General features: G+C 46.3%; 5 protein-coding genes and 1 pseudogene across 6 annotated transcripts in view; 2 read left to right on the forward strand and 4 right to left on the reverse strand.

Moving 5' to 3' along the window:
* Window positions 1-8146, forward strand: part of atl1 (atlastin GTPase 1) — a 46781-nt gene extending 38635 nt beyond the window's left edge. The window contains exons 14-15 of the mRNA XM_065004375.1: window positions 4899-4913; window positions 5228-8146. Coding sequence (XP_064860447.1) covers window positions 4899-4913; window positions 5228-5353 — 141 coding nt within the window. The 3' untranslated portion in view covers window positions 5354-8146. The remainder of the gene's footprint in view (window positions 1-4898; window positions 4914-5227) is intronic.
* Window positions 8147-19734: 11588 nt separating this feature from the next.
* Window positions 19735-32648, reverse strand: sav1 (salvador family WW domain containing protein 1). 2 transcript variants are annotated; one of them, XM_029688597.2, is made up of 6 exons: window positions 32414-32648; window positions 31848-31943; window positions 26923-27387; window positions 24260-24530; window positions 21684-21827; window positions 19735-21347 (listed from the first exon to the last, which is right to left on the reverse strand). In XM_029688597.2, exons 2-6 carry the CDS (start codon window positions 31939-31941, stop codon window positions 21182-21184), a joined length of 1140 nt encoding a protein of 379 aa, XP_029544457.1. In that variant the 5' UTR covers window positions 31942-31943; window positions 32414-32648; the 3' UTR covers window positions 19735-21181. The 2 variants fall into 2 exon arrangements, with proteins under 2 accessions (XP_029544457.1, XP_029544456.1); XM_029688596.2 differs by having other exon boundaries at window positions 32410-32648.
* A 15144-nt stretch (window positions 32649-47792) lies between these two features.
* nin (ninein (GSK3B interacting protein)) lies at window positions 47793-162510 on the reverse strand. Its single transcript, XM_065004383.1, has 33 exons — window positions 162419-162510; window positions 161095-161500; window positions 139811-139902; window positions 139670-139769; window positions 129613-129718; window positions 127791-127951; window positions 99834-99879; window positions 98463-98638; window positions 97998-98144; window positions 97292-97450; window positions 96644-96780; window positions 87171-87311; window positions 85957-86131; window positions 82248-82358; window positions 81776-81865; window positions 78018-78156; window positions 77164-77288; window positions 76369-76458; window positions 76072-76212; window positions 72487-73373; window positions 69629-72307; window positions 68746-68844; window positions 68498-68567; window positions 67936-68124; window positions 67532-67648; window positions 66877-66990; window positions 66487-66633; window positions 65277-65456; window positions 64804-64953; window positions 64381-64473; window positions 62469-62576; window positions 51401-51523; window positions 47793-51128 (listed from the first exon to the last, which is right to left on the reverse strand). The coding sequence occupies exons 3-33, from the start codon at window positions 139879-139881 to the stop codon at window positions 50913-50915; spliced, it is 7287 nt and encodes a 2428-aa protein (XP_064860455.1). The 5' UTR covers window positions 139882-139902; window positions 161095-161500; window positions 162419-162510; the 3' UTR covers window positions 47793-50912.
* On the forward strand, window positions 161918-172091 carry LOC115125009 (lysophosphatidylserine lipase ABHD12-like; annotated as a pseudogene).
* An 834-nt stretch (window positions 172092-172925) lies between these two features.
* On the reverse strand, window positions 172926-242114 carry pygl (phosphorylase, glycogen, liver). The gene is made up of 20 exons (XM_065004385.1): window positions 241785-242114; window positions 236346-236447; window positions 231486-231564; window positions 225694-225797; window positions 216717-216848; window positions 216008-216119; window positions 214742-214824; window positions 213962-214099; window positions 213779-213871; window positions 213475-213621; window positions 193506-193669; window positions 193140-193254; window positions 192923-193024; window positions 192396-192543; window positions 182566-182624; window positions 180890-181031; window positions 176957-177164; window positions 176385-176519; window positions 176242-176308; window positions 172926-173632 (listed from the first exon to the last, which is right to left on the reverse strand). The coding sequence occupies exons 1-20, from the start codon at window positions 242025-242027 to the stop codon at window positions 173444-173446; spliced, it is 2562 nt and encodes an 853-aa protein (XP_064860457.1). The 5' UTR covers window positions 242028-242114; the 3' UTR covers window positions 172926-173443.
* A 9792-nt stretch (window positions 242115-251906) lies between these two features.
* LOC115124204 (E3 ubiquitin-protein ligase TRIM9-like) overlaps window positions 251907-257223 on the reverse strand; it is a 74344-nt gene continuing 69027 nt past the window's right edge. Inside the window, exons 8-9 of the mRNA XM_065003381.1 lie at window positions 254878-255040; window positions 251907-253269 (exon numbers count right to left, since the gene is read on the reverse strand). Coding sequence (XP_064859453.1) covers window positions 253192-253269; window positions 254878-255040 — 241 coding nt within the window. The 3' untranslated portion in view covers window positions 251907-253191. The remainder of the gene's footprint in view (window positions 253270-254877; window positions 255041-257223) is intronic.

Below are 257223 nucleotides of genomic sequence, written 5' to 3' on the forward strand. Positions count from 1 at the left end.
CAGGACATAGTGTCTATAATACTGTAAGGGGTTCTTCTACATAGATCATAGTAAATCCCAGGACATAGTGTCTATAATACTGTAAGGGGTTCTTCTACATAGAAGACCATAGTAAATCCCAGGACATAGTGTCTATAATACTGTAAGGGGTTCTTCTACATAGATCATAGGAAATCCCAGGACATAGCGTCTATAATACTGTAAGGGGTTCTTCTACATAGATCATAGGAAATCCCAGGACAGTGTCTATAATACTGTAAGGGGTTAATCTAGAAGATCATAGGAAATCCCAGAACATAGTGTCTATAATACTGTAAGGGGTTCTTCTACATAGATCATAGTAAATCCCAGGACATAGTGTCTATAATACTGTAAGGGGTTCTTCTACATAGAAGACCATAGTAAATCCCAGGACATAGTGTCTATAATACTGTAAGGGGTTCTTCTACATAGATCATAGGAAATCCCAGGACAGTGTCTATAATACTGTAAGGGGTTAATCTAGAAGATCATAGGAAATCCCAGAACATAGTGTCTATAATACTGTAAGGGGTTCTTCTACATAGATCATAGTAAATCCCAGGACATAGTGTCTATAATACTGTAAGGGGTTCTTCTACATAGATCATAGTAAATCCCAGGACATAGCGTCTATAATACTGTAAGGGGTTCTTCTACATAGAAGACCATAGGAAATCCCAGGACATAGCGTCTATAATACTGTAAGGGGTTCTTCTACATAGAAGACCATAGTAAATCCCAGGACATAGTGTCTATAATACCGTAAGGGGTTCTTCTACATAGATCATAGTAAATCCCAGGACATAGCGTCTATAATACTGTAAGGGGTTCTTCTACATAGATCATAGTAAATCCCAGGACATAGCGTCTATAATACTGTAAGGGGTTCTTCTACATAGAAGACCATAGTAAATCCCAGGACATAGTGTCTATAATACTGTAAGGGGTTCTTCTACATAGATCATAGTAAATCACAGGACATAGCGTCTATAATACTGTAAGGGGTTCTTCTACATAGATCATAGTAAATCCCAGGACATAGTGTCTATAATACTGTAAGGGGTTCTTCTACATAGAAGACCATAGTAAATCCCAGGACATAGTGTCTATAATACTGTAAGGGGTTCTTCTACATAGAAGACCATAGGAAATCCCAGGACATAGCGTCTATAATACTGTAAGGGGTTCTTCTACATAGAAGACCATAGTAAATCCCAGGACATAGTGTCTATAATACTGTAAGGGGTTCTTCTACATAGATCATAGTAAATCCCAGGACATAGCGTCTATAATACTGTAAGGGGTTCTTCTACATAGATCATAGTAAATCCCAGGACATAGTGTCTATAATACTGTAAGGGGTTCTTCTACATAGATCATAGTAAATCCCAGGACATAGTGTCTATAATACTGTAAGGGGTTCTTCTACATAGAAGACCATAGTAAATCCCAGGACATAGCGTCTATAATACTGTAAGGGGTTCTTCTACATAGAAGATCATAGTAAATCCCAGGACATAGTGTCTATAATACTGTAAGGGGTTTCTTCTACATAGATCATAGTAAATCCCAGGACATAGTGTCTATAATACTGTAAGGGGTTCTTCTACATAGAATACCATAGGAAATCCCAGGACATAGTGTCTATAATACTGTAAGGGGTTCTTCTACATAGAAGACCATAGGAAATCCCAGGACATAGCGTCTATAATACTGTAAGGGGTTCTTCTACATAGAAGACCATAGTAAATCCCAGGACATAGTGTCTATAATACTGTAAGGGGTTCTTCTACATAGAAGACCATAGTAAATCCCAGGACATAGCGTCTATAATACTGTAAGGGGTTCTTCTACATAGAAGACCATAGGAAATCCCAGGACATAGCGTCTATAATACTGTAAGGGGTTCTTCTACATAGAAGACCATAGTAAATCCCAGGACATAGTGTCTATAATACTGTAAGGGGTTCTTCTACATAGATCATAGTAAATCCCAGGACATAGCGTCTATAATACTGTAAGGGGTTCTTCTACATAGATCATAGTAAATCCCAGGACATAGTGTCTATAATACTGTAAGGGGTTCTTCTACATAGATCATAGTAAATCCCAGGACATAGTGTCTATAATACTGTAAGGGGTTCTTCTACATAGAAGACCATAGTAAATCCCAGGACATAGCGTCTATAATACTGTAAGGGGTTCTTCTACATAGAAGATCATAGTAAATCCCAGGACATAGTGTCTATAATACTGTAAGGGGTTTCTTCTACATAGATCATAGTAAATCCCAGGACATAGTGTCTATAATACTGTAAGGGGTTCTTCTACATAGAATACCATAGGAAATCCCAGGACATAGTGTCTATAATACTGTAAGGGGTTCTTCTACATAGAAGACCATAGGAAATCCCAGGACATAGCGTCTATAATACTGTAAGGGGTTCTTCTACATAGAAGACCATAGTAAATCCCAGGACATAGTGTCTATAATACTGTAAGGGGTTCTTCTACATAGATCATAGTAAATCCCAGGACATAGCGTCTATAATACTGTAAGGGGTTCTTCTACATAGATCATAGTAAATCCCAGGACATAGCGTCTATAATACTGTAAGGGGTTCTTCTACATAGAAGATCATAGTAAATCCCAGGACATAGTGTCTATAATACTGTAAGGGGTTTCTTCTACATAGATCATAGTAAATCCCAGGACATAGTGTCTATAATACTGTAAGGGGTTCTTCTACATAGAATACCATAGGAAATCCCAGGACATAGTGTCTATAATACTGTAAGGGGTTCTTCTACATAGAAGACCATAGGAAATCCCAGGACATAGCGTCTATAATACTGTAATAAGCTTACATTGTTGCTGTCACAAACGCCGAACTCCACACAGTTGTCACTGACTAGTTGGATATTAATTTCTCACTGAGCAAAGAATTTCTGTACTTACAGCCTTCATGTAAATTCATTTTTTATTAGGTTGTTGCTTTGGCAGACCTTATGTTATTGACATTTGTCAGTAAAACTCATGAAATCAACTGTTTATGTCAAATTGTTGTACTTAAAAAAAAAACACTTCATTGTGAGGGTAAATATAAGGGCTGGACTTGCAGATAAATGAAAGGCAGATCAATGAAAGGCAGATCAATGAAAAGACGATTTTTGCTGGGGTATCGGGACAGATACAGGTAAAGTGGTTCAAGATTTGGAGAGTCCTAGACCACAGGGTAACCCAGAAATGTCTCAGGGCAAAGGAATACCCCAGTTTTACCTAGACCAGGGGTCTCCAACAGGTTGATTGCTACCAGTAGCACGCAGACTACCTATGAGTAGCTCGCCAAACAGTTCTGTGTCACGATCGTTGTCCTCCTCGTCTGAGGAGGAGTAGTTGGAAGGATCGGAGGACCAAAATGCAGCGTGGTATGTGTTCATGATGATATTTTAATTAAAGAAAGCACTGAACACTGAATACAAAACAATAAACAAATGTGAAGCTATAATGAGAACTGTGCTGACACAAGCAACTAACATAGACAATCAACCACAACCCACAATGACAAAACAGGCTACCTAAATATGGTTCCCAATCAGAGACAACGACTAACACCTGCCTCTGATTGAGAACCATATCAGGCCCAAACACAGAAACAGACAAACTAGACATCCAACATAGAATGCCCACTCAGATCATTCTGAAAGTACATGGTAACCCAGGTAACCCAGAAATGTCTCAGGGCAAAGGAATACCCCAGTTTTACCTAGACCAGGGGTCTCCAACAGCTTGATTGCTACCAGTAACACGCAGACTACCTATGAGTAGCTCGCCAAACAGTTCTGAAAGTACATTAGATTTTCACTTGTTCCAATGCAAACTGTCACTAACAAGTTTAAGACTCTGCGAGCTCCCAGCTACGATCTAAATCAACATTATCCCACCCCTGGTTAGCTTAAAAAGCCAAACTTAACACAATTAATTGCCAATTTATTTCCAGGAATATTGCCCGTCTGTCTGTGTGGTGCGTGCGTTTGTCGATCTCTCCGTGTGTAGTCAGTTGATGTGATAACTGTCTTGTGGGTTGACAGAAATACTTTCCCCCCAACACTTTCTCTAGTCAATGTTAACTAGAAAGTAGGCTTACCTTACCTGTTTGAAAGCTTTGCCACGGAATGAGCAGCAGTATTACAGAACCATTGTTAGACTGGCACATAAGACAGAACATTCCTCACCTGCCAGATGTGCAATTAAAGGGGCTAGATGCACAATTATGGGGAATTATACAATGTGTTCATTTTGTTCCAGACCAAAATGGTATTCTGTTGTGATTTAAACATTGACATGGACTCAGAACATCCAATTTTGTTGTTTCTCTATGAATTATTGTAATTTTAAATCTGAGAAAATATATTTTGGGAAAATATAAAACATAATTTGGTGAAAAAAATCTTAGATTTTATAGAGCCCCCCCTGTTTATGAACCATTATTTGACCAGGTATATTGACAGAAAACATAGTGAACTACTTCCTCTTGTACACTAAGGACCAGGGGAAGTTGCAGGGAGAAGAGAATGTTCCTATTTGAAAGCTATAAAAAAAAAATCAGCAGTTAATTTAGCTCTCATGGTAGAAAAGACCCCTGACCTAGAGACATGTATTTATAGGCCATCCAAACCACTAGGTGGCGACATACACCCAGATGACCGCGTTGAACAATACAACGTCTGGAAATGATCAAAGCCTTTTTTAGAGTTTAAGTTTCTGAGGAAAACAAATATTGATTAATATTTATATTTATTTTACACTTGATATTTTTATTATTTGTCTAAGACTGTGTTTTTGTTGTTGTTTTGCTCTATATGTTTTGCAACAGGGAAGCACAAATGAGGTAAGTACACTGGGGGAGGAGTTGTGTCAGTGTAGGACTATTGTATGTTTTCCTATCTATCTTTAGCATTCCAATAATGGTTAAAGTCCCAAATGCAACCTCTTGCTCTGCTGTTGTTCAGGCTCTGTATAAGTCTACATTTGATGTACCCTTTCTGTATTTTGCCATATTGCACATTTGAAACAAATTATCTTTAGCATTCTGACAATGGTTAATATGTAGAATTCCACCCCTCTTTTTTTTTTGCCAGATAGTGACGATCCCTCTCTCTCTCTCTCCTCTTTTCCCCTCTCCTCTCCTATTCACCTTTCCAGGCTCTATATAAGCTGTATACTGCTGCAGCCAGTCACAGGCACCTGTACCACCATGCGTTCCCTGGCCCCCAGGCCCCTGGAGAGACGAGCGATACCCACCAGGAACCCACCAGGAAGAGGAACTGACCTGCCGACCTGATTGGCCAGAGCACAGCAGGGACTGCTGGGAATCTTTTCAGTAGCATGATGGATAGAGGAGGGGGAGGAGAAGCAGGAAGGAGGAGGGAGGCATCCTCACCCGTTGGACACTCTTTTACTATAGTATTGGCCGGAACATTCCAGCGACGCGTTCACTATTTTAAATCTATATGTGGACAAATGTAATGTCCCAGAGGTAGTGGCATAATCTCCCTTTGAACCGGGTTGCTTGGCCTGTTGCCTTCAAATAATGGGTATTTCACATATCATTGTCTTTCACAAACCACATTCAACCTTTTCTATCTGTTTGTAAGAAAAGACATCTGTAAATAACACGCAGGACAGCAGGAGTACAGATCACACTCCACTTGCAAATTCCCATCAGCAGTTTGTCTGGACGGAGGTGCAGTAAGTTACAGTTAACCGCTGATTTCATTGTGTTACGTGAGATAGCATGACGGCCGTCAGCACCGACAGGTCATCATCATCACCATCGCTTTAGAATGTTATCTGTCCGGAAAGACAATGCTTCGGATTTCACGAATGGAAGATTTCCTGAGTATGCCATTGAGGAGAAGTTTAAATCAAATTGACCTCTGACCTATAAACAGAATGGCGGTCCATGTATATTGATTATCAGGTTAAGTGCTGCTTCTCTAAAGGAAATTATTCCATGTTTGAAAGCCAATGGTTTTGCCCCAAATGGCTCCCTCTTCCTTATATAGTTCACTACTGTTTCTTTTACCAGGGCCCATAGTGCTCTGGTTAAAAGTCATTTTATTTTACTAGGCAAGTCAGTTAAGAACAAATTATTTTGAACAATGACTGTCTACCCCCCTGGCCAAATCCTAACGACACTGGGCCAATTGTGCGCCGCCCTATGGGACTCACGGCCGGTTGTGATACAGTCTGGAATCGAACCAGGGACTGTAGTGACGCCCCTAGCACTGAGATGCAGTGCCTTAGACCACTGTGCTACTCAGGAGCCCAATGTGCTCTATAGGGAATAGGATGTCATTGGGGACACGTGCGAAGTCTGTTTAAATATACCTATTTTTGTCAGCATGGTAAAATCGTCAGTGTCTACCATTTTAGATCCTCCAAGCTTATCTTCAGTGCGCTGTATTTTTATTTCTATTTCACATGTTTAGGGCTTGACCTTTGACCTGCCACTTGGTTTGTTTTTTTTGTAATATAGGTACTGCGTGCCCATGTCATGCAACTACAGTTTCATATTTCATTTGTAAAAAATTGTACCTTTATTTTACTAGGCAAGTCAGTTAAGAACTAATTATTATTTTCAATGACGGCCTGGGAACATTGGGTCAACTGCCTGTTCAGGGGCAGAACGACAGATTTGTACCTTGTCAGCTCGGGGATTCGAACTTGCAACCTTTCGGTTACTAGTCCAACGCTCTAACCACTAGGCTACCCTAGCTACGACAGCACTCACACGTCTTGCTGCATAATGATGCCACGTGTTGAGCAGAACGCAATCATCCACTGTCTATGGTCTATAAAACATACCCCCTCGTACATGTTTTGGTTTGGGGAGGTGGGGGTCAGCTGTCTGTGCTCCCTTAGTCTGCTAGGTGAGTAGGGTGTGGTCGACTGGCTAGGTGAGTAGGATGTGGACGACTGGCTAGGTGAGTAGGTTGTGACGGGCTGGCTAGGTGAGTAGGGTGTGGTCGACTGGCTAGGTGAGTAGGTTGTGACGGGCTGGCTAGGTGAGTAGGGTGTGACGACTGGCTAGGTGAGTAGGGTGTGGTCGACTGGCTAGGTGAGTAGGTTGTGACCGACTGGCTAGGTGAGTAGGTTGTGACGGGCTGGCTAGGTGAGTAGGGTGTGACGGGCTGGCTAGGTGAGTAGGGTGTGACGGGCTGGCTAGGTGAGTAGGGTGTGACGGGCTGGCTAGGTGAGTAGGGTGTGACGGGCTGGCTAGGTGAGTAGGGTGTGACGGGCTGGCTAGGTGAGTAGGGTGTGACGGGCTGGCTAGGTGAGTAGGGTGTGACGGGCTGGCTAGGTGAGTAGGGTGTGACGGGCTGGCTAGGTGAGTAGGGTGTGACGGGCTGGCTAGGTGAGTAGGGTGTGACGGGCTGGCTAGGTGAGTAGGTTGTGACGGGCTGGCTAGGTGAGTAGGTTGTGACGGGCTGGCTAGGTGAGTAGGTTGTGACGGACTGGCTAGGTGAGTAAGTTGTGACGGACTGGCTAGGTGAGTAGGTTGTGACGGACTGGCTAGGTGAGTAGGGTGTGACGGACTGGCTAGGTGAGTAGGGTGTGACGGGCTGGCTAGGTGAGTAGGGTGTGACGGGCTGGCTAGGTGAGTAGGTTGTGGTCGACTGGCTAGGTGAGTAGGGTGTGACGGGCTGGCTTAGAGGTAGACCGAGAAATGTAAAACATTATAAACAGTTTCACTGCAGTTGACTATATTTTATTTGTCTCTATCAATTCATACTAGTCTGCTTCTTGAACAGTTTGGTAAATAAATGATATTTTAAACTTGATAATGAGGGCTGGGGGAATAGATGTTAGTAGATAGTGAGGTAATAGATGTTAGTAGATAGTGAGGTAATAGATGTTAGTAGATAGTGAGGTAATAGATGTTAGTAGATAGTGAGGGCTGGGGGAATAGATGTTAGTAGATAGTGAGGGCAGTGGGGAATAGATGTGAGGTAATAGATGTTAGTAGATAGTGAGGGCTGGGGGGAATAGATGTTAGTAGATAGTGAGGTAATAGATGTTAGTAGATAGTGAGGTAATAGATGTTAGTAGATAGTGAGGCAATAGATGTTAGTAGATAGTGAGGTAATAGATGTTTAGATAGATAGAGGGTAATAGATGTTAGTAGATAGTGAGGGGAATAGATGTTAGTAGATAGTGAGGGCTGTGGGAATAGATGTTAGTAGATAGTGAGGGTGAGGTAATAGATGGAGATAGTGAGGTAATAGATGTTAGTAGATAGTGAGGTAATAGATGTTAGTAGATAGTGAGGTAATAGATGTTAGTAGATAGTGAGGTAATAGATGTTAGTAGATAGTGAGGTAATAGATGTTAGTAGATAGTGAGGTAATAGATGTTAGTAGATAGTGAGGTAATAGATGTTAGTAGATAGTGAGGTAATAGATGTTAGTAGATAATGAGGTAATAGATGTTAGTAGATAGTGAGGCAATAGATGTTAGTAGATAGTGAGGTAATAGATGTTAGTAGATAGTGAGGCAATAGATGTTAGTAGATAGTGAGGTAATAGATGTTAGTAGATAGTGAGGTAATAGATGTTAGTAGATAGTGAGGCAATAGATGTTAGTAGATAGTGAGGCAATAGATGTTAGTAGATAGTGAGGTAATAGATGTTAGTAGATAGTGAGGAAATAGATGTTAGTAGATAGTGAGGTAATAGATGTTAGTAGATAGATGAGATAGTAATAGATGTTAGTAGATAGTGAGGGAATAGATGTTGTTAGTAGTAATAGATGTTGTAGATAGGGAATAGATGTTAGTAGATAGTAGATGGTAGATAGTGGGAATAGATGTTAGTAGATGAGGTAAATAGATGTTAGTAGATAGTGAGGTAATAGATGTTAGTAGATAGTGAGGTAATAGATGTTAGTAGATAGTGAGGTAATAGATGTTAGTAGATAGTAATAGATGTTAGTAGATAGTGGGGAATAGATGTTAGTAGATAGTGAGGGCAGTAGGGGTAATAGATAGTAGATAGTGAGGTAATAGATGTTAGTAGATAGAATGAGGTAATAGATGATAGATTAGTAATAGATAGATGAGGGCTGGGGGAATAGATGTTAGTAGATAGAGGTAATAGATGTTAGAGATAGTGAGGGTAGTGAGGTAATAGATGTTAGTAGATAGTGAGGTAATAGATGTTAGTAGATAGTGAGGTAATAGATGTTAGTAGATAGTGAGGTAATAGATGTTAGTAGATAGTGAGGTAATAGATGTTAGTAGATAGTGAGGGCTGAGGGGAATAGATGTTAGTAGATAGTGAGGGCTGGGGAATAGATGTTAGTAGATAGTGAGGGCTGGGGAATAGATGTTAGTAGATAGTGAGGTAATAGATGTTAGTAGATAGTGAGGTAATAGATGTTAGTAGATAGTGAGGTAATAGATGTTAGTAGATAGTGAGGTAATAGATGTTAGTAGATAGTGAGGTAATAGATGTTAGTAGATAGTGAGGTAATAGATGTTAGTAGATAATGAGGTAATAGATGTTAGTAGATAATGAGGTAATAGATGATAGTAGATAATGAGGTAATAGATGTTAGTAGATAGTGAGGGCTGAGGGGAATAGATGATAGTAGATAGTGAGGTAATAGATGATAGTAGATAGTGAGGACTGGGGGGAATAGATGATAGTAGATAGTGAGGTAATAGATGTTAGTAGATAGTGAGGGCTGAGGTAATAGATGATAGTAGATAGTGAGGTAATAGATGTTAGTAGATAGTGAGGGCTGAGGGGAATAGATGATAGTAGATAGTGAGGTAATAGATGTTAGTAGATAGTGACGGCTGAGGGAATAGATGTTAGTCCATTGTACAGAAAGAAGAGTGAGACCATTCCCAGCGAGCACATAACGGTCTGAGAACCATATGTTTCTTAGATCTTGGTGAGAGCGTTGTCTTGTCCTAGTTATTTCACATACAACCTTCCCACAGTGTTCTGGGAATGGTGCAGGCTATCCAGCTAGCACATAACGGTCTTCCCACAGCGTTCTGGGAATGGTGCAGGCTATCCAGCTAGCACATAACGGTCTTCCCACAGCGTTCTGGGAATGGTGCAGGCTATCCAGCTAGCACATAACGGTCTTCCCACAGTGTTCTGGGAATGGTGCAGGCTATCCAGCTAGCACATAACGGTCTTCCCACAGTGTTCTCCACTGAGCCAGTTAGGAGGCCCAGCATAAAATTTTCTACGGGGTTCCTCGTGGTTCTATTTAAAGTTATGTTCTCAATACATTCAGAGAACGTTAAGAAACAACGTTCTTCTGTGGGAATTTCAGTACTTCATTATGGTCCTATTTAAAATGTTCTCAGAACGTTTCCATAAAATAACACAATAAAACATTAGTAACGCTCAAAGTACATTATAAGAATGTTATTTAAAAACCTATACATTCTGTTCTCTGCATCAACAAAAACTCTCTCTATCCTCTATCTTGTTAAGTATGTTCAGGTGTGTTGGCCGCGCCCACTAATTGGCCACACCTGATCTTAACGAGTGCATGTTTGTTTTGAAATAAGGTCTGTTTGAATAGACAAAATGGAACAGATTTGTATGAGTTTAAAAAAAACATGGCATTCTAGCGCCATCCTTGTGGCGCAGTGGACTAATTCCATGGATAGACAATAGAAAATCATAGGTTAAAATCTCACTGATGCCGTACCACAACAAAAACAGTTAACCTAAGCTAGCAGTATTATTAAAAGACTTATTGAAACATGTTGTCAGAACGTTATTTAATTACCTTCAAATAACCAATCATTTCCGTTCTCATAAGGTTAATAAAACCTCCCAGGAAAACTTACTATGGTTCCCTGAAAAACATTCTCAGAACCTCCCTGGAACCATAGTTAAACATTCTCAGAACCTCCCTGGAACCATAGTTAAACATTCTCAGAACCTCCCTGGAACCATAGTAAAACATTCTCAGAACCTCCCTGGAACCATAGTTAAACATTCTCAGAACCTCCCCGCCCAATAAAAATGTACGTTCCCAGAACAGGCAAAAATGTCACTTCCGTTCTCAGAATGTTTAAAAAAAGCTTCAGTTTTACAGGTCATGAAACTTACAGACACGTTCCCAGAACCAATGGGAAATCAAAAACGTAGGTTCCCACAACTTCCAAGGAACCAAATGTGCTAGCTGGAATGTTGTTGGTTCACATTGAATGGTATAGCAGTGGAACATTCATGGTATAGCAGTGGAACACACATCAGATTGAGTTCTAGAAGTACTGTACTGGTCATTAATCTAGGAAACCTGGTTGAGAAATATCCCCCCCCCCCTTTCTTACTAGGCTGGTCCCAGATCCATTTGTGCTGTCTTACCAACTCCAATGGTCAATGTCATGCCACTGTGACAACGACCATAGGCGTCTATCTGTACTACTGCATGGTAAAGAACCAGAGGGGTGTACTAGAACACAGGATCAATGAGTTAGCCAGGGACTTCCATTAACAAAACAGAAATAACTGGATTTTCTGATTCAAAGAAAAGCTAATACAGTATGTGTTTTTGGTTGTTGAGTCAGTTAACCTTGAAATGGTTATAGTCTATCTTCCTAAGATAGAAGTATATTTTAGAGTATTCAGGCAAGTTATCTGGTTAACTCCTTGATTCTGCTGTGCGGTATTCCCTTCTGAAAAGCCAGTTTCCCAAACAGCTTGTACTCGTTAACCAGTAGAGGTTGTGTTATTGTTGGGAACGCTTTTTCGTGTTCGCAAACAATATATCAGTGGGCTTGGTGGACTGTTAAAATGTGTAGATTGTGTTAAATTTGATGAGAAAAACAACGATCCATGTGTATATTACTACATTTGAAGGCTAATCTATCAAAGTTATTGTATATGCAAAAATATAAAACAGCTTATTTTTCGTCGGGGTAATTTTAGTTGTTTCCATGTTTTATGTAACCTGTAAGGTTGTTGTTATGGTTACGTGTCAAGCAGGATGTCTATAAAAAGGTCTGACCAAAGAGGTTTGTCCTGTAACAATCTCCCAGAGAGCCATGAACACGCTAGCCCAGGTCTGAGTCCAAAATGGCGCCCTATTCCCTTTACAGTGCACTACTTTTGACCAGGGTCCATAGGGAGTAGGGATGCTGTTTGGGACGGACACAGACACAAACACACAGCAGCATCAAAGTGGTTTCTTCCTCGTGGTCTTCCACACTACAGTATAATGTAACGTCACCGTTCACAACAAGTCATCATCATCATTTAAAAAAAAAAAAAAAAAAACTGTCTCTGTTGTCCGAGTTTCAATATACACAGTGAATAATGAAAGGTGAACGTCAAAATGTTCCTGCTGTACATCTGGGCCGCACCTGAAACAGGAAGGGGCGGAACTGCAACCTGCAATTGTCTAATAGGAAAATGTTCATTGTTGTTATCCGTTACGGAGCACGACCCAGGTATTGACTTGTGAAGAAAAAAAAAAAACGAATAGATATTGGCCAGTTTTAGTACATGTACCTGCCAGTATGTGTTACAAACAACTATGAAACCAGGATCATCTCCAAACTAGGATTACATTATTTATTGATAGTTGCTTTTCCAAAAGCAAATGTTTACAAGAACAGAATAGTAAATGACAACAGCCAATAAGTGGTTTGTGTGAATCATTTGAAGAGTAGCTACATAGTTGGGGGTTTTGAAGAAAAAGTCATTTTTAGGCCCTCTTCACAGGCTTGAAACGTATATTATTATTTTTTCACAGCAGATTTTGTGTTTGTCCTGGATCTGCACTCCACAAAGGGTTAAATACCAGCCGTACGGTAACAGTCTGAACCGATGGGTTGGTGCTAGCCGTATGGTAACATTCTGAACCGATGGGTTGGAGCTAGCCGTACGGTAACATTCTGAACCGATGGGTTGGTGCTAGCCCTACGGTAACATTCTGAACCGATGGGTTGGTGCTAGCCCTACGGTGACGTCATTCTGAACCGATGGGTTGGTGCTAGCCCTACGGTGACGTCATTCTGAACCGATGGGTTGGTGCTAGCCCTACGGTGACGTCATTCTGAACCGATGGGTTGGAGCTAGCCGTACGGTAACATTCTGAACCGATGGGTTGGTGCTAGCCGTACGGTAACATTCTGAACCGATGGGTTGGTGCTAGCCGTACGGTAACATTCTGAACCGATGGGTTGGTGCTAGCCGTATGGTAACATTCTGAACCGATGGGTTGGAGCTAGCCCTACGGTCACGTCATTCTGAACCGATGGGTTGGAGCTAGCCGTACGGTAACATCATTCTGAACCGATGGGTTGGTGCTAGCCGTACGGTAACATCATTCTGAACCGATGGGTTGGAGCTAGCCGTACGGTAACATCATTCTGAACCGATGGGTTGGAGCTAGCCGTACGGTAACATCATTCTGAACCGATGGGTTGGAGCTAGCCCTACGGTAACATCATTCTGAACCGATGGGTTGGTGCTAGCCGTACGGTAACATCATTCTGAACCGATGGGTTGGAGCTAGCCCTACGGTAACATCATTCTGAACCGATGGGTTGGAGCTAGCCCTGCGGTAACATCATTCTGAACCGATGGGTTGGTGCTAGCCCTACGGTAACATCATTCTGAACCGATGGGTTGGAGCTAGCCCTGCGGTAACATCATTCTGAACCGATGGGTTGGTGCTAGCCCTACGGTAACATTCTGAACCGATGGGTTGGAGCTAGCCCTACGGTAACATTCTGAACCGATGGGTTGGAGCTAGCCCTACGGTAACATTCTGAACCGATGGGTTGGAGCTAGCCGTATGGTGACGTCATTCTGAACCGATGGGTTGGAGCTAGCCGTACGGTAACATTCAGAACCGATGGGTTGGTGCTAGCCCTACGGTAACATCATTCTGAACCGATGGGTTGGAGCTAGCCGTACGGTAACATTCAGAACCGATGGGTTGGTGCTAGCCCTACGGTAACATCATTCTGAACCGATGGGTTGGAGCTAGCCGTACGGTAACATTCAGAACCGATGGGTTGGTGCTAGCCCTACGGTAACATCATTCTGAACCGATGGGTTGGAGCTAGCCGTACGGTAACATTCTGAACCGATGGGTTGGAGCTAGCCCTACGGTAACATTCTGAACCGATGGGTTGGAGCTAGCCCTACGGTAACATTCTGAACCGATGGGTTGGAGCTAGCCCTACGGTAACATTCTGAACCGATGGGTTGGAGCTAGCCGTACGGTAACATTCTGAACCGATGGGTTGGTGCTAGCTGTACGGTAACATTCAGAACCGATGGGTTGGTGCTAGCCGTACGGTAACATTCTGAACCGATGGGTTGGTGCTAGCTGTACGGTAACATTCAGAACCGATGGGTTGGTGCTAGCCGTACGGTAACATTCAGAACCGATGGGTTGGAGCTAGCCCTACGGTAACATTCTGAACCGATGGGTTGGAGCTAGCCCTACGGTAACATTCTGAACCGATGGGTTGGAGCTAGCCCTACGGTAACATTCTGAACCGATGGGTTGGAGCTAGCCCTACGGTAACATTCTGAACCGATGGGTTGGAGCTAGCCCTACGGTAACATTCTGAACCGATGGGTTGGAGCTAGCCGTATGGTGACGTCATTCTGAACCGATGGGTTGGAGCTAGCCGTACGGTAACATTCTGAACCGATGGGTTGGAGCTAGCCGTACGGTAACATTCTGAACCGATGGGTTGGAGCTAGCCGTTCTTACGTCGCTTAGTAGCTTGGTGCTTGCCTACGGAGCTGTGAGGGGAACGGCACCTCAGTACCTCCAGGCTCTGATCAGGCCCTACACCCAAACAAGGGCACTGCGTTCATCCACCTCTGGCCTGCTCGCCTCCCTACCACTGAGGAAGTACAGTTCCCGCGCAGCCCAGTCAAAACTGTTCGCTGCTCTGGCCCCAATGGTGGAACAAACTCCCTGAACGCCAGGACAGCGGAGTCAATCACCACCTTCCGGAGACACCTGAAACCCCACCTCTTTCAGGAATACCTAGGATAGGATAAAGTAATCCTTCTCACCCCCCTTAAAATATTTAGATGCACTATTGTAAAGTGGCTGTTCCACTGGATGTCTTAAGGTGAACGCACCAATTTGTAAGTCGCTCTGGATAAGAGCGTCTGCTAAATGACTTTAATGTAAATGTAAAGAACAGAGCTGAGACAATATCAATCCATTAAAAACAAGGCATTACAAAATCCACAACAAGAAAATAACCAGTTATCGGAGGGTTCATCCCAAAAGGCACCCTATTCCCTACATAGTGCACTACTTTATACTAACTCTATGGGACTAGTGCACTATGGGATAGGGTGTCATGTGGGACGTAGCCAGAGTCCATCTACATACAGAGGAAAATGCACTTCAGTTGTTTGGAAAAGATAAGGCATCTGAACCATTAGTGATGTACAGTGCTGGATTCAGAGTCCTGGACTTTTTCCACATTTGGTGAAGTAACAGCCTTATTCTAAAATGGATTAAATACATTCGTTTCCTCATCAACCTACAAACAATACCACATAATTACAAACCAAAGAACAGGTTTTAGAAATGTTTTGTTTTAATAAAAAAATAAAAAATAACTTATTTCCATAAGTATTCAGACCCTTCGTTATGAGACTCGAGATCTTGAGCTCAGGTGCATCCTGTTTCTATTGATCATCCTTGAGCTGTTTCTACAACTTGATTGGAGTCCACCTGTGGTAAATTCAATTGATTGGACATGATTTGGAAAGGCACATACCTGTCTAAGGTCCCACAACACAGGAGTGGCTTCGGGACAAGTCTCTGAATGTACTTGAGTGTCCAACAAAGTACTGAGTAAAAGGGTCTGAATACTTACGTAAATATGATATTTCAGTTAAATAATTAAAAACTGTTTTTGCCTTGTCATTATTTGATAGTGTGTAGATTGAGGGAAAAAACATCCATTTTAGAATAGGGCTGTAACGTCACAAAATGTGGAGAAAGTCAAGGGGTCTGAATACTTTGCACAGTATATAAACTATGCCAAATGGCACCCTAGTCCCTTTATAGTGCACTTCTTTGGACCAGGGCCCAGAGCTTCTTTTAAAATAAACAAATCCCCTTATAAGGGGATTCCTGATGTATAGTGATGCAGACAACCCTGAGTCACACCAATAACTACCATCAAATATTAAGATTTTTTTCCTACAGTTTCAAGTCTTCAAAATAAAAGATAGTACACATCAAAAAATGTACAGGAAGTACACATCAAAAAATGTACAGGAAGTACACATCAAAAAATGTACAGGAAGTACACATCAAAAATGTACAGAAAGTACACATCAAAAAAATGTATCAAAAAGTACACATCAAAAATGTACAGGAAGTACACATCAAAAATGTACAGGAAGTACACATCAAAAATGTACAGGAAGTACACATCAAAAATGTACAGAAAGTACACATCAAAAATGTACAGGAAGTACACATCAAAAAATGTACAGGAAGTACACATCAAAAATGTACAGGAAGTACACATCAAAAAATGTACAGGAAGTACACATCAAAAATGTACAGGAAGTACACATCAAAAATGTACAGGAAGTACACATCAAAAATGTACAGGAAGTACACATCAAAAATGTACAGGAAGTACACATCAAAAATGTACAGGAAGTACACATCAAAAATGTACAGGAAGTACACATCAAAAATGTACAGGAAGTACACATCAAAAATGTACAGGAAGTACACATCAAAAAATGTACAGGAAGTACACATCAAAAATGTACAGGAAGTACACATCAAAAAATGTACAGGAAGTACACATCAAAAATGTACAGGAAGTACACATCAAAAATGTACAGGAAGTACACATCAAAAATGTACAGGAAGTACACATCAAAAAATGTACAGGAAGTACACATCAAAAATGTACAGGAAGTACACATCAAAAATGTACAGGAAGTACACATCAAAAATGTACAGGAAGTACACATCAAAAAATGTACAGGAAGTACACATCAAAAAATGTACAGGAAGTACACATCAAAAATGTACAGGAAGTACACATCAAAAATGTACAGGAAGTACACATCAAAAATGTACAGGAAGTACATCAAAAATGTACATCATCAAAAAATGAAGTACACATCAAAAAATGTACAGGAAGTACACATCAAAAAATGTACAGGAAGTACACATCAAAAATGTACAGGAAGTACACATCAAAAAGGAAGTACACATCAAAAATGTACAGGAAGTACACATCAAAAATGTACAGGAAGTACACATCAAAAATGTACAGGAAGTACACATCAAAAATGTACAGGAAGTACACATCAAAAATGTACAGGAAGTACACATCAAAAATGTACAGGAAGTACACATCAAAAAAAACAGGAAGTACACATCAAAAATGTACAGGAAGTACACATCAAAAAATGTACAGGAAGTACACATCAAAAATGTACAGGAAGTACACATCAAAAAATGTACAGGAAGTACACATCAAAAATGTACAGGAAGTACACATCAAAAATGTACAGGAAGTACACATCAAAAATGTACAGGAAGTACACATCAAAAATGTACAGGAAGTACACATCAAAAATGTACAGGAAGTACACATCAAAAAATGTACAGGAAGTACACATCAAAAATGTACAGGAAGTACACATCAAAAATGTACAGGAAGTACACATCAAAAATGTACAGGAAGTACACATCAAAAATGTACAAAAACATCAAAAAATGTACAGGAAGTACACATCAAAAATGTACAGAAGTACACATCAAAAATGTACAGGAAGTACACATCAAAAAATGTACAGGAAGTACACATCAAAAATGTACAGGAAGTACACATCAAAAATGTACAGGAAGTACACATCAAAAATGTACAGGAAGTACACATCAAAAAATGTACAGGAAGTACACATCAAAAATGTACAGGAAGTACACATCAAAAATGTACAGGAAGTACACATCAAAAATGTACAGGAAGTACACATCAAAAATGTACAGGAAGTACACATCAAAAATGTACAGGAAGTACACATCAAAAAATGTACAGGAAGTACACATCAAAAAAATGTACAAAAAGGAAGTACACATCAAAAATGTACAGGAAGTACACATCAAAAATGTACAGGAAGTACACATCAAAAATGTACAGGAAGTACACATCAAAAATGTACAGGAAGTACACATCAAAAAAAAAGGAAGTACACATCAAAAATGTACAGGAAGTACACATCAAAAATGTACAGGAAGTACACATCAAAAATGTACAGAAGAACATCAAAAATGTACAGGAAGTACACATCAAAAATGTACAGGAAGTACACATCAAAAAATGTACAGGAAGTACACATCAAAAATGTACAGGAAGTACACATCAAAAATGTACAGGAAGTACACATCAAAAATGTACAGGAAGTACACATAAAAAATGTACAGGAAGTACACATCAAAAATGTACAGGAAGTACACATCAAAAATGTACAGGAAGTACACATCAAAAATGTACAGGAAGTACACATCAAAAATGTACAGGAAGTACACATCAAAAATGTACACATCAAAAATGTACAGGAAGTACACATCAAAAAATGTACAGGAAGTACACATCAAAAATGTACAGGAAGTACACATCAAAAATGTACAGGAAGTACACATCAAAAATGTACAGGAAGTACACATCAAAAATGTAAGGAAGTACATAAAAAATGTACAGGAATACACAAAAATGTACAGGAAGTACACATCAAAAAATGTACAGGAAGTACACATCAAAAATGTACAGGAAGTACACATCAAAAATGTACAGGAAGTACACATCAAAAATGTACAGGAAGTACACATCAAAAATGTTTTACACATCAAAAATGTACAGGAAGTACACATCAAAAATGTACAGGAAGTACACATCAAAAATGTACAAAATGTACAGGAAGTACACATCAAAAATGTACAGGAAGTACACATCAAAAAATGTACAGGAAGTACACATCAAAAATGTACAGGAAGTACACATCAAAAAATGTACAGAAAGTACACATCAAAAAAGTACAGGAAGTACACATCAAAAATGTACAGGAAGTACACATCAAAAATGTACAGGAAGTACACATCAAAAATGTACAGGAAGTACACATCAAAAATGTACAGGAAGTACACATCAAAAATGTACAGGAAGTACACATCAAAAATGTACAGGAAGTACACATCAAAAAAAATGTACACATCAAAAATGTACAGGAAGTACACATCAAAAATGTACAGGAAGTACACATCAAAAATGTACAGGAAGTACACATCAAAAATGTACAGGAAGTACACATCAAAAATGTACAGGAAGTACACATCAAAAATGTACAGGAAGTACACATCAAAAATGTACAGGAAGTACACATCAAAAAATGTACAGGAAGTACACATCAAAAAATGTACAGGAAGTACACATCAAAAATGTACAGGAAGTACACATCAAAAAATGTACAGGAAGTACACATCAAAAAATGTACAGGAAGTACACATCAAAAAATGTACAGGAAGTACACATCAAAAATGTACAGGAAGTACACAGGAAGTACACATTTTAGAGGATTGTCTTATTAAAAAAATAATAATGAAGTTGAAAAAAAAAACAACAATGGATCACATTTTTATTGGGGCTACAAATGCTTACAAAGAAATACAATTACATACAATGATCAATTCTGCGCCATAAATGTTTTTATCCTGAAACATACAATGATCAATTCTGCTCCATAAATGTTTTTATCCTGAAACATACAATGATCAATTCTGCTCCATAAATGTTTTTATCCTGAAACATACAATGATCAATTCTGCTCCATAAATGTTTTTATCCTGAAACATACAATGATCAATTCTGCTCCATAAATGTTTTTATCCTGAAACATACAATGATCAATTCTGCTCCATAAATGTTTTTATCCTGAAACATACAATGATCAATTCTGCGCCATAAATGTTTTTATCCTGAAACATACAATGATCAATTCTGCTCCATAAATGTTTTTATCCTGAAACATACATTTATTTAAAAAAAGGTAAAGCTGCCAGTCCTTCTCTCCCCCAACTTAAGAAAAAAAAAAAAGTGACATCGTAGCAATCATTTTACAAGGCGCAATATAAACAGGTGCTGTTCCTGTGAGGGAAAAGTCTGTAAATCTTATAGTCACTTATGGACATTCAAACAATAAAACAGGTCTTTAAGACCCTGCGATCTTCTTCAGTCTTTATTAAAAAAAAAGAACAGATTCCATACAACAACCCAGGGATGTGTTCAGTGGGGCACACTGTAGCAAAACCTTTTGGAAAAACGTCCCTCCCCATGTTGCAGTCTGTTCTTCCATTTGTTGCCTAATGAACACGACCCCAGTTCTCAGATGACATTTTTCTGTAAGTAACTTTAGTGTAAACATCTCTCTCTCCAGCTGGAGAAACATTTTCTTTCTTCATTGGATCGTTCACATAGTCATTGGTCCCGAATCATCACGAAGGGAGGGGGACCTGCGTAACCACACGATGTGAGCAGCATCTGGACATGTGGCTGATGTAAAAACGGGGAGACGAATCATCACGAAGGGAGGGGGACCTGCGTAACCACATGATGTGAGCAGCATCTGGACATGTGGCTGATATAAAAACGGGGAGACGACGACATACGTTTGGGTGAGGAGGAGACGGCAATAAGGAGGTCAATCATAACAAGAGATGAACCCTGACCTACTGGGGCAGGGCGGAAACCTCTAAAGGGGCGGACTTCCTTGTTGTAGTAACCTCAGACGGGTGGAGCTCTGTACTGTAGCAGCTTCAGGGGGAGAACTTCATAGGAACAATGTAGAAAGAGAACGGTTGAAGTCCCAGGTCCAGCTATCCACAGGCTCCATTCCTCTGTCCAGTCAGTTCAGGGTCATATTCATTAGTGCACACTGTAGCCACCCCCCCACCACCACCACCATTTTGTCTTGTTTGCTTCCTAGTGAAGAGGGCCTACTTCCCTGTTCTTGTCCCGCTGCTCCTGGGCCCCGAGTGCTCCTGGGCCCCGAGTGCTCCTGGGCCCCGAGTGCTCCTGGGCCCTTGAGTGTACCACTGTTACCTCGGTTTCCTTTGGTCCACCTCAGACAGCAGGGCCTGACGGTAGGCCTCGTAGGACTTGACGATGCGCTCCAGTTCCTTCATGAAGAGCAGCTTCAACATGCCCTGGTACGTGTCCAGATCCACCAGCTGGAACAGCTCCCACTTCAGGATGTGGTCATACCTGGAGGAGAAAGGGAAGACAGATTTTTTTTTTTTTTGACAACAAAACATGGCTGCATGTCACAATGTTAAAATATAAAAACAAAAACTGGAGACACGACAAAGCTTTAGATCTGTCTATTTTAGCAGGTTACACCTAAGCATCTTGGCTGAGGTGAAACAATTCACTTATTATGCCGTTAATTAGCTAGAAAAGCAACACCGTCTCCAAAACCACAAAGTGTCTCCAATACAGTTCATTTAAAAAAATATATATATATTTTATTTTTTAAACTCAATCAAACCTCTGAAGTTATGAGCCAGTATTTGTGAGAAATGCCAGGTACGGTCGACTCACTTGAGTGGGGCGCGGGCATACACCTGTAGCCAGTCAGGGATCTCTGCCGTGTGGTACGGGTTGGCTGGTACCAGAACCGGATGGTTCCGCTCGGCTGGGCGAGGCCGGTATACAACGGGAGGGGGCTGGTCATATTGGAGAACGCTGGAAATGGAAAAGTACAAATAATAGAATTATATATTTTTAAATGGATTCCCTTTTTTGTTTTAAAAAAAGGGATTACAAATTCACTGACTGTGTCAGTGTACAACCGGAGTGGGCTGGTCATAGTGAAGAACACTGGAATAGAAGGAGGGGTTGGAGCATCTCTGTCTCTACAGTTACAATGAAGAAAAATCTGGGAGAAAAAAAACACAACGTGCAACATTTTCAAATATTTTACTGAGTTACAGTTCATATAATAAGGAAATCAGTCAATTGAAATAAATCCATTAGGCCCTAATCTAAGGATTAAACACGACTGGGAATACAGATATGCATCTGATTAAACCTTTTTAAAGGTAAAGTAGGAGAGTTGATCAGAAAACCAGTCAGTATCTGGTGTGACCACCATTTGCCTAATGCAGCGTGACTCATCTCCTTCACATAGAGTTGATCAGGATGTTGGTTGTGGTCTGTGGAATGTTGTCTCGCTCCTCTTCAATGGCTGTGCGAAGTTGCAGGAACTGGAACACGCTGTCGTACACGTTGATCCAGAGCATCCCAAACATGCTCAGTGGGTGACATGTCTGGTGAGTATGCAGGTCATGGAAGAACTTGGACATTTTCAGCTTCCAGAAATGGTGAAACATGAGGTGATGGCGGAGGATGAATGGCACGACAATGGGCCTCAGGATCTCGTCATGGAATCTTTGAATTCAAATTGCCATCGATAAAATGCAATGGAGTTTGTTGTCTGTAGTTTATGCCTGCCACATACCATAACCCCACCATGGGGCACTCTGTTCACAATGGTATCAGCAAACCGCTCACCCACACAACACCATACACTCTGTCCGCCATCTGCCCGGTGCTGTTGAAACGTGGATTCATCCATAAAGAGGACACTTCTCCAGGGTGCCAATGGCCATCAAATGTGAGCATTTTCTCACTGAACCCAGTTACAATGCAGAACTACAGTCGGGTCAAGACCCTGGTGAGGACAACGAGCACACAGAGGAGCTTCCCTGAGACGGGTTCTGACAGTTTGTGCAGAAATTCTTTGGTTGTGCAAAACCCAGTTTAATTAGCTGTCCAGGTGGCTGGTCTCAGACCACAGGTGAAAAAGCCGGATGTAGAGGTCCTGGGTTGGCATGGTTACACGTGTTCTGCGGATGTCAGGACAGTTGGACGTACTGCAAAATTCTCTAATGGTGCGTAACAGCTCTGGTGGACATTCCTGCAGTCAGCATGCCAATTGCGCTCTCCCTCAAAACTTGAGACATCTTTGGCATGGTGTTGTGTGACAAAACAGCACATTTTAGAGTGGCCTTTTGTCCCCAGCACAAGGTTCACCTGTGTAAATGATCATACTGTTTAATCAGCTTCTTCATATGCCACACCTGTCAGGTGGATGGATTATCTTGGCAAATGAGAAATGCTCACTAACAGGGATGTAAACAAATTTGTTTTTTTATGGGTTTTTTGTGCGTGTTGAACATTTCTGGAATTTTTTATTTCATCTCATGAAACCAACATGTTACGTTTATATTTTGGTTCAGCGTAGTATTGGCAGAGGCTAGGAGTCAAGTTACTATATCAGAATAAAGTTATTTGACTGAACAAAATTCTCACTTTTTAAAAAGACTGAATACCAAAATGTGTGTGAGTTTCCCTTCGGTACTGATCTAGGATAGGTGTCTGTCTCTCTAAAACGCTACCTAGGAGCACAGGGGTGGAGTATCTCTGTCTCTACAGTTTACCTAGGAGCACAGGATCCCTGTCTCTACAGTTTACCTAGGAGCACAGATCAAATCAAATGTATTTATAAAGCCCTTCGTACATCAGCTGATATCTCAAAGTGCTGTACAGAAACCCAGCCTAAAACCCCAAACAGCAAGCAATGCAGGTGTAGAAGCACGGTGGCTCGGAAAAACTCCCTAGAAAGGCCAAAACCTAGGAAGAAACCTAGAGAGGAACCAGGCTATGAGGGGTGGCCAGTCCTCTTCTGGCTGTGCCGGGTGGAGATTATAACAGAACATGGCCAAGATGTTCAAATGTTCATAAATGACCAGCATGGTCGTATAATAATAAGGCAGAACAGTTGAAACCGGCGCAGCAGCACGGCCAGGTGGACTGGGGACAGCAAGGAGTCATCATGTCAGGTAGTCCTGTGGTATGGTCCTAGGGGTGGAGCATCTCTGTCTACACAGTTTACCTAGGAGCACAGGATCTCTGTCTCTACAGTTTACCTAGGAGCACAGGATCGCTGTCTCTACAGTTTACCTAGAAGCACAGGGGTGGAGGATCTCTGTCTACACAGTTTACCTAGGAGCACAGGATCTCTGTCTCTACAGTTTACCTAGGAGCACAGGGGTGGAGGATCTCTGTCTACACAGTTTACCTAGGAGCACAGGATCTCTGTCTCTACAGTTTACCTAGGAGCACAGGGGTGTCTATACTGAGCCCTCTTGTTGACGTGGTCCACGTAGTAGGGTCCAAACTCAGACGACTCCACCTTCTCCCAGCCAGGGGGCAGACCCTCTCTCTCCAGGGGGTGGGACCAGTGGGTGGTGTTGGTGTTGTGATCGATGTAGTACTTCCTGCCTCGGATGGTCCAGTCTACCGTCCAACCACGGGTCAGGGAGAGGTCCTCATAGCTCAGACTGGACAGGTTCCCCAGAGACTTGGACTGCATTCGACCGATACCTGAGGGGAGGAGTTAGATACCTTAAACCTTCAGAGGATGGCTGGTCAAACAAATGGTTGGGTCCCAAATGACACCCTATTCCCCATGTAGTGCACTACTTTTAACAAGAGCCCTATGGGGAAATAGGGTGCCACTTGGGACATACCCTTAAAAACCCTAAACCTGGCATCCCGGGTGGCACAGTGGTCTAGGGCACTGCATCGCAGCACTAGCTTTGCCACCAGAGACTCTGGGTTCACGCCCAGGCTCTGTCGCAGCCGGCCGCGACCAGGAGGTCCGTGGGGCAACGCACAATTGGCCTAGCATCGTCCGGGTTAGGGAGGGTTTGGCCGGTAGGCATATCCTTGTCTCATCGCACGCCAGCGACTCCTGTGGCGTGCCAGGTGCACGGTGTTTCCTCCGACACATTGGTGCGGCTGGCTTCCGGGTTGGGATGCGCACCGTGGGGAGAAAAGGGGGTAAAATGTATTTTAAAAAATCATTTAAAAAAACTAAACCTTCAAGTACCCTGCTGCCCGGTACCGTCCGGTAGTAAAACCCTGCTGCCCGGTACCGTCCGGTAGTAAAACCCTGCTGCCCGGTACCGTCCGGTAGTAAAACCCTGCTGCCCGGTACCGTCCGGTAGTAAAACCCTGCTGCCCGGTACCGTCCTGTAGTAAAACCCTGCTGCCCGGTACCGTCCTGTAGTAAAACCCTGCTGCCCGGTACCGTCCTGTAGTAAAACCCTGCTGCCCGGTACCGTCCTGTAGTAAAACCCTGCTGCCCGGTACCGTCCTGTAGTAAAACCCTGCTGCCCGGTACCGTCCTGTAGTAAAACCCTGCTGCCCGGTACCGCCCCTGTAGTAACACCCTGCTGCCCGGTACCGTAAAAACCCCTGTAGTAAAACCCTGCTGCCCGGTACCGTCCTGTAGTAAAACCCTGCTGCCCGGTACCGTCCTGTAGTAAAACCCTGCTGCCCGGTACCGTCCTGTAGTAAAACCCTGCTGCCCGGTAAAACCCGCTGCCCTGTAGTAGTAAAACCCTGCTGCCCGGTACCGTCCTGTAGTAAAACCCTGCTGCCCGGTACCGTCCTGTAGTAAAACCCTGCTGCCCGGTACCGTCCTGTAGTAAAACCCTGCTGCCCGGTACCGTCCTGTAGTAAAACCCTGCTGCCCGGTACCGTCCCGTAGTAAAACCCTGCTGCCCGGTACCGTCCCGTAGTAAAACCCTGATGCCGGGCCCTGGTACAATCCTGTAGTAAACCCTGATGCCGGGCCCCGGTACAATCCTGTAGTAAACCCTGATGCCGGGCCCCGGTACCGTCCTGTAGTAAAACCCTGCTGCCGGGCCCCGGTACCGTCCTGTAGTAAACCCTGATGCCGGGCCCTGGTACGGCTATAGCCAACTCTCATTGCCTGACCCATACCTGACCCTGTGCTGCTGTCAGCCTCATCTAGGGTGTCTGCATGTCTGTTCTAGCCTATTCTTTGCTATTATATACACTATGCATCTATGAGGAAAGAGTAGGGGACAGCGTCCATTTATAGAGGAGGAATCATGTCCTCTGGGGACAGCGTCCATTTACAGAGGAGGAATCATGTCCTCTGGCGACAGCGTCCATTTATAGAGGAAGCATGTTCTCTGGGGACAGCGTCCATTTATAGAGGAATCATGTCCTCTGGGGACAGCGTCCATTTATAGAGGAAGCATGTCCTCTGGGGACAGCGTCCATTTATAGAGGAAGCATGTCCTCTGGGGACAGCGTCCATTTATAGAGGAAGCATGTCCTCTGGGGACAGCGTCCATTTACAGAGGAAGCATGTCCTCTGGGGACAGCGTCCATTTACAGAGGAAGCATGTCCTCTGGGGACAGCGTCCATTTACAGAGGAAGCATGTCCTCTGGGGACAGCGTCCATTTACAGAGGAAACATGTCCTCTGGGGACAGCGTCCATTTATAGAGGAAACATGTCCTCTGGGGACAGCGTCCATTTATAGAGGAAACATGTCCTCTGGGGACAGCGTCCATTTATAGAGGAAATATGTCCACTCCTATTTAAAAAGAGACATTCTGACACACCAACTGTACAAACACTGAAACACAGCGTTGCCGCTGATCCCTTTTTAACACGGCCGTAGATATACTACTGCCTCTCTGACACACGGTGATTTGTGACCCACCTCTCTTGATGAATGGTAGGAAATGGGAGAGTAAATGTATTGAAATGGACAGGAAAGCGCGGGCAGAAATCTGAGCTCAAATTCAAACAGAGCATATGTCCCTTCTCCTGAAGTGTGCAAGCCTTCCCACACAATAAAAACACATTGGATGGTTGGAAGCATAGGCCAAGAGCCCACGTTGGCCCACCATAGTACTTATACATTACATTATAAGACTGGTTTATGTTTCACCTGCTGCCGGTCTGTTGGGGGCCGGGGGAGTGTGTTGTCGTGGTGGTAGGCTTTGATGTTCACTCTGTTCATAGTATCTATAGTCCTCATGAAAGTGGTCAGGAGCTCTGGGGTGCTGATGTGGCTGAGGCAATCTCTGCTGCTGCTGGCTGTCCGAGTAAGGCTCCGGAGTCAGGGGGTGGTAGTAGAGCCCAGCATCCTCATTCTCAGCCATGGCGCTCACGTCTGTGAGGAAGGACTGTGAGGAGCCTCCGTACTCGTGGGTTATATCCCCCAGGCTTCCAGGTAGGTACGGCGGGGCTGACATCCGGTGGCGTTCCCGCAGAGCCGCCTCGTGGGGTGACCTCAGCACAGGGGGAGAGCGTAACACAGGCCCCACGGGATAGGCTGAGCCAGGCTCCGGCAGACGGACCTCGGGGCGTCTGGGGATAGTGGGTCCATGTCGGATGAACGAGGGCATGAGATCTGAAACAGGACCAATAGGTGTAGGTCAAGACAAAAGGATGCTACTAACTATCGTCCAAAAGATGACTGACTATTCTACAATATATTGTAATTACTTCGCCACCATGGCCCATTACCGTACCTCCCTTATCTTACCCCATTTGCACTCACTGTATGTAGATTTTCCTCTACTGTATTATTGACTGTATGTGTTGTTTATCCCATGTGTAACTCTGTTGTTGTTTGTGTTGAACTGCTTCGCTTTATCTTGGCCAGGTCGCAATAGTAAATGAGAACTTGTTCTCAACTGGCCTACCTGGTTAAATAAAAAAATATAACTGACCAATACACCAAATCTGATTATTGATTTAATAAATATTGCATAATTGTAACCTTCCAGAAATATGTCCATGTTCTCTACACTGACTTAGAATACATCTATTCTACAGGTAACTTAGCATGTAGCACAACAAAACATATTTTGACATTTAGACGGCTAGCTAACTACCTGTTGTCCATGAGTATGCTATGGACATTTAGCACATAGAGAAACAACAAGGTTAGTCAACAATCCAGCAGCATCTTTACATTGGTGGGTAACGAAAGTAAATTGAAGCCTGTCACATTACAAAGTCAGGGGGGAATCCACAATGGATGGATGAATGTAGAGCTACAGGGGGAGACTCCACAATGGATGGATGAATGTAGAGCTACAGGGGGAGACTCCACAATGGATGGATGTAGAGCTACAGGGGGGAATCCACAATGGATGGATGAATGTAGAGCTACAGCGGGGAATCCACAATGGATGGATGAATGTAGAGCTACGGGGGGGGGGGGACTCCACAATGGATGGATGAATGTAGAGCTACAGGGGGAGAATCCACAATGGATGGATGAATGTAGAGCTACAGGGGAGAATCCACAATGGATGGATGAATGTAGAGCTACAGGGGAGAATCCACAATGGATGGATGAATGTAGAGCTACAGGGGGGACTCCACAATGGATGGATGAATGTAGAGCTACAGGGGGAGAATCCACAATGGATGGATGGATGTAGAGCTACAGGGGAGACTCCACAATGGATGGATGAATGTAGAGCTACAGGGGAGACTCCACAATGGATGGATGAATGTAGAGCTACAGGGGGGACTCCACAATGGATGGATGGATGGATGTAGAGCTACAGGGGAGACTCCACAATGGATGGATGAATGTAGAGCTACAGGGGGGACTCCACAATGGATGGATGAATGTAGAGCTACAGAGGGGACTCCACAATGGATGGATGAATGTAGAGCTACAGAGGGGACTCCACAATGGATGGATGAATGTAGAGCAACAGGGTGAGAATCCACAATGGATGGATGAATGTAGAGCTACAGGGGGGAATCCACAATGGATGGATGAATGTAGAGCTACAGGGAGAATCCACAATGGATGGATGAATGTAGAGCTACAGGGGGAGAATCCACAATGGATGGATGTAGAGCTACAGGGGGAGAATCCACAATGATGGATGAATGTAGAGCTACAGGGAGAATCCACAATTGATGGATGAATGTAGAGCTACAGGGGGAGAATTCACAATGGATGGATGAATGTAGAGCTACAGGGGGAGAATCCACAATGGGTGGATGGATGAATGTAGAGCTACAGGGGGGAATCCACAATGGGTGGATGGATGTAGAGCTACAGGGGGGACTCCACAATGGATGGATGTAGAGCTACAGGGGAGACTCCACAATGGATGGATGAATGTAGAGCTACAGGGGGAATCCACAATGGATGGATGAATGTAGAGCTACAAGGGGAGACTCCACAATGGATGTAGAGCTACAGGGGGGAATCCACAATGGGTGGATGGATGAATGTAGAGCTACAGGGGGAATCCACAATGGATGGATGAATGTAGAGCTACAGGGGGAAACCACAATGGATGGATGAATGTAGAGCTACAGGGAGAATCCACAATGGATGGATGAATGTAGAGCTACAGGGGAGACTCCACAATGGATGGATGGATGTAGAGCTACAGGGGGGAATCCACAATGGATGGATGAATGTAGAGCTACAGGGGGGACTCCACAATGGATGGATGAATGTAGAGCTACAGGGGGGACTCCACAATGGATGGATGGATGTAGAGCTACAGGGGGAGACTCCACAATGGATGGATGGATGTAGAGCTACAGGGGGAGACTCCACAATGGATGGATGGATGTAGAGCTACAGGGGGAGAATCCACAATGGATGGATGAATGTAGAGCTACAGGGGGAGAATCCACAATGGATGGATGAATGTAGAGCTACAGGGGAGAATCCACAATGGATGGATGGATGTAGAGCTACAGGGGAGACTCCACAATGGATGGATGGATGTAGAGCTACAGGGGGAGACTCCACAATGGATGGATGGATGTAGAGCTACAGGGGGAGACTCCACAATGGATGGATGGATGTAGAGCTACAGGGGGAGACTCCACAATGGATGGATGAATGTAGAGCTACCGGGGGAGAATCCACAATGGATGGATGAATGTAGAGCTACAGGGGAGAATCCACAATGGATGGATGGATGTAGAGCTACAGGGGAGACTCCACAATGGATGGATGGATGTAGAGCTACAGGGGGAGACTCCACAATGGATGGATGGATGTAGAGCTACAGGGGGAGACTCCACAATGGATGGATGGATGTAGAGCTACAGGGGGAGACTCCACAATGGATGGATGAATGTAGAGCTACCGGGGGAGAATCCACAATGGGTGGATGGATGTAGAGCTACAAGGGGGGAATCCACAATGGGTGGATGGATGAATGTAGAGCTACAGGGGGACTCCACAATGGGTGGATGGATGAATGTAGAGCTACAGGGGGACTCCACAATGGATGGATGAATGTAGAGCTACAGGGGGAATCCACAATGGATGGATGAATGTAGAGCTACAGGGGGAATCCACAATGGGTGGATGGATGAATGTAGAGCTACAGGGGGGAATCCACAATGGGTGGATGGATGTAGAGCTACAGGGGGAATCCACAATGGATGGATGAATGTAGAGCTACAAGGGGAGACTCCACAATGGATGTAGAGCTACAGGGGGGAATCCACAATGGGTGGATGGATGAATGTAGAGCTACAGGGGGAATCCACAATGGATGGATGAATGTAGAGCTACAGGGGGGAAACCACAATGGATGGATGGATGGATGTAGAGCTACAGGGGGAGAATCCACAATGGATGGATGAATGTAGAGCTACAGGGGGGACTCCACAATGGATGGATGAATGTAGAGCTACAGGGGGAGACTCCACAATGGATGGATGAATGTAGAGCTACAGGGGGAGACTCCACAATGGATGGATGGATGTAGAGCTACCGGGGGAGACTCCACAATGGATGGATGAATGTAGAGCTACCGGGGGAGAATCCACAATGGATGGATGAATGTAGAGCAACAGGGGGGAATCCACAATGGGTGGATGGATGTAGAGCTACAGGGGAGAATCCACAATGGATGGATGAATGTAGAGCTACAAGGGGAGACTCCACAATGGATAGATGAACGTAGAGCTTTGAGAAGGCTCAATAGACACATGTAACAGTCCGGACCAGAACTAGCTACATCTCAACTTTGGCTAACGCTAGCAAGCTAGATGCTAGTCAGCCATAATAACTATTAGATAGTAGAATACAGTTTACCAAACATGTTATGCTTGGGTATCATCATATGACCTAAAACGTGTGAATTGTATCAAGTGTTTTTATGAAGAGACATTGCTAGCAGCAGCCGGCTACTCAACCCTGCACCTTATAGGCTGCTGCCCTATACTATCTACATAGACATGTAATCACTGGTCACTTGAATAATGTTTACATACTGCTTTACTCATTTCATATGTATAACGTAAGTGTATTTTAGTCTATGCCATTCCGACATTGCTCATCCTAATATTTATATATTTATTTCTTAATATTTATATATTTAATACTTCTGCACTGCTGAGAATAAGAGCACAGTATTTCGCTGGTGGGTATAATGTGTGTTACTTTCCAACAGGAATCAGTTCCCCAAAAAACTTGGTCAATAACAAGGTTTCCAACAAATAACGCATATAGAAAATTGTATAGCGGCAGAATAAGATACCGGGTAATGAACTACGTTTCTCACTCGCCATGTTTACTCTGGTAGCCTATGGACAAACATTAAGAATTAACTACGTGATGAATTGATGTCTATTCGGTCGTTATTTAGCTCATGTTAGGTGAATTAATCATGACACTTTTGTATGCGTTGTTTGTTGGCAACCTGGTACTTTACGAACGTTTTTTGGAGCAGATCACTGTTGAAATGTTCCACAAATTATACCCACCCGCAATGACATCTGCTAAATATGTGTATGTGACCAATACAATTTAAATTTGGCTAGATAACCAACTATCTAGCTAATTTAGCTACTTAACCAACGTACTTTTCAAGAGTGGTGAGGTCTTCTTCTTCACAGATCTTCCATGTGCCTCGGCTGGTGTCGACGCTTCGTTTTGACTTTTCTTTCTTGGAAGCATAACTCAAAACAAAAAAGGAGAGACATCAAAGCAATGTGAGAAACTCGTACAGAGTTCCCCCAAAACTACCAGAGTCCCTTCCAATCTGCAGCGTGTACATTTTAGCTGGTTATGGACTTGATTAGTTAGTTTCACACTTGTTATTTTTCCTGGTAATTTAGACAAAAAGCCCGAAACATAACGATTGCTTGTATATCAAGTAACGTTAGCCAGTTACTCTGAAGTAAACTGTTTTCGCCCAGTTAAAAAAAATAATCACAAATTGTCTCCAAGGCACTTGAAGTCAGCTGTTTTTCCTATTCAGTGCGTTTATTCAGCACCCAGCCCATGTCATCACATCACAAAAACTGCTCAACGCCTCTACGAGTCATTCTAAACCAGCCCGCGGAGGGTTGTGGGATGGGAATGGTGAAGGGTAGAGTTTCACATTTTGAACAAACATTTGTATAAACATATAAAACGACTTACTAACTTCGTCCCCTTCTTCTGTGATGTGAAGCATTTCCAAATTAACCAGTGGTCCAAAGCAAGCCCAACAACCCCTTCTCAAAGTTAGTTTTAAAAGATATTTCCCCTTCTGAAAACAAACCTAAAAATATCCAACCATATGGGACTGGGCTGTCATTCAAAGCTGGGACAAACAGTCACAAGGTCAAGACCCATTGGATTAGCATGGGAAGGTTGATGTGTTGTTTTATTTCTGCTTCCTATCATTGCTGAGGGATGTGTCAACTGATACCCTACTCCTTTTATACCTCACAACATTTGACCAGGACTTATAGGGTGCCATTTTGGACACACACTGAGATGCATTGAACATAAGAAAGTGCACAATGAATCCATACAGCTTTGATTCTTAGTGTGTAACCTTGGTAACTAAAGGTTATAATATAAACGCAGTGTGATTCCGAAATGGCACCCTATTCCCTATATAGTGCTCTACTGGCACCCTATTCCCTATATAGTGCTCTACTGGCACCCTATTCCCTATATAGTGCTCTACTGGCACCCTATTCCCTATATAGTGCTCTACTGGAACCCTATTCCCTATATAGTGCTCTACTGGAACCCTATTCCCTATATAGTGCTCTACTGGCACCCTATTCCCTATATAGTGCTCTACTGGCACCCTATTCCCTATATAGTGCTCTACTGGCACCCTATTCCCTATATAGTGCTCTACTGGCACCCTATTCCCTATATAGTGCTCTACTGGCACCCTATTCCCTATATAGTGCTCTACTGGCACCCTATTCCCTATATAGTGCTCTACTGGCACCCTATTCCCTATATAGTGCACTACTTTAGACATCCAGTTAAGAGCGTCGGGCTTGTAACCGAAAGGTTGCTGGTTTGAATCCCTGAGCCGACTAGGTGAAACACATGCCGATGTGCTCTTGAGCAAGGTGTAACCGATGTGAAATGGGTAGCTAGTTAGCGTGGCAGCGCGCTAATAGCGTTTCAATCGGTGGCGTCACTCGCTCTGAGACCTTGAAGTAGTGGTTCCCCTTGCTTTAAAATTTTTATTTCACCTTTATTTAACCAGGTAGGCTAGTTGAGAACAAGACGACCAAAGGAGGAATTGGCTTTGGGGGTGACCAGTGCGATATACCTGCTGGAGCGCGTGCTACGAGTGGATGCTTCTATGGTGACCAGTGAGCTGAGATAAGGCGGAGCTTTACCTAGCAGAGACTTGTAGATAACCTGTAGCCAGTGGGTTTGGCGACGAGTATGAAGCGAGGACCAACCAACGAGAGCGTACAGGTCACAATGGTGGGTAGTATATGGGGCTTTGGTGACAAAATGGATGGCACCGTGATAGACTGCATCCAGTTTGTTGAGTAGAGTGTTGGAGGCTATTTTATAGATGACATTACCGAAGTCGAGGATTGGTAGGATGGTCAGTTTTACAAGGGTATGTTTGGCAGCATGAGTGAAGGATGCTTTGTTGCGATATAGGAAGCCGATTCTAGATTTAATTTTGGATTGGAGATCCTTAATGTTTAGTCAAGAAGGAGAGTTTACAGTCTAACCAGACACACAGGTAATTGTAATTGTCCACGTATTCAAGTCAGAGCCGTCCAGAGTAGTGATGCTGGACGGGCGAGCAGGTGTGGGCGATTGAAAAGCATGCATTTAGTTTTACTTGCGTTTAAGAGCAGTTGGAGAGCAGTTGGAGGCCACAGAAGGAGAGTTGTATGGCATTGAAGCTCGTCTGGAGGGTTGTTAACGCAGTGTCCAAAGAAGGGCCAGAAGTATACAGAATGATGTCGTCTGCATAGAGGTGGATCAGAGACTCACCAGCAGCAAGAGCGACATCATTGGTGTATACAGAGAAGAGAGTCAGTCCAAGAATTTAACCCTGTGGCACCCCCATAGAGACTGCCAGAGGCCCGGACAACAGGCCCTCCGGTTTGACACACTGAACTCTATCAGAGAAGTAGTTGGTGAACCAGGCAATCATTTGAGAAACCAAGTCTGTTGAGTCTGCCGATGAGGATGTGGTGATTGACAGAGTCGAAAGCCTTGGCCAGGTCAATGAATACGGCTGCACAGTAATGTTTCTTATCGCTGGCGGTTAACATATCGTTTAGGACCTTGAGCGTGGCTGAGGTGCACCCATGACCAGGACCTGAAACCAGATTGCATAGCGGGGAAGGTACGGTAGGATTCGAAATGGTCGGTGATCTGTTTGTTAACTTGGCTTTCGAAGACCTTAGAAAGGCAGTGTAGGATAGATATAGGTCTGTAGCAGTTTTGAGTTTGTGTTGCAGGAAGCACATTTCTGCTTGAAAAAGCTAGCCTTGGCTTTTCTAACTGCCTGTGTATATTGGTTTCTAACTTCCCTGAAAAGTTGCATATGACGGGGGCTGTTCGATGCAGAACGCCACAGGATGTTTTTGTGTTGGTTAAGGGCCTCCAGGTCTGGAGAGAACCAAGGGCTATATCTGTTCCTGGTTCTAAATTTCTTGAATGGGTCATGCTTATTTAAGATGGTGAGGAAGGCATTTAAAAAAACATAACCAGGCATCCTCTACTGACGGGATGAGGTCAATATCCTTCCAGGATACCCAGGCCAGGTCGATTAGAAAGGCCTGCTCGCTGAGGTGTTTCAGGGAGTGTTTGATAGTGATGAGTGGAGGTCGTTTGACCGCTGACCCATTACGGATGCAGGCAATGAGGCAGTGATCGCTGAGATCTTGGTTGAAAACAGCAGAGGTGTATTTAGAGGGCAGGTTGGTTAGGATGATATCTATGAAGGTGCCCGTGTTTACGGCTTTGGGGTGGTACCTGGTAGGTTCATTGATAATTTGTGTGAGATTGAGGGCATCAAGCTTAGATTGTAGTCAATCACCACCTTCCGGAGACACCTGAAACCCCACCTCTTTAAGGAATACCTAGGATAGGATAAAGTAATCCTTCTCACCCCCCCCCCCCTTAAAAGATTTAGATGCACTATTGTAAAGTGGCTGTTCCACTGGATGTCATAAGGTGAATGCACCAATTTGTAAGTCGCTCTGGATAAGAGCGTCTGCTAAATGACTTAAATGTAATGTAAATATAAATGTAGGATGGCCGGGGTGTTAAGCATGTCACAGTTTAGGTCGCCTAGCAGCACGAGCTCTGAAGATAGATGGGGGGCAATCAGTTCACATATGGTGTCCAGAGCACAGCTGGGGGCAGAGGGTGGTCTATAGCAGGCGGCAACGGTGAGAGACTTGTTTTTAGAGAGGTGGATTTTTAAAAGTAGAAGTTCAAATTGTTTGGGTACTGACCTGGATAGTAGGACAGAACACCGCCCCCTTTGGCCGTTCTATCTTGTCTGAAAATGTTGTCGTTTGGGATGGAGATTTCAGAGTTATTGGTGGTCTTCCTAAGCCAGGATTCAGACATGGCTAAGACATCCGGGTTGGCAGAGTGTGCTAAAGCAGTGAATAAAACAAAAAGCTATGAGAATTGGTCGTCTAGAACGTCTGGAGCAGAGAGTAAAAGGAGGTTTCTGGGGGCGATAAAATAGATTCAAGGTATAATTTACAGACAAAGGTATGGTAGGATGTGAATACAGTGGAGGTAAACTTAGGTATTGAGTGATGATGAGAGAGATATTGTCTCTAGAAACATCATCGAAACCAGGTGATGTCATCGCATGTGTGGGTGGTGGAACTGAAGGTTGGATAAGGTATAATGAGCAGGTCTAGAGGCTTTACAGTGAAATAAACCAATAAACACTAACCAGAACAGCAATGGACAAGGCATATTGACATTAAGGAGAGGCATGCTTAGTCGAGTGATCAAAAGGGTCCAGTGAGTAGAGAGGTTGGTTGGGGGTCACGGCGATTCAGACAGCTAGCCGGGCCATCGGTTGCAAGCTAGTAGAGGATGGAGGTCTGTTTTTAGCCACCCCCCGTGCGTTTCCGTCGGTAGATTAGTGGTGTTCCGTGTGGTAGAGGGGACCAATCCTATTGTCAAAATAGTTCTAGTTTTAGTGGCCCAAGAAGATTGTTGGATAGACCTGTTCAGATAGCAGCCGATATGCGATTTGATTCCCAAGCTCTCACACATTTTACTGAGCATGATCTATGATGAAATAGACTAGAAGATTAGAGACTAGAAGCATTTTTATAACAAGGCTTGCATGTCCAAATAATGTCTCCATAGTAATCTGTCTCCATAGTAATCGGTCTCCATAGTAATCTGTCCCCATAGTAATCTGTCTCCATAGTAATCTGTCTCCATAGTAATCTGTCTCCATAGTCACCTGTCTCCATAGTAATCTGTCTCCATAGTAATCTGTCCCCATAGTAATCTGTCCCCATGGTAATCTGTCTCCATAGTAATCTGTCCCCATAGTAATCTGTCTCCATAGTAATCTGTCCCCATGGTAATCTGTCTCCATAGTAATCTGTCCCCATAGTAATCTGTCTCCAAAGTAATCTGTCTCCATGGTAATCTGTCTCCATAGTTATCTGTCCTCATGGTAATCTGTCTCCATAGTAATCTGTCTCCATAGTAATCTGTCCCCATGGTAATCTGTCTCCATAGTAATCTGTCCCCATAGTAATCTGTCCCCATAGTAATCTGTCTCCATAGTAATCTGTCTCCATAGTCACCTGTCTCCATAGTAATCTGTCTCCATATAAATCTGCCTCCATAGTAATCTGCCTCCATAGTAATGTCTCCATAGTAATTTGTCTCCATAGTAATCTGTTTCCATAGTAATCAGTAATCTGACATGAGGGCCAATTTGATATAGAAAAAAAACAAGAGTGTTTCTGTACTGAGGCAGCTTGATGAGAACGGCTCATAGATGCAGGGGTCTATCTCCTGTTTCTATAGTGTGAGGCAGGGGTCTATCTCCTGTTTCTATAGTGTGAGGCAGGGGTCTATCTCCTGTTTCTGTAGTGAGGCAGGGGTCTATCTCCTGTTTCTGTAGTGAGAGGCAGGGGTCTATCTCCTGTTTCTGTAGTGAGGCAGGGGTCTATCTCCTGTTTCTGTAGTGAGGCAGGGGTCTATCTCCTGTTTCTGTAGTGTGAGGCAGGGGTCTATCTCCTGTTTCTGTAGTGTGAGGCAGGGGTCTATCTCCTGTTTCTATAATGAGACAGGGGTCTATCTCCTGTTTCTATAGTGTGAGGCAGGGGTCTATCTCCTGTTTCTGTAGTGAGGCAGGAGTCTATCTCCTGTTTCTATAGTGAGGCAGGGGTCTATCTCCTGTTTCTGTAGTGTGATGCAGGGGTCTATCTCCTGTTTCTGTAGTGTGAGGCAGGGGTCTATCTACTGTTTCTATAGTGAGGCAGGGGTCTATCTCCTGTTTCTGTAGTGAGGCAGGGGTCTATCTCCTGTTTCTGTAGTGAGGCAGGGGTCTATCTCCTGTTTCTGTAGTGAGGCAGGGGTCTATCTCCTGTTTCTATAGTGAGGCAGGGTCTATCTCCTGTTTCTGTAGTGAGGCAGGGGTCTATCTCCTGTTTCTGTAGTGTGAGGCAGGGGTCTATCTCCTGTTTCTGTAGTGAGGCAGGGGTCTATCTCCTGTTTCTGTAGTGTGAGGCAGGGGTCTATCTCCTGTTTCTGTAGTGAGGCAGGGGTCTATCTCCTGTTTCTATAGTGTGGCAGGGGTCTATCTCCTGTTTCTGTAGTGAGGCAGGGGTCTATCTCCTGTTTCTGTAGTGAGGCAGGGGTCTATCTCCTGTTTCTGTAGTGAGGCAGGGGTCTATCTCCTGTTTCTGTAGTGTGAGGCAGGGGTCTATCTCCTGTTTCTGTACTGAGGCAGGGGTCTATCTCCTGTTTCTGTAGTGTGAGGCAGGGGTCTATCTCCTGTTTCTGTAGTGTGAGGCAGGGGTCTATCTCCTGTTTCTGTAGTGAGGCAGGGGTCTATCTCCTGTTTCTATAGTGAGGCAGGGGTCTATCTCCTGTTTCTATAGTGAGGGGCAGGGGTCTATCTCCTGTTTCTGTAGTGAGGCAGGGGTCTATCTCCTGTTTCTGTAGTGAGGCAGGGGTCTATCTCCTGTTTCTGTAGTGTGAGGCAGGGGTCTATCTCCTGTTTCTGTAGTGAGGCAGGGGTCTATCTCCCGTTTCTGTAGTGCGAGGCAGCATGACGTACAAGTACAACATCGACCGAACACTGAATATGAAAAGGAGATTCACTCAAACCAAACAGCTTCCCTGTATTCACAAAATGCCTTTATTTCCTGTCCCCCAAAAATCTCAGTCATTCCCTCTTTAGTAGTGCATCACTGTGTGTAGTGTTTAATTTATAACATCCCGTTGTGGTCCAATAGCAGCTGTTGTTGGAGGCACATTCCTCCTCACAAAATGACAGGACTTCAATAGGAACTTGGGATGTTGTCAATATGGACAACGGCAGTAGGGAACACAATAGTCTGTGGGACAATGGCAGTAGGGGACACAATAGTCTCTGGGACAATGGCAGTAGGGAACACAATAGTCTGTGGGACAACGGCAGTAGGGAACACAATAGTCTCTGGGACAATGGCAGTAGGGAACACAATAGTCTGTGGGACAATGGCAGTAGGGAACACAATAGTCTCTGGGACAATGGCAGTAGGGAACACAATAGTCTGTGGGACAATGGCAGTAGGGAACACAATAGTCTCTGGGACAATGGCAGTAGGGAACACAATAGTCTGTGGGACAACGGCAGTAGGGAACACAATAGTCTCTGGGACAATGGCAGTAGGGAACACAATAGTCTCTGGGACAATGGCAGTAGGGAACACAATAGTCTCTGGGACAATGGCAGTAGGGAACACAATAGTCTGTGGGACAACGGCAGTAGGGAACACAATAGTCTGTGGGACAATGGCAGTAGGGAACACAATAGTCTCTGGGACAATGGCAGTAGGGAACACAATAGTCTGTGGGACAATGGCAGTAGGGAACACAATAGTCTCTGGGACAATGGCAGTAGGGAACACAATAGTCTCTGGGACAATGGCAGTAGGGAACACAATAGTCTGTGGGACAACGGCAGTAGGGAACACAATAGTCTCTGGGACAATGGCAGTAGGGAACACAATAGTCTCTGGGACAATGGCAGTAGGGAACACAATAGTCTCTGGGACAATGGCAGTAGGGAACACAATAGTCTGTGGGACAACGGCAGTAGGGAACACAATAGTCTCTGGGACAATGGCAGTAGGGAACACAATAGTCTGTGGGACAACGGCAGTAGGGAACACAATAGTCTCTGGGACAATGGCAGTAGGGAACACAATAGTCTCTGGGACAATGGCAGTAGGGAACACAATAGTCTGTGGGACAACGGCAGTAGGGAACACAATAGTCTGTGGGACAATGGCAGTAGGGGACACAATAGTCTCTGGGACAATGGCAGTAGGGGACACAAATGTCTCTGGGACAATGGCAGTAGGGGACACAATAGTCTCTGGGACAATGGCAATACTGGACACAATAGTCTCTGGACCTTTCCTTTGAACCACTAATATTGCACAATTACAAATGAAACACACTGTAGGTCTGTTTGCCAAACTGCCCCCCTATTCCTGTGTAGTGCAGGACTTTTTACCAGGCCCCATGGGGTTCTGCACTATATAGGAAATACAACATTTAAATGAACCTTTATTTAGACAGGGAGTCAATGCTGAGACCAAGGTGTCTTTATTTAGACAGGGAGTCAATGCTGAGACCAAGGTGTCTTTATTTAGACAGGGAGTCAATGCTGAGACCAAGGTGTCTTTATTTAGACAGGGAGTCAATGCTGAGACAAAGCTGTCATAATTTAGACAGGAGTCAATGCTGAGACCAAGGTGTCTTTATTTAGACAGGGAGTCAATGCTGAGACTAAGGTGTCTTTATTTAGACAGGGAGTCAATGCTGAGACCAAGGTGTCTTTATTTAGACAGGGAGTCAATGCTGAGACTAAGGTGTCTTTATTTAGACAGGGAGTCAATGCTGAGACCAAGGTGTCTTTTCCAGATGAGCCCTTTATACCACCACAATACACATACAAATGCAATAAACACATTAAACTACACATTCATATACACATTAAATGTGTGCGGTTTTAGAATAGACAAAATGTTGTCTTTTTAAAGCTAGTTTTAATTCTACACATGTGCTGAAAAAACAATTGCAGTTTCAAAGCTGGGGCTGGGGGTAGTTTGTCAGTTTTAAAGCTAATTTATTTCAATTTATATACCTTTTGACATGGCTTATGCCTTGTTCTTATGCTATCAGAGTGACTCAAACATTATAACAAAATCAATGGGGGCCCCATGACATAACACTTTGTGAAGTTTAGATTCTCCCTGACTGTCTAGTTTTAATGTTGTTGGTTGTTAGTTCTCAAAGATGATCTTATTTAAATATATATATAGGTCCATTATCTTGTTTACCGACTTTATATCTGGTTTTCGTCATTTAAGTTTAAACTGAAAACATTTCACTATCTTCTATAGGACTTGCTCCTTAACTAACTTTTAATTCTTAATGTCTTAACTAACTTATCAATATGCTTTTTAAAAGATAGCTTTTCGTCAATTCAGACACCCAAATATTTATAGGCGAGGACACAATCAATGAGGGCACCATCCAAAACATGAATGCATTAAATCATCAGATACATTTTTTATGCAATTTGGAAAATAACATATGCTTGTTTTTTACCCACTTTAAGTTCCAATTTCAGTTCAACAAAGGCTTTTCTGTAGGGCAATTAAAGGCAGATTGAAGCTCGGATACAGCCTGGTCAGCTGTGGGGGCAATAGCATATACCACAGTGTCATCTGCATACAGGTGAAACCTTTAGTTGATTAACAATATTGTTCAAGTAAATAGTGAAAAGAACCGGACCAAGAATTGATCCCTGTGGGACACCCTTTGTAACACAATATACAGTTCCAGTCAAAAGTTTGGACACACCTACTCATTCAAGGGTTTTTCTTTATTTGTACTATTTTCTACATTGTTGAAAAATAGTGAAGACATCAAAACTATGAAATAACACATATGGAATCATGTAGTAACCAAAAAAGTATTAAACAAATCAAAATATATTTTATATTTTTCAAAGTAGCCACCCTTTGCCTTGATGACAGCTTTGCACACCTTTGGCATTCTCTCAACCAGCCTCATGAGGTAGTCACCTGGAATGCATTTCAATTAACAGGTGTGCCTTGATAAAAGTTAAATTGTGGAATTTCTTTCCTTCTTAATGCGTTTGAACCAATCAGTTGTGTTGTGACAAGGTAGGGGTGGTATACAGAAGACAGCCCTATTTGGTAAAAGACCAAGTCCATATTATGGTAAGAACAGCTCAAATAAGCAAAGCGAAACGACAGTCCATCAATACAATAAGACACAAAGAAGTTTACATACACTCAATTAGTATTTGGTAGCAATGCCTTTAAATTGTTTAACTTGGGTCAAACGTTTCAGGTAGCCTTCTACAAGCTTCCCACAATAAGTTGGGTGAATTTAGGCCCATTCCTTCTGACAGAGCTGATGTAACTCAATCAATCAATCAAATTGATTTATGAAGCCCTTCTTAGATCAGCTGATGTCACAAAGTGCTGTACAGAAACCCAGCCTAAAACCCCAAACAGCAAGCAATGCAGGTGTAGAAGCATGGTGGCTAGGAAAAACTCCCTAGAAAGGCCAGAACCTAGGAAGAAACCTAGAGAGGAACCAGGCTATGAGGGGTGACCAGTCCTCTTCTGGCTGTGCCGGGTGGAGATTATAACAGAACATGGCCAAGATGTTCAAATGTTCATAGATGACCAGCAGGGTCAAATAATAATAATCACAGTGGTTGTAGAGGGTGCAACAGGTCAGCACCTCAGGAGTAAATGTCAGTTTCATAGCAGATCATTTGGAGTATCTCTACCGCTGCTGCTGTCTTTAGAGAGTTGAAAACAGCAGGTCTGGGACAAGGTAGCACGTCCGGTGAACAGGACAAGGCTTCCATAGCCGCAGGCAGAACAGTTGCTGAGTCAGGTTTGTGGGCCTCCTTGCTTGCACACGCTTTTTAAGTTCTGCCCACACATTTTCTATAGGATTATGGTCAGGGCTTTGTGATGGCCACTCAAATACATTGACTTTGTTGTCCTTAAGCTATTTTGCCACAACTTTGGAAGTATGCTTGGAGTCATTGTCCATTTGGAAGACCCATTTGCGACCAAACTTTAACTTCCTGACTGATGTCTTGAGATGTTGCTTCCATATATCCACAATTTTTTTTTACAACATGATGATGCCATTCCTCATGATGCCATCTATTTTGTGAAGTACACCAGTCCCTCCTGCAGCAAAGCACCCCTACAACATGATGCTGCCACCCCCGTGCTTCACGGTTGGGATGGTGTTCTTTGGCTTGCAAGCCTCCCCCTTTCCCCTCCAAACACAACGATGGTCATTATGGCCAAACAGTTCTATTTTTATTTCATCAGACCAGAGGACATTTCTCCAAAAAGTACAATCTTTGTCCCCATGTGCAGTTGCAAACCGTAGTCTGGCTTTTTTATGGCGGTTTTGGAGCAGTGGCTTCTTCCTTGCTGAGCGGCCTTTCAAGTTATGCTGATATAGGACTTGTTTTACTGTGGATATAGATACTATTGTACCTGTTTCCTCCAGCATCTTCACAAGGACCTTTTCTGTTGTTCTGGGATTGATTTGTACTTTTCACACGAAAGTACGTTCATCTCTAGGAGACAGAACGCTTTTTGATGGTAGGCCTTGAAATACACCCACAGATATACCTCCAATTGACTCAAATTATGTCAATTAGCCTTTCAGAAGCTTCTAAAGCCATGACATAATTTTCTTAAACATTTTTTTTTCTTTAATTCTGTTTAAAGGCACAGTCAACTTAGTGTTGGTAAACTTCTGACCCACTGGATTTGTGATACAGTGAATTATAAGTGAAATGATCTGTCTGTAAACAATTGTTGGACAAATGACTTGTGTCATGCACAAAGTAGATGTCCTAACCGACTTGCCAAAACAATAGTTTGTTAACAAGACATTTGGGGAGTGGTTGAAAAACGAGTTGCAAAGGAAAAGCCATATGGCCAATAACAATAAAATATTGAGATGAATGAACACAGACACTGTTGACGTTGAGACTGGACAGAGGAAATCTGCCTAGAAGGCCATTATCCCAGAGTCGCCTCTTCACTGTTGACGTTGAGACTGGTGTTTTGCGGGTACTATTTAATGAAGCTGCCTGTTGAGGAATTGTGAGGCGTCTGTTTCTCAAACTAGACACTCTAATGTACTTGTCCTCTTGCTCAGTTGTGCACCGGGGCCTCCCACTCCTCTTTCTATTCTGGTTAGGGCCAGTTTGTGCTGTTCTGTGAAAGTGAGTAGTACACAAGGTTTTTACAAGATCTTAATTTTCTTGGTAATTTCTCGCATAGAATAGCCTTCATTTCTCAGAACAAGAATAGAATGATGAGTTTCAGAAGAAAGGCCTTTGTTTCTGGCCATTTTGAGCCTGTAATCGAACCCACAAATGCTGATGCTCCAGATACTCAACGAGTCTAAAGGCCAGTTTTATTGTTTTTTTAATCAGTTTTCAGCTGTGCTAACATCATTGCAAAAGGGTTTTCTAATGATCAATTAGCCTTTTAAAATGATCAACTTGGATTAGCTAACACAACGTGCCATTGGAACACAGGGGGGTTTCCACATACTCCTGTCTCAGCCTCCAGTATTTATGCTGCAGTAGTTTATGTGTCGGGGGGCTAGGGTCAGTTTGTTATATCTGGAGTACTTCTCCTGTCCTATTCGGTGTCCTGTGTGAATCTAAGTGTGCGTTCTCTAATTCTCTCCTTCTCTCTTTCTTTCTCTCTCTCTCGGAGGACCTGAGCCCTAGGACCATGCCCCAGGACTACCTGACATGATGACTCCTTGCTGTCCCCAGTCCATCTGACCGTGCTGCTGCTCCAGTTTCAACTGTTCTGCCTTATTATTATACGACCATGCTGGTCATTTATGAACATTTGAACATCTTGGCCATGTTCTGTTATAATCTCCACCCGGCACAGCCAGAAGAGGACTGGCCACCCCACATTGCCTGGTTCCTCTCTAGGTTTCTTCCTAGGTTTTGGCCTTTCTAGGGAGTTTTTCCTAGCCACCGTGCTTCTACACCTGCATTGCTTGCTGTTTGGGGTTTTAGGCTGGGTTCCTGTACAGCACTTTGAGATATCAGCTGATGTACGAAGGGATATATAAATACATTTGATTTGATTTGATTTGAGTGATGGTTGCTGATAATGGGCCTCTGTACGCCTATGTAGATATTCCATTAAAAATCTGCCGTTTCCAGCTACAATAGTCATTTACAACATTAACCATGTCTACACTGTATTTCTGATCAATTTGATGTTATTTAAATGGACACAAAATGTGCTTTTCTTTAAAAAACAAGGACATTTCTAAGTGACTCAACTTTTGAACGGTAGTGTGTATATGTGTATATATGTATATGTGTATATATATGTCTATGTATATGTGTGTATATATATGTGTATGTATATATATATGTGTATATATATGTATATATATATATGTATGTGTATATATATGTGTATATATATATATGTGTGTATATATGTCTATGTATATGTGTGTATATATATGTGTATGTATATGTGTATATATATGTGTATATATGTGTATATATATATATGTGTGTATATATATGTGTATATATATATGTGTGTATATATATGTGTATATATATGTGTGTATATATATGTGTATATATATGTGTGTATATATATGTGTATATATATATATGTGTGTATATATATGTGTATATATATGTGCATATATAAAAGTATGTGGAAACCCCCCTCAAATGAGTGGATTTGGCTACAGGTGTATAATTGCTGACAGGTGTATAAATCAAGCACACAGCCATGCAATCTGCATAGACAAACATTAGCAGTAGAATGGCTTTACTAAAGAGTTCAGTGACATTCAACATGGCACCGTCATAAGATGCCACCTTTCCAACAGTCAGTTCGTCAAATTTCTGCCCTGCTAGAGCTGCCCCTGTCAACTGTAAGTGTTGTCATTGTGAAGTGGAAATGTCTAGGAGCAACAACGGCTCAGCCGCGAAGTGGTAGGCCACACAAGCTCTCAGAACAGGACCACTGAGTGCTGAAGCGCATAAAAATCGTCTGTCCTCGGTTGCAACACTCACTACCGAGTTCCAAACTGCCTCTGGAAGCAACGTCAGCACAATAACTGTTTATCGGGAGCTTCATGAAATGGGTTTCCATGGCCGAGCAGCCGCACACAAGCCTAAGATCCCCATGCGCAATGCCAAGCATCGACTGGAGTGGTGTGAAGCTCACCGCCATTGGACTCTGGAGCAGTGGAAAAGCGTTCTCTGAGGTGATGAATCACACTTCACCATCTGGCAGTCTGACAGACGGATCTGGGTTTGGCGGATGCCAGGAGAACGCTACCTGCCTGAATGCAGAGTGCCAACTGTAAAGTTTGGTGGAGGAGGAATAATGGTCTGGGGCTGTTTTTCCATGGTTCAAGCCCCTTATTCCAGTGAAGGGAAATCGTAACGCTACAGCATACAATGACATTCTAGATGATTCTGTGCTTCTTACTTTGTCGCAAGAGTTTGGGAAAGGCCTTTTCTTGTATCAGCATGACAATGCCCCCGTGTACAAAGCAAGGTCCATACAGAAATGGCTTGTCGAGATTGGTGTGGAAAAACTTGACTGGCCTGGACAGAGTCCTGACCTCACCCGCATCGAACACCTAGGGATGAATTGGATCGTCGATTGCGAGACAGGCCCAATCGCCCAACATCAGTGCCCGACCTCACTAATGCTCGTGGCTGAATGGAAGCAAGTCCCCGCAGCAATGTTCCAATTCTAGTGGAAAGCCTTCCCAGAAAAGTGGAGGCTGTTATAGCAGCAAAGGGGGGGACCAACTCCATATTAATGCCCATGATGGTACCAGAACTAATTTTAAGGTTAAAAATACATGTTAATGATTCCACAATCAGGGCAGGCAATCGACTGGCTGTGACCAGGGTCAGTTAAACCAATTTGTAAGTCGCTCTGGATAAGAGCGTCTGCTAAATGACTTAAATGTAAATGTAAATGTTAAACCACCATTTCTTTCAAATAAAACGCCTGGCGAGTTTAAGTTTGGCACAACTTGCTTTGGCAGGGAACGCAGAGGATTTTCCACACTTCAGTGCATTAATGTTATTCCAAAATACTGAGCAATCACCAGCAATCTGAGATAGAATTTCTAAAGTAGCTAGATTTCTAGATTTTGATTTCTAGATTTCGATTTCTAGATTGATCTTTGTACATTGATCTTTCTAGATTTAGATTCTAGATTTCAATTTCTAGATTTAGATTTCTAGATTGCTCTTTCTAGATTTAGATTTCTAGATTCAGAGTTCTAGATTTAGATTTCTAAATTTATCTTTCTAGATTCAGATTTCTAGATGTAGATTTTTAGATTCGGATTTCTAGATTCAGATTTCTAGATTTAGATTTCTAGATTCAGATTCTAGATTTATATTTCTAGATTTCAATTTCTAGATTCAGATTTCGTTATTGAGGAAGTGCATCTATTTCTCAATAGCCTGAAATACTGTCACTCAGTTACAGAGTCAGTTTTTCTTGGGGAGGGATAAGGTCCAAAAATTGTATTTTGGCTTATGGCCACATCTATATCCAAAATCGGACATTTTTGGGGGGATGCCACAAGAGTTGATTTCACATATGTTGTAATGATGACGTTGTAATCAGCAATGTCAATATCCTTATCCGGGAATGAGCCCTTTAGCCAAGTATCTGTTATTGCAGCAGTTGAAATACCCTTTATTCCATTCACATAAGTAGTATGTGGGGCGGCAGGGTAGCCTAGCGGTTAGAGTGTAGATGCGGCAGGGTAGCCTAGCGGTTAGAGTGTAGAGGTGGCAGGGTAGCCTAGCGGTTAGAGTGTAGAGGCGGCAGGGTAGCCTAGCGGTTAGAATGTAGAGGCGGCAGGGTAGCCTAGCGGTTAGAGTGTAGAGGCGGCAGGGTAGCCTAGCGGTTAGAGTGTAGAGGCAGCAGGGTAGCCTAGCGGTTAGAGCGTTGGACTAGTAACCGAAAGGTTGCAAGTTCAAATCCCCGAGCTGACAAGGTACAAATCTGCCGTTCTGCCCCTGAACAGGCTTTTAACCCACTGTTCCTAGGCCGTCATTGAAAATAAGAATTTGTTCTGAACTGACTTGCCTAGTTAAATAAAGGTAAAATAAAAAATGTGTTGTCCTTCATTAAGTACATAACTTTGAACACAATACTTCCCTTTCTGTCTGTTACATAAAACTGGTGACACTAACAACCATATGTAACAAAACACACACAGTTTATTCAATTTACAAAGTGGTTTGTATACATGATTATACCATTTATTGTGCATTTAAATACACATATTAAACCCTCTTTATCCGGCTATAATAACTGAAAAGTGACAGTATTGATTCCCATAGTGTTGAACAGGGAGCTTAAAATCTCTCAGACAACCAATTGTATCAGGGTTGGGATCAATTCCATTTCAATTCCAATCAATTCAGAGAGTACACTGACATTCCAAATCTCTTCAATGCTTTTCAATTAGGAAAATGTGGAATTGGAATTTGGTTTACTTCCTGAATTGATTGTAACTGAAATGGAATTGACCACCAACCCTGAAGTGCACTTCAGTATCAGGAATATTCTCTGGTTTAGTGTCATGGTAAAAAAAAAAAAGTCATCAGTGACAACTTTTGTGATCAACTTAGTGCTCCGGTACTTTGGCGACTACTTTGGTGGTTGGGTATGACAGTAGGGTAGAGGAGGTCACCATAGACAGTAGTCTAGTAGGGTAGAGGAGGTCACCATAGACAGTAGTCTAGTAGGGTAGAGGAGGTCACCATAGACAGTAGTCTAGTAGGGTAGAGGAGGTCACCATAGACAGTAGTCTTGGTGGTTGGGTATGGCAGTAGGGTAGAAGGAGGTCACCATAGACAGTAGTCTAGTAGGGTAGAGGTCACCATAGACAGTAGTCTAGTAGGGTAGAGGTCACCATAGACAGTAGTCTTGGTGGTTGGGTATGACAGTAGGGTAGAGGTCACCATAGACAGTAGTCTAGTAGGGTAGAGGAGGTCACCATAGACAGTAGTCGTGGTGGTTGGGTATGACAGTAGGGTAGAGGTCACCATAGACAGTAGTCTAGTAGGGTAGAGGTCACCATAGACAGTAGTCTAGTAGGGTAGAGGTCACCATAGACAGTAGTCGTGGTGGTTGGGTATGACAGTAGGGTAGAGGTCAACATAGACAGTGGTCTTGGTGGTTGGGTATGACAGTAGGGTAGAGGTCACCATAGACAGTAGTCTAGTAGGGTAGAGGTCACCATAGACAGTAGTCTTGGTGGTTGGGTATGGCAGTAGGGTAGAGGTCACCATAGACAGTAGTCTAGTAGGGTAGAGGTCACCATAGACAGTAGTCTAGTAGGGTAGACGTCACCATAGACAGTAGTCTAGTAGGGTAGAGGTCACCATAGACAGTAGTCTAGTAGGGTAGAGGTCACCATAGACAGTAGTCTAGTAGGGTAGAGGTCACCATAGACAGTGTTCTTGGTGTTTGGGTATGACAGTAGGGTAGAGGTCACCATAGACAGTGGTCTTGGTGTTTGGGTATGACAGTAGGGTAGAGGTCACCATAGACAGTAGTCTAGTAGGGTAGAGGTCAACATAGACAGTAGTCTAGTAGGGTAGAGGTCACCATAGACAGTAGTCTAGTAGGGTAGAGGTCAACATAGACAGTAGTCTAGTAGGGTAGAGGTCACCATAGACAGTAGTCTAGTAGGGTAGAGGTCACCATAGACAGTAGTCTAGTAGGGTAGAGGTCACCATAGACAGTAGTCTAGTAGGGTAGAGGTCGCCATAGACAGTAGTCTAGTAGGGTAGAGGTCACCATAGACAGTAGTCTTGGTGGTTGGGTATGACAGTAGGGTAGAGGTCGCCATAGACAGTAGTCTAGTAGGGTAGAGGTCAACATAGACAGTAGTCTAGTAGGGTAGAGGTCACCATAGACAGTAGTCTAGTAGGGTAGAGGTCACCATAGACAGTAGTCTAGTAGGGTAGAGGTCAACATAGACAGTAGTCTAGTAGGGTAGAGGTCACCATAGACAGTAGTCTAGTAGGGTAGAGGTCACCATAGACAGTAGTCTAGTAGGGTAGAGGTCAACATAGACAGTAGTCTAGTAGGGTAGAGGTCACCATAGACAGTAGTCTAGTAGGGTAGAGGTCACCATATACAGTAGTCTAGTAGGGTAGAGGTCATCATAGACAGTAGTCTTGGTGGTTGGGTATGGCAGTAGGGTAGAGGTCATCATAGACAGTAGTCTTGGTGGTTGGGTATGGCAGTAGGGTAGAGGTCACCATAGACAGTAGTCTAGTAGGGTAGAGGTCAACATAGACAGTAGTCTAGTAGGGTAGAGGTCACCATAGACAGTAGTCTTGGTGGTTGGGTATGGCAGTAGGGTAGAGGTCACCATAGACAGTAGTCTAGTAGGGTAGAGGAGGTCACCATAGACAGTAGTCTAGTAGGGTAGAGGTCACCATAGACAGTAGTCTTGGTGGTTGGGTATGGCAGTAGGGTAGAGGTCACCATAGACAGTAGTCTAGTAGGGTAGAGGTCAACATAGACAGTAGTCTAGTAGGGTAGAGGTCATCATAGACAGTAGTCTTGGTGGTTGGGTATGGCAGTAGGTTAGAGGTCACCATAGACAGTAGTCTTGGTGGTTGGGTATGACAGTAGGGTAGAGGTCACCATAGACAGTAGTCTAGTAGGGTAGAGGTCACCATAGACAGTAGTCTAGTAGGGTAGAGGTCACCATAGACAGTAGTCTTGGTGGTTGGGTATGACAGTAGGGTAGAGGTCACCATAGACAGTAGTCTAGTAGGGTAGAGGTCACCATAGACAGTAGTCTTGGTGGTTGGGTATGACAGTAGGGTAGAGGTCACCATAGACAGTAGTCTTGGTGGTTGGGTATGACAGTAGGGTAGAGGTCTGGACTGAGGGTTAAGGGGCGCAGCTGTTAGTAGTAGGGAGGACTGAGGGTTAAGGGGCTCAGCTGTTAGTAGTAGGGAGGACTGAGAGTTAAGGGGCTCAGCTGTTAGTAGTAGGGCAAAGGGGGAAGAGGACTGAGAGTTAAGGGGCTCAACTATTAGTGGTATGGAGGACTGAGGGTTACGGGGCTCAGGTGGAATGTGAATGTAACACTCAAGTTCCATGTTCTGTCCAGCTACTGGGGTCAGGGGTCAAAGTGTATTATTAGATCCATGTTCCGTCCAGCTACTGGGGTCAGGGGTCAAAGTGTAGTATTAGTTCCATGTTCTGTCCAGCTACTGGGGTCAGGGGTCAAAGTGTAGTATTAGATCCATGTTCCGTCCAGCTACTGGGGTCAGGGGTCAAAGTGTAGTATTAGGAACAGGTGAAATGGTAGGGCATGGGGGCTAGGGGTGAGGGACTCAGGTCTCTGACTATCTTGTTGAGGCTGGAGATCTTCTCTTCCAGTAGGTAGTTCTTCTTCTCCGATACTTTCTGTCTCCGCTCGGTCATCTCCAAGGCCTTCAGCAGCTGGGCGTTCTCCACGTACAGGTCCTTGATCAACGAATCAGCTTTACCGTTCTTGTGGAGCTAGAGACAGAACGGAGAGGGAACCTGAACAACCTCACCTTGGTACTGTGTATATATATATATAGTCTATACCTTTCAATTTCAATTTTTATTCCTTTGTTATTGTCCAAGAGACGTGTGTTTGCTGTTAACAAACTTCACCAGTAAAACTAATACTTACATCAAACTGATTAACATAGAAAAAAGACTGTTGAGATTACAGGAAACCTTTTCTTGATATTACGGCTGAACGTCGACATCAAAAGAAAGAAACACATCGATAACAAGTGTACCTGATCTTTGAGTTGGCAGACCTTCTCTTTGAGCAGCAGCTTGACGTTATGCAGAGACAGCTCTATCTCCCTCATACGTTCCTCCATCTTCATCATCATCATCATCATCGTCGCCCTCTCGTTCTGGTGACAGGAGAAGAGGTACACAGATGAGACGGGGTATTAGGCTCCGATGTAGAGAATGTAGGAAATGATCTGTGGCCTTAAATCACTTGTGTCATTTACAGCAACTTGCTTGATATCCTTTAGTTCTGCCCCATGTTTAGGGTACAACCATCTTATATATTATAACCATCTTATATATATATATTATAACCATCTTATATATATATATTATAACCATCTTATATATATATATTATAACCATCTTATATATATATATTATAACCATCTTATATATTATAACCATCTTATATATTATAACCATCTTATATATATATATTATAACCATCTTATATATTATAACCATCTTATATATTATAACCATCTTATATATATATATTATAACCATCTTATATATATATATATAACCATCTTATATATTATAACCATCTTTATCTTTATTTATCTTTTACGTATCATCTGCCATGTTAAAAAAAGTAAAGAAAAATAAATAAATACACGGTTTAATTAATTAGGAAATCATTTTAAAAACACTATATATGTCTGGCTGTATGTACTGCAAAATACTCATAGCTGAGTAACATGCTATAAATACTCATAATATGCTATAAATACTCATCTGCCATGTTAAATACTCATAATAAAAATAAATACTCACGGTTTAATTAATATCATTTTAAATACTATATAGTCTGAGTAATATGCTATAAATACTCATAGCTGAGTAACATGCTATAAATACTCATAGCTGAGTAATATGCTATAAATACTCATAGCTGAGTAATATGCTATAAATACTCATAGCTGAGTAATATGCTATAAATACTCATAGCTGAGTAATATGCTATAAATACTCAAAATGATTGTGTTCTATGTGGTAATCTATTCTTACAATAGCAAAGATGTGTCAAGATAACATCTGAGAGAGGATACCATCAGATCCTGTGGTATATAACACCAAGGAAGAAGGCCGTTGAACACAAAACCCCATGAAACTAGATGCTTTATTAGGTCTTGATTCTCCTCCGGTGAAATACATTGTACTGCATTTATTACATCACAGCTAAATAAATAGATTAAAAAAAACACAAAAAAAAACCTAATATATAAATATAAAATGATTTGATCCAGAAACTTTCAAATACAATCTACAAAATAATCATAAACATAAATTTGCTCACATTGTATATGTTTATACTGTATTATTGACTGTATGTTTGTTTTACTCCATGTGTAACTCTGTGTCGTTGTATCTGTCGAACTGCTTTGCTTTATCTTGGCCAGGTCGCAATTGTAAATGAGAACTTGTTCTCAACTTGCCTACCTGGTTAAATAAAGGTGAAATAACTAAATAAATAAATAAAAATAAAAAGTCAAACATACACAGCGCAATAGAGAATATAATCTTGACTTCTGAAGACCCTGAGACTTCTTATCTGAGCTTCTACAGTAAACAGGAAATGCTACATGAACATAATAAAACTGATGGAAGAACAGGAATCAAAACATTTGCATAATTACAATGAATATGTTTCCCATTTGTTTACTATCAAACTATTGTTGAGTTCAATACTGTTGGTAACTAACTGGTACCGCAAGAACGTTGGACTAGTAACCGGAAGGTTGCAAGATCGAATCCCCGAGCCGACAAGGTAAAAATCTGTCGTTCTGCCCCCTGAACAGGCAGTTAACCCACTGTTCCTAGGCCGTCATTGAAAATAAGAATGAGTTCTTAACTGACTTGCCTCGTTAAATAAAGGTACAATAAATACAAATAAATAAATAAAAAGATAAAAACAAAAAACTATTGTTTTTAAAAATGTTAAATATCAATAATGCAGGTCTGGAAAAATATGTCCAATAATACATTCTGTTGAAACTAAATTAAGAATTAGTTCTTAACTGAATTGCCTGGTTAAATAAAGGAATCTACTGCAAATCGGAGTATATTTCATGGATCTTTAATGATAGTAGGTCGTTGTAGTTCACCTACTGTTACGGAGCTCAAGTTGTTTCAGAAAGCCCTTTGATCTGAGGAAAATAACAAAGGACTACCCTGTTTTACGCTGGTACACTGCCACCTAGTGGCAGCATACCATCGTTACACATTCATGCCCTTACGATGAAGTAGTTCTAACATCCCATTCCAATCACTGTCCACTGTACCGTAACACTCTGATTTATTTCTTCCAGTGCTTCAAGCATAAGTGGGGCAGGGGGACGAGGTCAGGGGACAGGAAATGGAGACTTGGATGGGTGGGGCTGGGGTTAGTTGATGTGAGAAGGACGGACAGAGAGAAAGGAGGACTGGATGGGGCTGGGGTTAGTTGATGTGAGAAGGACGGACAGAGAGAAAGGAGGACTGGATGGGGCTGGGGTTAGTTGATGTGAGAAGGACGGACAGAGAGAAAGGAGGACTGGATGGGGCTGGGGTTAGTTGATGTGAGAAGGACGGACAGAGAGAAAGGAGGACTGGGTGGGGCTGGGGTTAGTTGATGTGAGAAGGACGGACAGAGAGAAAGGAGGACTGGATGGGGCTGGGGTTAGTTGATGTGAGAAGGACGGACAGAGAGAAAGGAGGACTGGGTGGGGCTGGGGTTAGTTGATGTGAGAAGGACGGACAGAGAGAAAGGTTTGGAGGACTGGGGAGACATGTGAAGAGGACTGGACAATAATTGAAGGATAGAGGCAGGATTTGGGGGTTAGATGCATCAGGCAGGGAAAAGGTTTGGAGGACTGGGGGAACGTGATGTTAGAAGCTGCCAAGTTGCTTGCTGTCTGTCAGAGTCCACCAATCCTCCGGTAGCTGTCTGCATGAGCGGCCCTCGGTTCTGGCATTGCAGCACCCTGGAGAGAGAAGGCAGGTACACTTCACCAGGGCTCACCCCTCCATCCAGTCCTCTAATACATGAAGCTTCTAAAGGCAGGGCTATGTAATCAGCACAGCTTTAAATAGTCCCCTCTGTCTGGGACGACTGATCTGAGAACAGGGCTTAAACAGTTAGATGACTAGACTACAGCAAAACTAACTCAAATTGGTAGATGGCATACAATTATGCCAGGCTATTACTTCACAGTGTAGCAAAGGACGAACCACCTCAACATGTTAGAGAGGCCATGACAGAGACAAGGCCTACTGCTATTCAGATGTTAGAGAGGCCATGACAGAGACAAGGCCTACTGCTATTCAGATGTTAGAGAGGCCATGACAGAGACAAGGCCTACTGCTATTCAGATGTTAGAGAGGCCATGACAGAGACCAGGCCTACTGCTATTCAGATGTTAGAGAGGCCATGACAGAGACAAGGCCTACTGCTATTCAGATGTTAGAGAGGCCATGACAGAGACAAGGCCTACTGCTATTCAGATGTTAGAGAGGCCATGACAGAGACAAGGCCTACTGCTATTCAGATGTTAGAGAGGCCATGACAGAGACAAGGCCTACTGCTATTCAGATGTTATGAGAGGCCACTGCTACAGATGACACAAGGCCTACTGCTATTCAGATGTTAGAGAGGCCATGACAGACACAAGGCCTACTGCTATTCAGATGTTAGAGAGGCCTTGACAGAGACAAGGCCTACTGCTATTCAGATGTTAGAGAGGCCTTGACAGAGACAAGGCCTACTGCTATTCAGAGGGAGGAGGATGGTTCTGCTTCATTAAACAGGAGACACATGAACAGTCCAGTATCACCACGTACCTTCATCCCACCCAGACTATAATCACCCCACCCAGACTATAATCACCCCACACAGACTATAATCACCCCACCCAGACTATAATCACCCCTCCCCAGACTATAATCACCCCCACCCAGACTATAATCACCACCTCCCCAGACTATAATCACCCCACCCAGACTATAATCACCCCACCCAGACTATAATCACCCCTCCCCAGACTATAATCACCACCTCCCCAGACTATAATCACCCCACCCAGACTATAATCACCACCTCCCCAGACTATAATCACCCCCACCCAGACTATAATCACCCCACCCAGACTATAATCACCCCCTCCCCAGACTATAATCACCCCACCCAGACTATAATCACCCCACCCAGACTATAATCACCCCTCCCAGACTATAATCACCCCCACCCAGACTATAATCACCCCACCCCTATAATCACCCCACCCAGACTATAATCACCCCCCAGACTATAATCACCCCCCCCAGACTATAATCACCCCACCCAGACTATAATCACCCCACCCAGACTATAATCACCCCTATAATCACCCAGACTATAATCACCACCCCACCCAGACTATAATCACCCCACCCAGACTATAATCACCCCACCCAGACTATAATCACCCCCCCCAGACTATAATCACCCCACCCAGACAATAATCACCACCTCCCAGACTATAATCACCCCACCCAGACTATAATCACCCCTCCCAGACTATAATCACCCCCACCCAGACTATAATCACCCCTCCCAGACTATAATCACCCCACCCAGACTATAATCACCCCACCCAGACTATAATCACCCCACCCAGACTATAATCACCCCTCCCCAGACTATAATCACCCCACCCAGACTATAATCACCCCACCCAGACTATAATCACCCCACCCAGACTATAATCACCACCTCCCCAGACTATAATCACCCTCCCCCCACCCAGACTATAATCACCCCTCCCCAGACTATAATCACCCCACCCAGACTATAATCACCACCTCCCAGACTATAATCACCCCACCCAGACTATAATCACCCCACCCCTATAATCACCCCACCCAGACTATAATCACCACCTCCCCAGACTATAATCACCCCACCCAGACTATAATCACCCCACCCAGACTATAATCACCCCCCCCAGACTATAATCACCCCACCCAGACTATAATCACCCTCCAGACTATAATCACCCCACCCAGACTATAATCACCACCCCCACCCAGACTATAATCACCCCTCCCCAGACTATAATCACCCCACCCAGACTATAATCACCACCTCCCCAGACTATAATCACCCCCACCCAGACTATAATCACCCCCACCCAGACTATAATCACCCCACCCAGACTATAATCACCCCACCCAGACTATAATCACCCCACCCAGACTATAATCACCACCTCCCCAGACTATAATCACCCCCTCCCCAGACTATAATCACCCCACCCAGACTATAATCACCCCACCCAGACTATAATCACCCCACCCAGACTATAATCACCCCACCCAGACTATAATCACCCCAGACTATAATAACCCCACCCAGACTATAATCACCCCCACCCAGACTATAATACCCCCACCCAGACTATAATCACCCCACCCAGACTATAATCACCCCCCACCCAGACTATAATCACCCCACGCAGACTATAATCACCACCTCCCCAGACTATAATCACCCCACCCAGACTATAATCACCCCACCCAGACTATAATCACCACCTCCCCAGACTATAATCACCCCACCCAGACTATAATCACCACCTCTGTGAAAACATGAAGCTGGTGTAGTGATGAAGGTGGTGTAGTGATGAAGGTGGTGTAGTGATGAAGGTGGTGTAGTGATGAAGGTGGTGTAGTGATGAAGGTGGTGTAGTGATGAAGGTGGTGTAGTGATGAAGGTGGTGTAGTGATGAAGGTGGTGTAGTGATGAAGGTGGTGTAGTGATGAAACCAGGACAAAATGTTCCAGCTACAGAAATAAAATAATAACATATTGAATGAAAATATATATTTATATTCTGTTATAGTGGTAAGTATACTAGTATAAACCTCACTACTAATATATTACTATATTAATATTACCCAACTGTTATAGTGGTAGAATATAAAATATATTAATATTACCCAACTGTTATAGTGGTAAAATAGAAAATATATTAATATTACCCAACTGTTATAGAGGTAGAATATAAAATATATTAATATTACCCAACTGTTATAGTGGTAGAATAGAAAATATATTTACATTACTCAACTGTTAAAGAGGTAGAATATAAAATATATTAATATTACCCAACTGTTATAGTGGTAGAATAGAAAATATATTTACATTACTCAACTGTTAAAGAGGTAGAATATAAAATATATTAATATTACCCAACTGTTATAGTGGTAGAATAGAAAATATATTAATATTACCCAACTGTTATAGTGGTAGAATAGAAAATATATTTACATTACTCAACTGTTAAAGAGGTAGAATATAAAATATATTTATATTCCTCAACTGTTATAGAGGTAGAATAGAAAATATATTTATATTCCTCAATATAAAATATATTTATATTCCTCAACTGTTATAGAGGTAGAATAGAAAATATATTTATATTCCTCAACTGTTATAGAGGTAGAATAGAAAATATATTTATATTCCTCAACTGTTATAGAGGTAGAATAGAAAATATATTTATATTCATCAACTGTTATAGAGGTATAATAGAACATATAATTATATTCCTCAACTGTTAAAGAGGTAGAATATAAAATATATTTATATTCCTCAACTGTTATAGAGGTAGAATAGAAAATATATTTATATTCCTCAACTGTTATAGAGGTAGAATAGAAAATATATTTATATTCCTCAACTGTTATAGAGGTAGAATAGAAAATATATTTATTTACTCAACTGTTATAGAGGTAGAATAGAAAATATATTTATTTACTCAACTGTTATAGAGGTAGAATAGAAAATATATATATAGTACCCAACTGTTATAGAGGTAGAATAGAACATATATTTATATTCCTCAACTGTTATAGAGGTAGAATATAAAATATATTTATATTCCTCAACTGTTATAGAGGTAGTAGAAAATAAAATATATTTATATTACATTACTCAACTGTTATAGTGGTAGAATATAAAATATATTTATATTCCTCAACTGTTATAGAGGTAGAATAGAAAATATATTTATTTACTCAACTGTTATAGAGGTAGAATAGAAAATATATTTATTTACTCAACTGTTATAGAGGTAGAATAGAAAATATATATATAGTACCCAACTGTTATAGAGGTAGAATAGAACATATATTTATATTCCTCAACTGTTATAGTGGTAGAATAGAAAATATATTTATATTCCTCAACTGTTATAGAGGTAGACTAGAAAATATATTTATATTCCTCTACTGTTATAGAGGTAGAATAGAAAATATATTTACATTACTCAACTGTTATAGTGGTAGAATAGAAAATATATTTATATTACCCAACTGTTATAGAGGTAGAATAGAAAATATATTAATATTCCTCGACTGTTATAGAGGTAGAATATAAAATATATTTATATTACCAAACTGTTATAGTGGTAGAATATAAAATATATTTATATTCCTCAACTGTTATAGAGGTAGAATAGAAAATATATTTATTTACTCAACTGTTATAGAGGTAGAATAGAAAATATATTTATTTACTCAACTGTTATAGAGGTAGAATAGAAAAATAAATATCAATATATAGAAAATATATTTATACCTCAACTGTTATAGAGGTAGAATAGAAAATATATTTATATTCCTCAACTGTTATAGAGGTAGAATAGAACATATAATTATATTCCTCAACTGTTAAAGAGGTAGAATATAAAATATATTTATATTCCTCAACTGGTAGAATATAAAATATATTTATATTCCTCAACTGTTATAGAGGTAGAATAGAAAATATATTTATATTCCTCAACTGTTATAGAGGTAGAATAGAAAATATATTTATTTACTCAACTGTTATAGAGGTAGAATAGAAAATATATTTATTTACTCAACTGTTATAGAGGTAGAATAGAAAATATATATATAGTACCCAACTGTTATAGAGGTAGAATAGAAAATATATTTATATTCCTCAACTGTTATAGAGGTAGAATAGAAAATATATTTATATTCCAAACTGTTATAGTGGTAGAATAGAAAATAATTTAATTATACTGTTATTATATTATTTATATTACTCAACTGTTATAGAGGGTAGAATAGAAAATATATTTATATTACTCAACTGTTATAGAGGTAGAATAGAAAATATATTTATTTACTCAACTGTTATAGAGGTAGAATAGAAAATATATTTATTTACTCAACTGTTATAGAGGTAGAATAGAAAATATATATATAGTACCCAACTGTTATAGAGGTAGAATAGAAAATATATTTATATTCCTCAACTGTTATAGAGGTAGAATAGAAAATATATTTATATTCCTCAACTGTTATGGAGGTAGAATATAAAATATATTTATATTCCTCAACTGTTATAGCGGTAGAATAGAAAATATATTTATATTCCTCAACTGTTATAGTGGTAGAATAGAAAATATATTTAGAAAATATATTTATATTTATTCCTCAACTGTTATAGAGGTAGAATAGAAAATATATTTATATTACCTCAACTGTTATAGAGGTAGAATATAAAATATATTTATATTCCTCAACTGTTATAGAGGTAGAATAGAAAATATATTTATATTCCTCAACTGTTATAGAGGTAGAATAGAAAAAATATATATTACCCAACTGTTATTGAGGTAGAATAGAAAATATATTTATACTCAACTGTTATAGAGGTAGAATAGAAAATATATTTATATTCCTCAACTGTTATTGAGGTAGAATAGAAAATATATTTATATTCCTCAACTGTTATAGAGGTATAATAGAAAATATATTTACATTACTCAACTGTTATAGCGGTAGAATAGAAAATATATTTATATTCCTCAACTGTTATAGAGGTAGAATATAAAATATATTTACATTACTCAACTGTTATTGAGGTAGAATAGAAAATATATTTATATTCCTCAACTGTTATAGAGGTAGAATAGAAAATATATTTATATTCCTCAACTGTTATAGAGGTAGAATAGAAAATATATTTACATTACTCAACTGTTATAGAGGTAGAATAGAAAATATATTTATATTCAACTGTTATTGAGGTAGAATAGAAAATATATTTATAAAACTGTTATAGATAGAATAGAAAATATATTTATATTCCTCAACTGTTATAGAGGTAGAATAGAAAATATATTTATATTCCTCAACTGTTATAGAGGTAGAATAGAAAATATATTTATATTCCTCAACTGTTATAGAGGTAGAATAGAACATATATTTATATTCCTCAACTGTTATTGAGGTAGAATAGAAAATATATTTATATTACCCAACTGTTATAGAGGTAGAATAGAAAATATATTTATATTACCCAACTGTTATAGAGGTAGAATATAAAATATATTTATATTCCTCAACTGTTATAGAGGTAGAATAGAAAATATATTTATATTCATCAACTGTTATGGAGGTAGAATAGAAAATATATTTATATTACCCAACTGTTATTGAGGTAGAATAGAACATATATTTATATTCCTCGACTGTTATAGAGGTAGAATAGAAAATATATTTATATTCATCAACTGTTATTGAGGTAGAATAGAACATATATTTATATTCCTCAACTGTTATTGAGGTAGAATAGAAAATATATTTATATTACCCAACTGTTATAGAGGTAGAATAGAAAATATATTTATATTCCTCAACTGTTATTGAGGTAGAATAGAAAAGATACATCATTTGTCACTTCTCTTATCAAATATTTATATTCCCCAAAGTAAAAATTGAGAGATATTTTGTCAGGTGTTTGTGGTTCCGGTCTCATCAGAGTGTAATCAATGTGTTTGTGGTTCAGGTCCCATCAGAGTGTAATCAAGGTGTTTGTGGTTCCAGGTCCCATCAGAGTGTAATCAAGGTGTTTGTGGTTCAGGTCCCATCAGAGTGTAATCAAGGTGTTTGTGGTTCCAGTCCCATCAGAGTGTAATCAAGGTGTTTGTGGTTCCAGTCCCATCAGAGTGTAATCAAGGTGTTTGTGGTTCCAGTCCCATCAGAGTGTAATCAAGGTGTTTGTGGTTCAGGTCCCATCAGAGTGTAATCAAGGTGTTTGTGGTTCCAGTCCCATCAGAGTGTAATCAAGGTGTTTGTGGTTCCAGTCCCATCAGAGTGTAATCAAGGTGTTTGTGGTTCAGGTCCCATCAGAGTGTAATCAAGGTGTTTGTGGTTCCAGTCCCATCAGAGTGTAATCAAGGCAGATCAGAAGGTCCAGGTCCCATCAGTGTGTAATCAAGGCAGATCAGAAGGTTCAGGTCCCATCAGAGTGTAATCAAGGCAGATCAGAAGGTCCAGGTCCCATCAGAGTGTAATCAAGGCAGATCAGAAGGTCCAGGTCACATCAGAGTGTAATCAAGGCAGATCAGAAGGTCCAGGTCCCATCAGAGTGTAATCAAGGCAGATCAGAAGGTCCAGGTCCCATCAGAGTGTAATCAAGGCAGATCAGAAGGTCCAGGTCCCATCAGAGTGTAATCAAGGCAGATCAGAAGGTCCAGGTCACATCAGAGTGTAATCAAGGCAGATCAGAAGGTCCAGGTCCCATCAGAGTGTAATCAAGGCAGATCAGAAGGTCCAGGTCACATCAGAGTGTAATCAAGGCAGATCAGAAGGTCCAGGTCCCATCAGAGTGTAATCAAGGCAGATCAGAAGGTCCAGGTCCCATCAGAGTGTAATCAAGGCAGATCAGAAGGTCCAGGTCCCATCAGAGTGTAATCAAGGCAGATCAGAAGGTCCAGGTCCCATCAGAGTGTAATCAAGGCAGATCAGAAGGTTCAGGTCCCATCAGAGTGTAATCAAGGCAGATCAGAAGGTCCAGGTATTCCCATAATCAACGGTAAAGTGTGAATGTGTCAGTAATGAGTTGAACACAGTGAGAGTGATGATACTGTATACTAAGTGCCAGATTGTAGATCACCGGATATGCCAACTGCATATTGATTCAAAGAGCAGTAATGGCATATAGAATTAGGATTCAGTTGTAGTTAGAGGCATGTTTAGCCTGCTACGGGATGTGATGGGTAGCACTGATCTCTTTCTCTCTCACCTGTATGTTCTCTGGGTTGAGGTCGTCCCTGCGGTGTTGCTCTCTCCGCTCACCAGGCATCCTGCGAGGGGATGTGGGCAGCAGACCAACCAGCTGGACTTGGAGGGCCTGGAGACACAGACAGACAGACAGACAGACAGTCAGGAGAGAGACAAGGAGAGACACAGAGAAAAGAAGAGAGACCAAAAGAGAGAGAAGAGAGAGAGACAGAGAGAAAGGACATAATGTAGGGTGGGAAGGAAGGTTATGTCAAAGGGACATGAGTGTGAGGACAGGAGGAGCCAGGCCAACTGTTGCCAGGCCAACTGTTGCCAGGCCAACTGTGTTTCTGGAAAACTACTGGAGTTACATGGTAGTTTTAAAACTAGTTTTATAGAAAACGACAGAAGAAGAAAAGGAGACATTAAAAGGGAGTCCAGGTGTTTGACAGGGAAAGGCAGATGCAGTGAGATTAGATGAGAGGAGCGTATGTGTGGGGGAAGTTAGGGAAGGTCCAGGTGTTTTTACAGGGAAAGGCAGATGCAGTGAGATTAGATGAGAGGAGCGTATGTGTGGGGGAAGTTAGGGAAGGTCCAGGTGTTTTTACAGGGAAAGACAGATGCAGTGAGATTAGATGAGAGGAGCGTATGTGTGGGGGAAGTTAGGGAAGGTCCAGGTGTTTTGACAGGGAAAGGCAGACAGGGAAAGGCAGATGCAGGTGTGACAGATGTGCAGTGAGATTAGATGAGAGGAGCGTATGTGTGGGGAAGTTAGGGAAGGTCCAGGTGTTTTTACAGGGAAAGACAGATGATGATTAGATGAGATTAGGGAGGTCCAGGTGTTTGACAGGGAAAGGCAGATGCAGTGAGATTAGATGAGAGGAGCGTATGTGTGGGGAAGTTAGGGAAGGTCAGGTGTTTTTACAGGGGGAAGGTCCAGGTAGTTTTTACAGGGAAAGACAGTTTTGCAGTGAGACAGATGCAGTGAGATTAGAGAGAGGAGCGTATGTGAAAGGGGGAAGTTAGGGAAGGTCCAGGTGTTTGACAGGGGAAAGGCAGAAAGGAGATTAGATGATGCAGTGAGATTAGGGAAGGTCCAGGTGTTTGACAGGGAAAGACAGATGCAGTGAGATTAGATGTATGTGGGGAAGTTAGGGAAGGTCCAGGTGTTTGACAGGGAAAGACAGATGTAGTGAGATTAGATGAGAGGAGCGTATGTGTGGGGGAAGTTAGGGAAGGTCCAGGTGTTTTTACAGGGAAAGACAGATGTAGTGAGATTAGATGAGAGCGTATGTGTGGGGAAGTTAGGGAAGGTGTGTTTGACAGGGAAAGGGAAGTTAGGGAAGGTCCAGGTGTTTTTGACAGGGAAAGGCAGATGCAGTGAGATTAGATGAGAGGAGCGTATGTGTGGGGGGAAGTTAGGGGAAGGTCCAGGTGTTTTTACAGGGAAAGGCAGATGCAGTGAGATTAGATGAGAGGAGCGTATGTGTGGGGGAAGTTAGGGAAGGTCCAGGTGTTTTTACAGGGAAAGACAGATGCAGTGAGATTAGATGAGAGGAGCGTATGTGTGGGGGAAGTTAGGGAAGGTCCAGGTGTTTTTACAGGGAAAGACAGATGCAGTGAGATTAGATGAGAGAAGAGTAGTGAGATTAGATATGTGTGTAGGGGGAAGTTAGGGAAGGTCCAGGTGTTTGACAGGGAAAGGCAGATGCAGTGAGATTAGATGAGAGGAGCGTATGTGTGGGGGAAGTTAGGGAAGGTCCAGGTGTTTTTACAGGGAAAGACAGATGCAGTGAGATTAGATGAGAGGAGCGTATGTGTGGGGGAAGTTAGGGAAGGTCCAGGTGTTTTTACAGGGAAAGACAGATGCAGTGAGATTAGATGAGAGGAGCGTATGTGTGGGGGAAGTTAGGGAAGGTCGGTAGAGAACTGACCTCCAGAAGCCGTGCCTGTAGCTGGGCCTGTTGGGTCTTCAGACCTTCGTTCTCCTGACGAAGACTCTCCAGCTCTCTCTGGACCTCACACACCTGACAACCACCACACAAGGCCGTGAGAGAAAAAGGAAAGACATAACAAACATAACAAACCCATTGTCAAAAAGTGAGAACAGCTTCAGAAATACATGTTAAATATGAATGGAAGGTAGGTGGGAAGTAAGCATTGTTGTGAGTTTTGTTTTCCATATTTTCGACATTAAGTTTATCCAATTAATAATCAAAGAAAATTTGTTATCAATAAAAAATAAAATAACGTACTGTTATGAAATGTCTGAATTTCAAATAAAACGTGAAAGAAACGATCTAAAAAATCATAACAGTATACATAAATATAATAACAGATCCTCCTGTATAAAGGACCTTGTTCTGAGCAGTGAGTAGCTCCTGATGCATCACGTTCAGCTCTCTCTTCAGAGCAGTCTTCTCCTGTTCCACAGTCTTCACCACACTGGACTGGCCCTGCTGTTTCTGCTGCATCACGGTTAAGATGGCTGCCTCCAGCTGACGCGTCTGTGGAAAGACAACACAGAGTTTCAAAAGGTATGCATATGCAGGGTGTACGGTTCTATAACATCTCTAGAACGTAACGGGGACGGTTTCCTGGACACACATTAAAGCCTAGACCCTGACTGAAATCCACGCTCAGCTCAGAATCTCCATTAAAAGCTCTGTGTCTAGAGAAAATACTGGCCCCTAGACCTTGACTGAAATCCACGCTCAGCTCAGAATCTCCATTAAAAGCTCTGTGTCTGGAGAAAATACTGGCCCCTAGACCTTGAGACATCAAAACCAATTTGATTATGTCTGCATTTTATTTGCCTCTGTTATCTCACCTTGTCCCTGCTGTGGTGAAGGTCGTCCTTGGTGTTGTGGAGCTCCATGGTCAGCCTCTCGTTCTCCTGCCTCAGCAGCTGCTGTTCCTGTTCCACCAACCTGGCCAGCTCATCCCGGTACAACTTCTTGTGCTGGCTCTGGTATCCGCTGGAGTGCAGGGCCATCTCCAGAACCTGGTTCTGATTTAAGGAAACAACCAGGCTGAGCATTCTCTGCCCCTTAGAAATAACTACATTTTTATTTAACCAATCAATCTCATTGAGGTCAGGACACCTGGACTGAATAATTACCGGAAAGGACAAAGCCCCTCAGACCACAGCAATTTCACTAGATCTAGTAATTGTATTTTTTATGCTGTAGTCATTTTATTTGGTGATACTAATTGACATAAAAGGTTACTAGATGATAAATATAGGTGCCAATGTGGATAGTTGAATCACCACAGGTCTATCCGGCTTGTCTAATCAACCAATCAGAAATGTAGCTGAGCTGGCTCCCTGGTTTGGGTGTTTTGCCACAGGGTGTCTGGTTAAAGACGAGGTGTATATAACTTTAAAGAAATAACTTTAATGAATGTCACCACACCAACCAATCAACCACCCACCCAGCCAACGAACCAATTACCCACCTAAACAACCACTCAGCCAACTAACCAATTACCCACCTAAACAACCAACCAATCAACCACCCACCCAGCCAATGAACCACTAAACAACCACCCAATGAACCAATTACCCACCTAAACAACCACCAATCAGCCCAACCAATCAACCATCCACCCAGCCAACGAACCAATTAACCACCTAAACAACCATCCACCCAGCCAACAATTAACCAATTACCCACCTCAAACACCCACCAATCCACCTAAACAACCAACAACCACCCACCAATTACCCACCTAAACAACCAACCAATCAACCACCCACCCAGCCAATGAACCAATTACCCACCTAAACAACCACCCAGCCAACGAACCAATTACCCACCTAAACAACCAACCAATCAACCATCCACCCAGCCAACGAACCAATTACCCACCTAAACAACCAACCAATCAACCATCCACCCAGCCAACAAACCAATTACCCACCTAAACAACCAACCAATCAACCATCCACCCAGCCAACGAACCAATTACCCACCTAAACAACCAACCAGCGAACCAACCACCCACCCACCCAGCGTGTCGTCAAAAGAAGGCCTTACCTTATCGTTGGCATTCTGCAGCTGTTTGTGCAGTGACATCACTTCCTGTTTGAGGGCGTCCTTCTCCTGCTGTGACACGCGGAGGTCTGACTTGAGACGGGCATTCTGGAGGTTAACAGACTGGAGACTTTCATCCAACACATGAGTCTGAAAGAGGAAGAGAATACTTTGGTCATAATTCTAACAAATCAGAATGAATTCGGAAAAACTTTATTGTCCACGTGACAAATTTGTCTTTGGCTTGACACACATAGAACAGACATTCTAAATGACGACAACTTGGAATGAAAGTAGCGACACGTTGAATTATAGACTATAGCAGTGTCATAAGTGGTTGACAGGAAACAAGGCAAGAGTCAAAGGTTGCCAGACTGAACAGAGCATCCTTACCCTCTCCTGAGACTTGGCAAGCTGATTGCGTAATCCCTGGGTTAGTTTCTCCAAAGCCTTGTGTTCCTGCAGGAGGAGGGAGAACTGGCACTCCACAGCCCCCATCTTAGCCACCTACAGATGGACACAGGGAAGAGGAGTGTGGTAAAGTAAGTACCACACCTAAAATACTACACACACGTCTCACATTGCATTCAAACCCCATCTGTGCCTTCATATTTCCCTCCTTATCCATTTCGCCTTTCTAATTGTAACTTTCTATCTTAATAAATACTCAATCTTTACAGGCGTTACCTATAACACACACACACACACACACACACACACACAGACAGAGACAGACACACACACACACACACACAGAGACAGACACACACACACAGACAGAGACACACACACACACACACACAGACAGAGACAGACACACACACACACAGACAGAGACAGACACACACACACACACACACAGACAGACAGACACACAGACAGAGACAGACACACACAGACAGAGACACACACACACACACACACACAGACAGACACACACAGACAGACACACACACACACACACACACACACACACACACACACACACACACACACAGAGTTCTATAGATATTCAAACACCCCTGATGTTTCTCTGCTCATGTCTCACCTTATCGCGGAGGGTGGTGATTTGTAGCACCAGCTGGGCCTTGCCCTCCTCTAGTAGTACAGTCCCTTCCACAGCGTTGGTTAGCTCCGCCTCCAGGGCAGACGCACACACTGCCATCTGACACAAGTCGTTAGCCAATAGGAATCCAATACTTTTCCCTCAATATGTCTTTGCTCTATTTCTACTATCCGCATAACTCGCTTCCTACTCAAAACGCATCGGAGAAGAAGGCCAGAGAGCAGGGACCTTTTCTCGCTTCCTACTCAAAACGCATCCGAGAAGAAGGCAGGGACCTTGAATCTTCTTGTACAATGCCTTTTGAGGAAGAGGCGAGGAGCGAAGAGCAAGGAATCGAACAAATACTAATTATGAAAAAGCCTGAAAATGGACTCTGACAGTTTTACCTTGGTCCTGTTGTCCTCTGGTTCATTGTGCTGCTGGTCTCTGACAGCCTCCTGTCTCTCACTCTGTCTGAGCAGTTCCCCCAGCTGTTGGCTCAACCCCTCCACTCCTGCTGCATTCTGGGCGTTCTTCTCCGACAGCAGCCCGTTCTCATCCTCCAGCTGCTGACTGCGGAGACGCAGCTCAGAGATCTACAATGGTGGTGGGGGGGGGATTTAGGTTAGCTCATTACAGTATAAAATACACCTTACCGAGGTGAAAGGTCAGGACTTGTTTTCTCGTGTGGGTGCCTCTACTGGATGTCGTTGTGCATCAGAAACGGTACCCTATATTACCTACATAGTGCACTACTTTTGACCAGGCCCGGTGCCAAAAGTAGTGCACTATATAGGGAATAGGGTGCCATGTCTGACACAGACAGAGATATTAGATTAGCTCTTTATTGCTGATGGCTCTACTACAGGTCTTTCTTGAAATCAAGCTACATAGGCTTTAGAAACAGCCACATATAGAGGAGAACCATGTTATAGGGTCAAATTTTGAGTTGGTTTACTTTAGTCTTACCTGTCTCTTGAAACTCTCTGCTTTCTTTTGTGCAGATATCTTCTCCTTCCTGAAACGCTCCAGTTTCAAGCTAAGGTAGGGGAGAGGGAAGTGTCAATTCATATGACCCAATGACATGAAACCTACACCATACAGTAATACCACGGGAAATCCCAGGGGAAATGTTTGTGGGGTGAGGGCGGACCAACATTTCTGGGACCGGGGGCTTAATATGTTTTAATATCGTATATTGGCATGATGTTTCTTACATCGTCTCCTCCCGGGTCTCTCTCAGGTCCTCTTCCTTCAGCACGGAGATCTTGTGTCTGAGTAAGAGGTTCTCCTCTGCTAAACGACCCGCCTCATTCCTACAGCCAACAAGAAGAAACCACATCAGCCAACAGAAGACCTCAAGTCTCTATGCTAGCTGATTTGATAAAACACAACCTTCATCACATTATTCCTGTTTTGTAGACTAATTAAGAGTTTGTTAAAATGTTGTTAACACAGAGAGAATTAAGTATATAAAGTAAACTGAACCATTAATTGAGGTGTTTAAAAGCAGAACCCCATATATATCAGGGGGTAGATGTGCTCTAGTAGTCTACAAACAACATGCACCAATGACAGGACAGGGCAGTTCCACAAAGGGTGTTGCATAGCAACAGGGTGGGATTGTTCAGTTGCAAGGCCACCACATGGCCTGTTATTATAGCTGTTGCTTCACATGCAACTTTCTGAACTAGAAATATGAATTACAAGAGAATTGACAGATCTACTTCAAAACACAGACGTCACAGCAATGCTACAGGAAGTTACATTAATAAGCCAATGACAGCACTTACATCTAGTGCCACAGGAAGTTGCGTTAGCCAATGACAGCACTTACATCTAGTGCCACAGGAAGTTGTGTTAGCCAATGACAGCACTTACATCTAGTGCCACAGGAAGTTGCGTTAGCCAATGACAGCACTACATCTAGTGCCACAGGAAGTTGCGTTAGCCAATGACAGCACTACTTCTGGTGCCACATGAAGTTGCGTTAGCCAATGACAGCATTAATAAGCCAAGCACAATATTGCAGCAGGGATGGGATTCAGAAAGCAGCAGGTGCAAAGGGTCGGTAACTGGGATCATACATCTCCAAGTTACCTATGGGTCTGCATCTTTTCATGCATCTTCAGCGACTTGTCCTGCAGGTCTGTTAGGGCTCTGCGGAGCTTGGCGTTCTGATTCTCGAACTCCGTGCAGCAGTCCTCCAGCTCTGACACCACTTGTATCTTAGCCTCCAGTTGGGAGTTGAGGTCCAGGAAGGACTCTTGTTCTTGTTCTGTGGTGGCATCTTCCTCGGACTCGGCCTCCAGCTGCAGAGCCATGAGAATCTCATCCTGCCTCTCTAACTCGCTGACTAGCTCAGTCAGCTTACAATTCTCCTCTCTCATCCTGGTGATCTCGTCCACCAACGCTACTTGCTGATCTTGGAAGTCTTGGATGATGTGCATCTTGCTCTCAAGGCCCACAACTCTCTTCTCCAGCCGACAGTTTTGTTCCTCCAGCTTGGCGTTTTCACAGATACACTCCTCGTATCGGATCTGAAGCGAGGTCATATCTGAAGACGTCACCTTGATCTCGTTGGCCTGAGCTTTGAGGGTGCCGTTTTTCTCTAAAGCTTGCTGATCGTTTTCTGCTGAAAGACTCTCTAGTGCATCCGACTTCTGCTGAAGCTCGGAGATCTTCTGCTGTAGCGCCAGGTTCTCCTCAGTGGCAGTGTCATACTGGCTCTGTAGCTGAGCCAGAAGACTGGTCTCGCTCTCCAACTGACTGACTTGCTCATGGAGCTCCAGGATCTCACGGATACAGTCATCTTGCTCATTCACTGCTTCTTCGCACCTCTGCTGCAGCTGAGGAATCAGTTCCACAGGCTTTTTCTCTAGATCTTGAGTTTCCTCGAAAAGACAAGCCTCTTTGGTATCGTCAGTGTCATGACCCATCTCCTCTAGGGCTGAAGAGACAACCAGAGACACAAAACTCTTCACTTCTTCATTAATCAGATCATCTTGAAGTTCCTCCTCTTCAGGCTTATCATCGAAAACAGTTTCTTGTACACTAGCATCATTCTGTCCAATCTTATCAGGGGAGGAGTCTTCACACTTAATCTCAGAGGGACAGACATCTCCATCAATGTCATCACTTTGAGGTTTCTCCTCTGGAATGGACATTGCTACAATGTCATCGTTAGTGTCTTCGTCCATGTTGTCCTCAGCCTGACATTGGCATTCAGACGATTGGGATTCCTCAACAAGGTCTTGGCATTCTTCTGGAATAGCAGCGACTTCACCATTGCATGCCTCAACACTGATAATGTTTTCAGGACATACCTCAATGTCTTCAGAGGTTTCAGCATTCATCCTTCCCTCACTAGCGTTGTCATCTTGTGCTTGCTCCTCAACGGCAACAGATTCGACCACTGGGTCTGGGCCATCGTCCACAGTAGTTTCATCATCACATGTCCCATCAAAATGAAGAGTTATGGTGTCTTCAGGACATTCCTCTAACCTATTTGGACTTTCAGGTATCATCTCCACCTCATCATCTTGTCCTTGTTCACCACAGGTTTCAGATGCCTCTACTAAGACATTCAGGTTGTCTGAGGTAACAGTTATTTCTTGATCACAAACTTCTGCAATGATGTTCTCAGAAATCTCCATCTCATGAGGTGATACAGTAATAATCTCAACTTTGTCATTTGGTCCCTGCTCCATAGGGAATACATATTCTATGTCAAGGCCTTCACAGTCCTCTGGAACAACATTGTCACATGTCTCATCACTAACGGTAATGTGTTCTGAACCCACTTGTTCTTCAAGAGCTGCAGCCTCTATATGTTCCTCTCCTAGTGGTGCTACATTTACTTCATTTGATTCTCCCATTTCTTTGCCCCCGGTTATGTCTGCAGAGTCTAGAAGTTGGTTGAGCTCATTCTCGATTTCCTGAATTCTAATACTAAGCTGGTCTCTCTCGACCAGAAGCTCTCCTTTCTCATTGTCCTGCAGGTCGGAGGAAGGACGGCTCTCCTTCAGCTTCAGTTCCAGGTCTGAGATGTTCTCTTGTAGCTCCAGCCTCTCAAACTGAAAGTCCACAGCTGCCTGTCTCAGGAGATTCTCCAGTTCTTTGATCTTCAACTTCTGGTTATCATGTTCTGAGAGCAGCTCACTCATCTCCTCAAGCTGCTTCTCAGCCAAGGAGTGCCTCACCTCTAATTCAGAAAGGTTTCCCTGAAGTTCTGCCCTCTCCTGCTTGAAGTCCTCCACGGCCTGGTTAAGCAGAAGCTCGATCTCCTGGGCTTTCTTCTCAGACTTGGCCAGAAGCTCGTCTTTAGTGTCCAGGTTCTCCTGCAGCCTATTGTGAAGATCATTCAGCTGCCTACTCAGCTCAATCTCTTTGGTCTGGGCTAAACTGATGAAACTCTCCAGCTCCTTTTGGAGTTCATGGTTCTTCGCAACCAATGCGCCCATCTCTTCCTTATGGACACTCTCTAGCAGCTCCCTCTCTTTCACCAGGTCCTGGGTGATGGTCTCTCGCTCTTGTTCTCTGGTTTCCTGCAGAACTCTCCTCTGCTCTTCAGCTTTCTGAAGGGCTTCCTCTGTTTCTGCATCCCATTTGGTTTTCTGCTCAGCGTGGTTGTCAGTGAGTGCCTTCAGCTCGCTCTGATAGTGCTTCTCCAGGTTGGAAACGTCGGTTTGGAAGCGCTCTGCGACAGCGTCTTGGTCGCCTGAGAACCGGGCCTCCACCTCCCTGATTTTCTGGGAAAAGTGGCTCTCTAGTTCTTTCCTGTACATGGTTAATCAGCAAGAGTTATGGACCACAGTTCCCACACCCTCAGAAATACTCACCTAAATCTACTTCCATAGCATAGCTGTAGTTACAATTGTCAAGTGGTTCACTACATTTAAGTAAATATGATTAAGGTTTTCATGGACAATGCTGGGACCATTTAAGAACAGTCTTACCTTTCCTCAGCGATTTCCTCTCGCAGTTTGTCCAGCAGACCGCTGAGCTGTTCCCTCTCCTCACTGTGTTTGGCACTCAGTTCCTGCACGGCCTGTCTGTGGACCTCCTCCAGGCGCTCCTTCTCCTCCTCCATCATCTGCTGCAGCCTCTTCTCCACCTCCTCCTTCTCTCCCGCAAGCCTCTCCCTGTCCTCCTGCAGCTGCTCCTGGAGCATCCCCTCATAGTCCTCCTCCAGCTGGAGTCTCTCCCTGTCCCAGTCCTCCCTGAGCCTCTTCTCCACCTCCTCCTGCTGCTCCTGCTGCTTCAGATTCTCCTCCGCCAACCGGGTGAGGAGAGTCTCCTCCAGACACTCCTTGAGCTGAACTTGTTCCAGCTCCCACTGCTCAGTGAGCCGTATCTCCCTACTGTCCTGCTCCTTGACTAGACGTAACATCTCCTCCTCTAACACGGTCTGGAGCGACTCGTTACTCTGCTCATCCAGCTGAGCCTTCTCCCTCTCCCACTCCTCTGTGAGTCGCATCTCTAACTCCTCTCGCTCTGCCTGGAACTTCAAACTCACCTCCTCTATCCTAGCCTTCATCGTCTCCTCGTGGCTCTGCTGTAACTCCATCTTCTCCCTCTCCCACTCCTCTAACAGTTTCCTCTCTACCTTCTCCCGCTCCTCCTGTAGATTCCCCTTCTCTTCTTCCAGCCTGACCTGAAGGATGTTGTCATGCTGCACGTCCAGCTTGTTGAGTTCCAAGGCGTGAAGTTTCCTCAGCTCCTGCATCTCTGTGTCCAGGCCCAGCTCAGCCTTCGCTTGTTGGGCCTCCAGGACTTTCAGCTGCTCCTCCAGGTCAGAAATCTGGATGCGGGACTCCAGGAGCTCCTGTCTCAGGCTGCTCACCTAATAGAATAATACATATTTGTATATTTACACTTATTTTTTAACCAGGTACGTTGACTGAGAACACATTCTCATTTACAGCAACAACCTGAGGAATAGTTACAGTTGAAGTTGGAAGTTTACATACACCTTACACGGAACCCAAACTGGCTGCGTGCACCATCAAACATACATTTATTTTGTCCCCCCAACAGCAAACACTCACGATCACGACATGCAGGTTAAAATATCAAAATAAACTCTGAACCAATTACATTAATTTGGGGACTGGTCGAAAAGCATTAAACATTTATGGCAATTTAGCTAGCTAGCTAGCTTGCTGTTGCTAGCTAATTTGTCCTGGGACATAAACATTGAGTTGTTATTTTTCCCTGAAATGCACATGGTCCTCTACTCCGACAACTAATCCACACATAAAACGGTCAACTGAATCGTTTCTAGTCATCTCTCATCCTTCCACTTTCATAGATTAGGTGCATTACCGCCACTGACCTCGTTGTTCTTTCAGTCACCTACGTGGGTATAACCAATGAGGAGATGGCATGTGGGTACCTGCTTCTATAAACAAATGAGGAGATGGGAGAGGCAGGACTTGCAGTGCAATCTGAGTCAGAAATAGAACTGACTTCTATTTTAGCCCTTGGCAACGAGCGTGTGGAGTGCAATAATTGAATAATATAGATTTCTACATTTATTTTGCAACGCTCGCACATGCGACGCGAGCGGTGTGGTCAGCCTGTTTGCCAAATACATTTAAACTCAGTTGTTCACAATTCCTGACATTTAATCCTAGTAAAAAATTCCCTGTTTTAGGTCAGTTAGGATCACCACTTTATTTTAAGAATGTGAAATGTCAGAATAATAGTAGAGAGAATGATTTATTTCAGCTTTTATTTCTTTCATCACATTCCCAGTGGGTCAGAAGTTTACATACCTTCAATTAGTATTTGGTAGCATTGCCTTGAAATGGTTTAACTTGGGTCAAAACTTTTGGGTAGCCTTCCACAAGCTTCCCACAATAAGTTGTGTGAATTTTGGCCCATTCCTCCTGACAGAGCTTGTGTAACTGAGTCAGGTTTGTAGGCCTCCTTGCTCGCACACGCTTTTTCAGTTCTGCCCACACATTTTCTATGGGATTGAGGTCAAGGCTTTGTGATGGCCACTACAATACCTTGACTTTGTTGTCCTTAAGCCATTTTGCCACAACTTTGTAAGTATGCTTGGGGTCATTGTCCATTTGGAAGACCCATTTGCGACCAAGCTTTAACTTCCTAACTGATGTCTTGAGATGTTGCTTCAATATATCCACATAATTTTCATTCTACATGTAGCCATCTATTTTGTGAAGTGCACCAGTCCCTCCTGCAGCAAAGCACCCCCACAACATGATGCTGCCACCCCCGTGCATCCCGGTTAGGATGGTGTTCTTTGGCTTGCAAGCTTCAAAACATAACGATGGTCATTATGGCCAAACAGTTCTATTTCTGTTACATCAGACCAAAGGACATTTCTCCAAAAAGTACGATATTTGTCCCCATGTGCAGTTGCAAACCGTAGTATGGCTTTTTTTATGGCGGTTTTGGAGCAGTGGCTTCTTCCTTGCTGAGCGGCCTTTCAGGTTATGTCGATATGGGACTCGTTTTACTGTGGATATAGATACTTTTGTACCTGTTTCTTCACAATGTCCTTTGCTGTTGTTCTGGGATTGATTTGCACTTTTCGCACCAAAGTAAGTTAATCTCTAGGAGACAGAACGATTCTCCTTCCTGAGCGGTATGACAGCTGTGTGGTCCCATGGTGTTTATACTTGCATACTATTGTTTGTACAGATGAATGTGGTACCTTCAGGCGTTTGAAAATTGCTCCCAAGGATGAACCAGACTTGTTGAGGTCTACAATGTTTTTTCTAAGGTCTTGGCTGATTTCTTTTGATTTTCCCATGATGTCAAGCAAAGAGGCACTGAGTTTGAAAGTAGTCCTTGAAATACAGCCACAGGTACACCTCCAATCGACTCAAATTATGTCAATTAGCCTATCAGAAGCTTCTAAAGCAATGACATCATTTTCTAGAATTTTCTAAGCTGTTTAAAGGCACAGTCAATTTAGTGTATGTAAACTTCTGACCCACTGGAATTCTGATAAACTGAATTTTAAGTAAAATAATCTGTCTGTCAACAAAAATCTTAGAAAAATTATTTGTGTCATGCACAAAGTAGATGTCCTAACCGACTTGCCAAAACTATAGTTTGTTAACAGGAAATTTGTGGAGTGGTTGAAAAACGAGACTTAATGACTTCGACCTAAGTGTATGTAAACTTATGACTTCAACTGTATCTATATGCCATTTGGCAGACGCTCTAAAAAAAAGGGGGACTTACTTCAGTGAGTGCTTCCATTTTCATACGGTTGGCCGAGTAGGAATCGAACCCACAACCCTAGCATTGTTAGCTCCATGCCTTTATCAACTAAGCCACTCACCTCCTCCTCCTGGTGCTCCTGCTTCTCCTTCACCCCAGCCTGTCTCTGCTCTAGACCAGCCCGCTCCTCCTCAGCATTGTCTAGTTGGGCCTGAAGCTCCAGGGCTCGGTCCTGGATGATGGACATCTCCCCTCGTATTTTCATACGGTTGGCCGAGTAGGAATCGAACCCACAACCCTAGCATTGTTAGCTCCATGCCTTTATCAACTAAGCCACTCACCTCCTCCTCCTGGTGCTCCTGCTTCTCCTTCACCCCAGCCTGTCTCTGCTCTAGACCGGCCCGCTCCTCCTCAGCATTGTCTAGTTGGGCCTGAAGCTCCAGGGCTCGGTTCTGGATGACGGACATCTCCCCTCGTAGTGCCTGGAATTATTGATTTTGTTATTAAAGTCTATTGTATCTTCAGGATGCCCAGTTCACATGAACTTATAAAAACAGTGTATTCATGACTCAAAGATTTAATTTACAGTGTGTTATAAACTTCAGTAGCAAAATAAATGATTATACATGTACACACACCTGGATCTCCTCCAGGTACTGCAGGGACGCTACCTTCTGGGCCTCCAGGTCGGCTTTCTGCTCCTCCACCTTCTGGTCAAACTCACTCACCTGCAATGACACGGGGGAAAAATCCAATGTAGCTAAATCAGATCCGTCTCTGGGACAAAAAAACCTGTGTGGTCCAACGGCACCCATCTAGTCAGGGTTTGGCTCCAACCCACAGCCCTATGACTCTACTCCCCCCTATCATCCTTGTTACTACTACTACTACTACTACTACTACTACTACTACGGTTGTCACGACTTCTGCTGAAGTCGGCTCCTCTCCTTGTTCGTTCGGCGTTCGACGTCACCGGCTTTCTAGCCATCGCCGCTCCATTTCTCATTGTTCCATTTGTTTTGTCTTGTTTCATACACACCTGGTTTTCATTCCATAATCACACTGCATGTATTTAGTCCTCCGTTCCCCTCCATGTCTTTGTGTGTAATTGTTTATTGTTATGTGAGTATGTTCTCGCGCTAGACTTTAGTATCATGTTCCGTGTTTTTTTGGGGGCACATTGATGTCATTTTGTGCCTATTTCTTGACCGGAATAAAAGTGCGCCTGTTAACTCTACTCTCTGCTCTCCTGCACCTGCACTTCGCCTCCCTTACACAGCCGCAACAACGGTCCAATCGAAAATCACAAAAAAAATACAAAAGGAGTGAGATCTATCTATCTAGCCCCATCTAGCTACATCAAATCTCTGAGAAGGTAAACATGGCATGGTTTAAGAATACGGTTGAAACACTGCTAGATATGAATCGGTCACCTTGCTCTCCAGCTGAGCCTGTAGCTCCTCCATCTCTCGGAGGTGCTTCTCTTTCAGCCGCTCCAGCATCATCTCTGCCTCCAGGCTCATGTTGAACAACGGCTGGCCCTCCTCTGAGCCTAGACCTGGAGACACTCAAATCAATCAAATTTATTTTATAAAGCCCCTTTTTTTTAAATCCGCAGCTGTCACAAAGTGGTTTACAGATTACCAGCCTAAAAAACCCACAAAAGACTAGCCAATGCAGAAGCAGAATCCTAGCACCACCAGAGGTCTCGTCACAGTCCCCAAGTCGAGAACAGACTATGGGAGGCGCATTGCATTTGCCAGAATCACTGATCTACATATCACCTTGCATCCCAAATAACTACTCATTAGGTGATCAAGATTTTCCATCTTGCATTGCTCAAACAGATTCCCCCCTAAACACTATATTGGATGAGGATGAGATATGGGCATGAATATATTACAGTGCTACTTACCACCAGGGTCCAAGGGGCTAACATTTGGGATGGAACCTATGTTGTGCTATATTTCTGCCTCCGCATTGCTCGTTGGAGTTTTAGGCAGGGGTGTCTGTAAAGCTCGTTGGAGTTTTAGGCCGGGTGTCTGTAAAGTTCGTTGGAGTTTTAGGCAGGGGTGTCTGTAAAGCCCGTTGGAGTTTTAGGCCGGGTGTCTGTAAAGCTCGTTGGAGTTTTAGGTGGGGTCTCTGTAAAGCCCGTTGGAGTTTTAGGCAGGGGTGTCTGTAAAGCCCGTTGGAGTTTTAGGCAGGGGTATCTGTAAAGCCCTTTGTGAAATCTGATGTTACGAAAAGGACTTTATAAAATACATTTGATTAAATGATTTGTACGTACCTGGGTCTGACTCCATGCCAGGACTCTTACTCTCCAGGTCCTCAGAGAGAGAGGGTTTGAGACAGAGCTGAGAGGTGCGGCCCAGGTTGTGGTACTCCTGCAGCTCTGCTTGAAGCTCATCGATGCGATCCTGCAGCTCCTGTCACATTCACCACAAATCAAAACAGAAAGATTAGTATCTAAAAACAGGTCATTCATCTTTGGAAGTGCACTCTGTCTGAAACAGTTAACACGTTGATTTGATTTGTTCCAGTGAGAGCTATTACCTGGCACTGCAACGTGTGTGTGTATGTGTGTGTGGGTAGAGTCCAGTGTGTGTATGTGTGTGTGGGTAGAGTCCAGTGTGTGTGTGTGTGTGTGTGTGTGGGTAGAGTCCAGTGTGTGTGTGTGTGTGTGTGTGTGGGTAGAGTCCAGTGTGTGTGTGTGTGTGTGTGTGTGGGTAGAGTCCAGTGTGTGTGTGTGTGTGTGTGTGGGTAGAGTCCAGTGTGTGTGTGTGTGTGTGTGGGGGGGGTAGAGTCCAGTGTGTGTGTGTGTGTGTGGGTAGAGTCCAGTGTGTGTGTGTGTGTGGGTAGAGTCCAGTGTGTGTGTGTGTGTGTGGGGGTAGAGTCCAGTGTGTGTGTGTGTGTGGGTAGAGTCCAGTGTGTGTGTGTGTGTGTGTGGAGGTAGAGTCCAGTGTGTGTGTGTGTGTCTGTGGGGGGGGGTGGTAGAGTCCAGTGTGTGTGTGTGGGTAGAGTCCAGTGTGTGTGTGTGTGTGTGAGTGTGTGTGTGTCCAGTGTGTGTGTGTGTGGGGGGGGTAGAGTCCAGTGTCTGTGTGTGTGTGTGTGGGGGGTAGAGTCCAGTGTGTGTGTGTGTGTGGGTGGAGTCCAGTGTGTGTGTGTGTGTGTGTGTGGGGGGGGTCAGAGTCCAGTGTGTGTGTGTGTGTGGGTAGAGTCCAGTGTGTGTGTGTGTGGGTAGAGTCCAGTGTGTGTTGTGTGTGTGTGTGTGTGTGGGTTGAGTCCAGTGTGTGTGTGTGTGTGGGTAGAGTCCAGTGTGTGTGTGTGTGTGTGTGGGGGTAGAGTTCAGTGTGTGTGTGTGTTGTTTTTGCACTAACTCTTGCACTGACTATGCACACACACACACACACACACACACACACACACACACACACACACACACACACACACACACACACACACACACACACACAAACTGTTGCTACTGCATCTATCCTGTTTCCTAGTTACTTTAACCCTAGTAACCCTACCTATATGTACATAGCTACCTCAATTACCTCGTACTCCTGCACATTGACTCGGTACAGGTACTCCATGTATATAGTCATGTTATTACCTGGTACCCCTGCACATTGACTCTGTACCGATACTCCCTGATAGACATGTTATTACCTGGTACCCCTGCACATTGACTCTGATAGACATGTTATTACCTGGTACCCCTGCACATTGACTCTGTACCGATACTCCCTGATAGACATGTTATTACCTGGTACCCCTGCACATTGACTCGGTACAGGTACTCCATGTATATAGTCATGTTATTACCTGGTACCCCTGCACATTGACTCTGTACCGATACTCCCTGATAGACATGTTATTACCTGGTACCCCTGCACATTGACTCGGTACAGGTACTCCATGTATATAGTCATGTTATTACCTGGTACCCCTGCACATTGACTCTGTACCGATACTCCCTGATAGACATGTTATTACCTGGTACCCCTGCACATTGACTCTGATAGACATGTTACTACCTGGTACCCCTGCACATTGACTCGGTACAGGTACTCCCTGTATATAGTCATGTTATTACCTGGTACACCTGCACATTGACTCGGTACAGGTACTCCCTGTATATAGTCATGTTATTACCTGGTACCCCTGCACATTGACTCGGTACAGGTACTCCCTGTATATAGTCATGTTATTACCTGGTACCCCTGCACATTGACTCGGTACAGGTACTCCCTGTATATAGTCATGTTATTACCTGGTACCCCTGCACATTGACTCTGATAGACATGTTATTACCTGGTACCCCCTGGTACCCCTGCACATTGACTCTGATAGACATGTTACTACCTGGTACCCCTGCACATTGACTCGGTACAGGTACTCCCTGTATATAGTCATGTTACTACCTGGTACCCCTGCACATTGACTCGGTACAGGTACTCCCTGTATATAGTCATGTTATTACCTGGTACCATTGACTGCACAGGTACTCCCTGTATATAGTCATGTGATTACCTGGTACCCCTACTCAGGTTACTACCTGGTACCCTATAGTCACATTGACTTGATAGACCTGGTGCCCCCCCTGCACATTGACTCTGATAGACATGTTACTACCTGGTACCCCTGGTACCCCCTGGTACTCCTGCACATTGACTCTGATAGACATGTTACTACCTGGTACCCCCTGGTACCCCTGCACATTGACTCTGATAGACATGTTACTACCTGGTACCCCTGGTACCCCCTGGTACCCCTGCACATTGACTCTGATAGACATGTTACTACCTGGTACCCCTGGTACCCCTGCACATTGACTCTGATAGACATGTTACTACCTGGTACCCCCTGGTACTCCTGGTACCCCTGGTACCCCTGCACATTGACTCTGATAGACATGTTACTACATGGTACTCCTGGTACCCCCTGGTACCCCCTGGTACCCCTGCACATTGACTCTGATAGACATGTTACTACCTGGTACCCCCTGGTACTCCTGGTACCCCTGGTACTCCGGCACATTGACTCTGATAGACATGTTACTACCTGGTACCCCCTGGTACTCCTGGTACCCTGGTACCCCTGCACATTGACTCTGATAGACATGTTACTACCTGGTACCCCCTGGTACTCCTGGTACTCCTGGTACCCCTGCACATTGACTCTGATAGACACCTGGTACTCCTGGTACCCCCTGGTACTCCTGGTACCCCTGGTACTCCTGGTACCCCCTGGTACTCCTGGTACCCCTGGTACTCCTGGTACCCCTGCACATTGACTCTGATCGGTTACAGGTACTCCTGACTCTGATATAGTCATGTTACTACCTGGTACCCTGCACATTGACTCTGATAGACATGTTACTACCTGGTACCCCCTGGTACCCCTGGTACTCCGGCACATTGACTCTGATAGATTTGATTTGTTATTTATATTCACAGTGTATTTATTTCTCGTCACTATTTCCCATTTCATGAAATAAATAAAACATCTTTACCTGCATTGTTGGAACTGGACCCGTAAGTAAGCATTTCCCTGTTAAGTCTACACCTGTTGTTTACCAAGCATTTCCTTGTTAAGTCTACACCTGTTGTTTACCAAGCATTTCACTGTTAGTCTACACCTGTTGTTTACCAAGCATTTCCTTGTTAAGTCCACACCGTTGTTTACCAAGCATTTCACTGTTAGTCTACACCTGTTGTTTACCAAGCATTTCACTGTTAGTCTACACCTGTTGTTTACCAAGCATTTCACTGTTAGTCTCCACCTGTTGTTTACCAAGGACCCATCAGTAAGCATTTCACTGTTAGTCTCCACCTGTTGTTTACCAAGCATTTCACTGTTAGTCTACACCTGTTGTTTACCAAGCATTTCACTGTTAGTCTACACCTGTTGTTACCAAGCATTTCCCTGTTAAGTCTACACCTGTTGTTTACCAAGCATTTCACTGTTAGTCTACACCTGTTGTTACCAAGCATGTCACAAATTCGATTTGATGTGTGTGTTTGCAGTAAGCGTTCTCACCCGACACTGTTCCTCATAGCTACTGCGTAGCCGTCTGAGACTCTCCTCCTGTAGGAAGAACTCAGCACTGCCCAGGTCCAGATCCCCAAACTGAGCAAACAGAACCAACACCAAGGGAATTTTCTTAGGGACAGATACTTATACTTTAGATAGATTCTCATTCATATATCAAATCAAAAATGTATTTATAAAGCCCTTCGTACATCAGCTGATATCTCAAAGTGGTGTACAGAAACCCAGACTAAAACCCCCAAAACAGCAAGCAATGCAGGTGTAGAAGCACCTGTATAGCAATTAGCCAGTACTGAATATCTCCAGATTATTTGTATAGCACCTAAATATGAAATGAGATTAATGTGGATTATTACGTATTGCTGGTCAGAAGACGCTAGCCTGGAAAACGTGTTCTTTTACACTTTTGTTTTGTCTGAAAGTTAATATATTGATACTGTGGAAGAGAATGGTCTTTCACCTTTTCCTTCAGGATGTTGTCCAGGTTCCTCTGCAGTTTGCTGACCTGGTTTTCTGCCTCTACCAGTTTCTCAGTGCTGTCCAGCAGCTCCATCTCCAGACGCCTACTCTCCTGAGGGTTAAAGTTAGAGTTGGGGGTTTAGAGTTACGGTTAGGGTTAGTTAGGGTTGGAGGTTAAAGTTGGAGGTTAAAGGTAGGGTTGGGGTTTAAAGTTGGGGATAGGGTTTAAAGTTAAAGTTAGGGTTAGTTAGGGTTGGAGGTTAAAGTTGGGGTTAGGGTTTAAAGTTGGGGTTAGGGTTAGTTAGGGTTGGAGGTTAAAGTTAGGGTTAGGGTTTAAAGTTGGGGTTAGGGTTTAAAGTTGGGGTTAGGGTTTAAATTTGGGGTTAGGGTTTAAAGTTGGGGTTAGGGTTTAAAGTTGGGGTTAGGGTTTAAAGTTGGGGTTGGAGGTTAAAGTTAGGGTTGGGGTTTAAAGTTAAAGTTAGGGTTGGAGGTTAGAGTTAGGGTTAGGGTTTAAAGTTGGGGTTAGGGTTTAAAGTTGGGGTTAGGGTTTAAAGTTGGGGTTAGGGTTTAAAGTTGGGGTTAGGGTTTAAAGTTGGGGTTAGGGTTGGGGTTAGGGTTTAAAGTTGGGGTTAGGGTTTAAAGTTGGGGTTAGGGTTTAAAATTGGGGTTAGGGGGTTAGGGTTTAAAGTTGGGGTTAGGGTTTAAAGTTAAAGTTAGGGTTGGAGGTTAGAGTTAGGGTTAGGGTTTAAAGTTGGGGTTAGGGTTTAAAGTTGGGGTTAGGGTTTAAAGTTGGGGTTAGGGTTTAAAGTTGGGGTTAGGGTTTAAAGTTGGGGTTAGGGTTTAAAGTTGGGGTTAGGGTTTAAAATTGGGGTTAGGGTTTAAAGTTGGGGTTAGGGTTTAAAGTTGGGGTTAGGGTTTAATTGGGGTTAGGTTTAAAGTTGGGGTTAGGGTTTAAAGTTGGGGCTAGGGTTTAAAGTTGGGGCTAGGGTTTAAAATTGGGGTTAGGGTTTAAAGTTGGGGTTAGGGTTTAAATTTGGGGTTAGGGTTTAAAATTGGGGTTAGGGTTTAAAGTTGGGGTTAGGGTTTAAAGTTGGGGCTAGGGTTTAAAGTTGGGGTTAGGGTTTAAAGTTGGGGTTAGGGTTTAAAGTTGGGGTTCAGAGTTGGAGGTTAGGGTTGGGGTTAGATATGGGGGTTAGAGTTGGAGGTTAAAGTTGGAGATAGGGTTGGAGGTAGGGTTGGGGGTTAAAGTTGGAGTTGGGGTTGGAGGTTAAAGTTGGGGTTAGGGTTTGAGGTTAAAGTTGGGGTTAGGGTTTAAAGTTGGGGTTTAGAGTTGGAGGTTAGGGTTAGAGATGGAGGTTATAGATGGAGGTTAGAGTTGGAGGTTAAAGTTGGAGGTAGGGTTGGAGGTAGGATTGGGGGTTAAAGTTGGAGTTGGGGTTGGAGGTTAAAGTTGGGGTCAGGGTTTAAAGTTGGGGTTTAGAGTTCAGGGTTAGGGTTGGGGTTAGAGTTCGAGGTTAGAGTTCGAGGTTAAAGTTAGAGTTGGGGTTGGAGGCTAAAGTTTGGGGTTAAGGAGACAGATCACCAGTTTCTCAGTGCTGTTCAGCAGCTCTACACTGAGTATACCAAACAGGAACACCTTCCTAATATTGAGTTGCACCCCCGCCCACCCCTTTGCCCTGAGAACAGCCTCAATTCGTCAGGTCATGGACACTACAAGGTGTCGAAAGCGTTCCACAGGGATGCTGGCCCATGTTGATTCCAATGCATCCCACAGTTGTGTCAAATTGGCTGGATGTCCTTTGGGTGGTGGACCATTCCTGATACACACAGGAATCTGTTGAGCGTGAAAAACCCAGCAGCGTTGCAGTTCTAGACACTCAAAACGGTGCGTCTGGCACCTACTACCATACCCTGCTCAAAGGCACTTCAATATTTCATTTTTTTTCATTCATCGTCTGAATGGCACACATACACAATCCATGTCTTCTTCTATGGTATAACAGCATTCGCAACAATTACAATTTTTAACCTTCATTTAACTAGGCAGTTAAGAACAATATTCTTATTTACAATGACTGCCTAGGAACAGTGGGTTAACTGACATGTTCAGGGGCAGAATGACAGATTTTTACCTTGTCAGCTCGGGGACTCGATCTAGCAACCTTTCGGTTACTGGCCCAACACTCTAACCACTAGGATACCTGCTGGTTACTGACCCAACACTCTAACCACTAGGATACCTGCTGGTTACTGACCCAACACTCTAACCACTAGGATACCTGCTGGTTACTGACCCAACACTCTAACCACTAGGATACTTGCTGGTTACTGACCCAACACTCTAACCACTAGGATACCTGCTGGTTACTGACCCAACACTCTAACCACTAGGATACCTGCTGGTTACTGACCCAACACTCTAACCACTAGGATACCTGCTGGTTACTGACCCAACACTCTAACCACTAGGATACCTGCTGGTTACTGACCCAACACTCTAACCACTAGACTACCTGCTGGTTACTGACCCAACACTCTAACCACTAGGATACCTGCTGGTTACTGACCCAACACTCTAACCACTAGACTACCTGCTGGTTACTGACCCAACACTCTAACCACTAGGATACCTGCTGGTTACTGACCCAACACTCTAACCACTAGACTACCTGCTGGTTACTGACCCAACACTCTAACCACTAGGATACCTGCTGGTTACTGACCCAACACTCTAACCACTAGGATACCTGCTGGTTACTGACCCAACACTCTAACCACTATGATACCTGCTGGTTACTGACCCAACACTCTAACCACTAGACTACCTGCTGGTTACTGACCCAACACTCTAACCACTAGGATACCTGCTGGTTACTGACCCAACACTCTAACCACTAGGATACCTGCTGGTTACTGACCCAACACTCTAACCACTAGGATACCTGCTGGTTACTGACCCAACACTCTAACCACTAGGATACCTGCTGGTTACTGACCCAACACTCTAACCACTAGGATACCTGCTGGTTACTGACCCAACACTCTAACCACTAGGATACCTGCTGGTTACTGACCCAACACTCTAACCACTAGGATACCTGCTGGTTACTGACCCAACACTCTAACCACTAGGATACCTGCTGGTTACTGACCCAACACTCTAACCACTAGACTACCTGCTGGTTACTGACCCAACACTCTAACCACTAGGATACCTGCTGGTTACTGACCCAACACTCTAACCACTAGACTACCTGCTGGTTACTGACCCAACACTCTAACCACTAGGATACCTGCTGGTTACTGACCCAACACTCTAACCACTAGGATACCTGCTGGTTACTGACCCAACACTCTAACCACTAGGATACCTGCTGGTTACTGACCCAACACTCTAACCACTAGGATACCTGCTGGTTACTGACCCAACACTCTAACCACTAGGAAGGGGTGGTCTGTCTTAGTTACCTTGACAGTGAGTGAGAGGTGGTCTGTGTTAGTTACCTTGACAGTGAGTGAGAGGTGGTCTGTGTTAGTTACCTTGACAGGTGGTCTGTGTTAGTTACCTTGACAGTGAGTGAGAGGTGGTCTGTCTTAGTTACCTTGACAGTGAGTGAGAGGTGGTCTGTGTTAGTTACCTTGACAGTGAGTGAGATGTGGTCTGTGTTAGTTACCTTGACAGTGAGTGAGATGTGGTCTGTGTTAGTTACCTTGACAGTGAGTGAGAGGTGGTCTCTGAGGAAGGTCTCGTCATCTCTGAGCTTCTCCATCTCTGCCTCTAGTTTCTCTCTCTGCTGACCAGTCTGCTGCTGAATCTGGTCCATCTCTTTAATGAGCTCTGACCGGACAGACACCAGCTTCTCCCTGTGTTCCTGCTCCAGCTTCCTACAACACACACACACGCACACACGCACACACACACACACACACACACACACACACACACACACACACACACACACACACACAAGGTCACAGGCCTATAGAGGGGGTGAGGTCACAGGCCCATAGAACAGAGGAAGGTCATAGGCCTATAGAAGGGGAAGGTCACAGGCCTATAGAAGGGGAAGGTCACAGGCCTATAGAAGGGGAAGGTCACAGGCCTATAGAAGGGGAAGGTCACAGGCCTATAGAAGGGGAAGGTCACAGGCCTATAGAAGGGGAAGGTCACAGGCCTATAGAAGGGGAAGGTCACATGCCTATAGAAGGGGAAGGTCACAGGCCTATAGAAGGGGAAGGTCACATGCCTATAGAAGGGGAAGGTCACAGGCCTATAGAAGGGGAAGGTCACAGGCCTATAGAAGGGGAAGGTCACAGGCCTATAGAAGGGGAAGATCACCGGCCTATAGAAGGGGAAGGTCACAGGCCTATAGAAGGGGAAGGTCACAGGCCTATAGAAGGGGAAGGTCACAGGCCTATAGAAGGGGAAGGTCACAGGCCTATAGAAGGGGAAGGTCACAGGCCTATAGAAGGGGAAGGTCACAGGCAGAAAAGTGAGGGAATAGAAGGGAAAAAAGGAGGGAAAGATGAGGTGATGAGGTCATTCATGTGTTCGATGGCAGAGTGATGCTGTGTGTGTTACCTCAGGTTGAGGTCATTCATGCGATTGATGGCAGAGTGATGCTGTGTGTGTGTGTGTTACCTCAGGTTGAGGTCATCCATGCAGTCGATGGCAGAGTGATGCTGTGTGTGTGTGTGTTACCTCAGGTTGAGGTCATCCATGCAGTCGATGGCAGAGTGATGCTGTGTGTGTTACCTCAGGTTGAGGTCATCCATGCAGTCGATGGCAGAGTGATGCTGTGTGTGTTACCTCAGGTTGAGGTCATTCATGCGATTGATGGCAGAGTGATGCTGTGTGTGTTACCTCAGGTTGAGGTCATTCAAGTGTTCAATGGCAGAGTGATGCTGTGTGTGTGTGTGTTACCTCAGGTTGAGGTCATTCATGCGTTCGATGGCAGAGTGATGCTCGTCCACCTCAGAAGCCAGCTGGGTTTTTAACTTCTCTGCTTTGTCCAGGTCAGAACGAGTCTTCTCTTTCTCTCGGAGCTCCCGATCTACACGTTCACTGAAGAACAATCAGCCAGTTAATCAAATATTTACATGACTGAAATACTATTATGAATGATACGCACAGACCAGACAGGCTGTAGCAACACTACGAAAAGAGAAAGCGCGTGTTACGGTCACTCTACTACCGCTCCTGCCCCTCCGGCGTGTTACGGTCACTCTACTACCACTCTACTACCGCTCCTGCCCCTCCGGCGTCTGCGTGTTACGGTCACTCTACTACCGCTCCTGCCCCTCCGGCGTCTGCGTGTTACGGTCACTCTACTACCGCTCCTGCCCCTCCGGCGTTCGCGTGTTACGGTCACTCTACTACCACTCCTGCTCCTCCGGCGTTCGCGTGTTACGATCACTCTACTACCGCTCCTGCCCCTCTGGCGTTCGCGTGTTACGGTCACTCTACTACCGCTCCTGCCCCTCCGGCGTCCGCGTGTTACGGTCACTCTACTACCGCTCCTGCCCCTCCGGCGTCTGCGTGTTACGGTCACTCTACTACCGCTCCTGCCCCTCCGGCGTTCGCGTGTTACGGTCACTCTACTACCGCTCCTGCCCCCTCCGGCGTTCGCGTGTTACGGTCACTCTACTACCGCTCCTGCCCCTCCGGCGTTCGCATGTTACGGTCACTCTACTACCGATCCTGCCCCTCCGGCGTGTTACGGTCACTCTACTACCGCTCCTGCCCCTCCGGCGTTCGTGTGTTACGGTCACTCTACTACCGCTCCTGCCCCTCCGGCGTTCGCGTGTTACGGTCACTCTACTACCGCTCCTGCCCCTCCGGCGTCTGCGTGTTACGGTCACTCTACTACCGCTCCTGCCCCTCCGGCGTTCGCGTGTTACGGTCACTCTACTACCGCTCCTGCCCCTCCGGCGTCTGCGAAGGTCACTCTACTACCGCTCCTGCCCCTCCGGCGTTCGCGTGTTACGGTCACTCTACCGCTCCTGCCCCTCCGGCGTCTGCGTGTTACGGTCACTCTACTACCGCTCCTGCCCCTCCGGCGTTCGCGTGTTACGGTCACTCTACTACCGCTCCTGCCCCTCCGGCGTCTGCGTGTTACAGTCACTCTACTACCGCTCCTGCCCCTCCGGCGTTCGCGTGTTACGGTCACTCTACTACCGCCTCCGGCGTTCGCGTGTTACGGTCACTCTACTACCGCCTCCGGCCTTCGCGTGTTACGGTCACTCTACTACCGCCTCCGGCCTTCGCGTGTTACGGTCACTCTACTACCGCTCCTGCCCCTCCGGCGTTCGCGTGTTACGGTCACTCTACTACCGCTCCTGCCCCTCCGGCGTGTTACGGTCACTCTACTACCGCTCCTGCCCCTCCGGCGTTTGTGTGTTACGGTCACTCTACTACCGCTCCTGCCCCTCCGGCGTGTTACGGTCACTCTACTACCGCCTCCGGCCTTCGCGTGTTACGGTCACTCTACTACCGCCTCCGGCGTTCGTGTGTTACGGTCACTCTACTACTGCTCCTGCCCCTCCGGCGTCTGCGTGTTACGGTCACTCTACTACCGCTCCTGCCCCTCCGGCGTCCGCGTGTTACGGACTACCGCTCCTGCCCCTCCGGCGTCTGCGTGTTACGGTCACTCTACTACCACTCCTGCCCCTCCGGCGAAGGTCACTCTACTACCGCTCCTGCCCCTCCGGCGTTCGCGTGTTACGGTCACTCTACTACCGCTCCTGCCCCTCCGGCGCCGTGTTCACGGTCACTCTACTACCGCTCCTGCCCCTCCGGCGTGAAGGGGGGTCACTCTACTACCGCTCCTGCCCCTCCGGCGCTCGCGTGTTACGGTCACTCTACTACCGCTCCTGCCCCTCCGGCGTTCGCGTGTTACGGTCACTCTACTACCGCTCCTGCCCCTCCGGCGTTCGCGTGTTACGGTCACTCTACTACCGAAGGCATGTTACGGTCACTCTCTACCGCTCCTGCCCCTCCGGCGTGTTACGGTCACTCTACTACCGATCCTGCCCCTCCGGCGTGTTACGGTCACTCTACTACCGCTCCTGCCCCTCCGGCGTTCGCGTGTTACGGTCACTCTACTACCGCTCCTGCCCCTCCGGCGTCTCGTGTTACGGTCACTCTACTACCGCTCCTGCCCCTCCGGCGTTCGCGTGTTACGGTCACTCTACTACCGCCTCCGGCGTTCGTGTGTCGGTCACTCTACGGCTCCTGCCCCTACGGTCACTCTACTGCTCCTGCCCCTCCGGCGTCTCGTGTTACGGTCACTCTACTACCGCTCCTGCCCCTCCGGCGTCCGCGTGTTACGGTCACTCTACTACCGCTCCTGCCCCTCCGGCGTCTCGTGTTACGGTCACTCTACTACCACTCCTGCCCCTCCGGCGTGTTACGGTCACTCTACTACCGCTCCTGCCCCTCCGGCGTTCGTGTTACGGTCACTCTACTACTGCAGCGTGTTACGGTCACTCTACTACCGCTCCTGCCCCTCCGGCGTCCGCGTGTTACGGTCACTCTACTACCGCTCCTGCCCCTCCGGCGTCTGCGTGTTACGGTCACTCTACTACCACTCCTGCCCCTCCGGCGTGTTACGGTCACTCTACTACCGCTCCTGCCCCTCCGGCGTTCGTGTGTTACGGTCACTCTACTACCGCTCCTGCCCCTCCGGCGTTCGCGTGTTACGGTCACTCTACTACCGCTCCTGCCCCTCCGGCGTGTTACGGTCACTCTACTACCGCTCCTGCCCCTCCGGCGCTCGCGTGTTACGGTCACTCTCTACCGCTCCTGCCCCTCCGGCGTTCGCGTGTTCACGGTCACTCTACTACCGCTCCTGCCCCCTCCGGCGTTCGCGTGACGGTCACTCTACTACCGCTCCTGCCCCTCCGGCGTTCGCATGTTACGGTCACTCTACTACCGCTCCTGCCCCTCCCGGCGTGTTACGGTCACTCTACTACCCGATCCTGCCCCTCCGGCGTGTTACGGTCACTCTACTACCGCTCCTGCCCCTCCGGCGTTCGCGTGTTACGGTCACTCTACTACCGCTCCTGCCCCTCCGGCGTCTGCGTGTTACGGTCACTCTACACCGCTCCTGCCCCTCCGGCGTTCGCGTGTTACGGTCACTCTACTACCGCTCCTGCCCCTCCGGCGTCTGTGTTACGGTCACTCTACTACCGCTCCTGAGCGTCTGCGTGACGGTCACTCTACTACCGCTCCTGCCCCTCCGGCGTCTGCGTGTTACGGTCACTCTACTACCGCTCCTTCCCCTCCGGCGTCTGCGTGTTACGGTCACTCTACTACCGCTCCTGCCCCTCCGGCGTTCGCGTGTTACGGTCACTCTACTACAGCTCCTGCCCCTCCGGCGTTCGCGTGTTACGGTCACTCTACTACCGCTCCTGCCCCTCCGGCGTTCGCGTGTTACGGTCACTCTACTACCGCTCCTTCCCCTCCGGCGTGTTACGGTCACTCTACTATCGCTCCTGGCCCTCCGGCGCTCGCGTGTTACGGTCACTCTACTACCGCTCCTGCCCCTCCGGCGTTCGCGTGAGGTCACTCTACTACCGCTCCTGCCCGCTCCGGCGTTCGCGTGTTACGGTCACTCTACTACCGCTCCTGCCCCTCCGGCGTTCGCATGTTACGGTCACTCTACTACCGCTCCTGCCCCTCCGGCGTGTTACGGTCACTCTACTACCGATCCTGCCCCTCCGGCGTGTTACGGTCACTCTACTACCGCTCCTGCCCCTCCGGCGTTCGTGTGTTACGGTCACTCTACTACCGCTCCTGCCCCTCCGGCGTTCGCGTGTTACGGTCACTCTACTACCGCTCCTGCCCCTCCGGCGTCTGCGTGTTACGGTCACTCTCTACCGCTCCTGCCCGCTTCCTGCCCCTCCACCGCTCCTGCCCCTCCGCGTGTTACGGTCACTCTACTACCGCTCCTGCCCCTCCGGCGTTCGCGTGTTACGGTCACTCTACTACCGCTCCTGCCCCTCCGGCGTTCTGCGTGTTACAGTCACTCTACTACCGCTCCTGCCCCTCCGGCGTCTGCGTGTTACAGTCACTCTACTACCGCTCCTGCCCCTCCGGCGTCTGCGTGTTACGGTCACTCTACTACCGCTCCTGCCCCCTCCGGCGTCTGCGTGTTACGGTCACTCTACTACCGCTCCTGCCCCCTCCGGCGTCTGCGTGTTACGGTCACTCTACTACCGCTCCTGCCCCTCCGGCGTCTGCGTGTTACGGTCACTCTACTACCGCTCCTGCCCCTCCGGCGTTCGCGTGTTACGGTCACTCTACTACCGCTCCTGCCCCTCCGGCGTTCGCGTGTTACGGTCACTCTACTACCGCTCCTGCCCCTCCGGCGTCTGCGTGTTACGGTCACTCTACTACCGCTCCTGCCCCTCCGGCGTGTTACGGTCACTCTACTACCGCTCCTGCCCCTCCGGCGTTCGCGTGTTACGGTCACTCTACTACCGCTCCTGCCCCTCCGGCGTTCGCGTGTTACGGTCACTCTACTACCGCTCCTGCCCCTCCGGCGTGTTACGGTCACTCTACTACCGCTCCTGCCCCTCCGGCGCTCGCGTGTTACGGTCACTCTACTACCGCTCCTGCCCCTCCGGCGTTCGCGTGTTACGGTCACTCTACTACCGCTCCTGCCCCCTCCGGCGTTCGCGTGTTACGGTCACTCTACTACCGCTCCTGCCCCTCCGGCGTTCGCATGTTACGGTCACTCTACTACCGCTCCTGCCCCTCCGGCGTGTTACGGTCACTCTACTACCGATCCTGCCCCTCCGGCGTGTTACGGTCACTCTACTACCGCTCCTGCCCCTCCGGCGTTCGCGTGTTACGGTCACTCTACTACCGCTCCTGCCCCTCCGGCGTCTGCGTGTTACGGTCACTCTACTACCGCTCCTGCCCCTCCGGCGTTCGCGTGTTACGGTCACTCTACTACCGCCTCCGGCGTTCGTGTGTTACGGTCACTCTACTACTGCTCCTGCCCCTCCGGCGTCTGCGTGTTACGGTCACTCTACTACCGCTCCTGCCCCTCCGGCGTCCGCGTGTTACGGTCACTCTACTACCGCTCCTGCCCCTCCGGCGTCTGCGTGTTACGGTCACTCTACTACCACTCCTGCCCCTCCGGCGTGTTACGGTCACTCTACTACCGCTCCTGCCCCTCCGGCGTTCGTGTGTTACGGTCACTCTACTACTGCTCCTGCCCCTCCGGCGTCTGCGTGTTACGGTCACTCTACTACCGCTCCTGCCCCTCCGGCGTCCGCGTGTTACGGTCACTCTACTACCGCTCCTGCCCCTCCGGCGTCTGCGTGTTACGGTCACTCTACTACCACTCCTGCCCCTCCGGCGTGTTACGGTCACTCTACTACCGCTCCTGCCCCTCCGGCGTTCGCGTGTTACGGTCACTCTACTACCGCTCCTGCCCCTCCGGCGTTCGCGTGTTACGGTCACTCTACTACCGCTCCTGCCCCTCCGGCGTGTTACGGTCACTCTACTACCGCTCCTGCCCCTCCGGCGCTCGCGTGTTACGGTCACTCTACTACCGCTCCTGCCCCTCCGGCGTTCGCGTGTTACGGTCACTCTACTACCGCTCCTGCCCCCTCCGGCGTTCGCGTGTTACGGTCACTCTACTACCGCTCCTGCCCCTCCGGCGTTCGCATGTTACGGTCACTCTACTACCGCTCCTGCCCCTCCGGCGTGTTACGGTCACTCTACTACCGATCCTGCCCCTCCGGCGTGTTACGGTCACTCTACTACCGCTCCTGCCCCTCCGGCGTTCGCGTGTTACGGTCACTCTACTACCGCTCCTGCCCCTCCGGCGTCTGCGTGTTACGGTCACTCTACTACCGCTCCTGCCCCTCCGGCGTTCGCGTGTTACGGTCACTCTACTACCGCTCCTGCCCCTCCGGCGTCTGCGTGTTACGGTCACTCTACTACCGCTCCTGCCCCTCCGGCGTCTGCGTGTTACGGTCACTCTACTACCGCTCCTGCCCCCTCCGGCGTCTGCGTGTTACGGTCACTCTACTACCGCTCCTTCCCCTCCGGCGTCTGCGTGTTACGGTCACTCTACTACCGCTCCTGCCCCTCCGGCGTTCGCGTGTTACGGTCACTCTACTACCGCTCCTGCCCCTCCGGCGTTCGCGTGTTACGGTCACTCTACTACCGCTCCTGCCCCTCCGGCGTTCGCGTGTTACGGTCACTCTACTACCGCTCCTTCCCCTCCGGCGTGTTACGGTCACTCTACTATCGCTCCTGGCCCTCCGGCGCTCGCGTGTTACGGTCACTCTACTACCGCTCCTGCCCCTCCGGCGTTCGCGTGTTACGGTCACTCTACTACCGCTCCTGCCCGCTCCGGCGTTCGCGTGTTACGGTCACTCTACTACCGCTCCTGCCCCTCCGGCGTTCGCATGTTACGGTCACTCTACCGCTCCTGCCCCTCCTGTCCCCTCCGATCCTGCGTGTTACGGTCACTCTACTACCCTCCTGCCCCTCCGGGGCGTGTTACGGTCACTCTACTACCGCTCCTGCCCCTCCGGCGTTCGCGTGTTACGGTCACTCTACTACCGCTCCTGCCCCTCCGGCGTTCGCGTGTTACGGTCACTCTACTACCGCTCCTGCCCCTCCGGCGTCTGCGTGTTACGGTCACTCTACTACCGCTCCTGCCCCTCCGGCGTGTTACGGTCACTCTACTACCGCTCCTGCCCCTCCGGCGTTCGCGTGTTACGGTCACTCTACTACCGCTCCTGCCCCTCCGGCGTCTGCGTGTTACGGTCACTCTACTACCGCTCCTGCCCCTCCGGCGTTCGCGTGTTACGGTCACTCTACTACCGCTCCTGCCCCTCCGGCGTCTGCGTGTTACGGTCACTCTACTACCGCTCCTGCCCCTCCGGCGTCTGCGTGTTACGGTCACTCTACTACCGCTCCTGCCCCCTCCGGCGTCTGCGTGTTACGGTCACTCTACTACCGCTCCTGCCCCTCCGGCGTCTGCGTGTTACGGTCACTCTACTACCGCTCCTGCCCCTCCGGCGTTCGCGTGTTACGGTCACTCTACTACCGCTACCGCTCCTGCCCCTCCGGCGTCTGCGTGTTACGGTCACTCTACTACCGCTCCTGCCCCTCCGGCGTCGGTCACTCTACTACCGCTCCTGCCCCTCCGGCGTTCGCGTGTTACGGTCACTCTACTACCGCTCCTGCCCCTCCGGCGTTCGCGTGTTACGGTCACTCTACTACCGCTCCTGCCCCTCCGCGTCGCGTTACGGTCACTCTACTACCGCTCCTGCCCCTCCGGCGCTCGCGTGTTACGGTCACTCTACTACCGCTCCTGCCCCTCCCGGCGTTCGCGTGTTACGGTCACTCTACTACCGCTCCTGCCCCTCCGGCGTTCGCGTGTTACGGTCACTCTACTACCGCTCCTGCCCCTCCGGCGTTCGCGTGTTACGGTCACTCTACTACCGCTCCTGCCCCTCCGGTCACTCTACTACCGATCCTGCCCCTCCGGCGTGTTACGGTCACTCTACTACCGCTCCTGCCCCTCCGGCGTTCGTGTGTTACGGTCACTCTACTACCGCTCCTGCCCCTCCGGCGTTCGCGTGTTACGGTCACTCTACTACCGCTCCTTTCCCTCCGGCGTTCGCGTGTTACGGTCACTCTACTACCGCTCCTGCCCCTCCGGCGTCTGCGTGTTACAGTCACTCTACTACCGCTCCTGCCCCTCCGGCGTTCGTGTGTTACGGTCACTCTACTACCGCTCCTGCCCCTCCGGCGTTCGCGTGTTACGGTCACTCTACTACCGCTCCTGCCCCTCCGACGTGTTACGGTCACTCTACTACCGCTCCTCCCCCTCCGGCGTCTGCGTGTTACGGTCACTCTACTACCGCTCCTGCCCCTCCGGCGTTCGCGTGTTACGGTCACTCTACTACCGCTCCTGCCCCTCCGGCGTTCGCGTGTTACGGTCACTCTACTACCGCTCCTGCCCCTCCGGCGTGTTACGGTCACTCTACTACCGCTCCTGCCCCTCCGGCGTTCGCGTGTTACGGTCACTCTACTACCGCTCCTGCACCTCCGGCGTGTTACGGTCACTCTACTACCGCTCCTGCCCCTCCGGCGTTCGCGTGTTACGGTCACTCTACTACCGCTCCTGCCCCTCCGGCGTTCGCGTGTTACGGTCACTCTACTACCGCTCCTGCCCCTCCGGCGTGTTACGGTCACTCTACTACCGCTCCTGCCCCTCCGGCGTTCGCGTGTTACGGTCACTCTACTACCGCTCCTCCCCCTCCGGCGTGTTACGGTCACTCTACTACCGCTCCTGCCCCTCCGGCGTTCTCGTGTTACGGTCACTCTACTACCGCTCCTGCCCCTCCGGCGTTCGCGTGTTACGGTCACTCTACTACCGCTCCTGCCCCTCCGGCGTGTTACGGTCACTCTACTACCGCTCCTGCCCCTCCGGCGTTTGTGTGTCACGGTCACTCTACTACCGCTCCGGCCCCTCCGGCGTTGCCGGTTTACCGACCACCGTTCCTGGGATCCATCGTTCCATCATTACGCACACCTGGCATCATTCATTACTCGTATCGTGAGGCACACCTGGACTCCCATTACCTCACTTATTACCTCACCTCTTACCCAGTCAGTATTGTTTATGTGTTTCATGTCTATACGATACTCGTGTTTGTTATATTGTTTCGATGTTTCCGTTGATTATTAAACTTTCCGACAAGTAACTCTTGCACTATTCTTGTCATACTAGCTTGTGACTGTTGATGGTGACTTAGAGAGAAAGTGTACTTACTAAGCCTGAGATATGTGGTTATACCACCTAGCTGTCTGTAAGTCGCTCTGGATAAGAGCTAAATGACTGAAATGCTGTAAATGTGTGAGTGTGTAAATGCATTTCACTCAGACTGTCAGCATCAGTGTAGGTTTCTACTCATACTTCCAGTAGGTACTGATCTCAGCCTTAAAGCTGGCCAGTAGGTACTGATATCAGCCTTAAAGCTGGCCAGTAGGTATCTCCTCATACTCACAGTAGGTATCTGATCTCAGCCTTAAAGCTGGCCAGTAGGTATCTCCTCATACTCACAGTAGGTATCTGATCTCAGCCTTAAAGCTGGCCAGTAGGTATCTCCTCATACTCACAGTAGGTATCTGATATCAGCCTTAAAGCTGGTCAGTAGGTATCTGATCTCAGCCTTAAAGCTGGCCAGTAGGTATCTGATATCAGCCTTAAAGCTAACCAGTAGGTATCTCCTCATACTCACAGTAGGTATCTGATCTCAGCCTTAAAGCTGGCCAGTAGGTATCTCCTCATACTCACAGTAGGTACTGTATCTGATCTCAGACTTAAAGCTGGCCAGTAGGTATCTCCTCATACTCACAGTAGGTATCTGATCTCAGCCTTAAAGCTGGCCAGTGCAGCCTGGTGGATCCCATTCTTAGTGACGAGGAGCTCGTTCTCCAGAGCCACAGTCAGCTCCCTGAGGTTCACTTTTCCCTCCAGGTCAAAATCCAAGGCCTACAACACAAACATAGACAGACACATACACAGTGTCAACATCTCAAGCCTCCCTCCCTCTCTACCTCCCTGCCTCTCTATCTCCCTGCCTCTCTATCTCCCTCCCTCCCTCCCTTTCTCTCTACCTCCCTCCCCCCTCTCTACCTCCCTCCCTACCTTTCTCTCTACCTCCCTCCCCCTCTCTACATCCCTCTCTCTCTACCTCCCTCCCTCTCTCTCTACCTTTCTCTCTACCTCCCTCCCTCACTCTCTACCTTTCTCTCTACCTTCCTCCCTCCCTCTCTCTCTACCTTTCTCTCTACCTCCCTCCCTCTCTCTCTACCTTTCTCTCTACCTTCCTCCCTCCCTCTCTCTCTACCTTTCTCTCTACCTCCCTCCCTCTCTCTCTACCTTTCTCTCTACCTCCCTCCCTCCCTCTCTCTACCTCCCTCCCTCCCTCTCTTTACCTCCCTCCCTCCCTCTCTACCGTTCTACCTCCCTACCTCCAGAATGAGAGGTAACATGTTATCACCTGTAGAATCTCTGGGCTGTTCTCGATGCCCTCCTCCATCCAGACATCCAGGATGTCCTCAGCAGGAGCGGATCCTGTCCCATCGTCCAGAGTGGAGAACAGACGCATCCCGATGGTGCTCGTCATAGCGCTGGTTCTACGGCCCGTCTCATCGAATGGCTGCAAGGAGAGATGGGGAACACCTCATAAATATTACCAGATACTATAGCAAGATACTCTATGTGTACTTGTCATTGCATTAGTGTGTGGCAGTATCTATTTTAATTGTCTAATACATGCATTCATTCACTTGTTAGTACATTCATTCAATAATTGATTCATTAATTTGTTAGTTCATTCATTCAATAATTGATTCATTAATTTGTTAGTTCATTCATTCACTAATTGATTCATCCATTTTTTTGTTCATTCATTCAATAATTGATTCATTCATTTGTTAGTTCATTCATTCACTAATTGATTCATTAATTTGTTAGTACATTCATTCAATAATTGATTCATTAATTTGTTAGTTCATTCATTCAATAATTGATTCATCCATTTATTAATTCAAGAGTGATTCTAAACAGGAAATATTGTAACACCGTTTCCAGCATGTTTAAAACATTTTTTAAAATCAGGAGTTTGGAAAAAAATCACTAAAATGTGGTACCGATGTCTAGCTTTGACATGAGAACTAGACCTAAAATGGTGAGCTTCACTGTACCTGTGAGGAGTGTAGTCTTTTGAGCTGTCTGTAAGGTGTGGAGGCAGACGGGGTGGGGGGCTTGGCATGGTTCAGAACCCAGGAAGTAAACGCCTGAACGCTCATGACCTCATCACCACTTAGAACCTGGAGGACATCCTCCGTCACCTGGAGACAAAAAAATAAACAACAATCAGAAACATTTCCCAGCATCTACTCAGACTCTCAGACCTCCACTTGGGGTTATGTCCAAAATAGGCCGTCGTTGAAAATAAGAATTAGTTCTGAACTGACTTGCCTAGTTAAATAAAGGTCAAATAAAATAAAAATTGCAGATCGGCAAACATGGAAGGATTAGGGCCAAGAGGATGGGATGAGGAGTAAATTGGGACCAGCTGAGCCCAAAAATGAACTTTGGTTGAATCCAAAATGGCACCCTATTCCACACTATAAAGATAAGGGTACCATTACAGACTCTTTCCCCACCTCCAGGCCCAGGTGGTCACAGAGAGCCAGTAGCTCATGGTGGCTGGCACATCCATCCCAAGGCATAGTCAGCTCCTCGCAGGCCTCCCGAAACCTCTCCTCCTGGTGGTCTGAGAGGGGTGTGATAGAGCCCCGTGGGGTAGAGGGTTCATCAGGGTTCCACAGGTGCAGCTGGCCTACACACACACACACACACACACACACACACACACACACACACACACACACACACACACACACACACACACACACACACACACACACACACACACACGCGTTGAATGTCCTCCATCTCACTCCTATGATCAGGATCAGTTCTACTTTGTTTTTATTTATTTATGTTCTCCCTAATTTCAGGATATCCAAATTGTAGTTACAGTCTTGTCTCATCGCTGCAACTGCCCTACGGACTGGGGGAGAGGCGAAGGTCGAGAGCCGTGCATCCTCCGAAACACAGCCCTGCCAAGCCGCACTGCTTCTTAACACACTGCTCGCTTAACCCGGAAGCCAGCCGCACCAATGTGTCGGAGGAAACACCATCTAGCTGGCGACCGAAGTCAGGTTTCCCGGTCGTGGCTGGCTGTGTTACAGCCTGGGATCGAACCTGGGTCTGTAGTGACGCCTCAAGCACTGCAGGAGGCCTGGGGTCGGGGGGCCTGGGGTCGGGAGGCCTGGGGTCGGGGGGCCTGGGGTCGGGAGGCCTGGGGTCGGGGGGCCTGGGGTCAGTTCTACTTAATAGTGGAGTTTTAGTTGACTTTTCTAAATTCAAATGGAAATGACCCCAAAGCTGACTAGTGTCAGTGGGGATAAACAATACATGTACAGGATACAGCGGGTGTCAACAGTAGAGTGAAACGCTGACTTTAAGCTTTTCCTTAAATGCAGTAACTTTACAATAAATACAGTAACTCTGCAGTTATTGTAATTGTTTTGCATTTATTGTAAAGTTACTAAATGTATTGTAAAGTTGTTGCATTTATTGTAAACACTTTACAATAAATGCAGTAACTTTACAATAAATGCAACAACTTTACAATAAATGCAGTAACTTTACAATAAATGCAGTAACTTTACAATAAATGCAGTAACTTTACAATAAATGCAGTAACTTTACAATAAATGCAGTAACTTTACAATAAATGCAGTAACTTTACAATAAATGCAGTAACTTTACAATAAATGCAGTAACTTTACAATAAATGCAGTAACTTTACAATAAATGCAGTAACTTTACAATAAATGCAGTAACTTGACAATAAATGCAGTAACTTTACAATAAATGCAGTAACTTTACAATAAATGCAGTAACTTTACAATAAATGCAGTAACTTTACAATAAATGCAGTAACTTTATCGTATCTTTACACCCACCTTCTGCCTCGTACTCTTCCGTTCCGGTTTCATGAGCATTCCAGCGCTGTTGGAGGAGGTAACAACAGCGTTAGTAAACCATCGCATTAAAACACCCAGACAAGACAACCTACTTTGTCGTGTGCTAGTCAGCAGTCTTCAAAACACTGCTCTCTCTCCGTGGGGGGGGGGGGGGTAGGTAGGAGCAGGCGGGGTGTCCAACCAATAGGACAACAGAGCTATTGTGACGGCAGAGGCCCCTCTGATGGTCAAAGGTGAAGCTAGAGATGGTAAAACATAACAGAGAATTAAAGAGAGAGACCGATCCCAAGTTGATTAAACACCCTCACAGTTGTCTTACTATGTTTCTCTCTCTCTCTCTAAACCCTCTTTTATTCAGTCTTTTTCGTAATCTATTTTAAGGACAATTCTCCAAGAGAGCCTATATTGACAACAAAAAACGTTAAATTTTGACTTGCACAATCTACATCATAGATGTATGCTGCAAAAAATATAACGTCACTTTTTACAAACTAAAAGAGTCAAATTGTTTGTGATAATAAATATGGTAAATAGCAGAATAATAATCCTCAAGTCCCCATATTTTTTGGTTTTTGTCTGAAGGGTGAGACCAGGAAAGGGGGTTACTGGAGCGTAGTGATCTATCGCGCTCAATCCCAGAGACAGTAATCAGGCGTCCAAGACATCTATTGCCTGGGAGGGAAACACAGTGAAGGAATGAAGAACAGATGGCTCTCTCTTCAACTCTCTATTCTATCACTGGGTATATAGGCATCTGTGAGGGAGGGGTGAAGCTCATTGTTCCTCTGCCAGACCCCTAAAAAAAGCCCCTCCCAGATCAGGAAGAGCCCCCTGACCCTTCCCCATCTGCTGGTGCACCAGGCTGGAGAGGCTGGGCATTGTTCATCCCAAATGGCACCCAAGGCTCTGGTGAAAAGTAGTGCACTATGTAGGATGAAAGGTAGTGCACTATGTAGGATGAAAAGTAGTGCACTATGTAGGATGAAAGGTAGTGCACTATGTAGGATGAAAGGTAGTGCACTATGTAGGATGAAAGGTAGTGCACTATGTAGGATGAAAGGTAGTGCACTATGTAGGATGAAAGGTAGTGCACTATGTAGGATGAAAGGTAGTGCACTATGTAGGTTGAAAGGTAGTGCACTATGTAGGATGAAAAGTAGTGCACTATGTAGGATGAAAAGTAGTGCACTATGTAGGATGAAAGGTAGTGCACTATGTAGGATGAAAGGTAGTGCACTATGTAGGATGAAAAGTAGTGCACTATGTAGGATGAAAAGTAGTGCACTATGTAGGGGATTGGGTCCCACTACATAGACATTACAGTCATTTTAGCAGACTCTCTTATCCGGAGCGACTTACAGAAGCATTTAGGGTTGAGTGCCTTGTTCAAGGGCACAGACATATTTTTTTCCACCTAGTCGGCTAAGGATTCAAACCTTTCGGTTACCGGGCCAACGCTCTTAGCCACTAGGCTGCCGGCAGTCCTGTGGTGAAACAATCCCAGATTAGTCAGACTCCCGGAACGCTGTGTTCCTCGTCAGTGTCTCACAATGTTTGACACGGGTGGTGAAATGATGACACAAAGCATAATACTAACCTCCAGAGAGCAGTATGACAATACTAACCTCCAGAGAGCAGTATGACAATACTAACCTCCAGAGAGCAGTACGGTAATACTAACCTCCAGAGAGCAGTACGGTAATACTAACCTCCAGAGAGCAGTATGATAATACTAACCTCCAGAGAGCAGTACGGTAATACTAACCTCCAGAGAGCAGTATGATAATACTAACCTACAGAGAGCAGTACGGTAATACTAACCTCCAGAGAGCAGTATGATAATACTAACCTCCAGAGAGCAGTATGATAATACTAACCTCCAGCTACAGAGAGCAGTATGACAATACTAACCTCCAGAGAGCAGTATGATAATACTAACCTCCAGAGAGCAGTACGGTAATACTAACCTCCAGAGAGCAGTACGGTAATACTAACCTACAGAGAGCAGTATGATAATACTAACCTCCAGAGAGCAGTATGATAATACTAACCTCCAGCTACAGAGAGCAGTATGACAATACTAACCTACAGAGAGCAGTATGATAATACTAACCTCCAGAGAGCAGTATGATAATACTAACCTCCAGAGAGCAGTATGATAATACTAACCTCCAGCTACAGAGAGCAGTATGACAATACTAACCTACAGAGAGCAGTATGATAATACTAACCTCCAGCTACAGAGAGCAGTATGACAATACTAACCTCCAGCTACAGAGAGCAGTATGACAATACTAACCTCCAGCTACAGAGAGCAGTACGGTAATACTAACCTCCAGAGAGCAGTACGGTAATACTAACCTACAGAGAGCAGTATGATAATACTAACCTCCAGAGAGCAGTACGGTAATACTAACCTCCAGAGAGCAGTATGATAATACTAACCTCCAGCTACAGAGAGCAGTATGATAATACTAACCTACAGCTACAGAGAGCAGTATGACAATACTAACCTCCAGAGAGCAGTATGATAATACTAACCTCCAGCTACAGAGAGCAGTATGATAATACTAACCTACAGAGAGCAGTATGATAATACTAACCTCCAGAGAGCAGTATGATAATACTAACCTCCAGCTACAGAGAGCAGTATGATAATACTAACCTCCAGCTACAGAGAGCAGTATGACAATACTAACCTCCAGCTACAGAGAGCAGTATGATAATACTAACCTCCAGAGAGCAGTACGGTAATACTAACCTCCAGAGAGCAGTACGGTGATACTAACCTACAGAGAGCAGTATGATAATACTAACCTCCAGCTACAGAGAGCAGTATGATAATACTAACCTCCAGAGAGCAGTATGGTAATACTAACCTCCAGCTACAGAGAGCAGTATGGTAATACTAACCGCCAGCTACAGAGAGCAGTATGATAATACTAACCTCCAGAGAGCAGTATGGTAATACTAACCTCCAGCTACAGAGAGCAGTACGGTAATACTAACCTACAGAGAGCAGTACGGTAATACTAACCTCCAGAGAGCAGTATGGTAATACTAACCTCCAGCTACAGAGAGCAGTATGGTAATACTAACCGCCAGCTACAGAGAGCAGTATGACAATACTAACCTCCAGCTACAGAGAGCAGTATGATAATACTAACCTCCAGAGAGCAGTATGATAATACTAACCTCCAGCTACAGAGAGCAGTATGATAATACTAACCTCCAGCTACAGAGAGCAGTATGATAATACTAACCTCCAGCTACAGAGAGCAGTACGGTAATACTAACCTCCAGCTACAGAGAGCAGTACGGTAATACTAACCTCCAGAGAGCAGTATGATAATACTAACCTCCAGAGAGCAGTATGATAATACTAACCTCCAGAGAGCAGTACGGTAATACTAACCTCCAGAGAGCAGTATGATAATACTAACCTCCAGAGAGCGTATGACAATACTAACCTAGACCGGTAATCCAGCTACAGAGAGCAGTACGGTAATACTAACCTCCAGAGAGCAGTACGGTAATACTAACCTCCAGAGAGCAGTATGATAATACTAACCTCCAGAGAGCAGTATGATAATACTAACCTCCAGAGAGCAGTACGGTAATACTAACCTCCAGCTACAGAGAGCAGTATGATAATACTAACCTCCAGAGAGCAGTATGACAATACTAACCTCCAGAGAGCAGTATGGTAATACTAACCTCCAGCTACAGAGAGCAGTACGGTAATACTAACAGAGAGCTTCAGCTACAGAGAGCAGTATGACAATACTAACCTCCAGCTACAGAGAGCAGTATGATAATACTAACCTCCAGCTACAGAGAGCAGTATGATAATACTAACCTCCAGAGAGCAGTATGATAATACTAACCTCCAGCTACAGAGAGCAGTATGATAATACTAACCTCCAGAGAGCAGTATGATAATACTAACCTCCAGCTACAGAGCAGTATGATAATACTAATGATAATACTAACCTCCAGCTACAGAGAGCAGTACGGTAATACTAACCTCCAGCTACAGAGAGCAGTACGGTAATACTAACCTCCAGAGAGCAGTATGATAATACTAACCTCCAGAGAGCAGTATGATAATACTAACCTCCAGAGAGCAGTATGATAATACTAACCTCCAGAGAGCAGTACGGTAATACTAACCTCCAGCTACAGAGAGCAGTACGGTAATACTAACCTCCAGAGAGCAGTACGGTAATACTAACCTCCAGAGAGCAGTATGATAATACTAACCTCCAGAGAGCAGTATGATAATACTAACCTCCAGAGAGCAGTACGGTAATACTAACCTCCAGAGAGCAGTATGATAATACTAACCTCCAGAGAGCAGTATGACAATACTAACCTCCAGAGAGCAGTACGGTAATACTAACCTCCAGCTACAGAGAGCAGTACGGTAATACTAACCTTCAGCTACAGAGAGCAGTATGACAATACTAACCTCCAGCTACAGAGAGCAGTATGATAATACTAACCTCCAGCTACAGAGAGCAGTATGATAATACTAACCTCCAGAGAGCAGTATGATAATACTAACCTCCAGCTACAGAGAGCAGTATGATAATACTAACCTCCAGAGAGGTCTAGCAGGGCAGAAATTTGACGAAACTGACTTGTTGGGTAAAGTGCCACGAAAGTCACTGAGTTCTTCAGTAAGGCCATTCTACTGACAATGTTTGTCTATGGAGATTGCATGGCCATGTGCTCGATTTGATACACCTGTCAGCAACGGGTTTGTCTGAAATACACAAACTAGTTTCAAGGTCTGTCCACATACGGCTGTATATCTAGTGTCCGATCAAGATCAACCTTGCCATCGAGCAGCTTAAACCAGCACCTGCTACCAAGAGATAAGATCATCCCTAACCCCCTGGTCCCAGATCAGTTTGCGCCTTCTAACCAACTCCTACATTTATTGTCACGAGCCACTGGCAAAACAACACAAACAGATCTGGGACCAGGTAGATTATCCGAAACTAGAAGATCAAGCAGCTGACCAGGGTTACAGCAGCACATATTCTAACCATGCCTTATAACAGGGGGATTTAACCTTACAGGTTCATCATTGTGGGTTGAGTCACTGACGTGATCTGCCTGTCCGGGGTTGGCGCTCGCCCCTTGGGTTCGTGCCGTGGGGGAGATCTTCGTGGGCTATACTCGGATTTGTCTCAGGATAGTAAGTTGGTGGTTGAAGATATCCCTCTAGTGGTGTGGGGGCTGTGCTTTGGCAAAGTGGGTGAGGTTATATCCTGCCTGTTTGGCCTTGTCCCGGGGATGTCATCGGATGGGGCTACAGTGTCTCCTGACCCCTCCTGTCTCAGCCTCCAGTATTTATGCTGCAGTAGTTTATGTGTCGGGGGGCTAGGGTCAGTTTGTTATATCTGGAGTATTTCTCCTGTCTTATCCGGAGTCCTGTGTGAATTTAAGTATGCTCTCTCTAATTCTATCTCTTCTATTCTCTCTGTTTTTCTCTCTCTCTCTCTCTTGGAAGACCTGAGTCCTAGGACCATGCCTCAGGACTACCTGGCCTGATGACTCCTTGTTGTCCCCAGTCCACCTGGTCGTGCTGATGCTCCAGTTTCAACTGTTCTGCCAGCGGCTATGGAACCCTGACCTGTTCACCGGACGTGCTACATGTCCCAGACCTGCTGTTTTCAACTCTCTAGAGACAGCAGGAGCGGTAGAGATACTCTTAATGATCGGCTATGAAAAAGCCAACTGACATTTACTCCTGAGGTGCTGACTTGTTGCACCCTCGACAACTACTGTGATTATTATTATTTGACCATGCTGGTCATTTATGAACATTTGAACATCTTGGCCATGTTCTGTTATAATCTCCACCCGGCACAGCCAGAAGAGGACTGGCCACAACTCATAGCCTGGTTCCTCTCTAGGTTTCTTCCTAGGTTCTGGCCTTTCTATTGAGTTTTTCCTAGCCACCGTGCTTCTACACCTGCATTGCTTGCTGTTTGGGGGTTTTAGGCTGGGTTTCTGTACAAGCACTTTGAGATATCAGCTGATGTACGAAGGGCTTTATAAATACATGTGATTGGTTGATGGCCAAAAGCATGTCCCAGGCTAGATTTAATATGGCTTCCTAATCAAGGAAAATACTTTTCTTCTTGTGAGAGACATTGTAGGTGTTATTGTTGACAACCATGGAGAGAGTTATCGGAGAGCTGTTGTTGTTGCCAGTAGGTATATTTCACTGGTCTCCATAGCAACACCCACCTGTCCAGCAGGTATATTTCACTGGTCACCCCCAAAGCCAACACTTCCTTTGGCCGCCTTTCCTTTCAGTTCTCTGTTGCCAATGACTGGAACGAATGACAAAAATCTCTGAAGCTGGAGACTCTTATCTCCCTCACTAGCTTTAAGCACCAGCTGTCAGAGCAGCTCACAGATTACTGCACCCATACATAGCTCATCTATAATTTAGCCCAAACAACTACCTCTTTCCCTACTGTATTTATTTATTTATTTAGCTCCTTTGCACCCCATTATTTCTATCTCTACTTTGCACATTCTTTGATTGCAAATCTACCATTCCAGTGTTTTACTTGCTATATTGTATTTACTTCACCACCAAGGCCTTTTTTTGCCTTTACCTCCCTTATCTCACCTCATTTGCTCACATTGTATATAGACTTATTTTTCTATTGTATTATTGACTGTATGTTTTTTTTACTCCATGTGTAACTGCTGTGCTTTATCTTGGCCAGGTCGCAATTGTAAATGAGAACTTGTTCTCAACTTGCCTACCTGGTTAAATAAAGGTGTTCTCAACTTGCCTACCTGGTTAAATAAAGGTGTTCTCAACTAGCCTACCTGGTTAAATAAAGGTGTTCTCAACTAGCCTACCTGGTTAAATAAAGGTGTTCTCAACTTGCCTACCTGGTTAAATAAAGGTGTTCTCAACTAGCCTACCTGATTAAATAAAGGTGTTCTCAACTAGCCTACCTGGTTAAATAAAGGTGTTCTCAACTAGCCTACCTGGTTAAATAAAGGTGTTCTCAACTAGCCTACCTGGTTAAATAAAGGTGTTCTCAACTAGCCTACCTGGTTAAATAAAGGTGTTCTCAACTTGCCTACCTGGTTAAATAAAGGTGTTCTCAACTTGCCTACCTGGTTAAATAAAGGTGTTCTCAACTGGCCTACCTGGTTAAATAAAGGTGTTCTCAACTTGCCTACCTGGTTAAATAAAGGTGTTCTCAACTAGCCTACCTGGTTAAATAAAGGTGTTCTCAACTGGCCTACCTGGTTAAATAAAGGTGTTCTCAACTGGCCTACCTGGTTAAATAAAGGTGTTCTCAACTAGCCTACCTGGTTAAATAAAGGTGTTCTCAACTAGCCTACCTGGTTAAATAAAGGTGTTCTCAACTAGCCTACCTGGTTAAATAAAGGTGTTCTCCAACTAGCCTACCTGGTTAAATAAAGGTGTTCTCAACTAGCCTACCTGGTTAAATAAAGGTGTTCTCAACTAGCCTACCTGGTTAAATAAAGGTGTTCTCAACTAGCCTACCTGGTTAAATAAAGGTGTTCTCAACTAGCCTACCTGGTTAAATAAAGGTGTTCTCAACTAGCCTACCTGGTTAAATAAAGGTGTTCTCAACTAGCCTACCTGGTTAAATAAAGGTGTTCTCAACTAGCCTACCTGGTTAAATAAAGGTGTTCTCAACTAGCCTACCTGGTTAAATAAAGGTGTTCTCAACTAGCCTACCTGGTTAAATAAAGGTGTTCTCAACTAGCCTACCTGGTTAAATAAAGGTGTTCTCAACTAGCCTACCTGGTTAAATAAAGGTGTTCTCAACTAGCCTACCTGGTTAAATAAAGGTGTTCTCAACTAGCCTACCTGGTTAAATAAAGGTGTTCTCAACTGGCCGACCTGGTTAAATAAAGGTGTTCTCAACTGGCCTACCTGGTTAAATAAAGGTGTTCTCAACTAGCCTACCTGGTTAAATAAAGGTGTTCTCAACTAGCCTACCTGGTTAAATAAAGGTGTTCTCAACTAGCCTACCTGGTTAAATAAAGGTGTTCTCAACTAGCCTACCTGGTTAAATAAAGGTGAAATAAAAAATACATTTAAAAAAAGAGGAGAGTCCCATGTCTCTCTCCTCCTCTACCTCCATGTCTCTCTCTCTCTCCTCATTCATGTCTCTCTCTCTCTCCTCATTCATGTCTCTCTCTCTCTCCTCATCCATGTCTCTCTCTCCTCTCCCATGTCTCTCTCTCTCTCCTCATCCATGTCTCTCTCTCTCTCCTCATCCATGACTCTCTCTCTCTCCTCATCCATGTCTCTCTCTCCTCTCCCATGTCTCTCTCTCTCTCCTCATCCATGTCTCTCTCTCTCTCCTCATCCATGACTCTCTCTCTCTCCTCTCCCATGTCTCTCTCTCTCTCCTCTCCCATGTCTCTCTCTCTCTCCTCTCCCATGTCTCTCTCTCTCTCCTCTCCCATGTCTCTCTCTCTCTCCTCATCCATGTCTCTCTCTCTCTCCTCTCCCATGTCTCTCTCTCTCTCCTCATCCATGTCTCTCTCTCTCCTCATCCATGTCTCTCTCTCTCTCCTCTCCCATGTCTCTCTCTCTCCTCCTCTCCCATGTCTCTCTCTCTCTCCTCATCCATGTCTCTCTCTCTCCTCATCCATGTCTCTCTCTCTCTCCTCATCCATGTCTCTCTCTCTCTCCTCTCCCATGTCTCTCTCTCTCTCCTCATCCATGTCTCTCTCTCTCCTCATCCATGTCTCTCTCTCTCTCCTCATCCATGTCTCTCTCTCTCTCCTCTCCCATGTCTCTCTCTCTCTCCTCATCCATGTCTCTCTCTCTCTCCTCATCCATGTCTCTCTCTCTCTCCTCATCCATGTCTCTCTCTCTCTCCTCTCCCATGTCTCTCTCTCTCCTCATCCATGTCTCTCTCTCTCTCTCATCCATGTCTCTCTCTCTCTCCTCATCCATGTCTCTCTCTCTCTCCTCATCCATGTCTCTCTCTCTCTCCTCATCCATGTCTCTCTCTCTCTCCTCATCCATGTCTCTCTCTCTCTCCTCATCCATGTCTCTCTCTCTCTCCTCATCCATGTCTCTCTCTCTCTCTCCTCTCCCATGACTCTCTCTCTCTCCTCTCCTCTCTCTCTCTCTCATCCATGTCTCTCTCTCTCTCTCTCCTCATCCATGTCTCTCTCTCTCTCCTCATCCATGTCTCTCTCTCTCTCCTCATCCATGTCTCTCTCTCTCTCCTCATCCATGTCTCTCTCTCTCTCCTCATCCATGTCTCTCTCTCTCCTCATCCATGTCTCTCTCTCTCTCCTCATCCATGTCTCTCTCTCTCTCTCCTCTCCCATGTCTCTCTCTCTCTCCTCTCCCATGACTCTCTCTCTCTCTCTCCTCTCCTCATGACTCTCTCTCTCTCCTCATCCATGTCTCTCTCTCTCTCTCTCCCATGACTCTCTCTCTCTCTCATCCATGTCTCTCTCTCTCTCCTCATCCATGTCTCTCTCTCTCTCCTCTCCCATGACTCTCTCTCTCTCCTCATCCATGTCTCTCTCTCTCTCCTCATCCATGTCTCTCTCTCTCTCCTCTCCCATGACTCTCTCTCTCTCCTCATCCATGTCTCTCTCTCTCTCCTCTCCCATGACTCTCTCTCTCTCCTCATCCATGTCTCTCTCTCTCTCCCATGACTCTCTCTCTCTCCTCATCCATGTCTCTCTCTCTCTCCTCATCCATGTCTCTCTCTCTCTCCTCTCCCATGACTCTCTCTCTCTCCTCTCCCATGTCTCTCTCTCTCTCCTCATCCATGTCTCTCTCTCTCTCCTCATCCATGTCTCTCTCTCTCTCCTCATCCATGTCTCTCTCTCTCTCCTCATCCATGTCTCTCTCTCTCTCCTCATCCATGTCTCTCTCTCTCTCCTCTCCCATGACTCTCTCTCTCTCCTCTCCCATGTCTCTCTCTCTCTCCTCATCCATGTCTCTCTCTCTCTCCTCATCCATGTCTCTCTCTCTCTCCTCTCCCATGACTCTCTCTCTCTCCTCATCCATGTCTCTCTCTCTCTCCTCATCCATGTCTCTCTCTCTCTCCTCATCCATGACTCTCTCTCTCTCCTCATCCATGTCTCTCTCTCTCTCTCCTCATCCATGTCTCTCTCTCTCTCCTCTCCCATGTCTCTCTCTCTCTCCTCATCCATGTCTCTCTCTCTCCTCTCCCTCCCATGACTCTCTCTCTCTCCTCATCCATGTCTCTCTCTCTCTCCTCTCCCATGACTCTCTCTCTCTCCTCATCCATGTCTCTCTCTCTCTCCTCTCCCATGACTCTCTCTCTCTCCTCATCCATGTCTCTCTCTCTCCTCTCCCATGTCTCTCTCTCTCTCCTCATCCATGTCTCTCTCTCTCTCCTCTCCCATGTCTCTCTCTCTCTCTCCTCATCCATGTCTCTCTCTCCTCTCCCATGTCTCTCTCTCTCTCCTCATCCATGTCTCTCTCTCTCTCCTCCTCTACCTCCATGTCTCTCTCTCTCTCCTCTCCCATGACTCTCTCTCTCCTCTCCCATGACTCTCTCTCTCCTCCTCTACCTCCATGTCTCTCTCTCTCTCCTCTCCCATGACTCTCTCTCTCTCTCCCATGACTCTCTCTCTCCTCACCTCCATGTCTCTCTCTCTCTCTCTCTCCCATGTCTCTCTCTCTCCTCATCCATGTCTCTCTCTCTCCTCATCCATGTCTCTCTCTCTCTCCTCATCCATGTCTCTCTCTCTCTCCTCATCCATGTCTCTCTCTCTCTCCTCATTCATGTCTCTCTCTCTCTCCTCATCCATGTCTCTCTCTCCATGTCTCTCTCTCTCCTCATCCATGTCTCTCTCTCTCTCCTCATCCATGTCTCTCTCTCTCTCCTCATCCATGTCTCTCTCTCCTCTCCCATGTCTCTCTCTCTCCTCATCCATGTCTCTCTCTCTCTCCTCATCCATGTCTCTCTCTCCATGTCTCTCTCTCTCCTCATCCATGTCTCTCTCTCTCTCCTCATCCATGTCTCTCTCTCTCTCGTCTCCCATGTCTCTCTCTCTCTCCTCTCCCATGTCTCTCTCTCTCTCCTCATCCATGACTCTCTCTCTCTCCTCATCCATGTCTCTCTCTCTCTCCTCATCCATGTCTCTCTCTCTCTCCTCATCCATGTCTCTCTCTCTCTCCTCATCCATGTCTCTCTCTCTCTCCTCATCCATGTCTCTCTCTCTCTCCCTCATCCATGTCTCTCTCTCTCTCCTCTCCCATGTCTCTCTCTCTCTCCTCATCCATGTCTCTCTCTCTCCTCTCCATGTCTCTCTCTCTCTCCTCATCCATGTCTCTCTCTCTCCTCATCCATGTCTCTCTCTCTCTCCTCTCCCATGTCTCTCTCTCTCTCCTCATCCATGTCTCTCTCTCTCTCCTCATCCATGTCTCTCTCTCTCTCCTCATCCATGTCTCTCTCTCTCTCCTCTCCCATGTCTCTCTCTCTCTCCTCATCCATGTCTCTCTCTCTCTCTCATCTCATGTCTCTCTCCTCTCCTCATCCTCTCTCTCTCTCCTCATCCATGTCTCTCTCTCTCCCATGACTCTCTCTCTCCATGTCTCTCTCTCTCTCCTCATCCATGACTCTCTCTCTCCTCATCCATGTCTCTCTCTCTCTCCTCTCCCATGACTCTCTCTCTCTCCTCATCCATGTCTCTCTCTCTCCTCATCCATGTCTCTCTCTCTCTCCTCATCCATGTCTCTCTCTCTCTCTCCCATGTATCTCTCTCTCTCCTCATCCATGTCTCTCTCTCTCTCCTCATCCATGTCTCTCTCTCTCTCCTCATCCATGTCTCTCTCTCTCTCCTCATCCATGTCTCTCTCTCTCTCCTCTCCCATGACTCTCTCTCTCTCCTCTCCCATGTCTCTCTCTCTCTCCTCATCCATGACTCTCTCTCTCTCCTCATCCATGTCTCTCTCTCTCTCCTCTCCCATGTCTCTCTCTCTCTCCTCATCCATGTCTCTCTCTCTCTCCTCATCCATGTCTCTCTCTCTCCTCTCCCATGACTCTCTCTCTCTCCTCATCCATGTCTCTCTCTCTCCTCATCCATGTCTCTCTCTCTCTCCTCTCCCATGACTCTCTCTCTCTCCTCATCCATGTCTCTCTCTCTCTCCTCCCATGACTCTCTCTCTCTCCTCATCCATGTCTCTCTCTCTCTCCTCTCCCATGACTCTCTCTCTCTCCTCATCCATGTCTCTCTCTCTCTCCTCATCCATGTCTCTCTCTCTCTCTCTCTCCATGACTCTCTCTCTCTCCTCTCCCATGTCTCTCTCTCTCCTCATCCATGACTCTCTCTCTCTCCTCATCCATGTCTCTCTCTCTCTCCTCATCCATGTCTCTCTCTCTCTCCTCATCCATGTCTCTCTCTCTCTCCTCATCCATGTCTCTCTCTCTCTCCTCTCCCATGACTCTCTCTCTCTCTCTCCCATGTCTCTCTCTCTCTCCTCATCCATGACTCTCTCTCTCTCCTCATCCATGTCTCTCTCTCTCTCCTCTCCCATCCACTCTCTCTCTCTCCTCATCCATGTCTCTCTCTCTCTCCTCATCCATGTCTCTCTCTCTCCTCTCCATGACTCTCTCTCTCTCCTCATCCATGTCTCTCTCTCTCTCTCCTCATCCATGTCTCTCTCTCTCTCCTCTCCCATGACTCTCTCTCTCTCCTCATCCATGTCTCTCTCTCTCTCTCTCCCATGACTCTCTCTCTCTCCTCATCCATGTCTCTCTCTCTCTCCTCTCCCATGACTCTCTCTCTCTCCTCATCCATGTCTCTCTCTCTCTCCTCTCCCATGACTCTCTCTCTCTCCTCATCCATGTCTCTCTCTCTCTCCTCTCCCATGTCTCTCTCTCTCTCCTCATCCATGTCTCTCTCTCTCCTCTCCCATGACTCTCTCTCTCTCCTCATCCATGTCTCTCTCTCTCCCATGTCTCTCTCTCTCCTCATCCATGTCTCTCTCTCTCTCTCTCCTCTACCTCCATGTCTCTCTCTCTCTCCTCTCCCATGACTCTCTCTCTCCTCATCCATGACTCTCTCTCTCCTCCTCTACCTCCATGTCTCTCTCTCTCTCTCTCCCATGACTCTCTCTCTCTCTCTCTCCCATCACTCTCTCTCTCCTCCTCTACCTCCATGTCTCTCTCTCTCCTCTCCCATGTCTCTCTCTCTCTCCTCATCCATGTCTCTCTCTCTCTCCTCATCCATGTCTCTCTCTCTCTCCTCATCCATGTCTCTCTCTCTCCTCATCCATGTCTCTCTCTCTCTCCTCATTCATGTCTCTCTCTCTCCTCATCCATGTCTCTCTCCATGTCTCTCTCTCTCCTCATCCATGTCTCTCTCTCTCTCCTCATCCATGTCTCTCTCTCCTCTCCCATGTCTCTCTCTCTCCTCATCCATGTCTCTCTCTCTCTCCTCATCCATGTCTCTCTCTCCATGTCTCTCTCTCTCCTCATCCATGTCTCTCTCTCTCTCCTCATCCATGTCTCTCTCTCTCTCCTCATCCATGTCTCTCTCTCCTCTCCCATGTCTCTCTCTCTCCTCATCCATGTCTCTCTCTCTCTCCTCATCCATGTCTCTCTCTCTCTCCTCATCCAGGTCTCTCTCTCTCTCTCCTCATCCATGTCTCTCTCTCTCTCCTCATCCATGTCTCTCTCTCTCTCCTCATCCATGTCTCTCTCTCTCCTCATCCATGTCTCTCTCTCTCCTCATCCAGGTCTATCTCTCTCCTCCTCTCCCATGACTCTCTCTCTCTCCTCTCCCATGTCTCTCTCTCTCTCCTCATCCATGTCTCTCTCTCTCCTCATCCAGGTCTCTCTCTCTCTCCTCATCCAGGTCTCTCTCTCTCCTCCTCTCCCATGACTCTCTCTCTCTCCTCATCCATGTCTCTCTCTCTCTCTCTCCTCATCCATGTCTCTCTCTCTCTCCTCATCCATGTCTCTCTCTCCTCTCCCATGTCTCTCTCTCTCCTCATCCATGTCTCTCTCTCTCTCCTCATCCATGTCTCTCTCTCCATGTCTCTCTCTCTCCTCATCCATGTCTCTCTCTCTCTCCTCATCCATGTCTCTCTCTCTCTCCTCATCCATGTCTCTCTCTCTCTCTCCCATGTCTCTCTCTCTCCTCATCCATGTCTCTCTCTCTCTTCTCATCCATGTCTCTCTCTCTCTCATCCAGGTCTCTCTCTCTCTCTCCTCATCCATGTCTCTCTCTCTCCTCATCCATGTCTCTCTCTCTCTCCTCATCCATGTCTCTCTCTCTCTCCTCATCCAGGTCTCTCTCTCTCTCCTCATCCAGGTCTATCTCTCTCCTCCTCTCCCATGACTCTCTCTCTCCTCTCCCATGTCTCTCTCTCTCTCCTCATCCATGTCTCTCTCTCTCTCCTCATCCAGGTCTCTCTCTCTCTCCTCATCCAGGTCTCTCTCTCTCCTCCTCTCCCATGACTCTCTCTCTCTCTCCTCATCCATGTCTCTCTCTCTCTCCTCATCCATGTCTCTCTCTCTCTCCTCATCCATGTCTCTCTCTCTCTCCTCATCCATGTCTCTCTCTCTCTCCTCATCCATGTCTCTCTCTCTCTCCTCATCCATGTCTCTCTCTCTCCTCCTCTACCTCCATGTCTCTCTCTCCTCTCCCATGACTCTCTCTCTCCTCTCCCATGACTCTCTCTCTCTCCTCCTCTACCTCCATGTCTCTCTCTCTCTCCTCTCCCATGTCTCTCTCTCTCTCCTCATCCATGTCTCTCTCTCTCCTCATCCAGGTCTCTCTCTCTCCTCCTCTAGCTCCATGTCTCTCTCTCTCTCTCTCTCCCATGACTCTCTCTCTCTCCTCATCCAGGTCTCTCTCTCTCCTCCTCTACCTCCATGACTCTCTCTCTCTCTCCTCTCCCATGACTCTCTCTCTCTCCTCATCCATGTCTCTCTCTCTCTCCTCATCCATGTCTCTCTCTCTCTCCTCATTCATGTCTCTCTCTCTCTCCTCATCCATGTCTCTCTCTCCATGTCTCTCTCTCTCTCCTCATCCATGTCTCTCTCTCCTCCTCTACCTCCATGTCTCTCTCTCTCTCCTCATCCATGTCTCTCTCTCCTCCTCTACCTCCATGTCTCTCTCTCCTCTCCCATGACTCTCTCTCTCCTCTCCCATGACTCTCTCTCTCCTCATCCATGTCTCTCTCTCTCTCCTCATCCATGTCTCTCTCTCTCTCCTCCTCCATGTCTCTCTCTCTCCTCATCCATGTCTCTCTCTCCTCCTCTACCTCCATGTCTCTCTCTCCTCTCCCATGACTCTCCCTCTCCTCTCCCATGATTCTCTCTCTCTCTCCTCATCCATGTCTCTCTCTCTCCTCCTCTACCTCCATGTCTCTCTCTCTCTCCTCCTCTACCTCCATGTCTCTCTCTCTCTCCTCCTCTACCTCCATGTCTCTCTCTCTCCTCATCCATGTCTCTCTCTCTCTCCTCATCCATGTCTCTCTCTCCTCCTCTACCTCCATGTCTCTCTCTCCTCTCCCATGACTCTCTCTCTCCTCTCCCATGACTCTCTCTCCTCTCCCATGACTCTCTCTCTCTCCTCATCCATGTCTCTCTCTCTCCTCATCCATGTCTCTCTCTCTCCTCCTCTACCTCCATGTCTCTCTCTCTCTCCTCCTCTACCTCCATGTCTCTCTCTCCTCTCCCATGACACTCTCTCTCTCTCCTCATCCATGTCTCTCTCTCTCTCCTCATTCATGTCTCTCTCTCTCTCCTCATCCATGTCTCTCTCTCCATGTCTCTCTCTCTCCTCATCCATGTCTCTCTCTCTCTCCTCATCCATGTCTCTCTCTCTCCTCATCCATGTCTCTCTCTCTCTCTCCCATGTCTCTCTCTCTCTCCTCATCCATGTCTCTCTCTCTCTCCTCATCCATGTCTCTCCTCTCTCTCCTCATCCATGTCTCTCTCTCTCTCCTCATCCATGTCCTCTCCCTCTCTCTCCTCATCCATGTCTCTCTCTCTCTCCTCATCCATGTCTCTCTCTCTCTCTCATCAGGTCTCCTCATCCTCTCCTCATCCATGTCTCTCTCTCTCCTCATCCATGTCTCTCTCTCTCCTCATCCAGGTCTCTCTCTCTCCTCATCCAGGTCTATCTCTCTCTCCTCTCCCATGACTCTCTCTCTCTCCTCATCCATGTCTCTCTCTCTCTCCTCATCCATGTCTCTCTCTCTCCTCATCCAGGTCTCTCTCTCTCTCCTCATCCAGGTCTCTCTCTCTCCTCCTCTCCCTCTCTCTCTCTCTCTCATCCATGTCTCTCTCTCTCTCTCCTCATCCATGTCTCTCTCTCTCCTCCTCTACCTCCATGTCTCTCTCTCTCCTCTCCCATGACTCTCTCTCTCCTCTCCATCTCTCTCTCTCTCTCCTCCTCTACCTCCATGTCTCTCTCTCTCTCCTCTCCCATGTCTCTCTCTCTCTCCTCATCCATGTCTCTCTCTCTCCTCATCCAGGTCTCTCTCTCTCCTCCTCTAGCTCCATGTCTCTCTCTCTCTCCTCTCCCATGACTCTCTCTCTCTCCTCATCCAGGTCTCTCTCTCTCCTCCTCTACCTCCATGACTCTCTCTCTCCTCTCCCATGACTCTCTTTCTCTCCTCATCCATGTCTCTCTCTCTCTCCTCATCCATGTCTCTCTCTCTCTCCTCATCCATGTCTCTCTCTCCATGTCTCTCTCTCTCTCCTCATCCATGTCTCTCTCTCCTCCTCTACCTCCATGTCTCTCTCTCTCTCCTCATCCATGTCTCTCTCTCCTCTACCTCCATGTCTCTCTCTCCTCTCCCATGACTCTCTCTCTCCTCTCCCATGACTCTCTCTCTCCTCATCCATGTCTCTCTCTCTCTCCTCTCCCATGACTCTCTCTCTCTCCTCATCCATGTCTCTCTCTCTCTCCTCTCCCATGACTCTCTCTCTCTCCTCATCCATGTCTCTCTCTCTCTCCTCTCCCATGACTCTCTCTCTCTCCTCATCCATGTCTCTCTCTCTCCTCTCCCATGACTCTCTCTCTCTCCTCATCCATGTCTCTCTCTCTCTCCTCTCCATGACTCTCTCTCTCTCCTCATCCATGTCTCTCTCTCTCCTCTCCCATGTCTCTCTCTCTCTCCTCATCCATGTCTCTCTCTCTCCTCTCCCATGACTCTCTCTCTCTCCTCATCCATGTCTCTCTCTCCTCTCCCATGTCTCTCTCTCTCTCCTCATCCATGTCTCTCTCTCTCTCCTCCTCTACCTCCATGTCTCTCTCTCTCTCCTCTCCCATGACTCTCTCTCTCCTCTCCCATGACTCTCTCTCTCCTCCTCTACCTCCATGTCTCTCTCTCTCTCCTCTCCCATGACTCTCTCTCTCCTCTCCCATGACTCTCTCTCTCCTCCTCTACCTCCATGTCTCTCTCTCTCTCCTCTCCCATGTCTCTCTCTCTCTCCTCATCCATGTCTCTCTCTCTCTCCTCATCCAGGTCTCTCTCTCTCCTCCTCTACCTCCATGTCTCTCTCTCTCTCCTCTCCCATGTCTCTCTCTCTCTCCTCATTCATGTCTCTCTCTCTCTCCTCATCCATGTCTCTCTCTCCATGTCTCTCTCTCTCCTCATCCATGTCTCTCTCTCTCTCCTCATCCATGTCTCTCTCTCTCTCCTCATCCATGTCTCTCTCTCCTCTCCCATGTCTCTCTCTCTCCTCATCCATGTCTCTCTCTCTCTCCTCATCCATGTCTCTCTCTCCATGTCTCTCTCTCTCCTCATCCATGTCTCTCTCTCTCTCCTCATCCATGTCTCTCTCTCCTCTCCCATGTCTCTCTCTCTCCTCATCCATGTCTCTCTCTCTCTCCTCATCCATGTCTCTCTCTCTCTCCTCATCCAGGTCTCTCTCTCTCTCTCCTCATCCATGTCTCTCTCTCTCTCCTCATCCATGTCTCTCTCTCTCTCCTCATCCATGTCTCTCTCTCTCTCCTCATCCAGGTCTCTCTCTCTCTCCTCATCCAGGTCTATCTCTCTCCTCCTCTCCCATGACTCTCTCTCTCCTCTCCCATGTCTCTCTCTCTCTCCTCATCCATGTCTCTCTCTCTCTCCTCATCCAGGTCTCTCTCTCTCTCCTCATCCAGGTCTCTCTCTCTCCTCCTCTCCCATGACTCTCTCTCTCTCCTCATCCATGTCTCTCTCTCTCTCTCTCATCCATGTCTCTCTCTCTCTCCTCATCCATGTCTCTCTCTCTCTCCTCATCCATGTCTCTCTCTCTCTCCTCATCCATGTCTCTCTCTCTCTCCTCATCCATGTCTCTCTCTCTCCTCCTCTACCTCCATGTCTCTCTCTCCTCTCCCATGACTCTCTCTCTCCTCTCCCATGACTCTCTCTCTCTCCTCCTCTACCTCCATGTCTCTCTCTCTCTCCTCTCCCATGTCTCTCTCTCTCTCCTCATCCATGTCTCTCTCTCTCCTCATCCAGGTCTCTCTCTCTCCTCCTCTAGCTCCATGTCTCTCTCTCTCTCCTCTCCCATGACTCTCTCTCTCTCCTCATCCAGGTCTCTCTCTCTCTCCTCATCCATGTCTCTCTCTCTCTCCTCATTCATGTCTCTCTCTCTCTCCTCATCCATGTCTCTCTCTCCATGTCTCTCTCTCTCTCCTCATCCATGTCTCTCTCTCCTCCTCTACCTCCATGTCTCTCTCTCTCCTCATCCATGTCTCTCTCTCTCCTCCTCTACCTCCATGTCTCTCTCTCCTCTCCCATGACTCTCTCTCTCCTCTCCCATGACTCTCTCTCTCCTCATCCATGTCTCTCTCTCTCTCCTCATCCATGTCTCTCTCTCTCTCCTCCTCCATGTCTCTCTCTCTCTCCTCATCCATGTCTCTCTCTCTCCTCTCCTCCATGTCTCTCTCTCCTCTCCCATGACTCTCTCCTCTCCTCTCCCATGATTCCCTCTCTCTCTCCTCATCCATGTCTCTCTCTCTCTCCTCTACCTCCATGTCTCTCTCTCTCTCCTCCTCTACCTCCATGTCTCTCTCTCTCTCCTCATCCATGTCTCTCTCTCTCTCCTCATCCATGTCTCTCTCTCTCCTCCTCTACCTCCATGTCTCTCTCTCCTCTCCCATGACTCTCTCTCTCCTCTCCCATGACTCTCTCTCCTCTCCCATGACTCTCTCTCTCTCCTCATCCATGTCTCTCTCTCTCCTCATCCATGTCTCTCTCTCTCTCCTCTACCTCCATGTCTCTCTCTCTCTCCTCCTCTACCTCCATGTCTCTCTCTCTCTCCCATGACACTCTCTCTCTCTCCTCATCCATGTCTCTCTCTCTCTCCTCATTCATGTCTCTCTCTCTCTCTCCTCATCCATGTCTCTCTCTCCATGTCTCTCTCTCTCCTCATCCATGTCTCTCTCTCTCTCCTCATCCATGTCTCTCTCTCTCTCCTCATCCATGTCTCTCTCTCTCTCCCATGTCTCTCTCTCTCCTCATCCATGTCTCTCTCTCTCTCTCATCCATGTCTCTCTCTCCATGTCTCTCTCTCTCCTCATCCATGTCTCTCTCTCTCTCCCATCCATGTCTCTCTCTCCTCTCCCATGTCTCTCTCTCTCCTCATCCATGTCTCTCTCTCTCTCCTCATCCATGTCTCTCTCTCTCTCCTCATCCAGGTCTCTCTCTCTCTCCTCATCCATGTCTCTCTCTCTCTCCTCATCCATGTCTCTCTCTCTCTCCTCATCCAGGTCTCTCTCTCTCTCCTCATCCAGGTCTATCTCTCTCCTCCTCTCCCATGACTCTCTCTCTCCTCTCCCATGTCTCTCTCTCTCTCCTCATCCATGTCTCTCTCTCTCTCCTCATCCAGGTCTCTCTCTCTCTCCTCATCCAGGTCTCTCTCTCTCCTCCTCTCCATGACTCTCTCTCTCTCCTCATCCATGTCTCTCTCTCTCTCTCCTCATCCATGTCTCTCTCTCTCTCCTCATCCATGTCTCTCTCTCTCTCCTCATCCATGTCTCTCTCTCTCTCCTCATCCATGTCTCTCTCTCTCTCCTCATCCATGTCTCTCTCTCTCCTCCTCTACCTCCATGTCTCTCTCTCCTCTCCCATGACTCTCTCTCTCCTCTCCCATGACTCTCTCTCTCTCCTCCTCTACCTCCATGTCTCTCTCTCTCTCCTCTCCCATGTCTCTCTCTCTCTCCTCATCCATGTCTCTCTCTCTCCTCATCCAGGTCTCTCTCTCTCTCTCCTCTAGCTCCATGTCTCTCTCTCTCTCCTCTCCCATGACTCTCTCTCTCTCCTCATCCAGGTCTCTCTCTCTCCTCATCCATGTCTCTCTCTCTCTCCTCATTCATGTCTCTCTCTCTCTCCTCATCCATGTCTCTCTCTCCATGTCTCTCTCTCTCTCCTCATCCATGTCTCTCTCTCCTCCTCTCTCCATGTCTCTCTCTCTCCTCATCCATGTCTCTCTCTCTCTCCTCTACCTCCATGTCTCTCTCTCCTCTCCCATGACTCTCTCTCTCCTCTCCCATGACTCTCTCTCTCTCTCCTCATCCATGTCTCTCTCTCTCCTCATCCATGTCTCTCTCTCTCTCCTCCTCCATGTCTCTCTCTCTCCTCATCCATGTCTCTCTCTCCTCCTCTACCTCCATGTCTCTCTCTCCTCTCCCATGACTCTCCCTCTCCTCTCCCATGGTCTCTCTCTCTCTCTCCTCATCCATGTCTCTCTCTCTCCCTCCTCTACCTCCATGTCTCTCTCTCTCTCCCTCCTCTACCTCCATGTCTCTCTCTCTCTCCTCCATGTCTCTCTCCATGTCTCTCTCTCTCTCCTCATCCATGTCTCTCTCTCTCTCCTCATCCATGTCTCTCTCTCCTCCTCTACCTCCATGTCTCTCTCTCTCTCCTCATCCATGTCTCTCTCTCCTCCTCTACCTCCATGTCTCTCTCTCCTCTCCCATGACTCTCTCTCTCTCCTCTCCCATGACTCTCTCTCTCCTCATCCATGTCTCTCTCTCTCTCTCCTCATCCATGTCTCTCTCTCTCTCCTCCTCCATGTCTCTCTCTCTCCTCATCCATGTCTCTCTCTCCTCCTCTACCTCCATGTCTCTCTCCTCTCCCATGACTCTCCCTCTCCTCTCCCATGATTCTCTCTCTCTCTCCTCATCCATGTCTCTCTCTCTCCTCCTCTACCTCCATGTCTCTCTCTCTCTCTCCTCTACCTCCATGTCTCTCTCTCTCTCCTCCTCTACCTCCATGTCTCTCTCTCTCTCCTCATCCATGTCTCTCTCTCTCCTCATCCATGTCTCTCTCTCCTCCTCTACCTCCATGTCTCTCTCTCCTCTCCCATGACTCTCTCTCTCCTCTCCCATGACTCTCTCTCCTCTCCCATGACTCTCTCTCTCTCCTCATCCATGTCTCTCTCTCTCCTCATCCATGTCTCTCTCTCTCCTCCTCTACCTCCATGTCTCTCTCTCTCTCCTCCTCTACCTCCATGTCTCTCTCTCCTCTCCCATGACACTCTCTCTCTCTCCTCATCCATGTCTCTCTCTCTCTCCTCATTCATGTCTCTCTCTCTCTCCTCATCCATGTCTCTCTCTCCATGTCTCTCTCTCTCCTCATCCATGTCTCTCTCTCTCTCCTCATCCATGTCTCTCTCTCTCTCCTCATCCATGTCTCTCTCTCCTCTCCCATGTCTCTCTCTCTCCTCATCCATGTCTCTCTCTCTCTCTCTCCTCATCCATGTCTCTCTCTCCATGTCTCTCTCTCTCTCCTCATCCATGTCTCTCTCTCTCTCCTCATCCATGTCTCTCTCTCCTCTCCCATGTCTCTCTCTCTCCTCATCCATGTCTCTCTCTCTCTCCTCATCCATGTCTCTCTCTCTCTCCTCATCCAGGTCTCTCTCTCTCTCCTCATCCATGTCTCTCTCTCTCTCCTCATCCATGTCTCTCTCTCTCTCCTCATCCAGGTCTCTCTCTCTCTCCTCATCCAGGTCTATCTCTCTCCTCCTCTCCCATGACTCTCTCTCTCCTCTCCCATGTCTCTCTCTCTCTCCTCATCCATGTCTCTCTCTCTCTCCTCATCCAGGTCTCTCTCTCTCTCCTCATCCAGGTCTCTCTCTCTCCTCCTCTCCCATTACTCTCTCTCTCTCCTCATCCATGTCTCTCTCTCTCTCTCCTCATCCATGTCTCTCTCTCTCTCCTCATCCATGTCTCTCTCTCTCTCCTCATCCATGTCTCTCTCTCTCTCCTCATCCATGTCTCTCTCTCTCTCCTCATCCATGTCTCTCTCTCTCCTCCTCTACCTCCATGTCTCTCTCTCCTCTCCCATGACTCTCTCTCTCCTCTCCCATGACTCTCTCTCTCTCCTCCTCTACCTCCATGTCTCTCTCTCTCTCCTCTCCCATGTCTCTCTCTCTCTCCTCATCCATGTCTCTCTCTCTCCTCATCCAGGTCTCTCTCTCTCCTCCTCTAGCTCCATGTCTCTCTCTCTCTCCTCTCCCATGACTCTCTCTCTCTCCTCATCCAGGTCTCTCTCTCTCCTCCTCTACCTCCATGACTCTCTCTCTCCTCTCCCATGACTCTCTTTCTCTCCTCATCCATGTCTCTCTCTCTCTCCTCATCCATGTCTCTCTCTCTCTCCTCATTCATGTCTCTCTCTCTCTCCTCATCCATGTCTCTCTCTCCATGTCTCTCTCTCTCTCCTCATCCATGTCTCTCTCTCCTCCTCTACCTCCATGTCTCTCTCTCTCTCCTCATCCATGTCTCTCTCTCCTCTCCCATGACTCTCTCTCTCCTCTCCCATGACTCTCTCTCTCCTCATCCATGTCTCTCTCTCTCTCCTCATCCATGTCTCTCTCTCTCTCCTCCTCCATGTCTCTCTCTCTCCTCATCCATGTCTCTCTCTCCTCCTCTACCTCCATGTCTCTCTCTCCTCTCCCATGACTCTCCCTCTCCTCTCCCATGACTCTCTCTCCTCTCCCATGATTCTCTCTCTCTCTCCTCATCCATGTCTCTCTCTCTCCTCCTCTACCTCCATGTCTCTCTCTCTCTCCTCCTCTACCTCCATGTCTCTCTCTCTCTCCTCCTCTACCTCCATGTCTCTCTCTCTCTCCTCATCCATGTCTCTCTCTCTCTCCTCATCCATGTCTCTCTCTCCTCCTCTACCTCCATGTCTCTCTCTCCTCTCCCATGACTCTCTCTCTCCTCTCCCATGACTCTCTCTCCTCTCCCATGACTCTCTCTCTCTCCTCATCCATGTCTCTCTCTCTCCTCATCCATGTCTCTCTCTCTCCTCCTCTACCTCCATGTCTCTCTCTCTCTCCTCCTCTACCTCCATGTCTCTCTCTCCTCTCCCATGACACTCTCTCTCTCTCCTCATCCATGTCTCTCTCTCTCTCCTCATCCATGTCTCTCTCTCTCCTCCTCATCCATGTCTCTCTCTCCTCCTCTACCTCCATGTCTCTCTCTCTCTCCTCATTCATGTCTCTCTCTCTCCTCCATGTCTCTCTCTCCTCTCCCATGACTCTCTCTCTCTCCTCTCCCATGACTCTCTCCCCATCTCAGTCTCTCCTCCTCCTCCATGTCTCTCTCTCTCTCCTCATTCATGTCTCTCTCTCTCCTCCTCCACCTCCATGTCTCTCTCTCCTCTCCCATGACTCTCTCTCTCTCTCCTCTCCCATGACTCTCTCTCTCCTCTCCCTCTCTACTCTCCTCCATGACTCTCTCTCCTTCTCTACTCTCCTCCATGACTCTCTCTCCTCCTCCTCCATGATTCTCTCTCTCCCTCTTGTCGTCTCCTCCTCCCCACCCCTTAATTCTTTGTTAGCTGAAATCCCTGGCCTGTCTCAACATGAAGATGTGGAGGGGGATAAAACACAGTCGTTGCCTTGACCACCACAACACTGGCAGCATAGTGAGCACACACACACACGCACACACACACGCGCGCGCACACACACACACACACACACACACACACACACACACACACACACACACACACACACACACACACACACACACGCACACAGAGCAAGGTTCAAAGTACCCTGGTTCCTAATCAGTGTACATACAGTATTATATTAAGAGTCAATCATGTCCTGATGCTATTGCTAACATTTATTTTTTTAATTTAACCTTAATTTAACTAGGTAAGTCAGTTAAGAACAAATTCTTATGTTACAATGACGGCCTACCAGAAGACAAAAGGCCTCCTGTGGGGACGGGGGCTGGGATTAAAAAAATATATATAGGACAAAACATCACGACAAGAGAGACACCAGAACACTACATAAAGAGAGATCTAAGACAACAACACAGTATGGTAGCAACACAACATGACAACAACATGGTAGCAACACAACATGACAACAACATGGTAGCAACACAACATGACAATAACATGGTAGCAACACAACATGACAACAACATGGTAGAAACACAACATGACAATAACATGGTAGAAACACAACATGACAACAACATGGTAGCAACACAGCATGGTAGCAACACAACATGGTAGCAACACAGCATGGTAGCAACACAGCATGGTAGCAACACAGCATGGTAGCAACACAACATGACAACAACATGGTAGCAACACAGCATGGTAGCAACACAACATGACAACAACATGGTAGCAACACAGCATGGTAGCAACACAACATGACAACAACATGGTAGCAACACAACATGGTAGCAACACAACATGACAACAACATGGTAGCAACACAACATGACAACAACATTGTAGCAACACAACATGGCAACAACATGGTAGCAACACAACATGACAACAACACGGTAGCAACACAGCATGGTAGCAACACAACATGACAACAACATGGTAGCAACACAACATGACAACAACATGGTAGCAACACAACATGACAACAACATGGTAGCAACACAGCATGGTAGCAACACAACATGACAACAACACGGTAGCAACACAACATGATAGCAGCACAAAACATGGTACAAACATTATTAGTCACAGACAACAGCACAAAGGGCCATAAGGTAGAGACAACAATACATCACACAAAGCAGCCACAACTGTCAGTAAGAGGGTCCATGATTGAGTTTTTGAATGAAGAGATGGAGATAAAACTGTCCAGTTTGAGTGGTTTGTTGTTGCAACTTGTTCCAGTCGCTTCCTGCATAGCTGAATCAATCTGTATAACAACAAAGACCAACGAATGTCCAGGTCCTGTAGACAGGTGTTGACCTACAAGTATCAGCAATGACAAAACAAGAGGTGCTATTTCTGTTGAAGTACAGTAATGGCCACAGTGTAGAAGTGGGCCGAGGTTGATCATCTTAAGTTCTCTGGTATACTTTAGCATCGCTGTTATTAATATATAGATGTAACGGCAGATCTCCTCTTCGTCTGAAGAGGAGTAAGGATCGGACCAAGATGCAGCGTGGTAAGTGTCCATAATGTTTTTAATAATGACAAATGAACACTCGAACAAAAACAAACGATAACGTGAAATCTACAAAAACCGAAACAGTCCCGTGTGGCGACAAACACGGAAACAAACACCCACAAACCAACAGTGAAACCCAGGCTACCTAAGTATGATTCTCAATCAGAGACAACCAGGCTACCTAAGTATGATTCTCAATCAGAGACAACCAGGCTACCTAAGTATGGTTCTCAATCAGAGACAACCAGGCTACCTAAGTATGGTTCTCAATCAGAGACAACCAGGCTACCTAAGTATGGTTCTCAATCAGAGACAACCAGGCTACCTAAGTATGGTTCTCAATCAGAGACAACCAGGCTACCTAAGTATGGTTCTCAATCAGAGACAACCAGGCTACCTAAGTATGGTTCTCAATCAGGGACAACCAGGCTACCTAAGTATGGTTCTCAATCAGAGACAACTAATGACACCTGCCTCTGATTGATACTAGGCCGAAACAGAAACCAAAAACATAGAACAAATTCTTATTTTCAATGACGGCCTAGGAACAGTGGGTTAACTGCCTGTTCAGGGGCAGAACAACAGATTTGTACCATGTCAGCTCGGGGGTTTGAACTTGCAACCATCCAGTTACTAGTCCAAAGCTCTAACCACTAGGCTACCCTGCCGCCCCAGGGTAGCCATAGTTGAGAATAGCCAGAGAGGAACCTTGTGAAGGCTTTGTGTTAGAGGAGTGTGTGTGTGTGTGTGCGTGCCTACATTTCATTTAAAGATCTGGCACTAAGCTGATTATCTAACAATAACACCAACATGCTCCTATCAGCCTTCAACCTTCAGCCTTTATTTCAGGCTACTGAGAAAACACACAACATGCAAGGATAGAGAGAGACGAGGACAGAGAGAGAATGAGGACACAGAGAGAGAGGAGGACAGGGAGAGAGAGAGAGACGAGGACAGAGAGAGAATGAGGACACAGAGAGAATGAGGACACAGAGAGAGAGGAGGACAGGGAGAGAGAGAGACGAGGACAGAGAGAGAATGAGGACACAGAGAGAATGAGGACACAGAGAGAGACGAGGACAGAGAGAGACGAGGACAGAGAGAGAATGAGGACACAGAGAGAGACGAGGACAGAGAGAGAGACGAGGACAGAGAGAGAATGAGGACACAGAGAGAGACGAGGACAGAGAGAAAATGAGGACACAGAGAGAGAGGAGGACACAGAGAGAGAGGAGGACAGAGAGAAAATGAGGACAGAGAGAGAATGAGGACACAGAGAGAGACGAGGACAGAGAGAAAATGAGGACAGAGAGAGAGGAGGACACAGAGAGAGAGGAGGACAGAGTGAGAGGAGGACACAGAGAGAGACGAGGACAGAGAGAAAATGAGGACAGAGAGAGAGGAGGACACAGAGAGAGAGGAGGACAGAGTGAGAGGAGGACACAGAGAGAGATGAGGACAGAGAGAGAGAGAGATGAGGACAGAGAGAGAGGAGGACATAGAGAGAGACGAGGACAGAGAAAGACGAGGACAGAGAGAGAGATGAGGACAGAGACAAGGAAAGAGTGAGATGAGGACAGAGAGAGAGCGACAAGGACAGAGTGGGAGGAGGACACAGAGAGACGAGGACAGAGAGAGAGGAGGACAGAGAGAGAGAGGAGGACACAGAGAGAGACGAGGACAGAGATAGACAAGGAAAGAGAGAGATGAGGACAGAGAGAGATGAGGACAGAGTGAGAGGAGGACACAGAGAGAGACGAGGAGAGAGATGAGAACAGAGAGACGAGGATAGAGAGAGGAGGACAGAGAGAGAGACGAGGACAGAGAGAGACAAGGAAAGAGAGAGATGAGGACAGAGAGAGATGAGGACAGAGAGAGAGAGACGAGGACAGAGTGAGAGGAGGACACAGAGAGAGACGAGGACAGAGAGAGAGAGAGACGAGGACAGAGAGACGAGAACAGAGAGACGAGGACAGAAAGAGATGAGGACAGAGAGAGACGAGAACAGAGAGAGAGACGAGGACAGAGAGAGAGACGAGGACAGAGAGAGAGACAAGGACCGAGAAAGGCAAGGACAGCAGGTAGCCCTGAGTCTAGGCCCGTCTCCACAAAGCAGCCTTGTGGTACAGGCAGTTCCTGGTACAGCTCCTGAGGTTGTCTGATGTATCTATAATGCAGGGTCAAAGTGCTCGACACATAGAAAGCAGAGAGGAGATCATGGAACATACAGAACAATATTGCATCGACTGATGATTTAGTCAATAGGGTCTGTGTCTTTATCATTGTGTGTTGGGAGAAGAAGGAGAACCGAAGCCCAATACCGATGGTACTGGTAGAAAGTGGTGACACCGTATGTGAAGAATAACAGCAAGAGTTGAAACTGAGGTGATGAATATTAGTATATCCCTCCCTCCCTCCCTCCATCCAATCATCCATCCATCCATCCATCCATTCACCCCTCCCTCCCTCTCTCCCTCCATCCATTCATTCTCAGTAGGTAGGTGTTTACCTCACGTTTCCTGGGCACAGTAGAGTCTTCATGATCTTGTGGGTCTGTAGCGTTTGAGCTGAGCACCTCTGAGAAGTCTGTGACGGTGTCTATGAACTCCGGTGTAGAGTGTCGGCCATAGCGTTTACTACCCCGCACAAACTTAGCTTGGACTGTTGAGTCTGTGGAGAAGGAGAAGGTGATGAGAATGGTCCATACAAAAAACATAATTAAATCACGTCTAAACCTGTCACTACTTCTACCAAAGGTTCATCATTTAAAAACCTACATTTTGTTTTGTCAGGAGGACAACCTTTATCGGACACCGGGCTTTCAATGTTTTCACTTCCATTCAGACACAGACTGTGACTCAGGATACATTAGCTCAACTGACAGGGATTTGAAGTCATATTTAAGGTAGAGTGATTACCTGGTCCTAAAAGTTAACACGGATTGACCGCTCTCTAACTCTATGGCACCGATTTAGTAATCCTTCTTAAATAAGTCTTACCTGCCTCCTCTCTCTCTCTCCCTCTCTCCCCCTCTCTCTCTCTCTCTCTCTCTCTCCCTCTCTGTCTCTCTTTCTCTCTCCCTCTCTGTGTCTCTCTCTCTCCCTCTCTGTCTCTCTCTCTCTCTCCCCCCCTCTCTCTCTCTCTCTCTCTCCCCTCTCTCTCCCTCTCTCTCTCTATCCCTCTCTCTCTATCTCTCTCCCTCTCTCCTCCCCCTGGAGTCACCCTCTGGAGTGGCTCAGTCAGAGTCCTGACCTCAACCCGATTGAGATGCTGTGGTATGACCTCAAGAGAGCACTTCACACCAGACATCCCAAGAATATTGCTGAACTGAAACAGTTTTGTAAAGAGGAAGGGTCCAAAATTCCTCCAGACCGTTGTTACAGGTCTGATCCGGAACTACAGAACACGTTTGGTTGAGGTTATTGCTGCCAAAGGAGGGTCAACCAGTTATTAAATCCAAGGGTTCACATACTTTTCCCACCCTGCACTGTGAATGTTTACACGGTATGTTCAATAAAGACATGAAAACGTATAATTGTTTGTGTGTTATTAGTTTAAGCAGACTGTGTTTGTCTACTGTTGTGACCTAGATGAAGATCAGATAACATATTGTGACCAATTTATGCAGAAATCCAGGTAATTCTAAAGGGTTTTTCTTCCCACTGTATATTCAATAATAAGCACCAAGCTCTGTTGACAAGAGCGATGCAGGTTTCTCCTAAAAGCTAAGGCATTGTCAAGAGAGAGAGAGAGGTCACATGCTTGGGAGACAGAGGACCGATGCAGGTTTCTCCTAAAAGCTAAGGCATTGTCAAGAGAGAGAGAGAGGTCACATGCTTGGGAGACAGAGGACCGATGCAGGTTTCTCCTAAAAGCTAAGGCATTGTCAAGAGAGAGGTCACATGCTTGGGAGACAGAGGACCGATGCAGGTTTCTCCTAAAAGCTAAGGCATTGTCAAGAGAGAGAGAGAGGTCACATGCTTGGGAGACAGAGGACCGATGCAGGTTTCTCCTAAAAGCTAAGGCATTGTCAAGAGAGAGAGAGAGGTCACATGCTTGGGGAGACAGTCACATGCTTGGGAGACAGAGGACCGATGCAGGTTTCTCCTAAAAGCTAAGGCATTGTCAAGAGAGAGAGAGAGGTCACATGCTTGGGAGACTGAGGACCGATGCAGGTTTCTCCTAAAAGCTAAGGCATTGTCAAGAGAGAGAGAGAGGTCACATGCTTGGGAGACAGAGGACGTGAGGATCAAGGACCAATGAGTGTTTGTGAGTCGAGGAAGCTATACTGTTGAACAGTGACATCTTTCACAATTCCACTCCTTCCTTACCTGGTGATAGAGAAGCAGGTGCTGTCTCCTGACTGGGCGCAGGTGTTGCTACTATGCTTGTTGATAACACCACAATCAGGGCATTCTTGAACTGGTCAAAACCAACCTGCAACACAAAATACAACATTTTGCAATGAGACACAACAGTTTTTCTGATTGTTCTCCCACAATAACATGAACAGGGAAAGACAAAATATTACTGAGATGATAAAATATTGGTCATGAAATTCCTAACATTGAATTGCATTGAATCCTGTGAATGCAGGATGGAGGACGGGAGGTGTCCCTGGACGATATGTCTAGGGAGGAGGAGGGGGGTGTCCCCTGATGACATGTCTAGGGAGGTGGAGGAGGGGGGTGTCCCTGGACAATATGTCTAGGGAGGAGGGGGTGTCCCTGGATGACATGTCTAGGGAGGAGGAGGGGGTGTCCCCTGATGACATGTCTAGGGAGGAGGAGGGGGGTGTCCCTGGATGACATGTCTAGGGAGGAGGAGGGGGTGTCCCTGGATGACATGTCTAGGGAGGTGGAGGACGGGAGGTGGCCCTGGATGATATGTCTAGGGAGGTGGAGGAGAGGGGGTGGCCCTGGATGACATGTCTAGGGAGGAGGAGGGGGTGTCCCTGGATGACATGTCTAGGGAGGAGGAGGGGGGGTGTCCCTGGATGACATGTCTAGGGAGGAGGGGGGTGTCCCTGGATGACATGTCTAGGGAGGAGGAGGGGGTGTCCCTGGATGACATGTCTAGGGAGGAGGAGGGGGGTGTCCTTGGATGACATGTCTAGGGAGGAGGAGGGGGTGTCCCTGGATGACATGTCTAGGGAGGAGGAGGGGGTGTCCCTGGATGACATGTCTAGGGAGGAGGAGGGGGTGTCCCTGGATGACATGTCTAGGGAGGAGGAGGGGGTGTCCCTGGATGACATGTCTAGGGAGGAGGGGGGGGGTGTCCCTGGATGACATGTCTAGGGAGGAGGAGGGGGTGTCCCTGGATGACATGTCTAGGGAGGTGGAGGAGGGGGTGGCCCTGGATGACATGTCTAGGGAGGTGGAGGAGGGGGTGGCCCTGAATGACATGTCTAGGGAGGAGGAGGACGACGAGGGGTGTCCCTGGATGACATATCTAGGGAGGAGGAGGAGGGGGGTGTCCCTGGATGACATGTCTAGGGAGGAGGAGGAGGGGGGTGTCCCTGGATGACATGTCTAGGGAGGAGGAGGAGGGGGGTGTCCCTGGATGACATGTCTAGGGAGGTGGAGGAGGGGGGTGTCCCTAGATTACATGTTTATTGTTGAGGGGTAGGTCGTTGAACATCTCATTCCAAAATCATGGGCATTAATATGGAATTGGTCCCCTCTTTGCTGCTATAACAGCCACCACTCTTCTGGGAAGGCTTTCTACTAGATTTGGAACATTGCTGCGGGGACTTGCTTCCATTCAGCCACAAGAACATTAGTGAGGTTGGGTACTGAGGTTGGGCGATAAGGCATGGCTTGCAGTCCACGTTCTAATTCATCCCAAAGGTGGTCGATGGGGTTGAGGTCAGGGCTCTGTGCAGGCTAGTCAAGTTCTTCCACACCGATCTCGACAAACCATTTCTGTATAGACCTCACTTTGTGCATGGGGGCATTGTCATGCTTTTATTTCCTTTAAAAAACATTTTTTTCTCCACATTTATGTCCCAGTTACCCTTCTGGAGATGTAGATGAGAGAGAGAGAGAGGGAGAGAGAGAGAGAGAGAGAGACAGAGAGAGAGAGGAAATCAATCATGAGTTTTTCTACTATTATTTAATCAATTACTATTATAATTTGATAGTCTAATGGAGTTGCCTCTAAAAGAGGCCAACATTGGAATAATATTGAAATCTATTTTGCATCTAGATGTTGTTGTTTTTTATAGTAGAGATCAAGTTTATAAATTGCCTGGCTGGGCTGATGAGACTGTGGATTGCGCAGTCAGATGGAACAGAGGAAATAGGCATTTTAACCTCATAGAATTAGCCGGTGGTAACTTTTGGAATAGATACTGGCTGGAATGTGGTGTTAACCAATCAGCATTCAGAATTAGACCCAGCAATGGTATAAATGCTAATAACAGTAGCCAACTACTGAAATAGATAAATGGGGAGGTCAACTGAGTCAGAAATTCACTTAAATATAGCCTAAGTTATATGCGTAATGAAGCTCATGTCCACACCGACACACCGATGCTGAAACGGAGGCGCCAGAAATGTAGCCAAACTTTAATGAGACTTTAATTACAGAAATATAGGCTCATGTTTGACAATAATATTGTAGGATAATTAACATTAACGTCTAAATTCTTGATTCTGTTGACAAACAATCTGAGCAGAGGCAGTCAGCATTCGCAACGCAGGTCATATTAGCAAACCATGTTGCTTGTTGCATCTGTAGATCTCCCCTCTTTCAAAATTTCTGACAGATATTTTCATCTAGGTCACGTGTTTCCACCTCATTTGCACACACACTGTATATAGGCTTTTTCTTCTTTTTTTCTATTGTGTTATTGACTGTATGTTTTGTTTTATTCCATGTGTAACTCTGTGTTGTTGTTTGTGTCGCACTGCTTTGCTTTATTCTTGGCCAGGTTGCAGTTGTAAACGAGAACTTGTTCTCAACTAGTCTACCTGGTTAAATAAAGGTGTTCTCAACTAGCCTAGCTGGTTAAATAAAGGTGTTCTCAACTAGCCTAGCTGGTTAAATAAAGGTGTTCTCAACTAGCCTACCTGGTTAAATAAAGGTGTTCTCAACTAGCCTACCTGGTTAAATAAAGGTGTTCTCAACTAGCCTACCTGGTTAAATAAAGGTGTTCTCAACTAGCCTACCTGGTTAAATGAAGGTGTTCTCAACTAGCCTACCTGGTTAAATAAAGGTGTTCTCAACTAGCCTAGCTGGTTAAATAAAGGTGTTCTCAACTAGCCTACCTGGTTAAATAAAGGTGTTCTCAACTAGCCTACCTGGTTAAATAAAGGTGTTCTCAACTAGCCTACCTGGTTAAATAAAGGTGTTCTCAACTAGCCTACCTGGTTAAATAAAGGTGTTCTCAACTAGCCTAGCTGGTTAAATAAAGGTGTTCTCAACTAGCCTAGCTGGTTAAATAAAGGTGTTCTCAACTAGCCTAGCTGGTTAAATAAAGGTGTTCTCAACTAGCCTAGCTGGTTAAATAAAGGTGTTCTCAACTAGTCTACCTGGTTAAATAAAGGTGTTCTCAACTGGCCTACCTGGTTAAATAAAGGTGTTCTCAACTAGCCTACCTGGTTAAATAAAGGTGTTCTCAACTAGCCTACCTGGTTAAATAAAGGTGTTCTCAACTGGCCTACCTGGTTAAATAAAGGTGTTCTCAACTAGCCTACCTGGTTAAATAAAGGTGTTCTCAACTAGCCTACCTGGTTAAATAAAGGTGTTCTCAACTAGCCTACCTGGTTAAATAAAGGTGTTCTCAACTAGCCTACCTGGTTAAATAAAGGTGTTCTCAACTAGTCTACCTGGTTAAATAAAGGTGTTCTCAACTGGCCTACCTGGTTAAATAAAGGTGTTCTCAACTTGCCTACCTGGTTAAATAAAGGTGTTCTCAACTAGCCTAGCTGGTTAAATAAAGGTGTTCTCAACTAGCCTAGCTGGTTAAATAAAGGTGTTCTCAACTAGCCTACCTGGTTAAATAAAGGTGTTCTCAACTAGCCTACCTGGTTAAATAAAGGTGTTCTCAACTAGCCTACCTGGTTAAATAAAGGTGTTCTCAACTAGCCTGGTTAAATAAAGGTGTTCTCAACTAGCCTACCTGGTTAAATAAAGGTGTTCTCAACTAGCCTACCTGGTTAAATAAAGGTGTTCTCAACTAGCCTACCTGGTTAAATAAAGGTGTTCTCAACTAGCCTACCTGGTTAAATAAAGGTGTTCTCAACTAGCCTACCTGGTTAAATAAAGGTGTTCTCAACTAGCCTACCTGGTTAAATAAAGGTGTTCTCAACTAGCCTACCTGGTTAAATAAAGGTGTTCTCAACTAGCCTACCTGGTTAAATAAAGGTGTTCTCAACTAGCCTAGCTGGTTAAATAAAGGTGTTCTCAACTAGCCTACCTGGTTAAATAAAGGTGTTCTCAACTAGCCTACCTGGTTAAATAAAGGTGTTCTCAACTAGCCTACCTGGTTAAATAAAGGTGTTCTCAACTAGCCTACCTGGTTAAAATCAAAGCCTACCTGGTTGTTCTCAACTAGCCTACCTGGTTAAATAAAGGTGTTCTCAACTAGCCTACCTGGTTAAATAAAGGTGTTCTCAACTGGCCTACCTGGTTAAATAAAGGTGAAATTTAAAAAACTAAATAATAATAATTGCATTTTGGAACATTAGTGCATAGCTTACTGCTATGATCGCATTTCTGCGCTTATAATGTGAAGAAATAATAGTTAATCAACATTTTAAGCTAAATTGTTCTGATCTGTTGCATCTGTGGTAGCAGAATCAGAATTATTTAGGTAACATTGATAAATAAGATGTTTTTATCAATTTTCATAAGTATGATTATGTGGGGAAAGATACTTGGGGCCTAGAGAGGGGAGAGGTCAGGCTTGTCTTCATTTGTGAGAGTATCTGTTAAACCATGTGAAGGGATGATTGAGAGGGAACCAATTATCTCTTGGCTCCACAATGTCTGTGTGCCAGTCGCCCCCTACTTTTCCCATTGGGGAGAGGAGGATGGCAGTGTCTGTTCCCTCTGAGGTTGCCCTTATCTTGACCTAGAGGCTCACTCTTCTCTCCGTGAGCTTGTCCAGGAGGTATTGTATTTTTGATGGGAGTGTCTACAATTGACAATTGATATATGCCATTGGATGAGATAATGTTTTGGTTCTAAGTGGTACCAAGAATGAGACAAGAACTTCGGTTTTAGAGAACAAACTGAAGGATAATTTATAGCTAATGCTGTCTGGCTATAGGATACTCCTTTTTTCAAGTAAAAAGTTTTTTGTGTAATGTTCCTAAGATCTGTTATTTGTCATGTGACTGTCACATGGCTGACCAGTCTGTTTGATGGGTGTGTCTTGGCTATAAATTACACTAAGAACTGTTTTGTAAGCACTCTCAGAGAATTAATTTATGGACACTGAATTGATCTGAGAGTCACAGGGCTATGGCGAAGCTCATATAATTAAAGATGGGACTTAATAACTCTGACTTGTGTGTGGCTTGCTCTCTCATGATTTGGTAATACAGGAAATTTCCACGACACATCAGCCTCATTTTTTCAAAGTTTTGATTTTGATGTACGGTAGTTGCATGAATTTTGGATCCATCGTCCCAGAGTCTGTGAGAACTGTCCCAGTCTGTTAGAACTGTCCCAGAGTCTGTGAGAACTGTCCCAGAGTCTGTTAGAACTGTTCCAGACTCTGTGCGAACTGTCCCAGAGTCTGTGAGAACTGTCCCAGAGTCTGTTAGAACTGTTCCAGACTCTGTGCGAACTGTCCCAGAGTCTGTGAGAACTGTCCCAGAGTCTGTTATAACTGTCCCAGTCTGTTAGAACTGTCCCAGAGTCTGTTAGAACTGTCCCAGAGTCAGTTAGAACTGTCCCAGTCTGTTAGAACTGTCCCAGAGTCTGTTAGAACTGTCACAGAGTCTGTTAGAACTGTCCCAGAGTCTGTTAGAACTGTCCCAGAGTCAGTTAGAACTGTCCCAGTCTGTTAGAACTGTCCCAGAGTCTGTTAGATCTGTCCCAGTCTGTTAGAACTGTCCCAGAGTCTGTTAGAACTGTCACAGAGTCTGTTAGAACTGTCCCAGAGTCTGTTAGAACTGTCCCAGAGTCTGTTAGATCTGTCCCAGTCTGTTAGAACTGTCCCAGAGTCTGTTAGAACTGTCACAGAGTCTGTTAGAACTGTCCCAGAGTCTGTTAGAACTGTCCCAGAGTCTGTTAGAACTGTCCCGATTATTTCTCAGTTGTTCTCCCTTGCTGTGTTGGTTCTAATAATGATTGGTAAGACTGGAGGGGGGGGGGCAGGATACAACTCTTAACACCAATGACTGTGGTCAACACGCACACACACACCTGCTGCCCTCCCCCTCCCTATCACTCACTCAGTCACTCAGCAACAGCCTGCCTCACGCCCTGATAGTCAGCAGCAGGTCACAATAAAATTACAGGTGCAATTTAGAAACAGACAATGCCAGGAACACTGTGAATGCTGTCACAACAGACAATGGGAACACTGTGAATGCTGTCACAACAGACAATGCCAGGAACACTGTGAATGCTGTCACAACAGACAATGGGAACACTGTGAATGCTGTCACAACAGACAATGGGAACACTGTGAATGATGTCACAACAGACAATGGGAACACTGTGAATGCTGTCACAACAGACAATGGGAACACTGTGAATGCTGTCACAGAAGCTGAACTTGGGACACAAATAGGATGCTTTTTAGTTTTGCGTCCTTTACCAAATAAATCTAAAATTAACTCCAGTAACGGTTGGCATTTCATTCCCCCGCTGTACCGTAACCGAACCGATCTGTGACCTCAAAACCGCAATACGTACCTGGGTTTGGTGAACTGTCACACCTCTAGTTATGAGTAATGTGGGCTTATTTTGGGGGAATCCATCCACCCAACCATACAAAGCAATCCAGAGGCTACCTGCCAGATTTTGGTGGTGGGCAGCTGTGAATGAGTGAATTTGACCATTAATAAAATTGAAGCGATATTTTATTTGGACCAGACAGGGAGGATACACGATAACAAAAGATGTAACCAATGTCATTCCTATTTCAGGCCGAACAAAGCAAGGGGGGGATTTTCCTCATCAAGCACCCTCTCAAACAGACACACTTCACTTGTGAATGTTGATTAGCCTGGTTGTTATGACAACAGACACCTGGGATGAGAAGGCCAATTAAAATTTCTCTCTAAAACAAGACGGCTAACAAAGCATCAGGAGACTGGCCCTGGTTCCCTGTCTGACTGGCTCCCTGGTTGACCGGCTCCCTGGCTGACTGGCTCCCTGGTTGACCGGCTCCCTGGTTGACTGGCTGACTGTCTCCCTGGTTGACTGGCTCCCTGGTTGATTGGCTGACTGGCACCCTGGTTGATTGGCTGACTGGCACCCTGGTTGACCGGCTCTCTGGTTGACTGGCTCCCTGGCTGACTGGCTCCCTGGTTGACTGACTCCCTGGTTGACTGGCTCCCTGGCTGACTGGCTCCCTGGTTGACTGACTCCCTGGTTGACTGGCACCCTGGTTGACTGACTCCCTGGTTGACTGGCTCCCTGGTTGACTGGCTCCCTGGTTGACTGACTCCCTGGTTGACTGGCACCCTGGTTGACTGGCTCCCTGGTTGACTGGCTCTCTAGCTGACTGGCTCCCTGGTTGACTGGCTCCCTGGTTGACTGGCTCCCTGGTTGACTGGCTCCCTGGCTGACCGGCTCCCTGGTTGACTGGCTCTCTAGCTGACTGGCTCCCTGGTTGACTGGCTCCCTGGTTGATTGGCTCCCTGGTTGACTGGCTCCCTAGCTGACTGGCTCCCTGGCTGACTGGCTCCCTGGTTGACTGGCTCCCTGACTGACTGGTTCCCTGGTTGACTGGCTCCCTGGCTGGCCACAAGTACCTGAGACACCCACCCCATAGAGTCAGACCAGAGCTGCTCTCTGAGGATAGGAGTAGAGCCCAGAAAGGTAAACCTGTATCCCACTAAACACACAGTCTGTATCCCACTCAACACACAGTCTGTATCCCACTAAACACAGAGCCTGTATCCCACTGAACACAGAGCCTGTATCCCACTAAACACACAGTCTGTATCCCACTAAACACACAGTCTGTATCCCACTAAACATAGAACCTGTATCCCACTAAACACACAGCCTGTATCCCACTAAACATAGAACCTGTATCCCACTAAACACACAGCCTGTATCCCACTAAACATAGAACCTGTATCCCACTAAACACACAGTCTGTATCCCACTAAACACACAGCCTGTATCCCACTAAACATAGAACCTGTATCCCACTAAACACACAGCCTGTATCCCACTAAACACACAGTCTGTATCCCACTAAACACACTGACTGTATCCCACTAAACACACAGCCTGTATCCCATTAAACATAGAACCTGTATTCCACATAACATAGAACCTGTATCCCATTTCAAAAAAATAGACAAGAGCTACACTGAACAACTTCACCTCATATGGTAGTCTGCAGTACAGTAGGCTTGTGATTCTACAGATTCTAATGAAAATAAATATGATTATTCATGTTCTGAATTGTTCAGCGGGGTCAATCATGTAGTAACCATAAAAGAGTTAAACAAACAAAAATATATTTTAGATTCTTCAAAGTAGCCACCCTTTGCCTTGATGACAGCTTTGCACACTCTTGGCATTCTCTCAACCAGCTTCACCTGGAATGCTTTTCCAACAGTCTTGAAGGAGTTCCCACATATACTGAGCACTTGTTGCCTGCTTTTCCTTCACTCTGCGGTCCAACTCATCCCAAACCATCTCAATTGGGTTGAGGTTGGAGTGATTGTGTAGGCCAGGTCATCTGATGCAGCACTCGATCACTCTCCTTCTTGGTCAAATAGCCCTTAAACAGCCTGGAGGTGTGTTGGGTCATTGTCAAAACAAGCGCAAACCAAATGGGATGGCGTATCGCTGCAGAATGCTGTGGTAGCCATCCTGGTTAAGTCTGCCTTGAAATCGAAATAAATCACTGACAGCATCACCAGCAAAGCACCCCACACCATCACACCTCTTCCTCCAAGCTTCACGGTGGGAACCACCAATGTGAAGATCATCCGTTCACCTACTCTGCGTCTCACAAAGACACGACGGTTGGAACCAGAAATCTCAAATTCAGACTCATCAGACCAAAGGACAGATTTCCACCAGTCTCATGTCCATTCCTCGTATTTCTTGGGCCAAGCAAGTCTTTTCTTCTTATTGGTGTCTTTTAGTAGTGGTTTATTTGCAGCATGAAGGCCACGAGAGCCAGTTTCATCATAGCGCTTGGTGGTTTTTGCGACTGCACTTGAAGAAATGTTCAAAGTTCTTGAAATGTTCCGTATTGACTGACCTTCATATATTAAAGTAATGATGGACTGTCATTTCTCTTTGCTTATTTGAGCTGTTCTTGCCATAATATGGACTTGGTATTTTACCACATAGGGCTATCTTCTGTATACCACCCCTACCGTGTCACAACACAACTGATTGGCTCAAACGCATTAAGAAGGAAAGAAATTCCACAAATTAACTTTTAAGAAGGCTCAGCTGTTAATTGAAATGCATTCCAGGTGACTACATCATGAAGCTGGTTGAGAGAATGCCAAGTGTGTGCAAAGCTGTCATCAAGGCAAAGGGTGGCTACTTTGAAGAATTTAAAATATATTTTGATTTGTTTAACACTTTTTTGGTTACTACATGATTCCATATGTGTTATTTCATAGTTTTGATGACTTCACTATTATTCTACAATGTAGAACATAGTTTATAAAATGAGTAGGAAATGAGTAGGTTTGTCCAAACTTTTGGCTGGTAATCGATGTCCATCTCACTTCTATCTTCATTGTTTTATGTCCTGAGAATTTGAGAAGAAAGATGGGTAGTTCAACGGGCGAGTGAGCCTGTCAGGTAGCCTGTATTCTCCCACAGAATCCAGCCAACGGGGCGAGTGAGCCTGTCAGGTAGCCTGTATTCTCCCACAGAATCCAGCCAACGGGCGAGTGAGCCTGTCAGGTAGCCTGTATTCTCCCACAGAATCCAGCCAACGGGGAGTGGGTTTACACTGCCAGTGAACTAACAACACCAGTAAGTTAACATTAGTTAACATTAACACTAACTTAAAGCTGACCATATCCTGAGTTGTAGCAGGGTCGTATTCATTAGTGCACACCGTTGCAAAACCATTGCAAAACGTAGTAATTTTTTAAAAATTTTTTATATTTTTTTTAAACAGGTGTTTCTTATTAGACAAGTTTTGGTAGTCCCTCCCTGTTTCAGTCCGTTCTCTTCCAACCTTAATGAACAGGCCCAGGTGTAGGGGCTTACCCTGCCAGTGAGTGGGTCCTGGTTCTGCAGCAGGGCATGGAGCAGTGTGGGGGTGGAATCCTCCAGGTGCAGGGCCTGGCACAGGTCAGATAGCTCCTCGCTAAAAGGCACAGCGATCCTATAGCCTGAGCTGGCGTTTACACTGCCAAACTAACAACACCAAAGACCTCCTTCAGACGCTCCTCGTACTGATCCTGCTGGCCGTCATCCATCCCATAGGACAGCACCCTGCCCTGGACAGACAGAGTTAGCACAGTTATAGGACAGCACCCTGCCCTGGAGACAGTTAACACAGTTATAGGACAGCACCCTGCCCTGGACAGACAGAGTTAGCACAGTTATAGGACAGCACCCTGCCCTGGACAGACAGAGTTAGCACAGTTATAGGACAGCACCCTGCCCTGGACAGACAGAGTTAGCACAGTTATAGGACAGCACCCTGCCCTGGAGACAGTTAGCACAGTTATAGGACAGCACCCTGCCCTGGACAGACAGAGTTAGCACAGTTATAGGACAGCACCCTGCCCTGGACAGACAGGGTTAACACAGTTATAGGACAGCACCCTGCCCTGGACAGACAGAGTTAGCACAGTTATAGGACAGCACCCTGCCCTGGAGACAGAGTTAGCACAGTTATAGGACAGCACCCTGCCCTGGACAGACAGAGTTAGCACAGTTATAGGACAGCACCCTGCCCTGGAGACAGAGTTAGCACAGTTATAGGATAGCACCCTGCCCTGGACAGACAGAGTTAGCACAGTTATAGGACAGCACCCTGCCCTGGACAGACAGGGTTAACACAGTTATAGGACAGCACCCTGCCCTGGACAGACAGAGTTAGCACAGTTATAGGATAGCACCCTGCCCTGGACAGACAGAGTTAGCACAGTTATAGGACAGCACCCTGCCCTGGACAGACAGAGTTAGCACAGTTATAGGACAGCACCCTGCCCTGGACAGACAGGGTTAACACAGTTATAGGACAGCACCCTGCCCTGGACAGACAGAGTTAGCACAGTTATAGGATAGCACCCTGCCCTGGACAGACAGAGTTAGCACAGTTATAGGACAGCACCCTGCCCTGGACAGACAGAGTTAGCACAGTTATAGGACAGCACCCTGCCCAAGAGACAGTTAGCACAGTTATAGGACAGCACCCTGCCCCGGAGACAGTTAGCAGTTATAGGACAGCACCCTGCCCTGGAGACAGTTAGCACAGTTATAGGACAGCACCCTGCCCCGGAGACAGTTAGCAGTTATAGGACAGCACCCTGCCCCGGAGACAAAGTTAGCACAGTTATAGGACAGCACCCTGAGCCAGTCAGCCAGGGAGCCAGTCAATTTACACATGAAGTTTGCTGAAAATAAACACAGTTGACAGTGAGAGGACATGTCTTTTTTTGCTGAGTTTATATATATATATATATATATATATATATATATATATATAGAGAGAGAGAGAGAGAACCACATAATAATAAAATACTCCATAGCACAGCACCCTGCCTTAGGGACACACAGGCAGAGACAGGGTTAGGACAGACAGCACCCTGCCTTAGGGACACAGGGGCAGAGACAGGGTTAGGACAGACAGCACCCTGCCTTAGGGACACAGGGGCCGAGACAGGGTTAGGACAGACAGCACCCTGCCTTAGGGACACACAGGCAGAGACAGGGTTAGGACAGACAGCACCCTGCCCTGGGGACAGACAGACTGGTAAAGACAGGGTTAACAGCAACCTGCCTTAGGGACACACAGGCAGAGACAGGGTTAGGACAGACAGCACCCTGCCTTAGGGACACACAGGCAGGGACAGGGTTAGGACAGACAGCACCCTGCCTTAGGGACACACAGGCAGGGACAGGGTTAGGACAGACAGCACCCTGCCTTAGGGACACACAGGCAGAGACAGGATTAGGACAGACAGCACCCTGCCTTAGGGACACACAGGCAGAGACAGGGTTAGTGTAGTTATTTCATAGAACAGTACCCTGCCCTGGGGACAGACAGACTAGTAAAGACAGGGTTAACAGCACCCTGCCCTGTACACACAGATAGGGACAATCAGCACAGCACCCTGCCCTGTAGACAGAGATAGGGACAATCAGCACAGCACCCTGCCCTGTAGACAGAGATAGGGACAATCAGCACAGCACCCTGCCCTGTAGACAGAGATAGGGACAATCAGCACAGCACCCTGCCCTGTAGACAGAGATAGGGACAATCAGCACAGCACCCTGCCCTGTAGACAGAGATAGGGACAATCAGCACAGCACCCTGCCCTGTAGACAGAGATAGGGACAATCAGCACAGCACCCTGCCCTATAGACAGAGATAGGGACAATCAGCACAGCACCCTGCCCTGTAGACAGAGATAGGGACAATCAGCACAGCACCCTGCCCTGTAGACAGAGATAGGGACAATCAGCACAGCACCCTGCCCTGTAGACAGAGATAGGGACAATCAGCACAGCACCCTGCCCTGTAGACAGAGATAGGGACAATCAGCACAGCACCCTGCCCTGGAGACAGAGATAGGGACAATCAGCACAGCGCCCTGCCCTGTAGACAGAGATAGGGACAATCAGCACAGCACCCTGCCCTGGAGACAGAGATAGGGACAATCAGCACAGCACCCTGCCCTATAGACAGAGATAGGGACAATCAGCACAGCACCCTGCCCTGTAGACAGAGATAGGGACAATCAGCACAGCACCCTGCCCTGTAGACAGAGATAGGGACAATCAGCACAGCACCCTGCCCTGGAGACAGAGATAGGGACAATCAGCACAGCACCCTGCCCTGTAGACAGAGATAGGGACAATCAGCACAGCACCCTGCCCTGTAGACAGAGATAGGGACAATCAGCACAGCACCCTGCCCTGGAGACAGAGATAGGGACAATCAGCACAGCACCCTGCCCTGTAGACAGAGATAGGGACAATCAGCACAGCACCCTGCCCTGTAGACAGAGATAGGGACAATCAGCACAGCACCCTGCCCTGGAGACACAGGTAGCTACTATGATTGTCCAGAGCACCTGTGGAATATATATATATACACACAGAGTACCAGTTAAAAGTTTGGACACACCTACTCATACAAGTTTTTATTTTATTTTTTATTTTTTACAATTTTCTACATTGTAGAATAATAGTGAAGACATCAAAACTATGAAATAACACATATGGAATCAAGGCAAAGGGTGACTACTTTGAAGAATCTCAAATATTAATATATTTATTTCATAGTTTTGATGTCTTCACTATTATTCTACAATGTAGAAAATAGTAAAAATAAAGAAAAACACCCTTGAATGAGTAGGTGTGTCCAAAGTTTTGACTGGTACTGTATATATACATATATATATATTCCCCCTAAAGAACCTAGCCAAGAGAATAACGAGTTCACACTCTAATACCAGTTTACAGCGAGACACTTACGATGAGGGTGGAAACATCCATCGTATGAACAGCCCCATCAGCCTCCACCCAGCACTGGGAGGTTGATCAACTGGCGCTACACACCAGAGTCATTACGTGGTCGAGTGGCAAGGCTTTACCTAATCCAATCAGCCTTACCGGATGATGAGACAACCAGGCGTGCCACCCCAAATGACACCCTAATCCCTATTTAGCTCACTATCTTTCAGGGCTCTGGTCAAAAGTAGTGCACAATATATTGGGAATAGGGTGCCTTTTGGGATACAACCCAGGTGGATACAGCCCATAGACTTATACAGCCATAGCAGGGGCCTGGCTTGGCTGTGACACAGTGACTTCCAACTGGCTTGGCTGTGACACAGTGACTTCCAGCTGGTTGGGCCGTGACACAGTGACTTCCAGCTGGTTGGGCCGTGACACAGTGACTTCCAGCTGGGCCGTGACACAGTGACTTCCAGCTGGTTGGGCCGTGACACAGTGACTTCCAGCTGGTTGGGCTTGGCCGTGACACAGTGACTTCCAGCTGGTTGGGCTGGGCCGTGACACAGTGACTTCCAGCTGGTTGGGCCGTGACACAGTGACTTCCAACTGGTTGGGCTGGGCCGTGACACAGTGACTTCCAGCTGGTTGGGCTGGGCCGTGACACAGTGACTTCCAGCTGGTTGGGCCGTGACACAGTGACTTCCAACTGGCTTGGCTGTGACACAGTGACTTCCAACTGGCTTGGCCGTGACACAGTGACTTCCAGCTGGTTGGGCCGTGACACAGTGACTTCCAGCAGGCTGGGCCGTGACACAGTGACTTCCAGCTGGTTGGGCCGTGACACAGTGACTTCCAGCTGGTTGGGCTGTGACACAGTGACTTCCAGCTGGTTGGGCCGTGACACAGTGACTTCCAGCTGGTTGGGCCGTAACACAGTGACTTCCAGCTGGTTGGGCCGTGACACAGTGACTTCCAGCTGGTTGGGCCGTGACACAGTGACTTCTAGCTGGTTGGGCCGTGACACAGTGACTTCCAGCTTGCTTGGCCGTGACACAGTGACTTCCAGCTGGTTGGGCCATGACACAGTGACTTCCAGCTGGTTGGGCCGTGACACAGTGACTTCCAGCTGGTTGGGCCATGACACAGTGACTTCCAGCTGGGCTGTGACACAGTGACTTCCAGCTTGGCCGTGACACAGTGACTTCCATCTTGCTTGGCCGTGACACAGTGACTTCCAGCTGGTTGGGCCGTGACACAGTGACTTCCAGCTGGCTGGGCTGTGACACAGTGACTTCCAGCTGGTTGGGCCGTGACACAGTGACTTCCAGCTGGGCTGTGACACAGTGACTTCCAGCTTGGCCGTGACACAGTGACTTCCAGCTTGGCCGTGACACAGTGACTTCCAGCTGGTTGGGCTGTGACACAGTGACTTCCAGCTTGGCCGTGACACAGTGACTTCCAGCTTGGCCGTGACACAGTGACTTCCAGCTTGGCCGTGAAACAGTGACTTCCAGCTTGGCCGTGACACAGTGACTTCCAGCTGGTTGGGCCGTGACACAGTGACTTCCAGCTTGGCCGTGACACAGTGACTTCCAGCTGGCTGGGCCGTGACACAGTGACTTCCAGCTGGTTGGGCCGTGACACAGTGACTTCCAGCAGGTTGGGCCGTGACACAGTGACTTCCAGCTGGTTGGGCCGTGACACAGTGACTTCCAGCTGGTTGGGCTGGGCCGTGACACAGTGACTTCCAGCTGGTTGGGCCGTGACACAGTGACTTCCAGCTGGTTGGGCCGTGACACAGTGACTTCCAGCTGGTTGGGCTGGGCCGTGACACAGTGACTTCCAGCTGGTTGGGCCGTGACACAGTGACTTCCAACTGGTTGGGCTGGGCCGTGACACAGTGACTTCCAGCTGGTTGGGCTGGGCCGTGACACAGTGACTTCCAGCTGGTTGGGCCGTGACACAGTGACTTCCAGCAGGCTGGGCCGTGACACAGTGACTTCCAGCTGGGCCGTGACACAGTGACTTCCAGCTGGGCCGTGACACAGTGACTTCCAGCTGGTTGGGCCGTGACACAGTGACTTCCAGCTTGGCCGTGACACAGTGACTTCCAGCTGGTTGGGCCGTGACACAGTGACTTCCAGCTGGCTGGGCCGTGACACAGTGACTTCCAGCTGGTTGGGCCGTGACACAGTGACTTCCAGCAGGTTGGGCCGTGACACAGTGACTTCCAGCTTGGCCGTGACACAGTGACTTCCAGCTGGTTGGGCCGTGACACAGTGACTTCCAGCAGGCTGGGCTGGGCCGTGACACAGTGACTTCCAGCTGGTTGGGCCGTGACACAGTGACTTCCAGCTTGCTTGGCCGTGACACAGTGACTTCCAGCTGGTTGGGCCGTGACACAGTGACTTCCAGCAGGTTGGGCTGTGACACAGTGACTTGTATTTTTTTGAGTAAATATACAAAAAAATACAAGCTTCAAGAGGAATACCCATACCATACTAACTAATCAACCAGTGATTTAGTCAGTGCATATAAAACGATGCGACTGCTTCAATGGAGCAGAAATGTGCGTGTTGTTGTGATTCTGGATGGCCAGACACAATGTAGACCATCCAATCATTACCAACATTATAAATGAGCTCCAAGTTACTTAGTTACGCCTTGTTGTGAATCTGGATGGCCTTGTTGTGAATCTGGATGGCCTTGTTATGAATCTGGATGGTCTTGTTGTGAATCTGGAAGGCCTTGTTGTGAATCTGGATGGCCTTGTTGTGAATCTGGATGGCCTTGTTGTGAATCTGGATGGCCTTGTTGTGAATCTGTATGGTCTTGTTGTGAATCTGGATGGCCTTGTTGTGAATCTGGATGGCCTTGTTGTGAATCTGGATGGCCTTGTTGTGAATCTGGATGGCCTTGTTGTGAATCTGGATGGCCTTGTTGTGAATCTGGATGGCCTTGTTGTGAATCTGGATGGCCTTGTTGTGAATCTGGATGGCCTTGTTGTGAATCTGGATGGTCTTGTTGTGAATCTGGATGGCCTTGTTGTGAATCTGGATGGCCTTGTTGTGAATCTGGATGGCCTTGTTGTGAATCTGGATGGTCTTGTTGTGAATCTGGATGGCCTTGTTGTGAATCTGGATGGCCTTGTTGTGAATCTGGATGGTCTTGTTGTGAATCTGGATGGCCTTGTTGTGAATCTGGATGGTCTTGTTGTGAATCTGGATGGCCTTGTTGTGATTCTGGATGGCCTTGTTGTGAATCTAGATGGCCTTGTTGTGAATCTGGGTGGCCGCAACAACAGCGAGAAGCTGCCGTGTGGGGAATCTTAGGCGGCTCGTTTCAGCTAGTTTTATCTTGTTCTTGACACCATGTCTTGTTTTGACTGATGTCATGTCTATGCTAATTGTTCTTGATACCATGTCTTGTTTTGACTGATGTCATGTCTATGCTAATTGTTCTTGATACCATGTCTTGTTTTGACTGATGTCATGTCTATGCTAATTGTTCTTGATACCATGTCTTGTTTTGACTGATGTCATGTCTATGCTAATTGTTCTTGATACCATGTCTTGTTTTGACTGATGTCATGTCTATGCTAATTGTTCTTGATACCATGTCTTGTTTTGACTGATGTCATGTCTATGCTAATATTGCAACAACAACCAAAAATCGCTAGCTAGCTAACCAACAACTGCAACGATGTATTTGAGTGATCATTGTGCACATTTATTGTTAAACACGTATTAAATAAACATTGTTTGACGAAATATAGGTAACATATGTTGTCAACTATCTAAGCCAACCCTGTCTGTTTTTCCCTTATAGTTGGGAGCTCTTCGGTTTTGTTACTAAACAACCAAGCCGTCTATGGCAGAGGAGAGGAGAGGGGGAAGGGGGGAGAGAATGGTAGAGCACCAAGTAGAGCTTGTAAATTGTTAAGTTTTACAACCAAGATTATGCATATACTGACAAGATACATGTATCTCGGCCTTAACAATGGGAGTCTTTGTCCACAAAGCGGCACTGCGGGCAGTCTAGTCTCCCGCCTATCCTTTATTTAAATTGGTGAATACATCTCATTATTGTAATCCTGTTTTGAATATTCGATGCGGGTTGTTGATGTCAACCAGCCTGTATTCACTAGAGAGAGATGCTATGCTACAAGCCTCGTGTCGTGAATATGGATAGCAATCTTAGAGACCGTGTTTATTTCTCTGTATTGCCGGAATGTCACGTGTCCTACTTATATTATATCACTCGTAACAACTTAAGCGTTTACAAAATGTCTACTCGATCAAATAAACCTCACGGAACAAATAAGTCATAATTTTTGTTGTTGTTGACCAAATTCGACCCTTTCATCGACCTCCGTATAAAAACTCATTGCTTGGTGTGTGAAATAACAGGAAAATCTCCGCCGGCTGGAGGTAGACATATTTTCTGCTGAGTTGGGTCTCTTCCTCTTCCTCTCTGATTACAACAAAGACTTCTGGTAGCAGCAAGCTTGCCCCGACCACTTGAGGATCTGTCTTTTTCAGATACCCATTTCCTGTGTTTGAGGTGTGCAAAATCCACGTGCCACTTAAATCTCGCTGATCTGATTGATTTAATTTTACTCCTGCGACTCTTTCATACCCCGGTATTTTTTCTCTCTCCCGTTAACGGGAAATGGCCTGTCAAACACACCCCGGTAATGGCTGAATGGAATACGTTGGCTTTCTATAAGAACGGATAAGAACGCAGATGAGTGCAGGTAGGGTAGACAGAGCAGGTGAATTCAGGTAGGGTAGACAGTGCAGGTGAGTTCAGGTAGGGTAGACAGAGCAGGTGAGTTCAGGTAGGGTAGACAGAGCAGGTGAGTTCAGGTAGGGTAGACAGAGTAGGTGAGTTCAGGTAGGGTAGACAGAGCAGGTGAGTTCAGGTAGGGTAGACAGAGTAGGTGAGTTCAGGTAGGGTAGACAGAGCAGACAGCAGGTGAGTTCAGGTAGGGTAGACAGAGCAGGTAGGGTAGACAGAGCAGGTGAGTTCAGGTAGGTAGACAGAGCAGGTGAGTTCAGGTAGGGTAGACAGAGCAGGTGAGTTCAGGTAGAGTAGACAGAGCAGGTGAGTTCAGGTAGGGTAGACAGTGCAGGTGAGTTAAGGTGGGGTAGACAGAGCAGGTGAGTTCAGGTAGGGTAGACAGAGCAGGTGAGTTCAGGTAGAGTAGACAGAGCAGGTGAGTTCAGGTAGGGTAGACAGAGCAGGTGAATTCAGGTAGGGTAGACAGTGCAGGTGAGTTCAGGTAGGGTAGACAGAGCAGGTGAGTTCAGGTAGGGTAGACAGAGTAGGTGAGTTCAGGTAGGGTAGACAGAGCAGGTGAGTTAAGGTGGGGTAGACAGAGCAGGTGAGTTCAGGTAGGGTAGACAGAGCAGGTAGGGTAGACAGAGCAGGTGAGTTCAGGTAGGGTAGACAGAGCAGGTGAGTTCAGGTAGGGTAGACAGAGCAGGTGAGTTAAGGTAGGGTAGACAGAGCAGGTGAGTTCAGGTAGGGTAGACAGAGCAGGTGAGTTCAGGTAGGGTAGACAGGTGAGTTCAGGTAGGGTAGACAGAGCAGGTGAGTTCAGGTGGGGTAGACAGAGCAGGTGAGTTCAGGTAGGGTAGACAGACAGACAGAGCAGGTGAGTTCAGGTAGGGTAGACAGAGCAGGTGAGTTCAGGTAGGGTAGACAGAGCAGGTGAGTTAAGGTAGGGTAGACAGAGCAGGTGAGTTCAGGTAGGGTAGACAGTGCAGGTGAGTTCAGGTGGAGTAGACAGAGCAGGTGAGTTCAGGTAGGGTAGACAGAGCAGGTGAGTTCAGGTAGGTAGACAGTGCAGGTGAGTTCAGGTAGGGTAGACAGAGCAGGTGAGTTCAGGTAGGGTAGACAGAGTAGGTGAGTTCAGGTAGGGTAGACAGAGCAGGTAGGGTAGACAGAGCAGGTGAGTTCAGGTAGAGTAGACAGAGCAGGTGAGTTCAGGTAGGGTAGACAGAGCAGGTGAGTTCAGGTAGGGTAGACAGAGCAGGTGAGTTCAGGTAGGGTAGACAGTGCAGGTGAGTTAAGGTGGGGTAGACAGAGCAGGTGAGTTCAGGTAGGGTAGACAGAGCAGGTGAGTTCAGGTAGAGTAGACAGAGCAGGTGAGTTCAGGTAGGGTAGACAGAGCAGGTGAATTCAGGTAGGGTAGACAGTGCAGGTGAGTTCAGGTAGGGTAGACAGAGCAGGTGAGTTCAGGTAGGGTAGACAGAGCAGGTGAGTTCAGGTAGGGTAGACAGAGTAGGTGAGTTCAGGTAGGGTAGACAGAGTAGGTGAGTTCAGGAAGGGTAGACAGAGCAGGTAGGGTAGACAGAGCAGGTGAGTTCAGGTAGAGTAGACAGAGCAGGTGAGTTCAGGTAGGGTAGACAGAGCAGGTGAGTTCAGGTAGAGTAGACAGAGCAGGTGAGTTCAGGTAGGGTAGACAGTGCAGGTGAGTTCAGGTAGGTTAGACAGAGCAGGTGAGTTCAGGTAGGGTAGACAGAGCAGGTGAGTGCAGGTAGGGTAGACAGAGCAGGTGAGTGCAGGTAGGGTAGACAGAGCAGGTGAGTACTGGTAGGGTAGACAGAGCAGGTGAGTGCAGGTAGGGTAGACAGAGCAGGTGAGTGCAGGTAGGGTAGACAGAGCAGGTAGGGTAGACAGAGCAGGTGAGTTCAGGTAGGGTAGACAGAGAAGGTGAGTGCAGGTAGGGTAGACAGAGCAGGTAGGGTAGACAGAGCAGGTGAGTTCAGGTAGGGTAGACAGAGAAGGTGAGTACAGGTAGGGTAGACAGAGCAGGTAGGGTAGACAGAGCAGGTGAGTACTGGTAGGGTAGACAGAGCAGGTGAGTGCAGGTAGGGTAGACAGAGCAGGTGAGTGGTGACAGAGCAGGTAGGGTAGACAGAGCAGGTGAGTTCAGGTAGGGTAGACAGAGAAGGTGAGTGCAGGTAGGGTAGACAGAGCAGGTAGGGTAGACAGAGCAGGTGAGTTCAGGTAGGGTAGACAGAGAAGGTGAGTGCAGGTAGGGTAGACAGAGCAGGTAGGGTAGACAGAGCAGGTGAGTTCAGGTAGGGTAGACAGAGAAGGTGAGTGCAGGTAGGGTAGACAGAGCAGGTAGGGTAGACAGAGCAGGTGAGTGCAGGTAGGGTAGACAGAGCAGGTGAGTGCAGGTAGGGTAGACAGAGCAGGTGAGTTCAGGTAGGGTAGACAGAGAAGGTGAGTGCAGGTAGGGTAGACAGAGCAGGTAGGGTAGACAGAGCAGGGGTAGCAGGTGAGTAGGGTAGACAGAGCAGGTGAGTAGACAGAGCAGGTGAGTAGGGTAGACAGAGCAGGTGAGTACAGGTAGGGTAGACAGAGCAGGTAGGGTAGACAGAGCAGGTGACAGAGGTAGGGTAGACAGAGCAGGTAGGGTAGGGTGACAGAGCAGACAGAGCAGAGTACAGGTAGGGTAGACAGAGCAGGTGAGTGCAGGTAGGGTAGACAGAGCAGGTGAGTACAGGTAGGGTAGACAGAGCAGGTGAGTACAGGTAGGGTAGACAGAGCAGGTAGGGTAGACAGAGCAGGTAGGGTAGACAGAGCAGGTAGGGTAGACAGAGCAGGTGAGTACATTGTAAGATTTTAAACAACATTAAAACTATATTTAAAAAATAAATAAAAATGAAATATTTATTTCAGTCAACATCTGATGGACAAATCCATCCATTGTTGCATATACAGTTGAAGTCGGAAGTTTACATACAGTTTAGCCAACTACATTTAAACTCAGTTTTTCATAATTCCTGACATTTAATCCTAGTAAAGATTCCCTGTTTTAGGTCAGTTAGGATAACCACTTTATTTTAAGAATGTGAAATGCGGCCTCCCGGGTGGCGCAGTGGTTAAGGGCGCTGTATTGCAGCGCCAGCTGTGCCACCAGAGACCCTGGGTTTGCGCCCAGGCTCTGTCATAACCGGCCGCGACCGGAAGGTCCGTGGGGCGACGCACGTTAGGGAGGGCTTGGCCGGTAGGGATATCCTTGTCTCATCGCGCACCAGCGACTCCTGTGGCGGGCCGGGTGCAGTGCGCACCAACCAAGGTTGCCAGGTGCACGGTGTTTCCTCCGACACATTGATGCGGCTGGCTTCTGGGTTGGATGCCCGCTGTGTTAAGAAGCAGTGCGGCATGGTTAGGGTTGTGTATCGGAGGACGCATGACTTTCAACCTTCGTCTCTCCCGAGCCCGTACGGGAGTTGTAGCGATGAGACAAGATGGTAGCTACTAAAAACACTTGGATACCACGAAATTGGGGAAGAAAAAGGGGTAAAAATTCAAAACAAAAACACACACAAAAAAGAATGTGAAATGTCAGAATAATAGTAGAGAGAATTATTTATTTCAGCTTTTATTTCTTTCATCACATTCCCAGTGGGTCAGAAGTTTACATTCACTCTATTAGTATTTGGTATTTGGCCCATTCCTCCTGACAGAGCTGGTGTAACTGAGTCAGGTTTGTAGGCCTCCTTGCTCACACACACATTTTCTATAGGATTGAGGTCAGGGCTTTGTGATGGCCAGTCCAATACCCTGACTTGGTTGTCCTTAAGCCATTTTGCCACAGCTTTGGAAATATGCTTGGGGTCATTGTCCATTTGGAAGACCCATTTGCGACCAAGCTTTAACTTCCTGACTCATGTCTTGAGATGTTGCTTCAATATATTCACATACCTTTCCTACCTCATGATGCCATCTATTTTGTGAAGTACACCAGTCCCTCCTGCAGCAAAGCACCCCCACATCATGATGCTGCCACCCCGTGCATCACGGTTGGGATGGTGTTCTTCGGCTTGCAAGCCTCCCCCTTTTCCCTCCAAACATGACAATGGTCATTATGGCCAAACAGTTCTATTTTTGTTTCATCAGACCAGAAAACATTTCTCCAAAATGTACGATCTTTGTCCCCATGTGCAGCTGCAAACCGTAGTCTGGCTTTTTATGGTAGTTTTGGAGCAGTGGCTTCTTCCTTGCTGAGCGGCCTTTCAGGTTATGTCAATATAGGACTCGTTTTACTGTGGATATAGACACTTTTGTACCTGTTTCCTCCAGCATCTTCACTAGTTCCTTTGCTGTTCTGGGAATGATTTGCATTTTTCGCACCAAAGTACATTCATCTCCAGGAGACAGAATGCGTCTCCTTCCTGAGTGGTATGATGGCTGCGTGGTCCCATGGTGTTTATACTTGTGTACTATTGTTTGTACAGATGAACGTGGTACCTTCAGGCGTTTGGAAATTGCTCCCAAGGATGAACCAGACTTGTGGCGGTCTACAATTTATTGGGGGTCTTGGCTGATTTCTTTTGATTTTCCCATGATGTCAAGCAAAGAGGCACTGAGTTTGAAGGTAGGCCTTGAAATACATCCACAGGTACACCTCCAATTGACTCAAATGATGTCAATTAGCCTATCAGAAGCTTCTAAAGCCATGACATCATTTTCTGCAATTTTTCAAGCTATTTAAAGGCACAGTCAATTTAGTGTATGTAAACTTCTGACCCACTGGAATTGTGATACTGTGAATTATAAGTAAAATACTCTGTCTGTAAACAGTTGTTGGAATAATTACTTGTGTCGTTGCACAAAGTAGATGTCCTAACCGACTTGCCAAAACTATAGTTTGTTAACTAGAAATTTGTTGAGTGGTTGAAAAACAAGTTTTAATGACTCCAACCTAAGTGTATGTAAACTTCTGACTTCAACTGTATTAGAATTGTTTTAACAATTTCGATAACTTTTGCTACTTGTGCTAATGGCTAGTGACAAGATCAACAACAGAGACTCATTGGGGATTCGAGAGAGACATGGTTAGACTGTCCCTGGCTCGTTGGGGGATTAGAGAGAGACATGGTCAGACTGTCCCTGGTTCGTTGGGGGATTCGAGAGAGACATGGTCAGACTGTCAATGGTTCGTTGGGGGATTCGAGAGAGACATGGTCAGACTGTCCCATGGTCAGACTGTCCCTGGTTCGTTGGGGGATTAGAGAGAGACATGGTTGGCCCAGGTTCGTTGGGGGATTCGAGAGGGACATGGTCAGACTGTCCCTGGCTCGTTGGGGGATTCGAGAGGGACATGGTCAGACTGTCCCTGGCTCGTTGGGGATTAGAGAGAGACATGGTTAGACTGTCCCTGGTTCGTTGGGGGATTCGAGAGAGACATGGTCAGACATGGACATCAGACTGTCCCTGGTTTGTTGGGGGATTCGAGAGAGACATGGTCAGACTGTCCCTGGTTCGTTGGGGGATTCGAGAGAGACATGGTCAGACTGTCCCTGGTTCGTTGGGGGATTCGAGAGAGACATGGTTAGACTGTCCCTGGTTCGTTGGGGGATTCGAGAGAGACATGGTCAGACTGTCCCTGGTTCGTTGGGGGATTCTAGAGACATGGTCAGACTGTCCCTGGTTCGTTGGGGGATTCGAGAGAGACATGGGTAGACTGTCCCTGGTTCGTTGGGGGATTCGAGAGAGACATGGTCAGACTGTCCCTGGTTCGTTGGGGGATTAGAGAGAGACATGGTCAGACTGTCCCTGGTTCGTTGGGGGATTCGAGAAAGACATGGTTAGACTGTCCCTGGCTCGTTGGGGATTCGGGAGAGACATGGTCAGACTGTCCCTGGCTCGTTGGGGGATTAGAGAGAGACATGGTTAGACTGTCCCTGGCTCGTTGGGGATTCGGGAGAGACATGGTCAGACTGTCCCTGGCTCGTTGGGGGATTAGAGAGAGACATGGTTAGACTGTCCCTGGCTCGTTGGGGGATTAGAGAGAGACATGGTCAGACTGTCCCTGGTTCGTTGGGGGATTCGAGAAAGACATGGTCAGACTGTCCCTGGTTCGTTGGGGGATTCGAGAGGGACATGGTTAGACTGTCCCTGGATCGTTGGGGGATTTGAGAGAGACATGGTCAGACTGGCCCAGGTTCGTTGGGGGATTCGAGAGGGACATGGTCAGACTGTCCCTGGCTCGTTGGGGGATTCGAGAGGGACATGGTCAGACTGTCCCTGGCTCGTTGGGGGATTAGAGAGAGACATGGTTAGACTGTCCCTGGTTCATTGGGGGATTCGAGAGAGACATGGTCAGACTGTCCCTGGCTCGTTGGGGATTCGAGAGAGACATGGTTAGACTGTCCCTGGTTCGTTGGGGGATTAGAGAGAGACATGGTCAGACTGTCCCTGGTTTGTTGGGGGATTCAAGAGAGACATGGTCAGACTGTCCCTGGTTCGTTGGGGGATTCGAGAGGGACATGGTCAGACTGTCCCTGGTTCGTTGGGGGATTCGAGAGAGACATGGTTAGACTGTCCCTGGTTCGTTGGGGGATTCGAGAGGGACATGGTCAGACTGTCCCTGGTTCGTTGGGGGATTCGAGAGAGACATGGTTAGACTGTCCCTGGTTCGTTGGGGGATTCGAGAGAGACATGGTCAGACTGTCCCTGGTTCGTTGAGGGATTCTAGAGACATGGTCAGAATGTCCCTGGTTCGTTGGGGGATTCGAGAGAGACATGGTCAGACTGTCCCTGGTTCGTTGGGGGATTCGAGAGAGACATGGTCAGACTGTCCCTGGTTCGTTGGGGGATTCGAGAGAGACATGGTCAGACTGTCAATGGTTCGTTGGGGGATTCGAGAGAGACATGGTCAGACTGGCCCTGGTTCGTTGGGGGATTCGAGAGAGACATGGTCAGACTGTCAATGGTTCGTTGGGGGATTCGAGAGAGACATGGTCAGACTGGCCCTGGTTCGTTGGGGGATTCGAGAGAGACATGGTCAGACTGGCCCTGGTTCGTTGGGGGATTCGAGAGAGATATGGTCAGACTGGCCCTGGTTCGTTGGGGGATTCGAGAGAGACATGGTCAGACTGTCCCTGGTTCGTTGGGGGATTCGAGAGAGACATGGTTAGACTGGCCATGGTTAGACTGGCCCTAACCTAACCATAGTGTACCCATTATTAACCTACCCATAGTATACCCATTATTAACCTAACCATAGTATACCCATTATTAACCTACCCATAGTATACCCATTATTAACCTAACCATAGTATACCCATTATTAACCTAACCATAGTATACCCATTATTAACCTAACCATAGTATACCCATTATTAACCTTATAGTATACCCATTATTAACCTAACCATAGTGTACCCATTATTAACCTAACCATAGTGTACCCATTATTAACCTAACCATAGTATACCCATTATTAACCTTATAGTATACCCATTATTAACCTTATAGTATACCCATTATTAACCTTATAGTATACCCATTATTAACCTAACCATAGTATACCCATTATTAACCTAACCATAGTATACCCATTATTAACCTAATCATAGTATACCCATTATTAACCTAACCATAGTATACCCATTATTAACCTTATAGTATACCCATTATTAACCTAACCATAGTATACCCATTATTAACCTAACCATAGTATACCCATTATTAACCTTATAGTATACCCATTATTAACCTAACCATAGTGTACCCATTATTAACCTAACCATAGTGTACCCATTATTAACCTAACCATAGTATACCCATTATTAACCTAACCATAGTATACCCATTATTAACCTAACCATAGTATACCCATTATTAACCTAACCATAGTATACCCATGATTAACCTAACCATAGTATACCCATTATTAACCTAACCATAGTATACCCATTATTAACCTAAACATAGTATACCCATTATTAACCTTATAGTATACCCATTATTAACCATAGTATACCCATTATTAACCTAACCATAGTATACCCATTATTAACCTAACCATTGTATACCCATTATTAACCTAAACATAGTATACCCATTATTAACCTAAACATAGTATACCCATTATTAACCTTATAGTATACCCATTATTAACCTTATAGTATACCCATTATTAACCTTATTGTATACCCATTATTAACCTTATAGTATACCCATTATTAACCTTATAGTATACCCATTATTAACCTAACCATAGTATACCCATTATTAACCTAACCATAGTATACCCATTATTAACCTAATCATAGTATACCCATTATTAACCTAACCATAGTATACCCATTATTAACCTAAACATAGTATACCCATTATTAACCTTATAGTATACCCATTATTAACCATAGTATACCCATTATTAACCTAACCATAGTATACCCATTATTAACCTAAACATAGTATACCCATTATTAACCTTATTGTATACCCATTATTAACCTTATAGTATACCCATTATTAACCTAACCATAGTATACCCATTATTAACCTAAACATAGTATACCCATTATTAACCTAACCATAGTATACCCATTATTAACCTTATAGTATACCCATTATTAACCTTATAGTATACCCATTATTAACCTTATAGTATACCCATTATTAACCTAACCCATTATTAACCTTATTGTATACCCATTATTAACCTAACCATAGTATACCCATTATTAACCTAACCATAGTATACCCATTATTAACCTAAACATAGTATACCCATTATTAACCTTATAGTATACCCATTATTAACCATAGTATACCCATTATTAACCTAACCATAGTATACCCATTATTAACTTATAGTAACCCATTATTAACCTTATTAACCCATTATTAACCATAGTATACCCATTATTAACCTAAACATAGTATACCCATTATTAACCTTATAGTATACCCATTATTAACCATAGTATACCCATTATTAACCTAACCATAGTATACCCATTATTAACCTAAACATAGTATACCCATTATTAACCTTATTGTATACCCATTATTAACCTAACCATAGTATACCCATTATTAACCTAACCATAGTATACCCATTATTAACCTAAACATAGTATACCCATTATTAACCTAAACATAGTATACCCATTATTAACCTTATAGTATACCCATTATTAACCATAGTATACCCATTATTAACCTAACCATAGTATACCCATTATTAACCTAACCATAGTATACCCATTATTAACCTAACCATAGTATACCCATTATTAACCTAACCATAGTATACCCATTATTAACCTATTGTATACCCATTATTAACCTTATAGTATACCCATTATTAACCATAGTATACCCATTATTAACCTTATTGTATACCCATTATTAACCTTATTGTATACCCATTATTAACCTTATTGTATACCCATTATTAACCTAACCATAGTATACCCATTATTAACCTAACCATAGTATACCCATTATTAACCTTATAGTATACCCATTATTAACCTTATAGTATACCCATTATTAACCTAACCATAGTATACCCATTATTAACCTTATTGTATACCCATTATTAACCTTATAGTATACCCATTATTAACCTAAACATAGTATACCCATTATTAACCTAACCATAGTATACCCATTATTAACCTTATAGTATACCCATTATTAACCTAACCATAGTATACCCATTATTAACCTAACCATAGTATACCCATTATTAACCTAAACATAGTATACCCATTATTAACCTTATTAGTATACCCATTATTAACCTAACCATAGTATACCCATTATTAACCTAACCATAGTATACCCATTATTAACCTAACCATAGTATACCCATTATTAACCTAACCATAGTATACCCATTATTAACCTAACCATAGTATACCCATTATTAACCTTATTGTATACCCATTATTAACCTTATTGTATACCCATTATTAACCTTATAGTATACCCATTATTAACCTTATAGTATACCCATTATTAACCTTATTGTATACCCATTATTAACCTAACCATAGTATACCCATTATTAACCTAACCATAGTATACCCATTATTAACCTTATTGTATACCCATTATTAACCTAACCATAGTATACCCATTATTAACCTTATAGTATACCCATTATTAACCTTATAGTATACCCATTATTAACCTTATAGTATACCCATTATTAACCTTATAGTATACCCATTATTAACCTTATAGTATACCCATTATTAACCTTATTGTATACCCATTATTAACCTTATAGTATACCCATTATTAACCTTATTGTATACCCATTATTAACCTTATTGTATACCCATTATTAACCTTATTGTATACCCATTATTAACCTTATTGTATACCCATTATTAACCTTATAGTATACCCATTATTAACCTTATTGTATACCCATTATTAACCTTATTGTATACCCATTATTAACCTTATTGTATACCCATTATTAACCTTATTGTATACCCATTATTAACCATAGTATACCCATTATTAACCATAGTATACCCATTATTAACCTAACCATAGTATACCCATTATTAACCTAACCATAGTATACCCATTATTAACCATAGTATACCCATTATTAACCTAACCATAGTATACCCATTATTAACCATAGTATACCCATTATTAACCTAAACATAGTATACCCATTATTAACCTTATAGTATACCCATTATTAACCTTATAGTATACCCATTATTAACCTTATTGTATACCCATTATTAACCTTATTGTATACCCATTATTAACCTTATTGTATACCCATTATTAACCTTATTGTATACCCATTATTAACCTTATTGTATACCCATTATTAACCTTATAGTATACCCATTATTAACCTTATTGTATACCCATTATTAACCTTTATTATACCCATTATTAACGAACAAATTATTTACTTAATAAAAAAGCCTAAAACAGCTAGCTTCTCTAGTCTACGCCAGTCAACACAGGCACTGTTATGTGGGATGATAAATAAGATAGTGGCTGCTACAAGTTAGCTATTCTTGGCTGTAGCTGAGTAGCGTCTCTCTCTGTCTGCCTCCCCCGGCTCGCATCCATCTCACCGGCACCTCCTCAGCTGTAGAGCGCCAGCATCTCAGGGAATTATTATTATTATTTTTTTTTAATGATACTATTCCAATAGTGAACTTATTTCAAACCCCCATCCCTACATCACACGCACACGTACGTAAACATACTGATACCTCAGATAGAGATAAGTAGCTTTGGTACCACCCACCACTTCCAGCTGCCCGTTGTCATAGTGACATCACGGTCCTTCATGGACGCCAGCATTAGCCAGGTGTCCCCTCCTCCTCCAAGCTCCTCCAATCAGACTGAGAGTCCCTATTCAACTCAAGACAACGGGCTGTCCCAAACGGCATCTTATTCCCTATATAGCATCCTATTCCCTATATAGCGTACTACTTCTGACCAGGGTTCCCTAGGATGCAATTTGGGACGTATCCACAGTCAAGTGTTCTTTACCTTACTGCATCTGCTAATCTCATTCAAGTGAACCATGATTGCTGATTTAGCATCATGGCCAGCTGATCACACATGAATCCCTTACCCAGCTAGTCCGCTGCCATCATAAGATCACGGTAAAAAAAAACAAGACAAAGACCAGGACCCGTGTCCACAAAGCAACTCCAGAGTAGTAGTGGTGATCAGGGATCTGTCTGATCTAAAAAGGTCAAACTGATCCTAGATCAGCACTTCATATTCTACGACGCCCCGACTCGACAAGTTGTGATTTGATATTTTTCTAGAAGGCTCTAAGCTGTCAGTAAAATAGACCTGTAGCTCCAAGGGGCTTGACCCTAACAGTGGGGGTCACTGTGACTGTAGATTGACGGCTGTCGTTACAGAATCGGGACCGAGGCAGAGCAGACTGGCGCAGGGGAATCAGAAGACGAGGTTAATCTGGACACCTGCTGCGTCATGTGTTTGGTTGTCCCACTCCATGTAGACCTACTGACTGAGATACTGACTGAGCTACTGACTGAGCTACTGACTGATCTACTGACTGAGCTACTGACTGAGCTACTGACTGATCTGCTGACTACCAGAGATCCCTGTGATGATTCAGAATCATCATGCCAGACAATAAAAACAGTGTCCAAAATGGCACCACATTCCCTATATAGTGCACTACTTTTGACTAAGGGTCCATTTGGTTCTGGTCAAAAGTAGTGCACTACATACATAGTGAAAAGGGTGCCATTTGTGACCGTCTATAAAATGTGCACATAAACGTATTTTAACCATGTGCTATTGTTTTCGATGTAACCAAGTAGAAATGTGTCCATATATCTCATTTAAAAAAAGGGTCTACGAGTATTATTTAAATGTCAATGATTTACAGTCCACCAAGGCAGTCTTGATTAAACAACGTCTGTCTGTTGAGTGAAAAGGTACATCATCGCAACAGGTGCAACAAGCCATCAATCAGTACAATGCATAATGTCATGATCCCCAGGTTTGTTTTTCTTTAAGTAAGAAATTACATTTTGTTTAATACATTTACAGCACTTTCACGTGAATGTTCAACTGTGCTGGGAATGTTTACAAAACAAAACGTATTTATTGGCAATGACCATGCACCGATATAAGATTGTCATAATAAAGACGAAATTACAGGATGAAGCTAAATACTATTTATCAAACACTAATTTTACTAATCTGACAAATCTAAAGACTACTTTACTCTTCCCTGGGCAGCTAGCTAGGGACAAAGGACTCCTGGTCTATTAACCCCTGCACCGATTCCGTTTCATCGACATGTTGCGACCAAGTAAGCAGCCTATTCTGCTTGTTACGTTGTAGCAACGTGTTTGTAAAACGGAATGCATTGTAACGTGGCACTTTATTGAAGGCTCTGTCAAATGTGTTAATATGGAACTGTCTCAAAGCATCCTCGTCACAAAACAACGGCCTAGTGTGTCAATGTCCAGCCAAGGCAAAGAAAAGTGTTTGGAGAAAGAAAGAAAAAGTGAATCGGGGCGCTGCATGAAGAACAAGTTGAATTGTCGTGGAGGCGGGGGGTTCGACAGGCTACAAAAGATCAACTAGACTGTTTCTCTTTATCAACCTTTTGTGATAATTAAAGCCTACATGCAATACAGGTAAATTGACATACTATTATTTATTTTATTTTGCAATTGCTATCAACTTACCCACAGAAACTCCACTGAGTCGAAGGCTGCCTATCCACTCTTCTCTGGTTGAATTATAGAGAGACCGTTACGGAAGTTTCAGAACCGTCCGTCCTTCCATAAAAAAAAAAGGTTTTGATTTCCTCTCAAATAAACCCTTCCGAAACTTACTTATTAAACTCCTTATTTGGGGCTAACGTAACCCAGGTACCATACTATATTTTATACTTCTGTTGTCAAAAGGTTTTGTTCTCGTTCAGCCGGCTAAAATACCTTCTGAGTCAGCTGCATCTCTCCTTTAGGATTTTGAAAAGCTCCTCGGAGAGGAAGGGGTGGTGACGCGTTGAAAAGCTCTGGAGTCGCACGGATGCAGTCACTGGCGCGCCGCGTCCACGGGAGTTGAAATTCCTCTTCAAGGCCCCCGACACTTTTCACAGGCAAGGAAGGCAACAATTTATCTGTTTAGAAGTATGTGTTTAATATGAAACGAGGGCATGACATATTTTTTTATGGTTAAAAAAATATATAGATACATACCAAACTTTGAAAATAATTGAATAGCCTAAATAGGCCTACATTTTTAATAAAAAATGCCTTCATAACATTGAAAACTTAATCAAACAGTAAATTGCTTTAGTTTTTGGCATGAGTGTAATCTAAACAGTGTAATATAAGTTAAAGACTTGTAATTCTCTTTATTTGACCTATAATTATTAGGCCTCTTGATTTCCTTCTCCTCTGTGGCCAGCTGTTGTCAAACAGAACTCATATCCCAATGTGTGTGTGAAGCCTAATCAACATGTTGAGGTTTATTAGCCTTTTGAGCCAATCAGCTTACTATTACACAGAGACAACCCTTCACCTCATATGTCCCAATCCTTCCTGTCACCAGGAAGTAAACCTCTCGACAATTTCAGTCAGTAAAGGTCTCTGCAGTTTAGTTTACACTTCAAAATGAGTAAAACAGTTGATACAGAAAACGAAACTAAGACCAAGGACAGCAAGGAACCCCCTGGGTCTGAAAATAAGAAGTCTTACTGCAAACTGGAAACTGTTACACGTGAACGGTCACAGTAGTAAGTACTGTAGCCTTCATGCTCCGAAGCCAGCTTCTACGACTGTATTTTCTCTCGTTTCAGTGTTGTCATAGCTAACCTTGTCCCCAGGATCAATAGTCTGGTGGACTAACATGTCATAGCCTACCAGTGTTTAATCTACGAGTATATAGATGTGTAACGTACTGTAAAGTTGTTATAATGCACGGCACTAAAAGCTACAATAGTTTTGTCCCGTTACGAGACCTCTCTTGCGTGTTCACACCATTTTTCAACGGCATCATTCTTACCTCATAAATCTCAGTGAATGAAAGCCAGAGAGCGCCAAAAGATACATTTCCATTTTAGACGATAAAGTTTTCTTATCTTTATCTTACAGTTCTCCGGGGTTATCCATTCTGAAGAAGGCGATCTCACTGCAGTGCGTCGTCTACATCTCTCTGCCTGTCATTCTCTGCCTGTTTCCATGGATACTAGGCCACGTTGTCTTTTCTCACTGGTGTACGTAGTTCAGTCTGACCCTTTTGAAAACCAACGTGGTGTAAAAAAAAATAAAAATCAAATGACATCATTGAATATTACCTCTGCCTATGCCGCACATCATATTGATTGTGTATATATATATATAGCAAACTACTGTGTGTTCTGTAGTATTATTGCATGGGAGGATCAGACAGGAACTAAATAAAGACCATTTTGTTTTGAAATCTGTTATCAGTAAGGATTCCGTACCTCGTGGACCTGGCCAGTCCAGCAGAGCTCTCCCTGAACCACACTCTAAACTTCTACCTCAGTCCAGAGGAGGGGATCTCACTGGGTGTATGGTAAGTCAGTGGATATGTCTCAAATAGGCACCCTATTCCCTACATAGTGCACTACTTTTGACCCCAAAATGGCAACCTATTCCCTACATAGCGCACTACTTTTGACCAGGGCCCATAGGGGCTCCCATTGTTGTTTTCACCAATCAAGTGTTTTTCAATCATTGCAGACGGGTATAATACAAAACATTATCAAGAAGTTAGCCAGCTAATTTTGATAAACAATCCAAAATATCGACTGATTTTCAGGTTCATTTAAGAAAACTAAACTTCAATATGTGTTTTTGGTTGTTGAGTCAATTACACCATGTCCATTTGAAGTTTTCTTTCTTTCTTTCTTTCTTTCTTTCTTTCTTTCTAAAAAATAAAAGTTATTTCAGAATATTTAGGCAAGTTAACTCATTGATTCTACTTTCCAGAGGCAGTCTGGAACTCAGTAGTGAGTGTTGCAACCGAGGACAGACGATTTTTACTCATTACGTTCTTCAGCACCCGGCGGGCCCATTCTGTGAGCTTGTGTGGCCTACCACTTCCCGGCTGAGCCGTTGTTGCTCCTAAACATTTCCACTTTACAATAACAGCACTTAGTTGACCGGGGCAGCTCTAGCAGGGCAGAAATTTGATGAACTGACTCGTTGGAAAGGTGGCATCCTATGACGGTGCCACATTGAAAGTCACCGAGCTCTTCAGTAAGGCCATTCTACAGTACTGCCAATGTTTGTCTATGGAGATTGCATGGCTGTGTGCTCGATTTTATACACCTGTCAGCAGTGGATGTGGCTGAAATAGCCAAATATTTAGGGGTGTCCACATACTTTTGTATATATTGTGTATGTGATCGTGTCTCAGTGCAATCAAGCTATGAAATTAATGTTATTTTCAAATACAATCTGTTTTTGGGCTCAAGTTGTGGTTACTTAAGTGTAAAAAGTAACTTAAGTAAGTAACTTCACTCTGCACTGTTTGTTTGCGCTGTCTGTGTCTCTTAGGCATACGGTTCCCGACAGCCAATGGGAGAAGGCCCAGGGGCCGGCCCTGAGTGGTACAGTGAGACTCTGGGAGATGGTTCTCCTGTTATCATCTATCTCCACGGCAACGTGGGCTCCAGGTGGGTCTAGTGTTGGGGGTAGAGACCCTGTGTGTATCCTAAATGGCCCCCTATTCCCTATATAGTGCACTACATTTGACCAGAGCCCTATGGGTGAGGGAGGTATGGGCCCTGGTCAAAAGTAATGCACTATATAGGGAATAGGGGGCCATTTAGGATACACATTCTGGTAGACTCTCCTAATGAAGTCCAGTGGGTATTATTACATCATCAGGGCCATGTTCATTAGGGAACACCGTGGTAAAATGTTTTGGAAATAGAACATTAGTGTTCCTTTTGGAAAATAAGAACAGGTTCCCTGTTTCAGTATGTTTTCTTCCATGTTGTGCCTGATGAATACATCCCAGTAGTCACTTGTTTGATTCTTAGTTCCCGAGATTAAGGAAATCAGTGACATCCCTCGATTTGTTCCACAGATATACCATAGTCATCCTAGTGTTGTTTCAATGAATGAGAAGGAGCCTTTTTATCCCCATGTTTCTAAACTCTCAAACTGTCCTGTCATGTCCAAAGGGCCATAAACCACAGAGTGGAACTTGTGAAGGTACTGTATGTTGTTCTAGTCTGAAAAAAAAAAGGATTTTGGAGTATTGGGTTAAAATAAGGATGTCCTAACCAAGCCTGTCTATTTTCTAGATCCTAAGTGCAGCAGGGTATCATGTACTGTCACTGGACTACAGAGGTAAGCACAAATAACAATTCATGTACACATATATTGTTATATTTCCCTGGCCATCACGAAAACTCAGATGTGTCAAATAATCATGTAAGGTATGGCGATTTGACAAGAAAATAAAAATTCATTAATTTACGAATTCATTAATTCATTCTTAAACTTCATGTAGTTAACGTAGTGTTGCTCTCAGAGGTAAATATATTTAATATTTTGCAGTTCATTTACATATATATTTTTTTGCATTAGATTTGTTGTCATGGTAGCAGAGTGGAAATATCGTCTAGCCAGGGTGAAAGCAGCCGTAGTGACATCATGGATCAAAGGGCTTCTTTGTCACCTTAACCATCCCCCCCTCCAGGTTATGGAGATTCCAGTGGGGAGCCCAGTGAGGTTGGGTTGACCTCTGACGCCCTCTATCTGTACCAGTGGGTAAAGACACGCAGCAGGACCAGCCAGATCTGTCTGTGGGGACATTCCCTGGGTACTGGGTGAGTGAGTGTCTTTCAGGCATTTTGCGTTTTTTTTTTGTTTTGGTTTTGTTGTTGAAACATTTGGGCCCAATCTCAATCAATCAAATGTATTTATAAAGCCCTTCTGACATCAGCTGATGTCACAAAGTGCTGTAAAGAAACCCAGCCTAAACCACCCCAAACAGCAAGCAATGCAGGTGTAGAAGCATCTCAAATGGACCCCTAAGACACATTTGTGAAGCTCTGAGAGTATTTGATAGGTTTAACCTATCCGCTAGTATCCCTGCCCTCTGATAGGCTAGGTGGAAGCTTTCACCATTGGTTATACTGATCAAAATTCTCTTAAGATCCCCACAAGTGCAGAGGGTTGAAGGCTTATAGCGGTCAATTTGGGATTCACCCTGGGTTTCATTCTAGACTCTTTCCCCCAAAATGGAGATGTGTGAACTCTCTCCGCAGGGTGGCCACCAACGCTGCTGTAAAGATACAGGAACAGGGTAAGTTACTACCGCCGGCTCCAGACAGTTCCTACACCAATCAAATATGTTTTTAAATCCATGCCAGTCTGTTTGTGCTGCCAACGTCAGTGACCGACCTCAACGTAATCTCAACATTCAGTATGCAGCCCGAGTTCATGCACGCGGCCACTGATAGAACCTCTATTAGAAACCATGACAACCCCTGTGTAGAGGTGCTGACTGAGGGAGAATAAACTGTATAACAGAAAGGAAGTCACACTCTACACATGCTCCAAACAATTTAAAGTGATGCTCCGGAACTTTTTGGTATAATTTCAGCCAGTAGTTTTGATAGTGGTGTTCAAGAGCCAAACCGGGTCCCTGTTTTTTTGTGTCCTTACGTCATTCCATTTCATATGTAGTTTTACATCCTGTTTTTTTGCAATTCGTATATTATACACACAGTACCAGTCTAAAGTTTGGACAAACCTACTCATTCAAGGGTTTTTCTTTATTTTTTAAAACTATTTTCTATATTGTAGAATAATAGTGAAGACATCAAAACTATGAAATAACACATAAGGAATCATGTAGTAACCAAAAAATATTTTAGATATTAGATTATTCAAAGAAGCCACCCTTTGCCTTGATGACAGCTTTGTAACATAAGATCCCGGACTGTGTCTTTAAACATAACCTTTCGGCATGCAGTTCAAGCATTCATTATGGAACTCTAAAGAAGTCACTGATCGAACATAACATTAATAATGGATCTATGACAAAAATGTTTGTCTTGACATGTTTCCATGTTTATCTAGACATGTTTCCATGTTTATCTAGACATGTTTCCATGTTTATCTAGACATGTTTCCATGTTTGTCTTGACAGGTTTCCATGTTTGTCATGACATGTTTCCATGTTTGTCATGACATGTTTCCATGTTCGGCTTGACAGCAATGGAGTTGGCAAGAGAAAGAGCACGCGATCTGAGGGACGTGACACAAGCCGATCTGGAGCCAAGCTATGCTGTCGATGGTGTGATCCTGGAGGCTCCGTACACCAATATGGAGGAGGAAGTAGCCAGCCATCCCCTCAGCATGGTGGGGTGTCTCTCCCTCTCTCTCTCTGCCCCTCTCTCTCTCCCTCTCACTCTCTCTCCCTCTCTCTCCCTCTCGCTCTCTCTCTTTGTCTCTCCCCTCTCTCTGTCTCTCCCCTCTCTCTGTCTCTCTTCTCTCTCTGTCTCTCTTCTCTCTCTGTCTCTCTCTCTCTCTCTGTCCCCCCCCCTCTCTCTCTCTCTCTGGCTATGTCTCTCTGTCTCTGTCTCTGTCTCTCTCTCTCTCTCTGTCTCTGTCTCTCTCCCCCTCTCTGTCTCTCTCTCTCTCTCTCTCTTTCTCTCTCTCTCTCTCTCTTGTCCATCTGCGGCCTTGTGTAACAGTGTGTTATTGCACTATGAAACCCAGAGATGGCTTAATAAATTTCCCCCGTTTCACAAGAAGGATTCAGCAATCTCCTTCCTTTTATTTTTGACCCGTATCCCTCTACTCTAGGACTAGTTACGTTCTACTCTAGGACTAGTTAGGCACTACTCTAGGACTAGTTACGCTCTACTCTAGGACTAGTTACGCTCTACTCTAGGACTAGTTACGCTCTACTCTAGGACTAGTTACGCTCTACTCTAGGACTAGTTACGCTCTACTCTGGGACTAGTTACGCTCTACTCTGGGACTAGTTACGCTCTACTCTAGGACTAGTTACGCTCTACTCTAGGACTAGTTACGCTCTACTCTAGGACTAGTTACGCTCTACTCTAGGACTAGTTACGCTCTACTCTAGGACTAGTTACGCTCTACTCTAGGACTAGTTACGCTCTACTCTGGGACTAGTTACGCTCTACTCTGGGACTAGTTACGATCTACTCTGGGACTAGTTACGCTCTACTCTAGGACTAGTTACGCTCTACTCTAGGACTAGTTACGCTCTACTCTAGGACTAGTTACGCTCTACTCTAGGACTAGTTACGCTCTACTCTAGGACTAGTTACGCTCTACTCTGGGACTAGTTACGCTCTACTCTGGGACTAGTTACGCTCTACTCTGGGACTAGTTATGCTCTACTCTAGGACTAGTTACTCTCTACTCTAGGACTAGTTACGCTCTACTCTGGGACTAGTTACGCTCTACTCTGGGACTAGTTACGCTCTACTCTGGGACTAGTTACGCTCTACTCTAGGACTAGTTACGCTCTACTCTAGGACTAGTTACGTTCTACTCTAGGACTAGTTACGCTCTACTCTAGGACTAGTTACGCTCTACTCTAGGACTAGTTACGCTCTACTCCAGGACTAGTTACGTTCAAAAGATTTCTGAACTGATATCGTTGTTCCCTTCTCTATTCAGATGTATCGGTGTCTTCCGGGTTTTCAGAGCGTTCTTCATCACGTCATGCGAAGCAACAACATGGTGTTCGCTAACGATGAAAAGTAAGTACGGCCTGTGTTACCATAACAACACAGGTAGAGGACGGCTGTGTCCCATAGTGCACTACTGTATAGTGCCACACATTTTGACCTATAGGGCTCTGGTCAGAGGTAGTGCACTGAATCAAATCAAATGTTATTGGTCACATGACTCAAATACAACAGGTGTAGCTTGACCTTACAGTGAAATACTGAATACAACAGGTGTTGGTTGACCTGGGGCTGCAGGGTAGCCTAGTGGTTAGAGTGTTGGACTAGTAACCGAAAGGTTGCAAGTTCAAATCCCCGAGCTGTCGTTCTGCTCCTGAGCAGGCAGTTAACTCACTGTTCCTAGGCCCTCATTGAAAATAAGAATTTGTTCTTAACTGACTTGCCTGGGCCCTCATTGAAAATAAGAATTTGTTCTTAACTGACTTGCCTGGTTAAATAAAGGTAAAATAAAATTTAAATAAAAACAGTGAAATACTTACTTAAACAAGGAGTACCAGTATTGAGTCAATGTACAGGGGTACCAGGTAATATCATGGCTATATACAAGGAGTACCAGTACTGAGTCAATGTGCAGGGGTACCAGGTAGTAACATGGCTATAAACAAAGAGTACCAGTACTGAGTGAAGGTGCAATATGTGGGTAGGAGTAGCTAGACTCCTCTAATCTCGTACTGTAGCTGGACTCCTCTAATCTCGTACTGTAGCTAGACTCCTCTAATCTCGTACTGTAGCTAGAATCCTCTAATCTCGTACTGTAGCTAGACTCCTCTAATCTCGTACTGTAGCTAGAATCCTCTAATCTCGTACTGTAGCTAGACTCCTCTAATCTCGTACTGTAGCTAGAATCCTCTAATCTCGTACTGTAGCTAGACTCCTCTAATCTCGTACTGTAGCTAGACTCCTCTAATCTCGTACTGTAGCTGGACTCCTCTAATCTCGTACTGTAGCTGGACTCCTCTAATCTCGTACTGTAGCTAGACTCCTCTAATCTCGTACTGTAGCTAGACTCCTCTAATCTCGTACTCTAGCTGGAATCCTCTAATCTCGTACTGTAGCTAGACTCCTCTAATCTCGTACTGTAGCTGGACTCCTCCAATCTCGTACTGTAGCTAGACTCCTCTAATCTCGTACTGTAGCTAGATTCCTCTAATCTCGTACTCTAGCTGGAATCCTCTAATCTCGTATTGTAGCTAGAATCCTCTAATCTCGTACTGTAGCTAGACTCCTCTAATCTCGTACTGTAGCTGGACTCCTCTAATCTCGTACTGTAGCTAGACTCCTCTAATCTCGTACTGTAGCTGGACTCCTCTAATTTCGTACTCTAGCTGGAATCCTCTAATCTCGTACTGTAGCTAGACTCCTCTAATCTCGTACTGTAGCTAGACTCCTCTAATCTCGTACTGTAGCTGGAATCCTCTAATCTCATACTGTAGCTAGATTCCTCTAATCTCGTATTGTAGCTAGACTCCTCTAATCTCGTATTGTAGCTAGACTCCTCTAATTTCGTACTGTAGCTAGAATCCTCTAATCTCATACTGTAGCTAGACTCCTCTAATCTCGTATTGTAGCTGGACTCCTCTAATCTCGTACTGTAGCTAGACTCCTCTAATCTCGTACTGTAGCTGGACTCCTCTAATCTCGTACTGTAGCTAGACTCCTCTAATCTCGTACTGTAGCTAGACTCCTCTAATCTCGTACTGTAGCTGGACTCCTCTAATCTCGTACTGTAGCTAGACTCCTCTAATCTCGTACTGTAGCTAGAATCCTCTAATCTCGTATTGTAGCTAGACTCCTCTAATCTCGTACTCTAGCTAGAATCCTCTAATCTCGTATTGTAGCTAGATTCCTCTAATCTCGTACTCTAGCTGGAATCCTCTAATCTCCTATTGTAGCTAGACTCCTCTAATTTCGTACTGTAGCTAGACTCCTCTAATCTCGTACTGTAGCTGGAATCCTCTAATCTCCTATTGTAGCTAGACTCCTCTAATCTCGTACTCTAGCTGGAATCCTCTAATCTCGTACTGTAGCTAGATTCCTCTAATCTCATATTGTAGCTAGACTCCTCTAATCTCGTACTGTAGCTGGAATCCTCTAATCTCCTATTGTAGCTAGACTCCTCTAATCTCGTACTGTAGCTAGAACCTGACGTTGGGTTATTGTGTTTGCTTCATGCAGTTTAAAGACCTTGACCACTCGTATCCTTTTTCTGCACGCTGAGGATGACAATGTGGTTCCTTTTTACATGGCCCAGAAGGTACGTAACATACTGATCTTGTAGAAATTAAAGACATTTAGTGATTTTAGGGAAAGTTGTGAGGTTGTTAAATCCAACCCATTACATTGATCTGTGCACTGTTACTATACTATAGTAGAATGAGCTAGAATGTATGTATGTATGTGTGTGTGTGTATATGTACGTGTGTGTATATGTATGTGTGTGTGTGTATGTGTGTGTGTGTACATGTATGTGTGTGTGTGTACATGTATGTGTGTGTGTGTGTACATGTATGTGTGTGTGTGTGTACATGTATGTGTGTGTGTACGTGTATGTGTGTGTGTCTTCCCAGCTGCACCAGATTGCACTTCAAGCCCGTAGACAACGGTATGCAGAGGACCAGGTGCACATGGTCTCCTACAGTGGATCCTTAGGATACTCACACAACTACATCTATTTGGATCCCAACCTGGCCAGTGTGGTTGGGTAAGTTATATAGTCATCACTCCAACCTGGCCAGTGTGGTTGGGTAAGTTATATAGTCATCACTCCAACCTGGCCAGTGTGGTTGGGTAAGTTATATAGTCATCTTTGCCGATAATGGACACTACTTGTGTTGTTCTAATTTTAAAATACAAGGGCTGGACTGCGTCCCAAATGGCGCCCAAGTCACTGAGTGGACAAAACTTTAGGAACACCTACTCTTTCCATGACATAGACTGACCAGGTGAATCCAGGTGAAAGCTATGATCCCTTATTGATGTCACTTGTAAAATCAACTTCAAATCAGTGTAGAATGAAGGGGAGGAGACATGTAGATGAAGGGGAGGAGACATGTAGATGAAGGGGAGGAGACATGTAGATGAAGGGGAGGAGACATGTAGAATGAAGGGGAGGAGACATGTAGAATGAAGGGGAGGAGACATGTAGATGAAGGGGAGGAGACATGTAGAATGAAGGGGATGAGACATGTAGATGAAGGGGAGGAGACATGTAGAATGAAGGGGATGAGACATGCAGATGAAGGGGAGGGGACATGTAGATGAAGGGGAGGAGACTGGTTAAAGAAGGACTTTTAAGCCTCGAGACATGGATTGTTGTTGTGTGCCATTCAGAGGGCGAATGAGCAAGACAAAATATTTACTCTTAAGTGCATTTGAACGGGGTGTGGTAGTAGGTGTCAGCCGCACTGGTTTGAGTTTCTCAAGCACTGCAACACTGCTGGGTTCCCCGTGTGTATCAAGAATGGTCCATCACCCAAAGGACATCCAGCCAACTGGACACAACTGTAGGAAGCATTGGAGTCAACATGGGGCCAGCATCCCTGTGGAACGCTGTCGACACCTTGTAGTGTCCATGACCTGACGAACTGAGGTCATTCTGAGGACAAAAAGGAGGTACAACTCAATATTAGAAAGGTGTTCCTAATGTTTTGTACACTCAGTGTAATAGTGCACTACTTTTAACAAGAGCCCTATGGACCCAGGTCCAAAGTAGTGCACTATACAAGGCACCATTTTGGATTCTCAACCCAAGTTGTTCATATGAGATTAACAAGGATGGGGTCAAGTTCAGAATAAGGGATAGTCACGGTCTTGAAAATGATTTGGGTTTCCATGTGCTTTTCTCCGCAGGCGGTTTCTACAAAGCAAGAATAACAACATTGATCGACCGATAGTCCGGTGAGTCAGCGACATTTTTTGGGGAAGAGCTGCCTACTAAACCCCCCCCCCCCAGAAAGGAACAATTACACATACAGTATTGCCTGTTCATGGTCTTTGTGAGATTCTTGTTCCTCACTCAAAAACTTTCCATGTTTCTAGTGTCATTTTGTGTATTGCACTAGTCTCTCATAGTTGTCAGTGACTGTATAAATTATATTACAATGAAAAACGTTCAACAACATTAAAAAGACATCCGATCAGACACAAATATATTTATTTTGATGCAACACAGAACATTGGAAAACAAGGGTTATTAATAATGGAAAATATTCAACCCTCGCTATATAGTATGAGACAGTTTTGCTAAGAATGGACCACTCACTGGTAGCTGGCTAACGGGCAAGTTTCCCCAAATGGCACCCCTGTTCACTTTAAGGTGCACTACTTTCGACCAAGGCCAATAGCAGTCCGGTCAACAGTAGTGCACTATATAGTGGACAGGCTGCCATTTGACCTTGTATTTAGAAGGTGGATTCAGAAATGCTGGGGAAAATTAGATCATTCCGTTTGTAGATTCTGAAGGTATGTAGCAGACTGTTTGTTTATTCTGAAGGTATGTAGCAGACTGTTGTTTATTCTGAAGGTATGTAGCAGACTGTTGTTTATTCTGAAGGTATGTAGCAGACTGTTGTTTATTCTGAAGGTATGTAGCAGACTGTTGTTTATTCTGAAGGTATGTAGCAGACTGTTGTTTATTCTGAAGGTATGTAGCAGACTGTTGTTTATTCTGAAGGTATGTAGCAGACTGTTGTTTATTCTGAAGGTATGTAGCAGACTGTTGTTTTGTTCTGAAGGTATGTAGCAGACTGTTGTTTATTCAGACTGTTGTTTATTTGTTTAGCAGACTGTTGTTTGTGGATTCTGAAGGTATGTAGCAGACTGTTGTTTATTCTGAAGGTATGTAGCAGACTGTTGTTTGTGGATTCTGAAGGTATGTAGCAGACTGTTGTTTATTCTGAAGGTATGTAGCAGACTGTTGTTTGTGGATTCTGAAGGTATGTAGCAGACTGTTATTTTGCATCAGTTAAGGTTTTTTACAAACAAAACTCAGTTTATTGAGCTAAAGGGGCAATCTGGGATTTGACTAATTTCAAAACATGATTAAAAACGTTTCAATCTCACAGATGGACTTGCCTCCATAGCTGCGTTTATACATTTGGGAGTGGCTATCCCTCAGCTGTTTACCAAAAGTGGCGTGGTGACTGCTTTGTTGTTGTCTGAATCCCAGATTGTCCCTTTAAAAAGAACATGAGGCGCTTCTGGGTGACGTTTCCCTAGATACAAATCTAGAATCCACTTCCCCTCAACCATTAGAAAAAAACTGACCCAAGATCAGCGTCTAGGGGCAATGTCACCCTACACCACACCAGGCAGCCTCACTTCTCCGTCAGCACCCTGGCGGTCTCCTCCAAGGCCTTGCAGGGCTCGTTGGGGGGTGGGATCTTCAGATCAGTAGGCTCCACCCCCCACACCTCCGTGGCGTAGTCGGTGATGGTGCGGTCGCTAGAGAACTTTCCGGAAGCAGCGATATTCTTGATCGCCATCTGCGTCCAGTCCTTAGGATTCTATAAGAAACAACATGAATAATATATATCATACTGTATGTCATTATATAATACAAAAGTATAATTTATAATATATATTATCATAGTAATATATAAGTAAAATGTACTTACAATTTGGTCACTTAAAGTAAGTGCATTCAGTTAAGGTAGCTAAGACAACCACATATCCAAGGTAGCTAAGACAACCACGTATCCAAGGTAGCTAAGACAACCACGTATCCAAGGTAGCTAAGACAACCACGTATCCAAGGTAGCTAAGACAACCACATCTCCGCTAAGACAACCACATCCAAGGTAGCTAAGACAACCACGTATCCAAGGTAGCTAAGACAACCACAAGGTAGCTCTCCAAGGTAGCTAAGACAACCACATCTCCAAGGTAGCTAAGACAACCATCCAAGGTAGCTAAGACAACGACGTATCCAAGGTAGCTAAGACAACCACGTATCCAAGGTAGCTAAGACAACCACGTATCCAAGGTAGCTAAGACAACCACGTATCCAAGGTAGCTAAGACAACCACGTATCCAAGGTAGCTAAGACAACCACGTCTCCAAGGTAGCTAAGACAACCACATCTCCAAGGTAGCTAAGACAACCACATCTCCAAGGTAGCTAAGACAACCACATATCCAAGGTAGCTAAGACAACCACATATCCAAGGTAGCTAAGACAACCACATTCACTACACAGTGCATACGTTATTTACATAAGTATTCAGACCCCTTCGCTATGAGACTCAAAATGGAGCAAAGGTGCATCCTGTTTCCATTGATCATCCTTGAGATGTTTTACAACTTCATTGGAGTCACCTGTGGTAAATTCAATTGATTGGACATGATTTGGAAAGACACACACCTGTCTATATAAGGTCCCACAGTTGACAGTGCATGTCAGAGTAAAAACCAAGTCATGAGGTTGAAGGAATTGTCCATAGAGGTCAGAGAGGATTATGTCGAGGCACAGATCTGGGGAAGGGTACCAACAACATTTCTGCAGCATTGAAGGTCCCCAAGAACACAGTGGCCTCCATCATTCTTAAATGGAAGAAGTTTGGAACCACCAAGACTCTTTCTTGAGCTGGCCACCCGGCCAAACTGAGCTCAACAAAGTACTGAGTGAAGGGTCTGAATACTTATGTAAATGTTCTATTTTAGTATAAATATTTTTGGAGAAACCAGTTTTTGCTTTGTCATTACGGGTTATTGTGTGTAGATTGATGAAGAAAAATGTCATCAATTTTAGAATAAGGCTGTAACGTAACAAAATGTGGATAAAGGGAAGGGGTCTGAATACTTTCGAATGCAATGTATATACACAAAAGTATGTGGACACCCCTTCAAATAAGTTATTCGACTATTTCAGCCACACCCGTTGCTGACCGGTGTATAACATCGAGCACACAGCCATGCAATCTCCATAGACAAACATTGGCAGTAGAATGGCCCGTACTGAAGAGCTCAGTGACTTTCAACGTGGCACCATCATAGGATGCCACCTTTCCAACAAGTCAGTTCTGCCCTGCTAGAGCTGCCTCGGACAACTAAGTGCAGTTATTGTGAAGTGAAAATGTCTAGGAGCAACAACGGTTCAGCCGCGAAGTGGTAGGCAACACAAGCTCACGGAACGGGACCGGCGAGTGCTGAAAGCACGTAAAAAATAATCTGTCCTCGGTTGCAACACTCACTACCGAGTTCCAAACTGCCTCTGGAAGTCATAATGATGTTTACCTGATATAGTCATTATTAACTAGAGGTACATGAGGGATAATGATGATTACCTGATATAGTCATTATTAACTAGAGGTACATGAGGGATAATGATGTTTACCTGATATAGTTATTAACTAGAGGTACATGAGGGATAATGATGGGATAATGATGAGGGATTACCTGATATAGTCATTATTAACTAGAGGTACATGAGGATAATGATGATTACCTGATATAGATAATGATGATTACCTGATATAGTCATTATTAACTAGAGGTACATGAGGGATAATGATGATTACCTGATATAGTCATTATTAACTAGAGGTACATGAGGGATAATGATGATTACCTGATATAGTCATTATTAACTAGAGGTACATGAGGGATAATGATGTTTACCTGATATAGTTATTAACTAGAGGTACATGAGGGATAATGATGTTTACCTGATATAGTTATTAACTAGAGGTACATGAGGGATAATGATGTTTACCTGATATAGTTATTAACTAGAGGTACATGAGGGATAATGATGTTTACCTGATATAGTTATTAACTAGAGGTACATGAGGGATAATGATGATTACCTGATATAGTCATTATTAACTAGAGGTACATGAGGGATAATGATGTTTACCTGATATAGTCATTATTAACTAGAGGTACATGGAGGATAATGATGATTACCTGATATAGTCATTATTAACTAGAGGTACATGAGGGATAATGATGATTACCTGATATAGTCATTATTAACTAGAGGCACATGAGGGATAATGATGATTACCTGATATAGTCATTATTAACTAGAGGTACATGAGGGATAATGATGATTACCTGATATAGTTATTAACTAGAGGTACATGGAGGATAATGATGATGATAATGATGATTACCTGATATAGTTGGCTGACTTTCTCCTGGCACTTAATGTAACCCTCATAGTCTGCAAACACCTTGAAGCTGAAGAGAGAGAGTCAGTCAATGCCAAGACCACCCACACCCACACACACACACACAGTGAAGTAACTGTACCTACCGGTCGTGGTTGAAGAGCATGTTGGTGACGTCCTTGAAGAGCTCTGGTTGTTTGGGGCTGAAGAATCCTCCCTGAATCTGGTCAACGGCCTGCTTCAGTTCTGGGATGTTGTTGTAATACGTCACGGCATCGTAGCTTTAGAGGAGAGGACAAAGTAGAAACTGGTATTAATACGTCACACACACACACACACACACTACAACAGGAAATGAATTTTTGATACAACAGGAAATGAATTTCGACACTGTGTTAGATTGTGGAAAACCAAAGTGTGTGTGTTCCCCCTCTACGTCCATCTGTGTGTGTGTGTGTGTGTGTGAGAGAGTTCCCCCTCTACGTCCATCTGTGTGTGTGTGTGAGAGAGAGTTACCCCTGTACGTCCATCTGTGTGTGTGTGTGTGTGTGTGTCAGTCGGTATGCGTCCGTCTGTGTGAGTTACCCCTGTACGTCCATCTGTGTGTGTGTGTGTGTGTGTGTGTGAGTGAGTGAGAGTTACCCCTGTACGTCCATCTGTGTGTGTGTGTGAGAGAGTTACCCCTGTACGTCCATCTGTGTGTGGGTGTGTGTGTTACCCCTGTACGTCCATCTCTGCCACGTCCTCCACCCTCATGCCGAAGATGAACATGTTCTCCTCTCCAGCCTCCTCGGCCATCTCTACGTTGGCTCCGTCCATGGTGCCGATGGTGAGAGCTCCGTTCAGCATGAACTTCATGTTGCCAGTGCCGGACGCCTCCGTGCCAGCTGTGGAGATCTGCTCAGACAGGTCCGTGGCTGGGATTACTGTAGGGGGATAGATTACAGTAGGGGGGATAGATTACTGTAGGGGGATAGATTACTGTAGGGGGATAGATTACTGTAGGGGGGATAGATTACTGTAGGGGGATAGATTACTGCAGGGGGGATAGTACTGTAGGGGGATAGATAGGGGGACTGTAGGGGGATAGATTACTGTAGGGGGATAGATTACTGTAGGGGGGGGATAGGGGGATTACTGTAGGGGGATAGATTACTGTAGGGGGATAGATTACTGTACTGGGGGGATAGATTACTGTAGGGGGGATAGATTACTGTAGGGGGGATAGATTACTGTAGGGGGATAGATTACTGTAGGGGGATAGATTACTGTAGGGGGATAGATTACTGTAGGGGGATAGATTACTGTAGGGGGGATAGATTACTGTAGGGGGATAGATTACTGTAGGGGGGGATAGATTACTGTAGGGGGATAGGGGGGGATAGATTACTGACTAGGGGAAATAGGGGGAAATAGATGACTGTAGGGGGAAATAGATGACTGAAATAGATGACTGAAAGGGGAAATATGATAGGGGAAATAGATGACTGAAAGATTACTGGGGAAATAGATGACTGTAGGGGGAAATAGATGACTGAAAGGGGGAAATAGATGACACTAGGGGGAAATAGATGACTGTAGGGGGGAAATAGATGACTGAAAGGGGGAAATAGATGACTGTAGGGGGAAATAGATGACTAGGGGAAATAGATTACTGTAGGGGGAAATAGATGACTGTATGGGGGAAATATGATGTAGGGGGAACTGTGATTGGGGGAAATAGATGACTGAAATATATTAGAAATAGATGGGGAAATAGATGACTGTAAGGGGGAAATAGATGACTGAAAGGGGGAAATAGGGGGAAATAGATGACTGAAAGGGGGAAATAGGGGAAATAGATTACTGTAGGGGGGAAATAGATGACTGTAGGGGGAAATAGATGACTGTAGGGGGAAATAGATGATTGAGATGGGGGAAATAGATGACCTTAGGGGGGAAATATATTACTGTAGGGGAAATAGATGACTGTAATGGGGGAAATAGATGACTGTAGGGGAAATAGATGACTGTAAGGGGGAAATAGATGACTGTAGGGGGAAATAGATGACTAGGGGGATAGATTACTGTAGGGGGATAGATTACTGTAGGGGGGGGATAGATTACTGTGATTGGGGGAATAGATTACTGTAGGGGGGAAATAGATTACTGTAGGGGAAATAGATGACTGTAGGGGGAAATAGATGACTGTAGGGGGAAATAGATGACTGTAGGGGGAAATAGATGACTGTAGGGGGAAATAGATGACTAGATGACTGTAGGGGGGAAATAGATGACTGTAGGGGGAAATAGATGACTGTAGGGGGATAGGGGGAAATAGATGACTGTAAGGGGGAAATAGATGGAGAAATAGATGACTGTAAGGAGGAGAAATAGATGACTGTAGGGGGGATGACTGTAGGGGGAAATAGATGACTGGGGGAAATAGATGACTGAAATAGATGATTGGGGGAAATAGATGACTGTAGGGGGGGGGGAATAGATGACTGTAAGGGGGGGAAATAGATGACTGTAAGGGGGAGAAATAGATGACTGTAAGGGGGAAATAGATGACTGTAAGGGGGGAATAGATGACTGTAAGGAGGAGAAATAGATGACTGTAAGCGGGGGGAAATAGATGACTGTAAGGGGGAAATAGATGACTGTAGGGGGGAAATAAGTAGATGACTGAAATAGATGGGGGAAATAGATGACTGTAGGGGGGGGGGGGAAATAGATGACTGTAGGGGGAAATAGATGACTGTAGGGGGAAATAGATGACTGTAGGGGGAAATAGATGACTGTAGGGGTAGATGACTGGGGAAATAGATGACTGTAGGAGGGAGGACATAGATGACTGTAGGGGGAAATAGATGACTGTAGGGGGAAATAGATGACTGTAAGGGGGAAATAGATGACTGTGGGGGGGATATAGATGACTGTAGGGGGAAATAGATGACTGTAGGGGGTAGATGACTGTAGGGGGGAAATAGATGACTCTAGGGGGGGGAAATAGATGACTCTAGGGGGAAATAGATGACTGTAGGGGGAAATAGATGACTGTAGGGGGAAATAAATAGATGACTGTAGGGGGAAATAGATGACTGTAGGGGGAAATAGATTACTGTAGGGGGAAATAGATGACTGTATGGGGGGAAATAAATAGATGACTGTAGGGGGGAAATAGATTACTGTAGGGGGGAAATAGATGACTGTAGGGGGGAAAGAGGATGACTGTAGGGGGGAAATAGATGAGAGGAGGGAGAACTTGCACAATTGGTGGCTGACTAAATACTTTTTTGCCCCACTGTATATAGTAGATAGTACCTTTCTCAGCCAGGGAGACTCTGTAGTTCTCCAGGTAGATATATAGTAGATATATATATAGTAGATAGTACCTTTCTCAGCCAGGGAGACTCTGTAGTTCTCCAGGTAGATATATAGTAGATAGATATATAGTAGATAGTACCTTTCTCAGCCAGGGAGACTCTGTAGTTCTCCAGGTAGATATATAGTAGATAGATACCGTACCGTTCTCCAGGTAGATATATATATATAGTAGATAGATATATAGTAGATAGTACCTTTCTCAGCCAGGGAGACTCTGTAGTTCTCCAGGTAGATATATAGTAGATAGATATATAGTAGATAGTACCTTTCTCAGCCAGGGAGACTCTGTAGTTCTCCAGGTAGATATATAGATAGATAGATACCTTTCTCAGCCAGGAGACTGTAGTTCTCCAGGTAGATATATATATAGTAGATAGATATATAGTAGATCGTACCTTTCTCAGCCAGGAGACTCTGTAGTTCTCCAGGTAGATATATAGTAGATAGTCAGCCAGGGAGAGATAGATATATATAGTAGATAGATATATAGTAGATAGTACCTTTCTCAGCCAGGGAGACTCTGTAGTTCTCCAGGTAGATATATATATAGTAGATATATATATAGTAGATAGATATATAGTAGATAGTACCTTTCTCAGCCAGGGAGACTCTGTAGTTCTCCAGGTAGATATATATATAGTAGATAGATATATAGTAGATAGTACCTTTCTCAGCCAGGGAGACTCTGTAGTTCTCCAGGTAGATATATATATAGTAGATATATATATAGTAGATAGATATATAGTAGATAGTACCTTTCTCAGCCAGGGAGACTCTGTAGTTCTCCAGGTAGATATATAGTAGATAGTACCTTTCTCAGCCAGGGAGACTCTGTAGTTCTCCAGGTAGATATATATATAGTAGATAGATTTATAGTAGATCGTACCTTTCTCAGCCAGGGAGACTCTGTAGTTCTCCAGGTAGATATATATATAGTAGATAGATTTATAGTAGATAGTACCTTTCTCAGCCAGGGAGACTCTGTAGTTCTCCTGGTAGATATATAGTAGATAGATACCGTACCGTTCTCCAGGTAGATATATATATATAGTAGATAGATATATAGTAGATAGTACCTTTCTCAGCCAGGGAGACTCTGTAGTTCTCCAGGTAGATATATAGTAGATAGTACCTTTCTCAGCCAGGGAGACTCTGTAGTTCTCCAGGTAGATATATATATAGTAGATAGATTTATAGTAGATAGTACATTTCTCAGCCAGGGAGACTCTGTAGTTCTCCAGGTAGATATATATATAGTAGATAGATTTATAGTAGATAGTACCTTTCTCAGCCAGGGAGACTCTGTAGTTCTCCAGGTAGATGACCTTCAGTTTGCTTCCCACCACTGGGTCTTTGTTGACCACATGTGCGACGGCCGTGATCAGCTTGATGATCTTCTTGGCCATGTGATACCCTGGGGCAGCCTGTAGAGGGAGACAAAGCTCTCAATGGTACCCCGGGGCAGCCTGTAGAGGGAGACAACGCTCTCAATGGTACCCCGGGGCAGCCTGTAGAGGGAGACAACGCTCTCAATGGTACCCCGGGGCAGCCTGTAGAGGGAGACAACGCTCTCAATGGTACCCCGGGGCAGCCTGTAGAGGGAGACGACGCTCTCAATGGTACCCCGGGGCAGCCTGTAGAGGGAGACGACGCTCTCAATGGTACCCAGCCTGTAGAGGGGCAGCCTGTAGAGGGAGACGACGCTCTCAATGGTACCCCGGGGCAGCCTGTAGAGGGAGACGACGCTCTCAATGGTACCCCGGGGCAGCCTGTAGAGGGAGACAACGCTCTCAATGGTACCCCGGGGCAGCCTGTAGAGGGAGACGACTCTCTCAATGGTACCCCGGGGCAGCCTGTAGAGCTCTACTTCACACAGGGTGTCCATGGGGCTCTACTTCACACAGGGGGTCCATGGGGCTCTACTTCAGACAGGGGGTCCATGGGGCTCTACTTCAGACCGGGGGTCTATGGGGCTCTACTTCAGACAGGGGGTCCATGGGGCTCTACTTCAGACAGGGGGTCCATGGGGCTCTACTTCACACAGGGGAGGGGTCCATGGGGCTCTACTTCACACAGGGGAGGGGGTCCATGGGGCTCTACTTCACACAGGGGAGGGGGTCCATGGGGCTCTACTTCAGACAGGGGGTCCATGGGGCTCTACTTCAGACAGGGGGTCCATGGGGCTCTACTTCAGACAGGGGGTCCATTGAGCTCTACTTCAGACAGGGGGTCCATGGGGCTCTACTTCAGACAGGGGGTCCATGGGGCTCTACTTCAGACCGGGGTCCATGGGGCTCAGACAGGTGGTCCTTCAGACAGGGGGTCCATGGGGCTCTACTTCAGACAGGGGGTCCATGGGGCTCTACTTCAGACAGGGGTCCATGGGGCTCTACTTCAGACAGGGGGTCCATGGGGCTCTACTTCAGACAGGGGGTCCATGGGGCTCTACTTCAGACAGGGGGTCCATGGGGCTCTACTTCAGACAGGGGGTCCATGGGGCTCTACTTCAGACAGGGGGTCCATGGGGCTCTACTTCACACAGGGGAGGGGTCCATGGGGCTCTACTTCACACAGGGGAGGGGTCCATGGGGCTCTACTTCACACAGGGGAGGGGTCCATGGGGCTCTACTTCACACAGGGGGGGGTCCATGGGGCTCTACTTCAGACAGGGGGTCCATGGGGCTCTACTTCAGACAGGGGGTCCATGGGGCTCTACTTCAGACAGGGGGTTTATAGGGCTCTGGTAAAACTTAGTGCACAATTTCAGACACAGCATCTCTCTCTCTCAAAACCAATCTGAGGAGAAGATCCACAGTTCCTTCCTTAGAGCCTTCTCCTCCAATTCATTTGAAAAGGACGAGAGGGGAGAGTAGGTGGGGAATCATGGGAAGACTCATTGAGAAAGAGTCCTAGGCTATTCATGTAATGGGTTTTGAGTTGAGTGACTCACATACATACCTTGCCACCAATGATCACAGTCCGGGGAACAAAAGGTGCTTTTGGGTTCTTCTTGATGCCTTAAAAAAAAAAAAAAGATGACTTGTTCACACTTTAAACAAGGTATTACATATTATAAAGACTTAATTAAGCCTTCATAACCCTTTATAAGGCCTACATAGAAGCTTCACAAATCATTTATAAGCAGATGTCATTCTAAAATCAAGGTGAAAACTATGATCCCTTATTGAAAGCTATGATCCCTTATTGAAAGCTATGATCCCTTATTGAAAACTATGATCCCTTATTGAAAACTATGATCCCTTATTGAAAGCTATGATCCCTTATTGAAAACTATGATCCCTTATTGAAAGCTATGATCCCTTATTGAAAGCTATGATCCCTTATTGAAAGCTATGATCCCTTATTGAAAGCTATGATCCCTTATTGAAAGCTATGATCCCTTATTGAAAACTATGATCCCTTATTGAAAGCTATGATCCCTTATTGAAAGCTATGATCCCTTATTGAAAGCTATGATCCCTTATTGAAAGCTATGATCCCTTATTGAAAACTATGATCCCTTATTTGATCCCTTATTGAAAGCTATGATCCCTTATTGAAAGCTATGATCCCTTATTGAAAGCTATGATCCCTTATTGAAAGCTATGATCCCTTATTGAAAGCTATGATCCCTTATTGAAAACTATGATCCCTTATTGAAAGCTATGATCCCTTATTGAAAGCTATCCCTTATTATTGAAAGCTATGATCCCTTATTGAAAACTATGATCCCTTATTGAAAGCTATGATCCCTTATTGAAAGAAAACTATTGAAAGATCCCTTATTGAAAACTATGATCCCTTATTGAAAGCTATGATCCCTTATTGAAAGCTATGATCCCTTATTGAAAGCTATGATAAACCCTTATTATCCCTTATTGAAAAGCTATGATCCCTTATTGAAATGATCCCTTATTGAAAACTATGATCCCTTATTGAAAGCTATGATCCCTTATTGAAAGCTATGATCCCTTATTAAAAGCTATGATCCCTTATTGAAAGCTATGAACCCTTATTGAAAGCTATGATCCCTTATTGAAAGCTATAAACCCTTATTGAAAGCTATGATCCCTTATTGAAAGCTATGATCCCTTATTGAAAGCTATGATCCCTTATTGAAAGCTATGATCCCTTGTTAAATCCACTTCTATCAGTGTAGATGAAGTGGAGGAGACATGTAGATGAAGGGGAGGAGACATGTAAAAAGAAGGATTTTTAAGCCTTGAGACAATTGAGACATGGATTGTATGTGTGTGCCATTCAGAGGGTGAATGGGAAAGACAAAACATGTAAGTGCCGTTGAATGGGTTACGGTAGTAGGTGTCAAACGCACCGGTTTGTGTCAAGAACTGCATCGCAGTGCTAGAGGCGTCGCTACAGGCCCGGGTTCGATCCCGGGCTGTATCACAACCCGGCCATGATCGCCATAGGGTGTCAGTTGAACGGTGTTTCCTCCGACACATTGGTGCGGCTGGTTTCTGGGGTGAGCGGGCGGGTGTTAAGGAGAGCGGTTTGGTGGGTCATGTTTCGGAGGAGCCCGTTGGGGAGTTGCAGCGACGAGACAAGATCGAAATTGGGGAGAGAAAAAAAATATAAATAAATATATATATATAAAAAGAACTGCGATGCTGCTGGGTTTTTCAGCTCAACAGTTTTCCTGTGTGCATCAACAATTATCCACTCCCCAAAGGACATCCAGCCAACTTGATGCAACTGTGGAAAGCATTGAAAGCACTGTGCAGAGTCCATGCCCCGAAGAATTGAGGCTGTTCTGAGGGCGCAAGGGGGGGATGCAACACAATATTATGAAGGTGTTCCTAATGTTTTGTACACTCAGTGTAGGGTACTGTGGTCTAGATAGGGGGTAGGGTGGTCTGTATAGGGGGTAGGGTGGTCTGTATAGGGGTAGGGTGCTGTGGTCTAGATAGGGGATAGGGTGCTGTGGTCTAGATAGGGGGTAGGGTGGTCTGTATAGGGGTAGGGTCTAGATAGGGGTAGGGTGGTCTAGGGGTAGGGTGGTCTGTATAGGGGTAGGGTGCTGTGGTCTAGATAGGGATAGGGTGCTGTGGTCTAGATAGGGGTAGGGTGGTCTGTATAGGGGGTAGGGTGCTGTGGTCTAGAGGGGGTAGGGTGGGGGGTAGGGTGGTCTGTATAGGGGGTAGGGTGCTGTGGTCTAGATAGGGGTAGGGTGCTGTGGTCTAGATAGGGGTAGGGTGGTCTGTATAGGGGGTAGGGTGCTGTGGTCTAGATAGGGTGGTCTGTAGGGGTGCTGTGGTCTAGATAGGGGTAGGGTGGTCTGTATAGGGGTAGGGTGCTGTGGTCTAGATAGGGGTAGGGTGCTGTGGTCTAGATAGGGGTAGGGTGGTCTGTATAGGGGTAGGGTGCTGTGGTCTAGATAGGGGGTAGGGTGCTGTGGTCTAGATAGGGGTAGGGTGGTCTGTATAGGGGGTAGGGTGCTGTGGTCTGATAGGGGGTAGGGTGGTGGTCTAGATAGGGGTAGGGTGGTCTGTATAGGGGTAGGGGTGGTCTGATAGGGGGGTAGTGGTGGTCTGTATAGGGTGGTCTGGGTAGGGCGCTGTGGTCTGTATAGGGGTAGGGTGGTCTGTATAGGGGGTAGGGTGGTCTGTATAGGGGTAGGGTGCTGTGGTCTGATAGGGGGTAGGGTGGTCTGTATAGGGGGTAGGGTGCTGTGGTCTGTATAGGGGGTAGGGTGGTCTGTATAGGGGTAGGGGTGGTCTGTATAGGGGGTAGGGTGCTGTGGTCTGATAGGGGTAGGGTGCTGTGGTCTAGATAGGGGGTAGGGTGGTCTGTATAGGGGTAGGGGTGGTCTAGATAGGGGTAGGGTGCTGTGGTCTAGATAGGGGTAGGGTGCTGTGGTCTAGATAGGGGTAGGGTGGTCTGTATAGGGGGTAGGGTGCGTGGTCTAGATAGGGGTAGGGTGGTCTGTATAGGGGTAGGGTGCTGTGGTCTAGATAGGGGTAGGGTGCTGTGGTCTAGATAGGGGGTAGGGTGGTCTGATAGGGGTAGGGTGCTGTGGTCTAGTATAGGGGTAGGGGTGGTCTGTATAGGGGTAGGGTGCTGTGGTCTAGATAGGGGGTAGGGTGCTGTGGTCTAGATAGGGGTAGGGGTGGGATAGGGGTAGGGTGCCGTGGTCTAGATAGGGGTAGGGTGCTGTGGTCTAGATAGGGGTAGGGGGTGCTGTGGTCTAGATAGGGGTAGGGTGGTCTGTGGTCTGTATAGGGGGTAGGGTGCTGTGGTCTAGATAGGGGGTAGGGTGGTCTGTATAGGGGGTGTGGTCTAGATAGGGGTAGGGTGCTGTGGTCTAGATAGGGGTAGGGTGCTGTGGTCTAGATAGGGGGTAGGGTGCTGTGGTCTAGATAGGGGGTAGGGTGTCTGTGGTGGTCTAGATAGGGGTAGGGTGCTGTGGTGCTGTGGTCTAGATAGGGATAGGGTGCTGTGGTCTAGATAGGGTAGGGTGCTGTGGTCTAGATAGGGGGTATGGTGCTGTGGTCTAGATAGGGGGTAGGGTGCTGTGGTCTAGATAGGGGATAGGGTGCTGTGGTCTAGATAGGGGATAGGGTGCTGTGGTCTAGATAGGGGATAGGGTGCTGTGGTCTGTATAGGGGTATGGTGCTGTGGTCTAGATAGGGGGTAGGGTGCTGTGGTCTAGATAGGGGTAGGGTGCTGTGGTCTAGATAGGGGATAGGGTGCTGTGATCTGTATAGGGGGTAGGGTGGTCTGTATAGGGGGTAGGGTGGTCTGTAGGGGGTAGGGGTGGTCTGTATAGGGGGTAGGGTGCTGTGGTCTAGATAGGGGGTAGGGAGCTGTGGTCTAGATAGGGGTAGGGTGCTGTGGTCTAGATAGGGGTAGGGTGGTCTGTATAGGGGTAGGGTGCTGTGGTCTGTATAGGGGTAGGGTGCTGTGGTCTAGATAGGGGTAGGGTGCTGTGATCTGATAGGGGTAGGGTGCTATGGTCTAGATAGGGGTAGGGTGCTGTGATCTGATAGGGGTAGGGTGCTGTGGTCTAGATAGGGGATAGGGTGCTGTGATCTGTATAGGGGGTAGGGTGCTGTGGTCTGTATAGGGGGTAGGGTGGTGGTCTGTATAGGGGGTAGGGTGGTCTGTATAGGGGTGGTCTGTATAGGGGGTAGGGTGGTCTGATAGGGGTAGGGTGCTGTGGTCTAGATAGGGGATAGGGTGCTGTGGTCTAGATAGGGGATAGGGTGCCGTGGTCTAGATAGGGGGTAGGGTGGTCTGTAGGGGTGGGTGGTCTGTATAGGGGGTAGGGTGGTCTGTATAGGGGGTAGGGTGGTCTGTATAGGGGTAGGGAGCTGTGGTCTAGATAGGGGGTAGGGTGCTGTGGTCTAGATAGGGGGTAGGGTGGTCTGTATAGGGGGTAGGGTGCTGTGGTCTAGATAGGGATAGGGTGCTGTGGTCTAGATAGGGGATAGGGTGCTGTGGGATAGGGGGTGCTGTGATCTGTATAGGGGTAGGGTGGTCTGTATAGGGGTAGGGTGGTCTGTATAGGGGGTGGTCTGTATAGGGGTAGGGTGGTCTGTATAGGGGGTAGGGAGCTGTGGTCTAGATAGGGGTAGGGTGCTGTGGTCTAGATAGGGGTAGGGTGGTCTGTATAGGGGGTAGGGTGCTGTGGTCTGTATAGGGGTAGGGTGCTGTGGTCTAGATAGGGGATAGGGTGCTGTGATCTGTATAGGGGTAGGGTGCTGTGGTCTAGATAGGGGTAGGGTGCTGTGATCTGTATAGGGGTAGGGTGCTGTGGTCTAGATAGGGATAGGGTGCTGTGATCTGTATAGGGGGTAGGGTGCTGTGGTCTGTATAGGGGTAGGGTGGTCTGTATAGGGGTAGGGTGGTCTGTATAGGGGTGGTCTGTATAGGGGGTAGGGTGGTCTGTATAGGGGGTAGGGTGGTCTGTATAGGGGTGGGGGTAGGGGTATGGTGGTCTGTATAGGGGGTAGGGTGCTGTGACGTACGGTTGTACATGGTGATAATGTGAAGGCAGTTGAGGAGCTGCCGCTTGTACTCGTGAATCCTCTTATGTATAGGGGGTATGGTGGTCTGTATAGGGGGTAGGGTGGTCTGTATAGGGGGTAGGGTGGTCTGTATAGGGGGTAGGGTGGTGTGACATACGGTTGTACATGGTGATAATGTGAAGGCAGTTGAGGAGCTGCCGCTTGTACTCGTGAATCCTCTTATGTATAGGGGGTAGGGTGGTCTGTAGAAAGATGTGTCGGCATCGAGTAATTGTCTCTGGCCCCCTCCCAGTTAGGGGGAGTGATGAGCTCTACAGCAGAGTCTCACAACTCAATCGCTGGTTGAAAACTGTTTTCTGCCCCTCCCAAAAGATAGAATTTGTAGATAATTGGCCCTCTTTCTGGGACTCACCCACAAACAGGACCAAGCCTGACCTGCTGAGGAGTGACGGACTCCATCCTAGCTGGAGGGGTGCTCTCATCTTATCTACCAACATAGACAGGGCTCTAACTCCTCTAGCTCCACAATGAAATAGGGTGCAGGCCAGGCAGCAGGCTATTAGCCAGCCTGCCAGCATAGTGGAGTCTGCCACTACCACAGTCAGTGTAGTCAGCTCAGCTATCACCATTGAGACCGTGTCTGTGCCTCGACCTAGGTTGGGCAAAACTAAACATGGCGGTGTTCGCCTTAGCAATCTCACTAGGATAAAGACCACCTCCATTCCTGTCATTACTGAAAGAGATCATGATACCTCACATCTCAAAATAGGGCTACTTAATGTTAGATCCCTTACTTCAAAGGCAATTATAGTCAATGAACTAATCACTGATCATAATCTTGATGTGATTGGCCTGACTGAAACATGGCTTAAGCCTGATGAATTTACTGTTTTAAATGAGGCCTCACCTCCTGGCAACACTAGTGACCATATCCCCCGTGCATCCCGCAAAGGCGGAGGTGTTGCTAACATTTACGATAGCAAACTTCAATTTACAACAAAAAAAAATGACGTTTTCGTCTTTTGAGCTTCTAGTCATGAAATCTATGCAGCCTACTCAATCACTTTTTATAGCTACTGTTTACAGGCCTCCTGGGCCATATACAGCGTTTCTCACTGAGTTCCCTGAATTCCTATCGGACCTTGTAGTCATAGCAGATAATATTCTAATCTTTGGTGACTTTAATATTCACATGGAAAAGTCCACAGACCCACTCCAAAAGGCTTTCGGAGCCATCATCGACTCAGTGGGTTTTGTCCAACATGTCTCTGGACCCACTCACTGTCACAGTCATACGCTGGACCTAGTTTTGTCCCATGGAATAAATGTTGTGGATCTTAATGTTTTTCCTCATAATCCTGGACTATCGGACCACCATTTTATTACGTTTGCAATTGCAACAAATAATCTGCTCAGACCCCAACCAAGGAACATCAAAAGTTGTGCTATAAATTCACAGACAACACAAAGATTCCTTGATGCCCTTCCAGACTCCCTCTGCCTACCCAAGGACGCCAGAGGACAAAAATCAGTTAACCACCTAACTGAGGATCTCAATTTAACCTTGCGCAATACCCTAGATACAGTTGCACCCCTAAAAACTAAAAAAAAATCTCATAAGAAACTAGCTCCCTGGTACACAGAAAATACCTGAGCTCTGAAGCAAGCTTCCAGAAAATTGGAACGGAAATGGCGCCACACCAAACTGGAAGTCTTCCGACTAGCTTGGAAGGACGGTACCGTGCAGTACCGAAGAGCCCTTACTGCTGCTCGATCATCCTATTTTTCTAACTTAATTGAGGAAAATAAGAACAATCCGAAATTCCTTTTTGATACTGTCGCAAAGCTAACTAAAAAGCAGCATTCCCCAAGAGAGGATGACTTTCACTTTAGCAGTGATAAATTCATGAACTTCTTTGAGGAAAAGATTATGATTATTAGAAAGCAAATTACGGACTCCTCTTTAAACCTGCGTATTCCTCCAAACCTCAGTTGTCCTGAATCTGCACAACTCTGCCAGGACCTAGGATCAAGAGAGACGCTCAAGTGTTTTAGTACTATATCTCTTGACACAATGATGAAAATAATCATGGCCTCTAAACCTTCAAGCTGCATACTGGACCCTATTCCAACTAAACTACTGAAAGAGCTGCTTCCTGTGCTTGGCCCTCCTATGTTGAACATAATAAACGGCTCTCTATCCACTGGATGTGTACCAAACTCACTAAAAGTGGCAGTAATAAAGCCTCTCTTGAAAAAGCCAAACCTTGACCCAGAAAATATAAAAACTATCGGCCTATATCGAATCTTCCATTCCTCTCAAAAATTTTAGAGAGGGCTGTTGCGCAGCAAATCACTGCCTTCCTGAAGACAAACAATGTATACGAAATGCTTCAGTCTGGTTTTAGACCCCATCATAGCACTGAGACGGCACTTGTGAAGGTGGTAAATTACATTTTAATGGCATCGGACCGAGGCTCTGCATCTGTCCTCGTGCTCCTAGACCTTAGTGCTGCTTTTGATACCATCGATCACCACATTCTTTTGGAGAGATTGGAAACCCAAATTGGTCTACACGGACATGTTCTGGCCTGGTTTAGATCTTATCTGTCGGAAAGATATCAGTTTGTCTCTGTGAATGGTTTGTCCTCTGACAAATCAACTGTAAATTTCGGTGTTCCTCAAGGTTCCGTTTTAGGACCACTATTGTTTTCACTATATATTTTACCTCTTGGGGATGTTATTCAAAACATAATGTAAACTTTCACTGCTATGCGGATGACACACAGCTGTACATTTCAATGAAACATGGTGAAGCCCCAAAATTGCCCTCGCTAGAAGCATGTGTTTCAGACATAAGGAAGTGGATGGCTGCAAACTTTCTACTATTAAACTCGGACAAAACAGAGATGCTTGTTCTAGGTCCCAAGAAACAAAGAGATCTTCTGTTGAATCTGACAATTAATCTTAATGGTTGTACAGTCGTCTCAAATAAAACTGTGAAGGACCTCGGCGTTACTCTGGACCCTGATCTCTCTTTTGAAGAACATATCAAGACCATTTCGAGGACAGCTTTTTCCATCTACGTAACATTGCAAAAATCAGAAACTTTCTGTCCAAAAATGATGCAGAAAAATTAATCCATGCTTTTGTCACTTCTAGGTTAGACTACTGCAATGCTCTATTTTCCGGCTACCCGGATAAAGCACTAAATAAACTTCAGTTAGTGCTAAATACGGCTGCTAGAATCCTGACTAGAACCAAAAAATTTGATCATATTACTCCAGTGCTAGCCTCTCTACACTGGCTTCCTTTCAAAGCAAGGGCTGATTTCAAGGTTTTACTGCTAACCTACAAAGCATTACATGGGCTTGCTCCTACCTATCTCTCTGATTTGGTCCTGCCGTACATACCTACACGTACGCTACGGTCACAAGACGCAGGCCTCCTAATTGTCCCTAGAATTTCTAAGCAAACAGCTGGAGGCAGGGCTTTCTCCTATAGAGCTCCATTTTTATGGAACGGTCTGCCTACCCATGTCAGAGACGCAAACTCGGTCTCAACCTTTAAGTCTTTACTGAAGACTCATCTCTTCAGTGGGTCATATGATTGAGTGTAGTCTGGCCCAGGAGTGGGAAGGTGAACGGAAAGGCTCTGGAGCAACGAACCGCCCTTGCTGTCTCTGCCTGGCCGGTTCCCCTCTTTCCACTGGGATTCTATGCCTCTAAACCTATTACAGGGGCTGAGTCACTGGCTTACTGGGGCTCTCTCATGCCGTCCCTGGAGGGGGTGCGTCACCTGAGTGGGTTGATTCACTGTTGTGGCCATCCTGTCTGGGTTGGCGCCCCCCCTTGGGTTGTGCCGTGGCGGAGATCTTTGTGGGCTATACTCAGCCTTGTCTCAGGATGGTAAGTTGGTGGTTGAAGATATCCCTCTAGTGGTGTGGGGGCTGTGCTTTGGCAAAGTGGGTGGGGTTATATCCTTCCTGTTTGGCCCTGTCCGGGGTTGTCCTCGGATGGGGCCACAGTGTCTCCTGACCCCTCCTGTCTCAGCCTCCAGTATTTATGCTGCAGTAGTTTATGTGTCGGGGGGCTGGGGTCAGTTTGTTATATCTGGAGTACTTCTCCTGTCCTATTCGGTGTCCTGTGTGAATCTAAGTGTGCGTTCTCTAATTCTCTCCTTCTCTCTTTCCTTCTCTCTCTCGGAGGACCTGAGCCCTAGGACCATGCCCCAGGACCACCTGACATGATGACTCCTTGCTGTCCCCAGTCCACCTGGCCATGCTGCTGTTCCAGTTTCAACTGACCTGAGCCCTAGGACCATGCCCCAGGACTACCTGACATGATGACTCCTTGCTGTCCCCAGTCCACCTGGCCATGCTGCTGTTCCAGTTTCAACTTCCACCTGACTGTGCTGCTGCTCCAGTTTCAACTGTTCTGCCTTATTATTATTCGACCATGCTGGTCATTTATGAACATTTGAACATCTTGGCCATGTTCTGTTATAATCTCCACCCGGCACAGCCAGAAGAGGACTGGCCACCCCACATAGCCTGGTTCCTCTCTAGGTTTCTTCCTAGGTTTTGGCCTTTCTAGGGAGTTTTTCCTAGCCACCGTGCTTCTACACCTGCATTGCTTGCTGTTTGGGGTTTTAGGCTGGGTTTCTGTACAGCACTTTGAGATATCAGCTGATGTACGAAGGGCTATATAAATAAATTTGATTTGATTTGATTTATAGGGGTAGGGTGGTCTGTATAGGGGGTAGGGTGGTCTGTATAGGGGGTAGGGTGGTGTGACATACGGTTGTACATGGTGATAATGTGAAGGCAGTTGAGGAGCTGCCGCTTGTACTCGTGAATCCTCTTGACGTGGACGTCGAACATGGAGGACAGGTTGATGTTCACCTTGTACTCTTTCTCCAGGTACTGGGAAAACTTCACCTTGTTGTCCTGTGGCACACAAATGCATAGACCACAATGGAAATGATTTGTAAAAGCTTTCTTGATGTTATTCTTGAGTACTTTATATGCAGTATAACTACTTATTGAATTGTGTCTGTAAAATGTGAACGAAAAAATGCCCCCACATGCCTCGTGTACCAAGGAACCAAATGGAATGTTGCAAACAATATTCGTATATATATATATATATATATATAGGGGTCATTTTATGCCAATATTATTGTAAATATGATCTGTTTCATGTTATGAACTGTTGCTAATTAATGAAGTATGTTTCATGTTATGAACTGTTGCTAATTAATGAAGTATGTTTCATGTTATGAACTGTTGCTAATTAAGGGGGAGGTTGATGTGGTTGAAGTCTGACCTGCTTGACATTAGAGACATCTCTAATGAAGGCATCATCATTGACCAGCTCATTGAGCTTCTGTAACTGACTGAGGTCTTTCACATATTCCTCCCCAATGGCCTAGAAACAAAGACAAAGTGCATGAACATATGACAAGGCAAAATTAGAAAGAAAACAGAATAAGATAAAGCAACGGTCAAAGAGAGACAATGGTCAATAAAGACGCCCATTAAACCTCAGCGATTAGCTCAGCCAATCCCGGGTTACAGAGGAGGAGCCAGCGCCTAGGAGTGATGCCATTGGTCTTGTTCTGGAATTTATCAGGTTCTAATTCGCTGAAGTCTCGGAACCTTTCAAAACAAAAAGGAAATATTTTCTAGAATCTAAAAAGAGTTATTGGAGAGAGAGAGAGAGAGAGTGAAGACAGGACCGTGTTCAATCGGGCACACCGTAGAAAAACAGTTCAAATCGCTTTTAAAATGTAAAACAAAAAAACAAGCGTTTCTGATTGGATAATTACAGACAGAACTTCAAAGTCAGTTTCAGTGTTTTCTTCCGTTCTGTGCCTACTGAACACGACCTAGACAAGACCCCATCTTACACGTCATTCTTGATGATGTTGGAGTGTATCTCAGCGACTCCGTTGACGGCGTGAGATCCCACGATGCACAGATGGGCCATGTTGACCCTCTTGCCCCCGTCTTCCTCGATCAGAGACATCCTGCGTATCCTATCCAGGTCTCCTGGAAAGAGAGCTCTAATCCCCTGGAGCAACAGCAGAAACATACAACCAGTCAGCTGGTCCCAATCTGCTCCATATCCCTCCTCAACCCTATATAGTAAATCGGAATAGGCTGGACAAGTACAGTAGAAGCAGGGTACCGCTGTGGTTTCCACCACAACTTCCATATTACACATCTACAAACGTGGACGAATTAGGGCCAAGAGGAGGAGTAGGGAGCTAATTGAGACGTACGGTCGCCTACCCCCAGTGTCTACGCTACGGTAACCTACCCCCAGTATCTACGCTACGGTAACCTACCCCCAGTGTCTACGCTACGGTCGCCTACCCCCAGTGCCTACGCTACGGTCGCCTACCCGGTCGCCATATTACACATCTACAAACGTGGACGAATTAGGGCCAAGAGGAGGAGTAGGGAGCTAATTGAGACGTACGGTCGCCTACCCCCAGTGTCTACGCTACGGTAACCTACCCTCAGTGTCTACGGTAACCTACCCCCAGTGTCTACGGTAACCTACCCCCAGTGTCTACGGTAACCTACCCCCAGTGTCTACGGTAACTTACCCCCAGTGTCTACGGTAACCTACCCCCAGTGTCTACGGTAACCTACCCCCAGTGTCTACGGTAACCTACCCCCAGTGTCTACGGTAACCTACTCCCAGTGTCTACGGTAACCTACCCCCAGTGACTACGCTACGGTCGCCTACCCCCAGTGTCTACGCTACGGTAACCTACCCCCAGTGTCTACGGTAACCTACCCCCAGTGTCTACGGTAACCTACTCCCAGTGTCTACGCTACGGTAACCTACCCCCAGTGTCTACGGTAACCTACCCCCAGTGTCTACGCTACGGTAACCTACCCCCAGTGTCTACGCTACGGTAACCTACCCCCAGTGTCTACGCTACGGTCGCCTACCCCCAGTGTCTACGCTACGGTCGCCTACCCCCAGTGTCTACGCTACGGTAACCTACCCCCAGTGTCTACGCTACGGTAACCTACCCCCAGTGTGTAACCTACCCCCAGTGCTACGCTACGGTCGCCTACCCCCAGTGTCTACGCTACGGTAACCCACCCCCAGTGCCTACGCTACGGTAACCTACCCCCAGTGCCTACGCTACGGTAACCACCCCCAGTACCTACGCTACGGTAACCTACCCCCAGTGCCTACGCTACGGTAACCTACCCCCAGTGCCTACGGTAACCTACCCCCAGTGTCTACGGTAACCTACTCCCAGTGTCTACGGTAACCTACTCCCAGTGTCTACGCTACGGTAACCTACCCCCAGTGTCTACGCTACGGTAACCTACCCCCAGTGCCTACGCTACGGTAACCTACCCCCAGTGTCTACGGTAACCTACCCCCAGTGTCTACGGTAACCTACCCCCAGTGTCTACGGTAACCTACCCCCAGTGTCTACGGTAACCTACCCCCAGTGTCTACGGTAACCTACTCCCAGTGTCTACGGTAACCTACCCCCAGTGTCTACGGTAACCTACTCCCAGTGTCTACGGTAACCTACTCCCAGTGTTTACGGTAACCTACCCCCAGTGTCTACGGTAACCTACCCCCAGTGACTACGCTACGGTCGCCTACCCCCAGTGTCTACGCTACGGTAACCTACCCTCAGTGTCTACGGTAACCTACCCCCAGTGTCTACGCTACGGTAACCTACCCCCAGTGTCTACGGTAACCTACCCCCAGTGTCTACGGTAACCTACCCCCAGTGTCTACGGTAACCTACCCCCAGTGTCTACGGTAACCTACCCCCAGTGTCTACGGTAACCTACCCCCAGTGTCTACGGTAACCTACCCTCAGTGTCTACGGTAACCTACCCCCAGTGTCTACGGTAACCTACCCCCAGTGTCTACGGTAACCTACTCCCAGTGTCTACGCTACGGTAACCTACCCCCAGTGTCTACGGTAACCTACTCCCAGTGTCTACGGTAACCTACCCCCAGTGACTACGCTACGGTCGCCTACCCCCAGTGTCTACGCTACGGTAACCTACCCCCAGTGTCTACGGTAACCTACTCCCAGTGTCTACGGCAACCTACCCCCAGTGTCTACGGCAACCTACCCCCAGTGTCTACGCTACGGTCGCCTACCCCCAGTGTCTACGCTACGGTAACCTACCCCCAGTGCCTACGCTACGGTAACCTACCCCAGTGCCTACGGTAACCTACTCCCAGTGTCTACGGTAACCTACTCCCAGTGTCTACGCTACGGTAACCTACCCCCAGTGTCTACGCTACGGTAACCTACCCCCAGTGTCTACGGTAACCTACCCCCAGTGTCTACGGTAACCTACTCCCAGTGTCTACGCTACGGTAACCTACCCCCAGTGTCTACGCTACGGTCGCCTACCCCCAGTGCCTACGCTACGGTAACCTACCCCCAGTGACTACGCTACGGTCGCCTACCCCCCGTGTCTACGCTACGGTAACCTACCCTCGGGGCCTACGCTACGGTCGCCTACCCCCAGTGTCTACGGTAACCTACCCCCAGTGTCTACGGTAACCTACCCCCAGTGTCTACGGTAACCTACCCCCAGTGTCTACGGTAACCTACCCCCAGTGTCTACGGTAACCTACCCTCAGTGTCTACGGTAACCTACCCCCAGTGTCTACGGTAACCTACCCCCAGTGTCTACGGTAACCTACTCCCAGTGTCTACGGTAACCTACTCCCAGTGTCTACGCTACGGTAACCTACCCCCAGTGTTTACGGTAACCTACTCCCAGTGTCTACGGTAACCTACCCCCAGTGACTACACTACGGTCGCCTACCCCCAGTGTCTACGCTACGGTAACCTACCCCCAGTGTCTACGGTAACCTACCCCCAGTGTCTACGGTAACCTACTCCCAGTGTCTACACTACGGTAACCTACCCCCAGTGTCTACGGTAACCTACCCCCAGTGTCTACGGTAACCTACCCCCAGTGTCTACGGTAACCCCCCTACCTACCCCAGTGTCTACGGTAACCTACCCCCAGTGCCTACGCTACGGTAACCTACCCCCAGTGCCTACGCTACGGTAACCTACCCCCAGTACCTACGCTACGGTAACCTACCCCCAGTGTCGCTACGGTAACCTACCCCAGTGTCTACGCTACGGTAACCTACCCCCAGTGTCTACGGTAACCTACCCCCAGTGTCTACGCTACGGTAACCTACCCCCAGTGTCTACGCTACGGTAACCTACCCCCAGTGTCTACGCTACGGTAACCTGCCCCCAGTGTCTACGCTACGGTAACCTACCCCCAGTGCGCTGCAGTCTACGCTACGGTAACCTACCCCCAGTGTCTACGCTACGGTAACCTACCCCCCAGTGTCTACGCTACGGTAACCTACCCCCCAGTGTCTACGCTACGGTAACCTACCCCCAGTGCTACGCTACGGTCGCCTACCCCCAGTGCTACGGTAACCTACCCCCAGTGCCTACGCTACGGTAACCTACCCCCAACTCACGCTACGGTAACCTACCCCCAGTGCCTACGCCTACCCCCCACGGTAACCTACCCCCAGTGCCTACGGCTACGGTAACCTACCCCCAGTGCCAGTAACCTACCCCCAGTGTCTACGGTAACCTACCCCAGTGTCTACGGTAACCTACCCCCAGTGTCTACGCTACGGTAACCTACCCCCAGTGTCTACCTACGGTAACCTACCCCCAGTGTGTCTACGCTCACGGTAACCTACCCCCAGTGTCTCTACGGTAACCTACCCCCAGTGTCTACGGTAACCTACCCCCAGTGTAACCTACCCCCAGTGTCTACGTAACCTACCCCAGTGGTAACCTACCCCCAGTGTCTACGCACGGTAACCTACCCCCAGTGTCTACGCTACGGTAACCTACCCCCAGTGTCTACGCTACGGTAACCTACCCCCAGTGTCTACGGTAACCTACCCCCAGTGTCTACGCTACGGTCGCCTACCCCCAGTGTCTACGCTACGGTAACCTACCCCCAGTGTCTACGGTAACCTACCCCCAGTGCCCCCACGCTACGGTAACCTACCCCCAGTGTCTACGGTAACCTACCCACAGTGTCTACGGTAACTACCCCAGTGTCTACGGTAACCTACCCCCAGTGTCTCACGGTAACCTACCCCCAGTGTCTACGGTAACCTACCCAGTGTCTACGGTAACCTACCCCAGTGTCTACGCTACGGTAACCTACCCCCAGTGTCTACGGTAACCTACCCCCAGTGTCTACGGTAACCTACCCCAGTGTCTGCACGGTAACCTACTCCCAGTGTCTACGCTACGGTAACCTACCCCCAGTGTCTACGCTACGGTAACCTACCCCCAGTGTCTACGCTACGGTAACCTACCCCCAGTGCCTACGGTAACCTACCCCCAGTGTCTACGCTACGGTCGCCCTACCCCCAGTGTCTACGCTACGGTAACCTACCCCCAGTGTCTACGGTAACCTACTCCCAGTGTCTACGGTAACCTACCCCCAGTGTCTACGGTAACCTACCCCAGTGTCTACGCTACGGTCGCCTACCCCCAGTGTCTACGCTACGGTAACCTACCCCCAGTGTCTACGCTACGGTAACCTACCCCCAGTGCCTACGCTACGGTAACCTACCCCCAGTGACTACGCTACGGTAACCTACCCCCAGTGTCTACGCTACGGTAACCTACCCCCAGTGTAACCTACCCCAGCTCACGGTAACCTACCCCCAGTGTCTACGGTAACCTACCCCCAGTGTCTACGGTAACCTACCCCCAGTGTCTACGCTACGGTAACCTACCCCCAGTGTCTACGCTACGGTAACCTACCCCCAGTGCCTACGCTACGGTAACCTACCCCCAGTGTCTACGGTAACCTACCCCCAGTGTCTACAGTGCACGGTAACCTACCCCCAGTGTCTACGCTACGGTAACCTACCCCCAGTGTCTACGCTACGGTAACCTACCCCCAGTGTCTACGCTACGGTAACCTACCCCCAGTGCCTCTACGGTAACCTACCCCCAGTGTCTACGCTACGGTAACCTACCCCCAGTGTCTACGGTAACCTACCCCCAGTGTCTACGGTAACCTACCCCAGTGTCTACGGTAACCTACCCCCAGTGTCTACGGTAACCTACCCCCAGTGTCTACGGTGGCCTACCCCCAGTGTCCCTACGCTCGGTAACCTACCCCCAGTGTCTACGGTAACCTACCCCCAGTGTCTACGCTACGGTAACCTACCCCCAGTGTCTACGGTAACCTACCCCCAGTGCTCTACGGTAACCTACCCCCAGTGACTACGCTACGGTCGCCTACCCCCAGTGTCTACGCTACGGTAACCTACCCCCAGTGTCTACGGTAACCTACCCCCAGTGTCTACGGTAACCTACCTACCCCCAGTGTCTACGGTAACCTACCCCCAGTGACTCTACGGTAACCTACCCCCAGTGCCTACGCTACGGTAACCTACCCCCAGTGTCTACGGTAACCTACCCCCAGTGCCTACGGTAACCTACCCCCAGTGTGCTACTCGCCTACCCCCAGTGTCTACGCGGTAACCTACCCCCAGTGTCTACGCTACGGTAACCTACCCCAGTGTCTACGCTACGGTAACCTACCCCCAGTGTCTACGCTACGGTCGCCTACCCCCAGTGTCTACGCTACGGTAACCTACCCCCAGTGTCTACGCTACGGTAACCTACCCCCAGTGTCACGCTACGGTAACCTACCCCCCCAGTGCCTACCCCCACGCTACGGCCCGCCCCCTACCCCCAGTGTCTACGGTAACCTACCCCCAGTGCTCTACGGTAACCTACCCCCAGTGTCTACGCTACGGTAACCTACCCCCAGTGTCTACGCTACGGTAACCTACCCCCAGTGTCTACGCTACGGTAACCTACCCCCAGTGTCTACGCTACGGTAACCCACCCCAGTGACTACGCTACGGTACGCCTACCCCCCAGTGCCTACGCTACGGTAACCTACCCCCAGTGTCTACGGTAACCTACCCCCAGTGTCTACGGTAACCTACCCCCAGTGTCTACGGTAACCTACCCCCAGTGTCTACGGTAACCTACCCCCAGTGTCTACGGTAACCTACCCCCAGTGTCTACGGTAACCTACCCCAGTGTCTACGGTAACCTACCCCCAGTGTTCTACGGTAACCTACTCCCAGTGTCTACGGTAACCTACCCCCAGTGACTACGCACGGTAACCTACCCCCAGTGTCTACGGTAACCTACCCCCAGTGTCTACGCTACGGTAACCTACCCCCAGTGTCTACGGTAACCTACCCCCAGTGTCTACGCTACGGTAACCTACCCCCAGTGTCTACGGTAACCTACCCCCAGTGCCTACGCTACGGTAACCTACCCCCAGTGTCTACGCTACGGTAACCTACCCCAGTGTCTACGCTACGGTAACCTACCCCCAGTGTCACGCTACGTGTAACCTACCCCCAGTGTCTACGCTACGGTAACCTACCCCCAGTGTCTACGCTACGGTAACCTACCCCAGTGCCTACGCTACGGTAACCTACCCCCAGTGCCTACGGTAACCTACCCCCAGTGTCTACGGTAACCTACCCCCAGTGTCTCTACGGTAACCTACCCCCAGTGTCTACGCTACGTGTCTCGTAACCTACCCCCAGTGTCTACGGTAACCTACCCCCAGTGTCTACGGTAACCTACCCCCAGTGTCTCTACGGTAACCTACCCCCCACGTAACCTACCCCACGGTAACCTAACCCCCAGTGTCTACGCTACGGTAACCTACCCCCAGTGTCTACGCTACGGTAACCTGCTCCCCCCCAGTGTCTACGCTACGGTCGCCTACCCCCAGTGTCTACGCTACGGTAACCTACCCCCAGTGCGGAACCTACCCCACGCTACGGTAACCTACCCCCAGTGTCTACGGTAACCTACCCCAGTGTCTACGGTAACCTACCCCCAGTGTCTACGGTAACCTACCCCCAGTGTCTACGGTAACCTACCCCCAGTGTAACCTACCCCAGTGCTACGGTAACCTACCCCCAGTGTCTACGCTACGGTAACCTACCCCCAGTGACCTACCCCACGCTACGGTAACCTACTCCCAGTGTCTACGCTACGGTAACCTACCCCCAGTGTCTACGGTAACCTACTCCCAGTGTCTACGGTAACCTACCCCCAGTGTCTACGCTACGGTAACCTACCCCCAGTGTCTACGCTACGGTAACCTACCCCCAGTGTAACCTACGCTACGGTAACCTACCCCCAGTGTCTACGGTAACCTACCCCCAGTGTCTACGTAACCTACGGTCGCCTACCCCCAGTGTCTACGCTACGGTAACCTACCCCCAGTGTCCTAACCTACCCCCAGTGTCTACGGTAACCTACCCCAGTGTAACCTACCCCCAGTGCCTACGGTAACCTACCCCCAGTGTCTACGGTAACCTACCCCCAGTGTCTACGGTAACCTACCCCCAGTGTCTACGCTACGGTAACCTACCCCCAGTGTCTACGCTACGGTAACCTACCCCCAGTGCCTACGCTACGGTAACCTACCCCCAGTGTCTACGGTAACCTACCCCCAGTGTCTACGGTAACCTACCCCCAGTGTCTACCCCCAGTGTCTACGGTAACCTACCCCCCAGTGTCTACGGTAACCTACCCCCAGTGTCTCACGCTACGGTAACCTACCCCCAGTGCCTCACGGTAACCTACCCCCAGTGTCTACGCTACGGTAACCTACCCCCAGTGTCTACGCTACGGTAACCTACCCCCAGTGTCTACGGTAACCTACCCCCAGTGTCTACGGTAACCTACCCCCAGTGTCTCACGGTAACCTACCCCCAGTGTCTACGCTACGGTAACCTACCCCCAGTGCCTACGCTACGGTAACCTACCCCAGTGTCTACGCACGGTAACCTACCCCCAGTGTCTCACGGTAACCTACCCCAGTGTCTCACGGTAACCTACCCCAGTGTCTACGCTACGGTAACCTACCCCCAGTGTCTACGCTACGGTAACCTACCCCCAGTGTACCTACGCTACGGTAACCTACCCCCAGTGTCTACGGTAACCTACCCCCAGTGTCTACGCTACGGGCCTACCCCCAGTGTAACCTACGCTACGGTAACCTACCCCCAGTGTCTACGGTAACCTACCCCCAGTGCTACTCCCAGTGTCTACGGTAACCTACCCCCAGTGTCTACGCTACGGTAACCTACCCCCAGTGTCTCTACGGTAACCTACCCCCAGTGTCTACGCTACGGTAACCTACCCCCAGTGTCTCGGTAACCTACTCCCAGTGTACCCCCAGTGTCCTAACCTACCCCCAGTGTCTACGCTACGGTAACCTACCCCCAGTGCCTACGCTACGGTAACCTACCCCCAGTGCCTCACGGTAACCTACCCCCAGTGTCTACGTAACCTACTCCCAGTGTCTACGGTAACCTACCCCCAGTGTCTACGGTAACCTACCCCAGTGTCTACGCTACGGTAACCTGCCCCCAGTGTCGCCTACAGTGCTACGGTAACCTACCCCCAGTGTCTACGCTACGTACGGTAACGTGTCTCGCCACTACCCCCCCAGTGCCTGCCCCCACGCTACGGTAACCTACTCCCCAGTGACTCTACGGTAACCTACCCCCAGTGTCTCTACGGTAACCTACCCCCAGTGTCTACGGTAACCTACCCCCAGTGTCTACGCTACGGTAACCTACCCCCAGTGTCTACGGTAACCTACCCCCAGTGCCTACGCTACGGTAACCTACCCCCAGTGTCTACGGTAACCGCCCCAGTGTCTACGGTAACCTACCCCCAGTGTCTACGGTAACCTACCCCCAGTGTCTACGGTAACCTACCCCCAGTGTCTACGCACGGTAACCTACCCCCAGTGACTACGCTACGGTAACCTACCCCCAGTGTCTACGGTAACCTACCCCCAGTGTCTACGCTACGGTAACCTACCCCCAGTGTCTACGGTAACCTACCCCCAGTGTCTCTGGTAACCTATCCCCGTGTAACCTACCCCCAGTGTCTACGCTAACCTACCCCCAGTGTCTACGCTACGGTAACCTACCCCCAGTGTCTACGCTACGGTAACCTACCCCCAGTGTCTACGCTACGGTAACCTACCCCCAGTGTCTACGCTACGGTAACCTACCCCCAGTGTCTCTACGTGGTAACTCCCCAGTGTCTACGCTACGGTAACCTACCCCCAGTGTCTACGCTACGGTAACCTACCCCCAGTGTCTACGCTACGGTAACCTACCCCCAGTGCCTACGCTACGGTAACCTACCCCCAGTACCTACGCTACGGTAACCTACCCCCAGTGTCTCCGCTACGGTAACCTACCCCCAGTGTCTCGCTACGGTAACCTACCCCCAGTGTCTACGGTAACCTACCCCAGTGTCTACGGTAACCTACCCCAGTGTCTACGGTAACCTACCCCCAGTGTACGCTACGGTAACCTACCCCCAGTGTCTACGGTAACCTACCCCCAGTGTCTACGCTACGGTAACCTACCCCCAGTGACTACGCTACGGTAACCTACCCCAGTGTCTCTACGGTAACCTACCCCAGTGTCTACGGTAACCTACCCCAGTGTCTACGGTAACCTACCCCCCCCCAGTGTCTACGGTAACCTACCCCCAGTGTCTACGGTAACCTACCCCCAGTGTCTACGGTAACCCCAGTGTACCCCCAGTGTCGGTAACCTACCCCCAGTGTACGCTACGGTAACCTACCCCCAGTGTCTACGGTAACCTACCCCCAGTGTCTACGCTACGGTAACCTACCCCCAGTGCCTACGCTACGGTAACCTACCCCCAGTGTCTACGCTACGGTAACCTACCCCCAGTGCCTACGCTACGGTCGCCTACCCCCAGTGTCTACGCTACGGTAACCTACCCCCAGTGTCTACGGTAACCTACCCCAGTGTGTAACCTACGGCAACCTACCCCCAGTGTCTACGGTAACCTACCCCAGTGTCTACGCTACCCCCGGTCGTAACCTACCCCCAGTGTCTACGCTACGGTAACCTACCCCCAGTGTGCCTACAGTGTCACGGTAACCTACCCCAGTGCCTACGGTAACCTACCCCCAGTGTCTACGGTAACCTACTCCCAGTGTCTACGGTAACCTACTCCCAGTGTCTACGCTACGGTAACCTACCCCCAGTGTCTACGCTACGGTAACCTACCCCCAGTGCCTACGCTACGGTAACCTACCCCCAGTGTCTACGGTAACCTACCCCCAGTGTCTACGGTAACCTACTCCCAGTGTCTACGCTACGGTAACCTACCCCCAGTGACTACGCTACGGTAACCTACCCCCAGTGTCTACGCTACGGTCGCCTACCCCCAGTGCCTACGCTACGGTAACCTACCCCCAGTGACTACGCTACGGTCACCTACCCCCCGTGTCTACGCTACGGTAACCTACCCTCGGGGCCTACGCTACGGTAACCTACCCCCAGTGTCTACGGTAACCTACCCCCAGTGTCTACGGTAACCTACCAGCCTGCCCCAGTGTCTAGTACCCCCAGTGTCTACGGTAACCTACCCCCAGTGTCTACGGTAACCTACCCCCAGTGTCTACCCCCGGTAACCTGCCCCCAGTGTCTACGGTAACCTACCCCCAGTGTCTACGGTAACCTACCCCCAGTGTCTACGGTAACCTACCCCAGTGTCTACGGTAACCTACCCCCAGTGTCTCTACGGTAACCTACCCCCAGTGTCTACGGTAACCTACTCCCAGTGTCTACGGTAACCTACCCCCAGTGTCTACGCTACGGTAACCTACCCCCAGTGTCTACGCTACGGTAACCTACCCCCAGTGTCTACGGTAACCTACCCCCAGTGTCTACGGTAACCTACCCCCAGTGTCTACGCTACGGTAACCTACCCCCAGTGTCTACGGTAACCTACCCCCAGTGTACGCTACGGTAACCTACCCCCAGTGTCTACGGTAACCTACCCCCAGTGTCTACGCTACGGTAACCTACCCCCAGTGTCTACGGTAACCTACCCCAGTGTCACGGTAACCTACCCCCAGTGTCTACGCTACGTGGTAACCTACCCCCAGTGTCTACGCTACGGTAACCTACCCCCAGTGTCTACTAACCTACCCCCAGTGTCTACGGTAACCTACCCCCAGTGTCTACGCTACGGTAACCTACCCCCAGTGTCGCTACGGTAACCTACCCCCAGTGTCTACGCTACGGTAACCTACCCCCAGTGTCTACGCTACGGTAACCTACCCCCAGTGTCTACGCTACGGTAACCTACCCCCAGTGTCTCGGTAACCTACCCCCAGTGTCTACGCTACGGTAACCTACCCCCAGTGTCACGCTACGGTAACCTATCCCCAGTGTCTACGCTACGGTAACCTACCCCCAGTGTCTACGGTCGCCTACCCCCAGTGTCTCTACGGTAACCTACCCCCAGTGTAACCTACCCCCAGTCTACGGTAACCTACCCCAGTGTCTACGCTACGGTAACCTACCCCCAGTGTCTCTACGGTAACCTACCCCCAGTGTCTACGTAACCTACTCCCAGTGCCTACTACCCCCAGTGTACGGTAACCTACCCCAGTGTCTACGCTACGGTAACCTACCCCCAGTGTCTACGCTACGGTAACCTACCCCCAGTGTCTACGCTACGGTAACCTACCCCCAGTGTCTACGCTACGGTAACCTACCCCCAGTGTCTACGCTACGGTAACCTACCCCCAGTGCCTACGCTACGGTAACCTACCCCCAGTGACTACGCCTACGGTCGCCTACGGTAACCTGCCCCCCCCCACGGTAACCTACCCCCAGTGTCTACGGTAACCTACCCCCAGTGTCTACGGTAACCTACCCCCAGTGTCTAACGGTAACCTACCCCCAGTGTCTACGGTAACCTACCCCCAGTGTCTACGGTAAACCCCCAGTGTCTACGGTAACCTACCCCAGTGTCTACGGTAACCTACCCTCAGTGTCTACGGTAACCTACCCCCAGTGTCTCTACGGTAACCTACCCCCAGTGTCTACGGTAACCTACCCCCAGTGTCTACGCTACGGTAACCTACCCCCAGTGCTACGGTAACCTACAGTGTAACCTACTCCCAGTGTCTACGGTAACCTACCCCCAGTGACTACGCTACGGTCGCCTACCCCCAGTGTCTACGCTACGGTAACCTACCCCCAGTGTCTACGGTAACCTACCCCCAGTGTCTACGGTAACCTACTCCCAGTGTCTACACTACGGTAACCTACCCCCAGTGTCTACGGTAACCTACCCCCAGTGCCTACGCTACGGTAACCTACCCCCAGTGTCTACGCTACGGTAACCTACCCCCAGTGTCTACGCTACGGTCGCCTACCCCCAGTGTCTACGGTAACCTACCCCCAGTGTCTACGCTACGGTAACCCCCCCCCAGTGTCTACGCTACGGTAACCTACCCCCAGTGTCTACGCTACGGTAACCTACCCCCAGTGCCCGCCCCCGTGTCTACGGTAACCTACCCCAGTGTACGGTAACCTACCCCCAGTGTCTACGGTAACCTACCCCCAGTGTCTACGCTACGGTAACCTACCCCCAGTGCGCTACGGTAACCTACCCCCAGTGTCTACGGTAACCTACCCCCAGTGACTACCTACCCCAGTGTCTACGGTCGCCTACCCCCAGTGTCTACGCTACGGTAACCTACCCCCAGTGTCTACGTAACCTACCCCTACGGTAACCTACCCCCAGTGTCTACGGTAACCTACCCCAGTGTCTACGGTAACCTACCCCCACGGTAACCTACCCCCAGTGCCTACGCTACGGTAACCTACCCCCAGTGCCTACGCTACGGTAACCTACCCCCAGTGTCTACGCTACGGTAACCTACCCCCAGTGTCTCTACGGTAACCTACCCCCAGTGTCTAACGGTAACCTACCCCCAGTGTACGCTACGGTAACCTACCCCCAGTGTCTACGGTAGCCTACCCCCAGTGTCTACGGTAACCTACCCCCAGTGCCTCTACGGTAACCCACCCCCAGTGTCTACGCTACGGTAACCTACCCCCAGTGCCTACGCTACGGTAACCTACCCCCCCAGTGTCTACGGTAACCTACCCCCAGTGTCTACGGTAACCTACTCCCAGTGTACGGTAACCTACCCCAGTGTCTACGCTACGGTAACCTACCCCCAGTGTCTACGCTACGGTAACCTACCCCCAGTGTCTACACGCTACGGTAACCTACCCCCAGTGCCTACACTACGGTAACCTACCCCAGTGTCTACGGTAACCTACCCCCAGTGTCTACGGTAACCTACCCCAGTGTCTACAGTGCTACGGTAACCTACCCCCAGTGTCTACGTAACCTACCCCCAGTGGTAACCTACCCCCAGTGTCTACGGTAACCTGCCCCCAGTGTCTACGGTAACCTACCCCCAGTGTCTAACCTACCCCCACGGTAACCTGCCCCCAGTGTCTACGCTACGGTAACCTACCCCCAGTGTCTACGGTAACTACCCCCAGTGTCTACGGTAACCTACCCCCAGTGTCTACGGTAACCTACCCCCAGTGTCTACGGTAACCTACCCCCAGTGTCTACGGTAACCTACCCCAGTGTCTACGGTAACCTACCCCCAGTGTCTACGGTAACCTACCCCCAGTGTCTACGGTAACGGTAACCTACCCCCAGTGTCTTACGGTAACCTACCCCCAGTGTCTACGCGGTAACCTACCCCCAGTGTCTCACGGTAACCTACTCCCAGTGTCTACGGTAACCTACCCCAGTGTCTACGCTACGGTAACCTACCCCCAGTGTCTACGGTAACCTACCCCCAGTGTCTACGTGTACGGTAACCTACCCCCAGTGTCTACGGTAACCTACCCCCAGTGTCTACGGTAACCTACCCCCAGTGTCTACACGGTAACCTACCCCCAGTGTCTACGGTAACCTACCCCAGTGTCTACGCGGTAACCTACCCCCAGTGACCTACCCCGCTACGGTAACCTACCCCCAGTGTCCTACGCTACGGTAACCTACCCCAGTGTCTACGCTACAGTGGTAACCTACCCCCAGTGTCTACGGTAACCTACCCCCAGTGTCTACGGTAACCTACCCCCAGTGTCTGGTAACCTACCCCAGTGTCTACGGTAACCTACCCCCAGTGTCTCTACGGTAACCTACCCCCAGTGTCTACGGTAACCTACCCCCAGTGTCTACGGTAACCTACCCCCAGTGTCTCTACGGTAACCTACCCCCAGTGTCTCACGGTGCCTACTCCCAGTGTGTCTCTACGGTAACCTACCCCCAGTGTCTACGGTAACCTACCCCCAGTGTCTACGGTAACCTACCCCCAGTGCCTACGCTACGGTAACCTACCCCCAGTGCCTACGCTACGGTAACCTACCCCAGTGTCTACGCTACGGTAACCTACCCCCAGTGTCTCTACGGTAACCTACCCCCAGTGTCTACGCTACGGTAACCTACCCCCAGTGTCTACGGTAACCTACCCCCGCACGGTAACCTACCCCCCAGTGTCTACGGTAACCTACCCCCAGTGCCTACGCTACGGTAACCTACCCCCAGTGTCTACGCTACGGTAACCTACCCCCAGTGTCTACGGTAACCTACCCCCAGTGTCTCTACGGTAACCTACCCCCAGTGTCTACGGTAACCTACCCCCAGTGGTACCCCCACTGGTAACCTACCCCCAGTGTCTACGGTAACCTACCCCCAGTGTCTACGCTACGGTAACCTACCCCAGTGTTTACGGTAACCTACTCCCCAGTGTCTACGGTAACCTACCCCCAGTGACTACGCTACGGTCGCCTACCCCCAGTGTCTACGCTACGGTCTAACCTACCCCCAGTGTCTACGGTAACCTACCCCCAGTGTCTCTACGGTAACCTACCCCCAGTGTCACTACGGTAGCCTACCCCCAGTGTCTACGGCACGGTAACCTACCCCCAGTGCCTACGCTACGGTAACCTACCCCCAGTGTCTACGCTACGGTAACCTACCCCCAGTGCCTACGCTACGTGTCTACGGTAACCTACCCCCAGTGTCTACGCTACGGTAACCTACCCCCAGTGTCTACGGTAACCTACTCCCAGTGTCTACGGCTAACCTACCCCCAGTGTCTACGGTAGCCTACCCCAGTGTCTACGCTACGGTAACCTACCCCCAGTGTCTACGCTACGGTAACCTACCCCCAGTGCCTCACGCTACGGTAACCTACCCCAGTGCCTACGGTAACCTACCCCAGTGTCTACGGTAACCCCAGTGTCCCAGTGTCCACGTGTAACCTACTCCCACGGTAACCTACCCCCAGTGTCTACGCTACGGTAACCTACCCCCAGTGTCTACGCTACGGTAACCTACCCCCAGTGCCTACGCTACGGTAACCTACCCCCAGTGTCTACACGGTAACCTACCCCCAGTGTCTACGGTAACCTACTCCCAGTGTCTACGCTACGGTAACCTACCCCCAGTGACTACGCTACGGTAACCTACCCCCAGTGTCTACGCTACGTAACCTACCCCCACCGGTAACCTACCCCCAGTGCCTCTACGCTACGGTCTACGGTAACCTACCCCCAGTGACTACGCTACGGTAACCTACCCCCAGTGTCTCACGCACGGTAACCTACCCCCAGTACCCCCACGCTACCCCCAGTGGTAACCTACCCCCAGTGTCTACGGTAACCTACGGTAGCCTACCCCCAGTGTCTACGGTAACCTAACCTACCCCAGTGTCTACGGTAACCTACCCCCAGTGTCTACGGTAACCTACCCCCAGTGTCTACGGTAACCTACCCCCAGTGTCTACGGTAACCTACCCCCAGTGTCTACGGTAACCTACCCCCAGTGTCTACGGTAACCTACCCCCAGTGTCTACGGTAACCTACCCTACCCCAGTGTCTACGGTAACCTACCCCAGTGTCCCAGTGTCTACGGTAACCTACTCCCAGTGTCTACGCTACGGTAACCTACCCCCAGTGTTTACGGTAACCTACTCCCAGTGTCTACGGTAACCTACCCCCAGTGACTACGCTACGGTCGCCTACCCCCAGTGTCTACGCTACGGTAACCTACCCCCAGTGTCTACGGTAACCTACCCCCAGTGTCTACGGTAACCTACTCCCAGTGTCTACACTACGGTAACCTACCCCCAGTGTCTACGGTAACCTACCCCCAGTGCCTACGCTACGGTAACCTACCCCCAGTGTCTACGCTACGGTAACCTACCCCCAGTGTCTACGCTACGGTCGCCTACCCCCAGTGTCTACGCTACGGTAACCTACCCCCAGTGTCTACGCTACGGTAACCTATCCCCAGTGTCTACGCTACGGTAACCTACCCCCAGTGTCTAAGCTACGGTCGCCTACCCCCAGTGTCTACGCTACGGTAACCTACCCCCAGTGCCTACGCTACGGTAACCTACCCCCAGTACCTACGCTACGGTAACCTACCCCCAGTGCCTACGCTACGGTAACCTACCCCCAGTGCCTACGGTAACCTACCCCCAGTGTCTACGGTAACCTACTCCCAGTGTCTACGGTAACCTACTCCCAGTGTCTACGCTACGGTAACCTACCCCCAGTGTCTACGCTACGGTAACCTACCCCCAGTGTCTACGCTACGGTAACCTACCCCCAGTGCCTACACTACGGTAACCTACCCCCAGTGTCTACGGTAACCTACCCCCAGTGTCTACGTAACCTACCCCCAGTGTCTACGGTAACCTACCCCCAGTATCTACGGGTACCCCCAACCTACCCCCAGTGTCTACGGTAACCTACCCCCAGTGTCTACGGTAACCTACCCCCAGTGTCTACGGTAACCTACCCCCAGTGTCTACGGTAACCTACCCCCAGTGACTACGCTACGGTCGCCTACCCCCAGTGTGCGCTACGCTACGGTAACCTACCCCCCAGTGTCTACGGTAACCTACCCCCAGTGTCTACGGTACCCCCACCTACCCCCAGTGTCTACGGTAACCTACCCCAGTGTCTACGGTAACCTACCCCCAGTGTCTACGGTAACCTACCCCCAGTGTCTACGGTAACCTACCCCCAGTGCCTACCCCCAGTGTCTACGGTAACCTACCCCCAGTGTCTACGGTAACCTACTCCCAGTGTCTACGCTACGGTAACCTACTCCCAGTGTCACGCTACGGTAACCTACCCCAGTGTCACGGTAACCTACTCCCAGTGTCTACGGTAACCTACCCCCAGTGTCTACGCTACGGTAACCTACCCCCAGTGTCTACGGTAACCTACTCCCAGTGTCTACGCTACGGTAACCTACCCCCAGTGTCTACGGTAACCTACTCCCAGTGTCTACGGCAACCTACCCCCAGTGACTACGCTACGGTCGCCTACCCCCAGTGTCTACGCTACGGTAACCTACCCTCAGTGTCTACGGTAACCTACCCCCAGTGTCTACGGTAACCTACCCCCAGTGTCTACGGTAACCTACCCCCAGTGTCTACGGTAACCTACCCCCAGTGTCTACGGTAACCTACCCCCAGTGTCTACGGTAACCTACCCTCAGTTTCTACGGTAACCTACCCCCAGTGTCTACGGTAACCTACCCCCAGTGTCTACGGTAACCTACCCTCAGTGTCTACGGTAACCTACTCCCAGTGTCTACGGTAACCTACCCCCAGTGTCTAGGGTAACCTACCCCCAGTGTCTACGGTAACCTACCCCCAGTGCCTACGCTACGGTAACCTACCCCCAGTGCCTACGCTACGGTAACCTACTCCCAGTGTCTACGGTAACCTACTCCCAGTGTCTACGCTACGGTAACCTACCCCCAGTGTCTAGGGTAACCTACCCCCAGTGTCTACGGTAACCTACCCCCAGTGCCTACGCTACGGTAACCTACCCCCAGTACCTACGCTACGGTAACCTACCCCAGTGCCTACGCTACGGTAACCTACCCCCAGTGTCTACGGTAACCTACCCCCAGTGTCTACGGTAACCTACCCTCAGTGTCTACGGTAACCTACCCCCAGTGTCTACGGTAACCTACCCCCAGTGTCTACGGTAACCTACTCCCAGTGTCTACGGTAACCTACTCCCAGTGTCTACGCTACGGTAACCTACCCCCAGTGTTTACGGTAACCTACTCCCAGTGTCTACGGTAACCTACCCCCAGTGACTACGCTACGGTCGCCTACCCCCAGTGTCTACGCTACGGTAACCTACCCCCAGTGTCTACGGTAACCTACCCCCAGTGTCTACGGTAACCTACTCCCAGTGTCTACACTACGGTAACCTACCCCCAGTGTCTACGGTAACCTACCCCCAGTGCCTACGCTACGGTAACCTACCCCCAGTGTCTACGCTACGGTAACCTACCCCCAGTGTCTACGCTACGGTCGCCTACCCCCAGTGTCTACGCTACGGTAACCTACCCCCAGTGTCTACGCTACGGTAACCTATCCCCAGTGTCTACGCTACGGTAACCTACCCCCAGTGTCTAAGCTACGGTCGCCTACCCCCAGTGTCTACGCTACGGTAACCTACCCCCAGTGCCTACGCTACGGTAACCTACCCCCAGTACCTACGCTACGGTAACCTACCCCCAGTGCCTACGCTACGGTAACCTACCCCCAGTGCCTACGGTAACCTACCCCCAGTGTCTACGGTAACCTACTCCCAGTGTCTACGGTAACCTACTCCCAGTGTCTACGCTACGGTAACCTACCCCCAGTGTCTACGCTACGGTAACCTACCCCCAGTGTCTACGCTACGGTACCTACCCCCAGTGCCTACGCTACGGTAACCTACCCCCAGTGTCTACGGTAACCTACCCCCAGTGTCTACGGTAACCTACCCCCAGTGTCTACGGTAACCTACCCCCAGTGTCTACGGTAACCTACCCCCAGTGTCTACGGTAACCTACCCCCAGTGTCTACGGTAACCTACCCCCAGTGTCTACGGTAACCTACCCCCAGTGTCTACGGTAACCTACCCCCAGTGACTACGTAACCTACCCCCAGTGTCGTTACGGTAACCTACCCCCAGTGTGTCTACCCCCAGTGCTACGGTAACCTACCCCCAGTGTCTACGGTAACCTACCCCCAGTGTCTACGGTAACCTACCCCCAGTGTCTACGGTAACCTACCCCCAGTGTCCACCCTCAGTGTCTACGGTAACCTACCCCCAGTGTCTACGGTAACCTACCCCCAGTGTCTACGGTAACCTACTCCCAGTGTCTACGGTAACCTACTCCCAGTGTCTACGCTACGGTAACCTACCCCCAGTGTCTACGGTAACCTACTCCCAGTGTCTACGGTCGCCTACCCCCAGTGTCTACGCTACGGTAACCTACCCCCAGTGTCTACGGTAACCTACTCCCAGTGTCTACGCTACGGTAACCTACCCCCAGTGTCTACGGTAACCTACTCCCAGTGTCTACGGCAACCTACCCCCAGTGACTACGCTACGGTCGACCTACCCCCAGTGTCTACGCTACGGTAACCTACCCTCAGTGTCTACGGTAACCTACCCCCAGTGTCTACGGTAACCTACCCCCAGTGTCTACGGTAACCTACCCCCAGTGTCTACGGTAACCTACCCCCAGTGTCTACGGTAACCTACCCCCAGTGTCTACGGTAACCTACCCTCAGTGTCTACGGTAACCTACCCCCAGTGTCTACGGTAACCTACCCCCAGTGTCTACGGTAACCTACCCTCAGTGTCTACGGTAACCTACTCCCAGTGTCTACGGTAACCTACCCCCAGTGTCTAGGGTAACCTACCCCCAGTGTCTACGGTAACCTACCCCCAGTGTCTATGAGTCTTGTAAGGGGGAACACATTTTAAAAGAAGTCATTTAACTATCAACGTATTGACACAGAGAGCAGTGATCTCAGCTAAATACGTACGTCCAGGTGTCCCTGATTGATCCTGTAGATGATCTGAAGGTGCCTGGGTAGCAGGGTCTCCAGCAGGGCAACGGGCCAGCGCTCCAGAGCCTCGGGAAGCACCGTGTGATTGGTGTACGCAAAGGTCCGCTTGGTGATGGCCCACGCCTGAGGAGAGACAGGTTCCACTAATACAGTAAACATTTCCTGAACATTCACATTAGGACTTATGACAGTTAGCCAAGGTTAGTTGGATTTTCATATAAGAAATGTCTTTAATATCATCATAACAATGTACAATATAATAATCTCTCTCTAAACGCACCGTGTCCCAGTCGAGTTTCTCAACGTCCACAAAGACCCTCATGAGCTCTGGGATGGCCATCGCAGGATGAGTGTCATTCAGCTGGATGGCCACCTGTCAACACAATCAACCAAACAGATTTTTTTGTTGCGATTCAGACATCATAGAAAATCGATAACACATCACAGGTAATCAATAAGTAACCTTCTCTGGGAAGCTGTCGAAAGACACTGGACCCGTGGAGCCCTTCTTGGATATCTTGAAGCGTCGGATGATGTCCTGAAGTGTGGCCGCCACCACAAAGTACTCCTGCTTCAGGCGTAGCTCCTTTCCCTCAAAGAACTACAACAATGAAGAAGGAGAGGAATCAAGAACTACAACCCCTCAACAAGAGGAGAGGAATCAAGTCGTTAGGAGTTAGAAACACACTAGCCCAGTGTTTCCCAAACTCAGTCCTCGGGATCACAAGTGGTGCCCATTTTGTTTTTTGCCCCTAGCACTACACAGCTGATTGTGAAATCGATTAGTTGAATCAGCTGTGTAGCACTAGGAGCAAAACCCAAAATGTGGACCCAAGTTTAAGAAACCCTGAAACCCTGCACTAGCCGGTCCCCAGATGTGTTTATGCTGTCTGTTAAACCCCTGTGGTCATTTCTATGCCAACGTCCATAGGAGTTGACTCTCAGTTCTGTTATACTCACAGACAATATTTTTACAGTTTTGGAAACTTTAGAGTGTTTTCTATCCTAACCTGTCAATTATATGCATATTCTAGCATGTGGTCCTGAGAAATAGGTGGTTTAATTTGCCAAAATTAAAAATAGTGCCCCCTAGTTTCAAGAGGTTAATCCCCTGCGGTCATTTCTATGCCAACGTCCGTAGGAGTTGACTCTACAGCCGCGCACAAACAGATCTGGAATCAGGTTACAGATATAACAGCGTATCAAAATGGACTCACACCTACGTGGCCAATGCGGAACTTACGTTATCGTTGGGGTAGAGGACACGAGAAATATTCTCCGCCAGATTCCTGTCCAGAACAGCTTGGATGTAATCTCCAACATTGACTGAGGAGAGATCATAGAATTACATATAGGGTTGCAAAATACCAGGAACTTCTCCAAAATAGCAGGAACTTCTCCAAAATACCAGGAACTTCTCCAAAATACCAGGAACTTCTCCAAAATACCAGGAACTTCCCTGGTTTTTCAGAAATCCTGGTTGGAGGATTCCAGATATCCATCTTTTTCCCTTCTGATTTAGATTTCTTTCAACAGGGATTTCTGGAATTCCTGGGAATTTTAGTAAAGTTACCAGAGGAAGTTAAAGTTAGTTCCCCTCGAATCAGTGACTGATTTAGACCTGGGACACCAGGTGGGTGCAATTAATTATCAGGTAGAACAGAACACCAGCAGGCTCTGGACCTCATAGGGTAAGAGTTGAATAGAGTACCACAGTAGGAGTCACAATACCTATAATGATGATTTATCAATACGTTCACCTGTACTTACCCCCCGACAAAATGAAATGCTAATTAGCTGCTAATGTGGCTATCATAAAGAACTACAAATGTAAGAATCTCTTTGTATTAACTATTTAATACCTCTTAGCAAAGGTGTCAGCTAGGGATGACTTGCTGGAGCTTGCAGGGATTTGTAGTCTTACACGATGTCTAGTTTAATGCTAATTAGCATTTTCAAATCTGAGAGTAAATAGAGCATAATATATTGATAAAAGTCACCTTGTCTGAGAGAAATTTGCATGGTCATCAAAACATCACACCAGGGTGACCATACAGGAAACAAAATAAGGGTTGTAAGAGTTTCGAAAATCTCCTATCGGAAAAATGAATGGTGGAAAATGATTGGAACCATTTCCCTGTTTGACCACTAGGTTTTATGGGTATTATGACAGCTCCCCAGGAAAAGAAAGGGCTTTTCAAGTTTAATCTTTTACAGATTCACTCGTCCAATAGTGTAACTATTAAGGTCTGGATTAAGTTCTGGATTCTAACTTGAGATCTGTGTGCTTAACTCAAGTTTTCCACCATAAATCCTACATTGACAAAAAAATGTGTAATTTACGTGAAAGTCTGAGTACTCGGATCTGAAGTTAAGTTCCAAGTTAACTCTGGTCCAGGGCTTTAAAACAGCCTTTTTTGAGCCTTCTTCAAGCAAGCCGCACTAACACCCTGGACCAGAGCTAGCTCTGATTAGGCAAGTTCAAAAGGTAATCATCCTGGCCACTAACAGTCCATCAGGTTGAAATCGTTGGGAGCTCTGGCTGACCACAGCCTCATGGTGTTGACTGTGTTGTTCATATATCCAGGGATGGGCGTGTCATAGGGCATGGCCAGGACCACCTACAGAGGCAAGGCATGGGGGGGGGGGGGATTAAGATTAGGTTGCCTACATAACACATTCAAGGCATGGGGGGGGGGAGGGTTAAGATTAGGTTGCCTACATAACACATTCAAGGCATGGGAAGAATTAGGATTAAGAGATTAAAATCAACTAATTCATCTCAACACATAATAGATATTCTGTACCTTTTTATTTTATATTTTACCTTTATTTAACCAGGCAAGTCAGTTAAGAACAAATTCTTATTTTTAATGACGGCCTAGGAACAGTGGGTTAACTGCCTGTTCAGGGGCAGAACGAGGGGGTTTGAACTTGCAACCTTCCGGTTACTAGTCCAACGCTCTAACCACTAGGCTACCCTGCCGCCCCAAGTTACCTACAGGGTCATAGGCAAGGGAATAATTGGCAATACTTTTTAATGTCTATATCAGTAACGCTTAACATAAGTCTTCTTATACTTGTGTAGTAACAATGTAATGACATGTTACATAGTAATTCCATAGCAATTCTCACCATAGATATGCAGGTACTAAGTACTGCTAGTAGTATTATTAGTGTGTTACTAATTAAAATGTATTATCATCATGATTAAATACCTGTGTATCCACCCATCTGGCCCCTTCCTTAGACTCCTCCACTCTGCCGTAGAAGTGCACAGGTAGCATGTACTCAGGGCGGGCCTTCTCCCAGGGGTTACCATGACGCAACCAATCATCTGCCTCTTCCACCTAAGAACAAGGAATTTAACAGTGAATTTCAAATCGAAGAGTGACTAAGACACATTTTTAATATGAGTCAAAATGACCATGAAAACATAGCCTGGTCCCAGATCTGTTTGTGCTCTTGCAAACTCTATTGCTCATTGTCAAGACAATGACATGATGGCACAGAGTGGCACTCAGGCTAATGAAACAATAGATATGAGCATAATTGTTCATAGTACAAAGTAGTAGTATTATATTATAGTAATTCATTATAGTATAGTATTATAGCATAGTAGTAGTATTATAGTATAGCAGTATTATAGTAGTAGTATTATAGTATAGTGGTAGTATTATAGTATAGCAGTATTATAGTATAGTAGTATAGTAGTAGTATTATATCATATCAGTAGTATAGTATAGCAGTAGTATTATGTTATAGTGGTATTATGGTATAGTAATAATATTATATCATAGTAGCATTATAGTATAGTATTAGTATTACTATAGTAGTAGTATTGTAGTATAGTAGTAGTGTTATAGCATTACAGTAGTATTATAGTATAGCGGTAGTATTATAGTATAGCAGTAGTATTATAGTATAGCAGTAGTTTTATAGTATAGCAGTAGTATTGTAGTATAGCAGTAGTATCATAGTATAGCAGTAGTATTGTAGCATAGCAGTAGTATTATAGTATAGTAGTATTATGGTATAGTAGTAGTATTATAGCATGGTAGTATTATAGTATAGCAGTAGTATTATATTATAGTAGCATTATAGTATAGTGACAGTTTTATGGTATAGTAGTATTATAGTATAGTGGTATTATAGCATAGTGGTATTATAGTATAGTATTAGTATTATATTATAATCGCATTATATTGTAGTAGTATTATATTATAGTAGTATTGTAGCATAGTAGCAGTATAGTATTATTATAGTATAGTAGTAGTATTATATTATGGTAGCATTACAGTATTATAGTATTGTTATACAATAGTAGCATTATATTATGGTAGTAGTATTATATTATAGTAGTATTATAGTATCGTAGTAGTATTATAGCATAGTAGTATTATAACATAGTCGTATTATAGTATAGTAGTGTTATAGTATAGTAGCGTTATAGCATAGTAGTAGTATTATACTACAGTAGCATTATAGTATAGTAGTAGTATTATATTATAGTATAGTAGTATTATAGTACAGTGGTAGTGGTATAGTATAGCAGTAGTATTATTATAGTATAGGAGTAGCATTATATTATAGTAGTATTATAGTATAATAGTACTATTACATAATAGTAGTACTATAGTATAGTAGCAGTATTATAGTATAGTAGTAGCATTGTATTATAGTAGCATTATATCATAGCAGTAGTATTATAGTATGGTAGTATTATAGTATAGTAGTAGTATTATATTATAGTAGTAGTATAGTAGCATTATAGTATAGCAGTGGTATAGTATGGTAGTATTATATTATAGTAGTAGTATTATATTATGGTAGTAGTATAGTAGCATTACGGTATAGCAGTAGTATAGTAGCATTATAGTAGAGCAGAAGTATTGTAGTATTATATTATAGTAGTAGTATAGTAGTATTATAGTATAGTAGCAGTATTGTAGTATGGTAGTAGTATTATATTATAGTAGCATTATAGTATATCAGTATTATAGTATTGTAGTAGTATTATATTATAGTAGTAGTATAGTAGCAGTATAGTTTAGCAGTATTATATTATAGTAGTAGTATTATATTATAGTAGCATTATAGTATAGCAGTATTATAGTATAGTAGTAGTATTATATTATAGTAGTAGTAGTATTATATTATAGTAGTAGTATAGTAGCATTATAGTATAGCAGTATTATAGTATAGTAGTAGTATTATAGTATAGTGGAATGATAGTATAGTAGTAGTATTATAGTATAGTAGCAGTATTATAGTATAGTAGTAGTATATTATAGTAGTAGTAGCATAGTAGCATTATAGTATAGTAGTATAGTGTGGTAGTAGTATAGTATAGTAGTAGTATTATATTATAGTAGCATTATAGTATAGCAGTATTATAGTAGTAGTATAGCAGTAGTATAGTATGCTAGTATTAATGTATAGCAGTATTATAGTATAGTAGTAGTATTATATTATAGTAGTAGTATAGTAGCATTATAGTATAGCAGTAGTATAGTATGTAGTATTATAGTGTATAGCAGTATTATAGTATAGTAGTAGTATTATATTATAGTAGTAGTATAGTAGCATTATAGTATAGCAGTAGTATAGTATAGTAGTAGTATTATAGTATAGTGGTAGTATAGTGGCATTATAGTATAGTAGCATTATAGTATAGTAGCAGTATTATAGTTTAGCAGTATTATAGTATAGTAGTAGTATTATATTATAGTAGTAGTATAGTAGCATTATAGTGTAGTAGCAGTATCATAGTATGGTAGTATTATAGTATATCAGTATTACATTATAGTAGTACTTATAGTTATTATAGTAATACTACCATACTATACCACAGTTCGGAAAAGCTGACCACGACTCCATTTTGTTGATTCCTGCCTACAGGCAGAAACTTAAACAAGAGGCTCCCATGCTGAGGTCTGTCCAATGCTGGTCAGACCAAGCTGACTCCACACTCCAAGACTGCTTCCATCACGTGGACTGGGACATGTTTCAGACGTCAGATAAAAATATTGACGAATACGCTGATTCGGTGTGCGAGTTCATTAGAACGTGCGTTGAAGATGTCGTTCCCATAGCAACGATAAAAACATTCCCTAACCAGAAACCGTGGATTGATGGCAGCATTCGCGTGAAACTGAAAGCGCGAACCACTGCTTTTAATCAGGGCAAGGTGTCTGGCAACATGACCGAATACAAACAGTGCAGCTATTCCCTCCGCAAGGCTATTAAACAAGCTAAGCGTCAGTACAGAGACAAAGTAGAATCTCAATTCAACGGCTCAGACACAAGAGGCATGTGGCAGGGTCTACAGTCAATCACGGACTACAAGAAGAAACCCAGCCCAGTCACGGACCAGGATGTCTTGCTCCCAGGCAGACTAAATAACTTTTTGCCCGCTTTGAGGACAATACAGTGCCACTGACACGGCCTGCAACGAAAACATGCGGTCTCTCCTTCACTGCAGCCGAGGTGAGTAAGACATTTAAACGTGTTAACCCTCGCAAGGCTGCAGGCCCAGACGGCATCCCCAGCCGCGCCCTCAGAGCATGCGCAGACCAGCTGGCCGGTGTGTTTACGGACATATTCAATCAATCCCTATACCAGTCTGCTGTTCCCACATGCTTCAAGAGGGCCACCATTGTTCCTGTTCCCAAGAAAGCTAAGGTAACTGAGCTAAACGACTACCGCCCGTAGCACTCACTTCCGTCATGAAGTGCTTTGAGAGACTAGTCAAGGACCATATCACCTCCACCCTACCTGACACCCTAGACCCACTCCAATTTGCTTACCGCCCAAATAGGTCCACAGACGATGCAATCTCAACCACACTGCACACTGCCCTAACCCACCTGGACAAGAGGAATACCTATGTGAGAATGCTGTTCATCGACTACAGCTCGGCATTCAACACCATAGTACCCTCCAAGCTCGTCATCAAGCTCGAGACCCTGGGTCTCGACCCCGCCCTGTGCAACTGGGTACTGGACTTCCTGATGGGCCGCCCCCAGGTGGTGAGGGTAGGCAACAACATCTCCTCCCCGCTGATCCTCAACACGGGGGCCCCACAAGGGTGCGTTCTGAGCCCTCTCCTGTACTCCCTGTTCACCCACGACTGCGTGGCCACGCACGCCTCCAACTCAATCATCAAGTTTGCGGACGACACAACAGTGGTAGGCTTGATTACCAACAACGACGAGACGGCCTACAGGGAGGAGGTGAGGGCCCTCGGAGTGTGGTGTCAGGAAAATAACCTCACACTCAACGTCAACAAAACTAAGGAGATGATTGTGGACTTCAGGAAACAGCAGAGGGAACACCCCCCTATCCACATCGATGGAACAGTAGTGGAGAGGGTAGCAAGTTTTAAGTTCCTCGGCATACACATCACAGACAAACTGAATTGGTCCACTCACAGCAGCGCCTCTTCAACCTCAGGAGGCTGAAGAAATTCGGCTTGTCACCAAAAGCACTCACAAACTTCTACAGATGCACAATCGAGAGCATCCTGGCGGGCTGTATCACCGCCTGGTACGGCAACTGCTCCGCCCTCAACCGTAAGGCTCTCCAGAGGGTAGTGAGGTCTGCACAACACATCACCGGGGGAAAACTACCTGCCCTCCAGGACACCTACACCACCCGATGTTACAGGAAGGCCATAAAGATCATCAAGGACATCAACCACCCGAACCACTGCCTGTTCACCCCGCTATCATCCAGAAGGCGAGGTCAGTACAGGTGCATCAAAGCTGGGACTGAGAGACTGAAAAACAGCTTCTATCTCAAGGCTATCAGACTGTTAAACAGCCACCATTGAGTGGCTGCTGCCAACACACTGTCATTGACACTGACCCAACTCCAGCCACTTTAATAATGGGAATTGATGGGAAATGATGTAAATATATCACTAGCCACTTTAAACAATGCTACCTTATATAATGTTACTTACCCTACATTATTCATCTCATATGCATACGTATATACTGTACTCTACATCATCGACTGCATCCTTATGTAATACATGTATCACTAGCCACTTTAACTATGCACTTTGTTTACTTTGTCTACATACTCATCTCATATGTATATACTGTACTCGATACCATCTACTGTATGCTGCTCTGTACCATCACTCACTCATATATCCTTATGTACATATTCTTTATCCCCTTACACTGTGTATAAGACAGTAGTTTTAGAATTGTTAGTTAGATTACTTGTTGGTTATCGCTGCATTGTCGGAACTAGAAGCACAAGCATTTCGCTACACTCGCATTAACATCTGCTAACCATGTGTATGTGACAAATAAAATGTGACAAATTAAATTTGATTTGATTTGATTTAGTAGTATCATATTATAGTAGTAGTATAGTAGTAGTATAGTATAGTAGTAGTATAGTGTAGTATTATATTATAGTATTAGTATTGTAGCATTATAGTATAGTAGTAGTATTGTAGCATTATAGTATAGCAGTAGTATAGTATAGTAGTAGTATTATATTATAGTAGTAGTAGTATAGTAGCATTATAGTATAGCAGTAGTATAGTATGGTAGTATTATAGTATAGTAGTAGTATTATATTATAGTAGTATTATAGTATAGTAGTAGTATAGTATAGTAGTAGTATTATATTATAGTAGAAGTATAGTAGTATATCAGTATTATAGTAGTAGTATAGTAGTATTATAGTATATCAGTAGTATAGTATACACAGTACCAGTCAAAAACGGTTGGACACAGCTACTCATTCCAGGGTTTTTCTTCATGTCTTTAAGTAATGGACTGTCATTTCTCATTGCTTATTTGAGCTGTTCCTGCCATAATATGTACTTGGTCGTTCACCAATTAGGGCTATCTTCTGTATACCACCTCTACCTTCTTACAACACAACTGATTGGCTCAAATACATTATTAAGGAAAGAAATTCCACAAATGAACTTTTAACAAGGCACGCCTGTTAATTGAAATGCATTCCAGGTGACTACCTCATGAAGCTGGTTGAGAGAATGCCAAGAGTGTGCAAAGCTGTCATCAAGGCAAAGGGTGACTACCTTGAAGAATCTCAAATACAAAATATTTGGATATGTTTAACACTTTTTTGGTTACTACATGATTCCATATGTGTTATTTCATAGTCTTGATGTCTTCACTATTATTCTACAATGTAGAAAATAGTAAAAATAAAGAAAAACCCTTGAATGAGTAGCTGTCTAAACTTTTGGATGGTACTGTATATAATAGTATAGTAGCATTCTAATATTCAGTTGAAGTCAGAAGTTTACATACACTTAGGTTGGAGTCATTAACTTGTTTTTCAACCACTCCACAAATGTCTTGTTAACAAACTATAGTTTTGGCAAGTCGGTTAGGACATCTACTTTGTGCACGACACAAGTAATTATTCCAACAACTGTTTACAGACAGATTATTTCATTGATAATTCACTGTATCACAATTCCAGTGGGTCAGAAGTTTACATACACTAAGTTGACTGTGCCTTTAAACAGCTTGGAAAATTCCAGAAAATGAGGTCATGGCTTTAGAAGCTTCTGATTGACTCAAATTATGTCAATTAGCCTATTGGAGGTATATCTGTGGATGTATTTCAAGGCCTACCTTCATTCTCAGTTGAAGGTAGGCCTCAAGTGCGAGCAAGGAGGCCTACAAACCTGACTCAGTTACACCAGCGCTGTCAGGAGGAATGGGCCAAAATTACCCCCAACTTATTGTGGGAAGCTTGTGGAAGGCTACCCGAAACATTTGCCCAAAGTTAAAAATTTTAAAGGCAATGTTATCAAATCCTAATTGAGCGTATGTAAACTTCTGACCCACTGGGAATGTGATGAAAGAAGTCAAATCTGAAATAGATCATTCTCTACTATTATTCTGACATTCCACATTCTTAAAATAAAGTGGTGATCCTAGCTGACCTACGACAGGGATTTTTTTACTAGGATTAAATGTCAGGTATTGTGAAAAACTGAGTTTAAATGTCTTTGGCTAAGGTGTATGTAAACTCCCGACTTCAACCGTAGTAGTATAGTGTGTATAATAGTATTATACTATAGTAGTATTATAGTATATATAGTAGTAGGTACAGAAGGCAGTTCATATTGAGAGTATGTTAAACCTCTGCAGACTAAACTCTTTGAAGAGGCCAGTGTTACTGAGTGGATTATCCTGGCTGAATAAAATAATTCAATTAAGAAAGATTTAGACAGCCCTCTAGGGCAGGGTTTCTCAAACTCGGTCCCCCCCCGGGAGCACGTTTAGTTTTTGTTGCCTTAGCACTAAACAGCTAATTCAAAGACCCAACTCATCATCAAGCTTTGCTTATTTGAATCCAGGCTGGATGGTGAGAGAGAGGAAGTGGGCCACCACAATGTTGCGGAACTGGGTTTAAATACTATTTGAAATCTTTCAAATACTTTGAGCGTTTGCTCTAGTCTGCCTGGAGTGCCAGATGGGTGGGTTTTGCACTTTGGCAACTATTCTATTGATTCCATTGCACCAGACAGGCTCAATCAAACACATATGAAGTATTTTAAATGATTTTAGAATAGTTGTTGAACCCAGGTATGCAGTGTTGGCCAATCATTAACAGGAATGGAAGTTGCTGCCAACTGCCTAATTTTCTCTGTTGCCATAGTGTAACAATGTCTGTGACCCAAACAGCACCCTATTCCCTATATAGTGCACTACTTTTGACCACACCCCCATGGTCCCTAGTCAAAAGTAGTGTACTACGTAGGGAATAGGGTGCCATTTGGCACGCAGAGGGTGCCTGTTGCCGGTGGTTGGCTCAGAGGTTGAGAAAGCTATTGTGTTGTTGCCCTTTTGTTAATTAAGACTCTGATAATGACCTACAGTACCTTCTATACACGGCTGAGGGGTTTTGCCCTTTTGTTAAGACTCTGATAAAGACCTACAGTACCTTCTATACACGGCTGAGGGTTTTTGCCCTTTTGTTAATTAAGACTCTGATAATGACCTACAGTACCTTCTATACACGGCTGAGGGGTGTTGCCCTTTTGAATTTGGCCTGTGTGATGTAGTTTAGAGCGCTGAAACCTGATTGTACTGATTATTCATTGACTGAAGTGACGAGGCACAAAGTGTTTTAGAAATGAGAGTGTACTGCAAATAATGAAATCTTATCATACACCCCCCCTGTAACGGTTTTCTTGAGTTGAAGGAGAGGAGGACCAAAATGCAGTGTGGTTACTATTCATGTTTCTTAATAAGACAACTAAACATGAACATAATACAAAACAAAAACGTGGAAAACCAAAGCAGCCCTATCTGGTGCAAACTAACACAGAGACAGGAACAATCACCCACAAAACCCAACACCAAACAGGCTACCTAAATATGGTTCCAAATCAGAGACAATGACTAACACCTGCCTCTGATTGAGAACCATATCAGGCCCAAACATAGAAATAGACAAACTAGACACGTAACATAGAATGCCCACTCAGATCACACCCTGACCAAACAAAACAAAGCAAACTATGGTCAGGGTGTGACCTGACCCTGATTAACCCCTAACTGAAAAATGCTAACTGGCTGACTGACTGGCCGATATTGAAAAGGTGACAGATTGAAATGTTTTAAGGTATGATAGTCTAACTTTCTCACTCATCATTATTTCATGATTCATTCGGGATGATCTGTAACCATGGTAGCATCCACATTCATGTAGAAGTGTTTAGAAAACATATTCTATTCTTATTTACAATAAAAGGGCCTCTATACATTATTTAACATTCATTTGTATTGGGCACAAAATAATATGAAACACAACAGAGTTACACGCTTGATGTAGTCATTGCATGCTAGGAATATAAGACTATACTTTTTACTACTTTAATACACATGTGAATGACCGAATCGTGCTGTCAGTTATAAATCGGTTGACCAGATATGGATGAAAATAACCTCAAATTAAAGCTGTCAGTCTGCACTTTATTATATCAAATTTAAAACCCAAAGTGCTGGAGTACAGAGCCAAAAACAACGACAAATGGGTCACTGTCCCAATACAGTTGGAACTCGCTGTATAAATCATTTACAAGTACAAAAAAAAATGGATGTAGCTTTTTTTCCCCAGATTGTCCCTTTAAATGCAATAGATTTATACAGTGAAAAGTGTTTAAAAGTGTGTGGATATTACCTGCCAACCTTCCTTGATCTTCTGATTGAAGATTCCATATTCATAACGGATGCCGTAACCGTACGCTGCCAGACCAAGGGTGGCCATCGAGTCCAGGAAACAAGCTATATTATATATATACACACACACACACACACACACACACACACACACACACACACACACACACACACACACAAACACGCACACACGCACACACACATATACACAGGACAAAATCATGTAAATGTTCAATAGAAACACTACGTTTATTGGATGAAGGATACAGATAAAGTGGATGTCAAGACAAACTGTATGGATGAAGTATGGTGTAGTACAGGGATAAGTGGTGGTGGTGATGGGGCAGCCTCCTAGTGGTGGTGGTGGTGATGGGGACAGCCTCCTAGTGGTGGTGGTGGTGGTGATGGGGACAGCCTCCTAGTGGTGATGGTGGTGGTGGGGCGGGACAGCCTCCTAGTGGTGATGGTGGTGGTGGGGCGGGACAGCCTCCTAGTGGTGGTGGTGGTGGGGCGGGACAGCCTCCTAGTGGTGGTGGTGGGGTGGACAGCCTGGTAGTGGTGGTGGTGGGGCGGACAGCCTCCTAGTGGTGGTGGTGGGGCGGACAGCCTCCTAGTGGTGGTGGTGGGGGCGGACAGCCTCCTAGTGGTGGTGGTGGTGGTGGTGGTGGTGGTGGTGGGGGTGGGACAGCCTCCTAGTGGTGGTGGTGGGGGGGACAGCCTCCTAGTGGTGGTGGTGGTGGGGCGGGACAGCCTCCTAGTGGTGGTGGGGCGGGACAGCCTCCTAGTGGTGGTGGTGGGGCGGGACAGCCTCCTAGTGGTGATGGTGGGGCGGGACAGCCTCCTAGTGGTGGTGGTGGGGCGGGACAGCCTCCTAGTGGTGGTGGTGGTGGTGGTGGTGGTGGTGGGGGGACAGCCTCCTAGTGGTGGTGGGGCGGACAGCCTCCTAGTGGTGGTGGTGGTGGGGCGGACAGCCTCCTAGTGGTGGTGGTGGGGCGGACAGCCTCCTGGTGGTGGTGGTGGTGGTGGTGGGGCGGAACAGCCTCCTAGTGGTGGTGGTGGTGGGGTGACAGCCTCCTAGTGGTGGTGTGGTGGGGCTAGGGGAATCCTCCTGTGGTGGTGGTGGTGGGGCGGGACAGCCTCCTGGTGGTGGTGGTACAGCCTCCTGTGGTGGTGGTGAGGGGGACAGCCTCCTAGTGGTGGTGGTGGTGGTGTGGTGGTGGGCCAACAGCCTCCTAGTGGTGGTGGGGACAGACAGCCTCCATGGTGGTGGTGGTGTACCGGACAGCCTGCCTAGTGGTGGTTCGGACAGCCCTGCATGGTGGTGGTGGTCGGAACAGCCTCCTAGTGGTGGTGGGGCGGACAGCCTCCAGTGGTGGTGGTGGGGCGGACAGCCTCCAAGTGGTGGTGGTGGGGCGGACAGCCTCATGGTGGTGGTGGTGGTGGGGCGGAACAGCCTCCTAGTGGTGGTGGTGGTGGGCGGACAGCCTCCTAGTGGTGGTGGTGGTGGGGCGGGACAGCCTCCTAGTGGTGGTGGGGCACAGCCTCCTACCTGGTGGTGGGGCAGGACAGCCTCCTAGTGGTGATGCGTTCGGGACAGCCTCCTAGTGGTGGTGTAAACTAGGACAGCCTTTTAGTGGTGGTGGTGGTGGTTTGGTGGAGCTCATGCATTCAGTGGTGGTGGGGCAATCAGTTGATAAGTGGTGGTGGTGGTGGGGCGGACAGCCTCCAGTGGTGGTGGTGGTGGGGCGGGACATCCTCCTGGTGGTGGTGGTGGTGGGGCGGCACAGCCTCCTGGTGGTGGTGGTGGGGCGGGCAGCCTCCTGGTGGTGGTGGTGGGGCGGGACAGCCTCCAGTGGTGGTGGTGGTGGTGGTGGTTCCAGCCACCTAGTGCTGGTAGGGGCGGACAGGTTCCTAGTGGTGGTGGTGGTGGGGCGGACAGCCTCCTAGTGGTGGTGGTGGGGCGGACAGCCTCCTGGTGGTGGTGGTGGTGGTGGGGCGGAACAGCCTCCACCTGGTGGTGGTGGTGGGGCGGACAGCCTCCTAGTGGTGGTGGTGGTGGGGCAAGGGACATCCTCCTGGCTGGTGGTGTGGTGGGCGGTTCCATCTCACCTGGTGGTGGTGGTGGGGCGGGACAGCCTCCTGGTGGTGGTGGCGGGGACAGCCATCCAGTGGTGGTGGTGGTGGTGGTGGTGGTTCGGACAGCCTCCTAGTGGTGGTGGGGCGGACAGCCTCCTAGTGGTGGTGGTGGTGGGGCGGACAGCCTCCTAGTGGTGGTTTCATTATAGTCCTGGTGGTGGTGGTGGGTCTAATCAGCAATTTCTTCTTGGTGGTGGGGCTACAGCCTCCTAGTGGTGGTGGTGGTAGGGACATCCTCCTGGTGGTGGTGGTGGTGGTGGTGGTGGGTCGGACAGCCTCCTAGTGGTGGTGGGGCGGACAGCCTCCTAGTGGTGGTGGTGGTGGGGCGGACAGCCTCCTAGTGGTGGTGGTGGTGGGGCGGAACAGCCTCCTAGTGGTGGTGGGGCGGACAGCCTCCTACATAGGTGGTCTTTGGACAGCCTCCTAGTGGTGGTGGTACAGCCTCCTGTGGTGGTGGTGATTATCTTAACAGCCTCCTAGTGGTGGTGGTGGTGGGGCGGACAGCCTCCTAGTGGTGGTCTGGTAGGGGCGGGACAGCCTCCTAGTGGTGGTGGGGCGGGACAGCCTCCTAGTGGTGGTGGTGGGGCGGACAGCCTCCTAGTGGTGATGGTATCGGGACATTTTCCTAGTGGTGGTGGTGGGGCAGGACAGCCTCCTAGTGGTGGTGGTGGTGGTGGTGGGGCTACAGCCTCTTTAGTGGTGGTGGTGGTGGGGCGGACATTTCCTAGTGGTGGTGGTGGTGGGGCGGACAGCCTCCTGGTGGTGGTGGTGGTGGTGGGGCGGAACAGCCTCCTAGTGGTGGTGGTGGTGGGGCGGACAGGTGGTGGGGCGGGACATCTCCTAGTGGTGGTGGTGGTGGGGCGGGACATCCTCCTGGTAGTGGTGGTGGTGGTGGGGCGGGACAGCCTCCTGGTGGTGGTGGTGGTGGGGCGGGACAGCACTCCTGGTGCCCCAAATAGGGCACAGTAGACAGCCTCCTGATTGGTGGTGGTGGTGGTGGTGGTGGGGCCAGCAGCCTACCTAGTCACACAGTGGTGGTGGTGGTGGGGCGGACAGCCTCCAGTGGTGGTGGTATCAGCCTCCTGGTTGGTGGTCAATAAGATCCTAGTGGTGGTGGTGGTAACTTTCTGAACAGCCTCTAGTGGTGGTGGTCCACTTGTCGGACATCCTCCTGGTGGTGGTGGTGGTGGTGGTGGTGGTGGGGCCAGCCTCCTAGTGGTGGTGGGGCGGACAGCCCTAGTGGTGGTGGTGGTCTCTGGACAGCCTCCTAGTGGTGGTGGTGGGGCGGACAGCCTCCTGGTGGTGGTGGTGGTCCCGGAACAGCCTCCTAGTGGTGGTGGGGCGGACAGCCTCCTAGTGGTGGTGGTGGTGGGGCGGACAGCCTCCAGTGGTGGTGGTGGGGCGGACAGCCTCCTGGTGGTGGTGGTGGTGGTGGGGCGGAACAGCCTCCCTCCAGTGGTGGTGGTGGTGGGGCATGGACAGCCTCCTAGTGGTGGTGGTGGTGGGGCGGGACATCCTCCTGGTGGTGGTGGTGGTGGTGGGGCGGGACAGCCTCCTGGTGGTGGTGGTGGTGGGCGGGACAGCCTCCTGGTGGTGGTGGTGGGGCGGGACAGCCTCCTAGTGGTGGTGGTGGTGGTGGTGGTGGTGGTGGTGGTCTACAGCCTCCTAGTGGTGGTGGTGGTGGGTCACAGTTCCTAGTGGTGGTGGTGGGGCGGACAGCCTCCTGGTGGTGGTGGTGGTGGTGGGGCAGGAACAGCCTCTAGTGGTGGTGGTGGGGCGGACAGCCTCCTAGTGGTGGTGGTGGTGGGGCGGGACAGCCTCCACAGTGGTGGTGGGGCGGGACAGCCTCCTAGTGGTGGTGGTGGGGCGGGACAGCCTCCTAGTGGTGATGGTGGGGCGGGACAGCCTCCTAGTGGTGGTGGTGGGCGGGACAGCCTCCTAGTGGTGGTGGTGGTGGTGGTGGTGGTGGTGGGGCGGACAGCCATCCTAGTGGTGGTGGGGCGGACAGCCTCCTAGTGGTGGTGGTCTCGGACAGCCTCCTTGTGGTGGTGGGGCGGACAGCCTCCTGGTGGTGGTGGTGGTTCGGAACAGCCTCCTAGTGGTGGTGGTGGTGGGGCGGACAGCCTCCTAGTGGTGGTGGTGGTGGGGCGGGACATCCTCCTGGTGGTGGTGGTGGTGGTCTTCCCTCTGGACAACCTCCAACCTGGTCTGGTGGTGGTGGGGGACAGCCTCCTGGTGGTGGTGGGGCGGGACAGCCTCCTAGTGGTGGTGGTGGTGGTGGTGGTGGGGCGGACAGCCTCCTAGTGGTGGTGGGGCGGACAGCCTCCTAGTGGTGGTGGTGGTGGGGCGGACAGCCTCCTAGTGGTGGTGGTGGGGCGGACAGCCTCCTGGTGGTGGTGGTGGGGCGGAACAGCCTCCTAGTGGTGGTGGTGGTGGGGCGGACAGCCTCCTAGTGGTGGTGGTGGTGGGGCGGGACATCCTCCTGGTGGTGGTGGTGGTGGTGGTGGTGGTGGTGGGGCGGACAGCCCTAGTGGTGGTGGGGCGGACAGCCTCCTAGTGGTGGTGGTCCAAGGACAGCCTCCTAGTGGTGGTGGTGGGGCGGACAGCCTCCTGGTGGTGGTGGTGGTGGTGGGGCGGAACAGCCTCCTAGTGGTGGTGGGGCGGACAGCCTCCTAGTGGTGGTGGTGGTGGGGCGGACAGCCTCCTAGTGGTGGTGGTGGGGCGGACAGCCTCCTGGTGGTGGTGGTGGTGGTGGGGCGGAACAGCCTCCTAGTGGTGGTGGTGGTGGGGCGGACAGCCTCCTAGTGGTGGTGGTGGTGGGGCGGGACATCCTCCTGGTGGTGGTGGTGGTGGTGGGGCGGGACAGCCTCCTGGTGGTGGTGGTGGTGGGGCGGGACAGCCTCCTGGTGGTGGTGGTGGGGCGGGACAGCCTCCTAGTGGTGGTGGTGGTGGTGGTGGTGGTGGTGGTGGGGCGGACAGCCTCCTAGTGGTGGTGGGGCGGACAGCCTTCTAGTGGTGGTGGTGGGGCGGACAGCCTCCTAGTGGTGGTGGTGGGGCGGACAGCCTCCTGGTGGTGGTGGTGGGGCGGAACAGCCTCCTAGTGGTGGTGGTGGTTTCACAGCCTCCTAGTGGTGGTGGTGGTGGGGCGGGACATCCTCCTGGTGGTGGTGGTGGTGGGGCTGGGACAGCCTCCTGGTGCTGGTGGTGGTGGTGGTGGTGGTGGTGGGGCGGGACAGCCTCCTGGTGGTGGTGGTGGGGCGGGACAGCCTCCTAGTGGTGGTGGTGGTGGTGGTGGGGGCGGCACAGCCTCCTGGTGGTGGTGGTGGTGGGGCGGACAGCCTCCTAGTGGTGGTGGTGGTGGGGCGGACAGCCTCCTAGTGGTGGACAGCCTACTCGCGTTGATGCGGACAGCCAGCCAACAGCAGCCTCCTAGGTTGAGTAAACTTCCTGTTCTGGTGAGCCAACAGCAGCCTCCTAGGGTTGAGTAAACTTCCTGTTCTGGTGAGCCAACAGCAGCCTCCTAGGGTTGAGTAAACTTTCTGTTCTGGTGAGCCAACAGCAGCCTCCTAGGGTTGAGTAAACTTCCTGTTCTGGTGAGCCAACAGCATCCTAACACACACTGACAGACAGACAGACACATGGATCTTGGTACTGTACCTGCCAGTCTGCCTAGGCCTCCGTTCCCCAGCCCTGCATCCTCCTCCATCTCCTCCAGATCCTCCATGTCCAAACCCAGCTACATGACAGACATAAAAAAGCAACTCAAATCAGTTCGCTCAACTCACAGTCCCATATTAAAGGCTAGTTTATACCCCACAGGTAGCTACTCTAAATAGCGTTGCGTAGCTTAGCAAAGCTACGCAGACATGTTCAGTCCTGCAATTCATACCTCTGTGCAGGATCGCCATCTTGCGAAGCGTTCTTTCGTTGTGTACGCAAGGTGTAAACTAGGCGTTTTAGTGTCCAATAATGTGTTTGAGCTCATGCATTCATTAGTTGACAATCAAAGTTGATAAAAGGAATGTGGTTGAGGTTGAGGAATGAGGTTGTGTGTTAGTCATGCTGTCACAGTTCTTGAGAAAGTCTGTCTCTTATAAGAAAGCTTGTTTGCCTGCGGCACTAGTCGTTTCTGCTTGCAGCCATGCCGGTGTGTCCCTGACGTCTACAAGGTTCCATCTCACCTGGCTGGTAGACTGTCTACAAGGTTCCATCTCACCTGGCTGGTAGACGGTCTACAAGGTTCCATCTCACCTGGCTGGTAGACGGTCTACAAGGTTCCATCTCACCTGGCTGGTAGACTGTCTACAAGGTTCCATCTCACCTGGCTGGTAGACTGTCTACAAGGTTCCATCTCACCTGGCTGGTAGACTGTCTACAAGGTTGTTCACAACGGGTTGGAGCGAGCGGTCGCATCTGCACTCGGTCCGCAGGTAGTATTACATTTCATTACATTTCATTATAGTACAACGGTTTGATTTGTCTAATCTTAGCAATTTCTTCTTAGCTAGCTACATAGCCGCCTTTGTATCATAGATAATTGCGTAATTATCGTATTTAATCGTTCTAACGCAGTCTACACTGCCCTGCAAGCCAGCTAGCTAACGTCCACCGTTAGCTAGTCCACCGTCTACCGATTAGCAGCACAACTATTACACTCAACTGAACGACTTGATTAGTGTAGTGTTAGCTAGCTACATAGTTGTCTTTGCTGTCTTCGTATCCAAGATAATTGTGTAGTTTAGAGTGTGTAGTTTTAGAGTGATTATCTTAATTTACCGAGGTTAGCTAACCAGCTATTTGTTCCTTAACGTAGGAGACTCTGCTAGCTAGCCAACAGCTAGCCAACGCCCCCCGAACAGAACTTCTGCACTCAACAACTGGTCCATTTCGTTGATCGCTCCACAGGTAGTATCACATTTTTCATTTCATTTCATTACAGTACAACAGCTTGATTTGTTTGATCGTAGCTAGCCATAGCTAGCTACATAGCTGCTTGTATCAAAGATAATTGTGTAGTCTCAGATGGAAATTTCTAGGTTAGCTGAGCCAGCTATTGTCGTTCTTTTAGCAACGTAACGTAATCAACACTGCTAGCTAGCCAGCTAGCCCCGAATAGCAGCACAGTAGAAACTATTACACTCAACGGAACGACTTGATTAGTGTAGTGTCAGCAACGCAGCCAATGCCAGCTAGCCTACATAGTCAACAACGCAGCCTCTGCCAGCTAGCCTACTTCAGCAGTACTGTATCATTTTAATCATTTTAGTCAATAAGATTCTTGCTACGTAAGCTTAACTTTCTGAACACTCGAGACGTGTAGTCCACTTGTCATTCCAATCTCCTTTGCATTAGCTCAGACTCTGTGTAGCCTGTCAACTATGTGTCTGTCTATCCCTGTTCTCTGCTCTCTGCACAGACCATACAAACGCTTCCACACCAGTCACGGACCACCCTAATCTGGTGGTCCCAGGCAGACTAACCCACGTGGAGTTCCAGGTCTTTGTAGACTCTGGAACTGCCGATGACACGGCCAAGAAGGCAGAGTTCATCTCAGTCTATGCCTTCCTCCAGTCCCTCGACTTCTTGGCACTGACGGAAACATGGATCACCACAGACAACACTGCTACCCTACTGCTCCTCTTCGTCTGCCCACGTGTTCTCGCACACCCCGAGAGCTTCTGGGCGGGGTGGTGCCACCGGGATCCTCATCTCCCTCCCAAGTGGTCATTCTCTTTTCCCCTTACCCATCTGTCTATCGCCTCCTTTGAATTCCATGCTGTCACAGTTACCAGCCCTTTCAAGCTTAACATCCTTATCATTTATCGCCCTCCAGGTTCCTCTGAGTTCATCAATGAGCTTGATGCCTTGATAAGCTCCTTTCCTGAGGACGGCTCACCTCTCACAGTTCTGGGCGACTTTAACCTCCCCACGTCTACTTTCGACCAAATAGGTGCCTCCTTCTTTCCAATCTCAACCTCTTTTGACCTCACCCTCTCACCTTCCCCCTACTCACAAGGCAGGAAAACGCCGACCTCATCTTTACTAGATGCTGTTCTTCCACTAACCTCATTGCAACTCCCCTCCAAGTCTCCGACCACTACCTTGAGATCCTTTTCCCTCTCGCCTCATCCAACACTTCCCACACTGCCCCCCCAGGATGGTATCGAGGCCGTCCCAACCTTCATCTCCTCCCCCGCTACTCTCTCCTCTTCCATCCTATCATCTCTTCCCTCTGCTCAAACCTTCTCCAACCTATCTCCTGATTCTGCCTCCTCAACCCTTCTCTGCCTCCCTTTCTGCATCCTTTGACTCTCTATGTCCTCAATCCTCCAGGTTTGCGGTCCGACCCTCCCGCCTCCGTGGCTAGGCGACTGATTGCAACAGCTCACAGAACAGGCCTACCGGGCAGCCGAGCGGAAATGGAGGAAAAGTGTGGTGTCGGACCTGACATCCTTTCACTCCTCCAAAACTAAGGACATTTTCCTCTTCTCTTCTGCTGAAAAGCCACTTTCTACCACTCTAAATTCCAAGCATCTGCCTGGAACCCTAGTGGAAGCTCTTTGCAACCTTCTCCTTCCTGAATCCTACCTCCAGACAAACCCCCTCCTCCCTCTCTGCAGATGACTTCGTCAACCATTTTGAAAAGAAGGCAGACATCCGATCCTCTTGCTAAGTCAAACGACACCGCTGGTTCTGCTCACACTGCCCTACCCTGTGCTCTGACCTCTTTCTCAGATGCTCTCTCCAGATGAAATCTGGCGGGCTGTATGACGGCCGGCCGCCCAACAACCTGCCCGCTTGACCCTCATCCCTAAGGCTCTCCAGACCATTTCCGTGAGACCTTCTCCCTTACCTCACCTCGCTCATCAACTCATCCCTGACCGCTGGCTACGTCCTTCCGTCTTCAAGAGAGGAGAGTTGCACCCCTTCTAAAAAACATCAAGGACATCGATCCCTCCGATGTCAACAACTACAGACCAGTATCCCTTCTTTCTTTCTCTCCAAAACTCTTGAACGTGCCGTCCTTGGCCAGCTCTCCCGCTATCTCTCTCAGAATGACCTTCTTGATCCAAATCAGTCAGGTTTCAAGACTAGTCATTCAACTGAGTGGCTTCTCTGTATCACTGTCACTGCTAAAGCTAACCCTCTCCTCTGCTCTCATCCTTCTAGACCTATCGGCTGCCTTGATGGGAAATGTGAACCATCAGATCCTCCACTCCACCCTCTCCGAGTTGGGCATCTGCCCACGCTTATTGTTCCTACCTGACAGGTCATCCTACCAGGTGGCGTGGCGATAACTGTACTCCACACCACGTGCTCTCACCACTGGTGTCCCCCAGGGCTCTGTTCTAGCCCTCTCCTATTCTCGCTATACACCATGTCACTTGGCTCTGTCATAACCTCACATGGTCTCTCCTATCATTGCTATGCAGACTGACACACAATTAATCTTCTCCTTTCCCCTTCTGATGACCAGGTGGCACTCATCTCTGCATGTCTGGCAGACATATCAGTGTGGATGACGGATCACCACCTCAAGCTGAATCGGCAAGACGGAGCTGTTTCCTCCCGGGAAGGACTGCCCATTCCATGATCTCGCCATCACGGTTGACAACTGCATTGTGGAACTCCCAGAGCGCTAAGAATTTGGCGTGATCCTGGACAACACCTTGTCGTATGTGACAAATAAAATTTGATTTGATTTGATTTGGCCCGTTCCTGTAGGTTCATGCTCTACAACATCCGCAGAGTACGACCCTGCCTCACACAGGAAGCGGCGCAGGTCCTAATCCAGGCACTTGTCATCTCCCGTCTGGATTACTGCAACTCGCTGTTGGCTGGGCTCCCTGCCTGTGCCATTAAACCCCTACAACTCATCCAGAACGCCGCAGCCCGTCTGGTGTTCAACCTTCCCAAGTTCTCTCACGTCACCCCGCTCCTCCGCTCTCTCCACTGGCTTCCAGTTGAAGCTCGCATCCGCTACAAGACCATGGTGCTTGCCTACGGAGCTGTGAGGGGAACGGCACCTCAGTACCTCCAGGCTCTGATCAGGCCCTACACCCAAAACAAGGGCACTGCGTTCATCCACCTCTGGCCTGCTCGCCTCCCTACCACTGAGGAAGTACAGTTCCCGCTCAGCCCAGTCAAAACTGTTCGCTGCTCTGGCCCCCCAATGGTGGAACAAACTCCCTCACGACGCCAGGACAGCGGAGTCAATCACCACCTTCCGGAGACACCTGAAACCCCACCTCTTTAAGGAATACCTAGGATAGGATAAAGTAATCCCTCTCACCCCCCCCTTAAAAGATTTAGATGCACTACTGTTCCACTGGATGTCATAAGGTGAATGCACCAATTTGTAAGTCGCTCTGGATAAGAGCGTCTGCTAAATGACTTAAATGTAATGTAAATGTTCCATCTCACCTGGTAGACTGTCTACAAGGTTCAAGCTCACCTGGTAGACTGTCTACAAGGTTCCATCTCACCTGGTAGACTGTGTATAAGGTTCAAGCTCACCTGGTAGATGGCCTCGTCACAGGCGTTCTGCAGCCCTAGGTTAATCATGGTGTTCTGGAGGGTTCTGCCCATGTAGAACTCCAGGGAGAGGTAGTACACCCGCTGGACAGGAGAACAGGAACATTTAGCAGTGGCTCAGTTTCAACACTCACTTTCTGCACTGTATCCCTCTCATCTAGTTCACATTCTAATCTGTACAGTTCACATTCTAATCTGTACAGTTCACATTCTAATCTGTACAGTTCACATTCTAATCTGTACAGTTCATATTCTAATCTGTACAGTTCATATTCTAATCTGTACAGTTCATATTCTAATCTGTACAGTTCATATGGGGCGGCAGGGTAGCCTATTGGTTAGAGCGTTGGACTAGTAACCGGAAGGTTGCAAATTCAAATCCCCGAGCTGACTAGGTACAAATCTGTCGTTCTGCCCCTGAACAGGCAGTTAACCCACTGTTCTTAGGCTGTCATTGAAAATAAGAATTTGTTCTTAACCTGTTGCTTCTACTCGGGACGCTTGCGTCCCAACTAGAGCTCTGGAAATGCAAATGCGCTACGCTAAATGCTAATAGTATTAGTTAAAACTCAAAAGTTCATTAAAATACACATGCAGGGTATCGAATTAAAGCTACACTCGTTGTGAATCCAGGCAACAAGTCAGATTTTTAAAATGCTTTTCGGCGAAAGCATGAGAAGCTATTATCTGATAGCATGCAACACCCCAAAAGACCCACAGGGGACGTAAACAAAATAATTAGCATTTCGGCGTTACACAAACCGCACAATAAAATAGAAAACATTCATTACCTTTCACCATCTTCTTTGTTGGCACTCCTAGATGTCCCATAAACACTATTTGGGTCTTTATTTCGATTAAATCGGTCCATATAAAGCCTAGATATCGTTATATGTAGACTGTGTGATAAACGAAAAAAACATTGTTTCAAAACGTAACGTCATTTTTTAAAATTCAAAAGTCGACGATAAACTTTCACAAAACACTTCGAAATACGTTTGTAATGCAACTTTAGGTGTTAGTAAACGTTAATAAGCGATAAAATTCATCAGGAGGCGATGTAAAGATCATTAGCTGTCCGTCTGGAAAAATGTCCGGCTAGAAACTCAACGAAAATATCCGGTCCTAGACCGGATTAGATACGGTGTCCTGTATGTGTTTGACCAAGAAAAAACTCGAAGGGAAATGACAAGACTCTAGACACCCTGTGGAAGCTGTAGGTACTGCAACCTCAGTCAATTAATTGTGGTTCACGTTTATCAATGGGTTCAAGTAGCGCATGGATATATTTTCCCCATTTTCAGTGATCAGTTTTTCCTGTGCTTTTCGATGTAAATGCCGTTCTGGTAAAGCCACAGCAGTGATTTAACCAGTTTTTTAAACGTCTGAGTGTTTTCTATCCACACAGACTAAGCAAATGCATATACTATATTCCTGGCATGAGTAGCAGGGCGCTGAAATGTTGCGCGATTTTTAACAGAATGTTCAAAAAAGTAGAGGGTCGACTGAAGAGGTTAACTGACTTGCCTGGTTAAATAAATAAAAAATATTCTAATCTGTACAGTTCATGTTCTAATCTGTACATTTCATATTCTAATCTGTACAGTTCATATTCTAATCTGTACAGTTCATATTCTAATCTGTACAGTTCATATTCTAATCTGTACAGTTCATATTCTAATCTGTACAGTTCATATTCTAATCTGTACAGTTCATATTCTAATCTGTACAGTTCATATTCTAATCTGTACAGTTCACATTCTAATCTGTACAGTTCATATTCTAATCTGTACAGTTCATATTCTAATCTGTACATTTCATATTCTAATCTGTACAGTTCATATTCTAATCTGTACAGCTCATATTCTAATCTGTACATTTCATATTCTAATTTTTACCGGTTAATAAAATGTCTAAATAGACACAAACAAGTAGGTGGGCCTATGCCAAACTATGACTGCACCCCTGCCCAGGCATTTGAAATTCATAGATTAGGGCCCGATTAATTAATTTAAATTTAATGATTTCCTTTTTTTTTTTTTTACTAAGAAAGTCATTTAATTACAAATTCTTTTTTACAATGAACAAATTCTTATTTACAATGACGGCCTAGGAACAGTGGATTAACTGCCTTGTTCAGGGGAACAGTGGGTTAACTGCCTTGTTCAGGGGAACAGTGGGTTAGCTGCCTTGTTCAGGGGAACAGTGGGTTAGCTGCCTTGTTCAGGGGAACAGTGGGTTAACTGCCTTGTTCAGGGGAACAGTGGGTTAACTGCCTTGTTCAGGGGAACAGTGGGTTAGCTGCCTTGTTCAGGGGAACAGTGGGTTAGCTGCCTTGTTCAGGGGAACAGTGGGTTAACTGCCTTGTTCAGGGGAACAGTGGGTTAACTGCCTTGTTCAGGGGAACAGTGGGTTAACTGCCTTGTTCAGGGGAACAGTGGGTTAACTGCCTTGTTCAGGGGAACAGTGGGTTAACTGCCTTGTTCAGGGGAACAGTGGGTTAACTGCCTTGTTCAGGGGAACAGTGGGTTAGCTGCCTTGTTCAGGGGAACAGTGGGTTAACTGCCTTGTTCAGGGGAACAGTGGGTTAACTGCCTTGTTCAGGGGAACAGTGGGTTAACTGCCTTGTTCAGGAGCAGAATAACAGATTTGTACCTTATCGGCTCAGGGATTCGATCTAGCAACCCTTCGGTTACTGACCCAACACACTAACCACTAGGCTACCTGCTGGTTACTGACCCAACACTCTAACCACTAGGATACCTGCTGGTTACTGGCCAAACACTAACCACTAGCCTACCTGCTGGTTACTGACCCAACACACTAACCACTAGGCTACCTGCTGGTTACTGACCCAACACTCTAACCACTAGGATACATGCTGGTTACTGGCCAAACACTAACCACTAGGCTACCTGCTGGTTACTGACCAAACACTCTAACCACTAGGCTACCTGCTGGTTACTGGCCAAACACTAACCACTAGGCTACCTGCTGGTTACTGGCCAAACAATAACCACTAGGCTACCTGCTGGTTACTGGCCAAACACTAACCACTAGGCTACCTGCTGGTTACTGGCCAAACACTAACCACTAGGCTACCTGCTGGTTACTGGCCAAACACTAACCACTAGGCTACCTGCTGGTTACTGGCCAAACACTAACCACTAGGCTACCTGCTGGTTACTGGCCAAACACTAACCACTAGGCTACCTGCTGGTTACTGGCCAAACACTAACCACTAGGCTACCTGCTGGTTACTGGCCAAACACTAACCACTAGGATACCTGCTGGTTACTGGCCAAACACTAACCACTAGGATACCTGCTGGTTACTGACCCAACACTCTAACCACTAGACTACCTGCTGGTTACTGGCCAAACACTCTAACCACTAGGATACCTGCTGGTTACTGACCCAACACTCTAACCACTAGGCTACCTGCTGGTTACTGACCCAACACTCTAACCACTAAGATACCTGCTGGTTACTGACCCAACACTCTAACCACTAAGATACCTGCTGGTTACTGACCCAACACTCTAACCACTAGGATACCTGCTGCCCCTTATATGATCTGTAACTCAGTAAAATCTTAAATTGTTGCATGTTGCATTTATACTTTTACTCAGTATGTTAAACGTACAATATGTTGCTAATTTGCAAACGTATAATATGTTACGAGTTCTAGCTAGCTCGCTAACTTTAGCTAGGCTATGGGTTAAGGTTAAAGGTTTAAGGTTAGGGGAAAGGTTAGCTAAAAGGGTTAAGGTTAGGGTTACCTAACATGCTAAGTAGTTGAAAAATGGCTAATTAGTGTAACGGATGTGCAATGGCTAGCTTAGTTAGCGGTGTTCACGCTAAATAGCGTTTCAATCGGTGACGTCACTCGCTCTGAGACCTTGAAGTAGTAGTTCCCCCTTAGGTATCACTAGTCACTTTAAATGACGTCACTTTAATAGTCTACATACCCTACATTACTCATCTCATATGTATATACTGTACTCTATACCATCTACTGCATCTTGTTTACATACCCTACATTACTCATCTCATATGTATATACTGTACTCTATACCATCTACTGCATCCTGTTTACATACCCTACATTACTCATCTCATATGTATATACTGTACTCTATACCATCTACTGCATCTTGTTTACATACCCTACATTACTCATCTCATATGTATATACTGTACTCTATACCATCTACTGCATCCTGTTTACATACCCTACATTACTCATCTCATATGTATATACTGTACTCTATACCATCTACTGCATCCTGTTTACATACCCTACATTACTCATCTCATATGTATATACTGTACTCTATACCATCTACTGCATCTTGTTTACATACCCTACATTACTCATCTCATATGTATATACTGTACTCTATACCATCTACTGCATCCTGTTTACATACCCTACATTACTCATCTCATATGTATATACTGTACTCTATACCATCTACTGCATCTTGTTTACATACCCTACATTACTCATCTCATATGTATATAATGTACTCTATACCATCTACTGCATCCTGTTTACATACCCTACATTACTCATCTCATATGTATATACTGTACTCTATACAATCTACTGCATCCTGTTTACATACCCTACATTACTCATCTCATATGTATATAATGTACTCTATACCATCTACTGCATCTTGTTTACATACCCTACATTACTCATCTCATATGTATATACTGTACTCTATATCATCTACTGCATCCTGTTTACATACCCTACATTACTCATCTCATATGTATATACTGTACTCTATACAATCTACTGCATCCTCATTATGCCGTTCGGCCATCGCTCATCCATATATATATATTTGTACATGTTTTCATTCATCCCTTTACACATGTGTGTATTAGGTCATTGTTGTAGAATTGTTATATCACTTGTTAGATATTACTGCATGGTCGGAACTAGACGCACAAGCATTTCACTACACTCGCAATAACATCTGCTAACCATGTGAATGTGACCAATAACATCTGCTAACCATGTGTATGTGACCAATAACATCTGCTAACCATGTGTATGTGACCAATAACATCTGCTAACCATGTGAATGTGACCAATAACATCTGCTAACCATGTGTATGTGACCAATAACATCTGCTAACCATGTGTATGTGACCAATAACATCTGCTAACCATGTGTATGTGACCAATAACATCTGCTAACCATGTGACCAATAACATCTACTAACCATGTGTATGTGACCAAAATAAATGTTGATTTGATGATGGTGAAAATAAATAAGAGGTGCGACTCTGACCATCGGACCAAATGAGGACAAGACACACAGGTAGCCAGGATAATTCTCCACGTCAACTGGTGCATGATATTTGGTAAAGGAAATCACTTTTGAAACAAACAACTTTACCTTGGGGTCGGTCTCATAGTAAAACTGTTGCGTTCTGATCCATCTTCCCACCAGGTGATCTCGAACCGTGTGCGCGAGGGCGAAGTAATAATCCCGCGGCGTCGCTATGTTCCTGTCTTTGACCAAAGTGAAGTGGAGGTGTCGGTTAAAACCTTTCTTCAACTCGGCGACGTTCTCCACCCCGACTATTCCTCTGATACTGATCTGTTTACGCTTCTCCAGGTCAGTTAGAGGCGCCGCCATGTTGCTGAACAAAACTGCTGCTGTCCGTCTTCAACTTTAATAACCATAAAGTGGCAAAGTGAAGTATAGGTCCTATCATTTCTGTGGCATCGGTCTCCTCCTCTCTATCCTCTCTAATGTCCATTGGTGCATGCAGGCGGATGTGTGTCGCTACCCAGCCTCTCAACCTCTTGCCATAGCACAGCAGAGAGAACATATTTGAAGAAGGCTAAATGTTTTTGGACACATACAATTTATTGAATATTCATTAATACAGAAAACACCAAGAGATCAGTAATAGTAACACTTCCAATAATAACAATAATATAATAATGTGTCTTTATCGACTACAACACTGAGTGTACAAAACATTATGGACACCTTCCTAATATTGAGTTTACACCCCCCCCCCCCCATGTTGTCTCCAGTGCTTTCCACAGTTGTGTCAAATTGGCTGGATGTCCTTTGGGTGGTGGACCATTCTTGATACACTTGGGAAACTGTTGAGTGTGAAAAACCCTGCAGCGTTTTACGTTTTGTACACTCGGTGTACTATACGTATAAGTAAGTAGGCTACTATATGTAAATTAGAACAATGCTTAATTAAGGACATTCCAACATTTATATAATCTGCCAAACAGACCATCACTTTGGATGTTAAACGACCATTGTCTGACGCACGCTCTGCATGCGCAGCATAGGGTAGGCTATAACTCTATACTGTATATTGAAATAAACTGCCAATGTCGCCCAGCGACTGGATGCACATTTCTAGAATTATAAATTAGGACAGTAAAATAAAGATGTGTTGAAGGACTAAGGGATAGACTTACTTTTTTTTTTGATTCACCACAAATACTTTTTATTTTAATTTTTTAAACCCATTATTTTTATTTCTACTTTGCACATTCTTCCATTGCAAAACTACCATTCAGTGACTGCAAATTGATTTCTTTGACCAGCCTTTTTCTTCGTCTTCTCACCAATTTGCATCAATTGTAAAACTTGAGTACTGGATTATTAACTGTATGTTTGTTTTAACATCGTAACTCTGTCGTTGTATGTGTCGAACTGCTTTGCTTTATCTTGGCCAGGTCGCAATTGTAAAATGAGAACTTGTTCTCAAGTTTGCTTACCTGGTTAAATAAAGGTGAAATAAATAAATAAATAAAAATACTTTTTATTTTATTTTAAACTCACCAAACCATCTGACTCAAATGAACAAGCTTGCAGAAAGCAGGTTTAGACATCAATTAAAATGAGTATGGATAAATGCAATGGAAGACCTTCATTAAAAATACTATCTAATCTTTGATGCTTTACAGTATCTACAAACTCATTAGGATCAAATATCAATATTTCAGTCTCAAAATTGTATAACAACAAGCTTGCAGAAAGAGGGCTGAATGAACATCTACTGGGTATGCTGGAAGAGTTATGAACCACTACCATCTTTGTCTTTACTTGGCCTACATCCTAGGATAATTACCATCTTTGTCTTTACTTGGCCTACATCCTAGGATAATTACCATCTTTGTCTTTATTTGGCCTACATCCTAGGATAATTACCATCTTTGTCTTTATTTGGCCTACATCCTAGGATAATTACCATCTTTGTCTTTACTTGGCCTACATCCTAGGATAATTACCATCTTTGTCTTTACTTGGCCTACATCCTAGGATAATTACCATCTTTGTCTTTACTTGGCCTACATCCTAGGATAATTACCATCTTTGTCTTTACTTGGCCTACATCCTAGGATAATTACCATCTTTGTCTTTACTTGGCCTACATCCTAGGATAATTACCATCTTTGTCTTTACTTGGCCTACATCCTAGGATAATTACCATCTTTGTCTTTATTTGGCCTACATCCTAGGATAATTACCATCTGTCTTTATTTGGCCTACATCCTAGGATAATTACCATCTTTGTCTTTACTTGGCCTACATCCTAGGATAATTACCATCTTGGTCTTTATTTGGCCTACATCCTAGGATAATTACCATCTTTGTCTTTACTTGGCCTACATCCTAGGATAATTACCATCTTTGTCTTTACCTGGCCTACATCCTAGGATAATTACCATCTTTGTCTTTACTTGGCCTACATCCTAGGATAATTACCATCTTTGTCTTTACTTGGTCTACATCCTAGGATAATTACCATATTTGTCTTTACTTGGCCTACATCCTAGGATAATTACCATCTGTGTCTTTACTTGGCCTACATCCTAGGATAATTACCATCTTTGTCTTTACTTGGCCTACATCCTAGGATAATTACCATCTTTGTCTTTATTTGGCCTACATCCTAGGATAATTACCATCTTTGTCTTTACTTGGCCTACATCCTAGGATAATTACCATCTTTGTCTCTACTTGGCCTACATCCTAGGATAATTACCATCTTTGTCTTTACCTGGCCTACATCCTAGGATAATTACCATCTTTGTCTTTACTTGGCCTACATCCTAGGATAATTACCATCTTTGTCTTTACTTGGCCTACATCCTAGGATAATTACCATCTTTGTCTTTTCTTGGCCTACATCCTAGGATAATTACCATCTTTGTCTTTACTTGGCCTACATCCTAGGATAATTACCATCTTTGTCTTTACTTGGCCTACATCCTAGGATAATTACCATCTTGGTCTTTATTTGGCCTACATCCTAGGATAATTACCATCTTTGTCTTTACTTGGCCTACATCCTAGGATAATTACCATCTTTGTCTTTACTTGGCCTACATCCTAGGATAATTACCATCTTTGTCTTTACTTGGCCTACATCCTAGGATAATTACCATCTTTGTCTTTATGTCTTTACTTGGCCTGTATCCTAGATGACCCCCCCCACTCTGTCTCTCTTTCTGACCCACTCTCTTTCTCTCTCTCCATAGGTCTGTGAGGATATTTTGGGCAGAGTGCACCTGCGGTAAAGACCAAAGTGAATTCTGTCTAGTAGCCTCCATAATGACTCAACGAAAGAGGCAGACAGAAAAACAACTGAGTGTTTAGAGAGTTGGCAGTGGTATTAATGAAGATTTAACTCAGTCAAGCAGCAAGACCAGGCAGCCCATGTTACCCCTCTATAGGTCTGGAGTTGCATTGTGCTACCCCCTTTATAGCCTAACCCTAGGTCTACTGCTCTGGTAGTCATGGTTACCCTAGGTCTACTGCTCTGGTAGTCATGGTTACCCTAGGTCTACTGCTCTGGTAGTCATGGTTACACTAGGCCTACTGCTCTGGTAGTCATGGTTACACTAGGTTTACTGCTCTGGTAGTCATGGTTACACTAGGTCTACTGCTCCGGTAGTCATGGTTACACTAGGTCTACTGCTCCGGTAGTCATGGTTACACTAGGTCTACTGCTCTGGTAGGCATGGTTACACTAGGCCTACTGCTCTGGTAGTCATGGTTACACTAAGGCTACTGCTCCGGTAGTCATGGTTACACTAGGTCTACTGCTCCGGTAGTCATGGTTACACTAGGCCTACTGATCCGGTAGTCATGGTTACACTAGGTCTACTGCTCCGGTAGTCATGGTTACACTAGGTCTACTGCTCCGGTAATCATGGTTACACTAGGCTACTGCTCCAGTAGTCATGGTTACACTAGGTCTACTGCTCCGGTAGTCATGGTTACACTAGGCCTACTGCCCCAGTTGTCATGGTTACACTAGGGCTACTGCTCCAGTAGTCATGGTTACACTAGGCCTACTGCTCCGCTAGTCATAGTTACACTAGGCCAACTGTTCCTGTAGTCATGGTTACACTAGGCCTACTGCTCCGGTAGTCATGGTTACACTAGGTCTACTGCTCCAGTAGTCATAGTTACACTAGGCCAACTGTTCCTGTAGTCATGGTTACACTAGGCCTACTGCTCCAGTAGTCATGGTTACACTTGGCCTACTGCTCCTGTAGTCATAGTTACACTAGGCCAACTGTTCCTGTAGTCATGGTTACACTAGGCCTACTGCTCCGGTAGTCATGGTTACACTTGGCCTACTGCTCCTGTAGTCATGGTTACACCAGGCATACTGCTCCTGTAGTCATGGTTACACCAGGCCTACTGCTCCAGTAGTCATGATTACACTAGGCCTACTGCTCCAGGAGTCATGGTTACACTTGGCCAACTGTTCCTGTAGTCATGGTTACATTAGGCCTACTGCTCCGGTAGTCATGGTTACACTTGGCCTACTGCTCCTGTAGTCATGGTTACACCAGGCATACTGCTCCTGTAGTCATGGTTACACCAGGCTTACTGCTTCAGTAGTCATGATTACACTTGGCCTACTGCTCCTGTAGTCATAGTTACACTAGGCCAACTGTTTCTGTAGTCATGGTTACACCAGGCCTACTGATCCAGTAGTCCTGGTTAAATGTTGGCCTTCCTCTCAGTCAACACCCAAAATAAAAAGCAGTTGGAAGATGGATGATGACTGTATCTAAACCACCCTGCAATACAGTAGGCTTTGTATGATTCCTAAATCACCCTGCAATACAGTAGGCTTTGTATGATTCCTAATGACATCCAATACAGTTGGCTTTGTGTGATTCCTAATGACATCCAATACAGTAGGCTTTGTATGATTCCTAAATCACCCTGCAATACAGTAGGCTTTGTATGATTCCTAAATCACTCTGCAATACAGTAGGCTTTGTGTGATTCCTAATGACATCCAATACAGTAGGCTTTGTATGACTCCTAATGACATCCAATACAGTAGGCTTTGTATGATTCCTAAATCACTCTGCAATACAGTAGGCTTTGTATGATTCCTAAACCACCCTGCAATACAGTAGGCTTTGTATGATTCCTAATGACATCCAATACAGTAGGCTTTGTGTGATTCCTAATGACATCCAATACAGTAGGCGTTGTATGATTCCTAATGACATCCAATACAGTAGGCTTTGTATGATTCCTAATGACATCCAATACAGTATACTTTGTATGATTCCTAATGACATCCAATACAGTAGGCTTTGTATGATTCCTAATGACATCCAATACAGTAGGCTTTGTGTGATTCCTAATGACATCCAATACAGTAGACTTTGTGTGATTCCTAATGACATCCAATACAGTAGGCTTTGTGTGATTCCTAATGACATCCAATACAGTAGGCTTTGTATGATTCCTAATGACATCCAACACAGTAGACTTTGTGTGATTCCTAATGACATCCAATACAGTAGACTTTGTGTGATTCCTAATGACATCCAATACAGTAGACTTTGTGTGATTCCTAATGACATCCAATACAGTAGGCTTTGTGTGATTCCTAATGACATCCAATACAGTAGGCTTTGTGTGATTCCTAATGACATCCAATACAGTAGACTTTGTGTGATTCCTAATGACATCCAATACATGGATGTGCTTACAAAGAGGATGCCTCAAGACATCGATGCAGCATCCTCTTACCATGGCCCTGGAATTCTCTTGGAAATACTGTAGTTAGCCCCACGGGGATTTTAAAGGGCTCAATATGACAGCCCAGAGAGCTGTACACTAAGTCTAATCTCACTGTATATGTCTCAAGTGGTACCCTATTCCCTATAAAGTGCACTACTTTAGACCAGATCCCAATCAAAAGTAGTGCACTAAACAGGGAGCCGTTTGGGATGCAGCGGCCGTGTGCTGAGGTAAAGACTATAAATCGTTTTATCATGTGTTTCTAGGTATAAAAAGGTACAACTATGAAGCTCTAACAAAGGGAGAGGACCTTTAAATCCTGTCTTTGTTTTCTGAAGCCCATCAACCACTAGCGCTAGCCTGGGTACCGGTTTCCTTTGTGTTCTTCGCCATTACTTGTCAAGCCAAACTTGTTGACAAAGAGTGGAATGATAGCACAAACAGACTGGTACCCAGGCTATATGTATATTTACTGTACAGTTTGAGAGCAGCAGCACACATCAGACCACTTTACAGCTTTTAATGACACGAAACAGCACCTCATGGGATATATTCCCTTTCATTATTAAATTCAGAATTAAAGTTACAAAATAAGGAACAACAGTGATGTAAACATGGAAAATGCTCTCTGTCCGAACTAATAACATCAATAACTAATGACGTGAATAACTAATACATCTATATCCATCTCCTCAACATAAGAACATTTTCATGAATGATAGTACAAAAACTATTCAGGACTCATAAGTGGCACCCTATTCCTTACCTAGTGCACTACTTTTCACCATAGACCCCCTTTAGTTAAAAAAGTAGTGTACTATAAAGGAAATATCGTTCCATTTAGGAATCATCCTATGATTCATAGGGTTCCATTTAGGAATCATCCTATGATTCATAGGGTTCCATTCAGGAATCATCCTATGATTCATAGGGTTCCATTTAGGAATCAATCATCCTATGATTCACAGGGTTCCATTTAGGAATCAATCATCCTATGATTCATAGGGTTCCATTTGGGAATCACCCTATGATTCATAGGGTTCCATTCGGGAATCATCCTATGATTCATAGGGTTCCATTTGGGAATCATCCTATGATTCATAGGGTTCCATTCAGGAATCATCCTATGATTCATAGGGTTCCATTCAGGAATCATCCTATGATTCATAGGGTTCCATTTGGGAATCATCCAATGATTCATAGGGTTCCATTCAGGAATCATCCTATGATTCATAGGGTTCCATTTGGGAATCATCCTATGATTCATAGGGTTCCATTTGGGAATCATCCTATGATTCATAGGGTTCCATTTGGGAACCATCCTATGATTCATAGGGTTCCATTCAGGAATCATCCTATGATTCATAGGGTTCCATTCAGGAATCATCCTATGATTCAACCACCTACAGTAAGAGTATTAGTATGCTGTGTTGTCGTGACACCTTATTCACAATAACCTGTAATGTATGAGGGGGAAAACATCCATCCAACATTTTCATTGTTGTTGGTCACCTACATCATCATCACCACAATGACCAAACCCCCTCGCCCCCCCCCCCCCCCATACTACCGGTCCTACTGATAGCATAATAAAACAGTTTAATAACAATAATACTACTAAATCTGGTGTAATTATAGAGCCTCTTGCCAGCTGCCAGTGGATAGATCCCAAAGGGTACCCTATTCTCTACACAGCCCTCTACTATTAACCAGAACCCTATAGGCCCTATGTAGGCAATAGGGTACCATTTTAGCACGTGGCCATAGGCATACTGTACATATATATTCAGCGCTAAGAAACATCATTGACAGCTGCACTGTGGAGAAACAGACGGTGAGACGTCCGAAATGACATCCTATACATTATATACTGTAGTTCATTATATAAGAAATGAGGTCCCATTTGGGACGCCCAATAGGGTCAATAAATAACCCATTTGGGACGCCCAATAGGGTCAATAAATAACCCATTTGGGATGCCCAATAGGGTCAATAAATAACCCATTTGGGACACCCGATAGGGTCAATAAATAACCCATTTGGGACGCCCAATAGGGTCAATAAATAACCCATTTGGGACACCCGATAGGGTCAATAAATAACCCATTTGGGACGCCCAATAGGGTCAATAAATAAAGACCTGCTTACTTCCAGTAGTAGAATAGAATAAGTTGACTCTCTCGTTAGTTGGTTACAAACTATGGATGAGGTTGAGGTTCACACAAGCAAAGCCACTGGTAGCGTCTCATTTACAGAATACAATAGCAATTACAGTCCATGTCTGAGTCACAAATGACAACCTATTCTCTACGTAGTGCACTACTTTTCACCAGAGCCCTATGGGTCAGTTTGAGAACAGCACACATCTATGGGCCCCCCTGGTCAAAAGAATTGCCCTTTTGGGATGCAGCCCATTGCTTTCTGTCAGGGATCGGTCACCGTCAGCCTTCTCCAGGTAGATCTGAGTTACTGGTCTCTTCAATCCTCTGCTTCTGTCCCTGGCTGTCATAAAAGGGTAATTCGCCAACGTGCGTTTCTTTAGTCTCTTGTCGGTGCTGTGTGTATGTTTGGTTGGTGGGACAGGAAATGCTTCAAGGATTCTAAATGAAATGATGGTGTGGAGAAGTGGTACCATGTTTACTGTTGCGGGAGGTGTGTGTCTGTGTGTGTGTGTGTGCGTGTGTGTGTGTGTGTGTATAGCATTAGTATAGCAGTAGAACATCACCATGGCAACATTTAGAGACCATTACTATGACTCGCAGATACAACACAGTGTGGTTATGGTGGTTATGGTGGATACAACACAGGGTTGTTATGGTGGATACAACACAGGGTTGTTATGGTGGATACAACACAGGGTTGTTATGGTGGTTATGGTGGATACAACACAGGGTTGTTATGGTGGATACAACACAGGGTTGTTATGGTGGATACAACACAGGGTTGTTATGGTGGTTATGGTGGATACAACACAGGGTTGTTATGGTGGTTATGGTGGATACAACACAGGGTTGTTATGGTGGATACAACACAGGGTGGTTATGGTGGTTATGGTGGATACAACACAGGGTTGTTATGGTGGATACAACACAGGGTTGTTATGGTGGATACAACACAGGTTTGTAATGGTGGATACAACACATGGTTGTTATGGTGGATACAACACAGGGTTGTTATGGTGGATACAACACAGGGTTGTTATGGTGGATACAACACAGGGTTGTTATGGTGCATAAAACACAGGGTTGTTATGGTGGATACAACACAGGGTTGTTATGGTGGATACAACACAGGGTTGTTATGGTGGATACAACACAGGGTTGTTATGGTGGTTATGGTGGATACAACACAGGGTTGTTATGGTGGATACAACACAGGGTGGTTATAGTGGTTATGGTGGATACAACACAGGGTGGTTATGGTGGTTATGGTGGATACAACACAGGGTGGTTATGGTGGTTATGGTGGATACAACACAGGGTTGTTATGGTGGTTATGGTGGATACAACACAGGGTTGTTATGGTGGATACAACACAGGGTTGTTATGGTGGATACAACACAGGGTTGTTATGGTGGATACAACACAGGGTTGTTATGGTGGTTATGGTGGATACAACACAGGGTTGTTATGGTGGATACAACACAGGGTTGTTATGGTGGATACAACACAGGGTTGTTATGGTGGATACAACACAGGGTTGTTATGGTGGTTATGGTGGATACAACACAGGGTTGTTATGGTGGTTATGGTGGATACAACACAGGGTTGTTATGGTGGATACAACACAGGGTGGTTATGGTGGTTATGGTGGATACAACACAGGGTTGTTATGGTGGATACAACACAGGGTTGTTATGGTGGATACAACACAGGTTTGTAATGGTGGATACAACACATGGTTGTTATGGTGGATACAACACAGGTTTGTAATGGTGGATACAACACAGGGTTGTTATGGTGGATACAACACAGGGTTGTTATGGTGGATACAACACAGGGTTGTTATGGTTGATACAACACAGGGTTGTTATGGTGGTTATGGTGGATACAACACAGGGTTGTTATGGTGGATACAACACAGGGTTGTTATGGTGGATACAACACAGGGTTGTTATGGTGGATACAACACAGGGTTGTTATGGTGGATACAACACAGGGTGGTTATGGTGGATACAACACAGGGTTGTTATGGTGGATACAACACAGGGTTGTTATGGTGGATACAACACAGGGTTGTTATGGTGGATACAACACAGGGTGGTTATGGTGGATACAACACAGGGTTGTTATGGTGGATACAACACAGGGTTGTTATGGTGGATACAACACAGGGTTGTTATGGTGGATACAACACAGGGTGGTTATGGTGGATACAACACAGGGTTGTTATGGTGGATACAACACAGGGTTGTTATGGTGGATACAACACAGGGTTGTTATGGTGGATACAACACAGGGTTGTTATGGTGGATACAACACAGGGTTGTTATGGTGGATACAACACAGGGTTGTATGGTGGATACAACACAGGGTTGTTATGGTGGATACAACACAGGGTTGTATGGTGGATACAACACAGGGTGGTTATGGGGTTAATTCCATTTCAAATCCAGTCAATTCAGAAATTATTCAGAAATTTCAATTCCAACTCTCTTCAATGAGGAAAATTTGGAATTGAATTTGGGATTATTTTCTGAATGAACTGGAATTGATATGAAATGAACCAAAACCCTAATTGTCCCTGTAAGTCTATGATAACATTGTTGTCCTCTACAGAGTTCTAGAACCAGAACTAACAGGGCAGGGTTCTGGAGTCTGGTGATGAGTAGTAGTCTTCTTTGATTGGTTAGATGGATGAAGCTGGTAGACTTTAACCCAATCATAATAATTTACATGTTAAGACAGGACAGTAAGCTCAGAGTTCCATTTCCAGGTAAGAGTTCCAGATGTCCATGGTTATGGAGCAGGATGTTTGTACATGTATGGCAGAGTATCCATGGTTACAGAGCATGGTTATGGAGCAGTCTGTATGTACATGTATGGCTGAGTATCCATGGTTACAGAGCAGTATATACATGTATGGCTGAGTATCCATGGTTATGGAGCAGTCTGTATGTACATGTATGGCTGAGTATCCATGGTTACGGAGCAGTATATCCATGTATGGCTCAGTATTGAGAGTCGTGTACTGTACAGTCAAGGCTATGGGTCTGGACCGTCTGGTGATCTGTAGAGTTCAGGGGTCAGGAGCGTTGTCAGTCGACGTCACTCCAACCCAACACTATCTGATGTAAGACGATGCGGCTGGTTGGTCTATAGAGGAAAGGAGGGCGTGGTGTTGTGTTGTGTACACGGCTGTGAGTTAAATTAACCCTCCTGGGTACATCTAAAATCCCAACTTATTCCTATGTAATGCAATACTTTTGGCACAAGTCTGGCCAAAAATAGTGCCAAATATAGGGAATAAGGTGCAATTTGGGACATAACCCTAGAGAGCCCAGAAATTGAGCAGCCTGGTGCCTTTCTGAGTACCAAATGGCTCCGTATTCCTTATGTAGTGCACTATATAGGGAATAGGGTACTATAGGGCCATGGTTAAAAGTAGAGCACTATATAGGGAATAGGGGTCTATAGGGCCCTGGTCTAAAGTAGTGCACTATGTAGGGAATAGGGTTCTATAGGGCCCTGGTCTAATGTAGTGCACTATATAGGGAATAGGGTGCCATTGTCTTGCTTCACTGCAGTGCTGAGTCAACTCCTTAACACACTGAGCCAGACAGGTCTGCTTCCCCTGGAGTGTAGAAGTCAGGAATGGGCAGGCCGGTGTGCAGGGTCACCTACAGAACACAGGACAAACATCGCCATCATCACCCTCCTCTTCCTCATCATCATCATCACCATCCTCCTCCTCTTCATCATCATCATCATCATCCTCCTCATCATCATCATCACCATCCTCCTCCTCTTCATCATCATCATCCTCATCATCATCATCACCCTCCTCTTCCTCATCATCATCATCATCACTATCATCCTCCTCCTCTTCCTCCTCCTCATCATCATCCTCATCCTCCTCATCACCATCCTCCTCCTCTTCATCATCATCATCATCATCATCATCACCATCCTCCTCCTCTTCCTCATCATCACCATCCTCCTCCTCATCATCATCATCACTATCCTCCTCCTCCTCTTCCTCATCATCATCATCATCATATCCTTGCAGCAAAAAAATAGTATATTTCCCCAAGTGGATAGAACGAGCTGAAGAAAACATGTCATTTAAAATATTGACCACCAGGTGGAACTGTAGAGCTGAATGAGAAACTAGACAGCTATCAACGTTACTGCTGCTGGTGTCAGCAAACACATCATTACTGTATTGACCACCAGGTGGAGGTGTTGAGCTGAATGAGAAACTAGACAGCTATCAACGTTACTGCTGCTGGTGTCAGCAAACACATCATTGCTGTCACCAATACAGATAAATATAGATGAGGACGCTGTCTGTCTACAGGCAGGGATAATTTTATACATATTCATAGACTCTATTGTGTAGCTTCTTCAGGCTTTTCTCTGCTCCGGAGATGCTACGCAGGTTGGAGTAATGGTTTCTACGTTGGGGCTACTCTGGTTGGAGTAATGGTTTCTACGTTGGGGCTACTCTGGTTGGAGTAATGGTTTCTACGTTGGGGCTACTCTGGTTGGTAAAACATTGTTTCCACGTTGGGGCTACCTGGTTGGAGTAATCAAATCAAATCAAATGTATTTATAAAGCCCTTCGTACATCAGCTGATATCTCAAAGTGCTGTACAGAAACCCAGCCTAAAACCCCAAACAGCAAGCAATGCAGGTGTAAAAGCACGGTGGCTAGGAAAAACTCCCTAGAAAGGCCAAAACCTAGGAAGAAACCTAGAGAGGAACCAGGCTATGAGGGGTGGCCAGTCCTCTTCTGGCTGTGCCGGGTGGAGATGAAAACAGAACATGGCCAAGATGTTCAAATGTTCATAAATGACCAGCATGGTCGAATAATAATAAGGCAGAACAGTTGAAACTGGAGCAGCAGCACAGTCAGGTGGAATGGGGACAGCAAGGAGTCATCATGTCAGGTAGTAATGGTTTCTACGTTGGGGCTACTCTGGTTGGTAAAACATTGTTTCCACGTTGGGGCTACCTGGTTGGTAAAACATTGTTTCCACGTTGGGGCTACCTGGTTGGGAAAACATTGTTTCCACGTTGGGGCTACTCTGGTTGGGAAAACATTGTTTCCACGTTGGGGCTACCTGGTTGGTATTAACAGTGTTTCTATGTTGTCGTGACATTACCTCAACATTAGTGGAGTGTTTCTACTTTTGGGATACCTGGTGGGTAATGTTTCTACGTTGGGGTTATAACATTGTTTCTATATTGGGGACTGTAACGTTTCTACGTTGTTTCTAGGTTACCTGTACGTTGCGGTTGAGGCTGACAGCAGGGTAGTAGATCCCCTCGATGCCTTCGAAGGCCACAGGACCCTGCTGTTCGTCGTTGATGAGGAAGATGAGCACCCCTCTGGTGAAGTCTAACAACACTCCTACTGTAGCCTCTTCACTGACGCCCCCGTCCGTCCTGAAGAGACACACAAACACAGGGGTAAGGTCCAACACACACACTATGCACTGAGCAACAATACATAAGGTCCAACACACACACTATGCACTGAGCAACAATACATAAGGTCCAACACACACACTATGCACTGAGCAACAATACACACATACTGTCAGCACCACAGGGGGTTGGTGGCACCTTAATTGGGGAGGACAGGCTCGTGGTAATAACTGGAGCGAAATCTGTGGAATTTTATGATTTTTTAAAAACATTTTATTTCACCTTTATTTAACCAGGTAGGCTAGTTGAGAACACCTTTATTTAACCAGGTAGGCCAGTTGAGAACACCTTTATTTAACCAGGTAGGCTAGTTGAGAACACCTTTATTTAACCAGGTAGGCTAGTTGAGAATACCTTTATTTAACCAGGTAGGATAGTTGAGAACACCTTTATTTAACCAGGTAGGCTAGTTGAGAACACCTTTATTTAACCCGGTAGGCTAGTAGAGAACACCTTTATTTAACCAGGTAGGCTAGATGAGAACACCTTTATTTAACCAGGTAGGCTAGTTGAGAACACCTTTATTTAACCAGGTAGGCTAGTTGAGAACACCTTTATTTAACCAGGTAGGCCAGTTGAGAACACCTTTATTTAACCAGGTAGGCTAGTTGAGAACACCTTTATTTAATCAGGTAGGCTAGTTGAGAACACCTTTATTTAACCAGGTAGGCCAGTTGAGAACACCTTTATTTAACCAGGTAGGCTAGTTGAGAACACCTTTATTTAACCACGTAGGCTAGTTGAGACCACCTTTATTTAACCAGGTAGGCTAGTTGAGAATCAAATCAAATCAAATTTATTTATATAGCCCTTCGTACATCAGCTGATATCTCAAAGTGCTGTACAGAAACCCAGCCTAAAACCCCAAACAGCAAGCAATGCAGGTGAGAACACCTTTATTTAACCAGGTAGGCTAGTTGAGAACACCTTTATTTAACCAGGTAGGCCAGTTGAGAACACCTTTATTTAACCAGGTAGGCCAGTTGAGAACACCTTTATTTAACCAGGTAGGCCAGTTGAGAACACCTTTATTTAACCAGGTAGGCTAGTTGAGAACACCTTTATTTAACCAGGTAGGCTAGTTGAGAACACCTTTATTTAACCAGGTAGGCTAGTTGAGAACACCTTTATTTAACCAGGTAGGCCAGTTGAGAACACCTTTATTTAACCAGGTAGGCTAGTTGAGAACAAGTTCTCATTTACAACTGCGACCTGGCCAAGATAAAGCAAAGCAGTGCGACACAAACAACAACACAGAGTTACGCATGGAATAAAACAAACATACAGTCAATAACACAATAGAAAAAGTTTATATACAGTGTGTACAAATGAAGTAAGGAGGTAAGGCAATAAGTAGGCCAATAGTGGCGAAGTAATTACAATTTAGCAAATTAACACCGGAGTGATAGATGAGCAGATGATGATGTGCAAGTAGAAATACTGGTGTGCAAAAGAGCAGAAAAGTAAATCAAAACAAATATGGGGATGAGGTAGGTAGATTGGATGGGCTATTTACAGATGGACTATGAACAACTGCAGTGATCGGTGAGCTGCTCTGACAGCTGATGCTTAAAGTTAGAGAGGGAGATATAAGTCTCCAACTTCAGCGATTTTTTTGCAATTCGTTCCAGTCAGTGGAACGATATAAATTCCATCAAACACGTGGTTTCCATGGTTTCCATTGTTTCCAGGTGTTTGATGACATTCCGTTCGTTCCGTTCCCGCCCATCATTATGACCCGTCCTCCCCTCAGCAGCCTCCTCTGGTACACACATAAACCTAAACATAAAATACACTCCGTATGTTGTACAGATCCGTCAACACATTTCCCGTTTGGGCATCGACTATCTTATTTTATATTTCACACGCTAAAGTATGTCGAAGCAAAACACTGATTCACTGATTGACATGTAAAACACATCGTAGCTCACCATTGAGAGACACAGAGACCCAGTGGCTAAGTTATCCCTCCATTTCTATTACCTGTTAGTGTGTGTGTGTACCAGGTGACATACCTGTTGGTGTGTGAGTTGTTGTGTGTGTACCAGGTGACATACCTGTTGGTGTGTGAGTTGTTATGTGTGTACCAGGCGACATACCTGTTGGTGTGTGAGTTGTGTGTGTGTATACCAGGTGACATA

The sequence above is a fragment of the Oncorhynchus nerka genome, linkage group LG18 (genome assembly GCF_034236695.1).
Source record: "Oncorhynchus nerka isolate Pitt River linkage group LG18, Oner_Uvic_2.0, whole genome shotgun sequence".
Taxonomy (NCBI): domain Eukaryota; kingdom Metazoa; phylum Chordata; class Actinopteri; order Salmoniformes; family Salmonidae; genus Oncorhynchus; species Oncorhynchus nerka.

Bases quoted from the DNA above. Each gene is read 5' to 3' on its own strand.
- sav1 (XM_029688596.2), bottom strand. From the start codon at position 32,443: ATGCTTCACATCACAGAAGAAGGGGACGAAGTTA. The intron at 31,944-32,409 runs GTAAGTCGTTTT...TTTTGTTTTGAG, and splicing joins AGAAGAAGGGGACGAAGTTA to TTATGCTTCCAAGAAAGAAA. The intron at 27,388-31,847 runs GTACGTTGGTTA...GTCCTGTTTCAG, and splicing joins GACCTCACCACTCTTGAAAA to ATCTCATGCCCTCGTTCATC.
- nin (XM_065004383.1), bottom strand. From the start codon at position 139,881: ATGGATGACGGCCAGCAGGATCAGTACGAGGAGCGTCTGAAGGAGGTC. The intron at 78,157-81,775 runs GTGAGAACGCTT...TGAATGTGACAG, and splicing joins GCTATGAGGAACAGTGTCGG to GAGCTGCAGGATCGCATCGA. The intron at 67,649-67,935 runs GTAAAACTGTCA...GACTTGTGTCAG, and splicing joins CAGAGGACAACAGGACCAAG to ATGGCAGTGTGTGCGTCTGC.
- pygl (XM_065004385.1), bottom strand. From the start codon at position 242,027: ATGGCGGCGCCTCTAACTGACCTGGAGAAGCGTAAACAGATCAGTATC. The intron at 225,798-231,485 runs GTACAGTACCAA...TATATAATATAG, and splicing joins AGGCCTAGGCAGACTGGCAG to CTTGTTTCCTGGACTCGATG. The intron at 177,165-180,889 runs GTACTATCTACT...ATCCCCCTACAG, and splicing joins AGTCTCCCTGGCTGAGAAAG to TAATCCCAGCCACGGACCTG.